At 32.6% G+C, this 288,358-nt stretch overlaps 1 protein-coding gene and 1 long non-coding RNA gene across 4 annotated transcripts; one reads left to right on the top strand and one right to left on the bottom strand.

Moving 5' to 3' along the window:
* The first annotated feature begins 66,165 nt into the window (after positions 1 to 66,165).
* On the top strand, positions 66,166 to 68,880 carry LOC143201207 (uncharacterized). 2 transcript variants are annotated; one of them, XM_076412137.1, is made up of 4 exons: positions 66,166 to 66,794; positions 67,079 to 67,349; positions 67,407 to 67,574; positions 67,664 to 68,880. In XM_076412137.1, the coding sequence occupies exons 1-4, from the start codon at positions 66,294 to 66,296 to the stop codon at positions 68,527 to 68,529; spliced, it is 1,806 nt and encodes a 601-aa protein (XP_076268252.1). In that variant the 5' UTR covers positions 66,166 to 66,293; the 3' UTR covers positions 68,530 to 68,880. The 2 variants fall into 2 exon arrangements, with proteins under 2 accessions (XP_076268252.1, XP_076268244.1); XM_076412129.1 differs by having other exon boundaries at positions 67,079 to 67,574.
* An 11,747-nt stretch (positions 68,881 to 80,627) lies between these two features.
* On the bottom strand, positions 80,628 to 206,296 carry LOC143201221 (uncharacterized). Of its 2 annotated transcripts, none has more exons than XR_013006915.1 (3): positions 205,952 to 206,296; positions 117,667 to 117,764; positions 80,628 to 80,948 (listed from the first exon to the last, which is right to left on the bottom strand). It is a non-coding gene; the product is annotated as an uncharacterized LOC143201221 (long non-coding RNA). The 2 variants fall into 2 exon arrangements; XR_013006916.1 differs by lacking the exons at positions 80,628 to 80,948; positions 117,667 to 117,764 and adding exons at positions 203,707 to 203,869; positions 203,927 to 203,980.
* Between the last annotated feature and the right edge of the window lie 82,062 nt (positions 206,297 to 288,358).

Below are 288,358 nucleotides of genomic sequence, written 5' to 3'. Positions count from 1 at the left end.
TTATTATTTTTGATACTTATTTATTTTAATTGCATTTTGGAAATCCAATTCACAATATATAAATATATATATCTATATATATATATATATATATATATATATATATATATATATATATATATATATATATATATATACATATATATATATATATATATAATATAAAACGCCAAACTGTATAATGTTATTTACCTTTGAATTTTTTTTTTCAGAGTTTCTTTGAATATATTATTTTTCTATTATTTATTGTTTTATTTTCAATGTATTGGGTCTAATAAAACTGAAATATTTTCCCACCCTTTACCATAACTAATCATTTTTAACAATGCCGACAATAACTGTACTATATTACAAGGTGTATTCTCAATAACATTGAATCATTCCTGGTTTATTTCAAGAATGGTCCTATGGGAAGTTACATTGTATTCAGTTGGAAGTGGACCCAGTATTATGATCGATATATACCTACCAGAATGACATTTTAGGAAGTTTCTCAGGCTTTTTGATTTTATCAATATACAAAAGATTCCTATGATAACATAACACCTTTCAATATATATATATATATATATATATATATATATATATATATACATTTTTGTAATGAATATATATTAATTTTTCTGTCAATTTTTTTTAAACAGTACACAATATTTTTAAAACTGTTTTCCACAACACAAATATCAATAAACAGAAAATTTTCTCAGTAAAGTCTCCTTTTTATTATCATTTTTGATACATATTTATTTTATTTGCATTTTGGAAATCCAATTCATAATATATAAAAATATGAACTGTAAAACGGACAACTGTTCAATGTAACTAACGATGTCCATTAAGACACAGGGATAATTTTAATGTCTTACCTTTAAACCTTTAATATATTTTATACGATTATAATATATATATTTATAATATTTAATATATTTAATTGGATAATCGTAGAATACGTGAAATATCTCATCCATATATCACTAGTTTAGCGAAACATTATCAAATATGAAATATAAAAATTATATCTAAAAAACTTATTTTTTAATTTCTAAATAAGACTCAATTATTTAAAAGTTTTCTTCATAGCTAACACATTATGCCATAATCTCTGAGATTTTTGAATAGCATCACTTTTAAGAACATAAAACCAAAACGTGGATTAGTTTTTCACTCATCTAATATCGACTGTTTATTGGTACCATATTCAATAAACTTAATGTGACTTAACCAGAAGTAACATGACACTCCATCGAACAATAAATATCGCACTTAATATAAGCCAATACCTGAACTATTGACCTTTGGTATTTCAGTAGCCCACCTTCATCGTAGGTGAGGTTGACAGGCCTGGTATTCAACGAGAACGATACGGCGGAATAAGACGACGAAGAACGAAAAAAAAAAACAAAAGGCAAATAGTTGCTCTATAATTTAATGAACCGTGCAGTCAGAAAATACAATAAAATGTCGTAATATGGCCACACAAATCGCTTGTTTTCAATTGTCTCTTCGGATTTGCATAACTAGACGGACGAAATTCCTTGGAATAAAAATTGATCACCGATATATAATGTTAATATATTTAACTTCGTTTCTAATATCAGGTCAAATGTAAATACAACATAATTATTACCTGGGTATATGTTATGCAACCAGTGCTTTATATTCTTTTTGCGGTCAACTTTCTGCGCTAAGACAACGTCTCCGCAGTACTTAGTTTCTTTTCTTAGAAGTCCTACTGCAGCAATATTTGTTTTAGATAAGACCTTCTCTTGTACCTTAACTTGATTGATTGTCATCTTAACTCAGAAACAGGAAAGCAATTAATGACTGAAACAATGAATGAGATAGATGCAGGTAGCATCAACTAAGATCATTGGAACTATAGATATTCTAAATTAATATGAATAAATTTACGAAAGGTTGCTGAATTCTTACAACACAGTGATATATCATCTGTTATCAATCTATCATCTATCAACTATGGATGGAATATTGAGATATAATTTTTAATTTTAAATGATCGTTAGAAGTGGATTAGTGACCAAATTGTTGAGAATGTTTTGAATTGTGAAATGCTAGAGAGGAAGATGCATTTGTATATGCTAGGAATAGTGAGACATGGCTACGAACAACAAATGAAGCAGAATGCCATGGGCAAATCTTGGAAAAGTTCGCAAATCCATTTGATTTTCAGGTCATCGTGAAGTTATTCGTTGGTTACGTAGCGATGGGCATTGGTAATTAATCGAAGAATTTTGTTTTGACAGCGTTGAATAACTATTTGGTTTGGATTTTTAGTACAGCCCCATATTTGCATGCCATAGGTCTAAATGGGCTTTATAATTGTATGATAAATCAATCTTTTTGATTTTAGATCAAGTTGAGAGTATCTTCCGACTGTTCGTATAGTATTCAGATCTATATACTGGTAAAGAGTTGTTTTATTTTGGTTCTAATGTATGTTGCTCTTTGTCTAACATGATGTTTCCAATTTAGTCTACCATCAAGATGGATGCCGAGGTATTTACCTTGTAGGAATGTTCGTCAGGTCGGTCGGTCGGTCGAAACGTGTGGCTGCCGCTGCGGTTATCTATCAGAACACTCACTACTATCTTTGGAAGGAATTTGCACGGGAACTAAAAACACTGGTTGAATCAAAGTTGTTTATTCTAACTTACGATTGATACATGTGGTCGATGGGAGAATGGACAGGATATTAGGTTAAGGTGAAGGAAGTACGGTAGCGCTGTGGAAGTGGTACTGTTACAGGGGGACGGTGATAAGAAAAGAGAGCGAGACGTCGTCGTGATGGCCTTTTATACTTCAGAACTGCATGGTACCAATCCACCGGCGTTGCCAACCTTTGTAGTTATCGATGGTGAATTGGTGGTGGCCTAAAGGGTCGTGGCGGTCGCCACATAACTCCCCTCCTAGTGGAACAGCCGTGGAACGTACCTATATGTGGTGCAAGTTCCGGAATGCACCCGCAATCACGCAAACAAACGCCCGGGGACTGCTGATGAGATGGGGATCCCAACCTGAGCGAGGAGTTTTACGGGATCAGCTGCCATCGGTGCTGTAGCAGGACGTCGTTCGTCTTGAGGCGTTTAGCTTTGTTTGAGGGTACCTGTAAATGTGTTACGTGTCCCGTTTCGTGATGCGAGGGTGCTCATGTGTTGCTGGTATACATGATGGGCTTCTGTGGTTTTCGTCCATCAGGCTAGTCTCGTGGGATGTCGTCGACCACGTGATGTTGATGAGTTCCGTTCCTCGTGCTATCCTTCCATGCACGTGTCAAGCACCTGTCGAGTGGCTTATGTTGAGTTGATTTACCTGTTAGGCACTTTGATCACGTCGGGGTCACCAATTGTAGGAATGTTCGTCGGGTCGGTCGGTCGGTCGAAACGTGTGGCTGCCGCTGCGGTTATCTATCAGAACACTCACTACTATCTTTGGAAGGAATTTGCACGGGAACTAAAAACACTGGTTGAATCAAAGTTGTTTATTCTAACTTACGATTGATACATGTGGTCGATGGGAGAATGGACAGGATATTAGGTTAAGGTGAAGGAAGTACGGTAGCGCTGTGGAAGTGGTACTGTTACAGGGGGACGGTGATAAGAAAAGAGAGCGAGACGTCGTCGTGATGGCCTTTTATACTTCAGAACTGCATGGTACCAATCCACCGGCGTTGCCAACCTTTGTAGTTGTTGATGGTGAATTGGTGGTGGCCTAAAGGGTCGTGGCGGTCGCCACAACCTAATTCTGTTTGAGGAATCGGGCATCCATTGATGCACTCGAAATCTAAGTCAAATCTGATGAATGTTGCTATAGATGAATATTTAGAATATTTAGAGTACTTAGAATGTAATTTTTGAATTTTAGAATGTACTCTAATAGATTACAAACAATTAATACAAATTAGCCTATAAAGATATTGCTCTTTTTGATTAATACTCTTTCCGATGTTTGATCCGTGACTTGTCACCGCTTTTCAGTTCTTAGAAAGTTACCCAAAATGAATCGATCCATTTCAATCGATCGTTTATCAAAAGCCTCAAAACATACATCGTTTTTCCGTAAATTGCCTGGAAATTGTTAAAAAGTACAAACTATCGATGGACAGTACAGATTTATCACAATAAAATAGTAATGTAAAAGTAATGAAATATTTATTTAAACATATTTTAGAACTTTAGGCGTTTTTAGACAATTGAAATGGAAACAAACCCATAGAGGCTTCACAAATCATATAAGAAAGTTATTCAAGAGTCAGTCACAGTATTTTTCTAAAATATAATATATGATTTAAAATAAGAGAAATCTAGATGGAAACATATCGTAAGGGAATATCAACGTTTTATTATGAACCATATTACCATTTTTAATATACTAGAGCTTATTTCCTAAATAAATAAATGGTGTTACGCCACTGTTTCCGAATCCTCATTGTGCAATGGCTGTTACACATAGTGGGAGTGAACTAACCCTAAAGATAAGTTTCGGCTAGCCCCGCAAAGCGGATATTTTTGAAAGCGCCCCCCATTATTAAGGCCAGTTTTAATTTTCTAAATTGGTTTGCCGAGTTTGAGGAGTCGTTAGAGAAGCTCTCGTGGCCGTTTGCTGTTTCGGGATACGGTACGGATCGAGAACGTTTCGACCTTTAAAAGTCGGATCTCGAACGAGCCAGGTTAAGGCTTTTGGTTTAATAATGTTAGATTGAAGTGTTTATAGTCGGACTTCCAACCTCTTTGATACCGGATCAGTTTGTACGGAGGCTAAAAGTAAAATGTAACGGTTTTTATATGTACGGCTTTCAGATACACGATGTGGTGTGTAGTCATATAGATTTTTCTCTTTTTTGTCTAACAACATAAGGAACTAGTACCCATCCGTTTTTCAAAAATTCTAATAAAAATGAATGAATAAAGATTATATATATTTTTAAGTATTTGAGGAAAAATTTTTAAGGAAAATTATTATTAAGAGAAAACTTAATAACCATTTTTCTATTACTCATTGAAAATATGGCGTTTCTGAGGTAGATTAATCGAAGAATCACTTTTTGTGGTTTGTAATGATCGATTTTAGCAATGAATCGACTAGTTGCATCGGTTTCAGACACTTAAACCCATATTGGCTGGAGTTTCCCAGGGTAGAGTCTTGGAACAACTCCTTCATCAGCTATATACTGCTGATACCGCAACAACAAAAGAAATAGTACTTGGAACATCTGTCGACGACACAGTTATTATGACAAAACATGTATCTCTATCTAAGGTTGTATGAGACTAGACACTAGAGACTGTAAAATACTGCTTAATAGCTTCATATCCATTCATATTACTTTTACGTTGCGACTAAATCACAAAATCCTAATTATATGACCGATTTCTCAAACAGAATCAGCTAAATAACTCGGAATACATCTGGATTGTTGGTTAAATACATCTCCATTGTAGGTTAAATTGGAAATATCATGTTAGACAATAATCAGAGCAGATTATATCCGAAGTCAAGCGACCTGACATTATTGGTTGGAAGATACTTTCAACTTGACCTCAAATCAATGAGACTAGTTTGTCGGTCAATCATAAAGCCAATTTGGACCTATGGAGTACAAATATCGAGTTGAACTAAATCGTTAAATCAACTAGTAATCCAACGCAGCCTAACCAAATTTCTACGATTAATTACCAACTCTAATCGCTACATAACGAATGACAAGCTGCACGACGACTTCGAAATCAAATGGATATACGAAGTTATACAAGTTTTTGCCTTTAAACATGAAATAAGTTTGCTACTGCTTAATATTTTCAAATTTTCCATATTAGCTTTGCATTGCGACTAAATAACAAAAACCTAATTATATCACTAGACGTATAACTGATTCCTCAAACAGAATCAGCTAAATACATCATAATACATCTAGATTGTAGGCTAAATTGGAAGCATCATGTCAGACAAAAGCAGATACTCTCAACTTGACATCAAATCAATGAGACTATTTTCTCAGTCAATCATAAAGCCAATTTGGACCTATGAAGTGTAAATATGGAATTGCACTAACAGGTCAATTGAAAATATCTGCCCCTGACACAGAGGTGGCGCTACTAGAATTAAATCCCTATGTATTTTAGTTAGCCCTAACTCTCAAAAGATGCGTGTATAAATTTGACAGTAGTCGGATCATTAGTTTGCGAGTTATAGCATTTTGAGTGAAGCAAGTTTGTTATTGTGAAAAAAAATGGATAAAAAGGAATTTCGCGTGTTGATAAAATATTGCTTTTTGAAAAGAAAAAATACAGTTGGAGCAAAAACTTGGCGTGATGCCGAGTTCTGCACACTGCCCCAGGAAAATGAATCATCAGAGATTGGTATGTTAAATTTAGACGTGACTGACCGAAGACTGTGAATGCAGTGGACGCCCAAAAGAGGTTGTTATCGATAAAAATATTAAATAATCTACAAAATGATATTGAATGACCGTAAATAGAAATTGAATGAAATAGCAGACACTCTAAAGATATCAACTGGACGTGTACATCATATCATTCACGAATATTTGGGTACGAGAAAGCTCTGTGCAAAGTGGGTGCCGCGGAGGTTACTTTTGACCAAAAATTACGAGGAGTTGATGATTCGGAGCAGTGTTTGAATATGATCAAGCGTAATAAACTGGAATTTTTGCGTCGATATGTGACAATGGATGAAACGGGGCTCCATCATTTCACTCCGAAGTCCAATTGACAGTCATCCGAGTATACCGCACACGATGAACCTGCTCCAAAGCGTGGGAAAATGCAACAGTCGGCTGCCAAGGTTATGGCATCGGTATTTTGGAATGCGCATCGACAACAAGGAAGGACCATCAACAGCGACTATTACATAGCATTATTAAATCGTTTGAACGACGAAATCGCCGAAAAACGGCCGCATTTGAAGAAAAAGAAGGTGCTGGTTCACCAAGACAATGAACCGTGTCACAATTGGGCTTCCAATTGCTTCCTCATTCATCGCGTTCTTTTTACATTTTTCGTCGAATGAAGAGGTGATTGCTGAAAATGAGGCCTATTTTGAAGCAATGGACAGATCGTACTACAAAAATGCTATCGAAAAATTGGAGGGTCGCTATAATCAATGTATCACACTTGAAGAAAATTATGTTGAAAAAAAACTAATTTTGCCAAAAAAATATGTTTTACTATGGTAGGCCGGGGCTTTTCAATTGAAATGTTAAATCATTAAATCAACTAGTAATCCAAAAAAAATCAACTAGAAGCCAGAACAATGATCTACGATTAATTACCAATGCTTTTTGCTACATAACGAAAGACAAACTGCACGTTGACCTCGAAATCAAATGGATATGTGATATAAGTTACACAAGATTTCGCCTTAAAACATAAAATAAGGTTTCTAAATCAGAGCAATATGGAAGCAATACAGCTATCAGACAACTCGCAGGAAATTAGAAGATTGAAGCGAACCAAACCACACGAATCTGTTTAGTATTATATTAGGGGAATATATACAGATGTATTAATCCCGTACTCGCCTTGCTTGTCTATCTATTAATGCAAGTACAACAGAACAGTAGTAATAAATTAACTTGCAAATTAAGGTTGTACTAAGCATGTCTAATGTAAGATGTAAGCAATTAAAAAAAATTAACAATTAGTTGTCTACATTGAAGCTTCGAATTTTCATCAATAGATATATTCAACAAAGTACATATAAGCATGTAATATTTTCCAATCCAAAATTCCTTTCAAGAAATTAATATTATAATACGAAATAATTTAAAATCATCAAGGAGTAATATTTATATAAAATCAACTATTCCCTGATTCAAGAGTCAAGTTTCATAGGTTAAAAGATACCACACGATTTTTTTTTAGATTTTATTATTGTATTAACGACGTCCGAGCCATATGGGAAACTTCCTCCACCGGCCTTGTATTAACGGCTTATATTGATATTTCGATCGTTACTATTTATGGATGGGTTTTAATAAGCTCGCGGTCGTACCGTACGTTGCCCGAACGGTCCCAACAAAAGCGACCGGAGTCATAATGAACCCGGGTCATTCATACGTCTGACAGTTTAAGGGGCTGTTCTTTATAGGGCCCGGTATAGGATCGCGGATGATTTTCATAAAAACGACAGGTTCTCAAATTGAATATGTCGATGCGCGAGACTGTCTCAACTATCTGGCAATAAAGGGGGACATAAATTTTCGGGAAACGCCTACGTCAATGGACGTAAAAGTGGAATAACGCTACGTCCAGTTACTGGTGTTCGAAAGGGAGATAAGAGCTTAAGAAAATGTTGTATGATCGTATGTAATGTCAGTAATATTTAGGATGAAAAACCGTTTTTTCTATTAATCACACCCTACATTAGATATGCTAGTATACTTTTAATTTACAAATTAATTTATTACAACTGTTCTATTGTACTTGCATTAATATATAGTGTATTCAAAAGAGTAGTGACACACGTAACTTGTCAAAGTGTCGCAATGTTGCTGCAGAAGCTATGAGTTTTAGTACATTTAGGCTCTGACATATAACAAAATTGCGAATAATAACAATAAAATAAAACCACTTTTTAATTTTCTTGTACCAGGGTATACGAATTGAAAACTTTTTTTGCTCGGATCTCGACGAACATTCTTTCCATAAGACTCCTCTATGAGAAAAGACGTCGTCCGAAGATCTTTGCGACCGGTGAATAGATCCGTACAACAGGTAGATAAGTCCCTTGGGCCGCATTATGAACGAATAGACCGAGTTAGATGGTTAACAGACCTTTTATATGTGGCCAGGCACGTTTGCATAGTTGTATTTCAACCCAGATAAGATTATCTATTAATTATATATGGCGATGCATATTTAAGAAGGTGGAAACGCGGACCTTTGACTCGCTAAAGCTTCTTTAAACTCTACCGAAATACACGAACAATAAAGTTTTACTGTGTTCTTCACAACGTTGTTTATTTATTGGCTGAAAAGTTCCCGGTTTAATCAACAAAAAATATTTTTCGTAAATGTATTTGTAAATATATCTCTCATATATGGTAGTCAGGAGGAGAAAGGTCTGGAATATACGGTGGATTCATCAAAATTTTTCAGCTGATATCTTTCTCTTTTTATCGAGTCAGTAGATATGTGTCTAGTTTAGTGTGTGATGACAATGCCTTTGATTTTGGATGTTTATTTTTAATTTCCAGCATCAATCGAATTAATTATAATTGTCAGTAGATAGGTGAGTTAAGGTTTTAGATAGTTTCGAGAAGCTCAAAATTATTTCCAACCACATCCAACATTTAGCGTCACATTCCTTGATACCAATGCGGGTTAGGAAAGCATGTGAAGCACCAGCCATGATTTTTTCGCACATTATTATCATAAGGGATGTATTTTTATCTGTTATAGAAAATTGATCTATTAAATTTTCCACTGTTTTCATTATATTGTTTTGGCTATTGTTTGTCAACGGTTAGCTCAGTAATTTAACTTGATATTTTTAAGAATTTAATAAATTTTCTTCAATCTGCGCTGTTTTTCCCTTTTCTGTAAAAGAGAATAATATATTTTTAGTTAATTTAGTACATTTTGCAATAGATATGTAACGATAAGTATTGGTGATTAATCGTAGAACTTTGTTTTGGCAGCGTTTGAATTCTCGTCGACTTTAGATCAAGTTAAGAGTCCCTTCCGACTAACCAATACAGTTGCTTGATTTTGAGTCTTGAGATGTATAATCAAAATATGACCCAAAAGACCTGATTCTGGAATTCCCATTTTCAATGCATTGATTATCCCTTTTGACTGAGTGAAACAATTATATTACCTTTATATACAGAATATTATATAAACACCTATCTTTCAAATGCACTATATTATGACCTCATGGAATAAATATTACTAGAGATATATTACTTTAAATTTCTCCATTAGGAATACCGGCACTACTTTTAGTTTAATCCAATATCTGATGGGAAGCAATTTGCGTTGTGAGAGTTTGATTATATTAACTTGGTGAAACAAACACCCAGTTATTATAAAGAACAATTAGAATTAATATTTAAGTAAAAACAATCCAAAACTCTATAAAAGCAGAAAAGCAAACCCATTCTAACTATACATTATACTGGGGATGGCGAAACATATCGATATTTTTGGGCGGTATTTTTTTGACCGATATATCGATATCTTGATTTTTTTGTTAGCCAATATTTCTGGATAACTGAAATAATTGAAAAAAAAATGGATATTTTTTAAACAGTTTAATTGTTACTAATAAACCTTTAAAATTGGTATTGATGTATTTTTAGTGCCTATATGTTAATATTTTTATTTTTCTTATAAATATAGATATATATTTTATAAAATATCAATATTTTCCTTGGTTGTTGCAAAAACTGCGATACATCTATGTATCGAAGTATTAATATTTGTCTCGGCGGTTGATATCCCTACATTTTACTACATACACATGGTGAAACTAGAGCTTGGCTTCTCTTTCCTACTTCACAGAAGCTATAATTGATCACAGGTGAGCTCTATTCAATATAACTTCTTCAATTCATTGAGGAATTAAAGACTTCCGAAGTTATTAAAGTTTTTGATGGCAATTCTTAATATATTCATTGAGATTAGAGGTCATATATTAGTTATTTCAAAAACAATTTATGCAAAAATAAAAAAAGCAACATCGTACACAAGCCTACGTTTCAATAAACTTACAAATTTAGTAATTATAAATAACGACCACGAACGATGTAAACGTAGCCAACGGAGAAACTTTTATTTGTTGTTGCCCGGCAATAATCTCCGGTCCCATAATTGGATTATAATTTACGTAGACTGCATTGATAACTGTAATTTCGTTGGCATCCAAAAGATGTTCGTTTTGGGTATTAATTTGTTGAAATTTGTTTGACCAGTATATTAGCGGATGACTTATATCGTATAATATTATGGACGGCTCGGTAAATATACGCCCATGGATGACGTTGTAACTCGACGTCATGAATATTTGAATAACTACATTATTTCATATAGATATATATAGATAATCTTCCTGCTATTGAGGATTGGAAATTAATAATTTATAGTAATACTTGTCAAATATCACTTACTGTTTTGACAGATGACAGATGAAATTTTAAGTATTAGACAGTTTGAATTCTAACTATGATTAATAAGACAGACCTGTAAATTAATTTTGAGGGTTTTACAATGAACGGTGTTATATTTGATTTATCACATCAAACACATTACGGAGGCTTTAAATTTTATTATGTGACCGTTCAAGTATCATTAAAAGCACAATATGCGATTTATCATGCGAAAATTTACTACAATTGTTGAATATTATTGGCAAGAAAAACTATATCCAACATAATCAAAAGTTGACAACAAGATAACAGAAACCTTAAAGTGTTTTATTTAAGGTTTTCTTGAGTGAGTTCCAACTAATAATTTTTTTCTTAGTAAGTAAATATGAAATTTCAATATCTGAAATTTATAATAATAGGACTTTGTTTTTAAATATTTTAATTCAGTCTTTTTAAATATTTATATTAGTCTCTATTTTACCAGCGAGAGTTTATCTGAATCGGACCTAAAGTTTAACATGGGCTCCGAACCACGGTCGTCGCTCCTACCGACTGGCCAGTGACTAAGTTAGAGACCATCCCAGAAGACATGCGGTCTTACCCAGCCTGGTTACTGGCGTACTGTGGGATGGTTATTCCTAGTCGGATTTTTTACTGTTGCCTAAAGACATTTACAATTATTTTTTACGAAATTTACAAATCCAGTTGCCTTGACAATTGAATTGAAAGTGTCGATCCAAATAATAACCAAAATTCAAAGATTCAAAATTCCATAGTTTTCAGAAAAATTTGAAATATAATCAAGATAATATCTAAAAAGTGAATTTGAGTATATATGGGAGAATAATTCTAAATCACGGTATTATGAAGTATTTCAAATTTGTTTGTATATCCAAAATACATTATAAAAACATGTGGATTTAATTGAAATGTGTGAAGATTAAGAAACAAGCAGTTATCAAGCCAAGAAAAAACATCCACCAGAGAAAATCAGAAAAATAATATATACAATTAAATGTTTTGTTGTATTAATCGTTTTATCTCACCATTTTTATAAGACTGAATGATGGACGTAAATTAATAGATTTTTTAGCAAAAAAGTTATCACTTATGTCAAATAAATTGAAACTTGTAAATAGCATAGTAAATAGTAAATGTTTAAAGCCCAATATCGTTGATGGCGTGAAGAAATGTTTAATAAATATAATATAAAACCTATGAAATACTTTAATACCAATTACTTTGATTTCTATTTTAAATAGTTCTTAGAAAAATAGAGTAGCTGCTATATAAATGTGTTAATATTCTGTCAAATTCCTCAAATTTTTGAAAATTCGAATGATTATTTAATTTCCGAATCATATATAATTGTGAAAAACGAACAAATATTTTTAAAAGTATTTTTGTTAATCAATGGAAGTTTTAGGAATCTATTTATATGAATAAGTGATTTAAAATTAGAGTCATTTCTGTTCTTCTAAAGACTTTTCATTTAGGAATACCATTATTTGTAGAACTATGATAAAATTTTATTTTTTCCAATGGCTATCATTTTAGAGGTGACTTTCCTCTGATAAAGCAACAAGATAATATATTTCATATAATATTTTTTTGTTTGAGGATTGGTAAACAAATTTAATTTATAATTATGGTTGTCGTTAACATTATAGTTTAGGGGCTTTTATCTGGCCATGAACTGGGGCCAATTACCCTCTAAGTACCCGGATAACGCAGGTATAATAGTTTGCTATGAACGTTTTAATATAATACTGACTCCACAAATAATAAGGAAATGCCTTGGAAGGAAAATCTCTCAATGATTAGGGATATATTTTTTTAGTTTTTTAAAGATCGAATATGAACAATAAGAAAATATCTTAACATAACAAGAAGAAAACTAAACTGCTAAATACATATGAAATATATGGTATAACAGTGGCACATATTTATCTAGTAATGATAAATATTTTGTTTTACTGTTAGTAAATATTATTTATATCAAGTGTGATTATAGAAGTTATATATAGATACATATCTAAAAATAAGCCTCGTGTCATAACATTATCAATGTTAGTAATATTAAAATTATAATGAAGGAAACAACAATACCCCAAGAAGAGAGATGGTAAAAAATTAATAAATCGTTAACTGATTGGTGATCGCGGCTACGACTTGTGACGGATGGATAATAAAATTAGTTTTTCGGCACCACACTGAGCTCGGACTGTGCGAGAACCAGAGGAATATGGGTGCTGGAGATTGGCTTCAGGTGAATTAATGTAAGTTTCGGGGCGGGACGTCGTGCACCCATATACATAATATGGAAAAAATTAAAGGTGATTTCATTCAAGGATTGTTTCTCATTTTTTATTGTCAGATTATGATTACCTGATATTTCTAACATTTTACTTTGTTATATTTTGTTTTAATGAAGGGTGTTTTTTGGATAAGTTATCTCTAAATTGAAATAATATATTATATAAGTGCGTGTAGTTTGGTTGGACTCAATCTTCTCATTTTCTACTCATAGTCAGCATTGATTCTATGCTGTACTTTCATGGTTTGAGGCCAAATCTTGGATAATTTTGAATCTATTTTTTTTTAGACCATTGTGCACCTATTCGTTGGGTACGTAGCGATAAGCATTGGTAATTAATTGTAAAATTTTGTCTTAGTATGGTTGATGATGTTGTAGTGCAACTCTAGATTTGCATCCATAAGTTTTATTAATATTTGATAAATTAATATCTTTGGTCTAAGTAAAATTCAGAGTATTTTGTGACTAAGCAGTAGAGTTGATTAATTTTTTATTTCTACTTTTATATACGTATGATAATGTATTTCGCTGACTCTGCTTGGCAACATTGAATATTTGAACAGTTCGAGCTATGAAGCTATATTTTCCAACCTCTAGTCCATTTGGGGATCTTGATAAAGTTTACGTTAATATCTACGACTGATATAAGTATTTTTATCACATAAAGTTATCTATGTACGTAAGACCAGAGTACTGCAGTATAGGACTGAGGTCAGTATGATGTTCCACAAATATTAGCATCTTTAATAGTGGAATATTTCTATATTTTAAGTAGAAGGTTGGTAGAAGTAGAAGATAGAATTGTTAATGTAAGTCGTGTACTTTTACATTTTGATTTCGTATTTATTTCTTGCTTTTTTATTGTGTTAGGTGTGTCTTTTCATAACAGTTAAATTGGCAAAAAGTTCTCATTCATTATTTAGTACATATTAAATGATAACAGATTACCATTTTCTAAAATGTGAGCAGGATGAAAGCACGTTTTAATATAAGATGATTGTCTTGTTATTAATTATATTGTCAATATAATAATGAAGACAAAATAACCTAAACCACTATGTACTCTTATAAAGGGACAAGATACTTCACGAATATACGATATATACAGAAGAGCAGAAAATAACACCCAAGAAATTGCTTTCTATATTATTGTGTAAAAACTTACAACTTTCAGATATCTAAGAGTGAAGAGATGATTCTTTAAACCTAGTTTATTGGAAATATTACCATTATACATTTTATGCAAACTACAAGGCAATTCACATAACCTTGATTTGTAACTCTGATAAAGAGTTCCAGTTTCTCAAAGATATGCCAACTACTTTTTATAAAATTGCAGTGTAACTGACTATGGTTTTATGAAATGCTCAATTCATTAGTTCTTTTTAATATATATTTTAAAGTCTCGTACCAAGGACGGTTTATCTGGACTGGACCTACTGTTTATCGTGGGCTCCGAACCACGGTCATCGGCATTAAGCTTACCGACTGACCGAGTGACCAACTTAGAAAGCATCCTAGTAGACATCCGGTCTTACCCAGCCTGGTTACTGGCGTGACTGGGATCATTATCGTTGCCGGATTTTACGCTCTTGCTTGGGACAATCACAAACATAAATTTGCGACCATGCTCCAGCAGGATTCGAACTCGCGACAATCGCAACACTGTGTTATCCAAGCTGGCCAATTCACTACTTGTTGAATATACTTCATATCATTTTAGGGTATAAATGATGTGGCTCGGTGAATGGAGGTAAATCGAAATGAAACAGTGGTGTTTACATGATGTGACCGTTATTTATTGACAATATAAAAAATGAAAATACAAATAATAAAACGGATGGCAGCGGAGTTACCTGAAGACGAGGCTTGGGCAGTCGATGGTGGCACGTCTTAACCAAACGAGGGTTGAGCACTGAATGACCGAAATACCCTTCAGTAATATCCCAGATAAACGTCTCGGGGTTGCCGCCAGCTATTCGGTGTCGGGTTCCAATTGGCACCCCGCCCGTGTTCAACATCTGGGATTATATTTCTGGGTATTTTGTAGACCGTTATTCCACGATGTAAAATTCGACATGCCTCAATTCGCTACAATACTCCCCTGCCAGAATTTTACATAAAATTACTTCAACAAAAATACAAAAATGTTTGCAAAAAATATCAAATACAAAAAAAAACATATACCAAACAAAATGTGCTGTGTAAAATGGGCTTTGAAAAAATAGGATAGTTCGAAACGGTTGTGATCTGGTACGGCTGTTGATATCTTCCGGTCCTACAGATACCGTTGCATCATCGTCGCTTTGGCACTTGAATGTGGTCCATCGACGACGTTGAAAACAAGCTATTCTTCAGACAGGGCTCCCGTAATCGACGCTGTGGGAGGATCGACTGTTCGACGACATGGTAGCTTATTTTTTTCGACGACGAGACGTTAGCAATTCTGGTACTTCGGCGAAGACATAACGAGTCTACGGTGACTGCAATCGGTACCTAGCTTCTGGAGCTGCTCTGTGACTAATCCGTAGTCACATACGTTAGGTTAATTCAGAAAAAACAAATAACGACGGTATCCGACCGAAGCTGCCCAAAGCCTTTTAAATCAAAATATCTGCCATTATGACGGAGACGGCGAGCGAAGGAAGACATCATGATTTAAACATAGCGCCGAAAGAAATGTTTAGCCGAGACGCTGATGATTAAGCAGTGACGTAAAAATATTCAAAAGATTGTGAAATAAAAATTTTGACAAAAAAAAAATTTAAAAAAATGAATTGGAAATAATGAAATTAATCGGAATAAAATGAAAATGAACCTTGAAGGTAAAATTGAAAACGAATCGAATTAAACATATTTAAAATTTTGAAACAAAAAATATAACGGTCACATAAAATACACCATTTTCTACGTACCCTCCATTCACGAGTCCAAACCCAATTTTGCGAAAGATCACGTCGGGGTCACCACTTTAGGGTATAAATGATGTGGCTCGGTGAATGGAGGTAAATCGAAATGAAACAGTGGTGTTTACATGATGTGACCGTTATTTATTGACAATATAAAAAATGAAAATACAAATAAATAAAACGGATGGCAGCGGAGTTACCTGAAGACGAGGCTTGGGCAGTCGATGGTGGCACGTCTTAACCAAACGAGGGTTGAGCACTGAATGACCGAAATACCCTTCAGTAATATCCCAGATAAACGTCTCGGGGTTGCCGCCAGCTATTCGGTGTCGGGTTCCAATTGGCACCCCGCCCGTGTTCAACATCTGGGATTATATTTCTGGGTATTTTGTAGACCGTTATTCCACGATGTAAAATTCGACATGCCTCAATTCGCTACATCATCTTCAGTTCCTCGTAATAATAATGAAGTTTTGAACAGTAGTAATAAATTATTTTGTTTTCTACTAAGTATATCTAATGTAGAGAAAATTTAAACTTCTTGGCGATCCCTTACAAATTACCATCTTTTATTGCTTAACGATGATTCATAACACATTGGTAATGATATTTGATTTAAAAAAAAATGAAAATAAAACACTTTACAGGAAATGTCTTGAGATAAATTGAAGGTAAATTTTCAGTGGAATTATTATATAATATTTGAACACTCTCATACTAAATCACCGATTTTGTTTTATTTAAACTATACGTAGAATACTTTACGTATTTCCAATGTAGACAATACTGAAAGCATACGAAGGGTAGTAATAAATGGCATAAATATATGACAAATATTTTCGAAACCACACTCGGCGTTATTTCTTATCCCTGATGGAGAGGTCATGGTCAAAAGTATGAATATGACAGTGGGTATCGAAACGCATAAGAGTAGAGTAGGAACGAAGATATAAGAGGAGGTTTTATATCAGTGTTCGAGTTATATCCGTGCAATTGGTTCGCACCCGAAAAACTCTTAACCAGCTGTAAAAATTAATGTATATCCGATGATTCCTCAGATTTTAGCGCCCGATAACCGACTAAATACCTTTTGTGCACGCTACAAGCACATCGTGAAGTCTCTTTTCGGCGCCGTAATTGAATTACATCGAATCGGTCGCCTATCAGATATCGTTCGCCAGAAAGCAAATATTTTGGCAGACTGATTGATGTTTTTTCGCTCGGCGCGCTTGTTGAACGGATTCGAACCGTCGCCGCGACTAACGCGACGATGTCGCATTTGGTTTGGTGACAGAAAAAGGGGAAAAAACGAATGGGGTCTGTCGGGAAAGGGGCGGCACGGCGGAGGTAGTATGAGCGCGTATGGGCTGGTATTTTAATGGGAATTGTTTCTCCGCAGCATCGAAAAGGGTCGAACGGTGGGCATAGATGCGAAAAAACTTCGACCGGGAGAGTTTTCGAAAAGAATTGATTGAAATTGGTTATTCGACATGATTCCTTTGAGTATTTTATTGAACATTATATTATACTTTCAAGTATTAAAAACATTGCCTCAAGTATCATTTTAAATATTATTCATTTAAAAAAGTCATTAACTTACGGCATATTACTGAAGAACTCTCCAGTCCTTCCCGGCAATAATTCTACTTAGTATTAACCTTCTTTATCCCTTCTTTACTCTAATTAGTTTACTCATATTACAAAGATTTTACTGAAACATTTTAAAATATTTCAAAACAACGAAAGTGATATTGGTAGGAAATATATTAAAAGAAAAACCATATTTATAGTCTCCACCTCTGGCACTAATGAATAAACATCGGTAAAATTTAGAAAATAATTAAGGCTTCAATGTCAATGAAACAACATGTCAATGATAAAACTTAATGTTTGAAACTGTTTATGTTAAATAAAAAGGATTTCTTATTACACTACCGTGTAACAGAGTAGAGTGTGTAAACCATCTAGTCACTTCTAAAGTACTCACGCAAATGATCGGCAAGATTTGGAACAACAAGGCCCAAGGTTTCGATAATATTTCGACAGCCCAACTCAAAAATCTTCCCTACAAACAGCTCGCCGAATTAAGTAATATCATCAACGCCATTCTGAGGCTGCAACAATTTCCATCCACATGAAAACATGCATTCATCGCAGTTATCCCCAAAAAAGCAGCTAAGTCATCACCTTCTGACTATAGACCTATAAGCCTACTAAGTTCCATTTCCAGACTTGCTGAAAGAGCAATTCTTTATGCTCTTAATGATTTTACGAAGACAAACAATATAATTCCAGATGAGCAATTCGGGTTCTGCGCCAAACATTCAGCCGTTCATCAGGCCCATCGGCTGCCCGCAAAAATCAACTGTGCTTTTAACCGACGTGAAAGACTTGGAGCGGTCTTCTTGGACCTAACCAAAGCCTTTGACAAGGTTTGGCACGAAGGTTTAGTGGTGAAATGCATCCGATTAGGTCTACCTGATGACCTAATAGCTCTTATCAAATCATTTCTGTCAGGACGATCGTTCCAGGTGAAGATTAAAGATATTCTCTCTAGCCGGAAAACTATCGACGCAGGAGTTCCACAAGGCTCCCCCCTGGCACCCGCTCTATTTAATATTTTTCTTTCAGATATTCCTAGGAGACCACAAGTTGAGGCTGCTTTTTACGCAGACGACACTGCTTACTTTGCTTCTTCAAGAGTAGCACCGCACATCCGAAGCAGACTCCAAAAACAACTCGATGAAATGGTCCAGTGGTTACATTTCTGGAGGTTGCAGATCAATCCAGAGAAAACCCAGGCCATCTTCTTCCACAAGAAGCGTTTTGCACCGAGCATTTTGCGTCTTAAAATTGAGAACGCCGAAATCCCATGGTCAGAAGAAGCCACCTATCTCGGTCTTGTCTTCGATCGCAAATTTAGGTGGAATTCCCACATTCAAAAGTTCCTCCATAAAGGTCAAGGTATTGTTAATCTGCTGTTACCGCTTATCAACCAGACCAGCAGGCTTCCTCTATCTATAAAATCTTCCCTGTACAAGATGCTGGTTCGATCAGTCGTTCTATACGGCTCCAGTGTCTATCTAAAATACGTCTCACCTAGCCAGGTGGAACGTCTTCAAGTCTTTCAAAACAAAATTCTTAGGAGAATAATCAATGCCCCCTGGTTCGTCAGGAACAATCAAATTCATAGAGAAACAAACGTCCCCCAAGTTCACGATTTTATATCCGAGGTTTACTCGAGATATTTTTCCACTCTTCGTCTCTCGGACAATAGATGTGTTAGCGAGCTGGCCAATATTTTGGGCCCATAACTGAATCGGCTCTTCGTAGCCTTATTCTATCACAGCCGACACTATCCCGTCGTGCTCTAACACCAAATTGTCTCGACCTTCTCCGGCGAGCGATTAACTCATGTACCGCAAGCTGCGTGGTGTGATAACGACGCCACGTCCTTGCCTGGCCCTTGTGCCTCTTAACGGTGTTACCGGTTACGGGCATCCTCGTTACTAACAGTAAGAAGTATCAATTAGAGTCATTGGATCAGCTGATAGGGTGGGGTTTAGTGGGTGGCCCAGAGGCGTCTCCACATAACCAGTCCAACTTGCTTATTCTTGCGGGTCTTCCCGACCACGTATCCGTAACAGGATTCCTCTACCCGGTTCCAAACTAAAAAAAAAGAGTAGAATGTGTATTATGCACTTAAACAGAAGAGGACATTATCTGGAGTCAAAAAGCTCAACGGAATGATAATATTAGAATTGAACAACTAGAACGAATATGTCCCTTAGAGTCAAATTAGTGAAGTAATTTGTATTCTTGAAGCTCTCCAAGGATACTGTTACTGAAATAGAAGGTTTTTCATTTTTCTTTAGTAGATCCCTATATTAAAAGAAAAGGAAAACAATTCAGACCCATAATAATATACAATTCTTAGATTTAAAAGGCATGCTGATTAATATGTAGACACTCATTTAAAACTTGACCCCATATAAAAATACTCAACTAATGGAAAAGACACGAGATAGTAATTTCTTCGGTATATTAATTATCATTTAAGCTCATATATTTCTTCGGATACAGTCGAGAACTGTCCATTTTATCTCTACTTGGTCTTTTTGTTTCGGCCAAAATTTTTCCTTATGTCTCAAAAGTCGTCTTTTCCACTAATTGAGGTTCTTTCTTATTTCTTTAATTCTCATTATATTCGTCTTTTTAGCAGCGCCGACTCTTATTATTTTTGTCTCTCTACGTCCTGCAATCGAATTTTACAGTTGGTCTATATGTTTCTTGGTACACTTCTTTTTTCATTTAGCTTGATATTTCCTTGTTGCTATATATAGCCAACTAGAAATTCATGGGTTTTAGAGCTCTGGTAATCTTAATTAATACTGCATTCAAAACCATTAATTCTGATTCTTGTAGTAGGAATAGTGAATAGATTGATAAAAAGATAATGGAATGGTTTTTTTCAATCATCCATTATTTCGTATTACCCATATTCAATGGACTTAATGGATACATTATGCAAAATATAAACATACTTATTACTATTATATTTCTTACTTAATTTACTATGTGGAAATGTAGGTTTTGTTTCTACATTATTAGGGAGATTACAGAATTTCAATTTTCTCATACAAATTTTAATCAGTTCGAAAAATGATATTATATATATTCAAATATACCAATAGCAATGATCGAATATCTGCAACCTTAATTAAGATTTTGTTCTGTAGTCAACCCGTGTAAAACCTGCTAATTCAAATATTCCAATAACAATGATTTTGCGGTCATAGATCACTTCGGTAAGTGATGTACTGTACAACATATAATCTAAATCTTATTCTAAATACTAGAACTTTTTTTAAAGTCTATCCAAACTTATTCTAAAAACTATTCTAGCTTATTCTAGAGATTATTAAGTCTCACTTTATGCGTCAATTAATCAGTTCGTATGGCAGTTTGCATTTGAGCTTACGCACTGTTATCGCGCACATTTAACTGTTTGGCGACTGCATTGGGATGCACTAATAGTACTTCGCACTAATACTCCGAAGTTAGTAGTGCGGATATATAATAAAGACATGAATGACGTCACATCAGAAATATAACATTAGTATAGGCAGATTACTATAAGAATAATATGGAGGGACTCTCATAAATGTGGTGAAAAGCAATTTATTTACACCATTCGTTTTGTGAAGATCATATACTTAAATTGTTCATTTTAAATTTCAAAATGAAACTAATCGGAATTATGTTACAATAAATAAAAATTAAATAATAAATAATTATTTAACAATGATATATTTTTTAGCACTGGCCGTAAATACTTCAAAAAATCCACCGTCATAGTTACTCAACCATTTGAAATACTGTTTATCGAACTGAATAAAGTTAATAAATAAACAAAATAAACATTGTTTTGAAGCAACTGATATTTAAACGGACCCAATAATTACGTATTGATAGCAACATTTTTTTATTCAACAAGTATCAGCCCAAGTAAATTAATTTTTCAAGATAACGGGTTTGATGAGATCTCCCGAGAATATATATATATATATATATATATATATATATATATATATATATATATATATATATAGTCTAGTCAATGTTTTGTTGTTGTCATGTCAATGCCTGTTGCAATTTGTAAATTAGTTGTAGAATCAGTCAATATATTCCTTCTTATTTTATTCCAGTTAAAAATCACAAAAAGCACACCAAAGCTCTCTAATAACATCGAATACGTAAATGAATCAGCCTGTCAAAGTCGTCCGGTTGCCAGACATATGCAAAATTCTTGAAAGCAATAGCGATAAGAGTTTATAAACTATTGGGCTGTATAATTATTAACTATAGTTTTAAATATACTATGATATTCAAGTAAATTATATTTGGTAATATATTTGTTCAATTATTTTATTTAGATTGGAATTTTGTAGTATTTCAAAGCCAAACTGAACTAAATCTTAGAGTAGATGGGACAGTATTACGACGTTTTGTTGTCACAAATTTAAATGAGGTATGTACAAAATAACTTTGAACAGAGTATAAGTATATATTTCTAAACATATAATAGTATTAGGAAATTTTTCTGAAGCCTGCTCTCACTCCACTTTCGATATTGTGCTTTTTTATATAACCAAAACACCCTTTGTAAATATGGCGTAAATTTTATTGGTTTTAGAAATAATTCGACAAATGACGTTTGACGTTATTTAGGAATATAGTACTATAATAACTTTCCATACATGAAGAGGCTACATAATGAAACATTTGGGGTATTTTTGCCTTTACAGTGAGATCAGATCTTACCATCCCCATAAAATAACAGCGCGTGTTATCGACGAAAACTACTCATAGTCCGTCGTCTCACATCGCAAATTCCTCAACAATCAGCCGTAATAGTTTTTCTGTCGTTTCTGTACGAAAAGGTGTCGCGAAGACATCGAACCAGGGAGAGCACGACCAGACATAAAAGATCGATTTCGACATAATGGCCAGTTGGACGACGAAACGCCACGTGACGAGCATAGTGAACGGAACCGTCTCTTTTTTCCTCTTCTCCTCAACCGCCTGACAGTCTCGGGAAATGCGATGAAAAGTCGAACTTAATTGCCCTCTCACTCGGTTTGTCGCTCTCCTTTTCTAATAGGGTGATTGTAACTGCATTTGTCTGCAATAGGAGACCTTTTTTTGGTCTAGGAAGTAACGGATGTTTAAGTCCTTACCGGTAGAATAAATTATAACGAGAAGAATAAGCTTAATTAGCATAAAATTTCGTAGGAGTCGCACTTCTTTTTCAGGATTAGCAAGTGGAATTAAACTCTGGAATAATTCTAGTTGATGTTATTACAGTTTCGTGAACGTTGAAGTTATTTTAAGAGCTAAATACACCCGGGAAACTAAATAGAAATTGTGCACGGTATAGCGGCAATGGGTATTTTTATCATCGTGAAAAAATACGGTTTCAAAGTTCTGCATTTTCACAAGACTGTGACCAAATAATAAGATTAAAGAAAAAAGAGTAGTTAGATAAAGTGTTTCCATTTAGAAAATTGGGGCCTTATTTTATTCATTTTATAATTTTCGTTAATTTATCTCTAATTGTACTCACTGTTGTACTGTCAAGTAATGTATAATAGAGAAGGAAATATTAGACGTATAAATGCTTAATCTCATAGTACTAATAAATAACTAGTAATTAAAGTATCTCAATATAGCTGCAGTGTACTAGATATTGCGTTTACATTTTTTTAAATAATATATTTTTATACAAGATATCTTTGAATAGTAAAATAATATCTAATTAAATAAATTAAAATTTTTCCTACTTCACCATTTCTAATACTTTAGTGTCTTGAGGTTTTTTGTAAAAGATATGTGAGATATTGTTGAAAGCTACAGATATATTATTTGAATCTCTAGAATGAAGAATCTTTTCAAATTCCCTCTACGTACATAGAGGGAAATATACAAGGTAGTGAAAAAGTCCCGCTACCATTTTAATTGCCCATAACTTTGCTCAAAGAAAAGTTAAGTAAGTTTGGTTTTCATAAAAAGTTTATTTGGTCTTTACGTTCTTTTTTCCTTATGTTTGAAAAATTATATCGGCTAAATGGTGACCTCTATTCGCTGTGCAACTTTCAGCTCTTTTAAAGGAATTTTTCATCATCCAACATTAATTATTAACATCCTACAACATCTGAGTCAGAATTTTTACAATTTCGTGACGAATATTGTCTTTAGGGTGTTGAATCGTTTGAGGATTATTTACATAAGCTTTTGATTTTAAGAAATCCCAATAGAAAAAGTATGTTGCTGTTAAATCCGGAGTTCCGGCTGGCCACGCTAAATCGCCACATCGCGAAATAAGTCTTCGTGGAAAAACGTCATTCAGTAATTGAATTGTTGAACGAGCTGTGTGTGATGTGGCCCCATCTTGCTAAATCTTCAATTTCACCAGACGGTCTTAGGATTGTAGTAGGAGTACTCCTCAATTTCAAATTCAATTTTCAAATTTCTATTTTCAAATTAAATTCAAATCAATTTCTCCACCTTTGAATCATTTAAATCAATTAACAAAAGCATCTTGCAAGAGTGCATTGTCTTCAAAAATGTTATTATATGAAGGACTGGTTTCACTAGTTACTTGCCCTATCTTGACTTTTGAACTTAATATTTATTTATTTTGATTGTCCCATCACAAATATTATCGTCTTTTTTTTTCTTCAATATCACTTCATATTGATATCTATGAGATATGAGAATTAGTCATTAATTCTCAGAAAATAAAATTTGAAAAGATATACAACTGAACGAAATAGAAGTATTATATAGTTTCATTTTTACTAACGCCTTATCTAAGAAAGGACTAGCGATATTAAAACTTTAGTTACATATGATTTAGTTTATATGATTTCAAAAAAAGTGAATTCAATACTTTTTATAATAAGAATATTATGGAGGCAAGACAATATAAATCGAAAGAAAATAGAGTCGAAATCAACAGTACTTTCTTATTCCAAACGTTTTATTTTTTTTTCTGATCGCCTGAATGATCGGGTTATTTATCTCAGTAATGAATGCCATTTTCTTAGGGACTTAGTATCTCAAGTATTCATATAATACTTGGTTATCCAATTCAAACACCATCAAAGCTCTATAAAGTATTTGGTAGCAGTGATGAATAAAATAATTTACAATGTTTATGAGTGTTTATGATAATTCAAACCTTAATTATTGTAGCCCTAATAGGATATGATTAATTCCTTATATATGACTAGATCTTATTAAAATTATGGCTAGTTTTAATTATTATTATAAAAATTACCTATTTAAACAGATATGATTACATTTCTCATAGTGAAAATGTCATGCAATCGTCTACAGCAATTAATAATATTAAAAAAAACATCTTTATGCGAAATATCAAAAAGACAATTCAAAAATGAAAACAAAAACAACAGCATACATTTTAAATTACATGCATAATACCTTAATAAATTATTTTAATTGTTATTGTCCAAAATAATAAATATTTCCAGATACATTATACATTGATATTGTCTATTTGTTTACCGACAGTAAGAAATGTCGCTGGTCATAAAACAAAATTGAATCCATTTATCTAAACCGCCGTGCAAAGCTTACATAGTGCTATGATTAGAACTGAACTCTGTCATGTATCACACTACCCATTTTAAAACCTGATACTGATATAATCTTGCCATTGAGGAATTTTTGTCAAGATAGTTTGATGAACCGTAATTTCGTTTAAACGAATGACCTTAAAATCGCATGCATACGCATAATAATGAACGTACCTGAATAAGGATTAGACCAAAATATTCAAATTTCGCACGAACCAGACGGTACCGGCACTGTTTCTCACATAAAAATGAACCTGTAGCGGTTTTACACGTAATATTCTAACTGTTACGGCTCTTGCCGTTTGTTCTATTGTTTTGGTTTAGTATTAATGTTGAAACAATTGAATATAAACGCGGATTTTTTTTAGCATATGTTATTCTTAATTTCCTGGTAAAATTATAAGAATTTTGCTGAAATTAATTTTAAAGTGATTAAGAGATATCAAAACAACGAACAAATAAATGTTCTGCTTTGATATATCATTTTCCTATTAGCCAAGGCGATCCTCAGTTCTCCGCTAGGGCTATAGTTTGTAAAATAACTTTTTCAAACAATCATTGTTTGAACTGGGGCAGCTCTGCAGTCAAAAAGTGCAGAGAACATACAAATTTGACAACTAAGCTATCAGAAAATATTCATATATTTCGTATCATCTAGGATTTAATATATTTTACATTGGATATTAGCGTCTTATAAGAAATAAAATTTAAGTTCACTAGCATTTTATAAATTATCCCTTCAAATTCTGTCACAGAGCCGGAAGTGAGGTTGTTTATGCAGGTGGCCTTAAGCACTCTGAGTAAGTGCAGCAATACATCGTAGGTGTGACACTAAAGTCTTCAATCTGCCTTCTAATTCCATTATTCTTACAGATGAAATATTTGCAATAAAGGAGACCCTAACCCTTATAATCTCAGTTAATAGCCATGCTAAAACCTGACACACGATGCTCACTGCAAAACTGTGTATAATGTATGTCTGTTGTGTACGCTAGAGGCGCTAATTCTTGAATTATACAGCTTAGTTGTGTATCAACAAACAAACAAAATAACATCGTTTAGATCATCAGAATCAAGGGCATACCTGGGAACGAATTTGTTGATAACCTCACCAAAGATGCTATTATAAAATTAAAGATTTTCCCCTATTTAGAGATGCTATGCTGCTGAACAAGCAAGCTTTGGCCCATTAAGAAGGGCTACTTTTCCCCTGCTGTCTCCATAAGAAACAGAGCCAATTCAAACTTTCCTTCGTGATGGATCAAATTGAGAGCTCTCTGTGTTCCAATTGTGAGGAACCAATGTCTGTAGAAACTTATTATCGGCCAGAAAAAGTCATGACTTGTCTGACTTATTAAGAGGTCTGCTCTTGTTTCAAAATTTACCCAACTTATTTGATTTCCACAAGGAAATCGGTCATTATTTCGAAATATAATTTTACCCTGTATCTAACTCCATTTTAAGACGACTTCTATGTATATACAATTTTATTATTTAATTGTTTGGCTAGATACTTGTTTATTTTAATATTTACTGTGTAGGTTTGGTCATAGAATTTGTTTCATTATTTTTAAATTCTAAATAATATAACTGCTAATTGATTTTATTTTATTATTTTGGGACTCGTTGGAACGCCTAACTGACAAAAGGGTCTTAGTCTGCCAGTTTTCATGACTATTTTTTTGGTTTACTACTAGTTGCATAATAGATAAAACCATAAAATCAAAAATTCGTATTCAAATTCTAGTTTTAAAAATATTTTCTCATAATTTCTCTAACTGAGATATATCATATTTAAGTGTGTTGCTGAATCAAAGAGGGCAATGAGATTACTTAAACTTCCATAAGTAATACAGAACTCTGAACTATGAACTATATACACTGATATGATTGAAATATGTCTATAGCCCACTAAAGTTAACTGGAGCTAATTAGAAAATCCAAATAAAAACATGTTTGATGTTTAATCAAAAAAATATTAGGTTGGTTAAAAATTTAGCAATATTTTTTTCCTAACAAAATGTTTTTTCTAAAATTTGTTAATAATTAGAAGAGTAATCTCTATCGAATATTTTTTTGTTTTCTATTTTATTTTGACCTTTATAGTTAGATTTATACCATTGTCACAACAAAAAGGAATTTATTTAAAACAAACACAAATTTATTTTAAGCGTTTTCTGATGTATTTTTGTGAGAATCCGTTATTATGGCTCTGGTCACGGCCAGCTTAGTTTTCGATCAGATAGTCCCATTTGGAATGAAATATTCCGCCTGTACCATTTGTGAGCTTTCAGCATCAGATAGTAGATAAAAACATGAACAGAATTTATTTGTCGACAAGGCCTACTCGAAATTTAAAAAGTTAATTATTCGTATTTATAATTCAACTATCTTATCTTGAAATAAACTTTACATTATTTATATATTTCCTAATTTTAAATAGTACTCAACTAGAACTTGAAACACTTAATATATTATCACTTAATTTTAGTTAATTTTAATTTAATTTTGATTATATTGTTGAAACTGAGCTTTTAAAATACTTATGTTTGCTTCTAACCAACCTTGATGTATCATCTCATTGAAATAAAAGATTAAATAGTCTAAATACTCGAAAACCATCAGTTATTTTATTTTTTTATTTAAATATTATTTAAAATGAGAATTAAAATTATCCTTGAAGAATTTTCCAATATTTCCAAAAATGGGAAATCAGAAGATTGAAGCGAACGAAATCACTCGAACTAGTATAAAGTATATGAGCATTACTCTTGCTTTATTTCAGCTTGACTTAATTTAACAAAATTTTAATTGGGAATTACATATTGAGGTATTTATCCCGTAATCGTTTTGCTTGTTTATTGAAACAAGTGCCACAGAGAAATAGTAATAAATTAATATATTAATTAGGATTGTATTAAGCATATCTAATGTAAGATATTATAAAGAATGTAGGTAAAAAGGTAAAAGGTATAAGATAATGAGACTGGAAATAGAGATAAGAAAGTGACAACAAGTCCTTCTGATCCTTCTATTATGATGAAGAATCGTATTTCACTATATAGTATCTCCTTATAGTCCTTGTTTACAAGTATCTTTTTACCATTTTCTTCATTATTTAACTATTAAAACATTATATAAGGAAAAATTAACTAAATTTGAAAACATTTTTTAGATGATCTGCAATTGTTTAAACAAAACTTAATATTTAATTCTTTTGAGAATTATTGAAACAGGCTGGCTCAGAATGGTTATATTAGTACCTTTTTTCATTTCTTGTTAGCAGTGCAAAATGTATTATGCAGATTTATGGAGAGCATTATTTTATAAATAATACAGATTGTTTCCAATATTGGTATATATTTTGGAAGAAAGGAAATACATAAACACATAAATATACCTTCACCCTATCTTTGTATCCTTCAACACCCCCTTTCTCTTACATTCTTCTTCTCATTCATGACCTTTCAAGTAGTATATCATGTATTATCGTGTATCAAAGGTATCGAACTTGCGACAAGTTCTTGTCGTATTTATTTATGGAAAAGATGAATGTAAAGAACAGAGATTCTTCTATATTGACCAGGAATGTTAGCGGATTTAATTCCCTACTTAATTTAAAGAACCTTAACGTAATTTATTAAAACAATGAAAAGGTCACGTATAAAAATAACGATGAAAAATCCACAAGACGACCAACAAAAGGAGAAACAAAAACGAGTCGACAGGAGCAGAAGCCACGTGAAGAATGCGCCGACGTCAATTAAACAAAAGACGAACGCCGCGCGGAGACCAGCCAAGAAGAAGGAATGAGCGAGAGGAAAAAAAACTATCAAAGGTGCCACATAAAATGCTAATGAGGAAAAACACTTAGATGGGTAATTTTTGCTGAGTCAGAGTCAGTGCGCACCACTAATAGATCGGGATTATTAATCGGTCCTTTAAGACAGGGCAGTGGCAGGTAAAACGCCCATTTTTATGAAGGAATATTCGGCGGCGGGTCCAATATTTGTATTAACATCTCGTCGATACATCCACAACGTCTGATTTAAAGGAATCCTTGTCGTCGTACTGATTGATGAACTCTCGATGTATTATTAATTCTCCAGTGTTCGTAGTTTAAATTTTGATAATGGTGTACGCCAAAATAATATTAATAATAACTTTGTTTTGTTTTTTATATGCCTTATGATATTACGTAAGACTGTAGTAGTGACTATGCGATTTATATAGTGTTATGATTCAACGTTAGGTTGATGAGAGTAACATTTCTAGCGACAGATGTGGTGCGAGTCCAATAATTTTTTTGTCATTTAATTATTACATTGCTACTAATCGTTTCCGAGTAACCTACAATTTGTCTTTATGATCTTAAATGAAACTTAAAACTTAAATCTTGGTATATAACTAGGAGGACCCATCGGCCCTATCTCAGTCTCTGTTGAAATAATGTTTGTAATTGTCACTGCTGAATTTTTTATTATATGCACCTCACTACACAACACTATACAAGATCAGATGGTTTGTTTTGTCTGTGACCTGTTCTGGTAGTATCCAAAAGCTGCAATACTTCAATATTCCCATGAGAATGGAGTCTTTCCTCCTTCCCCCTTTCAATTCTCTTGATCTCGAACTGACTGTGGGTCAGTCACTCCTCTAGTATTTGTGTACGCCCAGAATACCTCACAGGACTTTACTCTGAAAAATTTGTATTTTTTAAATGTTACTCTTTGCAGAACATCCCCATAATTGAACTTCGTATGTCTATATAGGTTTCAATATTTGCTTATATAAAAGACGTTTATTATGTATCGATAATTGTGATTTTCTTCCAATTAGCCAGTACATTTTCCTATAGTTCAATTCCAGTTCTTTTCTTTTCTTCTTTATATGTTCCTTCCAGCGTAGTTTTGTATCAAGATTCATTTCGAGATATTTAGTGTTGTTGCAATATGGAATGATAGTATTATTTAATGTTATTGGTGCATGTACTGTCTGATTGTAGGTGAAGGGCAGATGCACAGATTTACATTCATTAATTCTTATTTTCCAAACTTGTGTCAAATTATTTATATTGCCACTTGCCTGTTGTAATTTTCGTGAGGCTTCTTTACTATTGTCTCCGACAGCTATAATCGCAGTATCATCAGCAAATATAGCAATATCCATCGTAATATTTCCCATTTGTGGTATATCACAAGTCTACAGTAGATAAAGCTTTGGCCCCAGTAAACTTCCTTGTGGTACACCTAATTTAGGTTCTTTATTTGTAGAATAAGCTTCTTCTTGTTTGACTCTTAACATTCTGGTTGTAATGTACGATTTTAAGGTTTTGGTAACATTTTCTCTAGTTCGAAGGCTTGTGTGTAGGCTTTTTCAATACCATCTGTTATTCTGTGGACCTGGTCAATTGTTGAATGCTTGTTAATAAACCCAAACTGGTGTGTTGGTATTAGGGTTTTCTCTCTATGTTTCTAATAAAATGAATAATTATTTTAAAACAGTTCATCTTATATTTCGCTAATTACTCACCTGTGGGGCAGGGCTCTATGACTAATAATTTACCAGGTAACGGATATATTTTTTAGAGGGAGCTGTGTCTGGTTAACACTGCTGGTGGCATAAGATTAATCAATTTTTTTTTTCGCTAAAGAAAACACGTTATTAGCAATGGATAGTTAAAATTAATTCATTCAAAATATTTGCCATTTGATTTTATACATCTTGCTCAACATTCAGATAATATGAAGATACCATGCTTTGAGTTAAACCGAGCCATTTTTTACCTACCTGTCGTACCTATGTTTTGTATCTTTCCCATCGCTTATAATTATTTAGAAATTGCTACTCGACAATCATTCAACTAATTCTGGTAACTATTTTTGAGTTTGTGATTTTGTGTCTACGAGGACATTCTTCGTTTTAATCGTTGATATAACCCTATTTTAATTGTCTGAACCACGTTTCACATGTTATTATGGTTTAAGGGTTTTTCAGGCATAGAGCTCGACATGTTCAAAAAATTATAAATCTATAACGCTTTTATTTTATAGGAACATAACTTGTGCTGTTTTGAGGTTAGATATATGATACAAACACGTATATATGCATACATATAGCTAATGAAATCTATTACAAAAACTGGAAAGTAGTTACCAACATTTCTAAATGAAAATCTTCTAGCATTTCGAACTAATATCACAATATGTATCAATGGGTTTTTTAGAAATTTGATTTTATTTATCGACTTTATTTAAGACTGATTAGTTTAAAGCTTTCCTAACTTCTTGCTGCCTTTCTCTCAGTTGTTCATTCATTTCTTTCTTATCTCCAAACGTTGCTCTGTATTTCCAGTAAATAATGTTTATACTTGTCACTGCTGTAGTTTTTATTATATGCACCTCACTACACAACACTATACAAGATCAGATGGTTTGATACTTTTGAGTCTGTGTCCTGTTCTGGTAGTATCCAAAAGCTATATGACTTCTATATTCCCATGAGAATGGAGTGTTTCCTCATTCCCCTTTTCAATTCTCTTGATCTCTTGATTGACTGTGGGTCAGTCACTCCTATAGCATTTGTGTACGCCCAGAATACCTCATAGGATTTTACTCTTAAAAATTTGTATTTTTTTAATATTACTCTTTGCAGAACATCCCTATAATTGAACTCCGTATGTCCATAGTGGTTGCAATATTTGCTTATATAACAGAAATTTATTATGTACTGATAATTGTGATTTAAGGGTTTTTCAGGCACAAAGCTCGACATGTTCAAAAAATTATAAATCTATAACGCTTTTATTTTGGCGGAACATAACTTGTGCTGTTTTGAGGTTAGAAATATGATACAAACACGTATATATGCATACATATAGCTAATGAAATCTATTACAAAAACTGGAAAGTAGTTACCAACATCTCTAAATGAAAATCTTCTAGCATTTCGAACTAATATCACAATATGTATCAATGGGTTTTTTAGAAATTTGATTTTATTTATCGACATTATTTAAGACTGATGAGTTCAAAGCTTTCCTAACTTCTTGCTGCCTTTCTCTCAGTTGTTCATTCATTTCTTTCTTATCTCCAAACGTTGCTCTGTATTTCCAGTGGCTTGTTGTATGCGACATTTTATTGTAAATTATAAAGACAACTATTGATATTATTAAGGAGTTAGCTATCTCACGCATCATCAATTTTCAGTCTAGTCTCAGTAGTCTCTCAAATTCATTTTTCTGAAAACTTTATTTTGAACAACTACCACATTCAAAATGATCGATGTCTTTCCAACCGCCTTTAAATTCACACAGTAATAATTGATTTTAGTGACACACAAATCCAACACAATAAAGATACTGCTTGGTTTGAACTGTATTTTTCTCACCAGAGAAGAATATTTAATAAGCACAGACGATTGCTTATCCAGTAGTACCAAAAAATGTATTACCATTAAGTTGCCAATTAATAACTGAATAATTAAGCTTTTAATCTCTGCCAGAATGATGAGAGTCAAACAAATGAACCTTGTTCTATAATAAAGAAGGCTTACAATAATTTAGAATATATTGGGGTTAATTCTTTACTTATTTTACAAATGTATTTAACAGAAAAAGAAAATGTGTTGAATACATAAAAGTTATTCTAAAACCAAATGTCAGGTTAATTGGCAACAACTAGTAACAACTTACTAATACAGAAAAAGAAAACCCAGTTAGTGTAGAACTTACGGTTCCGTTTATGCGTCATTCTCTAACCAGTTATACTTAGTATTGAAGACTATGTCTAAATTTTTATGTTGCAGATGGAATCTCGCATTCTTACTCGCTAAGAATGTTAAAACATGGTTATCTGTAGTATTGACCACGTCGGTACTATGCATATTGCATGACGACAGTTGATGCCATCAAATTTCTAAAGCATCAGTGTCAATTTTAAATATTTTTTGCGTATTCGGTAGAGCGTCTCATTTGAAGATGGACGGAACGACAATATGTTAGACGGTTCTTAAAAAAATGTAGTATGTATATATATATATATATATATATATATATATATATATTTATATATATATATATATTATATATATATATATATATATATATATATATATATATATATATATATATATATATAAACATGATAAATATCGACGGTATCCTTAGCTGACTGCTTATACTCTAAAATGGCCGGTTGACACATGAAAATATTTCCTTTCGTATCCAAAGGCATTTTAAAAATCAAGTTCCGCAATTTGTATAACAATTTCTCAACGATTTTTGACATGCCGTTTCAGAGGCTTGAAGCTAATGTAGTAACAACCTCAGTAACTGATGTTTCCGTAGCGACGACCGCACGTCCGAAATACGAGCGACTGCAAATTTAAATACACTGGGACCCGGCCAGATGGCGCTATTTCCTTCGATAAACTCGCCACGTACATTATTCTCAGGAGCGAAACGTTGTTTGTCGAAAATTACAATTAAGTCGTCCGTGAACGGAAAGAAAACATAAACAATAAAAATGGACCATTTCTCTGTTTGTTCGTCCTCTTCGGCCGTTGTCTTGGTGTCCTTAATACGGGGAAAGTTTACATTTCCGCCAAGATAATGATAAACGTAACAATGCGGATCTCGGAAAGGGATAATGTATGGTTTATTATTGTCTGTTGTGATAATAAAAGGGATGAGAACGAATTGGTGCAGGTGATGTTTTATTATCGGAAAAACCACGACGAAAAAGAAAATGGCCGAGGAATGTTCCATTTGTGGTTTGCGGAAAAACTAAAAGGCTGTCGGTTTTCCACATCAGCATTGTTTTTTTATATCAGAAATCGATGATTCGTATAGGATATGAATATATATATATATATATATATATATATATATATATATATATATATATATATATATATAGGAAAAACTTAATATTATAAAAAGAACAATTTTTTTTTATTATAATAACGTTAACTAATTTTGTTTTGGCCGAGATAACTCACTTTTCTTACATTTTTTCAGGATATTAATGAAAATATTACTAAAAAATCTGAATTATTTATGTAAAAAGAAAAAAATGAAAAGAAATGACTGAACTTTTAACTTGTGAAATATTGGTGTAGAACATAAAGTCAACGAAATCAAACAAGTATCAATCGCTGGATTCCTTTTGAAGGTCTCTGTCACTAGCAATATCGAGTGTTCACTCTGGAAAGCTACTTTAAGTTTTAAGTCACAGCTTAAACATTGTATAGCTCAAGTTCCTCCTATTTGAATGCCTGATGGCAGGTCGGCCTGAAATAATTGTGAAAAGCAAATATATTTGCGGAACGTCTGGAAGAAAGATTCCATCCAAACCTAGGGGAAAATGGAATTGCAATGAAAAGAAATTTTATTCTAAAGTCTATATATGTCCAATAATCAGTTCGGATGATGTTATACATTTCAGTCTACGCACTTCTCTGTCCCTTCGCATATTTAGCTGATTAGCGGGTACATAAGGATGCACTGGCATTCTTTCCAAGTACTTCACACAAACACGTTGAATTACACTCGTTATTGGTTCTAAAGGTATATCGCGTGGTATCACTTCATTTGAAACATAGTACAGAGCATCAACAATGGTACGCGCAATAGTTTATTTTGGAACCGTTGTATGATGGATATATTAGACTTGCTAGTGGTTCCCCATAGTTGGATTCCTTATGACGAAATAGGCTTGAGTACAGATTTATACAATAATATATTGTTATCTAATGATAACTTGGATTTTCGCTCGATAAGCCAATACATTTGGTAGAGTTTAAGACCAAGTTGATTCCGTTTGGCGAGTATGTACTTCTTCCAAGTAGGAGTCGATCTAGGTGCATACCTAGATATTTAGCATCCTCTGCTTGCAGGAGTGGACATTTATTCATATAGACTGGTGGACATGTTTTTCTACGTAGCGTAAAAGATATATGATTGGATTTGACTCGTATATTTGTATTTGATATAGATGTGTTTATAGGTTAATTGATGCTATGGCTGGATCTTAATGAGAGGCTCGTCTGCGTATGTTGCCAGAGTGGTTATTTTTGTTGAAGGCAGATCAGCTGTGTAGAATAGATAGTACTGAACCCAGTGTAATTCGATATGGAACTGTATACTGTGAATATACATTCATCGCCTAGTTTATCCCTAGTCATATCCTAGTTTACTGTAAAGTGACGATCTGGGAGGTAAGATTTTAGTAGCTTATAATTAGAATGACAGAGGAGATTCTTTAATTAACCTGCAATACCGTATGCCATACATTAACAAAGGCCTGAGATATTTCTAAGAACAGAGCTCAACAATATCTTTTGGCGTTTAAGCTCACACCTATTTTGTTTATGCGCTTGTTCAATTGTTCCATGTCTATTGTAAAATTCAAATTGGTGCTCTGGAATGACAGTTTCTCAAAAACTTTTGAGATTATCGGTAATAAACTTACAGGCCTGTAGGAGGTAGCCGGTCTTTTGGTGTTATCTCTGATTTGAGAATTATTATTATTTGAGCTACTTTCCAGATGCTACGAAAATAATTATTTCGTAATATAGCATTAAATTTGAATATTAGTAATTTTATCCACGTCTCTGATGGTTCCTGTAATATTTTTACGGTTATTAGATCATATCCAGGTGCTTTTTTACATTTGATATCTCTGATTATTACTTCTTGAGCTTCTTGTGTGATAAATTTTTTATGTGGTAAATCCACTTTTGTTGTTAATCCCTTAGAACGTATAGAAGTATTATTATATGATTTCCGTTATATAATATAACCATCCTGACTTGTAGAAGACCACTTCAGTAAGTGATCTGCTGTACAACTTATAATTTAAATCTTATTCTAGATAATATTCTAACTTATGCTAAATACTAATCTATGTTATTCTAGAGACTATTTTAACTTATTTCAGAGATCATTAAATCTCACTGTATGTCTCAATTAATCAGTTCGTTATTCTAGTTTGCGTTTGAGCTTACGCGCTACACTGTCATCGCGCACATTTAACTGTATGGCGAGTGCATTGGTATGCACTAGTAGTCTTTTAGAGTAATTTGCACTAACACTTCGATTCACACTCGTGTTGGGTTCTAAAGGAATATCACTCTAAATAAGTTTGTTGGACACCTAATATTGGATGACTCGCAACATTTTATTCTGGAACCTCTGGAGAATATCTATGTTAGTTTTGCTAGTAGTACCCCGCAGTTCAATACGATAGACATATACTGCAAAACCTTGTTATCTATTGATAATTTAGATTTAAGCCCTATGAGCCACTACATTTGTTTCAGTTTAAGGCCAAGCTGTTTGCGTTTTGTCGCTATATGTTTTTTCCATGTCAGACGTCGATCAAAATGCATTCCCAGATATTTAACGTTCTCGGCTTACGGTTCATAATTATTCAATTTTACTGAGGGACATGTCCTTCTACAAAGGATGAAAGTCGCATGGGTAGATTTTGTCTCATTGGCTTTGATACGCCACGTTTTCAACCACAATTCGAGTTTGTTGAGGTGAATTTGGAGGTTTCTTGTGGCTTATATTGGATCCTCGTGTGATGACAAAACCGCTGTATCATCAGCATATGCTGCAACATTAGTATTTTTTGAGGTCGTTAGGTCAGCCATTTACAATAGATATAAGAATGGCCCAAGAACACTGCTCTGTAAATCCATTGGAAATAGCGAATCTAAAAAACTAGTAATTTTATTTTCGTCATCTTGAGGTAGCTCAGACGGGAATATTTTAAAGACATTTCTTAAATACTCTGAGAAATTTTTTTTTCTTCGTTGCTTCTAGCTCAATTATTTTCATCTATTATTTTTAATAATTAAATTAAAAAACTATCGTAAGTGTTTTGTAATTCGATTTGATTAGAAAATACAGCAGTCACACATACGTGTATTAAATATCATCCATTAAAATCGTTATCGGCTCTCACAACTCGACGTTCTCATCCCTACCCATTCCATCAGGTGCCCTAAGGACAGCATTATCTTTATCTGGTAATTCAATACAATTTCCAGGTTGAAATTCGTCATTCGATACCCCGTATTACCGACCGGTTACGAAACAATTTGCTTTTATCGTTCCCGTCGGTTTATTTCGCTTACTCCATCTCCGATGCCGACCGGGCGATATGTTTGTTTTTCGCGACGACAACGCCAAATTAGGGGGTCGGACGCACGGGGCCCCGGTTCCTCGTTCATTGTGCCGGGATCGCTCTTTTTCTGGCCGATTGCATCTGGCCTAAGCGATCCTAATTCCGTTCGCTAAGTTGGATCCACATAATAAACGGTTCAGATTCTGTTTCTTTTACGAGTCTTTTATTGTTTATCGACAATTTGGCTTGCCACTAATACGCCAATAATACTAAACTGGTACTGTTTAGGAAGATTGTTTTATGGGATCGATTCCATGAATATTTTACATCATCAAATCATTAATATATTATTTATTTAAAATAGTTTATTGTTGGTTCTCATTCTAAAACTATCCAGACATACAAGAAGAAAACAAAACAAGTTGAGTTAACTTATTCTAAAGGTATAAGAACAGTTTACTTGTCGCCATCATATTTTTTTGCATCAAATATTAAACTGTGGAAGTAAAAGATATTTTAATTATTATTTATCACAGCAATCTCACTTATTATTCTTATTTTATCATAATTTGGTATGGTTTAGAATTTCAAAGTATTTATTCAAGGATAAACAATTTGGGCTTAACATCTATATCACTGTTCTAATGTGCACTGAATTTTATCTATCACTTCACTAAATTAGATAAAATGGTTTATTCTCTTTAATCTACTGACTAATCCATCATTATCTAAGAGCTTGACAACTTTAACATTGATGTGCTGATGGAGTCTCATTTCATGTGTTTCGGCATAGACCATAATAACGTTACCAACCGTTTCTATCCTCAGGAATTTATACAGATTGTGTACCTGTAATTGTTACAATTTGAAATAGTTTATTATTTAACATGGTTTCTTCAAAACTTATTTTAACTACTTTAAACCATTCTTTAATTACAGCCATTGGTGATTCATTTGTTGGGATCTTCTTCACCAGTGTACGGACATATGGTGATGAGTTCTTTAAAAGTTTATTTTCAAACCACTGTAAAAACAAGTTATGGTAGATTTCTCCATCGTAGTCACCTTTGGACCTAGAGGAAAACACTAATTCTGCACCAGGAATAAAAATATTTCATTTATATTCCTGTTTCCAGCATGAAGTAGTTCCTCATGACGTATAATGATGTCTGCAATGAATTATTAATAAATGTTATGACCACGAAACCTAAACTATTGTTAGTCCCATGTTTACCTTTTTCCACCAACTTTTGTTGCCTTTACGCTATATTTATTATCATCTTGCCATGAGTAACCCAATGTACCATTCTAAAATATCCACGTCTCATCTAAATATACAAGTTGATATAAAAATTCTTCCTTGATTTTGCGTATGTTTTTAAAAATTGTATTCTTGTAAAAGCAACGTCTGGAAGTTCCATTGAACCCCTTCGTTGTTTATCTTTACATCACTAAAATCCTATATTACCCAACTGTGTATAAAGGGATGTTCAACATCCCTCAAACAGCTGTATATCTTTCAGCTTTTTATGGATGCTTTCAAGACTAACAATTTTTCCTGAAATAATTCTATTAAATTATATTTCGACTGAAAAAACTACTTACTGTTTTATACATTTCGTATATTTCAACTCTGATACAGCTAACATCAAGCTGATCTTGATTCATCACCCGTTTGACATAAAGACAGTTTCTTTTTCGTGAATTTAAGGTTACATTGTTTTTCATTTTTTGAGCTATTTAAGAGACCGTGGTCTTACTAATGTTCACTGCAGCTGCAACACGCTAAAAAATATTTTCAATGAAAACTGTGGCGATTTAGAATGTATTAAAACAAAGCTTTAAAACAGCGTTTGTCGGTTTTTAAACTGTAATTATAATATATTAAATAATTTTTGACAGGCATCGCTTTTTATGGAAACTCCTCCAGAATTCTTCGACATGGTAATATATCGCAAAATATCCCGAACGATTAATTCCCATCGGGTTGAAATTCTAAGGGAACCCACACACGCGATTTTTCCCGTAGCTCGTCCGTCACGAAAACGTACGGTCATTTTTTGCATGTTTCTATGTCTGGCCGGTACGCACGCACTCATGTCCCCACCGTAGGATCGTACCGACAAACCGACGGTGATTTACGAGCACTCGGGGCCCTTGTAAGGCCCAAACGACGGAGTTGTTTATGCGAGAAAGGATGCATTCAGGATCACCTCCGTTGGACTGGCGACCAGAAAAATCGTTAGAACAATGGCTTTCGATATATAAATTTACATTTGGTACCTTGTCCACCGGCGTTGCGTAGGTCTGAGATTTATTCGTACATCACGGGAAGACTTTGTTAGATACACTGTATCCGTTTATTTCGTTTGGTATTTCCCTTGGTGTATTCACAGTTTGGGCATTAGTTAGGTGTGACCTTTTGGGAGGATCGATGGTTAATATAAAAGTAACATTTTTCTAAAACCAGGTTCTTGGCTGTTTAATTTTGATGAGTATTTTGGAGTACCTGAGTAGGATAATGAAGTATAAATTTTGCAGTAATTAGTTAGAGATCAACTGGAATATTGAAAAATTAAATTGCTTCTTAGTCCAATTATAAAATTGAAGTTATTGATCCTTAATCGAAATTAATCTTAGACAAGAAAATATTGCTGTACAGACCAATACTAAGGCCCATTTGGTCCTCCGATTCCATGTGAATTCACGACTTTTGCAATAGTAGATGGACACCGTAGCCTTGGCCAAAAGCTCGAAATTAGCTAAGGATCTTGAAGTTAAGTAAACCAAACCAAACCAGACAGAGAAATACATTAAAATAAATTAAAAAAACTTGGTTATAAATAGTAATTGAAAAGAACTGTATTAGAACTGTTATGACGTACCTTTGTCATATTCAACTATATATTCAATATGTATTTGAATATTTTCCTTCGAATCATAAATTACTGACAACGATTATATAGTATACGCAGCTTGGAATCTAGCTCATAGAATAAGCCTTCTTGATTTATAGCTCTAGAATATAGCTCTAGACAAGAGTACCATAGATATATAGTTAACGAAAAATTATCATTGCAACGTCAGTTGCCCAGACTGGGTAGGGCCAGAATTGATTCCTCCTGAGTTGATCATTTGCTAGCTGCCATATATCCACTAAAATCCTAATTTTTCAAATGGGACTAAATATTTTTATAATTCAGTGATATTTAAATGTTGAAATCAAGTTAAATAAGCCAGTAGTGATATTAACAATATGTTTATACGATTATAATATAAATACAGGGTATACAGAAAATGTTTTGTTGCAATATAATTGATAGTTTCTCAAATAAACGATGACCAGTTTGTATTCTAAATTACAATTGGTAATTGTATACCCTATCATAAGATTTTTGTATTTACGTTGATTATGTTCGTTAAAGCGTTCGTTTTTAAATGTTGAAAGACTTCTTAAATACTGAACATCTATTAGAATATCTTTATGATCATGTACCAAAATTAATAAATATAGTTTTTTTTGGAAGGAATAAACTAATCGATGAATATTAAAAAAAAACAATGGTACTATGAGTCAACAAAAGAATCGACGTTATGCCGTCGGTATAGTTTTCCTGTAACGGATGCAGAATTATATTCGATCCTACCTAGTATAGATTTCAAACATCAAAGATTCGAACATTAGATAGCATGTTTTTTTAATAGAACTGTTTTCTATTGAACACTTCCAAGATACTGACAATAATAATAACAATAAAAAAGCACCACGAAGGAATTGTTTATGTTTCTTTCCCCGATCGTTCCCAGAACCGTATGATTGTAAAATGAGAGATAGATAATCTAGTTTGTGCGCTAAGGTACCGGAATTATAAAGGATAAAGCTCCTCGTCAGATTGTTTTGTCATTTCTGACCGTATGGTTTATTATACATCACGCTGACTAAAGCTCCTTATCTCGGATGGCCATCATATTCACCGTACATGAGTCTTATTGAATATTTATATAAAATCTCGTGGTACGTCTGCTATTTTATTCCAACTAAACAGTTTTCTCGTTGCCGATTGAAGTTAAGTAACTGTATATGAAGTATGCTTCAATCATATATTTGTTGGGTATAAATAAATTATATGTGGGATTAAGTGTGAATCATACATTAACTTTATTACATAAATATTTACATGAAATAATATTTTAAATCTAATCGATCAAACATGATTGATTCTGTCTGAAACTGTTACTAAATTGTATATTTCTAAAATAATTTTTGCAAGCTAGGTAGCGACGTTATTATTGTTATAGTCATTTGTCAGGGCATGAGTTTCTTAATTTATTTTTGTGACTGTCAGTATATAAGAAAATAGTAAATGGGCCTCGGATAAATACCTGTTTACTTCACTATGTCTAATCTCTATTAAAAAAAATTAAAAGCATGTTTCTGTATTTTTATTATTTACTAGACTTCGCTACAGAATTAAGCAAGGTGGCATGGTTTGGTTCTCTTTTAGATCTGCGTCTTAGTTTAATATTGTACAAAAGTTACGTCCAAGAAGAGTACTTCGCTGTTAATATGGGATTGGAGCCTATTCTCATGTCTTGTTGCAAATCTCTTAAATTCCTCTATGACAGTTAGAACACGAAGTTCTCGATGTAAGTAGTTGTTTCTGTAATATCTGGGTGATATCTGGTTCCTATAGTATCTAAAGTACTTGTATTTTTGATATAACTTTTAGCCGAATATACCCATAACTATTTCACAGGCTCATATAAGTTCAATCATCTGCTAGCACAACAGCAACTGATTATGTATGAATAATTGTGATTTCCTTTTAATAACCAATATATGTTTTGTATTTTAATTCAAATTATTTTCTTCTTGATATCCTATTTCCAATGTTTTCGGTCAAGGTGTAAGAGATAATAGTGTTTTTCATATTTATTTACCGATTTCAAAAAAGGAGGAGGTTCTATGTTCGATTGTATATATTTTTAATGTATCTTCCCCGATTTCTCCGTCAATTGAAGACTTATTTTAAAAATTTTCTCTTATTCGAAAGGGTACTTTTCCATTGTGAGGTGGTCCCATTGGAACCAACTAGATTTTATGATCTTATATTTCAACGGCACGTACAATGTTTCCTCGTATATAGTGTATAATATTAATGATGAGCTGGTGTGACAGACGACACAACTCCTCAAAGGTTAGGAGTTTTCTTTGGTTAGGAGAGAGAGGATATTTCTTAATATATTATGGGGACGTACAGACAACTAATTGTATACTTTGAAATTATTTAGGTATGCTGTAGTTTAAAGCAGGGACTGGACCGCTATATCCTACAGACATTTTTGAGAAGTTTTTAGTGAGGGTTTTCTTACCAAAGTCGTTTAGTACAAAAGCCGTTCAGTTTGATTTTCAATCACTAATCATACGGGAAGCCATAGAAATACTACAGGTAACTGCTTCTATGGTGTACTGGTTGGAGCGTCCAGCTTACACGCGTAGGTCGCGGGTTTGATTCCCGGCGGCGGCAAAGTTTTTTGTTGTTCTAGTTTGGTTAGGCCACTTGTAAAATCACTTCTAATCATTCTATATTTTCAATCACTGTTTCTTTATTCGGGTTTAATTGACATTGACTTCAAAATTATGAGTTTGTACTAGATAAAATAATGTTGTAAATAGATGAATAGGATTAAACGGTATTAAGCTAAATAGTGTGTATATAGTAGAATATAAAATACGTACAATAGATAGGTTAAAAAGGTCTTTTTTAAAACAGAACTTCGTTCCATTTGTTCAGTTTACGTCAGTAAATATTTGTAATAACAGTTTCATTCGGTTTTGAGCAGCTTGTAATACATTTCACCTTTCTGATGCCACCATATGCACAGCAAGACATTATTGCCATGTGTATTCCCCTACTGTGTCGATATGGAGAGCTCTCCTCAATTAATCCATGGCTTTAAGACGTAGTAGATCCACTGGAAACCAATGTTGAAGCGCTTTAAAATATAATTTTTAGTCAATTAGAATAGTAGCTATTTTCCATCTTTTTCTACCTTCCCGTCAGACCTAAACATAATGAAACAAAATCACCGCTCTGAATATTTGAAATGAAAGCCAACAAGTGGAATATGACGAGGCGACATTATCGTAAAGTATTTTGTATGCTTTATGGAGAGCAATCTTCTTCAAATCATATAATAATTAATGAATGCTGAAAATATAATCTTGAATGTTTCATGATCAGTGTATACAGTAACTCAATAATACTGAATGTAAAAGTCTTATTTCATCGAGAAGTGTCAAAACAAATCACTATTAATCGTGTTAATCCAATTTAACCGTTAGATTAAACAAATAACAAATAAACTAATAGATATCGTTCGTCAAAGTACTTTGAAGTACCTAGTACCTAACTAAATATACGATAAAAGACAAAAATAGATCACCTAATTTTAAGGTAAAAAAAAGTATGGAACTATATTCAAAATATGATTAGAGAAATCGAACCGAATCCTCAGTGGAAGTTTTGTTGTTTTTCGCCGGGGTACTTAAAAACTTTCCTTTGAGAGCAAAAGCAAGTTAATTCTCGTTTCCATCTTAGCCAATTTCCTCCCGCGGGAGAACTACAAGGGAAAAAACCGTAGCCGAGAAAGCAGAATAATGAAAAAGTAAATTAATAACAAGTTAAAAGCCGGTCCCGAATGGCAAATCCGAAACGTTTTCGGACAAAAGCATCGCATTTTTCGCCGATTCATATTAAGTTAAACCAATATTCCTAATGGATCTGGAGATAGAGACGTCCTCGCCGCTTTCGGTAGGCCCGACACGATCCACGTCCACGGACCCAGTTTGTTTGCGTAGCCATATTTAAAAAGAGCCTTTTTGCAATATTTTCTTATATAAAAACTCTCGTTATAAAGTTCTCCCCTTTATCGGGCTTTATCCCGGATCCTTTCCTTGGCCCGCGGACTGCGTAGTATGGATATGAACCTACCATTTTCTCTTTTGATCGTTTGCACAAGTTTGCGTCTGTAAGAGAGTTGACTTGTAATACACCCCATAGGAGTACTGCAGAAAATACGGAGGAGGAATTGTTTTTAAACTTTGTTCTTGTAATGGCTGTGATTTAAGTTTTGTTAACTCTACATAAAGAAGCTCAATAGTATAATAGGAAAAAGAAATATCGTTCCAGAACACTAATTTGTTAACAACATAAATATGGACTTAAACGCCAAAAGATATTATTCAGCTGCATTCCTAGACATATCTCGGGCCTTTGTAAAGTATTGCATACGGTATTGCAGGTTAAATTAAAAAAACTTCCAGATTATGAGCTACTAAAATCTTACTTCACAGATCTTCATTTTACAGTAAAACAAGGCGATGAACATACCGAATCACTTACAATATATTCAAGTTCTGCAAGGTGATGTACTGGGTCCAGTACTATATCTTCTGTACACAACTCATTTATCTACAGTAAAAATAATCACCGTGGCAACATATGCAGGTGACACGACAATCTTAACCTATCATGAAGATCCATTAGCCATAGCATAAATTAACCTACAAACACACATAAATCAAATACAAATGTGACTGAATAGTATAAAAGGCAACTAAACAAAATCTAGTCTTATAACTTATACGCGTGTGCGAGAACATGTCCACCAGTCTATTTTAATAATTGTCAACTCACACAAGCAGAGGATGCTAAATATCTTGGTATGCACCAAGATCCATGCCTAACTTGGAAGAAGCATATACTATCCAAACGGAAACAACTTGGTCTTAAACTCTACCAAATAACATAGATTAGCTTATCGGGCGCAGATCTAAGTTTTCATTGGATTACAAGATATTATTTTATAAACGTATACTCCAGCCTGTTTGGTCGTATGGAGTCCATACAACGGTTCCAAAATAAAGTTTTGCGTGCCATGGTCGAGATGCTCCTTATTATGTTTCAAACGAAGTTATACAACGTGGTGTTCCTATAGAACTAATAACGGCTGTAATTTAACGTGTTTTGTGAATTACTTCGCAAGAGTGTCAGTGCTTCCCAATGTACTCGCTAATCAGTTAAATATGGGAAGTGACAGTGAAGTGTGTAGACTAAACCGTCTAACACCATTCGATCTGATTATTGGACATATACAGACTTTAGAATAGGCTTTAAGATAAGACTATTTAATTAAAATAGTATTTTGTACAGACAGTTGATTTTGTACATACCATGTATATATAATATAAACATAACAAATAGTTATTACCCTCTGGGTAGAACTACAAAGAGTAATAATAATTCAAAAAAGTTTGAAGTATTTTTAATGCAAATTCAGGGATGCAACCTGTATAGATTATTGTTATTTAAAGCTAAACTCATCAGTCATTATTTTTTCATTTCGGTATTTGCACACTTCATAAAAAAACTACATGCTCTCTAAGATATTAATGAGTGGTAATATTCTACAAATTACATGATATTTACGTATCTCTTTTACCAAAATACCTAGTTCCTTACCACAGTTATAAAATATTCTGAAGCTAGTTCTAGGTATTCTAAATTTTATTAGCCTCAAATAAACGATTTTTTTAAAGAAACCATATATTTCATTGGAATTACCTTATCCTAGACATTATCAGTCATTGACAATTTAAAACTCAGACGTGCCAGACAGTTAAATATAAATGTTTAGGAGCTTTTGTATCAAATTTCCCGCTCTTTAATACACGACGCAACTGCGAAACGTAGATACGATTTAATTTCCAAGGTACAATTAATGATATCAAGTGTTCAAGATACAAAAATTAGTTTCAATAGGCTTTATAGAAACCCTTAAAATAATCCTATAGTATGCCCAATAAAACAGTCAATACATGTCATAGATGAAATTAAATATTTTGCAAATAGTAGTTTGTTAAAATGTGCAAGCCATTTTTAACTGAGAGCGGATTTTTCCTTTTCATTTTATCCAAGTTAAAAAGGGAATGGCTATAAAAACTTATATTAAGTTTTTGAGATACTATGTTAAAGGGTTAAATATTTAAAATTACTACTTGGTAAATAAAAGTAAAATATATAATTTTGTTTTATGTAATATATGTTTTTAGAAATAGACCTGAGGAAAGATACATGCTGTTCTAATAGAACATATAAGCAAGAACTGTTTGGCTTTGTGGAAAGAAGCATTGTATACAATAACACCTTTAGTTAGGATGAACTCCATCCGACACCCCGAAGAAAACATTGACAAATGATTGAATTGGGATGAAGGAAGCAAAGGAAAGTGATTGAATTTGAAGATATACATACATGCATGCAACATATAATACAACATATACACAGGAAGTAACAGAAGAAAATAAGGAAAAAACGTGATGTTAAAATGAATTTACAAAAAACGTAAGACAAAAACATCTACCAACCAATAAAAAACTTGCTAAAAGTAAAAAAGGTAAATAGGTTCTCTAATGTAAATAAAGAACATTACTTAGACATACAATTGTTAATAAGGAGGGTTAATTCTCCAGGAGGTACCAATGCATAAAATAACGTAACTTAGATCTCTACAGCATAGACGTTATGGAAAAAAGTTTAATGCAAATATAATAAAGTTATATATTTACATTGATCTTTAACCTGCAAACTGCTGTGGCTGTATAAATAACTGTAGTTTAAGTCGTTCGATAATAAATGCATTAGATGTACAATAACGTCATAATAAATTATGTTTCATAACACTATTTTTATTTCATTAATTTTATTTTCTTCATAAATTTTTATAAATAAATGAAGGAGAGACTATAGTTATTTAATTGATAATTTAAATGTTAATGCTTCCTAAGTTTTTTCGAACGAATGAGGATGAAAGAGGTGATAAATTCATTGACAAATATTATCAGGCTTACACAATATGTACTATTTATCAACTCAGGCTCGTAGCGTTTTCTAAAAATAATCTTCGAATGGGGCCAAGTCAGCTGAATATGCCGCTTTCATATGTTGGCCTAGGTTGTGTTCGGTCAACAAACTATTTGGAGAAAAACACGTGGAAAATGCTATGTTGGTTCCTAATTGAGTTCCAAGTCCTCTTTGCGCCGAGCTGGTATCTTCACAGGCGTCATGTACACTACAAATCGAATCATATGATTTAAAATCGGTTTTGCCGATGACTACGCGACAAAACTTTAGCACATTAAATTTTTTAAAATTGTTTACTCGGAACCTATAAGTAACTGCCTGTTTGTCTCTATTCTCGCTTTAAGCGTAGAGTCTGAAAGCTAAACATGTGTATTTAAGAGTTGTAAATTTCTATAGTTTTGTCGCGAAGGAATTTTGTGGCAGATCACTTGAAAAGTTCCCGGCCTATCATAGTAAAACACAATTTTTTGGCAAAATTAGTGTTTTATTATTCAACATAATTCCCTTCAAGGGTAATACACTGATTATAGCGACCCTCTAACTTTTAGATACCATTTGTGTAATATGATTTGTCATTTGCTTCAATATAGGCCTCAGTTTCGTCGACCACCGCTTCACTCCGCGAAAATTTTTTCTCAGTGAGCAGTATTTTGAGATCTGAGGGCAGGAAATAATTGCTGGTGGCTAGATCTGGAGAATACGGTGGATAAGGATGTAATTTGAAGCCCAATTCATGGATTTTTGACACGGTGCATTGTCTTGGTGAAGCAGCACTTTATTTTTCTTCAAATGTGGCCATTTTTGACATGGTGCATTGTCTTGGTGAAGCAGCACTTTATTTTTCTTCAAATGTGGCCATTTTTCGGAGATTTCATCCGTCAAACGGTCCAAAACGTTATGTAATAGTCGCTGTTGATGGTCCTTCCAGGTAGTCAATGAAAATTATTCCATGCGCATCCCAAAATACAAACGCCATAAACTGGCCAGCCGACTGTTGCGTTTTCCCACGCTTTGGAACGGGTTTATAGTGTGCAATCCACTCGGATGACTGTCGATTGGACACACATTGACACAAAAACTCGGATTTGTAACACTTGATCATCTTCAAACATTGCTTCGAATCATTCACTCATAGTTGTTTTTGGTCGAAAGTGAGTTCGCGCCCACTTTGCACAGTTGTTTTTCATTCAAAATCGTTTTATGGATTTTTTAAATATTTTCGTCGGTAACAACCTCTTTTGGGCGTCCACTGCGTTCATCGTCTTCGCTGCTCATTTCACCACGTCTAAACTTAGCATACCAATCCTTGATGGTTGATTTTCCTAGGGCATTGTCGGGAAACTCGGCATCATGCCAAGTTTTTGCTTCAACTGTATTTTTTTCCTTCAAAAAGCAATATTTTATCAACACGCGAAATTACTTTTCATCCATTTTTTTTTCACAACAACACAAACTAACAATCCTACAGCTGTCAAATGTATGCACGTATCTTTTGAGGGTTTGATATAACTAAAAAACTTATGGATGTTATTCTAGTAGTGCCATCTATGTGTCAGGCCGGGGACTTTTCAATTGATCTGTTATATATCAAAAGTCCCAATATTAATTCATTTTTCTTCTTTTTTTCTGACGTTTTGTTAGAGAGAACAAGCTAATTCTCAATGTAGCAATATAGCTCGTTGTTTACACTCTCGGCATCCAGACGAAAATATACCGTTCAAGCCCGACTATGTGTATATTTAGCGAACGTATACGCTTTCTGAAAGTTTTTCTTTGATTCCGACGTCGCCGGGGGATTTTCGGCAAACTGGAATATGAGAGAGTGACGTTTGTTTACTTCGTTTTGCATGTATCGGTAACTTAATGGATGCGAAAACACGGAAACGCATACAATGTTCTTTATAACGTCGCCTATACGCCTGTTTCAAATTAAAGTGGACGTTTAGTTATTTTTCCTAGAATCGACTTGAATATCAAACTGCTATTAATTTTAGTTTAACTAGTATACATGTTTTGACTCTAGTTATAAGTGTTACTGACATTTTGTACCTCTATCTATTTCTCATGTATAATATAATATCTCATGAAATATTCAATTTAGAAAAGTTTCATTTGCGTTTTAAATTTTAAAATGTTGATAGATTAGTCAAAGTAACTATTTTTAGAAAAACATGCTAATTTTTACTTGTTGATAGCACTTTTGGCAGGTTTCAAAGTGTATGAATATGTGGAACTGAAGCTTATTCCAAATTTAATCGTCATGGATGCTGCAAAGTGAGTCTGACGCTTAAATCCTACTATCAGCATCAATATTAATCCAGCCATCCAGCTGCCACTTCTGAAAGTCTCGCCATAGTTGGTAATCTGCAACCATTCTGGACTTTGTTTGTTCTGGAAATGTTTGTTCAGACCTATTCTTCATATCCCTTCTCTGTGATATTGATCCATGTCTTTTTCGGAGATGTTCAATGCTTCTTCTATCCAAAAGGCCGATCTTACCCTATACCGACTGTTGCGTTTTCCCACGGTTTGGAGCGGGTTCATCTTGTACCATCGCAGTCCACTAGGATGACTGTCGATTAAAGAGATTTCTGATAACGAAATATTCATGAATGATATGATGTACACGTTCATTGATATCTTTAGAGTGTCTGCTATTTTAATCAATTTCAATTTACGGTCAATCAAATTAATTTTGTGGATTTTTTTAAAATGTTTTCGTCGGTAACAAACTCTTTTGGGCTTCTACTGCGTTTACCATCTTCGATGCTCATTTTACCATATCTAAACTTAGCATACCACTCCTTGATGGTTGATTTTCCTGTGGCAGTATCCGGAAACTCGGAATCAAGCCAAGTTTTTGCTTCAACTGTCTTTTTTCCTTTCAAAAAGAAATATTTTATGTACACGCAAAATTCCTTTTTATCCATTTTTTTTCATATGAACAGAAGTTGCTTCACTCAAAATGCTACGGTTCACAAACTAATGATCCGGCAGCTGTCAAATTTATACACGCATCTTTTGAGGGGTAGGGCTAACTAAAAAACATGTGGATTTGATTCTAGTAGCGCCATCTATGTGTCAGGTCAGGAACTTTTCTTATTAGCTGTTAAAAGTTCTTATTAGCTTTCCTTATTAGCTGTGTAAAAGTTTTCACTTATTTTTTATCTAAAATAAACATATATTGATCTATAAAAGTATTGCAGAACTAATGTGATGAAAAATCAGAAGTAGTTCATTGTAAATTGAGTCAGTTTGCTTTTTAAGCAATAACCATATAATATGAGATGTCGCGGAAATGTTGTAGACAATTGTTTCCAAGGTATAATCGTTAGAAGATTGAACTCACACGCGGAATTTGATGATTCAATTCCCAACAGGGCAGCTGCTTTTTATTTAGCTGATCATAAATAATCGATGCATTAAGTAGGTCTTTTACAATCCAATTTCTGATGCTTAAACGGATTCGACATATAGACATCAACTAACCATGCTCAACCATTTTTCTAATGTTTTTATTATCATTATGAATGAGTTTTAGTTGATTCATGGCTAATTTGACCTTCTCTATATTTGAGGATTATAAGGTTCAACAGTATCAAAATGAGTGAAAAGCCAATTATGCCATGACAGGACGTTTCTTAGTCTTATAATCTCTAATTGTGCTCAAAGCTCTGAACCCTTGATATTTCAAATTGCAACCAGCAATTGTATACTGCTGAAAAACTAGACTACATGTGCGATATGATCCATACACACTTCAAAAACCTTTTACCACATTTAATCAAGAGCCATCGTCAGTACCATTTGATATTTCAGTGAAAATGTATAACAATAATCACTGATCCCAAACAGTGCCTAAATATTGTCCTCCAAAACTCACTGCTTTGACTTTTATAAATTGATTGATCTAAAGATAGATCTAATACACAGGCAGATTGTATTCAAATATCCCAAAATTTTCGAATTATATTATAAGCTTTGTCGGTAAAAGTGCGAATTTTGAAAGCTTTGATCGAACATGCTTTCACGGCAAATAATAATATGAACATATTCTCAGTATCTTATTTATAGTACGGCTTATTTTGAAGGTATCTAACATATGTCCAAAATTTGTTTCGGCTTTATTTTTATTTATTTTATATTTGGTAATAAATATTTTTAGGTACTTTGAAGCAAGTTTTTTTTTCTACGATGCGATATAACTCACGATATAAATTAGAAATTATTGCATTTCCAGTCACAAAAAATGATCAATTAAGAAAAAGCGGCACAACTCGTCAATATTTTACACATACAAAATATATATTTCATCAGAAAAATAGTGTATAATTACAAATTTCCTAAAAAACAATAAAAATAAAAAGACTAACTTATAATCAAAATATTGAAAACCGAGTGTTATAAAAAGAACAACGGGAAGGAATAGGTTAAAGCTGAATTCTGTTGATATATGGCAAAATCAAATAATATATATTATATCAACGTATTTGAGTAACGTTTGAAATTTGCGGAGAAAGTCATAACATTATTTATTCACCCTGTAATTTACTTTCAAATGTTTAATAAGATCAACAAAAGATTGTGGTCAATAATAGATTCGAATTTGAACATAACGAAACAATTTAAATTAAAGTAAATATTTGTGTGATTCTACATTATGTGGCAAATAATGTAATTTCACCTTTTATTTGCTTATTTATTCTCGTAAATTAGGTTTCAAATTCCTAAATATATTTTTGAGACAAAAGCTAAACGTTTTTAGGTGAAATTAAAATATATATGTATATGTTTTTTCTGTTAAATTCCCTTCACTCCAGTACAAAGCCCTTTGGCTTGTGCCTGTGGCTTTGGTTTCATTCCTTTTAGATTGTATTTCGCTCGATTGTAAGCAAAGAATTGAGATACCTTAAAGAGATTAACATTAGTGTGGAGTACCTCATGTCCCTTGCTTTCCAGAGTTGCAGTCGGTTTATGAAGATCTCATTTCAGTTTGCTTTATATATATATACGTAGTGCTCAAAAAGCAAACTGAATGGATTTTACACTGAACTACTTCCGGTTTTCTATCACATCAGTTTAGCAATAATATTTTACACAAATATCCAATTATTTTAGATAAAACGCATGTGAAGATTTGAGGGCTTCCCTCGATTTTGAAAATCGATCCAAAGTTAACGGAGAAATCGGTGAACATGCATTTTAAAAAATATACAGCCGAACATAGAACGTTTTGGAAGTTGGTTACAAATTTTAAAATATAATATTGCACATAGTTCATGATCATATTGGAAAGAGATAGATCGTTAGGAACTGAGAATATAAAGCAGAATACTAGCGTTGGGAACTATCGACTGACAGCAGTCGAAAGAGTCGATAGTCGAAAACAGTCGAAACAGTCGATATTCGAAAACCTCACGACTGAAAATAGTAATTAGGATTTTTCAGTCAAATGGGCGGTTCGGTTGTTTTTTTCCAATTCGTGATGTCAAACGAAGATGTACGAACCGTTTCCGGTATAAATTGCGAGAGAGGAAAGGACGGTAGTATAAGCGAGACGGAGATGTACTTATTCCTTTAAGTACTGACTTTAAAAAAGAAGGTGGAAAAATAATTACTGAATACTATGAACATGCATTTAATAATTTCATTTTAAATGAAGTAGAATTACATTTATAGTTGAATGTTGTGTAGACCTGTAAAAAGAATGGAATTTTTCTATGAAATGTAATAAATACCCCATAAATGTGTTATTTTATTTTAATATATTAATTGCTATTTTCAAATAATATACTATACTAAATATAGACAAAACAATAGAAATTAAACAAAACCTAAAAGCTAAAGATATATAATAACCATAAATACTAAATAAATATTAATCATATACCCAATAATAGAAAAAAAACTAGTTCATTACATTATTAAAAATGATCGCACAGTAACTACTAGAGCTTTTTAAAATAAAGTGAATGCTTTATTTACTATTGAACGGAAATATATTTTAACAAAAATCGAGAGAGTAATCGAAATATTACCCATTATTGACATAAAAAGAGTCAAAAGTATTTTATTATTTATCATTCACAATTTAAATCTTTTTACCCTATTACATATAAAATATATAGTTATTACAAACTACTAAAAAAATCATAAAACTATATATATTACATATAAATCTATGCAAGCATAAATCGGGTACATTTTTATCAAGGTCGCGGCTAAGACGACAGAGCCAGAACGTAAAAAACCAGACGAATGAATCTAGTTTAACCAAAACTAGTAACTACAAGTACACGACTGAAACAGTTGATAGTAAATAGTATCAAAATCAGTCGGATCAAAACTAGCGACTGAAAACGATCGATTGAAACAGTCACTGGTAAAACGACTGAAAACGATCGATTGAAACAGTCACTGGTAAAATCAGTCACACTAAAAATTGCGACTGAAACAGTCGATAATAAAAAGTAGTCAATTACTAAACAGTCGATAGTTGATTTCAGTCGATAGTTCCCAACACTACTGAATACGTTCTTGAATGGCAATGGCTAAGATAGAGAAAGTTTTTCGTAATTGCGTCGCATACAATACTAGTTCATCAGCTCATTAATTCAACGGCTGGTTGCTTGATGACATAAAACCTCGCAGACGCGTCATTGTTAGCGCGAGAGGAAAAGAAGTTGAACAACACCGTCAAGGTGTGTATTGCATGAAGGTAAATCGTCATTAACATATATTAGGCAAATAAGATTTGTTCGGTGTACAGTCGGATATGAAATTATCTTCGTTTTGGTGCTTGTTGACTCTGGCGACATTTCCTCGTACCTACTTGTGAGTCAGTATATATTAAATGCAAATTATGATTTACCGGTTAGGTGACAGGTAAAAGGAAAGGACGTAAATGATTTTAATAATATAATTATCAGGTCGTTAAGTATGAAAGGTTTAGGTACTAAATAAATAAGGTTATTAATTAGTATCGGCTGATTTACCCGTATACGGAAAGACCAAAATATCGTGAATCATCATTTTTGTCCTTGTTATTAACTACGTTCAAATTAGGTTATAACCTGGGTTTGTATTTGTCAAGTGTGTGAATCAATTTTTACAAAAATGAGGAAACTTATAGATATTTTATTCAGCACCACATTCTATACGAAAATTAACTAGGCAAATAAGCTTTTAAAGTACAGCTATCAATTTATAATATTCTATAAACCCAGTGGTGTTCTGGTCCTGAATTTAGATAGTTTCCGTTTCTGCTCCCAACGCAGCTTATTATTGCCGATATATATATATATATATATATATATATATATATATATATATATATATATATATATATATATATATATTGCAACTGGTCTTCTGGGAGGCCTAACCGCACGCACTTTAGATCAATCCGTCGTGCCAGACCTTGTCGAAGGCTTTGGTTAGGTCCAGAGGAACTGCTCCAAGCTTTTTGCGTTGGTCAAGAGCATGATGGATGTGTGCGGCCAGGCGGCCAGCCTGATGGGCGGATGAGTGGTGAGCGCAAAAGCCGAATCGTTCATCTGGAATGATGTTATTTTCCTTTGTGAAAGAGTTGAGAGCGTAGAGTATTGCCCTCTCGGCAAGCTTCGAAATGGCTCTGAGAAGGCTGATAGGCCTGTAATCGGATGGAGATGATTTTGCTCCTTTCTTGTGTATAACCGCTATATGTGCGTGTTTCCAAGACGCCGGGAAGTGTTGCAGCCTCATGATGGAGTTAATGATGTTTGCCAGTTCTGTGACCTGCTTATGCGGGAACTTTTTTAACTGGGTAATCGATATTCCATCGAAACCTGGAAATTTTCTGGTTTGAAGTTTGCCATAATTCATAGTCTGTAGAGACTTTGGAGACACGAAATGGTTGAGAAGAAAGGCTGGTCTTTTGACGGAGTTGGATTCGTTGATGACAGTGTCAGTGTCTTTAGCTTTAGTGTTCTGTGCGGGTGGGAGGCATTTCATTTGAGCTTCGTAGGTCTCTGCAAGGAGCTTGAATTTTTCTTGGTCAGTGACTGCGAAATTTCCTGTGACAATTGACTTCAGGGGGGGGATGACATTGTGCATATTCCACACGAGGCATTTGGGGACACGCCAGAAGGAAGGGGAGCCATCCAGCCTTTGGTCCGCGAGAAATCAGTTCCATTTCATTGCTCGCCGAGAGTCGAGACGGCCGTCCTTACCCTCTTGCATGCTCTGTTTGTCTCCCTTTTGTCTGCAGCGTCAAGGGTTAATCGAGCTAATCTGCATAAACCGTTTTTGATGCGAATTTCACGTTTAAGAGAAGCGAAAAGGTTGTTTTTCCACGGCTGGGGTTGTGATGAAATTTTGACTGTGGCAGATTTGTGAGTACGGCTTCCTCGAGCTGTTCTGGTGTGTTAATTTTCGGAATTGGATCGGATTTCAGGAGAAGAGATTGGTAGTTTTTCCAGTCGGTTTTTTTCCTGAATTTTGTTAGTGGGACTTGAGTGGTGGCGCAGTTTCCGAGTTTGAGAAGGACCGGACGAAGATCAGGGTCTAGTTCGTCAATTACTCGAACTTCGGAATTGCCATTTACGTCTTGAAAAATAAAGAAGGATTCTTGCTGCGCCTTGAGAGACTGTACTAGGGTGATGACTGTACTAGGGTATTAGGAGCCCTCATACTATCGATGCAAATGCAAATTAGACATTGGTCTAATTATAATATAAAATTATTAAAATAATATATAATGTACACATGTAAAATGGTGGTAATATTTAATAAAGTATGCCTTAAAATTAAATACTTTTCCAAAATTATTCGATTAATAGATATTTTAAAATTGCTGAAATAACAAACTGAAACATTTTCAGATTTTTTTTCATAACTCTATCAACTAAATTCTATAAATATGTGGTACAATAAATAAGAATAGAAGGAAATTAGCAGCAAAATTATTTTACCAACTATTTGTTTTTTTTATACGTTTTGGAACAACAAAACTCAAATAAAATCTCTTTATATGTCGATCGAAAATAGAACGGGTGCCATTTTTCGGCCGGCATTCCGACCTCTTAATAAATCCGACGTGAAACATTTATAGCCGATTGATTTCTCGTCTTTTTAGAGTTTGGTAGCGCTGGATCGCGTCCAGAATGGTCCATAATTCCAGATGTTGATTCGAGCCGGGCGCGAAAAACCTCTTTGATGCGATGCCGGTGGAAGCGGTTGTTATTAGTTGGCATGATCCCGACTAATAACTCGTCGATTTCCGTTTCGAATAGTTGGACATTGTGGTTTGGTGCTTGGGGGCGTTTGTCATTCAACGCGCTTTTGATGCCCGGCGACTCGTTGATAGTTTGATGGATTTCATCTAGAAACAGTTCGGAATATATCAACAACTATTTCTAAGTATTTAGTTTATTATCGTCATATGGATATATACTCATTATTTATAAGTTTTATAATATGTGTTGTAATTAGCAGTACTCCATGTTACTCCAAATTTAAATGTATTTAATTTAGGAAATTATAAGTTCCATTATTTTTCTAAGAGATCCCCTAGAAAGATGACATTTTATATTAAAAACATAATTAACGCCTTTGAAAAGTAATTAAAACGATGTTAATAAAAACAATATCAATAATGTTTTCTTGGTATTTCCATTTACGATCATTTGAGCAGTTTTTTTTTTACTTTAACAATATATTCTCCGGTTTAGTGATCGTTTTAGTGAGGAATATAGAACAAGGACTGCAGTGTGAAGTTGTAAACACTGGTAACAATATTAAATCTATCCAGAATAACGTAGAAAAAGATAATTTCATATACGATCATCTAATAGACCTAAAGTAATGAAACACATATTTCCATTTTTCGCTTCATAAGAATTACGTTCCCTTAGAAAAGTGATATTTCATACTAAAATATATTTAACACTTTTGCGAATGGTGCACTTAACTTTGTTTGCTATCAAAAGGACAGCAGCAAAGGCAAAATACTCTTTTATAAAGATCAAAATGTAAACCAAGTGATAGAAAATATGGACAGCACTCATAGCACTCTAGCAACTACTCAAGTGCTTTAATTTCATCACTGCAATAATTGGACCAATTGGAAGGTTAAATGGTGTGAACTTGGGTAAGTCATGAAAAGTCCAACCGTAATATAAGCACCTTTTCCATTATCCAGGAGCTAAACAATGTACAAAATATCGTTTGGCATCATTTGAAAATGGCTGGTTACAAGGAAGGATGGATATATGGATGCTACACTACTTACCTTAATTTGAGAGTATTATTTACTATAGCATTAAGCGAAAAATAGACCTAGTGAAACTCCAGTGAGGTGGTCAAGAGAGGATTATTGAGCTACTGCTTTACAAGCAAACTTTTAATTCGAATCTATATTGTCAAAATTGGAGCGTCTGAAGGAAATGTGTTTCACTAGAAGTATTCATCTTATAGGCCGGACTGGATAACAAGTAATTACCACCTTGTTCTTTCTTTTTTTATTTTTATGGTGTTAAAAATGACTGAAACATAAAATAAATATTAACAAAGACGTTAAAGTTGAGATTAACAAAATTAGTTGATTATATTGAAAGAGTACTGATGAAAAATAATTTAGAGATCATTATTCGTTCTTCTTATCTCATCGAATCATTTTGGCAAATCAATTATTGAGTATCATTCAAAATAAACTTTTGCTAAAATTTAAAAAATAGACTACCATCTATGTCAAACTACTTTGAGCGTGAATAAGAGTTATTGGGTTTGGTTGATCTTCAAACACCCATTCAATCAGATAGCTGTTTACTTTTTTATACCTACATACATTCATGATTTGTCTTGAATCCAATACTATTACCGATGCGATTTTGTATACGTCTTTTGAAGTACCACCATGGAATAACCTGAGAAATTTATTTGCCTCTATCAATGATTCTGAGTGTATTTTCAAGTTCTTTTCAAATTATGTGGTACAATGTGAACAAAGCTTGTTTATAGCTAAATCTAAACGTGAATTACTTTATACATACCAGTTAAACTCATGCCCAGGATTGCTCCAATCTCACATTATGTACCATGACGATCTTGCTTTGTCAACTGTACCACAGCATTAACAGTGCGTTCTTCAACAACAGATTATAGCAACTACGATTGAAATCATTAGATCAATATTTCACAGTGAAATAACATATAGCTTTATCACACGAAGTAAAAATAAATTTATCGATAAACTTTCGGTTTTATAAATTATATAAGAAAATTTCGATAATATATATTTTTAAAGTATTTTTAGTTATATATATTTATGACTTATTGGAGAAATTTATGGTAAAATATACAAATATTTTCACTGAAAAGGTGGTATGACGTCTATAGTAAAAATATAAATAAATATTCCAGTAACATTGAGATTCTTAATTAGTTTACTCTGAAGAGGGTGTTCCAGACTAATAATTTGAAAAAGTCGATTTTTTAAATATTTTCAGAGATACAGCTTTTCAGCATCCAAAAACTACATTTTTGAAAGGTTTTTCTCGAAACCACTTTTTTTTTCGCAAAAATCAAAATTCGATCTAGCTACTTTAGCATCAGTAGAATGGCCATAGCGTTGTTTTTACCACTACGCTGCCAGGTTTGTAGTGTAGTGAGTGAAGTGTTTGATGCAAGAATTAGATTCCCTGCGGCTTTAAATTGATTGCGCAGTAAAACAAAAATAATCAGGCAGCCAATATGTATAATTAATAGCTCCAATTAGTTTCATATTTCAAATGCGAAAGGAATAAAATAAACAGCCATAAGAACTGTTCAAAAATTTTATCCCGAAATCGATCAGGAAAGACTAATTCCCGTGACGCCGCGATGGGGTACGCGAACCGACAGCGCCTGACACTTTATTAACTCGTTGCACTTATTTCTACGAAGACAAGAGTATTTAACACACCTGTAGAGAGTGTAGCGTTAAGTCGCGACGAGTTGGAGGTGGAGGTGGCTGGAGCATCGAGGCCGATAGAAGAGCAACAGGTGTCGGGCCCGTTCTCGATCCAGACGCTCTTTGTTGTTTACGTAAGGACGGTAAAGTTGTTTGCCAGCTTGTTGCCTGCCTGTTTCTTTCGGTACAATTTCGTTTTCGCCTTTTTTTTTGTTCTCATCTCGGTTCGCCTTTTAATCTATTTTGTTAGGAAAACTCTCCTTTATTTTATAACGAGTTTATAGTGAGTTTGAGGGGGCTTCGAGCGACAGGTGTGTGTTGCTTTCTTCTAACTATCAAGCAATTACTAAGTTCAAAATGTTACGGTAAACTTTTAAAAAATACAGATGTGTTTTGTTTTTAAACCTTCGTAAATTAAGATGATATAATTGTGCAATTAACATCAATTATTTTTAATAACTTCGGTATATACGGCCGAACATATTATATTATGTATTAAAATGATTTATTAGTGTTTTAAAAGTATATTATCATTTTACATTTACATTTTCACATTTAATTTTACATTTTTTTTAAAAGTATATTATCATTACGTATATTTACTTACAAACTAAATAACAATGATTTATATAGTTTAGCCTGGAAGCCTTTTATATAAGTCGGATTTTGTTATGAATGGAGTGCATTTGCGGATCGTTATATTTCACTATTTTGGTATAAAGAAAGTATTGGCCTTTTATCGAATTTTTGTGAATTTATGCTCCAGAATAAGGCAGATAAAGAGCACTGAAATAAGTTTGAAAATTTTAACAGTGCCGAGTTTGAATTATAAGGTGCCGAATTGAATTGGCTAAATGGGAGTCTAATCAACCACTGCAGTGGTTGTCTAAGTTATAGGGAAGTGACTTCTGAATAGAAGACAAGATGCAAGAAGTCTGTGGTATAGAGTAACAAAAACTTCTATTAATTCAGTGAATCTTAAAACTGGCCAAATGTTATGAGCTATCTCCTTCGCTGATTTCTTCACATTTTGTCTTATTGACACATAACACATAAGTGTGGGGACAGGAGTTTTTTTCTTAAAAAGAGTGCGGAAATTAATTAAGTCATTCATTTATTATTTGAAAGATAGGTAATAAAAATTCCCTGACCTCTAGCTGGAGAAACTATAACTTTGTAAGATGTTTGAAAGGATGACTCAAAACTGACTCAGTAGGTTTCTAAAATTGTACTTCTTTCCTGCATAATAGAAGTCTATAGGATATAAGAACAGTTGACAGATAAAATTTTTTTAGCATTCTTTGACAGCTTCCTCTCTCCTGAAGGTGTCAAGTAAAGTGTGCAGATCAACTAGTGTCAGACTCCAAAATCATGATGAAATTGCTCACTATCAACTTTCTTCCCTTCTTCTAAGAGACTAAACTCTTCAAATTTTCTTATTTCGACTCGTTTATTTCCATCGACGCCAAGAGTTGATTAATTTAGGCTCATTTCTTTATACTTTTTTCATTCAGTGCTTTCTTCGTAATTCGAGAAAATATACTCCCATTTCTTAGCAAGTCCCTGTAACTCACTCAAAGAACCCTTTCTAATTTAGCAAGATGTCTTCGCTTCCCTCTTTGCTTTCTTCCATGGTCACCGATAATGGTCATTCTTTAAGTACGTTAAGTATTTTTTCTATCTTATGTCAATTCTTTCCCATTTTGACCTATTGTTTATCATCAAATGTGAAGAATGATAATGAGTTAATTCATAAAATAGGGATTAATCATTGATAGTGACGAAAATAATATAAAAAAGGATTCCCCACTCTTGAATAACTGTAGACTGTTGGTCATATAAAATTACAAATACTATTTTAAAAATAAACTTTTGCTAAAGGTATATAAGTAATAATATATACCAATACAATATCTATACTTATAAACAGCTAGAATCGATGTCCTCAAAGATAATTATACTTGGGACATGGAAATACGGAGAAATTTATTCTTTTTGAAAATTCGTCAACTCTTATGGTAGTATATCCTACAATAAAAATAAAATTCACACTTGGGTATGATTGTTAATTAGGCGGATTAGGTCTCCAGAGGAAACCACTAAGTTAAGGAACTAAAGCTCCACTTCATGAGTGGTGTAGAAAAGAGTTCTATGTAAATATAATGAAACAACCGTAGCCTACGATCTGTTGTGACTATAATTAACTGTAGTTTAAGTCTTTCGATAATATATGCATTAGATGTACTATCTTCTTATATATTAATTTCTCATGTCACAGTGTTTGTTCCCATACTCCTCGGAAACGGCTTGGATCGGATCTAATATTTATACTAATTCAATCATTTCTATTTATATGTGTTTTGTATTGTACAGTGAACGTTGCCAACAAAACGCAAATGGGCCAATTTGAGCCATAATACAAATAAACCTAAAAGTATTAGAAATTGAAGAGCCCAAAGAACCGAAGAACAAGTTCAGGAAGAAAATACTGGAGGGCGTGTGAGAATAGCTCAATTGCGTCAAGAACAAACAAAGACTAGCTAATAATAAAAATAGCTTTCACGCTGTAGCATTAAGAGATTAATATTATGTAATGAATTAATGATATAAATAATTATTACTTAAAATAAATTATAATAAATTTAAAAAACTAATGTTTGGTCTTTTATTGTTTTTATATTCCCTCATCGTTATTCTGTTATTTTATTTCTTCATTAGAAATTATCTAGAAATTATTTACATGGCAAGCGAATAAAATACGAAAAAAGTCCAATTAAGAATTTAAAAGCGAAAAAAAATTAAAAAGGAAAAAAATTGTTACCGTATCTGATGATTATACGGCGGTACTGAAATAATATTACCAAATATTTTATATCATTAATTAAGCCTGACTAAAATTATTTCTAAAAATTCCTTTAGAATTAAATGCTATACGGTTTATAACAAAGTATAACTGTTTTGTTAATGTGAAGTTTGAAAATATTACTAAGATGTGTCTATACGCTTATGCATCTAGATGGTTCGACATCGAAGGTTGAAAGAATATACCGCAAATCATCTCGAGCCTTGTGGGGAAGCTGCATAAAATTAATAAGAGAGAGGCATTAATTTTCATAATTTCGCCGTGAAAAAACCAATAAGGAGGAATTAATTCGAAGCCGAGAAGTTAGATTGAATAAGAGCCGGCGTCTTTATTTTGATTCGCCACGGCCCTCGTTGATTGGCCGCATTCGCACGCCGAGATTCGTCGATGGTAAACAAACGGTCGGCTAGCGCGTCTTGATAGCCACCTGGTGGGCAATTTTGATGCTCCGTCAGTGGGACTTGGTGTGGTTTATTGCTTTAAGTAGACGCGTGTCCCGTTGATTGAGTTTTGTATGATGAACGGTTTGGTGAAACTAGAAAAGATTGGCGTAAAATTTTATTTAAATTTGTTAATTGTTGCCCGTTCTTTCATTGTTTCCTCTAGTTTCCTCTAGTATTATCGCATTTTATACAAAGCGAAAGAAACGATACGATCATAAAATAAGACATATTCAATTAACATGTCATCTCGGCGAAATTAAAAGTCGCTGTTCCATAGATATGCCCGACGCACAGGTGCAGACCAGGAAACATAATCCTTCCTAAGTTAGACTACAGCTCCCTCCTCTTCGTCACTGCTACCACAAGTTACCTCAAATCCCTTGATGCCATTCAAAATACTGCACTTAGAATGTCGCTAACTTGTGCAGTCTTACATCCACCTCACCTTTTTTTTATCGCAGAGATTTTCTTTCTTTGAAGTTCGCTGTGAGATCGCTTGTTCTGTCATCTTCCTTCAATCTGACTCCCACCTGGAGTCATCCACCCATCTTGGACTTCTCATATAATTATTGATCTTATCCAGGGCTGGAGTTGGCTTATTCACTACCATAATTGTCCCCCTTGGACTCTCACTACCCCCTTCATAAACACATATTTATGTCAATTTTATAAAAGAGAACATTGTACTTACTTTATTCGGTGCAAGTTCTGTGAACGAAGCTACTGTTAATCAGGTAATCAAGACAATCCCGAAGAGATATTCGAAGAGAATCTACTCTCAAGTTAACATCGAATTGTTGCGACTCTTGATCAAGACTCGTGCAGGACACATACTTATAAGGATCTTTTAAAAGCCTTTTAATCTAGTAGTACAGTATATTTCACAAAAAAAAACAAGAATGTTATTATCAGAACATTATTACAATAGAGATTTTCAAATTGTTGTAAAAACAAATTGTGGGTTAGTCTGCAACTACTAGTGGTAATATATTAATTAAAAAATTGCAAGGAATTGTCATCTTTAATGCAATTTCTAATATATTATGAACAAGGGTGATCTACATCATCATGTTCCCCTTTTTCATACGTAAAACAATTTTTATAGGGTTATCTTTTCTATATCTTCTGATTGATAACCGATCAGGTAGTCTGCACGAACAAAGAAAACTTACAGTTTACTTCATTAGGAGGAATGTTTAAAATATGTTCGGAGCCCCGACACCCCGAAAATAAATGAATGGAAACAATCGACAGGCCGAGTTCAATTAATTTCGCAATTCCTACAAGTCATCGCGGACCAACAGAACAGAAAAAATAACGCCGACGTTACACAATTTGCCAGTCCAAAAGGGAATTTTATGCTTAATTTTTGGGGCAATCAACCGTTTAGTTTCTCTTTTTCCGTGCCGACACCATTACTCCCCGCCAATCGTTTCAAATAAAGTCGGCGTGTATTGGAAAAACGTCAAACAATGTTTGTCTCTTTCATTTTTAGCACCCATACTGGTTTAAAAATCTACTCAATCGGCAATAATTATGATAATTTTCCATTACGTTATTTATATATATATATATATATATATATATATATATATATATATATATATATATATATATATATATATGTATATATATATATATGTATATATATCTTATAAACCTGCTTTAAAGTCTATACATGTTAGCGAGATCAGATGGTAAACATTTTAGTCCACAAAGTTCACAGTTATTATTCACTTTAATTGGAAAGTCCATTGGTGTCCACTGACACTGTATCGACTAACAAGTTGTATCACTTTAATAAAAACGTACCAAGCACTATTTGCATGTGGGATCATTTCGATTGTTGAGATAGGTTGGCAAGCCGAATAAGCAAAACGAATATTATTGAGCTATAATTTCTGGTAAATCAAAGATCATCAAAGAAAGAAACTAACAACGGCTTATATTTTAGGCGGTTTATATTGGCAACCAATAATTTAAATTGGAATAGTCAACAATTTAGATAGATGCAAATTTATATACATATAAATAACATAAAAACAGCTAAAGATTAAGAGTTGTAATAAATAATTATGATACAGAAAATAATTAAATTATTGTGATATATTTTTAAAGCGTATAAATTACTTTGACATATTTGTGCTAAAATATTTTAATCAGTTCAATAGTTAAGAAGGAATACATTCTGAATCCTTCATTATGATATAATTAAATCAAATTAATATATAAATATCTTTATTGACATTGTCAGCTTCTAAATGAATAATTTATTTAATTAAAAACTTAGTTTATGTGCAACTTTAATATTCTTTTCCAAAACAAATATGCTCTAAAATTAATTTACTGATTGTATGTAACAGTTCTATACTTATTGGTTTACATAAACCATTGGATTATTCGTTTTTGTTTCTGTTTTATTTTCAGTTTGTACTTACCCTATCATAATATATTTTATATCCAATAATAGGAAGTATAGAAATTATTATTATAAGCTGGCAATCTCGATGCCAGCTATGTTAATTAATTCTATTTTATATACCAGTTACATTCAATGATCACTATTATTAAGCTATAATATAATATAATCATAATCATCCTAATAGGTTTTATCAATATTCATTTCTGCACGAAATGATACAAATTAATAATAGAAAACAATGGGCAAGGATATATAAGGATAAAAATATTTTCCTTGTTTATTCCAATCTTCCATCTTCAGAGAAGTAGCCATTTTTCGGGTGTCGTTGTTATAAGTTTTGTTTATTTGATTCAGACCAACTCTTTTAATCTTTTCAATGTATCATTCTTCATTATTATTGCATCCTGAAAATTCCTATTTCTTATTCTCCCCGTATACTAATTTAGCTTTCTTCGGCACAAAGTTCTTAAAGTTTGCTTATAGTATATATTATATCTTATATATAAAAATGAATCGCAAAATATGTTCCTAAGCGCATAACTCAACAACGCCTGGACCAATTTGGCCAAATCTTTTTTTAAAATGTTCGTTGAAGTTCAGGGATGGTTTTTACGGCGAGAAAAATTAGAATTATTGCTGGAAAAACCCTAAAAATAGCCCTTTTTGTTTGAATTTGTTTCGTGTATCAGTTGACAATTCATCTGTCATCTGTCAAAAGTCATCTGTAACAGACAACTTTTTTTTTTTAAATTTGATATGACTTGAACTCAAATCCTTTTAATCCGTACGAATTGTTTTATTTATTTAAAATTTTTTATTTGTTTAAAATTTAATTCAAATTTTAAATAAATAAAACAATTCGTACGGCTTAAAAGGATTTGAGTTCAAGTCATATCAAATTTAAAAAAAAAAGTTGTCTGTTACAGATGACTTTTGACAGATGACAGATGAATTGTCAAGTGATACACGAAACAAATTCGTATATCGTGTTTTGTGCAGAGTGTTTAGTTAGTTAGTGTTTGTTTAGTTCGTGATTAGTGAAAAAATAATTTATATTTGATATGCCTCCTATAAGACGAAGCAATTTAGGTAGAAGAACCAGAAATGCTATAAACCAAGCTAATTACCGATCTAATCGTACTGCACAAGAACGTGACGACGGAAATGAACGTGAAAGAATTCGGATATCACAAACGCGTGAAGCGCGAGCGCGACATTCAACTAATAATCGCGCAAGTTTGAATCCAGCTGCTTTCAGTTACGATGTGTCAATTGACTACAGTAACTACCAATGTGTTGTTATTGGTTCTATGAACTTGGTTTGCTCACACTGTAAGGCATTAAAATACAAAAACGATGCCAATGGATTGTGTTGCGCAAATGGTAAAGTGAAATTGATACAATTGGATCCACCACCAGATCCATTGTACTCATTGGTTTCAGGAATAGGAACAGATTCTATACACTTTTTGACACATATTCAACAATATAACAATTGCTTTCAAATGACTTCATTTGGGGCAACAAATGCAGTTCGGGAAAATTTTATGCCAACTTTCAAGGTATGTATTATAGCAGTTACTCATAATTATTTTAGCGAACAAAATTTTCTGTCACCAAAGTTAAGATGTGTTACTAATCTTCAATTTCTTAATCATTACGAAATATATCACTTAGTCATCATATTATATGGTGATTCAGTTTCAGTGACACTTTTATTATATTTTATATTTGATAGATATTAGTTAAAACTAAATATATACTTTTTAAGATCAAATATTATTTAAGTTTGATCATTGACAATCCATTAATTTATACCACACCATAATATTTTTTTTATTTACAGATACAAGGGCAAATATATCACAGAGCAGGTTCACTGTTACCAGTGTCAGATAGCGACAACAAATTCCTGCAAATTTATTTTATGGGCAATTCACCACAAGAAATTGATCTGCGTTGTGCACATAACAATTTAGTAAAAAGGTCTATTGTAGAACAATTACAAACTTTATTTCATCAACACAATCAATTGATTATATTGTTTAAAACTGCCCTGGATCTGATGCCATCCGATAATCACAAAATTGTAATCAGAGCTGATAAAACACCTGCAGGTCAACATACAAGACGTTTTAATGCACCAACTATTGATGAAGTTGCTATCGTTGTAGTTGGAGAAAACTTGGAATCCCGTGATATTGTTTTACATCGTCGGAATTTTCAATTACAACCTATAAAGGAAACACACCGCTCATATGATGCACTGCAATATCCCATTATATTTTGGCAAGGTGAAGATGGCTACGATTTATCAATAAAAATGATAAATCCCATTACAGGTAACTAAAATATTAGTTTAGCTATGGCGATAATATCTCAGTCACTATATTATGTATTTGAATGTTATTAAAACAAAATCTGTTTACAGGTTCTGAAACCAACAAAAAAGTCAGTTCAATGAACTATTATTCATACCGCCTAATGATTCGGGAAAATGCAGATAATCACATATTGAAATGTCGGCGATTATATCACAAATATGTTGATGACATGTATGTTAAAATTGAAACGGAGAGATTAACATTCATCAGGTTGAATCAAACCAAACTCCGATCTGAAGAGTATATTCACCTTCGAGATGCGATTAATACTGATGGAAATGCACAGAATGTCGGTCGGATGACTATTCTTCCAGCAACATACATCGGAAGCCCTCGGCATATGCACGAATATGCTCAAGATGCCATGTCGTATGTTCGTCATTATGGTACAGCAGATTTGTTCATCACATTTACATTCAATCCGCAATGGATAGAAATTAAGCAGGAGTTATTACCTGGGAAATCATCCATTGATCGTCATGATATTACAGCCAGAGTCTTTAGACAAAAGTTGAAATCTTTAATGAATTTCATCGTAAAACATAATGTGTTTGGTGAGACACGCTGCTGGATGTATTCTGTGGAGTGGCAGAAACGAGGATTGCCACATGCACACATTTTGATTTGGTTGGTTGAAAAGATAAGGCCAAATGAAGTCGATGCAGTGATATCAGCTGAAATCCCTAATGTACAAGTAGATCCTGGATTGCATGAGGTAGTTATCAAAAACATGATACATGGTCCCTGTGGAACTCTTAATCAAAATTCACCGTGTATGATGGATGGTAAATGTTCAAAACGATATCCACGGACATTAATATCGGAAACAATTACTGGTAATGACGGTTATCCATTGTATCGTCGCAGATCGACAGCAGACAATGGAAAATCAACAATTGTCAAATTAAATTAACAAGATATTGAAATAGATAATCGTTGGATTGTTCCATATTCACCCATTTTATCAAAGACATTCAAAGCACACATCAACGTTGAATCTTGCCATTCAGTGAAATCGATTAAATACATTTGCAAATATGTAACCAAAGGGAGTGATATGGCTGTGATTGGAATTGGTGCAGAGAATTCTAATGATGAAGTTACCCAATACCAAATGGGCCGCTATGTCAGTAGTAATGAAGCAGTTTGGCGAATATTTTCTTTTCCTATTCATGAGAGACACCCTTCTGTTGTTCACTTAGCTGTGCATTTAGAAAATGGACAAAGAGTGTATTTTACAGCACAGAACGCAGTACAAAGAGCTGCTCAGCCACCATCTACAGATGTATATTCCACCGATGCGATTGGACGGATTTATTCAGTACATCCAAGCAATGATGAATGTTTTTATTTACGACTGGTATTAGTCAATGTACGTGGCCCAACATCATTCCAACAGTTACGAACTGTTGATGGTGAATTGTGTGGATCCTACAGAGAAGCCTGTCAACGTTTGCAATTGCTTGAAAATGACGCTCATTGGGATCAAACTCTCAATGATGCTGTAATATCATCACACACTCATCAAATACGAACATTGTTTTCTATAATCATATCTACATGCTTCCCATCAAACCCAATTGATTTGTGGATGAAGTACAAAGATTATATGTGTGATGATATTTTGTATCAAATACGGAATAGAATGGGAAATCCAAATATACAAATCAGTGAAGAAATTTACAATGAAGCATTGATTTCAATTGAGGACATGTGCTTGATAATGTCAAACAAACTATTAATTCAATTAGGCCTGACCGCGCCCAATCGTCCAATGCATGACGCTTTTAACCAAGAGTTGCATCGAGAAAGACTGTATGATCTCAACGCTTTGAAAGAATAAATTCAAACAAATCTTCCACTGTTAAATGAACAACAGAAGTATGTATTTGAAACTCTTATGAAAGTAACAAATGATGAAACTGGAGGGATTTATTTCTTAGATGCACCTGGTGGTACAGGAAAAACTTTTTTTATTTCATTAATATTAGCAACAATTCGCTCACAAAATAAAATTGCACTTGCACTCGCTTCGTCGGGAATCGCAGCAACTTTGCTTGAAGGTGGTCGAACAGCCCATTCAGCACTAAAATTGCCATTAAATATGCAAAGCAATGAAACTCCAACCTGCAACGTTTCGAAGAACTCTGCAATGGCAAAGGTTTTGCAGCAATGTAAATTGATTGTTTGGGATGAATGCACGATGGCACATAAAAAATCTTTGGAGGCTTTAGACAGAACCTTAAAAGATCTACGTAGCAATAATAACCGATTTGGTGGTGCAATGATTTTATTAGCAGGAGATTTTCGTCAAACATTGCCAGTGATTCCACGATCAACGCCAGCTGATGAACTCAATGCATGTCTAAAGTCCTCCAATTTGTGGAAACATGTTAAAGTACTTCATTTAAGCAAGAATATGCGTGTCGAGTTGCAAAATGACCAATCTGGAAACATATTCTCTAAACAACTCATTGACATTGGTAATGGCAAATTTCCTATAGACATGTTGACGGCTTGCTTTTGCTATGACTATAAACAAGTCCCAGGGGCAATCATTAAGTGTTTGTGGTATTAATCTAGAAAACCCATGTTTCTCACATGGTCAATTGTATGTTGCCTGTTCCCGTGTTGGAAAACCATCAGATTTGTTTATCTATGCGCCAGGTAATCAAACAAAAAACATCGTATACCACAAAGCAATATAATGATAATAATAATAATAATTATGATTCACATGATTAACAATAAAGCGATTACTTACTTTTCAATCCTTATATATGTTTTATTTAATTATTTTTTATTCACAACGCCCTATCACCAGGGTGATGGTTCTGTTCAGGAGAATTTTTTAAAATACGTAGGCACAAAAACTGCCACATTACAAATCTTTTTGACAGGACGAAGTCTGTCGGGTCAGCTAGTATTGTTATATATGGATAACTTGGATTTGTGTACGAAAAGTCAATAAATTTAATTCTTATTTCAATCTGCGTTCATTTGGCAAGTATCCGGATCCTCCAAGTTAGAGGTCAGTCTAGATGATATTCAAAATATTTAGCAGGTTGTGCCTGGAGAAGTTGCCAGTGATTAATATTTATTGGTGCTCATAATGTACGTAAAATAAAAGTTAGATGGGTAGATTGTGTTTCGTTTGTAACAATTATATTTTATTAACGTGTTTTTGTCGTATTTTTGCCGCTATCATACCGTGATTTTTTAGGTCTGTAGATCAGCAATATACAGAAGATGCAATACTAGACTCAGTACGCTGTGAAATTTCTGAATATATTGGATATACTTCAGTGTGTTCATTGTCTTAATGGTAATGGTTAATGGTAAACTGTCTATATCATCAAATCCTGGTTTATTAAACGCCTGAGAAATATCCAACAACTCAGTAGTGTAATACTTTATTGCTTTTAAGTCTGTATTTCTGTACTTCTAGCCTATGTAATTTTTCTGTAATTCCGTGCTTGTAACGAAATTCAAAATTGATATTCAGAAGTAATATATCTATTTTCAATTGTCGTAGTAAGACTCTTGTGTGCCATTTTACAAAAACAATCGAGATTACAGCTAACAAACAATTATAATAACAAACAATTTATAACAACAATTTATTAAAAGGTGACATCTTCTGTTGTTCTCCGAAATTTAGATTCCTATTGATTTTAGCCATTTTTTGAATGCTTAGGAAGCAATTCTTTAGAAACGTTTCATTACATATCTTTTTTTAGTTCTGTTCATTTTTATTTTACTTCGTAGTCCTTGTAGAACTTTTTCCCGTTATTAAATAATACAGGAGATTTTTTTAGCTTAATTTTTCTCATTATTGTTTGTTTAACTTTCTTCAAAGTAGTTTTTCTCATGGGGTGGATCTATTTTTAATAGCGAATTTAAGGAGTCGGGAATTTTATTTCCTTCATCTATAGATGTCATGGGCATACTCAACACATAAACCTATTTAGGTTAGAGTTCCCTAAGGTGATCCCCAGACTTGTGACCACCCCTATATCTTCTCTGCACTGCTGATATTCCAGCAACTAAAGAAAGAGTACTTCGAACATTTACCGACACAGCTAATACGGATAAACCTCTGCTTAACGCTGTAGAAAAGTGGCAGTCAACAATATCTGCAAATGGACTAAAGACAAGAAAATATAACTTAATAGCTCCAAATCTGTCTACGTGTCTAAGAGTTCTACGACAAATTACCAATGTTTTTCCACACCTAACCGAAGAAAAACTACAAGATAACCTCGAGATCAATTGAACTTATCGATAGTTTCAACTGAAAGCATGAAATAAGGTTACTAAATCGCACCAACGTGGAAGCTCTTGGACAACACGCAGAAAAACGGAAGATTGAAGCGAACCAAACCACACGAACTTATATAGTTGGTAAATGTTGCTTTAACTGTACTTTAAATAGATTTATTTTATTTTAATTTTGGTAATATATTCTGATGCAAGTACTATAGAACAGTAGTATTAATTTGTTACAGTAATTTGTTACATATAATAATATAATATATAATTAATTAAAAAAAAACAGTTTGTAGATATCTTATACGTGAAATATTTAAATAAATCTTTTAGATGAGATGAAATTTCAGCTAATATTAGTTTTTAATTTAAAAACCAAGTCGCCTGCTACTGTTTACATTTACGTAAAATATTTTGAAAATCGTCCCATTTCGAACTAGCAGTAATCTCCTATGATAAACATAATGCGCGCCCGGTAAAACAAACGACAACTTAAAAGGCCATTTCGATCTGACAAGAAGTCGTTTGTAACGTAGATAAAGTGTCATTCAAAAACGTCAATAAAACAAAAGCCTATCGGTGAAGGCCGCCAACGCCGTCGCTGACGATTGGCATCGGGCGTTGCTTGACGCGGGGCCCCAAGAACAGAGAGAATCATTATGGGGATTACAGCGGACGGAAATGATGTTTTAATTTAGAATTAATGAAACACTGGCCCGAAATGGCCTACTGATTAGCCGCAGGATTACGGATCAGGTATTAAACAAGATCAGGAAGCTTTCACTTAAGCACTTTATACGGTGATATGCGTTTGATCTTCTTATGTCTCGCATCTTAAAAGCCATAACTAAAAATAAAATTCCATAAATTACGTATATCTACCTATGTTTTTTTCATTAAGGATACATGTCATTTAACTGAAGACAAATGAATCTTGGTTTTGATATTTTTGTTAAAGAGAAATTCAAAAATGATCATGAAAATCTTGACGTAACATTATACTTTCTTGTTTGTAAACTTGTTATATATACGAGGGTTACTGTATATATTTTCAGCCTAATATATTTTCTTCGTAATAATGTGATCAATAATACACATTTGAGCTAACTTTTATAACATTTTCCCACCCTCATTCTGTTCCGGAATGTCTGAATGTTGCTCGAATGATTATGCTTAAAAAACCTGACAAACCAGCAGAATAAGGTGAATGTTACAGGCCCATTTTGTTGCTACCTGCGATATCCAAATTATTTGGGAAACTGCTGTTAAAACGTATTAAACCATTCATAGTAATACCAAATTTCTAGTTTGGGCTCCGAAATCATCACTCGACAATCGACCAAGTGCACAGAGTTACAGCGGCTGTTGAAAAAGCATTCGAGGAAAATAAATACTGTCCTGCAATATTCTTGGACGTCTCATAAGCTTTCGACCGGCTATAGTATTTGGGATTAATCTACAAAATGAGCAAATTGATAGAGCGAAATTATTGTTGACTGCTGGAATCATATCTATTCGAAAAAAAAAATCTTTCAAAATCTAAGAGTCTCGCATGCAAGGGCATTCTTAACACTTAAACCTATTTAGGCTGGTGTTCCACAGGGTAGTGTCTTGAAACCACTCTTATATCTACTCTGTACTACTGATATCCCAACAACAAAAGAAACAGGACATGTGAAATTTGTCGACGATACCGTAATAATGGTAAATTTTATATCTCTGTCTGAGGCTGTATAAAAAGTGCAGGTACAACATATTAGCTCCAATTCTGTCCATGATTCCTCAAGCAGAATCAGCTAAATACCTGGAAATACATCTCGATGGAAGGTTAAATTGAAAACATGATGTTAGACAAAGAGTAGAGTAGAGCAATATTGCACTAAGCATATCTAATGTAAGATGTAATTAATTAAAAAAAATATCATGTTAATATCCAAGTGTGACACCACTAATTTTGAAAGACTTTCAGTATCTTGGCTTCTCAGCTAACAGTTCTAAACTTTGGGTGGATTTTTCCTTCTCTCGGATTTTATTAATTAATATTACTTTGATTAAAAAGACACAACAAATTATTACTCTAAAATTATTCCAAACAATATCGATAAAAATAGAGGGTGAAAACGGGCAAACGTTTTTTAATGCTTGTTGTGATAAATTGCTGCTATTTCATATTCGTGGTGACTCTGAATGAGTTGGGAAGTGATTGTTTCTCGAACGAGTTACTTCGATCACAAATAAAGTAAAGAGATATAAAATGAAGGAATATTGGTAATTTCAATTTATATATCTAGACGTGACATGGACATTTCAAAATTGAATATTGGACCACTCTTGGCAAAATGTTAACAAATACTGTAAAGACAACAAAAGTTGATGGAAAAGGTAAAAGTGAGAATAACATTTGATCAGGTCCTCTTTGTCTTTATATTTTTAATAATCCATTACAAATATATTACATTTCATGCTGGAAGCAGGCATGACTTTATTCTAACAGTTAAGTTAGTATTTTGTCAGTCTATAAATATAAATTAAATGTTTGTGTTTGATGTTTTTTTTTCAGAAAGTCTGTTTACACCTTCGCTTTGCATAAACTCCATCAGAGAGACAGAAGGAAAAATTGAGAAATCGTGGAATCGTGAACAAGCGTTACATAAATTAGAAACTAACAGTTTAGTAATTGACTTCAACAGTGATTGTGATAGTTATAATGTTAGTGAATAAATTAATCTTTTTTGTGGAAAATAACTATAGAAAATGGCATTGTGTAATAAAACACATTTTTTTGGCAAAATTAGTTTTTTTATTCAACATAAATCCCTGCAAGCATGATACACTGTTTATGGCGACCCTTCAACTGCTCGATACCATTTTTGTAGTACGATTTGTTCTTTGTTTCAAAATAGGCCCCGTTTTGGCAATCACTTCTTCATTCGACGAAAGTTTCTTCCCAGCGAGCATTCTTTTGAGATCTGAGCATCGGAAAGTTCTGGGGCCAGATCTGGAGAATACGGTGGATATGACAGCAGTTCATCGCTCAATTCGACCAATTTGACACGGCATGTGACACGATGTATTGTCTTGATGAAGCAGCACTTTCGTTTTCTTCAAATGCGGCCGTTTTTCGGCGATTTCGTCCTTCAAACGGTCCAATAATGCTATTTAATAGTCGCTTATTGTTGATGCTCCTTCCTTTTTTAAGGTATTCAATGAAAATTATTTCATGCGCGTCTCAAAATAGAGACGCCATAACCTTGCCACCTGACTGTTGCGTTTTCATCATATGCAGTCCACTCGGATGACTGTCTATCTGACTTCGGAGTGAAATGATAGAGCCATGTTTCATCCACCGTCATATGTCGAAGCAAAAACTCGGGTTTGTTAAGCTTGACCATCTTCAGACACTGCTCCGAATCATCGAGTCGTTGTTGTTTCGTTTGCAATCTTATCAAAGATCTCAAAAGAATGTTGGGAAGGAAGAAATTTTCGTTGAATGAAGAGATGATCGCCGAAACTGAGGCTTATTTTGAAGCAAAGGGCAGATCCTACTACAAATATGGTATCGAAAAGTTGGAGGGTCGCTATAATCAGTGTATCACTCTTGAAGGGAATTATGTTGAATAAAAAATACTAATTATTCCAAAAATGGCCGGGGACTTTCAATTGGCCTATTACCCTTCGAAATGAATTATCGTATGTAATACACAAAATAATTGTTGTGATCGTATTCGACGAAAGGAGAACGTACATTCGTGTCGTTCTATTCAATTAGCACAGAACAACCAAACAACAAAAATTATATGTTTGCTCGCCGACGTCCTTCCATACCAGAACGGGGCACCCAAAACATAGAAAACTGTCTAAAATTTCGGGGTGGTCAAACACATTCTAATTGAACGGCAAATATTTGAGCGGTTCTTAGCTGCAGCGAGGGGGGCAAACAGACGGGACGGGGCCGTCGAAGAATGGTTTTTTGATACGCCCGAACAAAAGAAAACGACAAAAACCTAAAAAGGCTGACGTGTTTTTAAAAGGAGCGTCGCGGGCGGACAATATTTGGATTCGTTTGATTTCTCTCGAAAATCTTCTTATATAAACCACTTTCCCGATGGCTTCCGACTGTACTTAAATATTTGCTTTTTGGCTTTTGTTTTTTTATTATGGACCGCGATGTAGGAGGTTATTTGAAAGCTCGCAAACATTCGAGCTTTCATGATAATTTCTAATACAATGGTTTTCTTAAAATAGCAATCGATATTGCTGTATTCAATAAGAATAGAAATATTACGCGTGCGACTTAAATTGTATTGATTTATAAGACATAGAAAAATGTAATCATACAAATAAATGGTTCTCTCAGATAAAGTACGACCTTTTGAGTTTTGTTATTTTTTGGTGTAATTATTCGGAAAATATATTTTGACTGATTTCTAGCTGAGCTGTTTTTTTGTTGTTGTGACACTTGCATAGACTTTTCAGTCAGCAGAACTTCTAATTCTGAATATTAGACTATCAAGTAATCAAGGCGCAACATTTGTATTAATTTCAAAAGTTGTACCAACAATTTCCTTGTTAGGAAACATGGATGTCTCCATTTCCATGCCCACGAATTTTTTTTTGCATTGACCTAAATTAACAGAGGATCCCAAACAGCACTTATTGTTCCTAAAATAGTTCACAAAAGAGGCTGTAATAACTATAGTTGGATTACTGTGTTGTGTACAGCCATGAAGGATAATATTTCTATTAACAAATATGTTAATAGAAAATAATCTGAAATTAGTAGCAAATAAAGCGTTAGTTAACCCTAATTAACGTAGTAATAATATACATTAAATTGGAAAGAGTATTTAGCAATATTAGAAGAAAAAAACTACGGGTTAACTATTAAAGAAAAGTCCAAAAGAAACAAAAGTACTTACTATTTATGGATCTCAAAATAGATTCACTATCACGGTCTGTGTATGTAAAAAAGGAAATCAATGAAAGACCTGTTTTGCGTGACAAATAGCTCTAAATATTAGATCTATATATCTAAGATATATGGATCAATGTATCTCTCTAATCTAAGATCACCATAAATAAAGTATTAGACTCGCAAAGGGTACATTCGATATTAGATATTACCTGAAAGTTGAAAACACGTTTTCATTTGCTAATTATTATCAATATCCATTCAAGAGCAAAGTTATTTTTAAAGCTCTGACCTAATAAAGTGTTATTTGAAAGTGATGAATTATTAAAACTTCAGTAGTTTGTTTTATAATGTAATTAATTACTTCAAGTAACAATCTAAATTGTTATATCTAGTGAAAATGAGAATATATATATCTATCAAACTATAATAATGTTTAGAAAGGGAGGAATTATCTGACCTATTCGATTTCAAATGGGCTATACGTTATTTTAAGCTAAATTCGAATTTCTATATCCCTTTAGGTAAAGGGTTTAAAGCTTACATTCAAACGGAAATGAGATATAAAGAGCAGAATGGACATTAAGTACAATTTAGGGAGTTTTACCACAGACCTTTTGGTCAGCAGGTCGTTCAGCAAATATTGGTTTAATATAAATGGTAGAAAACCGAGAGATTGTGATAATATACTATATATAAAGTCATGAAAGTTTTACAAAATTACATACAATTAAATATATAGTCTATATAGTATTTAATATATGTTTTTATAAATATTGAACACTAGGTTGGCGATGTTGGTAAATGGTTGGTTCGACTTGTTCTTTCGCTGACAATGAGGCTATTATTCCAGAAGTCCTGCATAGGAGTCAATCAATTTTGGGAATTAAAAAAAAACAACAATTAATTATATTGTAGTATGTGTATATTTTAAAAAAACTAAAAAAAATTGTAGAAATTTATCGTGTTGAAATTAAATAAAAGACTTAACAATACCTAATAATTTTATATACATTTTATTTGTTTAAGATACTTTAGCGGTGTTTAAGACATTTTTCAAAGACACCTCGAAGGTGATATATTTTAAATATACACTTGTTGAACAAAATATTTGGGGCTGATTATAAATAAAATTTTAAAGATAAACTGTAGGTATTTTTGTATAGTGAATAATTATAGTAGTAAACTGAGGCTTGCTTAAAAATGTTCGCTGTGGACTATTTATTTTTTGTATGTATACATTATATATAGAGATTTTTATTTATACTAATTTGTATTTTTTTTAAGTTCTTTTGGTAATCGCCTAAAATCATCTAACTAACGTTTAAAATTGGTATTTAATTAGTAATCTAACGTAAACTTACAAAGAAAACATTGTTTCGAAAAACAGTTAAATAGTTCTAATAGTTCTGAGTTAATTTAGGTTAGTAATCAAGGTTAGTTCTAAAGAAATATTATCCAATGCTACATATTTTGTACTATCTTCTTAATTTTTTCTCATTTGGACTACAACGTCAGCGACGTATGTAGCTTGTTTTATCTCTACCACCCTATTTTTTGCTTGGAATTTTGTTAATATCAGTTGAGTTAAGATGCTGTTGAATACAAAAAATCGTACTACAAAAAATTAAACTATATCAGTATAAATAAGGTTGACGGAAATATAAGTTCGGATTTTCCAAATATATTTTTTTGATAACACTATTTTGCTGGGAACCCAATATACAACAAGATATACTATATTGCATGGTGTTCATTTTATTTTGTCTAACCCTTCTATGTTTTAAATAGGGTTTGAAATGTATATGAACCAATTCCCTTGTGTCCTTTGCCTCCCATAGAGACAAAATATATTTTCCCCGAAACTAAGATAATGATTTTACAGGCGGATAATTACCTGAACAAAATTCAAGTCCTGCAGGACATGTGACGGCATGCTTCACTAGAGATTATTCTTCTCAGCAATTGGTAATTTTTAAAATATTCTGCTTATCATCAGCATCGGAACACATTTTTGGTTATTCATTCTGCACTGGATATTTTGACATGAAAAAATAGTAGAAAGCTTTATTATGTTAAAAATAATCCCCGCATATGCGGGCCTAGCTCTAGATTAATAATACCCGATGATAATAAGACACAGTACGTGAATAACGCGAGCTTTTTAGGCCGACCGTATAAATTTGATAATGATCGCTATAAAATTGGAATTATTAACAAACGGAACGGCGTAATCCCAGCTGAAAAATTCATGAATTCCTGCTAACCGAGCCGGTCTCAGTTTATGAAATTTAATAACGCCATAAGAAGTATTAATTATTGTAAAGTCGATGGATTAGTGCGGATTATTTGTCGGATATCCGGCGCAGACCCCCAGAAGTTAGTCATTAGAGAGTTTTAGCTGACAGAGATCCTATTTATTTTGATCTAATTGGTGTATCCTCGGTTCGTGTTCGTGTTCTTTTGTTGTATTAATGTTGTGTAGATTACTTTTATTGGGTTTACAATAGAATTTTACCAGAATGCCAATAATGTTTAACTATTTAGTATAATTTTTCTGTAATATATAATAAATGTATTATAATTTATTTTAAAGCGAATTTATTCGCATAAGCTGCAAACACTAATTGATGACATGCCATTGGTGTCGTCTTGATGAATGACCTTTAACCAGTATTCTATTAAGGCCATAATTCTGTGACTGATAGAATATGGGTGTAGATTTCTGGACGAAAAATTAAAACTTTACATCATTATGGGTATTTTGGATGGACAGGAATACATTCCAGTCCGAAGCTGCAAGGTCCAGGCTATACTCTGGATAAATGAAAACTTCCTAGTCAATCTCAATCAATGTTTGCTCGCTAAATTTATATGTGATGGAACATAGCGCCTTTCGTATTGATCAACTCTGGAAGTATTTTTTAATCAACTACTACAATCACTTTAGTGGCAGAAGTATTTAGCATCATGTCCTTTTTCGCTGTCTATTATTGCCACAGTAAACATTCATTTCAGAACCGACTTGATTTATTATTACTATTATTTTCGTTTCTTCAGCTTTTACAAATTAAATCCCGGTCCATTAAATTATAGGTTATTTATTTATGTAGAAGCTATATAGAAAGAATAGAGATTTTTATGGTATTGAGTCTTCTAAACATGTAAATAGTTCAAAACTCTTTTATAGTCAATTATTAGTTCCCCAGCGATGTCGCAATAAAAAATATTTAGCCTACCTCATTGTATAGTCCAATAATTGGTCGGCCAAGGCTAGAATAATTTTTTAAACAGCCGTTTTCGCAACGAAAATAGGAAAATGAAATGAAAATAAACTCTGGAAATAGGGTTCACTCAAGCACTTATCACTATAATGACCAAATTTTCCCATCTTCAGAAAAAAAACTACAAAACAAAAAAAAATTACGTTCTGGAATTTCTATTTTCAAAAGTTTAATAACGAGAAAAGGAAGACCAACTGAGAAAGCGAATGCTACTTTTATATTTATTTTATAATATTCGATGGACTTTTACCTTTAATTTTATACTGACCTTTATTATCATCCATCTATTAGGAGGAACGATGCAATAATATTTCAAGCAGGTTGGGTAAGATTGTATATCTTCTGGAATAGTCTAGGCAATATAATAAACAGTATGAAATTAAATCTCAATTATTTTAATTTTCAGACCTTTTCTCATATAATTATAATTGAGGTTGCTTTTTGAAGCAAAAGGATCTACATTCAAATATTTGACCTGTTTGATTTCCGTTATATAATAACTACATCCTAACATGTAGATCACTTCAGTAAGGGATCTGCTGTACAACTTATAATGTAAATCTTATTCTAGATAATATATTCTTATCTAACTTATTTTAAAGTCAATCCTAACTTATTCTAATGACTATTCTAACTTATTCTAGAAATAATTAAATTTCGCTCTATGTGTTTGAGCCTACGCACTTCACTATCATGGCGCACTGTTTGGCGAGTGCATTAGGATGCACTAATGGTCTTCCAGAGTACTTCGCACTACCACTTCGAATCCCACTAGCTATGGGTTCTATGTGGATATCGCGCTGAATCAGTTGGTTGGACACGTAATATGGGGCATCGACGATGACTCGCAACAGTTTATTCTGGAACCTGTGGAAGATATTAAATTTGCTAGTAGTACCCCACATTTTAATACCATAGGTCCAGATGCGCCTAAGTATTGACTTATACAGCAAAACCTGTTATCAAATGATTATTTAAATGTACGCCCTATCAGCCAATACATTTGGTTTAGTTTAAGCCCAAGCTGTTTGTCACTATATGTTTTTTCCAAGTCAGACGTCGATCAAAAAGCCTGATATAATTAGAAAATATTAATATTCTTAATTCAATTGTCTAGTCGGACATGTATCATATTTCGTTCAGTAAAAACATTGAGTGTATCAAAAATGTCAATGTTTCTTCAATAAGAACTAATAGCACGTCAATTAGCACAAAATTAATAGTTCCTATATTCTAATATTTAGCGCCTTAACCATTCCTTGCTATTTGATCCATTTTATCTAAGTCCTTCTTAGTGGAGACTTGATGAGATCAAATATTATACAATAATAGTTGTTTTTTTTTATAAAAGTTCCATCTTTAGTGGCTGAATAACAATATGTTCAGCTGTTGGTGACACACTGCTTCGTAGAAGATAACCATAACTCTTTCATATTAGCCAATATATTGCAAATAACTTTTAGCTTGTTAACGATTGAGCATAAAAATGACTCCAGATGATTTTTATTTAACAAGTGTGTTGATTTGGTCAGATACGGCTATCATTTCTTATTTAGGTGATACCTTTTCCTATGAACGAAACATCGTTTTCTCATATAGATATTGTTTAGACATATTGATGACAATAATGGAATCAGCATATTATTTTTGATTTTCGTTTCAATATTCCCATTATATCATATTATATTAACTCTTATTATTAATATTTTTGGTTATATTTTTGTACTTCGACACTTAATTGTCACTTGATATTCAAATCGCCGCCAAATTTCTTGGTTTCACAGGACATCATGATTTAAAGCTCCAATTCAGAGTCTTCCGAAAGTAATATTTGAAAATATAATTCGTACAGGATATTTTTATTGACGTGGAGACAGGAGACTGAAATTTGACGAATTAAAATATTTTAAACCTATGTTATTGTTCTACATCAGTCATAATCAATCATCGTACCATCAAACTATAGCTGCGCTGAGGTCGTCCTTAATAAACCCTTTATGATTAAATGCTCTATCATATGTAAAATAGACTTAACTCAATGTTACCTTTCTTTGCAAATACTTCTTTAAATTTATTTCATTTGCAAGCTCAACGGTACAGTTAGGTGTATAACGGCCATATCCATCCTGTTAATATTACATCATTTAATCATTTAATGCAAATTATAAAAAAAAATATATAGTCACTAAGCTCCTACAGCTTTGGCTCTACAAAACCTTCTTTTCGTTAGAATTTGGCGTTTGATGATTCTTTTAACATAATATAAATAATCTGTAACATTGTTAACATTCTTAGAAGTTTATTTGGGTAGATAATATGTCCGCGTATTAATAAGGAAACAAAACCCACCGTATTACATTAAATAAAACCTGTTGATTCATGAAAAAGTGACATCAGCTACATGCAAAAGTATTTCTGGTATATTAAATAAATTTACACACCGACTGCTTTGACATTAAGCTCAAAACAAAAAGTACATAAATATGGAGATTTGCATAATGAAGTTTCTTCCAATTTTACTCCAAATACCGACCGACAGCATCGCCCACTCCGACCAGTAAAATACATCAGACAACAACGTTATATGTGTTTAAACAAAAAAAAAGAGAACAGACGGACACAACGTCCAGGTCCGAATTAGCCGACGGACCTCCAACAGGGACGTCTCGAGCCATCCGAATGATTTAATGGCGTCGAGCAAAAAACGAAACAAATAACAATAAAAAAAAACAAGTAAACTGACTGAGCGATAAATCAGCCGAAATTAAAGAATTTGCAAGATTTATGGGCGGAAAAAAAATTAATTTATCGGTAAACTAGCGAGGTGCTGATGGCGAGAGGGAGGAATGGCTTGATGCCTTGAGCGGCAGACAGTCAGGTGGTCAAAATGGAAATTGATATTTACTGAATAATTTTTTGCTTCTTCATCAAAGAATAATGGAATTATACAGGCTTCTTTTAGTGGGGTTAACAGAATAAAAAATTAGAACTAAACTCAGGTCTGTAAATTAATCTCAGGTCTTTTTTTACATAGCAATGACGTTTTATAATGTTACTAAAGAATGTTCATTATTAGTTTTGAACATATTAATTAGTGATTATCTTTTCTAGTCTATTAGACATCAATAATTCTATGTCTTTTGTAAACATCTATAGGGCCAATAAATTAGTTTTAAAGCACTTTTCTTTTAATGTGAATCCGTACAATGTATTTTATTCAAAGTATTGTCTATCGATAGCCGTTATATTTTCTCATCTTTCAGGCAGTTTACGCATTCGATTTCGAAAGAACAATGTATTTTTTTGAGAATATACCCTAAATGACCCATATTTTGCATATATTCATAAGAAATGAAGCGGTGATAGGTGATGACTCTCATATCCGAACATTTTGTAATCGGTAACATCTGGAAAATATGGTGTTTAGGGTATCACTTCCCATTTTAATACTTCCCACAATAGTACATTTCAATATTAAGTATGTTTCACGGGTTATGAAACATGTGGTCGAATATCATGCTGAAAAATAACATGTGATTTTACTCATATACCCTCAGTTTTTGACACAATGCTCGGCCCAAATGCATCAATTGTAATTGACAGCAGTCCCCATTGATGTATTAGTTGTTGCTTTAACAGTTCTTAGTATAACAAGCTGATCTGATCAAATACAGAGCATTAGCTTGAATCCATGGATAATCGGCTTTGTCAGTGGTGTTGATGCATGACCAGGTGGTACCCAAGATTTTTTGTTTCAAATTTCTTACTGGATTCACTTTTAATCACCAATAATAATACCTTGCAAAAAAGCATTTCCGATGTTGCCGTTGAAACAGCATTTCACATGTGACAAACCGCCTTTCAGTATCTCTTGGCTTGAATGTATAAGTCACAAAATATCCTCTGAATTTAAAAAGTCCTATTGAAAAGAATAAAACCGATCATAGAGAGAAAAACCTAATACCAACACACCAGTTTGGGTTTATTAATAAGCACTCAATAATTGACCAGGTAGACAGAATAACAGATGTTATTGAAAAAGCCTACGAAAGTAAAAAGTATGCTCAGCTATACCACTAGATGTAGTATAAGCTTTCGATAAGGTTTGGCAAGAAGGCCTTGTTCATAAACTACATAAAATGCTACCAAAACAACACACCGAACTATTAAAATCATACATTACAGCCAGAATGTTTAGAGTCAAACAAGAAGAAGCTACTCTACAATAAAAGAAGCTAAAGCAGGTGTACCACAAGGAAGTGTACTCGTAACAATGCTTTATCTACTCTACACTTGTGATATGCCTCAAATGGAAAGTATTACGATGGCTACATTTGCTGATAATACTGCGATTATAGCTGTCGGAGACAATAGTGAAGAAGCCTCACGAAACAGGCAAGGGACAATATAAATAACTGGACACAAGCTTGGAAAATAAGAATTGATGAAAGTAAATCTGTACATGTGCAGTTCACCTATAAATAGACCGTACAAGTACCAATAACATTAAATAACACTATCATTCCATAGAGCAACAACGCTAAATATCTTGGAATGAATCTCGATGCAAGATTTCGCTGGAAGGAACATATAAAGAAGAAAAGAAAAGAACTGGAATTGAAATATAGGAAAATGTCCTGGCTAATTGGAAGAAAATCACAATTAATAGTACATAATAAATTGCTATTATATAAGTAAATACTAAAACCTATATGGACATACGGAGTTCAATTATGGGGATGTTCTGCAAAGAGTAACATAAATGAAATTCAAATTTTTCAGAACAAAGTCCTGAGAGGTGTTGTGAGTGCACCCAAATACTATAGGACTGATTACCTACATCGAGACCTTCAGATACCCACAGTCAGTTAAGAAATCAAGAGAATTGCAAGGGGGCATGAGGAAAGACTCCATTCTCATACGAATATTGAAATATTGCAACTATTGGATACTACCAGAACAGGACACAGACTCAAAAGAATCAAACCATCTGATCTTGTGTAGTGTGTGAGGTGCATATAATAAAAAATACATCAGTGACATGTATAAACATTATTTCACCAGAGACTGAGATAGGGCCGATGGGTCCTCCTAGTTATATACCTAGATTTAAATTATCCTAAAGACAAATTGTAAGTTGGTCGAAAACGACTAGTCACAATGTAATAATTAAATAAAAAAAAGAAAATTTTAAAAAGGATCTTTGCTGTTGGATCATTTCCATATTCTTCAAAGAATTGAAAGGGTTTTTTTTTGTTAGTCCCAATAATTCTTCAATTCTTCCTGCATTTTACACGAGTAATGCCTTCAAATTTTCGTCTTCAATTTTTTTTGCCTGTACAGAACGCTGTTTGTCTTCAGTGTTAAAACTATCCCTTTTTAAATATCGAAACTAGTGTTCATATATTGAAATCGATGAAGCATTGTTGCCATAAGGTTTCCACAGCATTCGATGACCTGCAGCCGCTTTTCTGTTTAAACTGAAGTAAAAAAGTAAAACTTTCCGCAAATGAGATATTCTCGGTAGATATTCAGAAATTTTCAAGACACTGAAAAAAATTTTGTTCACACTTATACAACAATATAATACATACTGAAAAGTATAGCCTATAAGTGGGACTTTAACATGAATTTGGTTACAAATGTCTATGCGATTTAATATACAGTAACCAGTATCATCTGTTGTAAATCTTTTAAAACAAATGTATAAGCCTATAAAACAACTATTACAGAGTGAAATTAATTCCAACCAAAAAAAAGAGAATAGCTCCTTAATTTTATTAAGTTTTTTAAGTTAAAACTTTTAATTTTTGTTTAAAAAATTTTTTGTTTAAGAAGATTTTTTGGTGTATAAAAAATTAAAGATTTCCATTAAAAAAAATGGTAAATATTTTTTTATTAGGTGTGTGTTTCTTGATTTATTTGATTGATTTACTTTAGAAAGGCGTTTATCAGGAAACATATATAGTAATAAAAATATCTGCTATAATTTTCTATAACTTATTTCCAAATTTTTGGCACTATGGCGGTGTAGTGTTGAAAGAGCGATATCTAATAATTTAAATTTGCAGCATTTAAATTCAATCAAGACCATTTGCAGCATTTCGTAAAAAAGTAATCACAAGGCGCTATATCGGTTGAGTACGTTGAGTGCGACAGAACTTCCCATTCGAGCCGAGCGTTATCATTAGAGAAGATGATTTTGTTGACATCTGCAATAACAGTATTGATTCAGTTTTTGCAGCTTTGCAATGGAAGCGCCATATTAGAAGGGTTAGAAATGACATTTCCAGTCACTTTGCCAGGAATTTTGTTGTCTGAACGTTCTTTGAGAGTTATAGCTTGCCCTTTTTGATTCTCTAGGCCGTTCTTTATAATTATAATCAAAATCACCCCTTTTAAGTTGTTAAAGCCAAAATTAAAATTTGGTATATGACGGGATAATATGACCATAAGTGTCTAGAAGAGTCTGGTAGGCATTCGCAGCCGATTTCCTTTAATGCTGCAACAAAAGTAATGAATGTCGAAAATAAAATGTAGAACTTTTAATAATTACTATCTGTATATACTGAATAGCTCAATAATACTAATTGTAAAATCATTATTTTATGTAGAGTAGTCTCAAAACCATCGAATTTAACAGTTAGAAGAAGTTGTTTATCAATAGTTTACGTTGATACTTTGGTCAATAGACGTCGGTGATCGAAATACGTGCTCTAAAAACAGGTACCTTAATATGTACCATTAATGATAGGCTAATTCACGAGGCTAAATTGTCAAATATCAATAGCCTAAATCTCGGAAACTAAAAGAGATAATTCAGTTTGGCCAACGAGTACGTAATTAGCAAGCCGAATATTATTTGGAATACGAATTGGAACGAAATCTTTAATTCATAAGACCATTTTACTATTTAGGCCTATATGGAAAAACAGGGCTTAAAATGAAAATGTTCTGGTGCCTGTATCTCGGAAACTATAAGAGATAATTCAATTTAATAAACGACTACGTAATTAGCTTGTCGAACATTACTTAGAATATCAATTGGAACGATATCCGTAATTCATAAGACCATTTTACAAATTCAGCCCATATGGAAAAACAAATTGTAAAATATTGATAGCCTAAATCTCGCAAACTAAAAGAAATAATTCAGTTTGGCCAACGAGTACGTAATTAGCAAGCCGAATATTATTTGGAATACGAATTGGAACGAAATCAGTAATTCATAAGACCATTTTACAATTTTGGCCTATATGAAAAAACAGGGCTTAAGATGTATATTTCCATAGCCTATAACTCAGAAACTACAAGAGATAATTCAATCTGACAAACGAGTACGTAACTAGCATGCCGAATATTACTAGAAATATGAATTGGAACGAAATCTATAATTCATAAGACCATTTTACAAGTTTGGCAGCATGCCATATATTACTGGGTACTAGAGTAGATACTGCGGTTTTCTGAATAGAGTAATTTGCAATGCATACAAAAAAGATCAGGTTCAAATTTTGGGAGATATCTAAAGAAAATAATACCAACTTATAGAAGGAAACTCGTCTTTATAATGATACATTCCAGATATTTTTACACATAATATATATATATATATATATATATATATATATATATATATATATATATATATATATATATATATACAATACGAGCTGGGTTCATAGTAGTAAACTAGTGGCAGAAAAAACAATCGACAACAAGAATGTCGGATACATACTCGAGATAATTCAAATTCTCAATTATACCGAACACCGCCTCCGATCACCGGACCTTACATCGGGACAATAACAATATATTAAGGAGGTCATTTTTTAACTCGCTGGCATGCCTTTAGGTGAGTGTATGCCGATGGCTATCTCTAAAAGGAAAAAAGAGACGAATAGTTCAATCCCAATCGGTCGGGTCGGGATATTGGTCTTCTTGACGCGGTACCGTGTCCACCAAATACATTAATTCTTAAACAGGTTTCCTCCTTTATCTTATTAACCGAAATGTGTTCGGAGATCGAATAGTTTAGAGGCCTTCACAGTATTGCTCAAGACTAATGTTCGTTAGATACTCGAACGACATGTTGCTGGGGTAATACAAATAAACAATAAAATGTATTCAGGAGATAATGATATACATATTTTCTTCAGATGCATGCTATTAGTAAAAAATATATTTAGATAATGACCACCCTTTGTACAATATAACAAGTATATAACAAGATTGATTACTTTGTTCTTCTACCTAATGCATCTGAAGGCCCCATCGAGCAACCCCACTTATTTATACACATTCATATAAACTACACTTATAATTCTACATTTCTAAGAATGTCAATCAATTTTTGATTAAAATATTGAGGGATGTTTGTATTTTACATTTATTGCATAATTTCTTCTGCTAAAGTATAAGAAACATTTGCTATTTACTATAAATTGTTAGACAAGAATACTGGGTTTTTAGTTAACTTTTATTTTGATAGTGGCATACGGGATTGATACAGGTTAAATTAAAGAAACTTTTCCCTCATCCAGATTATGAGGCACTACAGCAAAAAAAATTCCAGTAATATAACTTTTACAGAATGTTTGTGAAATACTTCGAAAGAGTTTCAGTACATCCTAATGTACTCGCTAATTAGCTAAATATGCGAAGTGACAATATATATATATATATATATATATATATATATATATATATATATATATATATATATATATATATATATATATATATATATATATATATATATTGTTTATTGTCCTCCAGGTAGATTGTGGAATTTAAAGTAAAATGATTTTGAAAACTAAATAATAATATTGAAATCTCTGTCGCGAGCGTATGAACGAAATATTAGTGCTTCAAATATTCTACAACTGTACAACTAACTAAAGTTACCGAAATCTGCCTTGGGTGGCCTTAAACTGTGAAATGTAAGCTTCTGTCCAAATTCCAGTTGACAGAAGATTCAAGTTGCCACTGTGGCCTTATATTCTAAACTACGATGATTAAGCTAGGAATTAACGAAGTAGGGGTATTTTTTAAAGCATGGGCGTTTCCTAATTCCTATAATTCATTAATGAAGCTATTCATTACTTGAGCTTCGTCGATCCAGCTTTGGCGACCTTGCATTTTGAAAAGCGATATTTTGCACGAGCTCTTCTAACTATATCATGAAATACCTAGAGTAACTTAATAATTATATTGTTTCGAGTTAATTGAGTGATACCACAAAGGCACAGTAACACGACTTCTCTAGAATCCTACTGACTACCACAGTTGCGAAATGTATAGAACAATAGGAAAGATCTTTTGTCATTTTTATTTATACTACCAAATATTTAGATAATATGTGGTGCTGTAGTAGTTAAATCGTCTCTTGTTTTTTATGATTTTTATGTTTGTTTTTTTATAAAAAAAATATTCAAGTTTTAAGTGCCTTTATTTAATTTTCTCCTAAATAATTTAGCTGTAGGAATATAAATAAATGACTTTGAATAAATTAGCATAAACTATTATATCAGGTTTTTAATTTAACAGATTTTATTCATACATTTCTCAATTCCAAGTTATTTTTAGAAAGTAAATATTATAGTAATTAAGAAAACGTTGAAACGCGAAAGTGATCACATATATATGTTAGTATGTAATACATCTCATAAGAAATATCTTACCCTATTATCCACTAGGTAGATTGTCCAAATACCAAGGGTAATAAGAACAAAAATATATAAAATAATATTGCGCAAAATGAAATAATAATAACTTAATTGTTCTAGTCATCCGGTCAGATAATTAAAAAATATTTTGATGTTGCTTTTACCTTCTTTTTTCTCCAAATTGAAAATAAATATTTATATATTTTTCTGTTTAGCTGCTATTCTCTTGAGCTTCCTGTCATGTTATCGTTAATAAACAGGGATTATTGAATTACACATTACGCTGAATTATATATTTTTGATTTCTTCTCTATATTTTATATTCTCCAAACTTTCGATAATCTGGCCAATAGGGAATAAATATCTTTTACATTACATCATGATATGCTGAAGATCGCTTGAGTAAATGATCTTCTGCATATTCTTAATTTTTAACATTTTATTCTTAGTGACTGTTCAAATTGTTAAGAAAACTTCGTTTTCTAGGTAAATCATTATCAATATGACATGATGGCTATGTTTATATATTTTAGATTAAATAATAGAAATATTTATATATTTAAATTATTTGTATCTATATAATCATACATATTACAGTTAGTAAGACAATCTCTTTCAAAACAAAATTGCAACCCGTATCTTATTGTTACCTATCTCTTATAGATTACTTGATATTTTGTTCAAGATATTAATTAATTTTCTACCTTTAAAATTGAATTACATTAGTATTAATTCTAAGAAATCAACTACTTGCCATGTTAATCTGATACTAGGGTTTTAACTGAAATTTATTAATGATGTGTTAAGATGATAAATAAAATTGGACAGTAAGGTATTTCTAATAAAAACAGAACAACTATTACTAACTAGTATTAATAGTGAAGCAGTTTTTGCAACATCTAGTGCGTCCTGATTAAAAACCATTAATTCCAAACACTTCACTAGTCACATATTACAGCTGGAACAAGTTGTTTTTTCCCAATAGCCCAAGACGTACTAGCCACGCCACTATCACATCATATGCTTCATAATTAACTTCATTAATCAACACCTGAACATCTTTTGTGTTTGTCTAAACAAGGATATGAAAATGAATGTTTTAAGAAATTTTACCCGCTGGGTTTTAAGAGACATAAGTAACATATAAACAACAAAATTGTTAAGGTTTCGATCACACTGGATGATAATAACATCATGTAACATTTATATTTGTCTTTATTGAATATGTCAAAAGGAGGTTCGATTAAGGACTGTTATGAAGGTTCAACAAACAAAACAGCTGGTAGCAAGCACTTTAATCAACACACTTCACTGTTATTCGTGATAATTAACTTATTGGCAAGTCCAAGTCTGTGTCAACATTAACACTTTTAATTAAATTCGTTATGTGTTCTAGAGGGATATCATACTGTTTAACTTCTGTAGAAATGCAGTACAGAGCATCGGCGTGCTATAGCTACATCGGTTTGAACTTGTAATCTCCTTGATTATTGCAATGCTTTTGTATACAACACCTTAATTTTTTTAGGGAGCTACATAAATACAAAATAACCTAATATTTTCAACTCAAATTTACCTTTGTATGTGTTATCATTATAACAGCATCTAAGTACTGAAATAGCAGTAGGATGTACTAAAAATAAAGTAGAATAATATTTAATAGAGAAGAATAAAAAGGAAACCAGCAGAGCACAAAAAATTTAATACACTTATTGCCGGCCGATAAGATCAAGTGGGCCGCGATATAGCCAACCGCATAAACACGTCCTAACACAATCAATTCGTTTTATTTATTTAATGTTTTTTTTTGATATTATTTCTGCTACACAACAATAGGAGTTAATCGTTCTATTTCATGAAAGACAGCTATCAAATTAGTGGCTCTGTTCCTATCGTATTGTTTGTTTTTCTCGCGTTCGAAACTCGAAACCGTTTAAATTTTCGTCTAGATGATGATTATCCGAAATTTATTATTCCACGGTCCATCATCGGGGCTGGCCCGAAATGTTGATGATATACTATTTGAACCATTGGCGTAGCGATGAGAATTTTCACGGGACCAAAAAGGAATTTTTCACTTATTTTAATGAATATTTAATTTCAATAATATCTCTTATTACGCAAACTTCCATTAATTGATACGCAAGTTAAGTGTTGGATAAATATGTCAGTATTTATTTCTCAAATTTAAATGAAGGTAAATTACCACCATGAATTTAGAGAATTGATAAGGGAAATACGAAGAGCTATAAGAGTATGGCACAGAACCAGAAATGCTGCAGACAAAACAATATTCAATAGAAATGTGTGCTTGGCCCATTGTTATATCTATTGTATACAGCTGACCAACAGACCTCAAGAAACACTACTGTTGAAACATATGCTGACGAGACAGCGTTTTTACTATCACACGAGGGTCCAATATCAGCCACAAGAAACCTCCAACTTCATCTTAACAAAGTTGAATTGTGGATGAATCAAAGCAAATGAGACAAACCCTACCCATGTGACATTTTCCCTTTGTAAAGGAACATGTCCCTCACTAAAATTGAACAATCATGAACTTCAGCCAGCAGACAACGTTAAATATCTGGGAATGCATTTCGATCGACGTTTGATATGGAAAAAACATATAGTAACAAAACGCAAACAGCTTTAGGTTAAACTAAACCAAATGTACTGGCTGATAGGGCGTACAAACAAGGTTTGGCTGTATAAGTCAATACTTAGGCCCATTTAGACCTATGGTATTGATGTGTGGGGCACTAGCGTAGAGTACAACAAACTGATTCAGCGCGATATTCCCATAGAACTCATAACGAGTGTGATTTGGAGTGTTAGTGTGAAGTACTCTGAAAGACTATTAGTGCATCCTAATGCACTCGCCAAATAGTTGAATGTACGCGATGATAGGGAAGTGCGTAGGCTCAAACGCAAACTACCATACGAACTGATTAATAGACACATAGAGTGAGATTTAATAGTCTCTAAAATAAGTTAGAATATTTTTTAGAATAAGTTAGGATCGACTATGAAATAAGTTAGAATAGTATCTACAATAAGATTTAGATTATAAGTTGTACAGTAGATCACTTACTGAAATGATCTTCTACATGTCAGGATAGTTATATTTTAAAACTGAAATCATATAATAATACTTATTGCCCAGATTGTTGATGTTCTACGAGATTAATTAATAATAAATAGAATTAGTAAACAGACAAATCAAAAGATTCAACAATGTAAGAAGAGTTGTTTGGAAATATATATATACGTGAATTAGACCCGGAAGTAGGCAGATATTACTACGCTATGAAAGGCAACTGGATATTCAAAAGGCCAATAGTTAGAGTCCCACATATTAAAAATGATCGAAATGAATGGGTTTGACGCAACGATAAAAAATCTGAATTATTGGCAGATTATTGCCTTCTAGAATAGATACAAACCCTGTTTATCAGCCCGATGCAGCTGTAAATCTGATTTCTCCACTGGAAGCTGCTTCAGAAATTGACAATAACCTCAATCCTAAAACGGCTCCTGGAATTGATGATATCTCACCTTTATTATTAAAAGAGCCGCCACAATAAGCAATCATCATATTAACCTACATAGTCAATTCCTATTTGAGCCTGAAGTATGTTCTAGAATGTCTTAAGATTGCTCGAATAATTATATTTCAAGTACCTGACAATCGAGCAGAACAAATTGGATCTTGCACGCCTGTTTCGTTGCTATCTGCGATATCAATGTTATTTGAGAAACTTCTGTTACAACATATTAAACCAATTATAGAAATATCAGATTTCCAGTTTGGATTTCGAATCATCCACTCGACAATCGACCAAGTACACGGAGTAACAGTTTGTCGAAAAGTCATTCGAAGAAAAGATATACTGCCCTGCAATATATTATAATCTTCTGACTGGGATTGCTATCGTGGAATTACTGTTGACCGCTGGAATCATATATTTCCGAAAAAAAATTAGAATCTCGCATGTAGGGACCTATTTCTGTAGGAGTTACACAAACAAAATAAAAGAAACGGCACTTAGAACATTTGCCGACGAAACAGTTATCATGGCAAAATAGAAATCTCTGTATAAGGCTGTAGAAAAGTATAAATAGCAATCAACAAGATCTCCAATTGGACTAGACACTGAAAAAGACAGCTTGAAATTAGCTGTGAAACGTAGTTGACGTAGCTGTGAAATTATAAAAACTTAGTTATACCACTTGGTGGATGCCCGATTCCTCAATCAGCTAAATACCTAGGAATATGTCTACATGTTATGTTAATTTGCAAACATCATGCTACACAACAGTCAGAGCAGATTAGACTCAAAGTCAATGAACTGTACTGGTTAGTCGAAAAATACTCTCAATTTAACCTAACATCAAAGACAAAGGTTTATCAGTTAACCATAAAGTAAATTTTGACCTATGGGGTATAGATATGAGGTTGCACTAAGACATTAAACCAACTAATAACCCAACGCATCCAAAACAAAATTCTAAGATTAATAACTTAACTGTGTAACTAACGAAGAGCTGCACGATGACCTCAAAATTCGGTGAATATACGAAGTGGTCCAAGTAATCGCCTCAAGACATGAAATAAAGTTGCTAAATCGTAGCAACGTGGAAACAATACAGCTACTGGACAACATGCAGGAACTTATTTAGTGTATAAGTGTATAACTTTAGCCTAGTGGTTTGGTTTGATTTTGATTTGAGATACATACTTGTATGATAATGTAAATACTACAGAACAGCAATAATAAATTAGGTTGTAAATTAAGATTGTACTAAGAATAATATTTAATTAATAAAAAAAATTGAAACAGCGGTGAAAAACAAACAAAATGAGTACATTTGACCAACTTGAGTACATTTTACGTACCAAATACGAGTCGTAACTCTCAACAGGTACATTATACGGCACGTCCCTGTCTATCCTAAGCAGAGTCTCGTTGTAGACCGAAATGATGGCCGGCTAAACCACCGGTTCTCATGATTCGAATTTCGAAAATGCGCCAGGGCATTATTATTTTCGTTAAGCCATAATTTTCAGACCACCACCGTGCCAAGCCTAGCCAATGTCTTCTTCTTCTTTTGGCTCGTTGCGATCGCGTGCAGCCTTGTTGGTTTTTCGTAGATGGATGGGGAGTTGACAACAGGCGCCGTCGATTCCGACCATCCATCTTTAATTTCAGGCATTACACGATATCGTGCTTTTTTTCGTAGTTATAATAGTAATATGGTTAAATTATTCCAAAAAAAAGTAAGGGAAAATGTTATATTGACCTCAAATAATATTCTACGTACAACACAACTAAATTAATTAATTAAAATTGATAATAGAATCATCAGTAGAAGGGTTAACTTTTATATTTCTAAATTGTATTAATATATCCTTTTCTATCTGCTATTTTACAGTACATTTATTTACTTAGACTAGTGATTGCCCTGTGGTCGATATTCGACTACAACTTATTTGGTTAAACATTTTTTATTATGACAGGGTAAAAATGATACTGTTACTAAAACTTATTCTCACAGTATTTTTAATATTAGATCACAAATGTATTTGATAAGTGGTAAATGTAGAAGGAAGGTCCTCCTGTTATTACGTTAGTCGCGGTTTCGAATCCTGCTGAGATACGGTCGTATTTTGATTGTGATTGTTTAAGATGTGTGATTGTCCTTAGGCAAGAATGCAAAATAGGGCTGGGGAAGACCGGATGACCTTTTGGATGATCTCCAACGTTGGTCACTCCAGTGATGCTAGTTATGTAGATTTAAAGTCCAGGACCGCGGTTCGGAGCCCAGTTTAAACAGTAGGACCACTCCAGATATACCCTAGCAGGTAAAAAGGAGACTTTAAAAGATATAAAAAAAATTATTTTGTTTGTCCTATGTGTTCCATTTATACAAACTATGTAATGAGTTTCATTTTAACCCCCTACATATTCTCATTACATTGTATTCATATAGTTATTATCTTTCATCCATATTTTTCACCTAAAATATATATTGCAAAATAACAAATATATCAGGGTGATTAAATGAATAATTCCTTTATGTATATTTTAAAATACAATTGCATTGATTTTTATTACTTTTTGTCACTCTTCAATCTCGGCCTTGTAGATAGATCATCTTTAATTTGCTTTCCTTCGTTTTTCTTTTAATTTATACCTTGTTTTATGCCCTACTAGGTGTTCCACAACAAAGTCACCAATAAAGCCCTCCACAAAAAAACATCAAGCATTTCTCCTAGAAGTTTTTTGCAGAATCAATACACAACCAGTAAAAAATTTGATCAGTACACTTAAAATACTTTTTTCCCTTTTATTTTAAAATTTAAGAGGTTGTCTGCTGTCAATGGATATAAAAAAGAATCTAAATGAAACAACCTGTTCAACATATGAGAGTTGTTTATTAGTAGACGACAGGCGAGGGCAACAGTAGTGATTTTGAAATTACTGCGCGAAAATTCAAAAAGTCATTATCTTATTAATTAAACTACCCTCGTAAGTAGTATATCTCTTTGAGACAACAGTTTTTAACTGCTGGTTGCTTCTATTTCGAAAAATAGTGGTATCGTTTTCAAATTATAGTTTATTATTAGCTTATCGTTTTGTAATAAATAAATTTTTGTTTTTTCTTTATCTTTATTATAGTTGACTTGATTAGATTATTAGAAAAAATTTAATAGTAACTCTCTATTCTCTCTACTGGGGTTATTGGCACACCAGAAAATTTATTTCCCATGCTATCAAAAACCGCATTGAATTAAATAACTTTCGGCAATTAAATGTTCAAATTCACATCGGGGTAAAACTCTAATGGAATCTACTATTATAGGTGTAGAGAGTTTTCGCGTGGACCTTGCTAATTATCGTACACTAATTTCATGAACGGGACAAAATAAATGAATATTTAAAAACTATATAAACCTAATCACTACATAGTATAAAACAAAGTCGCCTTTTCTGTCCCTTTATCCCTATGTGCGCTTAAATCTTTAAAACTACGCAACGGATTTTGATGCGGTTTCTTTCAATAGATAGAGTGATTCAAGAGGAAGGTTTATATGTATAACACATGCATAATATACTAAGGCAACATTGCTAATTTTAGAGGTTTCTAACGTGATGTCGTAAATTAACCTATTTTTTAGGCTTATTTAGCAATTAGCAAAAACGCTGCCTAACCCTGCGAGTTAGATCAAATTAATGTACTACAGTATTGTACACCATAAAAAGGTCTACAAAAAAGTCCGCGATGGTATATGTTTATCTTTTAGGGATAACCCACATTAACCATTTTTATTGTTTACTTTTTACGTGAGAAAATGGCTTATTTACGAAGCTATTTTAAGCAATACGGCATTAATCCTTATCGAATTAAGTACCTTAAATACAGTGTGCAATTAATATAGATCAATATGGTTCCTTACAGCATGTAAATTAAGCAAATATTTTCGGAGATATTACAAATTTAAAATTTGCGTTTAAAAATGTGTAATGTAATAAAAATTCTATGAATTTAGATATTCCAAAGATAGCAGGAAATCTTCATAGTAAGTATAGGGGAAGAGGAATTGTTTTACTCCAAATTTAATGCGTGCAGGCCAAGGGCAGTAATGAATGAACCAAAAATACTGGATCGATTTTAATCATGTTTTCATTGAGTGACATAGGCATATATATTTTATGCCCGTGCAAAGTCGGAGCGGGCCGCTATGTTTTTATATACAACGTTCATATTTTTTCTGTAGTGTATTTAATTTAGTATCAGCATTGCACCCGTGCTAAACCGGGGCGGGTCGCTAGTTTATTATAAAAGGGACAAAACATGAATGAGAAATACTACACGTTTTAGCGTTTTGATTTAATTTGATTTGATAATATTGGTTAGAAGTTTTGAAATAAGCTATATAATTTATGTAAATATGATAAAAGTGCTACGGATTCGATAAAATAATAATCAAATGAAGCAATGCCTAGAGAATATTGATAGTAGTTAAATTGCTAAAATGTTTCGTAGAACGTCGTTATTGAAATATCTTTTATCATGTTCTTGTTTAAATTACGGATATTTTTTCTCCATTGCACCTAGTGTTTCTCCAATATTTAGTATTATTATTGCGTTGAAGTTATAATTTTAATTATTTTGTTCTAGGGGTTAATTATTAAATAATATATTGCAAATAATACAAATTTCTAAAGCCTAAACTAAAAATAATTCGATAAAATTTCCATGTCCCCTGCAGCGTTTATTTGCCCTTTTTTAAAAGTCATTTGTTTTTGGCTAATTTGAAATTATTTTACCCAACTGATGATATATTTTATTATTACGTATTACTTCAAAAGCTTCAGAGCTTCAAAAGTAGTTGCAGTAGCGCATTAATTAATTAATGGGAATAATGTCCCCAAAAATGTTTATGAAACTGCTATTGGGCTTCTTATGTGGATTATATATATTAATTACTTTTAAAAACACATAGAGTACATATGCAAATAAGCAGGTAGTACTGACAAATGAAATAACAGATCAATTGAAAAGTCCCCGGCCTACCATAGTAAAACACATTTTTTGGCAAAATTAGTTTTTTTATTCAACATAATTCCCTTCAAGGGTGATACACTGATTAGCGACCCTCCAAATTTATACGATATCATTTTTGTAGTAGGATTTGTCCTTTGCTTCAAAATAGTCCTCAGTTTCGTCGATCACCTCTTCATTCGATGACAATTTCCTCCCAGCGAGCATCCTTTGGGATCTGAGAACAGGAAATAATCGCTGGGGCCCAGATCGGGATAATACGATGGATGAGGAAGCAATTCGAAACCCAATTCATGGATTTTTGACACGGTGCATTGTCTTGGTCAAGCAGCACTTCTTTTTCTTCAAATGTGACCGTTTTTCGGCGATTTCGTCCTTCAAACGATCCAATAATGCTATGTAATAGTCGTTGTTGATGGTCCTTCCTGTTTCAAGGTAGACAATGAAAATCATTTTGTGAATGTTTTTAATGTTTCCGTCGGTAACAACCTCCCTTTGGGCGTCCATTGATTTTTTGCTTAAACTATATTTTTCCCTACAAAAGGTAATATTTTATCAAACGCGAAATTCCTTTTTATCGATTATTTTCACAATAACAAAATTTGCTTCACTCAAAATCCTATAATTCACAAACTAATCATCCAACAGCTGTCAAATTTATAAAAACATCTTTTGAGGGTTAGGGATAACTGAAAAACATATGGATTTAATTTTAGTCGCGCTATCTATATGTCAGGCCGGCGACATTTCTATTGACCTGTTAAGATGGCTTATAAACTTAACGTCAATTAATATGGGGCTGAAGACAAATAACGGATTGGCAAACATAAATTTTATGAGGTCGTGGAATTGTAATTTGAAATAGAACTCAATGGACAAGAAACTCACATTTTTTAGAATTTGTAAAAATCTAAAGGAGAATATTCAAATGGAATAAAGTATTAAAACAGCTGTATCTATTACTTATTGATCTTCTCTGTTATCATTTCTTTAACTGTTTTGCATATTTTTAACTCTTGGAAAAAGAGTTTCAAATTTGCAGAAGAATAACTCAAGAAATCCACTATTTGTTGACGCTATAAGGCTACGTATCTTGGGTATTGATATCTTCGAATAAATACGCAGGCTTCCCACTCCAGTCAAGTGTTTGTTGTATAAAATTCTAAATCGATTCTTAGTCCTATATAGCTCCAGCGTCTAATGTTCCAAACCAGCTCCTCAGGTGCCTTCTGAACGTCCCATGGTTTATCAGATATTTCCAAAATCACCATGAAACTGATTGATATTCCAGACACCAATCTAGAGCTTCATATCCATTATCTTCACAGATTGTCATGAAAAATCAAGACATTTTGATAATAAGTTCATCCGGAATCTAATCTACTTGTTAAACCTTCTTTCGTCGTCTTCAAGAGTCGACCTGGTTGTCTGTAATGCATGTTCGGGTAATCACAGCTATAGTTCTTGTGCTTCTTAGGGTTATCCGGCTAGGGGTCCAAAAATCTCAAACCCGATTTTATACCACTCGAGGTAGTATCTCGTCTCACATAACCTAACCTAGGGGCAGCATTTTTCCTTGGAGCATCAAGCAAAGCATGGATATATCACGAACGTTAAATGCTACTGAAAAGTACGTTAAATACGTTAAAATAGCGATGTCATTGCAAAACTATCACGTAACAAGAACCAAAACGCGTGTGTGCAGATTTCAATTACCCGCATGGGCAGGAGCAAAGCCTATTTGGCAGTCAGACCGCAGTAAAATACTATACGACACTATCAACTAATTAATATGATAGAGTACAAAGTGCCTGGATGCCTATTTAGTTCGATTATTAGGGACGTATTTTGTTTGGTGAATGAGACACATAAACACGGACCCCGGGAGCTCGGCTTACGTTAATTAGATTGAACGACGAGTCGATGGGATGTAGCCGCGACGAAAAGTTGCTTTTTGTCCAGATAATTATACGCCAAGACGACTCTCAAAGGACGCAATGAACTTCTGACGTAGTCGGTCTCGTATCGTATGAGGAAACGTTACAACTAAATTATAGGGAATTAGCGGTTTCTTGAAAAACTTGCAAAAAAAAGGAAGATAGTTAGATTCTGATATCATTTAAACATTTCTCTGGCATGTTCGTAAACCATCATATTATTGTAATATGTTTTAGACCATCCATTTATCCTTATGGCGAGAACAGACATGAACGAAGCGAATGCTTCGGGCCCTGCGCTAGATCATGCGCGAATATTCGTTATGAATTCGGCGAACAGCTCTTAGTTCGCTCTATTTTCTTGTGATCAAAATCAACTCGTTATGCGTTCGGTTCCTCTTGCAAAGTCTTGGTTCCCAAAAATAATTTGATATTTTTCATCATTTTGTTCAGAGATAATTTTCGTAGTGGCATAACAAAATAAAATATCTTTTGAATCACTTTTCAATGGTACAGTGTTCTTTTCCTAAATAGCAATTGCTAAAATATGTACCGTCTGAGAATTTTTTAAAGAATATCAAATTATTATAAGTATAGCCTGTAACAAAGTTATGATAAGGAAGAAAATACGAATAATATCACAATTCAATTCGTTTGAATATTATGGTGAGACGTACGACAGTACGACTTTGTATCTACTGCATGGTGTATGATAATACTCTAGAAATTTAATTACTGTTTTGAAGGTTAAATATTGCTCAAAAATGTTTTTAAATCATTTCATATACAACAGCAAAGTAGTATCGAAAAATAAAGCTGACGTCTAAAACATGATTTTAATGAGAGCCACAGTCCTTATAGGAAGATATTAGGCTAGTACATTTTCAAATTATAAACTAACAAATAAACTTGTTAATAAGAACACTTCAGACATATCTAGGAAAAAATGAGCTGTTGAAATAAAAGTTGAGCATTATTATTTGATGAAAAAATGAAGTAGTAACATTTTGAAACCATAATGATATTATATCTGATGTCTAAAGAATAACATAGATAAATGACTCTTTTACAAAGTTACTGTATTTAATGAGTTTTACTTTATACTGTATGTAGAAAATATGGTATTATTTTTGGAAAGAAGCTAAAAACCAAATATTGAGATAGTGCAGTTAATGGGTGGTAATTTTTACTTATCGATATGTTTCTTCACACAAATTTCTATGTACTTCACACAAACACGTTGAATTACACTTGTTATTGATTTTAGCGGCATATTGTGTTATATCACTTCATTTGAAACATAGTACGGAGCATCGACAATGGCACGCAACACTATTTAGAATCGTTGTATGATGGATATAAAATATTAGTCATATATTAGACTTGCTAGCAGTTCCCCATAGTTGGATGACATATGACTAAATAGACTTGGCTATAGATTTATACAATAATACCTTGTTATCTAATGATAACTTGGATTTGCGCCCGATAAGCCAATACATTTGGTAGAGTTTAAGTCCAAGTTGTTTCCGTTTGGCTAGTATGTGCTTTTTCCAAGTTAGTCTAGGTGCATATCAAGATATTTAGCATCCTCTGCTTGTGGGAGTTGACAGTTATTGATATAGGCTAGTGGACACGTTCTTCTATGCAGTGCAAAAGTTATATAATTAGATTTTTTTCGTTTTCTTTTATACGCCATCTTTTCAGTCACATTTGAATTTGATTTAGGTGTGTTTGTAGGTTAAATGATACTATCGATCTGGCACAGTGATTATCTTTGTTGTAGGTACATCAACTCTGTTCAGAATACTACCTTGCGGTACTCCTGAATAATATCTTTTGGCGTTTAACTTCATATTTATTTTGTTAACAAGTCTATGCATTTGTTCACTTGTTCCATGCTTACTGCGAAACGCAAATTGGTGTTCTGGAGTGACCATTATTTTTTCTATTATATAATTGACCCTAATTATGTAGAGTTTCTCAAAAACATTTGAGATTATCGGTAATAAACTCATAAGCCGGTAGAATGTTCAAAAATCTTCTGGTGTTTTCACTTGTTTGAAACTCATTATTATTTGAGCTACTTTTAAGATGCTAGGAAAATAATTAGTTCGTAATATAGCAGATTAAATATGAATGTTATTAATTATGCCCCCTTCTCTGATAGTTCCTGTAATCATTTTCCGGTTATTAGATCAAATCCAGGTGCTTCTTTAATTTTTATTTCTTGAGCTTTTTTGATGCTAATCGATGAATTAAACAAGATTTCTAATAAGATGATATTATTATATTTTTCCAATTTTTTTGTTAATTGATATTTCAAATATTGCGCAACTTTCATATATGTTCCGAGTAATAAATGAAAAATAATTTTCCAACAACCCTTGACAAATTTAATTTTTCCTGTTAACAGTTATTTTATAATATTATATTGAACCTCTTTTTTCCCTCAACGGCAACATCTGAATTCTTATCTAGATGATTGAAAATGAGACCAGAAAATTGAGAATGGAATAAAAGGAAAAGCTTAAAAGGCGTGTCTACAAAAATATAGGAAGATATATTGTTTGATCTACTAAGGATTGTCTAATCAAAAATAGTTTTATGATTTTTTCTAAGGAAAGTAACAAATTTCAAAACATCCTGCTTATAATTGCAATAAAGTTTTAATCAGCAGGTTTTCATTACGTTCAGTTGAATGATATCTTCATTTTAAAATTCTGAGATAGATCATCACCGGCTTTATTAACGTTAAATATAGCTCTTAAAATGTTAATGAAATCATAATCAACAGTTTCCTCCAATTATCATTCAAATCCGAACGGAGCTAAATCACTTTCGGGCGAGTTCCTTCGCGAAGAAATCTCCATCTTAAAATATTTAGACAGTTTATAACTTCCGTTCGATTCGACGTCGAACAATGGCGGTACCCCTTGAGGTACCGTCGCTTATTATAAGGCCCCGATCTGACAAGCAATTTTTCTTTCTTCACCCTTCCATTAGATACAACCCCCATACGTAAAAAATAAACATTGGGCAGGTCCCTTTCTGGGGAACCGAAATGACTGGGGCAGCTGATTTTTACTCTATTCTTTATTTTTTCTTTTCGGGGAACATGTCGCTCCTTTCTTGACCGATTCGGAATCGAGACAGGTGCATCGTAGATGGCTCTGGGCTTGTTGGTTTAGCGTCGGATGGTCTTCGTACCTATTAATTTTCGGATAGAACTCGCCGATTAGAGTTAATGGTAGCATCGGAGGACAGACAAAAAAACCGACCATAATTTGCGATGAAAAACCGCAATTAAAATAGGTATGATAGGGGGTTTGCGAAACACGAAATATCAACAAGATGTTAACAGGTAGTTTGTCACTGACAGGGGATAAGAGTTATGGCAATGGCGATACAGTATCTGTAGGTTTATTTAAAGATATTTATTAGTATGAGATTAAAGGATATTATGGACCTTTTTTTTTATTACTAAACTAACGGAAGACGATTGACTACTGAAGATGGTTGTGCAATTTACGTGTAAAATATGAACAAAATGCTTAATTTCGAAACATAAATAAAGGTAAATTTAATATTTGAAGATATGGATTATAATTATAAACAATATGTTGACTTTAAGTCTAATCTGCTCTACTTTGTCTAATATGATATTTCCGATATTACTATAATTCATTTTAATAATATAATGGTATGGTCTAACCTACCATCAAGATGTATTCCTAGGCATTTAGCTGATTCTGCCTGAGGAGTCGGGCATCCGTCAGGTGATATAATTAGGATTTTATCATTGTCATGTTGCACATTGTGCTATAGTATACCTATTAGTAATTAGGAAAGTTCTTCCTACGATACCCGAGTCATATTGTCTCAATATAATTAATAAAATCGCACAGAAATTTATGCTATATTAAAAGAAAGCTTATTTAAACCAAACACAACAATATCTAACAGATTATATACGCTTTCAAAGCTTCGTGCTTAATTTTCATTCCATCCAAAGAAAGTTTCTACCTAATAAAACCCCGGATAGTTAAAGTCCAAAATATATGTTACCACAAACCGCATTTAAAACTGAAAAATTCCTCTCGTACTTGTTATACTTTCCTCTCAATTTTATTCGAATTTAATTATCTCCTAAAGCCCTTACACCTAAAATATAGCCGACATTCTTTCTCTATTTTTATCGATCTAACTATTTAAACAAACGAAACGAGAGAATACAATATCCTCGAAACTAAAAACGAATAACTTGCGGTAACTGACTGTCTATCTGATTCGGAAATCATCGGCAGCTGTTTGGATGTATAACTGTTTCATTTTTAAATGGTCTATACCCAGAATTCCACTCTTTATAAGGCGATATAAATTTCTAGTTTATCTTTCCTTCTCAATCTATTCGGTCATTAATCAATTGGTGGTATAATTATTTGTTCTATTTTAATTTGGGACCATATAATATACTAGCGACCCGCCCCGGCTTCGCACGGGTGCAATGCTGATACTAAATTAAATACACTACAGAAAAAATATGAACGTTGTATATAAAAACATAGCGGCCCGCTCCGACTTTGCACGGGCATAAAATATATATGCCTATGTCACTCAATGAAAACATGATTAAAATCGATCCAGTATTTTTGGTTCATTCATTACTGCCCTTGGCCTGCACGCATTAAATTTGGAGTAAAACAATTCCTCTTCCCCTATACTTACTATGAAGATTTCCTGCTATCTTTGGAATATCTAAATTCATACAATTTTTATTACATTACACATTTTTAAACGCAAATTTTAAATTTGTAATATCTCCGAAAATATTTGCTTAATTTACATGCTGTAAGGAACCATATTGATCTATATTAATTGCACACTGTATTTAAGGTACTTAATTCGATTAGAATTAATGCCGTATTGCTTAAAATAGCTTCGTAAATAAGCCATTTTCTCACGTAAAAAGTAAACAATCAAAATGGTTAATGTGGGTTATCCCTAAAAGATAAACATATACCATCGCGGACTTTTTTGTAGACCTTTTTATGGTGTACAATACTGTAGTAATACTGTAGCTAATTGCTAAATAAGCCTAAAAAAATAGGTTAATTTACGACATCACGTTAGAAACCTCTAAAATTAGCAATGTTGCCTTAGTATATTATGCATGTATTATACATATAAACCTTCCTCTTGAATCACTCTATTGAAAAAAACCGCATCAAAATCCGTTGCGTAGTTTTAAAGATTTAAGCGCACATAGGGATATAGGGACAGAAAAGGCGACTTTGTTTTATATTATGTAGTGATGAACATATGCATATGTGACATATATAGCTTATGAAACATTTAGGGTTGGAAACAAAAACTTTCGTTGTATTTTAAAACTATTTTATGTTAGCTGAAAGACATGACGTGTTATGGAATTGGCTGCACAAACAACACTGCTTGTTTAATCTTATTCTAACATCACCGTTATTCTAAACAACCCGTTATCATACCAGATATTCTAAAATACGACTGCTGTCCATCTGTAACTTTTCTTCCCTAATTACATTTAATGTGGTAAACTCTCCACTTTAGCATCTGTGTGCCTTCAACTCATAGCCTTTTGTTCTTGGGATTATCATATTATTCACTTTTCATCCACGTGACTAGTATAATACTCCACAGAAAACCATTCTGTTTTTGCATGACAAGGAATGAACCCGATATGTTGAAACGGTTCCAAATGGCATTTTCGGTCAATTTGTATACTACACAATTTTGGTTTATTTGATTCTTGCTCGTATTATGTAAATATATAGAAAGAGTTGGTCAACTGCTAAATTGTCTGAAAGTTCCTAACTTTTATTGCTTTTATATCATTGAAACCAAATCTCACAGTTGGAGCAGCGTCAAGTCTTTGATGTCTTTCGGTAGCTGATTTCTCCAAATCAAACAACCTCGAAAATTAAATTTTGAGCTTTTTCATAATTAGCAACTGTATATTAAACAGTACTAAATTGAAAGTGTATATATTACGTAGATAAATGTGATGACAAGAGAATTCAACAATGACTTACACTGATTCTTCGCATCTTCACGAACAAATACCGATAATATATCATATTCAAATATTATATTAGGCTCGGTTTCTCTTCATAGGTTGCATTAAACTAGTATATCTCAAGAAATAGTATAGTCCATGAAACATTCTAGATATAAAAGTTGTATAAGGCTCAAAGTTATTGTGCTTTGAAAATACCCAGAAGCTTATTTCCGTCATTCTTGAAGCGTGATGATAAAATATTTGTTTGAAAGAAGTTATTCATTATATACTGTCCAAACTTGACTAATCGCGAATTACTTTACACTGGAATACGTAGCTATAAAATACAAATCTGTAATAACTACTTGGCTTCTGGATGATAATTTTAACTACACTATTGTATTTACTTATTATTATTAACTTAATAGTAATTACAATTTTCGGTCGCTAATTTTTTGACTATCCACTGTCTCGACTATTTTGCGACTATCGACTGTTTAAACTGTTTTCAGTCGATAGTTGCCAATGCTAATAAAAATATAAACTTGAACTAAATATTGTTATTTTAATGCTTAAGTTGAGTTCCAAGACACGATCCTGAGCATTAAGCTTACCCAGTTACCAGTAACTTAGAGCATGCTCCGAGAAGACACCTGGGATCAACATAGAACTAAAATAACGCCTAACAATGAAAAAAAACGGATAACGTCCACAGGCGATCTGATATAGAGTTCCATGGATATTGATTACATTTTACCTAAGCAATATATATATATATATATATATATATATATATATATATATATATATATATATATATATATATAAAGCTAGTATTAACAGACTAGTAGAAGTCTTGATGGATATAAGTATTACATCAAGATAGAAGAAAATATTCGCTGAGTTTGAGTCCCAGACAGTTGGGCGGAGGAAGTTTTATGTATTGAACTGCATTAGGTTTTGAAGAAAAAACAGAAATAAAGTACGTTTCTGGAAAAACTATTAGTATATGTTAAGTTATATAAAATTATTCGACGAACAGATTATCAGACAAAATTATATTTTTCAGCAAGACAATGCTGCGGCAAGTTATATTCTATTCTATTCTATAGATTATTTTTCAGAACACAATATTAACTTTCTAAAGTAGTCTCTTGATTAATATTAAATTACTAAAAAATTCTCTCCAAATGAAAGAAAAAATCAAAGATCAAGATTATGTTAAAAACCTATATGAAACGCTGTCTCTGGAAACTGACTCATGTTGTAGAAAATTGAAGAAAATGTACCTATTACTGATATAAAACTTTAGAATATTTATTAGTTCTTTTCATTTTATTTACTGAAATGTATTTGTGTGTGTTTATTGAGATTTGTCGTATCGTTAGATTGTTATAATCTTCACCTGGAATTAGAAGTATCTGGGACCTGGATCTAGAACAAATAAGTAAACAATAATTCTCTCTTCGTAATATTTACACGAATATTCTGACTAACTCTCTTTAATAATGGAGTCTAAATGGCTAAAATGTATTTTTATTAAGGGTTGTAATGAAAACTGTGCTAAAAGTCTTGTCGAGGAGTTATATATCATATAAAAAAGTATCAATTGTAATTTATTATAATCTATAATATTGCATTAATTTTGCCATTGGCACGTGAAGCATGATATATCTTCTCATAAAAACCACCAAAGGAAATATAAAAGGAATAAAAAACAGGAAAACAACCGTAACAAACAGATAAAGGCTACACTGCCAGCCTTTTCCTTTTCCTTTTTTTTTGTGTTGTTGCCTGGATAAGGGGAGTTCGAACGAGGGTTATAGAGAGTGAAGGGTTGTCGGGGCGGCGAGCGTCGAGATTTTCCGAACTAGTCTGGCGGAAGGGGCGTTTTCCCGACCGTCCGGAAAACCGACAAAACCGTCAGCAAACACCCGACAAATTACATTTTAATTATTGATGTTTGCCTTGCCCTAACAACATTAATTAACTAAAATCAACACAAGTAATAATATTTTTGCGACTGTATCGTAGTTTTCCTTGTTTGTTCAAATAACACGGAACGGTTGTATCGATAACGGCAAAATGCGGATAATTTCTACGGGGAACCAATTAAAACTACTTTTAAGAAAATCTGCATTGGTTTTAAGGTATTTTATTCTTTATCTATTAATGTTATTGCTAGTATATCACATATAATAAACCTCGTAGCCCTTATAGAATTAACTTAAACTAGAATTAGTCGAATGATAGTCTGTATGAGTTATATTCTTAGAATAGTTGACTTTATGATTGGTTTTTAATGAATCAAGAATGTTATATTAATTGCTAGTATTCTTGGTGTCGACGTATTGGTGGTATAACTTGGTGTATAACTAATAAATTTTTTTGGAAGTGATTATTTGCTATATTTATTTTGATATTGACAACAGGAGCTTATAGCTTCCCTTTCATTGATTACCCTTACCCATTCACATATCATAGTTCCAAAAGAGTTCAAAGTAACACTGGTACTTCCCATTACGAGTATTACAGCACTATTATTATTACCATTATTGCAACAAATTATTTTATTGTCCTTATTGAGATCTGCGTAGTTTGAACTGTTTCCTCATGAATGGTAATTTTATAATAAGCGATCAATCTTCAAAAACAATTAAATTCAAATTAAAAATAAAATATCCTAGAAGTTGTTTGGCTAAAATATAGTACGTTAAGTAGATATAGTCTATTCAAAGATTTTTAATAATGCGTCGTGGATATTTGTGACGTCGAAACATTACAATGTTGCCCCATCAACTCTGAGTTTTAGTTCAGTTTGGCTTTACGACGTGATACGACACATTACTAGAAAAATTTTAAATAGACTATATATTCTACACACTTTATTTAACAAAAATTGTAATTAGAACTGAATTTCGTAGGCTAATTTATATTTTGGTAGGTGATTATTGGGAACCACAAATATGATATATATGAAATAGATAAAAATAAACTATTAACAGATTTTATTACAGGATCAGGAATTCAATTAGTGTTCTGCTTTGCAATTTTTATATGGGATGCATCAATAATTAAGCAATATTTTAATTCAATGGAAAACAAGGAATTATATGTTTTAAAAATTAATCTTTCCCGCTATATTGTTTTTTGGCACATATGAATTTGTTCACACATCCGCAAATTTTTATCGAAATTTTACTCGATCATTTCTTTTAAAATACATGGATAGTCCTAAAAATAAACCTAAAGAAAGATCAGGTGCGTGATTCAGGACACAAATTACCGAAATCAACATTTTCAATCAAATTTTCATATTATAATTTTAAAATCAATAAAATGTATACTATCAAACAGAAGACCCCAAAGGAAACTTTATGACAGACTTAATTATGACAGAAATATATGAAAAAATTGAGTTTAAGATGGACACAGAAATCGAGTATTTTGAAATATATTGTTTAATATGAAATGTTGAATTTACATAACTAATCCCTCAAAATTATTTCACAGTGTCTGTAGATACAACTCTAATTTATATGATACCAAAAAATAATACCTCGTCAAGCACCATAGAATCTTCAGGATAAGATAAAATCGTAGTTTTAATCGTGTCCTTTTAATTGACTATCTGCCTCATTATTTTGACTAATCGAAAAGATTTATTAATGGCGCTTTATCTCAATCTAGGCGGAGGCACCTGTGCATATATCAAGCCGCATCTCGTACGGTCCCAACGAGAGCACCATCTAAACGTCCCGGACGCAAACAAAAAATACACGGGTAAAACTAAGCGGAGACCAGATAAGGAAAAACCAGAACAACCCCGTCGCCCTCGCCCTTAATTGTTGAAGATTTATAGTCAACACCTTTCGGTTAAGAGGCCAATGACGAAGGTACTTCATTAAGTTTTTTTCCCTCGTGCCTCTCTTCTGCCTCTAATCGAATTTGGTACTTTTTGTCGGCCATACGAATAGATTAGGCCCTATTATTATCAATCATTGTTTTGCTCTGGGATGTAGACAATTTCCGAGGTAAAAAAAAATAACAGGCCGTCGAACGATCCAGCATTATAATTATTATTTTGACGTATTCGAAGTAAGAGTCATCGCGTCCCTTTATTCAATAAATGTTAATCATGTCAAACGAGATTTTTTTTATCACCCTTGGGATTTTTTTTTCATAAGAAAAACGAGTAAATAATTAATTTTCTTTTGTGTGCTTCGGCAGGTGCCGGATTAATATATCCGTGATAATGAATTGTTATTATAGTTGATTGTTAGGTAAGTTTGGTTATCGTAAACAAGTCATATATTTGGGAAAATATCTGATATCTTATATAAGCCCTAATTTTATTTTTTATTATATTACTTTAGTTTTATATATAGTTTTATTTATATGCATTACAATAGATTTCCTGTTCAACTAAACTTTACAGTGTCTTAAAAAACTGCATGAAACATTTTAAATTATATGGGCCTTTAGCAATAATATACTCAGCCGGTTTCGAACTAGTCTCCTTCGTCGGCGATATATACAGGTCTTCTGGCGACAATCGGTCCCGATCTCAACGCAGCAATTGTTTCAGTGACTCCAAACCTTCGTGGCGTATAGCACAGTCCCTGGCCTTTAAAATAGATTACATGCTGCAGTCCATCAATTTGAGATCCGGCGAGTAGTAGGGAGGCCATTCTCTCGACGTAATGAAGTCCGTAAATTGGGCTCGGCACCAGTTTTGTGTCGCTTCTGCCTTACAGGCCGGATTGGAGTGCTGTTGGAGCATGCAATTCGTATCGTCGAAGTCCTGGAAGTCCATGGAAGTACGATAGCGTCGGGAATGTCTCGATGATATTGATTGATTTTGACTCATTGATACACAAAAACGAGGGGGGTTTTGCTACTGGCGTAAATTCCGCCCCAAACTATAACAGACTGTGGATTTTGGCGCTATTCGACGATGTTCGACCTACCGAGGGCCTCAGCAGACTGACTCTTGCCATTTTGATGATCATGATGATTACTCAATAGTAAAAAGTTTCTGGCCTGTAAAAAGGATGCCCTCCCATCACTGAGCAGCAGCCCGACACTTGCGTTGGCTTGAGTCTCGATCCATACCCGATTGTTCTCATCTGTGAGGAGCTGAAATTTTTGGAACTTCACTTCTTGAGATAGAGCTACTTTTTGGCTCTTTGATAAACCGACCACTTGCTTATATCAGTGTCACGGGCGACGGTATAACCAATCTTAATGGTTAATGGTCATAGTATAATAGTAGACCAAACATTCCTGTACGTAATAAAATATCAAAGGAAAATAGAAAAACTTCAGTCTTTGTTATGTTGTATTATGTATATTTTTGACAACAAATAAATGTATAATATGAAAATGTTATTATTTCTTTTACTGCGTTAATATGTCAAATTTTTTGTGAGAATAAGCGACACAATTTGAGGTTATCATTCCTTTTTCGTTTTAGGCAATTGTCAGATTAAAATATATTCAGTTTTAAATAAAATAGAATTGAATTTAGTAATTTATTTCGAATTTGGGTTGCCAAAAGGATAAATTAAAACTTCTACAATAGGTAGAAAAAAAAAGGGAAATAAAAATAATATACTACACTAGCTATGACCAATAAAAGATAACGATAACGCTTAATGAAGGTGGGCGTGATTCCCTTCAAGCTCAAAGACTTAATATCCTTTATTATCTTTCTTAACCTTATGTTTATAAAGATAAAAATAGTTTCACGGTATATTTCAGTCGGTATTTACTTTGGTCGAACTGAACACATCTGCCGTGTTCACCACAGTCGCATAGAGTGAGGAGTAGCATATTCACCATTGAGGCAATCTAGGGGTGTTTTGGTGCAAGTACCACATTTTGTTGAGAACAATTCGGATACTCCACAAACCTATACCGCGAAGAACTGCAGCTGTTTTAATAGCTCTATATTTTATTAATAAATAAATATTGTGTTATATGTCAGATCCTCACATATACTATCCACCCTTTGTAGATATGAAGACGGCTAGTCACTAATCTCTGCACCAAGCGTCAATAAATTTCCATGCCTATCCCAAAACTTCATTAGATCTACTTCATAATACTTCAGTTAAATTCTTAACAATCATACAAAATGAAGGGATCTTCATTTTTTTCCGTTTTTGTCGCATATCTTTTCTATTTCAGTTTCTAAAAATCTAATACCTATATGAAGAACAGTTTAAATTCTTATTTAAAAGAAAATTTCAATAAGGCCGATACTCAGAAGATGTGTAATTCGTCTGGGTTCAGAAATTAAGATACCGCAACTGCATAAGTAATCACAACAGGATGCAATAAAATAAAAGGTAAAAAATTAATATTCATCCATGACTAAAGGCTGGAGATTGCAAACCAGGCGAGTGCCGTACTGACTGGCGTCTTGAATAGCCGGCTGCTAAAGCATTCGTCCCGCACTCCCATTGACGATATAAATATTTCGCGATAAGTTATTTTTATAAAGTCATTCACGTGCACTAACAAGAAAACATGGCAGATTTGTTTCGCACATACAAATTAGGTAAATATTTTCTTGTATTACGTTATCGATACACCGGCTTCTTGTCATCGACTCTTTAAACAGTCTTTTTTTACAGATTTGAATAAGTAAGATTAACCTGGGTGTTACTCTTCTAGGTTATATACAAATATTTATTTAAGGATTTACTGTCTTCTTAAATCTAGCGATCATATTCTTCTATAACTTTAGATGTAACAACAACTTTAGAACCATATAAAATAATTAAAATAGGTTCTTTATATAATATTTCTACAATTTGTATACAAAAAAAACATGTATGCAATAGCTGCAAATATTAATAATACGAGATTGTTAGGTAACGTATCGTGAGATTAAAGCATGTTCAGGCATTAGATCAATTCGTATCTACGGAATATTGCATGATCATTTTGCTGCGAAAAGTATTTTTTCCCAGTGGATTAAATATTATATATAAACTTAAAAACTTATAAACTTAAAAAACAAATATCTAGATGCTGAGTGATTAAGTAAGTGAAGTAAACTTATTTTGACATTATTGCATTCGACATTATTTCAGTAAGAGAATATTTTAAGATGTGATTAAAAAAAACTGTAGTCCTATGTAGGAGCTAAACCTAATTTTTAAGCTGAATGTCTCTATTCGAACGAAATAATTCAATGGAATTTGTTTCTTATAAAATAGATGCATATTGGTATACAGTCTATCCGAAAAGGTTATAATAATATAGTTCATTTTGTATCCATTATATACACTATTTAACAGTCATGTTGGCTATTAAGAATATTACTCACTGTTTTTAGTGAATGGCAGGGAACCTCGGTTATTCAATAGTCTTAAAATTGGAGAATTCAGAAAGCACAAAAAAGGAGATTGCACAAATACCAAGTGCATCGGTAATTACTTTCCCATGTTTGTAATAGATTCTACTAGCCATAAGTATGCAAAAATTACGATTTTATACATGCCATTATATTCTACTAACATCAGCCGTAAACTACACAAGTTATGTTCCGCCAAACTAACAGTATTAGAGATTAATAATTCTTCGAAAACTTCGAGTTTTGTTGCTGAAAACATGCACTTGTGGAAGGCTTTACATTCCTTGTTCCATCAAAAACCGCTAAAAGTCATCGTTTATTGGTAGAGATTTACGATGAGTATAATCCTGCAGTAAAAACATATAAAACGAGTTTTTACTACTAAAATGTGTTTATTTCAACGTTCAATAAAAAATACCAGAAATATTTAAAGATTTGATACTGCAGAAGTAATTAAATGAACATCCAAAAAAATCAAACAATATACAGAAACTTGAATGGTGAGTCGAGTCGCAAATTGTTTCCCAATACTATGCTATGGAGAAGATCCTAAAAAGGAGAAAATGGGTGTCAAATGAATAGAACGCCAGGCAATTCGAAAATCGAAATATTGCCATTAATTCTGCCTCAAATATATTAACGGAAGCCATTTCCGCATCGAATAGTAACAGGTTATGAAAAACGCATTTATTTCGAAAATTTCAAGAGAAAAAAGTTATGGTTATCAATGACTCAATGGCTGCAAAGCCAAATCGTTTATTTCGCAAAACCATGTCCTTGCAGTTGCAAACAATTAATACTGATCGCTAAAGACAACAAATGGTCAAGTTGACCGTGTTTTGATGGAAAAACGTTCACAATACGCACAAAGGCATGATCAAATAGACCTGCCATCTAAAAAAATGACAGTCAGAGAAGCAACATAATGACAACAAACAATAATGAGATAGGCAAATTCTAGAAAACTACCGAACATGATTTAACAAACGGTAAAATTTTTCAACAACTCTCAGAGAATGTTAGTGTAAAATTATTAACATATTTAATTATTGCAATAATATGAATGAGTTATTTTCATACCATTTAGAAAAATTAGTCCAAACCAGGAAAAATATCAGATCACCTTTTGCTGGCCTATTTAGTCGCGAAAGCTTTTAAGAAATTATGCCTGTAGATGCTTAATAATGTAATAAAAAATAAAGAATATTCCAAAAAATCAATTTGGGTTTCGTTCGAACGAGACCATAGAACACACGCATAGACTTGAATGTCAAAAACAATTGTTCGGCTGTATTCCTGAGATATGTTCTCATTTTTATGTATGGCACATAGGGTTGCAAGTTAAATTACAAAAACTCGTAACTAATCCACATTTTCAGTTACTTAAATTATATCTAATATATTCAGGAGATCTGCAGGACAGTACTGTATCCCCCATATAGAGCAGATTTATCTCCCACAAAAATCACTACTGTGGCAACATTTCTAGGCAAAGCGGTACACAGCGGTATTAGGATCTCACAGAAATCCAATAACAGCACCAGAAAACCTCCAAATATACCTTGACAATATATAGACATCATTCAACTAAGTTTCAAAACAAAGTATGGCATGTCATTGTCGATGCTCCGTACTATATCTCTAATGAATTAATACAATACGATATTGCTCTAGAACTCATAGCGAGTGTAATTGAAAATATTTGCATTGAGTATTTCAAAAGAATGTGCTCGATAATCAGTTAAATATACGACGTGATAGTAAAGAGTGTAGACTAAAACCTTTAATATCATCCGATCAGATTATAAGACATATATAGACTCTAGAATAAGATGAACTAATTACGATAATATTTTACAAAAGATATCACTTATTGAGGTGATTTTCTACATGTCATGTACATAATAAAATCACAGAAAATGTTTATTGTCCATTGGGCACATTATTGAAACATAGAGTAACAACAAAACACATAATATGGTAAGAACATGTCATCTCGTACAGCAAAACCAGTCAAAAAAGCGTTGAAATCACTTGGAAGGGAGAAATTTTCGCGAGCGTCATGCTCTCCAGATCTGCATCCATCCGACTACCACTTCACGTCTCTTTCCTCATTGATGAGGTACGCGCTTGGAGAGTAGCACTTCATCGGTTACGAGAGAGTTAAAAAATGGTTCAATGAATAGTTTAAAGGCGAAATTGTTCTTTTGGAAATTGTCTGAGAGATGGACAAAATATATAGACTCAAATAGCCACTACTTTGAATAGACACCTTTTATTTATATTATATCCACAAAACGAAATCAACTATGTTTTCTTTAATGGCGAGTCAAGGTTTCGTGATGAACGAGTATCAATCTACAAGCAATCGACCGTCCCAGAGACAGATTTAAGATTATACTTTCGGTGTTGTCAACGAATTTGTTAGAGGAAACAGGATCGAAAACATTGTTTACTATACCCGGCAGCGACAAATTTACGACACTCCACGTCAACGAACATCGGTCAGAAGTGGAGGACGGACGACGACTCCGACGAGGAGGAGGAGGCGGAAAATCGCAGTACGAATAAGAAACAAAGAAAAAAAGAGGAAATACACCACGACAAGAAACGCGGCAAAGGGCGAGGGAATGGCGGCGCGAAGTGGTTAAAATGCGGAATCGTTGAGGCAGATCGGCGTGTATGTTTATTTTTTTCTTTGAAAACAGCAAAATTCCATTAAAACAAACTGAAATCGGGATAATAAAAGTGTCTTGGCCGGGTAATAAAGCCGACCCGGTTAAAATAGTAAGTGAATTTAGGCCTGTTCAAGTCACAGTTTTAAAGGAAAAGGCGTAAAAGTGTAAATGTATGGGTGTGCTTTAAAAAAATACAACCGAAAATGGCGTATTTTATATATCAGGGTTTCTGGTTTTTACATTTTATAGCGTTAATTATTTAGTATAAAAAGAAACAGCTTTTTTCTCTGAAAAATATACTTCATCTGCTTTAGCTTCCTGTTCAGTTTTACTGTCGGATTCTACAAAATATATAAATTAGTTATGTCTTGAAATTTTCAGCTTTTACTGACTTTCTACTAAATCAGTTCATGATATAAAAAAAGATAACAAGATTTTAAAAATTCTTAGTTAAAATAGAGGTCATTAAAGATCCTAACATAACTGTTAAATTCGATGGTTGTATAAATTCTTTTCATAGAGTTTTGCATGTACTATCATTGAGCTATTCAGGGTATAAAGAACATTAATAATAGAACACTTATAATTGCAATTTTAACATTCATCACTTTCGTTGTTTGATTTGAGGAAGTGTGAAAAGCTGCTAAAGCTCTTTAAACACTTTTAGGAAATTATGGTGTTGCTGCTTCATTATACCACAATACTGTTCCACAAGCCCTGGTTTTCATTTCAGCGATTGAAAATTGAAAATCTGATTTGATGTTTGATGTCATTATCCAGAAGATCAATTGAGCGAGAAACTAGCTCATACTATGAAAGAACTTTCAGACAGCTTAGCAAATATTGAATTAAGAGTATCCTGATTTTATATGCGATGTATGTGAAAGATGGTGAAGCGTAACGTGAAAGATCCAATGGAGTGAGAAATGGCTTTTAGACGAATTATCTGAAAATGTCATTTCGAACGATTTCAGCACTACTGCTTAATTGCTTATGAACTAAAAATATTTTCTGTGACATATTGTGACTGAATGAAAAAGGAGACTACTAAGATGACTGTAAGAGCAAAAATTCCCATTCACTATAAAAGGATGTGTATGTGGTTAGATCAGCAATGTGTAGTGTATTACAAGCTGATAAAGCCGAATTAAATTGTTACGTTGGAGACCTGCCAAACACAGTTTAATAAATTGAAAAACGTTTTATCTTAAAATAAAAGCATCAATAGCAAGATGGAATGATATCTTGGCCCGCAGGTTGCAAATGTTGTGAATAATATATTGTTTCCGCACAAATGGAAATTCTACAATACCCAGCGTACTCACCAGATATAGCGCCTTCCGACTAGCATTTGTTTGGATCTATGCTGGATTAGCTATGCAGAGAATGCTATGAAGAAGTTCGATAATAGATGACCGGATCGCTGAAATTATGGAAAATGTTTTGATTAATATATATTGTACCAATTGTTTTAATGAAATTGTTCTTAAAATGAAAAATTAATGAAGTACAGATAGATATGGGTATAATAAAAATAGTGTATAATGTGTACACGGCCTACAATAATATTTGTTCGATTTATATTACTTTATCTACGGAACTAGGTTTTTATATACTTTTTATCATTTTCCCAATTGATCTACGTTTAAATATTGTTGTCTTTTCGGTTGAACAGTCAGTCTCAAATAGTTCAGTGATATGATAGAATACCCGATACATATCTTGCTGTTTGATATATATTTTATTATTGTTAACAATTTAGCGATTTTCAAACTTACCTTGACATTTTATCTAAAATCCTTAACTAAACTACTAAAAATACTAAAATAAAAACTTCAAGGCAACATGAGAAAAGATCTACGGCCTCAGGGTAGCCCTAGAAGCTTTTGCAGTGGGCTTTTATTAAACATTCTGCATCAACTGAGATATGGCAAATTTAAAATCCTCTATGTAGAATTGCGGCTTTTTCAGAGCGTCTGAGAATATAACAGCTTCTTAACTTCTTATTTTGGCAATAAACGAAGGCATTTTTTATCAAATATTATAATACACTTAATATTTTTTAAAATTAGATGCTTCAGTTACTTACAGCAGAGAGAAGATTCCAAACAACAAATAATTCCTAAACATACCAAGCACAGCGTAACTTTCATTGAGAATATAAATATTAATACCGTTTGTGAATCTTCTTGAAGTTTCTTAAATAATCTCTTTCAAATATTGCTATTATAAGTCGATCCACTGTTGATCGATTTTGTGTTTTACTGTGAAGTCAATAAGCGAGTGACGCTATTCTTTCTTGTACCTAGAACTACAAAGTCATCTATAAGGAATTGAAATTACTATTTTCTGGGTAATGGTGGAATTAGGGTTTTATCAGAATAGTGATAAAAGACCATGGATCTAAACACCACGCACATTATTGATTAAATATTTGACATTTATACGAACACAATTTTTTGTATGTAAACATGAAGAAAACTGAAATAGCTTTCTTTCCAAACCATTATTATTCAAAAAGATTGTGTTATCAGTCTAATACATGACACTAAAATATAAAATAAACTTATAATCCAATGATGCCTCCGTAATCAACAAAGAACTACCTGATAACTTCGAAGTCAGATGGATTTATACATGTATCTAAGGTTTCCCATTAAAACATTAAATAAGTATACTAAATCACGTCAACGTCGAAGTTATACTGGAATCCACAAAAATTTAGGATATCGGTGAGCACCAAAACACATGAACTTGTATAGTGTGTAAGTGTTTAATGTTAACATTACGTTAAGTAGTCTAATTTTAATTTGCGAAATACTTAATGATTCATTTATCCTACATTCGTCCTGCTTGTATATTGATATATTGATGCAAGTACAAGTGAAAAAAGTGAAGTAAAATAGTTATAAATTAAAATTTTACTAAGCATATGTAATTTGTAGTCAACAAAAACAAACATCCTTATAAAAGACACAACACATCCAGTTTTCTATATATGTATGTATATATATACATATATATATATATACATATATATATATACATATATATATATATATATATATATATATATATATATATATATATATATATATATATATATATTTATATAACACATATCATATATAATCCAAATTAATTACAATATGAATATACATAGAACAAAAAAATTTAAAAAAAAACAATAAACATAACATAATTTTATTCAATATTTGTGTACCTCTAACCGTAACCTAGAAAGAAGCGGCGACTGTTTGTGTTTATAAATTCAAACAAACATTGCTCGACAAGAAAATCCACGTATTATCTCAAACGTCATGTAATTTTAATCGAATATAACACCCGTTCAGATAACACGGTAATCCTTTTACATGTCCTTTTAATAAAGATAAAGCTCCATTATTACAATTTATCTCTTACTGCACTACGCCGACCTTATTGGTGCTACGAGCTCGCTTTTATCTCTAATGGGACACCGTTTTAAGATAAACAAAAACGTGTCCGTATTCTATGAAACCGGCCGCTTCCTCACTTATCTAAACAGCTGTAGAATTGTGCTTGTTTAGGTTTTTTTTCTGCTGTGTCTTCGCTTGTCGACGTTTGGCGTGGGAAGTTGTAGCGTGCTAAAAAAGTTTTACCTGGAACAATGAAATTATGTTTTTATTAATTTAACATAATTAAGTGCTTGTTACCTGATTTAACCATATATATGGTATTTATTTTATTAGAATAAAATCTTCAGGATCAAAGTAGGGTATTTGGAACGTTTGTAAATGACATAGTAATTATAGCAAAAGACATATCTGTGCTTTAAAAGTTCAAGTAGTAGTTCAAGACTCACAAATGGACTATTGATCGAAAAATACACTTTAATTGTTTGAAATCTGTCCGTGTCAATTTTGCGTTGAGTTGACTTAATCCTTAATCAGAATGAGCGAAAATTTGGCGACAATATCGATGGTGTGCACGTACTGTCAAATGTTTCAGTTTAAGTTTTGTTGCTTTAGTGTTACTTGTTTCCTTCATGTTGACAAGTAGCTGCACTGCTTTTATAATTTACATATTTGGAGCATCATCAAACATCAATCTGGAATTACATGGAACACGCAAAGATAGTATATGGCGATTACATACACAATTATCAATTCCCAATATCTTTGAAGCTTTAGAAAATGATTAGTTAACATAGAACTGTCTGAAGCTTAAAATGTTCTTCAATAAATTTTATATTCGGCATGTGATGAGCATGAATTAACAGAGAGAGATAATATGAAAGGGAATGTGAGTTTTGGCTTTTATAATGGGGTATGTACTATAATTATTTCTAATCTCTAGCACTAAAAAACAAATATTTAAACGCTACCTAAAAATTGGCCAGGATGTTTGACGTCACGTCATCTCCAAACAATCCACAAGTTTATATTATCATTCTACCCTACTGGAATAACTGGATATAATACTTTGGTTTACAAAACTTCATATCGAAATGGTATTCATAATACGAAAAGTACAATAGAAAAATAAATTAATATATTTAATAATAAAATTTACTTTTAAAATATTGTTGAATACATATTTTAATCTTATCCAGCGACACAATTTATTGAACAAGCTGGTACATATTTGAACAATGATTCCATCGAAATAACAAATAACGGCCCCACTTGTTATTAATATATCCAATATTATTTCATAAATATTTCAATATAATAATAACACTATAAACAAATGGTAATTCTCTATCATTTCCAACATTTAATATTAACATATTCATCTACCTATGTATTACATTTAAATAAATTTATAATAAAGCTACGAATACTAATTAGTTTATATGCTCAATCACCAATAACAACTAAATTAATTTGTATAAACTTGTTACATATATAAAAAATTAAAAACGTACAAAATGTGAAATATTTCTATTTCCATCCTTGCTCCTTTCAGTTCCATTCTCTTTTCATCTACAGTATATATTCGATACTATTGCAAAGCTATTTACTAATATAGGAAAGTTGTCTTTTGACCGAGAGCCTTTTGATACTTTTCTAATAAGCATTCGGAAGCAATCTTCTCTTCGAAATGATGGTAGACATTTAAATAGAGAGAAGTTTAGAACTACATACATATAGTTACGTATACTTGCAATGGCATCTATATGAACTAGTTTACCTTTTAAAATCTTTGAAAGAAATTTGTTTAAAACTTAAAACAAACTGAATTCAATTCAACTAAGTTGCCTCTGAAGCAATTTCCTGAAGCAATATAGACATGATTTGTCTTGCAAAAACCCAACGTAATATTTAATGTAGACATAAATATCTAGTTTAAGACTTATCTAATTACATTTGATTTATATATCCACAATATCACAAATTATATTAAAATAGTTCACATTATATTATAAAATTATATCATTAGTGCTTTTTTCCTTTCCATTAGTTGCTAGTAGCGTTGGGAACTATCGATTGAAAACAGTCGAAACAATCGATAGTCGCAAAACAATCGAAACAGTCTATAGTCAAAAAAATAGCCATCAAATCAAATCAAATCGAATGCACTGATCGACTGTTTTTTTCCATTCGTGATGTCAGACGAAGATGTAGAAATTCTTGTCTGTATAAATTGTGAGATAGGAAAGTACGGAGATAAAGGCTTGGACCAGTTAATTTTAAATGTGTCTATATTCTCCTTTGGTAAAATAAGCGAGACAGAGATGTATATGTATTCACTCACGTACTAACTTTAAAAAAGAACAAAAAAATTATTAATTTCCATTAACATGTAATAAATAGTATAATTTTAAAGAAAGTAGGATTACTTTTATAATGAATGTTCAGTGGATTTGTAAAAAGGAATGGAATAATAACACCACAAATGTTTTATCGTGCTTTAATATATTAATTTCTATTTTTAATTCTTTGAGGTATATTATCATGTTCAACTTTTCTACCGTGAGGCGATTTCTTCAACCGTTAATTATTTGCCCAGATTTTGAAAAAACTCGTCCCGAGGGGACAGATGTTAGGGAGGGATATTCTACGTGTAACTGATTTAATTAAGTTAGTGTCATTTTATGGGCTTGCCAAAAATCCAATGGGGTTTCTAAACGCTCAATAGATGGCATTTTCAAATACTGCTTAATCTGTAAAGTTGTTGCAGTAAAGTTGATACAGTATCCAGAATAATTACTTCTTCCATTCTAGTATGGATTTCCCGTATATCGTGTTCATTTTTAAAATTGTCAGTCTTTAATCGATGATATCTAATAGACAATTTTGTAAGATTTATCCCCATTCACTTGTTAAAATCCTGGATTTGATGGAATGTTGAAGTCCTCTTGTTAACGGTATAATTAAAGACATCGTGGGATATCTTTCACCAGATAACTCGGTGGTCATTATTTCAATTGGCGTTAAAAGTAGGAACACATTCTGTTAAGATAGTCCATTCGTCAACAAATAAAAACTGTGGTGCTCTTCTTAATAGCCATCAAAATAAATTGTTGAATAATAGAGTTTTCCTACCAGAAAATGTATTTTTTACAAATATTTAATATACTTTATTCACCTCTTTACAGTTAATATTTTTAAAAGAAACTTAATAACTGCTACTACAAACAATTTTTGAAATCTTTGGAAACTAATTTTAGTTTTAAATATTTTTTAGGAAAAATTATTACACCAGCCCAAATTATTACCTATTATGCCAGTCAAAAGGATCTTACTATTTATTATTTACAATTTTATTTTTTTACACTCGAAAATTAGCATTCCAAAATGCTGCTATATTAATTTACAATATATAGTTATCCACAAGCAAACTACAAAAAAAACATAAAACCACATATATTACATATAAATCTATATAAGCATAAATTCGGCGAATTACTTTCAAGGTCGCGACTGGAACGACACAGCCACATTGTTTAAAAACAGTCGAATGAACTAGTAGAACCGAAAATAGTAACTAAAAGTAAACGACTGAAACAGTCGATAGTAAATACTAACAAAATCAGTCGGATCGAAAATAGCGACTGAAACAGTCAATAGTAAATAGTAGTCAATTAATAAACAGTCGATTGTTCCCAACACTAGTTGTTAGATAATACGTTATATAAATGGCACGAAGAATATCGGTTTAGTAAATAGTCCTGAAAGAGCTGTATTTAACAGCTGAATCCGTTGAATTACACTCGTGATGGGGTCTAGTTGGTCGGCTTTACCAATAAGTCTTGGAGTGATGCGTACTTATGATGTTAAACACTAGGTTTTATCAGACAAAGAAACAGAAATATCATAAAAAGATTTCAAAACAAGGTACTGCGAGGTATTGTTGATGTTCCATGGCACATGCGTAACGAAAATTTTCATAAGGACCTGAAACTAGAAACTGTCGATAAGGTTATCAAGGACTGTAAAATTCTCCTTCTCCTAGATAATGATGACTTGGTTAACAAAGATGAAATAGAGTAAACCTATATGATCTAGTTTAGTGAAGTTATAAGTAAAAACAGTGACAAATGTTAAACACAAAGTGTCAGTCGTAGAACAAATACTTTGTAATTTTAAAACCGTTGTAAATTAGGATGAAAACTAAAAGCTTATTAGTGTTAATATATTATATTTCTATAATCAAGAAGAGTCTCAATTAAAACAAATATTCACCATATAGGCTACCAGTAACATCTCACATCAATTTATGGTTTTTATGAGTGAAATATCAGACAGACTAATTTAATGGATACATGACATCCAGGAATATTGCAGGGCAGTATTTCTTTTCCCTTTAATAGATAATGATGACATAATAATTGAAATGTTTATAAACAGATGACGAACATATGATCTAATAATATTTAATTAGAACGATGTTCACGAATTAGACGAAATAATTTTTAAGTAGTTTCGCCGCGGGACTTCTAACGACGATCCAAGGCTATCGCCAGTACAGACACGTAGACGGTTCTGAGGCGGTTTCTTCGTATTGGACTACTCGCGGACTGTGTAATGTATTCGCACGACAGCTCCGGTACATTCTTCGGCGGTCGTTCCGTATCCATTTCGAATAAATACCGAAAACGATAGCCGGCAGCAGTGAGTGTTTTTCTCAGGCTCTCGTTTGTTGTTGCGGTGGTCTTTTGTCTTGTTTGTCTGTGCGAGGAGGTCAATTTCATTTTTCCCAAATGTCATCGAGATCGCCATTTTTTCTTCTTCTTCTTTTTATTTTATGGAAATTCGTAGGTTGGAATTTCTTCAGGGTCGTACGACTGTATGTTTAATGTAGTTTAATGCATATAGCTAAAAACAAAACCACTTTTCACGACAGGAGCAAATTAAAAGGGAAAAAAAATTAACTAAATCTGGAATATAAAATAAATATTGGTTAAGTTAAAAAAATAAAAATTAACCGTGTATAATAGGTTGCTATTGTATAAGCATATCTTAAAACCGATATGCTAGTTATGGGGATATCGAGTGAAAAATATTTAAAATAGCATACGATTTTTTCAAAATAAAGTCCTAGTTATGTACTCATATACTATAAGAATGATTTGTTATACAGAGGCTTTCAGAGACCAACTGAAACTAAAATGTAAAGAGAATCGCAAAGATACATAGTCAAGAGGTTCCAATATCATGTTAATACAGAAGTATTGGATAACACTCAAACGTGACATATACTTAAAATAATCAGTGAAGTGTATTTAATGAAAAAAAAATTAGCACTATTTTTTAATACCTAACATTATTACCATAGGGACAAAAAGAGGGGCGAAATAGACAAGAAAATCATAGGGTGTAAGAAAATGCGTTTCCTAGTGTCGTTCTCAATAAGCTTTATCCTAACAAATCAGTAAAATACATTCCAGTACGAAGCTCTGGTAATTTATACATAAAAATAAAGTCATCTTATCTGCAATTAAATGAATTTTCTAATTTTCAATCTGAGTAACTTAATTTAAAAAATCTGTATATTAATTTTGATGTATTTTTGAAGGCATTTTAGAAGTTATATTGTTTATTATTAATTTTGTAAAATATTCTCCATTTTTAGTCACTATTGTTTCTCATGCCTTTAAAAGAACATGACCAAAACTTAAAGAAAAACTTATATTTTGCGACTATCCATGTGTCGACTCTGTCTTCTCCCTTTGTGTGTTCTTCATAAGAATTTTGACTTTAATTTAGGAAAATATTTTTAACAAAGGACCTTTGTCTTAACTTACTCATTGTCTTCGTAGTACTAATATATAAATAACTTTTAATAATGCACATACATTTTAAAAGAAAAAAGGTATAACACATGTGCAATAACAGCTGAAACTTGAGAACAAGAGAATATTATCCAATATATTCCAAAAATATTTTTTGGTGTATAAATATATCTATATGATATCAACACTAATATACATAAAATATCTTAATATTACCTTAATATTATTATTAATATGTTAGTATTACTTAAACATCGCTAGTTTATCACATATTTTTTTTGTTAATATAACTATCCTGCCATGTAGAAAATCAATAAGTGATCTACTGTACAACTTATAATCCAAATCATATTCCAGATACTATTATAACTTATTTTAAAGTATATCCTAACTTATTCTAAAAAGTATTTTAACTTATCCCAGAGATTATTAAATATCACTATATCTGTCTATTAATCAGTTCGCATGGTAGTTTGCGTTTGAGCCTACGCACTTCACTGTCATCGCGCATATTTAACTGTTTGCCGAGTGCATTGGGATTCACTAATAGGCTTTCAGTATACTTTGGAATCTTTCATTTCGCACTAACACTCCAGACAACATATTAATACTTGAATATATTCATAAAAAGTAAGAAACTGTTTCAGAGCTGTTCAAAGGACTACTCATTATATTCACGACCTTTAGAGAGACCCTCTGATAATGATAGCAAAATTCGAGTCAAATGTCAAAAATCCCGATAAAAGGCCAAATGTATCTTTATTTAACTTTTTTTTAAAAGTTTTCATTATAAGTAATTGATTTTAAATTTAATATTACTTTATATTAAAAAGGGTTGAATGTTCTGATCTGTCTCAAGATTATCCTTAAAAAACAAACATTAGATTGCAAACCTTTGGTATTTTGAGAAGTGTCTGTAATAATTTTCATCAAATAGATTGCAAGAAGAAATGAAGCAACATAACATATCATCACTGAATACATATTTGAATCAAGAAAATTCGTATCATATGAATGCAAAATGATTTCCTTAAATAATAAAATGTGCAACACTTCATATAGTTTTGAAGTAAACCTGTATAATGATTACTAATCTTTCAGTAAGAGATGTTTTTTTTTATTAACACATTGATACTAGTCGTTGCCGACTAACCTACGGTTTGTTTTTTTACAATTACTTGAACTTACTAATATATCTAGGAGAACCCAATCGTCCTTACTTAGTTTCTACAACAGAGAGTGGAGCTTCTCTTCATGTCTCTTTGTCATTATCTTGATTTTCTGAGTAACAGTAGGTATTTGAGAGTCTTGATGTAGATAATCACCACTATAGTATCTCGGTGCATCTGCAATAATATTCATCTTAAGTCTTTGATAAGAACAATATATGCTGTCTTTATGTTACTATGCCAACAATCCCATTACTAGATTCCTAGATAGATATAACAGCAACTTTGCGCAATTAATTAAGCAAGCAATTTTTCCATATTTCAATTCCACTAGTTTTGCTTCCTTTTTAAAGTGCCCCTAGATATTAAATAAAACTGCATGAATTATTATTGCCTGATCTTTTTTAATGATTGAACCGGGTACGCTCTATCTGTTCCTTGTTATTTTTTTAAATATAATAAACAAAAAACAGAGGATATTTCCGATCTCCGCCTATGACCTGACCCTCGTTTAGTTGTAGTCGCGAAATGAAACGTCGAACATTCTGAAACGTTTTCGAATATATGATGGTCAATGATAATTCCGAATATCATATTTTATAATACATATGACTCCATGCCCACATACTAAACTTACAGTCAATTTCCAGTGAAATTATTTACATTTTTTATGCATTTTATGTTTGTGTCGTACATTTGTTGCATACAAAATTAGTTTCCATCGTATGGGGCGGACGAAATATTTACTTTCTGCCATCTGGAGTGTTTACAGTTGATTCGCGTTTTATTCATGTTAAGATAATCGTGACATGAACACAGATATACATATATACAATACTGGTTATATATGGAGAAAATTTCTACAACATTATAAACAATCAGAATGAGAGACTGTATTCATTTTAATCCTCCTTGTATATATTCGCGTCTAAGATATTATAGACTCATTAAAACTCAGAGAAAAATAATCTTAGTGTTTTATACTGACATACACGGAGAAAATATTTACCGGTTTGATAGTGATGGCTAAGGTGACATGACTTCGAAAGTCACGGGTTAAAATACCACCAAGGAATGGATGAACATTATGTTTGCGATTGTAATTATAACTATCCCTAGGCAACAGTAGCCCAAGTAACACCAAGTAATAATAGAGATACAGTAATACCTTCTCATAATAATTTCATAGATTTGACAGAAAATTTTGAATAGATATTTTTCAATAAATAATGTAGGTTTCTCAACTAAATGATAAGTTATTATTTTACGATTTTTATTTTTATTTTCTCTATTAATAAGCCCGTGCCAAGTCCTATAACATATTTCTTGTGTACGTACATGTAACCGGTCGTCTTTTGCACGAAATAAAATAATTTAACCAAAGTAACAGTTGTTTATCCTATACATATTAAAATATGACGCACCAAGTAGTGTCTCAAATATAAACATGAATTTAAATTTACACACTTGAGATAAATAAAAGGTAAGAAAAAAAAGCTCTTATACCTAACTTATTTATATTTTTTATTCAAGAAATTCCTCCTACTGTGAATATGATTGTATTATTATTCTGACATAACGAAATGTAAAAATATAGTCGGGAGTAACTACAATAAAAAAAACAAATGAACGGTAATCAAGGCCCATAGCAAAAACGAGCTTCAGAAACTACACTAATAGTTTAATGATAATTTATAAACGGAAGTCTAAGAAAACATTTCACATGACTTAAATTATGTTTTAGAATCAGTTATATCCAACCAAATATTATTTATTGAAAAAGTTAAGGACCAGTAAGTAGTAATAAACGAAAATATATTGATGCTTTTTTGACGAGAATAGTTTTTATGAAAAAGTAACGTAATTATTGTATATTTTCATAAATAGCCGTTCTTTATACATATCAAAAACGCAAATTGGGTAGATAATAAATCTAGTTAGTACGTAATAAGCTCTTGCTATATTAATAAGTTCTAAAACCAAGGTGGACTTGGATGGGGCGAAAGCGATAGAAAAATTATAAAAAGACTCCAACACCAGGTACTACCAGGTATTTATGATGCTCCATGGCAAACTCGTAACGACAAACCGCATAAAGTTCTGAAGGTAGAAAATGTCGATACGCCCTAAGTCATGAATAGAGGCTCTATCAGCACGATGTTCAGGTTTTCCAGATTCTAGATAATGATGGGTTAAGTCAGAAGATCAAAGGCAGTAAAATCATTTGATCAGTGAAATGATAAAAAAAACTCAGTGTACATTAAATACAGTAATACAGATATTAAGGCCAAATTGTCTATCGTAGAACAACGCCCTTGCAATTGTAAAACTGTAGCAAATTATGACAAAGCAAATAACTTATTAGTGTTAATTACCTAGATTACAATCATAAATAATAATAAAAGAAATATTAATCTGGTCCTATAACATATCAAAATCAATTTGCTGCCTTTGTATCTCGACTGCTCTTGTTATACTAAGCTCACATATATCGATCAATTAATATCCATTTCATAGTATATTCCACACTAATTTGTAGAAACCCAATTTATCATTCTATAAATAATGCGGCAACACTTTCGAAACATCAACATGAATATTCAACATTCTTCAGTGATGAAATTTATTAGATATATTTCTAAAGATCCTTGAGCACTTTCCCCAGCTCCTTTTTTGTTTAATTAAACATAAAAAAGGAAACATTTTCCAAAAGGTATCTTTATGGCTAGTAGTTCGACATATAGGGAGACCACACTTATATTACTTCATTAACAACAATCTTAAGGCATTTAAGATCTAAGGCTGCTGACATTGCTATTTCCCCATGGAAAGTCTGTTAAAGTATATATGAAAATGTGATAGCAAGTACTTGACTAAAGCCCTCCTAAAACAAATTGTAAGTTCGTTGGTAAGGTCTGGTATTGATCTATTAATTGTTAAAAATCAAAATGGGTTATAAATAATGTTCGCTTGTCCATTTAAGGATGTTATTTAAGCAATTCCTTTCTTCTTAACACCTGCTTGTTGAATACAAGTATTAATTCATTAAATATACAATATATTTAATGAAAAATATTTTAAGTATATACAAAAAATGTCCTCAACGGATGTTCGATAGGTCCGTTGATCTTTCTTACCAATTGCCGCGGTCAACACAGTCTTAAATTTGACCGAATTGCTTGTAGAACGTCCAAGCTACACGAAATATAAATTTCCAGTCACTTAGAGATGCGTCATTTATTCCATCGAACACGGATACGGTTTTCATTTTCCCGGTTCCTCGATAACAAAGTCGCACTAAAAATAGCGTTTAATGGGCCAGGTGTCCGTCCGAAGAATCGGTCGGTTTCCTTCGCAGGCGACTACGATGGGTTTCATTCTCGATATTAGTCCAATTCTTTTTATTATTTCAGAGAATGTTCATAAAAGAACTATTTTCTGGTGTCATTATATCATTTCCGGTAGTGTTGATATTCAACAACAATTATAATGTTTCTATAATGTGACCGTCTTGCTCTTCAACATTATTGAGAAAATTTTAAAGTTATTTCCTTTGCATCACGTGCTTCATTTTGGATGAAAGAAGTTACTATTGAGTTTGCGTGTGTAAAATTAATAACCAATTTTGTGATTTTGCAAGCTCTACTGAGTGATAGATTAAACGATCATTGACACGTGAGAGGGAGACGTCTTTGACTGGTGGTTATATTTTCTACTTGTTTATTATGTTGGTAGGACATCACTCTAGACAAAAAACTGGGCCAATCAGTCTCAAAATCAAAAAACTGTGCTGGTTAGTTGGAAGGAAGAGTTTATAAGTCAACTATAAATAGTATAATAAAATTATGAAATTATTGTTCATAAGGGATTGGTAAATTTGTACTCATTTCAAAATATGCACAATTATAAATTACATTTAACAGATTCAAGAACGTCTGTATAAAAATATTAATGACTCTTTGGAAATTGAAGGATAGAACGAATCTGTTTTCCTATATTAAAAACCTAACATTGTCCAGTATTGGAGAAGCAATCAAAAATGACTATGACTTAAGAAGTTGAAATAAAGGAGTACTGCAATATATGGTATTTAAAGCCATTGGACCATTTTGATGTTATTTCATTTAAATTCATCTAATATTCAGTGTTCTTATTTCAAAACATTTATACACTAACTGCTAATTTAGCATTATTTTCTGGAGACTTTACCTTTTATTATAAGTTTTACTATAAGTTTTATATAATATAGATAGCTAAATGAAAATTTGATTGCCTTTTTAATATATATATTTTTATAATTTTTACCGGATATATTAAAATATCTCCTATTTTATTTTTTGTATTAAATTTTCTAGTCTTTACTTGACTATAATCACCTAACAATAGTAATGACAATGACAATGACAGTATAAAGAAAAAATCCATTACAATGATGCAAAATGTGTTAAGCAGACAACATTAACCATGAACTATGCTAAAAATGGCCATATCAAAACTTTGTAACAAAAAATCAAGGAACGTTTTTTATGTTTCCCTATTTCATTTACCAGAATTTGAGGCATTCAAGAATACAATAAAATAAAAACTCGTGATCAACAAAGACCAAAAACGAAACTCTTAGAAATGTTTTCATCACAAGTGTTATCTACTGCTAGCCATCGCTTTTTATCATATTTTAATCTCGATGTTGCAACATTATCCCATAAAAAACACCCAATAATCAGTATCTTCATAATAAAGTGAAATAGCACATAATTTTTTTCTTCATTAACATCATACAGTCATTAATAAGACCATATTAGAGCTGATAAGATTTAAAATTCAATAATGCCGGGTAATGTGCAAAAAATATTCCAGTTTTACTTGAGATTAAAGAAATTGATTTATAGATTAACAATGAAACCGATCTAAGCTTGTGGGGTGCAAATATGGAGTTTCACAAATTCATCACAGATCCTAGTAATGAGAAAAAGGAAAGATGTTTACTATTACCTTCATGTAAAATCTACCCACGATGTTATCCAAGATATCGGCGTAAAACCGGATAGAAGACAATTAGCAATATTGAGAAAATAAACTACTGTACAATACATAGGATATTAAAATATTGAAGCAAACCAATCTTGCCTTTCTTGTGCATTGATGTAAGTAATTAGAAGTAGCGATACATTAATTTAAAACTATGGTTGTACTACGAAAAGATCAATCATCTACCGCCAATAAAAGATCAGGTAAATCAATATTCTGGGACTGTGAAAATCAACCAATAAGTGTTATTAAATACCAGACAATCAACTTCTTTCAACAAGTCTTGACACTCATAATAAATAAATGTTTTGTCTTTGCGGCCATATACAAAAATTTCAATTATCCGTCGAACTTGATATATGGCCTTTGTCGTAGATAAAAAGCTGTTTTCGATTAAGGTATTGGGACGAGTCACGGCATATTTTTAAATCAAACAGTCCAGTCGGTCTTCTCCACGGATTTACGATCGCTCTCTCGAAAAACATATCCAGTCACGAGACATTAAATTGTTCCGTTGATTTGCATAAGACCTCATTACCGAGGTGTCGACTACCTCCTGGTGGTTATTAATAGTCCCTTCAAGGTACACTCTTTTAAATGGCTTCGTGTTACAAATAATATTTCCACTTAAATTCTTATTTCTCTAGTATTTTAATGAAAAGGATAGACATATGAAATTAATGGTTCTGAGAATTATATCGTTATCAATCGAATTATTGATAATGAGAATTATATCGCAAATAGCTTTGCCTTTGGAAATTCACATTTGAATATGGTAACAGTTCAATTGAAAAGTCCCCGGTCTACCATAGTAAAACACATTTTTTCGGCAAAATTGTTTTTTTTTTATTCAACATAATTCCATTCAACGTTGATACACTGCTTATAGCGACCCTCTAACTTTTCTTCTTTTATTCAAATTTCTTCTTTCATTTCCTCCCTTTTTCAATGGAGTCAATGGAAATTATTTCATGCGTATCCCAAAATACAGATCCCATAAATTTGCCAGTCGACTATTGCGTTTTCCCATGCTTTGGAGCGGGTTCATAATGTGCAGTCCACTTAGATGACTGTCGATTGGACTTCGAAGTGAAATGATGGAACCATGTTTCATCTACTGTTACATAGGGATGCAACACACGGGTTTATTACGCTTGATCATGTTCAAACACTGCTCCGAATCATCAATTCGTCCTTGTTTTGGTCTGGCAAAGTGAGCTTGCGCGGTGCCCACTTTGCACAGAGCTTTCTCTTATCCAAATATTCGTGAATGATCAGATGTACACGTTCACTTGATAACTTTAGAGTGTCTGCTGTTTCATTCAGTTTCAATTTATGGTCATTCAAAATCATTTTATGGATTTTTTAAATGTTTTCGTGGATAACAACCTCTTTTGGGCGTCCACTGCGGTACTCATTTCACCACTCTAAACTTAGCATACCAATCCTTGATGGTTGATTTTCATGGAGCAGTGTCCGGAAACTCGACATCAAGCCAAGTTTTTGCTTCAACTTGATTTTTTCCCTTCAAAAAGCAATATTTTATCAGCATGGGAAATTCTTTTTATCCATTTTTTCACAATAACAAAAGCTACTTCATTCAAAATGTTATAATTCACAAATTAATGATCCGACAGCTGTCAAATTTATACACGCATCTTTTGAGGGTTAGGGCTTACTAAAAAACATATGTATTTAATTGTAGTACCGCCATCTATGTGTCAGGTCGGGGATTTTCTATTGACCTGTTATGTCTAATTGCATTTTGATATCACATTTGTGGGACTGTGCTATTTAAAGTTTTACTGAGTAGCTTGTTATTAAGTGCGTATAGTACAATCAGAATTTTAAATTAATGTATTGCTACTTCTAATATTTACTGGTAACAATTCACAAGCAAGACGAGTGTGGGATAAATACATCAGTATGTAGCCAAGGTAAAATAAAATTCGACGAACATTCGTGCCGAACAGGTTTCAAAGTTCAAAAAGGGTTCAAATTCGTAGCGCGTATGGACTTTGCGACGTTCCAGTGTTCGCCGCATGACTTTCAACGCTTGGCGAAGAACAGAACGTTGTTCCAGAAGCTGAGGATCGGGCCAACTAATTTGAGCGAACGTGGAAAAAATTGGCGCGATTATGAATGACATAGGTTTTGGCTTCGAGAAAATAACACTATTTTTCATTATAATTTAATTATTACACTAAATATATTTTTGAATGATAAATATGTATGAAAATACATATAATTATATAAAAAAATCATAAAAAACGTGAAAAATTAAAATGTTTATATTTTACTTGGAAGAATATAGTTATGAAATCTGAAATAATATTTAACTTTGTTTTCTGCTTTGCAAATTACTATTTTATTTAATTACTAATTTTAATAAAGATACGTACTATAAAAAAATAAGAGATATTTTTCTTATTTTTATTGAAGGGGATTACATTTATTGATATTCTCCGCAGTACAAAACTTGTCAAATAATATGAAAAAAAATTCATATCTGACGACAGAAAAGGTGTTTATTAATAATATCATATAAAATAATTATTAACAACAAAAAAAAGTTTTCCGATGGTTGTTGGAACATTACTTCTCGATATATTATTGTTTGAATTGAGAAAAGGTTAAAAAATACAATAATGTCATATTACTACTAATTTTATGTAATTCATAGAACAATGTAGACATTTTCAAATGTAATGAAGACATCAACATGTAAAAATGACGACTCCATAATACAATACACAACAATAGGATTTTATCTTCTTTCCAAAAAGGCTACCATATTTTGACCTAAAATATAAAGTAAAGCTTATTGAATACAGTAATGTCCAAGATATATCTCAAATTTATTTGTTTGAAAGATTAGTTTTTTACTTTATAATTTTAATAGATAATTGTATAATATTCCCTTATAAGGCTCCCTTAATAACTGTGGCTCTTCCATCCAAGTCATCTGGTACTGGTCAGCTTTTATATACCACTTCGCCGTTGTGTCTGAAATAGTTTAAACACAGTTAACAAATATTTCACCTTCAAAATAGTTCACATTTCTATAATACATTTCTAGAATATCATCATACACTATGCAGTAAATACAAATTCATACCTGTTTATATAATTCTTGTCTCTATCATTGAGGGATAAATTGCCTGATGACTCCGTTTATACATTTTGTGTCACCTCATAGTGAAATTTCTACAAATACATTATTTTCTCTTGGGACTGAATATATCTTCTGATGATCTTGGATTATTTCGTAATAGTTACAGAATTGTAAATGTTTAAAATCTTTTCAGGAATTTATAAATAGAATATTAAAGTCGTATAAACATAAAAGTTTTATGACATATTCATACCATAATTTCCAAATGAGTTGAATTTCAATATTACTGGCATTTTCTTCGTTCTCATAACCTTGTTTATCATGTTACCGGCCACTCTTAGAATTATTTGACAATCTTTTAGAAACGTTCAGACGCTACATATTATTTTGGCAATAATTGGCAATAGTACACTACACGTACCATCGAAAAATGATCACGAGACCTTTTGCTATTGTGAAAGATTTGGTTATAAACAAAAGAATATGCGCTTTCGAACCAAACGATAAAAACCGCCAAATGATTTTTGGAGACCGAAACTTTCCAAGAGGAACCGAATGCGCCATGATCTTCGATCACCAAGAACAGAGAGATATTCGCCGAATCTTCGCGTATGGTCTTGTGCAAACCACCATTACTCAATGTTTCTGTTGTCTCCATATTGCTACTATTTACCTTGTCTGAGGTTTTATGGCGAAATCTTGGATTGCATCATGGACCCATTTAACTTCAGGGTAATTGCACACTTATTTCGCTTGTTTTACTACTAGTTGATGTGATGACTTGGTGGATTGCCTTTAAGAAGGTCATAAGAAATGTCTATACAATCAGAAAAACTCTAATTATAAACAAATCATCAAAATAATTCTAAAAGCAGTTCAAGCTTTAGGTTGCCTAATTAGTTTAAAAGTATATTTTTTCATTTACGTTTAGATTACTCTTCATAAAATGTCGGAGCTGTAAGTGAAGAGCAAGGTGAACTATTTCACCAATACTATTTACACTATACTATACACCACCATAATATTATAGAGATGGAGAACAGATACCAGGGAAAATCGAGCGTCTCGATAACATCAAGCTATGGTTGGGTGCTTCAGAGAGACCTCCAAAAAGAAAATGTACAAAGAGAAATCTGTGGAAAAAGTTAAAGGTTTGGTGTATACTAGTAATCATATGTTAACTTAGTATTGTTTTTAATTTAATGTGATTCATGTGAACTCCTTCAACATAGTTAGGCCAATTGTTAAGAAACATGTAGCCCCATGAAGCCATTTTCGGATTCAGCAAACTCAAAAAATCAAATTTCATCACAAAATTTAGACAGCTGTTGGAATATTTTTTGCGGACCTGTGTAATTGGTGAAAGATAAATTAGCATAAACTGAAATGTAAATAAATAAAATCGAAATTTGTTAATCGTAGGATATTAAAAGATAATTCAATATGAAATCATTTAGTCATTTATTCGATTGTTCGTTTTAAACTAGAAATCATCAGAAAACAAATATTTAAATTGAAATACATGAAGTACTCGTAATAGAACGCTGGTAATATTTTAAAACCGATTCGCTAATTTAAAAAGGACGAGAAACATCTACAGAAAACACAAAGTCGAAAAACATCAGATTTTCATTAGGACCGTGGAAAAATTCCATTTTAAAATCTCATTTTCCGACAGGACGAGAGACACCTGTGTCGAGAAATAAAGCAACAAAGACGAGCGAAGAAAAGGGAGACGAACGAAGAAAAAAAGAGAGAGGGAAAACGAAATTAATTAGAATCGGACTATCCGAAAAAATAAAAAAGGCCAATTAATTTTCTCGGGGGTCGGAGTTATTGGCAAGCGGTTCAGTTTTATGGTATCGACGGGGCCCAGGAATGGAGGTTCGGATTTTTTTCGGAACTTTTTGGTCCAGGTATTCGACTTTTAGAGTCGGCGAAGAATGCCGACCGCTGATTGATTCAAAAATGCCGCGCATCGAACAATAAAAACAACGATTCGAAATATTCTACGGAATATACGAAACTGTACTAAACAGAGTATCGTAAAAGAACTATTAATAAGTCTCGAGCCATAGGACCAGTCTTTGTTACCACCCTTCGGAACAGCTGAATAATTATGGGTCACAAATCAACTCTAGTTACTACTGTGTACAAAAATAACTACCTATAATTACCTATAAAATTAAAATACAAGCTCTTAAAGCCATTGTACTTGTATTGGACGTAAAATCAGACCATTAATATATATGTTAAACAGAAGATGAAGAAGAAAATATTGTATTATATTGTATTTTTAAACTAAAATTGAATATTAGAGATGTCAGTTAATTATAGAGGATCACCTACAATAATTCTACTGCGTTCATAAGCTCTGTATATTATTAAGTTTATTTTTTTATTGTGTCATATTGCTATAGCTTCAACCACATGCTTTCTGTTTGCTCCAATTATTTCGAATTTCTATATTATACCTTGGACCTGAGCTACCAAAAACTGTTTAAAAGGTAAATTGACTGGGCGAGTCTATATCAGTAGCGCTTTTTTAAATTGGTTTTAGTTTTCAAAATATTCAATAGATTCATTATTTTGATTATTTCCTTTAACGGCATTTTATTTGATTAAAAATTGTAAATCAGGAATGAAAATAGGTTAAAGTAGTTCTTTTTATACTGTTTGCGATCTGTTTCACGTATCCAGAAGTCGTTTCAGAATCCAGAAGAACAGATCAAAACTCAGAAGTGGAACTAAAAATAAAAACTAGAAAATATTCCACTAGAAGAGAATTGTTGTCATAATATTATAATTTTATCATCAGAGACTAACAACTGATGTTTAACTCACTGATGATCACGTTAGTTCTTAAGAAACAGGCTAAATATATCTTGTGAATAAATTTATCAGCTCTCAAACAAACCATATATTAAAACAAATTTCTGCTAAGTACTGGTGGTTTGTGCTTAAAGATTATTACCCCAAATTTTTATTTACATTTTATTAAATCATTGTATGTGATTCATTTAAAAATGACACTTAACACTTTGACTTGACGAAACAAGTTTTCTTAAAAAATCTTCTATTAATTTCAACAACATAATATTCTTTTTCATTTTATTCTAGTTATAAAGAGACACAATGCTGTTTGATAAGTACGAACTAGCCAAAATCGTCCGGTTGTCAAACGTATGCAATATTCTTCTCAGTAATAGTGATAAGAGGTTATAAATGGGCAAACATTATTTTAATGCTTTGCTTGGTTTGATAAATTTAAAATCGCTGCCTATTACGGGATAATGTAGTCACCCTCTTGCCAGTAAAATTTGTTATGGAGGTAAACATTTTCACTGTTAACTATTTTGTTAAATTGGTTTTTATTGCAAGAATTTTTAGAATATTGATGCTGCACTGAATATTTGTATAGATACGGTCACTAAAATATCCCAAAAAATCAAAGATATAATCTTGGTTCACCGAAGAAAAAAACGGTCCTCATACTAAGTGGGTGATGAATCAAGATCAGCTTGATGTTAGCTCTATCGGAGATCCAATATATGAAATATTAAAAAAAAAACACTGAGTAGTTTTTTCAATAATTAAACAATTTAATACAACTATTTCAGAGGAAACTGTTTGGAAAGTATCCATAGATAGCTTAAAGCTATGAGATACGTTCTATGAGGCATGTAGAATATCCTTTCGTGCACTGTCAGGTAATATAAAATTTAAATGGTGTAAAAGATAACCCAAGAAGTCTAATGGAAGTTCCATACATTGTTCTTAAATGAATATAACTTCTAAAAGCATATGATATAATCATGGAAGACTTATTATTTCAATTTGTGTATTTAGATGAGACATGGATGAATGGGAATGGGACATTGGGTCTGAAAATATGTTGATGGGAAGAGGTAAACGTTGGAATAATAATTGATTAGGTATTATTAGCGTAACATTTATTAATAATTCATTGCAGATATATAGTACTTCATGCTGGAAATAGGAATGGTTAATAAAACCTTCAGTTTGGATGAATTCGAACTTGAAGAAGAAATTAATAAAAGATGTTAACAATTGTTAGATATATTGGAAATTAGCAGCTTAGTTATTCACTTGAATGAAACTTTCTGCATATGATTTGATTCACTGCTGCTAATTTCTAAGACAGGGTGATGAGAGAGGGGAAACAAGATAACTGTAGGAAATGTTATTGTAGTATGTAAAATATTTATGAGCATTATCATTTCGTTAAGATTTATCAGGAGAGAAAGAATAGTACCTGTTTTGCAGATATGGTAAATAAATAAAATAAATAAATAAAAACAATAAGGGGAATGCAGTGATTAAATCTAGTTAAATCAATAAAGATGTATACAAGTCGTAACAGAACAATCTAAGGAGTAATACAGTGATACCAAAATATCTTTATAAGGACACAAGAACTTAAAAAAAGACGTAGAAGGTATATATGCTCTCTTGTGAAAGTAAAATATATTACTTTGATATACACTTGTTAATTAGGTAGATTACAACTCCAGGGAATACAACTACAAACGCGGCTAGAACTCTAACTCATAGGTGGTATGGAAAATAGTTCAATGTAAATATAATCAAATACAACCCTAACCTACAAACTATTATAACTGTGTACTCATTTGTATTTTTAAATTGCATTTGATAACAGTATTATATATATATATATATATATATATATATATATATATATATATATATATATATATATATATATATACTTGGATAAATTAAAATTTTATAATATCATTTAAGAATAATAAAATGTAGCATTATTAAACTTTTTGCTGGCATAATATATACTGTAAAAGAAGGCATCAATACATTTTGGTAATTAAATTATTTGTTAAATGAAGATTAATGCTTCATAAAGTTTATATCTCTGGTCGTAAAGCTGTTCATGGCGATTCACTTTCTCCTTCTTATTTTATAATTAACGAAAAAAAATCGGGCTAATGTAATTTAATGTGCCCGGTAGTATCTTTCGGTTTTTGTTCCTTTTTAATTAAAATATACCATTAAATTTCACCTTTGTTTATTGTTATTAAAAAAAATTATTCACCTTTAATAAGTCTGTCTCTTTCTCTTCCTGTCTCTTTCTAAAAATGTAGAAGGTACAAAATGCACCAACGAATCGACGAACTGTTGCAAAACGAACCAATATTTCCCAAATATTATTATGAATATACAAGATAATTTAAGACTAATAATGCACAAACTTGTAAACACACTAATAATACCCTATTGTTGGATCCTGTTCAAAAGCACTGACTCTGAGGAGCATACTTTTGCAATTCTCCCATGCTACTTCAATTTTGACATATTGGTATAGAATAACATTATTGATAATGTTAAATAAATAAAACTTATTTTTCTTATTCAATTGGTAATTCAAATAAACAAAAATTGATTTAATTTATCATTCTCTGAAGATAGTCAGCTTAGTTTTATTTGATATATTGTTATATGTTGGAATTGCTGAAATTATATATATTATACTGCTTTTAAAATAGTTATGGCTAATTATGTATCGTTTTGCCTTCGAGTTGTTAAATTTAATAGTAGAAGGTTCTTGGTCGTGAAGAGCTGGTCGTTGTTTTGCTGTTTATTAATATTTAAGATAATAACAAACTAAATTTAATATATAAAAAATAAGTGTAATTAATTGCTTTCTTAGAATTTTTGGTACATTGCTAAATTGTTTCCCTAAAAATTGATAAACACTCACGCTGAATATTCTCCAGAAAAAGTTGTCATCTTGTTCACCAGTCACCACAACAGATTCTACAAATATATTATCAACAAATTCACAATAAGTGAGAGTTCTAACCACAACTAAATTTGTGACATCAAAACGTCGCAATGTTGCCGCATCAACTCTGAATTTTAGTTCAGTTTGGCTTTAACATAAAACAAATAGATCAAATGGTTTGATTTCTTTTCTAGTAGTTTCTTTTCTTTCACAACTAGTTACTCAGCACAAACATGTTATGATTGCCTGCCAAGAAGTTGATAGACATTGGTAAGCTACAAAACATAAGAAATCTAGCAGTTCCTATTTCTATTAAAAATATTGATAATTTTTTGAACGAAACGATACTGAAACTATATCCGGTAAAAGGCGAAGTATTTCTAGCAGTCAAACAATTTTTAAGAAAATTGCCTCTGTCAGCCAAACAGTCAGATTTCTGTAACTCTGATGACGTGACGCTTCTCTCACCATAACCTAGACTAACATCATGTCATCAAAAAGATGAATTTCTAAACCTACCTTTAGCAATTGTGAAAGAACTCTTTTAGTACAAGTATAAGGATACTATTAATGTATTCGAAGCAGATTATAAAGACAAAAGAAGTAATCCTAGTCAATTTTGTTGCAAGTGTTGTTCATCGATTGTCACTACATTTTTCCAACTTTGAGGTAATATACAGATTCCATCTCTAACGATATATCTTTTGAGAGTATTCATGAAAAAATAAGTAAATTTTTTGGTATCAATAACTGAACTATCAACAGCATCTATTCTTGGAGGGGTAGCAATTGCCGTTTTAATGTATTGCAAATAAATTTTCGTTGGTTTTGCAACATGTGGTCGAGCATTGTCATCTCGAGGAATAATTTTATTGTGTACTTGCTCGTATTTCGGCCGTTCTTTTTCGCTTATTTCTCGGCTCAAACGCATCAGTTGTAGTTGACAGCGATCTCTATTGATGGGTTCATTGAATAATGCTTTCAAATTTTCGTTTCCAAATTTTTTGCATGTCTGGAATGCTCTTTGTGTTCGGTGTCAAAAAAAAACTTTTAAAACATCGAGTATTCAAATATTGATGAAGTTGATTAAATGTAGCTGTCATAACCTTCGCATAGCATTCGATAACTTTCAGCCGCCTATTTCTTAAAATAGGAATATAAAACAAAACTTCCAGCAAATGCAATTTGCTCGGTAGAAATTCAATCATTTTCAACGCACTGATTTCTTTTCACAGTTTGACGAAATGGTATGCCGAAAAGGTTACAAATGAATTAGATGCGATTTAATACACAATACTCGATATATAAAAAAATACTTAAAGGAACAAGGGTGGTATCTCATAATGACCACTAATTCTTTATTGATTCAAAAACGACAAAATCAAGAAGTCGTTAGAAAATTATGTAAAATTATTTTTTTTAAATAATCTGAAAGAATTAAAGATGACAAGAATGAACATTTGTCTTTAATCCGACTTCGTTCAACAACCGCCGATCAGTCTTAAATATTCCGACATGTTTTGACGGCCGCACAGACGCCTGTAAGCTCCCTCCTTCCAGAGATAGTCAATTGTCTGGATTAGAGGGAAGAGAGAGTCCTGCAGCCTCCGGCGACAATACCTGCGATCTGTCTGACAGCCAACTAAAACCAGGCCGGATCGAATAATCTCCAGTCTGTCGACGAACGGATTTCCTGCTCTTCGAGTCTTTGGATGGAGTTAGGTTCTTATTGTTTATGAAGTGGCTGTTGAGGTCGCCAATAAAAATCGATTTAGTATTTCTGGACACTTATACAGGATCTTTATATTCTTCATTTAGTACTAATTCTCTATTAGACTAGATACATCGTATACAGGGGTTGCCTTTTATATTTCAGGATTGTGCTAAACTACTATTCATTTAGTAAAGATTGATATTATTGACGGTATAGTTAGTATATATTTTAGATTGTCTGTTTGAGATAGTGTATCCAAAACATTTTGGCACACAAATGCTACTTATTATATATACAGCAAATTGAAACATTTTATTTCGAATGAAAATTGAACACTAATAAATATTCTCAAACAAAAACTTAAAATTTTATTTTTTGTACAGAATAACATAAATAACAATAAAGCAAACTTACTTGTTACTTGTTTATTAACTTGTTTGTTAACATTTATTATAACAAAATATTTTATATCAAATGTTGAAACAGAGAAGACAATTAGTAATATAATTTATTTGTGTTACGAATCTTATATACAATATATTCGCTTGGATCACGTCATAGGAGTTGACAAAAAAATTTTCGTTACAAGATGGTTACCAATAATAACAAGATAAATTCGATTAATATGGATGTTACACTTTCGGTCAAGGATATTATTTTTTGGAAATATTTTTGTCATGTTCCTTAATACAATATGAAAAATAAGTATTAAAGGCTATGCTTGTACGGTTGGTATTACATGTTAAATATAGATTAAGCATCATAGTAGCAAGTCTTATATTCGGATGACAAGCATATATTAAATAAGATGCTTCAACAAGAGGAAAATACAAAGAAAAACCTTAAGAATGCTTTAAGAGTTCACTGAAGTTCCCTTTTTCTAGACACTTGCTAATGCCTAGGAAAATAGCTGCTATTCTAATGGTCTTTCTCTGTTCCAAAAACAATGGATAAAAAGAAATTAATCGATATAATAGGAATCAGACCGACAACATCAGAGACAATATCGCATAGCAATTTGGAATAAAATTTTGCCTGGAACACATGAAGGGAACGATGTTTTTAAGGTTTGATCAAGCCTTCGATTGTGTGTCCATTACTGTTTGCAGTATAAAATAGGAAAATTATTATTTTAGAATAAAATATTCTATGTAATGAATACAAACTATATATAGTTCCTCAGTTTCAAAGATGCTAAATGATAAATTCATGTGTCGTCAGCAATTATAAAACTTACCTCAAGAGTATTGGCTAGAATTGTAACATCATGGTAAAGAAAAGAACATTCAAAACATTTTTTAAACTATCCACATGTGTTCTTGTATATTTAGTGTCAGTGGTGACTAAAATTTACTTTAATTTCACTAAAGATTTTCTGATTTAGATGAACTAGAATATATTAAACAATATTTTGATATGATTCATCCAGGGCATATGAAGGAAACTTACGAAAATGTGATAGAATTTTACCAAAAATTAATAACACTGCTCACTATAGCATATAAGTTAAAGAAGTGAAAGTCTGTAACTGTAAAAAAAATAGCTAAGTTGATAGAGAAGTTCAAAGTTCTTGATGATTTGACGAACCTATTCAACAACCATCAAACAATTATAAAAGCAAGAACAATAGCTTTATCTGAATATAAAAGATGTATAAAAATGATACCTTGAAGGATGGAATAATAACACGAAGGTTGATTATTGTTGTCACTTCCCAGATAATAACAAAATGGAGATCATCGATATAGTTATGCCAGAAGCTATGCAGACAAAAAAAGTACAAAATAAAACACCAGAAATATAGTATTATTGACATTTTATTAATTTAATATTATTATAATAAAATTTCTAGATATTGAAATTTCGCTATGTTTAATATATATTATCCATGTCATATTGTAACACATATTTTCAAAATTTATAATCAAAATAACTTTGCTAAAAGAATAGATAAATAAGTTTGGTATTCATAAAAAGTTTGTTCGGTCTTTACAATAAACATTAAATCATTTAAATTAAATCTGACGAATATTGTCTTTGAGATGTTGAATCGTTTGGGGCTTATTCCCGTAAACTTTGGATTTTAAAAAATCCCCTAGGAAAAAGTCTGGTGCTGGCTGGCCATGCTAAATCACCACTTTGCGAAATTAGTCTTCATGGAAAAACGTCATTTAATAATTGAATTGGCCCCATTTTTCTCAAACTACATGTCCTCTAGTCCTTGCTCTTCCATTTCAGGCACAAGAAAGTTTCGAATCATGTCTTGATACCGTTCAGCAGTAACAGTAACTGCAACACCCTGGTCATTTAAAAAAAAGGGACCAATGTTTCCAGCATGAATACCATGACATACAGTTCTTTTTAGTGGATGCAATGATGTTTCATGAATTAATTGAGGACTCCATGTTCCTCAAAAACTGACTGTTCTCTTTATTGACGTGACCACAAAGAAGAAAATGGGCTTCATCGCTCATTATCAATTTAGACGAAAAATCAATTTCGCCACACAGCCTTAGGATTGCATTACTGTACTCAACTCGTTGATAAGGATCTCTCGGTAGAAATTTTTGGCTATTAGATATAGAGCTATATTTTATATAGAGCTAAACATCACATAAGCAAGATGGCGTGCAACCAAAATTATAGCGGGACTTTTGCCCCACCTGTTAGTAGGTAAATTGGTTTCAAAATTTTTCCAAATATTTGTTTTACAGGCCTGTGTACTATTTGTATAACAATATTGTACAAGGTAAAATTAAGGAAAATCTTCTTAAGAACCTAGCAACGCTAGTCTAGACTCATATAGTCCACGTAAACTCCAACAAGCCCATCTCAAGCAGAGATATCGACAATATCAATATGATCCTGCATAATAGCGAATTTACAAATATTTGTGGTGTTTTGATTCGTTTTGAAGAAGTTTAATTTGTTTGAATTAAAGATGGAAGACCGTGGTTAAAAAATAGTAAAACTTCTGAAACAAAACGGGTACAGAATAAGGTAGGTAACAGTCAGAAGTTCGACGGTGTTAAATAAGGTGAATAGAGAGGCTTTCCAAAAATATGAATTCCGGAATTCAGTGGGATGCTGTGTGACAATCTGACTTCTTCAGATGAATAACTTAACACACAAACAACGCATAACATTCAAATAATATTCATTGTTGACAGTTTGATTAGGCAGAAGGTTTAAACAACACCACGTAGTTTACGTCCTAGTATCTTTTGATTACAGCGGTATATACCCAGTGTAATTCGTTGAAGCGTTGAGTACATAAATATGGTACCGAAGGTGTTTAAATTTATTTTCGTACGGTCCTGATCGAGGTACTCCCTCACCCATCGAAACCACTTAAAAATCTGGACATATTCGTTATTGGACGCAGTTTGAGGCCGTTGATAAATGGACGGGTCGAATATTTAAATGTTAATAAGCGAGTTGTAGTAGTCGGTCGAGTGAGAGATAAATAAGATTGTTACAGGGACGTCATGCGGCGACCTCCCGAACGTTTCACACTAACCTGCCGGTCCGGATTAAATTAATTTTCCCGGGGCCTTACCCGCCGACCGACTAAGATCTCGTTAAGAGGCTTACCTTTTCGGATTTGCACATTATTTCCGTATAAAGTTTCCGTATTTTTATCATAGATTTTATATTGGGCAGAATTGTAAATTTATTTAGAAGGAGTTACAATACTATGTAGCGACCTTCAGGCATGTCGAATTTTACATCGTGGAATAACGGTCTACAAAATACCCAGAAATATAATCCCAGATGTTGAACAGGGGTGGGATGCCAGCAGCGCCAACTAGAAACCGATAACGAATAGCTGGCGGCAACCCCGAGACGTTTATCTGGGATGTTAGTGAAGGGTATTTCGATTCATTGAGAACTCGACTATCGTTTGGTTTAGACGTGCCACCATCGACTGCCCAAGCCTCGTCAACAGGTAACTCCGCTGCCATCCGTTTTTCATTTGCATTTTTCAAATTTTTTTATATAGTCAATAAATAACGGTCGCATAATGTAAACACCATTGTTTCATTTCGTTTTACCTCCATTCACCGAGCCACATCATTTAACCAACCTCAAAAAAGGAGGAGGTGTATAACGTTATTGCTGAAACGATGTGACGAAAAATCGGAATCATTTTAATGTAAATGTCAGTCAGTTTGCTTTTTAAGCTATAACTATATCATATTAAAAGTCGTAGAAATGTTGTAGGCAACTGTTCCTATGATGTTATAATGTTGAGCTCACACGCGGAGGTCTATGATTCAGTTCCCAACAGACTAGAAGCTTTTTTGTTCTAGTTTGATTGGAACATTTGTCAAATCACGTAGACTAGGTAGCAGATCCCAGGGCCTGAAACGTTAGTTATTTTCACTTATTGTTTCATTTTTCCTATTTTTCTTCATAGGGGCTGTTATTTTAATCTATTATAATATTTAATAAAATAACTGCGTATTTTATTTAGTAAATATTTAACACTAAAAAGAGAATAATAAATTAGATAGTTTTAGAACCTAAGTTAATATTACTTATATCCCTATATCCTAAATATCGGTTTTGGTACCAACGCTTTAAAGGTAATGATTTTGATGTCAACAACCAAAAATATTTTGGACCAAAATTTGAACGAAACCCCAGCTTAAAAACTCAATAAACTTCCAGACAGTTTAGCAATTGATAAATCAAATGTTTCCAGACATTTACTTTCTATACCAAATATTCAAAATGAGGGTACCACACGAATTCACTGAAAATGTTAGTTAGAACCATTTTAATATTCCAATTCCTTTTTTGGCTAAGAAGAAAGTTTTTATAGAGATTTCTGTAACAGTGTGTAACTGACGCAAGTGGATCACCAACAGATAATACCAAGCGTAAGAACTCTTGTTTTTTTCGACACGGTATCGCCATGTTGCCAGAGAAATGGGAAAGAACTGAAGCAGACAAAGAAAATATTTTAAATAATATAAATTGTACTATATTTACTCATTAAATCAATCTCACCATAATATTTTACGAAAATACATGAAAATGTCATGAGACAATGTCTTATTTACAATGATAACAATGAGAAAATATTTCAAAATTCAACCAAGCATTGGGTTTACAAACCAATGACACAATGAATTCAAAATTATTGCCAAAGCAATTACATTAATGAATATTTCAAAAAGAACAAATATGTTCTGTTGCTTTTTAAGTAATCAATACTGCCGTGGGACAGCTTATATTCTAATTTGTTATAAAGTTATAGATATTAGCTGAAAAGTACTGATATTTACGGAACTGAACGATTTTGAGTCCATTTGTAGGCAGGTTTTTAATATAATCTGTTTTCGTCAACAATGGAATTTATAGTTGCTTTAGAATACTACTTTTTGCATATATATATATATATATATATATATATATATATATATATATATATATATATATATATGTATATATATATATATATATATATATATATATATATATATATATATATATATATATATATATATAAAATATTGCATAACTTCGTAAATGCATTTAATTTTGAAGTTATCCTGTAGTTCTTCTTAGGTTAGGTAGCGACAAGTATAGGTAATTGATTGAAAAATTCTGTTTTGGCATCGTTGGATTACTAGTTGGTCTGGTGCTTTAATTTAACCCCATATACAAATAGACCTTATTGTAGACTGATAAATTAATCTCTTTTAATTTTAGGTCAAGGTGGAAGTATTTCCCCAATACCCAGTAGAGTTCTTTGATTTTGAATCTGACCCGCTATGATTTTTGGTTAACATAATATTATCATTATAAATGGCAGTTAAATCTACTGAAGGAAAGATCCAGAAGATTTAGAGGTTTAATAAAATTTAAATTTTGTTCAGTACTTATTATTTACGTACAATAAAATTGTCGATTTTCATTAAAATAAAGGCAATAACTGTCATAGAAAGCTATTATACCATAAATCCGTTGTTTCACGTCCATTTTCGGAGATTTACGATGAATAAACAACTATATTCAAAATTAATAATCAACATCATTAACGTAATTGTACAGGATATAAAAACCCGAATTAATCCACAACAAATCGTCCCGATTTTTTCTCTCTCCTTTCTTCTTTATTGTAATCGAATTTTCCAATTCGTGTAATTGGCCGGGTCCCGACCGGGTCCAAAGCGCCGACGACCGAAATTGAAACCGAAAAACGATTTTATTAAAATTTTAATAGGACCGGACCATTATGCCCTCCATTCAGACGGCGGTAAATATTTATAAAGTTCGTTTTACGATTGTTATTTAAAATATGATAAATAACAATTACGCAAGCGGGACCGCCGACGAGCTATTGGTTGGGCGCTTTTTAAATAGGATACCGCACAGCTAAGTGGTTAAATATGCAAATAGGGCCGCCTGGAAAGAAGAAAGGTCTCGGGCTGACCACCACCTAACCCGAACGCTTCTCATTCGAATTAACGAAATGGGGAGGCGCGAGGGTGGTGTTACGCGAAGAGCTGCGGTCGGTAGGGTTAGTTTTATGATTGTGTTCGGCTAGGCATTAGACCTTTCATTCTTCACGGAGCAATAACATTTTTATAAAGGATCGTTATTGAGGATTGATAGAATCCGAAGTCTTACCAATACAGGTCTTAGCTGGTTTGCTGTAATAATTTGTATAACTAACTTATTAATTGTCACTAGAATACTTATACTTTAATAAAATTAATCGAAATATTGCACAATATATTTCAAAATAAAGTTTATATATAATGTATTCATTCAAAAACCTTAGAGGAATACGGCATAGAATCACGAATGCTGCAGACAAAACAATGTTTAATACAATTAGTAAGAGGTTAATTGAAAAGTCCCCGGCCTGCCATAGTAAAAACAAATTCTTTTGCCAAAATTAGTTTTTTTATTCAACATAATTCCCTTAAAAGGTAATACACTGATTATAGCGACCCGCCAACTTCTGCTTCAAAATAGGCCTCAATTTCGGCGATCACCTCTTCATTCGACGAACATTTCTTCCCAGCGAGCATTATTTTGAGATCTGAGAACAGGAAATAGTCGCTGGAGGTCAGATCTGGAAAATATGGTGGATGAGGAAGCAATTCGAAGCAAAATTCGTGGATTTTGCCATCGTTTTTACTGACTTGTGACACGGCGCATTGTCTTGGTGAAGCAGCACTTTCTTTTTCTTCAAATGCAGCTGTTTTTCGGCGATTTCAAACGGTCCAATAAAAGTCGCTGTTGATGGTCCTTCTTTTTTCAAGGTAGTCAACGAAAATTATTCCATACGCATCCCAAAATACAGACGCCATAAACTTGTCAGCCGACTGTTGCGTTTTTCCACGCTTTCGAGTGGGTTTATCGTGTGCAGTCCACTCGGATGACTCCATGAAATCATCTGAGATGACTCCATGTAATCGAGATTGGGTACATCAAGGTGGAAATTATCTTAATATTTTTCATGAAATTATTAAATACAATTGGTACTTACGTCTACTCTGATCGACAGTTGACTTCAAAAAGTCACTTATTGACAAAAATTGGTATATTATCATTTAATAGTATTATCATTTAATATCTTTAAATAATAAGGCGCTATGTCTAGTCAGTAGAGTTTAAGATGAGCTGCTATATCCTACCATAGGAAAAAATGTATATCCATGTCCATTCCGTCTCGATGTTAATGTTCATGGCTCTCAGGAAATAATCCGTCACTTTCTGCTGTTGGAATTATCGTGATCCACTTTTCATCGCCAGTCACAATACGTTGCAGAGGTGAAGGATTCTTTTCCTGTTAATTAGTGTATGTAGTACCACACAATTCCTGTGGTAGCCATTTTCCCTCCTTTTAAATCCTACTAATCATATGTAACAATAATGAAACCGTTGAGTCATCATGTGCTAAACTTTTTGTAAGTCCTTGAGAGTTTGGCTTATATTTTTGTCTAACTAGTCTTGAAAATTCGTTGTTCTCTAACTTGCTCAGTTTCCAGGATGTAGTACCAATATATGCTGTAATTATTAGTTTGATGTACTTTAAAAGGTTGTAAATAAATTGTAAATACTTTTTAACCGTCATTAAGAAACAGCAGAGTGTCATGAAAAGTATTGTATGTCGTTTCCTTCATAGAAACTAGGATATTAGGTAAACCTGAATATTTGAATAAATACTGTTCAAATGTCTTCCCCATAATTTATCAACAATACATTCTTTGCAACTTGGTCTTCATCTAGTCCATGGAAAAGCCACAAGAATGAATAATGCCAAGCCCCTTTTTACATATAATTTTTTTAAAAATAGTTTTTGTTTATCAAGAGCGGATACCATAAAGATTTCCAGAAACTTTATGTTGCTTTCTATAGTTTTAACTTGTCCGGATTGGTGCTGTGTGGTCACATGAACAGACTTAAAGACATATTGTTTCTAGCGATGAAAAAATCCAAGGGCTGTGCATATTGATAATACTTCGGAATGAAGCCTTAAATACAAAACTAATTCATTTAAAATTAAGTCACAGTACCTATTTATATTTGCTTGTTTAATATTTGCATTTACAATTTCCATCAAATTAATTAAAATAATATACGAGATTCATACCTGGCCGAACACCATCATAAAAGCGAGCGGCAACAGGTTAGGCAAAAGTTAACCGAAAAAGATGAACCCGAAAATTAAAATTCTTCTTCGAACTCTAATAAACATAAAGTTTATATGACGGTGGTCTGGGTTACGTACAACCCCGGCTCCTCAAAGAGAAACAAAAACCGACGAGAAAAAAATACGTAATTAGGAACATAATTGTTTTTTTTGTCTCTTCCTCTTTCTCTTTTTTCTTCGGTCGTCCGTTCCGTTTTATCCATCGGCCAGTTTACTTAGCGATGAATATTTTCAGGCACGAGTGTGGCGGTTGATGAAGAAATTGTTTAAATATAGCTCTTTATATTTCCGCTCTTGCGGCGATTACAAAAAGGGAAGCGCGCAGTGGATCATGGTGGTTATTTACGAAAGATGGCTCGGTACTGTTAAATTTATTAGCGGAAATGGCAGGTAGAAGTTTGGCACAAGGTCGCAGTTAACTCAGTAGAAGGACAAACAAATTATTTGGTCTTGTGTGGTAATTAGGTATCGACAGGTAGATAATGTTAATGTTAAAATAGGTGTAGTATATTAGTCAAGATATAATATATTATGGAATAAATTCAGGAAGCTTTTATAAAATAAATAAACTTTAATACATTGTTATGTTACCTATAATTATGTTTTGAAATTTTTTGATGTTTGTTTTGAGGCATTGCCTATCCATATTGAGTTATTCAATGTAGGGCTTCTACGTAAGAAGTTTAGTGCTCGTCCAGACCAAGAGTCATCGACCGAATCGACTGAAGAATATGAAGAATTCTTCATCATATTAATTAATTACATCTTACATTATCTATGTTTACGATAATTTTGAACCAGAAAACATAAAAAAAAATCAACAAAATCGTTATGAATGATTGAAGAGTGAAGTTGCGTGAATTAGCTAACCTCATAAAGATATCAAAAGAACGTGTTGGTTTTATATTACATGGGTATTTGACTATGAAAAAGCTCTGTTCAAGGTTAGTGCCGCGTTTGCTCACTCGAAAGAACGTGTTGATGATTCTGTGCAACTGATGACAGGTCTAATTTGAGGCAAAAGTTAAATCTTTCTACAAAAGTGGTATTGAAACGTTAGAGCGCCGTTAAAGTGATTGTGTGGCTCTTGATAGAGATTACGTTGATGTATAAAGCCAATTTTGAACAAAACAAACTCGTTTTCTTTGTTACGCTCGACACTTTTCGGCCCATGTGTTAAATACCTATATTATAAAGGGAAGAAGAAAATCATAGATAGTATTCATAAGGAATTTACAATCTTTTAATCCATTTTAGTAACAGTTTGTCGATTGGGAACTTGATAAATAATTACAAGTTGCACAAAATAACTTCTAATAATAGGAACCTTTTATAACATCGTATAATGATAGTCTATCCTAACTTTCGTATCAACATTTTGGAAGGCGATGCACAAAAATCCATATTTACGCAATATTTTCCCAGCTAGGTAGTCACGCGGCACTATCCTGTTGAAACTAAAAGCTGAATCAGATAATTTAGACTCTGTCAACATATTCCGTTTATCCTAAAGCTCTTGACTGCTCATCTTAAATAACAGTGCCACACTTCCAAAACCCTATAGCTTCATTACATGTACATATGAAATATTATGCAGAGCATTTGTATTTTGACTCCACTAGCATACATTTAATTACTTTACGGATACATCCTGTAAATCTTACCTTAAAACATAATGATATTTTAATTGATACCTTACGGATCCTTCGACATAATAAAGAAGACAAATAATGAGGAACGAAACTACCAATTCCGACATAGATGTGATGAAGATGTTTTTGTAAATGCATTTGATTTTGAGATCATCGGGCAGTTCTTCCTTGGTTAGATGGCTACAAGCATTGGTAATAACATTGATTTTAATTTTTTTAATAACATTGTTTGCAATGGAATAACATTGTTTTGACAGCTTTGGATCTTCGGTTGGTTTGATATTTTAGTGCAAGTTAGTTTATGATTGATAATATTTTCTTTAAATTAAATATCCCTGACTAAAGAATTAGTTGGGTGTATAGAAATAATATATAATTAAAACAAATTTTGAGAATTTTACATAAATTTACTTGTCATACCTACTTTTGTTGACATTTGCTCATTTTCTAGTCATTTAATAAGTGAGTCAAATGTCAATTAAAACCTTGACTTTTAATATTAATTTGTTATGCTATGTTGCATCGGCTATTATTTATTTTTATTAACATTTTTAAATATACATGATAATAATGAATAATATCTAATACGTATTTCAAACCACGAAATCTATAAACTTTGCAACTTTAAGCTTTGGTATTTTCGGACGAATTTCATCTAACTTATCAACTTCCGTAATTTAAGTTAATATTTATTCAAACTAATTACATAGATTCTAGAAATATATATTTCTTATTAATCTCTTACAACTTCAATCAACAATCTACCCGCGGGCAATAAGTATTATAATATGATTTCCGTTATACAATATAACTCTACTGACATGTAGAAGATCGCTTCAGTATGTGATCTGCTGTACAAACTTATAATCTAAATCTTATTCTAGATACTATTCTAGATTCTAGAGATTACTATACTAGTAGTCTACGCTTGAGCCTATGCACTTCTGTCATCGCGCATATTTAACTGTTTGGCGACTGCATTGGGATGAACTAAGAGTCTTTCGAACACTTCGAATTACACTCGTTATGGGTTCTAAACGGATATCGCGCTGAATCAGTTTGTTGGACACGTAATATGGGGCATTATTCCCAACACTTTATTCTGGAACCTCTGAAGGATAGCTATGTTAGATTTGCTAGTAGTATCCTACAGTTCAATACCATAGGTCCAAAAGGGCCTAAGTATTGACTTATACAACAAAAGCTTGTTAGCTAAGGATAATTTAAATTTACGCCCTATCAGCCAATACATTTGATTAAGTTTAAGCTCTAGCTCTTTGCGTTTTGTCACTATATATTTTTTTCTATGTTAAACGTCGATCAAAATGCACTCCCAAATATTTTACGTTGTCTACTTGCGACAGTTTATGATTATATATTCCTATACTTAGGGACAAGTTCTTCTATAAAGCGTGAATGTCACATGGGTATATTTTGTCTCATTTGCTCTGATATGCCATGTTTTCAACCACAATTGTCTTTCTTAAGATGAAGTTGGAGGTTTCTTGTGACTGTTATTGAATCCTTGTGTGATCTAGAAATATAAAATTAGGAAAAGGAAAAAAGACATTTCCTTGTTTCCATCTATCAGATGGTTTTATAGTTGCATATCTTTAACAATATTAATTCAATGAAGTCATATTTGGCGCAATTTAAATGGAATAAACACTAGTTTAATCTAGATATAAAGATTATCATTCATTTATTCAGTTAAATATTCTTAAACTCGGAAAATGACAACTGCATATTTTGCTATTTTCTTTAAGAACCATTGAAAGACTTGAAATTCTTAACTATGCCATAGTAAAATGCGACATCACTACGAAAATAAGACCATAATGAATAAACTCACCTCGACAAATATGAAAAAAAAATTCATTATTTTATAAAAAGTCACTATTTTCTGGAGAATGTTTAAGTGATGACAACCATTTATGTTCATATATTAATACTTTTATATATTTGAATACAAAATAAATTTTGTTACAAAATTATCTCCAAACTGACAAAAAATAGCCTCACATTATTAACGTAACTACCACATATATCGATCACAAATTATTAGTGATTTCAAGCTAATTATCAACCCTATTTACCAAATGTAGTTCCTCTTGAATTCTGTTGTCCCGCAGATTACAAAGAGGGTATATCACTCGCGGATGCGTCAAATTAAGTGTATATAACCAAACTAGCAATTATAAATTATTTGTTTCATCTCTGTGGAAGGTCCAACATGAACATTACATTTTCTATTTACACCGAGGTACGATATAGCAATCGGGGGAAAATAAAGAAAAGCAACGGCAGTAACGCCACGACAAAAGCCTTCAAAGGACGCCATAAATCGCCATTAATTATTTCCATAGCCTCGGCACGAAAGCCATGACCACTTAGAGGGAGCTCTTTAAAATTTCTTGTCGTCTACCCGGAAGCCGTGCTTCGTTATTTAACGCAAATATACTCCTAATTCAGCGGATTTCTCCGAGAAAATGGTAATAAGGCAGTTTTTGCATGGCCGACAATCAGTAAGTCATTGATAAGAATTTTTAAAAGCAATAGCAGGAAGTTCTTAGTAGGGATAGAATTTTTCTAAATGGAATTACTTATATTTATGAACACTAAAACATTAATTATTATTCGTAGTTCTTGAATAATGTGCCCCATAGTGAGTGCCTTGGTGTTCATTGAAAATATTTTGGAGTACTTAACTCTAACTTAATAAATAATTAGTCGAAAATAATAATTAGAAATAATTTCATACCCACATTCACAATAACAGGTCAATTGAAAACTCTCCGACCTGACACATAGATGGCGCTACTAGAATTAAATCAATATGTTTTTTAGCTAGCCCTAACCCTCAAAAGATGCGTAAATAAATTTGGTAGCTGTCGGATCATTAGATTCTGAATTATAGCATTTTGAGTGAAGCAACTTTTGTTATAGTGAAAAATCTGGATAAAAAGGAATTTCGCCTGGTTCGCAAAAACTTGGCTTAATGACGAGTTTAAGGATTGGTATGCTAAGTTTAGACGTGGTGAAATGAGCAGATGGTGACACTTAACATTAACTGACATTAAGAAGAAGTTTATAAAGCAAACTTTGAAGAATTCACTCCTTATAATTTAAAATAACTGGTGATTTATTTAATGAAAAAAAATTATTTATGAACTTAATTTATTAATATATTTATATCAGTGAAGCACTGAAAAAATTTTCAAGCAACTTCTTCCTTCTCATAATACACTGACTTTCATTCATATATTATCAGTTATAGACAGTTAATAAACTAAAGACTAATAATATACACCGCTGGTGCTTTCTTGTATCTCCTATCATAGGTAACCTCTTCTAGATATATTTAACTCTTAAGAAAACCTTTCTTATTTGGAATCTTGGGATGGAAGAACTAGACTAGTTCCTTGATCATCTGAATTTTCAATATCCAAATATCTATTTCACCAAAGATGATTTAATTTGACGACAACTGCTAGAAGTCTTTTCGGGTCAGCTACGTCTACACAATTTCAAAAAGTAACTTCAAATTTCCAAACAGATCCCTGACAAAATGAACTTAATACCTCAGATGTGTCCTCAAAATTGATATAGTTTGTGGGACCAAAAAATATCATTCAATTTGCCAAGAAGATCTATGATCACCTACTATAAAAAAAAGAAAAACCTTCCGTAGCGGTCCCCCTTTTCTTTAAATTGGTCCAATTGATAAGGTATTAAAGAAACCCAATAGCAATGTTATCCTAAAACTGAAATGGATTCACTAATGTGATCAGATGTATGCTCTGTGAGTATCGCAATAAGTATACCGATCAGTGTTAATTGAACGCTAGCTGCTCTCAATGAATATTGCTCTGAATGACAATTTTATAAAATATTATAAATTTAAAATTTTTTCAGATATGCTGATTAGTGCGAAAGCGTTGAATAATTGCCAAATAAAATAACAAAATAATATTTAAGCGAACTGAAATTAAAAGTTACAATATTTGGTTGTGAAATCTTTAATCTTCATATAAGCTTGAGAAAATGCAACAAGTAATCTATGTGTTTTAAGTTCCAGCTAAATCTGGACCTTTGATGTCCATCTCCATACCGAAATTTTTCTGTTAGCAAGAGATATATTATTTTTCACAAATCTTTTAACTTGGCATCTTTTACTATATAAAGCAAACTTTGTCCAGTTGACGTATCTTGTGATGTGTTTCAACTTTTTTCCAATAGCAGACAGTAAATGATCTTTCACTAATCCAATCGAAAATCGAAAATCCCACATATCTAGATACAACTATTTGCAAACAATAGCTTATTGGCAGTTAATAAAAATTAGTGCTATATCACTACATAGTATAAAACAAAGTCGCCTTTTCTGTCCCTATATCCCTATGTGCGCTTAAATCTTTAAAACTAGGCAACGGATTTTGATGCGGTTTTTTTCAATAGATAGAGTGATTCAAGTGGAAGGTTTATATGTATAATACATACATAATATACTAAGGCTACATTGCTAATTTTAGAGGTTTCTAACGTGATGTCGTAAATTAACCTATTTTTTAAGGCTTATTTAGCAATTAGCAAAAACGCTGCCTAACCCTACGAGTTAGATCAAATTAATGTACTACAGTATTGTACACCATAAAAAGGTCTACAAAAAAGTCCGCGATGGTATATGTTTATCTTTTAGGGATAACCCACATTAACCATTTTTATTGTTTACTTTTTACGTAAAAAAATGGCTTATTTACGAAGCTATTTTAAGCAATACGGCATTAATCCTTATCGAATTAAGTACCTTAAATACAGTGTGCAATTAATATAGATCAATATGGTTCCTTATAGCATGTAAATTAAACAAATATTTTCGGAGATATTACAAATTCAAAATTTGCGTTTAAAAATGTGTAATGTAATAAAAATTGTATGAAATCCAAAGATAGCAGGAAATCTTCATAGTAAGTATAGGGGAAGAGGAATTGTTTTACTCCAAATTTAATGCGTGCAGGCCAAGGGCAGTAATGAATGAGCCAAAAATACTGGATCGATTTTAATCATGTTTTCATTGAGTGACATAGGCATATGTATTTTATGCCCGTGCAAAGTCGGAGCGGGCTGCTATGTTTTTATATACAACGTTCATATTTTTTCTGTAGTGTATTTAATTTAGTATCAGCATTGCACCCGTGCGAAGCCGGGGCGGGTCGCTAGTACGGCTATATATAAACCGAGTGATGTAGATTGATATCTGCAGTAATATTTTCCCTCGGTCTAAGTTGCTTGTAAATTGTTAATATAGCTTGAGGATCACATCATATTCACAGTAATATTCTTCTAGACTAGCCTCTGACTTTTAGTGCTTGGGATTGCCTTAGTAGATATACCTTTCCCTTCATATGCCACAGAAAATGTTGATATGGTTCTGAATGGGATTTTTAATCATTTCGTATAATAGGCATTGTCCCTTATTTTGAATTCTTCCCATCGCATGCAAATGTCTGGGGATAATAGATTCATCAACTTCTAAGCTTTCTGAAAGTTCTTTGAGAAATTGAATTGAATTTCACAAAAAAAGTTTTATAATTCGTTGCTTTGGAACTTGTTCAGAACTTAAATTACAATTAAGATCTGATGGACCTACACCACCAAAAGTTTCGAAGTCACGGGCTTTGCATAAGAAGATTGCTTCAAGTCCAAAAAAAGTAATAAATATTAAAAATAGAAGTATAACAGTTCGATAATTAGCATCTGTATTCACTTAATAAATCAATAATACTAAATCAAAAACTGTTATTTTTTTTTAGGTTAGGTATATTAAAGAGGTTTTTTTTATTGTCGAACTAGCGACCCGCCCCGGCTTTGCACGGGTGCAATGCTGATACTAAATTAAATACACTACAGAAAAAATATGAACGTTGTATATAAAAACATAGCGGCCCGCTCCGACTTTGCACGGGCATAAAATATATATGCCTATATCACTCAATGAAAACATGATTAAAATCGATCCAGTATTTTTGGTTCATTCATTACTGCCCTTGGCCTGCACGCATTAAATTTGGAGTAAAACAATTCCTCTTCCCCTATACTTACTATGAAGATTTCCTGCTATCTTTGGATTTCATACAATTTTTATTACATTACACATTTTTAAACGCAAATTTTAAATTTGTAATATCTCCGAAAATATTTGTTTAATTTACATGCTGTAAGGAACCATATTGATCTATATTAATTGCACACTGTATTTAAGGTACTTAATTCGATAAGGATTAATGCCGTATTGTTTAAAATAGCTTCGTAAATAAGCCATTTTCTCACGTAAAAAGTAAACAATAAAAATGGTTAATGTGGGTTATCCCTAAAAGGTAAACATATACCATCGCGGACTTTTTTGTAGACCTTTTTATGGTGTACAATACTGTAGTACATTAATTTGATCTAACTCGTAGGGTTAGGCAGCGTTTTTGCTAATTGCTAAATAAGCCTAAAAAAATAGGTTAATTTACGACATCACTTTAGAAACCTCTAAAATTAGCAATGTTGCCTTAGTATATTATGCATGTATTATACATATAAACCTTCCTCTTGAATCACTCTATCTATTGAAAAAAACCGCATCAAAATCCGTTGCGTAGTTTTAAAGATTTAAGCGCACATAGGGATATAGGGACAGAAAAGGCGACTTTGTTTTATACTATGTAGTGATACTTACTTTGATACTTCGCATTTCTACGAATAGAATAGGATGAATAAGCAAAACGAACATTTGCACGATTAAAAAATAAATATTTCTTTCTTGTATTGACTAGAATACCGCAAAAATGTTAAAAATGTATGAATAAATTTGTTATAACCGGTACAGTATGAGTTTCACTTAAGTTTAAAGTTCCTTCATTTTATAGAAAACGGCCGTCACATTTTCACAATCGTAGAGACAATACAAACGTGGCCGTTTTAACAATACTCGGTGGCCAGCTAGTTAGAATGATGCACGTTAAGAGACGATATATAACACCGGCCCGCTAACAACTCCCTGATGCAAATAGAGAACGCTCGGATCACGATATCCATTGTCCGCGGTTCGAACCAGCTGTTCGGAATTGTAAATTTTACACGACACCTCAAGTCGTGTCACTAGACACCGGCCAACTTGTTTAATTGTTGCTGGTCCGTGTTCCGTCATTTGTATTCGACGATGGTGCGCGCCGGTCAATCTCGAAGTGTGATTTTATTATTGCTCGGTCGGCCAGGGCCCGTTCCTTTGTTTTCCACTGGTTTGGTTTTTGTTTCGCTTTTCGGGGCGCGCTTTGATGAATTTTTATCAGTTCTGGATCGCACTAAACGACGAAAAACCCGACTCAACCAAAACAGAATCCCCGATGGGGCTTCCGTTCTCCATAACGATTTCTTTGTCTCGATTACCAAAGACGTAGGTTGCAAAATTTTTAGTTTTTGCTCAGTATAATAAATTACATATTAAACTATATGAGGACCATATATCTAGCCTGCATAGTATTTCTCCGGCGATCTCCTATTATTAACAATTAACTACAGTGATTAATAACAGGTCAATTGAAAAGTCCCCGGCCCACCATAGTAGAATACATTGTTTTAGTATAATTAGTTTTTTCAATTCAACATAATTCCTTTCAAGGGAATACACTAATTATAGCGACCCTCCAACTTTTCGATACTATGCAATGTCTTTGTGAAGCAACACTTTCTTTTTTTCCAAATGCGGCCGTTTTTTTTTTGGCGATTTCGTCGTTCAAATGGTCCAATAACGCTATGTAATAGTTGCTGTTGATGGTCCTTCGTTTTTCAAGATAGTCAATGAGAGTTATTCCATGCGCATCCCAAAACACAGACGCCTTAACCTTGCCAGCCGACTGTTTCGTCTTCTCAGGCTTTGGAACGGGTTCATCGTGTGCAGACTACACGGACGACTGTCGATTTGACTTCGGTGTGAAGTGATGGAGCCATGTTTCATTCATTGTTACATATCGACGCAAAAACTCGGGATTATTACGCTTGATCATATTCAAACACTGTTCCGAATCATAAACTCGTCGTTGTTTTTGGTCAAAAGTGAGCTCGCGCGGCACTCGCTTTGCACAGAGCTTTCTCATACCCAAATATTCGTGAATGATATAATGTGCACGTTCAATTGATATCTTTAGAGTGTCTGCTATTTCACTCAATTTCAATTTACAGACATTCAAAATCATTTTGTGGATTTTTTAAATGTTTTCGTCGGTAACAATCCCTTTTGTGCGTCCACTGCGTTCACAATCTTCGGTTTTCATTTCACCACGTCTAAACTTAGTATACCAATCCTTGTTGGTTGATTTTTCTGGGACAGTGTCGGAAACTTGGTATCAAATTTTCCTTTCAAAATGTAATATATTATCAGAACGCAAAATTCCTTTTTATACAGTTTTTTCGCAATAAGTTGTCGTATAAATGTTGCTTCACTCATAATGCTATAATTTGCAAACTACTCATCCGACAGCTGTCAATAAGTCATTTATACACGCATCTTTTGAGGGTTAGGATTAACCGAGAAAACAAATGCATTTAATTCTAATGGCTGTCTATGTGTCAAGCCGGGGAATTTTCAATTGGCCTGTTTCTATTATCTTCTACTATCTAGTGTTACTTCGAGTAACATTATATTGGATTAAAGAGATGAAAATAGTAAACTTGGAAGAAAGATTCAAGGTATATTTATATAGGAAAAATTCATAAGCCATCATTGCAGATGACATGAAATCAAAAACCTTCAAAACCATAGAAGAACTAAGACAAGGCGGAAGTTAAGTCCAATCCTGTTTATAATATAATTGGATGAAATAATAAAGTAATGTTAGATATAGTCCTTCCAATCCAATTCCAAGAGTCAATACACGTCATTAAGTTTTGCTTTATCTTGACTAAGATATAAATAAAATCACTAAAATATAATATATAAATAAAATTATGAAAAAAATAATGAACAGTGGTTAGAAGAGTACCTAGAAAGGTGAAGTTTGGGTAGGTAGGTCAGCTACGGTCCATGGAGGATATACGGTAAGTAAAGAGAATATGAGAATCAAGCAATCCAGAGGAGAAATACGAGTATGATACGTACTTTAGAAGAGAGGACAACCGCGTTCGAATTTGTGAATAGAGGAAATTGACAATAAACAACAAATAATAAAAAAATATTCTCTATTATAAATAAACATATAAGCAATGAATTGTTTTTATTTTAAATTATGTTTTATATATCAAAGAATATTTTCAAGGCAAATGAATAACTTGTTCTTCTTCTTACCCTAATTTGTTTATATTCGTATGTATAAAAGTTGATTTCTGCAGAATGTAGTAGTTTTGCCGCAGTAGTAGTAGTCTATATAATATTCAGAATTCATATAATTAACTTTTGCTATTGTGCTTCTAATGCGGTCTGTTTTGTACTATTCTTCTAATGCGGTACTATTTGATTTTAGAGGTAACTGATAAAATAATAATAGCTCAAGGTGATTTTAGATCATGTAACAGAAAATGATATATATATATATATATATATATATATATATATATATATATATATATATATATATATATATATTTATATAGTTATTTATTTATTTATTTGTTTATTTACATGTGTACATAATATGTTAAGAATATATTAAGCTAGGCATGGAAGGAAATTTTCAATTCTGTTTTAGGATAACACCAGTACCGTGAAGTATTTACTACACATCCCCATAACGTATTCCCTTTTTGCCGATGCGCACTCCCCCCTCCCCTCGCCTCTCTTCGCTATTCTCCTCCAGCACTGGTCTTATTTACGACGCTTCAAAGCTCCAAACTATATAAAGTCGGCGACGGTTGAGACGTTCTCCACCAGGTTGTTTATGGTGGTGTAAAACTCTCCACCAACTGTGGAACGTTAAGTATATGTGTTTGAGTGAAGTTTACTATAAAATTTCAGTTCCTCAAGCGTTTATATGACAACGAAGCTTACCGTTTTATGAGTCGTGCGCATTACTAAATGAGGAACGTATTGAAAAAGGCGCAATACATTTCGTAAACTTTATCGATGAACCCACTTTTTACTTTTATATAGGCACAGTTATTTTATATAGCTTTCTAACATAGTGACTCAATCTGCATGTGTAAAACTTCTTAAGTTCATATAATGTTTATATATTCTAAATATATAATACGAAGTATTCAACAGTGTTAAACAATATGGAGGAAGTTAAGAACAACTAGTTAAACTAGTTTTGGAAGACTGAGCTACATGTATTATAATCACGACAGGCACATATAAAACGGAACAAGAATTAAAATACTGAATTATCTCAAAAAAAGTAAAATATAATCTTAGATTCACCGAAAACAAACCGTCCTTATAAGGGGATAACGAATCAAGATCAGCTTGAGGTCAGCTCTATCAGAAATCGAATATATTAAATATATAAAAATAGTGAGCTTTGTAAACATGAAAAATATAAACTACAATAATAAAATAATGAACATAATTTAATACAATTATTAAAGAAGAAAAAATTCAATTATAGGAATTTTTGGAGATATGGGATTTAAATGGTGTAAAGTTAACCAACGTAGAGGTTTAATAGAACTTCCAGACATTGCTTTTAAAGATTACAATTTTCAAAAGCATATAATAAAATCAAGGAAGACTTATTATTTCAATATATGTATTGGGATGAGATATGAATGTTTCAAAATGGAACCAATATATCCAACGGTCACTCATCAAGATGATTACAAAAATAGACTTAAGATAACAAAAGTTGAGAGAAAATGAAAAAAGTTAGAATAACAATTGATTAAGTTTTATTGGTCATAACATTTATAAATTGTTCAATACAGATATATTATTTTTCATGCTGGAAACAGCAATGGTAAATAAAGCCTACGGTTTGGCGATCAGATACATTGAAGAAGAAATTGACAAATGATGGAATTGTGAATATTAGATATATTGGAAAGTAACAGCTTGGTTATTCACTTGAATGAAACTTTCTGAATATGGGATTATGATTCAATGCTGACGATTTCCAAGACAGGGTGATGAGAGTAGAAACATTTAAAGGTGAGTATATACCATAACTGTAGGAAACCTTATAGTACAGAGTGAAAGATCGATATACACACAGAGATGTGTGTAGATGTTGAGAAAATATATCAGCATTTGCTTAAAGTGTGTGAGGAGAGAAATAATACTATTTGTTTTGCAGATATGGCAAATTTATTAGGGAGAATGCCGTGAAGTAGTAACAGAACAAACTAAGGAGAAATACAGCGATATCAAAATGATTTTACGAGGCAACACTGTACTGAAGGAAACAAGAACTAAATGTAAAAGGTAAATGCTCTCTTAGAAATTAAAATATGTTACCTGGATATACAATTATTAGTTTATTTATTAGGCCATCAGAGGATACCACTATATAAAAAGACGAGCCTAAAACTCTAACTCATAGGTGGTATGGTCCTTCGATAATATGTGCATTAGATGTTCTATAATATTATAATAAATTATATTTGATAACATTATTTTTGTTTAATTATTTTATTTAGAGTTTAGAATTTTTTGTTTGTCAAAGCCAAAATGAACTAAAACTAAAAGTTGATGTGGCAACATTGTAATGTTTAGACGTCATCAATTCAGATGACGTTAGTTTTATTGAATGGACTATAGTTTTAGGCCATTGTAAGTTAGTCGGTAACCGTGTTCGGTTTGTGTAAAAAATCGCTTGCTTTTTATTTTCGAATTCTGAAAATCAAAATTAAATCCTAGTTTTATTTTTTATAACTTTGATATCGCTTGACAATTAGGATGATGGATTTAGTGACAGCTTCCCAGATCTCTATGAGTTTGTTTATACAAATTTTATCATATAATTTGTGTTTAACTATTTTTATTACACATTACCAAGATAATAAATCTTATATTGTTACTGAAAAGCGTACAAGCTCTGGAACTACGAATGGAAGAAGGAAACAATCGAAAGTCTGGTTTTGGTCGTCGATTTTTTGTCTTCCATATGGGGATGGAAAAGAATGCAGGAAATGTTTAATTTCGTCGCGACTGTAGTCGGAAAATTGTGAAACCCGTTGACAGGAGATGGGAATTGGTTTTCGTATTTGTTTTTCGGTCGGATATCTGAACGTAGTGGCTCTGTTTAATTAAAACTGTTCATTTACCATGAAGAGATTACACTTTGGAGGTGCAGGTTTTAATACGTTCTAATTTTCGGGAAATTTTTTGAAGGATTACTGCAGGAATCTTTATTAATCCAAAACTTTAATAGTTAATAATTTTTTTCAATTAAACAGTCAATTCATAACTTAGATGACAATGAATTACTCAATACTGTCAAATGCAGTTCAATGTAAAATTGTAATTTTTTTTTACTCTGGGCGGATTTATCCATCTCATTTTATTTAGTTTAAATTCTTAGTTAGGAGAGATATATTTTTTAAGTAATTGCATCTTACATTAGATATGCTCTAAATAGATATGCACATTACATTTACAAGTACAATCAATACATAAGCATCAATACATAAGTAAGACGTATTTCTCAAAATAAAATTAAATTGTAGTATTTAGGCTATAGTTAAGAGTACCACTTATACCAAATTAAAACCTAAGTTCTTTAGGTTAAAGTTAATAGTATGACTTGTGCACTGTACAAGTTGGTGTTGTTTGTTAAATTCAATCTTCTTATTTCATGCGCGTTACCCAGTAGCTAGATTGCTCCCACATTGCTGTGATTTGATAACCTCATTTCATGTATTAAGGCGAAATCTTGGATATTTTCGTACATACATTCGATTTTCAGGCTATCGTGCAGTTTTTCGTTGGTTACTTAGCGATAAGCCTTTGCAATTAATCGAAGTAATTTTTAACAGAATTGAATTACTAATTGGTTTGATGTATTAATGCAACCGAATAGGATTTGTAATTGACTGATCAACCAATCATGTTAATCCTAAGCCAAGTTCGGGATATCTTCTCTATAAGTCTCAATATTCAACCACATAATTATACTCTGTTCAAAGTTATTTTGTACATACATCACTCAAATTTGTGACATCAAAACGTCGCAATGATGCCGCATAAACTCTCAGTTTTAGTTCTGTTTGGCTTTGACATACGAGTATATTGTCATCGTACAACAAAATTTTAATTGAAATAAAATAATTGAACGAGAATGTTACCAAATATAGTTTATTCCAATATATAGTACATCTAAAAACTACAATTAATTATACAGCCACAATAGTTTATATATTTTTTATTGCACATATTATATTATATATATATATATATATATATATATATATATATATATAAGCTTTCAAGAATTTTGCATCAGTCTGACAGCCGGACGACTTTAACTGACTCATTTATTTATGTGTTTACGAACCAATCAGACAGTACTGTGTCTCTTTTTAACTAGAACAAAATGAGATGGAAAATATTGTCTGATTCTAAAACGAATTTACAAATTGCGACAGGCAATATATTAAACATATTGATGGCGTATGTACAATAAAACTTAGAATATACTATATTTGTTTATCTTATATCACATGCGGAATAGTCAAATAAATGCACCAGCTCTTTTTTCTTCATTTCTTATCTTTAAATTTAGTTCTGTTAGCTATGGCACTTTGAAACTCAAGAACGAAACTGGTTTTCTTTCAAGTTCTTCACTTGTTTGTTTAGGAGGAAGAAGAAAGAATATTTTAATCTATATTTATTCAGGAATAAATATTGATGCATTCGTACTGCAGTTTTAGTAGTGTAACCGCACGTTTGAACTTTTCCTAAATATGCTTTATATTTGATTGATAGAACTATTTCTTTTTATAATTTATAATTTTAGGACTAGTTGCGAACGTGTTTTTTTCCTCAATTTAGTCTACAATCGGGATGGATGCCGATGTATTTCGCTACTGCTACTTGAGGAATCGGTCATCCGTCAAGCCATATAATTAGGTTTTTTTCATTTTGCGTCAACGCAAAATTGACATGGAGAGGTTTGGTGATGTCAATCTGTATTTTTCAATTCCTAGGTGATTTGGGAATGTTGTTGACTGGCATTTATAATTTTTCTACAGCGCCAGGCGGGGATATATCTTTCGCTATAATTATAATTAACACAGTAGAAATTTTTGGTACTACGGTAGAAATAAGAGTATCGTGCCTAAATTAAAATTTGTTCAGGAGAAGAATTTTAGCCGGATCGGTGATTTGTTGGATGCTATCTTCTAATTTTAAAACAATAATAATATTTAAAAATATGCGTCAGTGAGAAATAATTATATTTTAATATTGTGTGCGTATAAACGGAAAAATATATCATCAGGTCGTACGCTACGTGACAAGGTCCGACTCTGACCATCGGTCTCCTTATCTTAATGTACCAGCAATCGAGACAAACCGAAGAAATATAAATAATTAACTTATCAGAGGCCGCCATGTTCTACCGGAACGACGACGGTAAAACGGCCCCGGATAAGATAATAAACTACTTACAAGTAGTTTCTTGTCTCTTAAAGAATGAAGGTGGTCTTGCAAGACTTATTAATATTAATTGGTTGTATAATACAACAATATGTATCAGATAGTACTGTAAAAATGTAAAAGACTGTTTTAAACTTTGAGTATAAGAAAACATATATTTTTTAGATTTAACTTATATTAATTACAATAAAAATTAATCGAAACAGAATTAATCTTTTTCAGTTTGATGTCTTATTTAAAATTGAACAATGTAGTTGTCAAAAAACTAGTCAAAAATAAAACCGGAATAGAGAAATCGCTGAATTATATGGTGGAAGCAAGAAAATCGTCTTCTTATGAACTGCTCAATACGATTGATAGTCAGTGATTTAACGAATTGGTAACCAATTATCAGTATTTATTCAATATACCGAATACACTACCTTTAAGAATCATAATTTTTTTGGTGGTTGAATATAATATTATATAATGCTCTGATATTTATTGAGATCTACATGTAATATCATAATCAATTTATTCTTCCTGGCATATAATATTCGACCAATCGACAGTTCTATCACTATTTTAATCGAGGAGGTCTAGCAAGCTTTTGACCGGGTATGGCATTTGGGATTAATCTACAAAATGAGCAAATTGCTACCGCGGTATTACTGTCGACTGCTGGAATCATATCTATTCGAAAGAAAATTTAGAGTCTCACATTAAGGGGCATTCTCAACACTTAAACGTATTTCGGCTGAAGTTCCACAAGATAGTGTCTTGGGAACATTTCTATATTTGCTCTGTACTGCTGATATCCCAACAACAAAAGAAACAGTACTTGGAACATTTGCTGACGACACAGTTATATTGGCAAAAGATTTATCTCAATCTAAGGCTATATAACAAGTACAATTAATGGTCAACAAGATCTATAATTGGACTAAAGACTGGAAAATACAGCTATACAGCTCCAAATCTACACATGTTAATTTTGCTTTGCGGCAAATTGACAAAAACTTAATTATATCACTTGACGGATGTCATATTCCTCAAGCAGAATTAGGCTAAATACCTCGGAATATATCTCGACGGTAGCTTAAACTGGAATCAATATGTAAGGCAAGAAGCAAAACAAATTAAACTCAAAGTACAACTTAAGTAACAACTGGTTAGTCGGAAGACACTCTCAACTTGATTTAAAATTAGAGATTGGTTTATCAGTCAATCATGAAGCCTATTTGGACCTATCGTTGCAAATATGGGGTTGCACTAAAACATCAAACTAACTAGTGAACAAACACACACAAAACAAAATTCTAGGATTAATTACCAATACTTGTCGCTACGTAACCAACGAAGAGCTGCTAATGTTGCTAAATCACAGCAACATGGAAGCAATAGAGCTACTGCACAACAGGCAAGGTGTCAGATGTTTGAAGCAAACCAAACCACACGAACTAGTATAGTGTATAAGTGTATTTGTAAGTTTAACGTAAGTAGATTAATTTCTATTCTAATTTAGGAAATACACACAGATGTGTTAATCCCGTACACGCCTTGCTTGTACATTAATGCAAGTACTTCACAACAGTAGTAATATATTAATTTGGAAATTAAGATTGTACTAAGCATATCGAATGTAAGATGAAATTAATTTAAAAAAAAACTAATCATAGGTTAGCAATCAAAGGAATTAATTTAAATTAACCTAAGGGTTTAATAAAGCATCTTAGGTCAAAAGTTTCGATCGCGTATGTACTAGAGACCAAACATTACGTGAGAGCCTATGAATTATCGATTATCTTGTCCTTTCCTCTGGAAACAGCATGAAGAGCAATATATTTGCAATGAATTATTATTATAGATTACGACTAATAAAACCTAACTACTTGTCATTCAAACCTGTTTACATTTTCCATCAACTTTTGTTGCCTTAACACTATTGACACACTACACACTACTATTATCATCTTGCCATGAACGACCATTAAAGGTAAATAGGCAAATAGGTTCCATTCTAAAATATACATGTCTCATCTAAATAGATTATTAGATTGGACCTCTTCGCGGGTTATACTATTTAAATCCTATGTTACCAAATAGTTTATGAAGGGATGTTCTACTTTCCTCACAGAGCTCCATATTTAATCTTTCTGTGGATTCCTTCCAGACCTCTGGGGCCTTCCTCTAAAATAATTATATTAAATTATGTTTATTTTGAAAAAATTCATGTCACCAGCTTCGTATGAGGACGGTTTCTTTTCGTTAAACCCAAGATTATGTTTTTCAATTTATAAGATTTATCGGTGACCGCGTCCATAATAATATTCAGTGCAGCTGCAACAGGCTAATAGTTGTTTTCAATAAAACCCCCAGCAACTTAATATTTAAAAAGGCTTACCCCTCTAACTAATTTTACTGGCAAGACAGGACCTCCATTATCTCTTTCCTGTTCCTGTTCGGCCTGGCATTTTCAATCAGAGTAATAATAAGCAGCGACTTGAAATTTATCAAAACAATCAAAGCATTAAAACGACGTTTTCCGGGTTATAACCTATAGTTATTATAATTAATATTTTGAAGTTCACTGTTATTATGAATAGGCTATATATTGCACAATACATACAATAAGGATTAAATAAAATAAGGCAAAACATAAAACCAAAACCGACCAAAACAAAATCTAAATTATAGCGAAGCTTCCGCAGCAGAAATCGTCTTAAATTGATGCCATCGTTCCAATTCAGCTAGAGGCCACTAGCGCCGCGTTCGTTAAAACCATCCAGCTCGAGAGATAAATTCTCAAAAATCTATAGCGGAAATTTAATAAAAATTTGATTAAACAATAAAGACACTTTACGCGCGACGGGGGTTTAAGAAAATTAAGTTTTTTGCTAGGCCGTCTCACTCGCGCTTCGACGTCGTCCTTGTCGGTCTCTCGCAGGGCCCTGCCGGCCCTCGTAAAGAGACTGTCGGAAAACAAACTAATTTTCATTCCCGTAAACGCGCACATAAAGGGAGAGAACCGTTGCCGTGAAAAATAACTGTATTTTTAATTATCTCATTCCGAATATACCTTTTAATTTTAACGTAAGTGCAACTGTTTTAGAAAATGTCTGCATAGCGACGCTTTTAATGCCCTGCCCATTTTAGCGTCTGCGAAATGGTAATGATGGTCTAGCGAGAGAAGTCGAACACCGAACAAAAAATCGCAGTCTTTGATCTAGTCGCCTGTTTATATAAAAATATCTTATTAATGTACAACGAATTAATTATTCAAAACATGATCATTAACGTCCGGCTTAAAAAGCAAGTTAATTAATTCCTTATAATATTTATATTTGGATGTTATTTTACACCTAACAAAAATATTAGTAAATATTACATATACTTCTATGTATATAAGTTATGAAATATGTAGAGTTTAAAAACAAAAATATGTATTTGCTTGAAACATAATTAAGGGAATATTTTTTTATAATACAATTTTGATATAATGATTATACCGAACCCTGAATGAGTGACCGTCAAGTGTCGACCGCCGTAGCGCAACGTATTGTCATTTGTTTTATAGTGTGGGAAGGCGTTAAAAAGACGGATTTTTTTGCATTTGCGAAATCAGTACGGTAGTGAGTGCCTCAGTAGAGCCGCTGTGTTTAAATGGGCCAAAGAATTCAAGGGTGGCCGCGAAACCGTCGAGAATGCCGCATGATCGTTGACCGCGAACCAGCATCACACCAAACGAGATTCTCTCATCTACTAACACTTTCAATAACGCAAAATAACGGCGCGATGGGTTTCTAAACTGTTGAACTTCGAACAAAAATTTACGCTGTTGAAAGTTTTTTCGTCGCCGCTTTCTGACGCGATACGAGGAGGAGGGGGAGGGTTTCTTGACCGAATCTTCATTACAGACGAGACATAAGTATACTGTTGCACTGCCGAAAGCAACATGTCGTTTAAATAGTGGATGAAGGAAGAGGAAGGGGTACCATTCAAACCTAAGACAACCAGGTCCGCGGGTAAGGTTCTGTGTACGATGTTCTGAGACCGGCGGGGCCTGTTGTACATCAATTTCCTGCGCACCCACCGTACCATTAATACTGCATACTACTCTAACCTTCTGAAAACAAACGTGAAACCCGCTTATCGCTTGAACCGGAGAAGCATTCCAGCACGAAGTGAAATTCTTCTCCAATATAATGCGCGTCCTCCTAAAGAGCGTCTTACGCTCGCTACAATATCGGAAATAGGGTAATAGAGGGATAACCCCCCCCCCCCCAGTCCGAATTTATCACATTGCAACTATCACATGTTTGGACTACTGAAAGAAGCCCTCGGTGGTCAAAGATTCAGCAACGACAATGGGGTAGAGGAGTCCGTGCGCACATGGCTGTCCGAGTTCTTCGATACCGGCATCAAAAAAATTCCAGAAAGGTGGCTAATCTAATCTAAAAAAGCTGTAAATTTTTCAGTAGTAAATAAACGCGTCAGAGTATTTTTCTCGATCATATTTAAACCACCCTCCTAGTTGATTTCCAGATCTTTAAATGCTGAAGAATTGCTAAAATTGACGATGGGTGGTCGAATCGCTGCCAAATAAACGTCGTTCTCTATCAAATGTCAGATGTTGCGATGTCATGTAGTCGAAGATGGGGAAAATGGTATAAAATGATGAAAAATATAATGATTAATGTATATTATACCAATTTATCGCAATAAATGTTTTTAAAGTGAAACATAGGCCAAATATATAGATCAGTTATACAGAATAAATACAATGAAAATGTGGAAAACCATACTGGTACCAACATCAACAGGTAAAACATACACGGGTGCCTTTATGTAATGCATACAAACCCGATTCGAATATAAACCGAACTCACCGACAAGTCGTAGCGCGTACGATTACCTTTGGGTTAATTTCATGCACGTTTTCCCTTCGTACACCGCGGAAAATCCGGACTCGATTCCACGCCGCAGCCGCCAAAGGAGACGCAAACGGCGACCAACGAAAAAACCACCGTCTCTTCCGAAACCCAATCAAATCGATTTGATTTTTAATTTGATTACGCGTCTGTTGTGGGACCGGAGGTAGTCGTCACCGTGCGATGATGATTTCGAGTCGAATTCTCGTCGGATAAATCCGCTTTATATTGGAATGATTATGAGGAGAAAAATGTGAACATTTGAATTTTTTTTAATTAAATTAAATTTAAAAAATGTAATAGGGGCAAATATTCTTCTCAATTATTCTTCGCAAATATTCTCAATTACACAATTCTGCAAAAAAAATCTAAGGACTGTTTAGGTTTCGTGACGCATTTTCTATCATTTTATATAAGCTGAATACATTTTTTTTTTAATTATTAGTCTCAGTAGTTCCACAATCTGCCCAGAGGGCGATAAGTAATTGTTATGTTTATATATTATACATATGGCATGTAGAAAATCACTTCATTAAGTGATCTCCTGTACATAATATTATTTTAAATAATTATCTCTAATTAACCGACTTCGAAAAAGGAGGAGGTTCTACCTTCCGCTGTATATAACAAGTCAATTAACTGATAGCGACCATCCAACTTTTCGATACCATTTTTGTAATACTATTTGTCCTTTGCTTCAAAATAGGCCTCAGTTTCGGCGATCACCTTTTCATTCGACGAAAATATCTTCCCAGCGAGCATTTTTTTTGAGATCTGAGAAAAGAAAATAGTCGCTGGCGGCTAGATTTGGAGAACACGGTGGATGAGGAAGCAATTCGAAGTCCAATTCATTGATTTTTGCTATCGTTTTCACATTGCATTGTCTTGGAGAAGCAGCATATTCTTTATCTTCAAATGCGGCCGTTTTTCGGCGATTTCGTTCTTTAAACGGTCCAATAACGATATGTAATAGTCGCTGTTGATGGTCCTTCCCTTTCTAAGGTAGTTAATGAAAATTATTCCATGTGCATCCCAAAATAGAGATGCCATAACCTTGACAGCCGAGTGTTGCGTTTTCCCGCGAAAATGTTACAAGAAACAAGCACTCCAGTTATACCAGTCACTAATCTAGTATTCTGGGTTCATCTCTCAAGTTGGTTAAACACCGCCAAAAACGATACTTGCTAAAAAATTGTTAATATATAATAATACCAATATATTTTAATTTTAATAAAATCTTAAATAGTTAATACACATGGAATCTCTCGAAACCTTTTTTTAACATATCTAACTATTTTTAGTTAAACCAGTAACTATCTATGTCACTAATATCACTTATATGTATATTCCCAGAACACTTTTTTAAAATTGTCTACATTTTTTACCTACATTAACACCATTATTTATTCCTAATGGTGCAACGTTAAAACAGAAACCGAAATAATTAGAAGATAAAACAACAATGCTGTATACCATATAGTTTTACCATATTTGTTGGGAGTTAATAGAGAGATAAAGCTTTTTAAAAAGAATATAATCCGAATGTTTTCGAATACATGAATACGTAATGAAGTAGACGTTTCCAAATAATGCATGAAATGTACGATTAACCTAATACGCGTAATTCTGATGCAGGATACATCGGCCCTGATGTTAAAAAGATAGAAGTAAAAAAAACTGACTTTTATAGTAATGTTCGGTAAATATATTAGTCCTAAAACTCTGGTGTTGGATGCATATTTAGTAAACTTCTTAATGAATAATTAATAAGTATGGTAAGATACATTACCGCAAGACATTCATGATATTATATAAGGTGTGTTTTATTTTACTATAAGTTTTTACTACAAGCTTAAAATTATATTAACTTGTTGTTATTATATCTTATATTAATTATACTTAGTACAATCTTAATCTACAGAATTAATTACGATTTTCTGTTGTACAGCAAGACGAGTACGGGATAAATACATCGATATTTAATTAAAATTAAATTAATCTATTTAAGTAAAATTAATAGCAACACTTATACGCTATAAAAGTTCTTGTAGTTTGGTAACCTTTTTAATTTTGTTTGGGCAGCGTTGAAGCACTAGTCGGAACGTCTTCAAGTCTTTCAAAACAAAATTCTCAAGAGAATAATCAATGCCCCCTGATTCGTCAGTAATAATCAAATTCATAGAGAAACAGATGTCCCCCAAGTTCACGATTTTATATCCGAGGTTTACTCGAGATATTTCTCCACTCCTCGTCTCTCGGACAATAGATGTATTACCGAGCTGGCTGATATTTTAGGTCAATAACTCATTCGGTTATTAGTGGCCTTATTTTATTACAGCCGACACTTCGCCGTCGTGCTCTAACTCCAAATTGTCTCGATCTTCTCCGGAGAGCGATTAAGCCATGTACCGCAAGCTGCGTGGTGTGATAACGACGCCACGTCCTTGCCTGGCCCTTGTGCCTCTTAACGGTGTTACCGGTTATGGGCACCCTCCTTACTAACAGTAAGAAGTATCAGTTAGGGTCATTGGATTAGCTGACAGGGTGGGGTTTAGTGGGTAGCCCAGAGGCAGTCTCCACATAACCAGTCCAACTCGCTTGTTCCTGCGATTCCAGGCCAAAAAAAATCGGTTTTTTGTTTTAGAGTAATGCCATATTTTCATGCCGCAAATCTTAATAGGCTTTACAAATGACTGATAGACCAAACTCATTGATCTTAGACCAAGTTTTGAGTATATTCTAACTAACCAGCATTGTTCTTTGATTTTAAGTATCTGATTTTTTCGCGGTTTTGTGTGCTTTCTAAAGAATCGGGTGCAGACAAACAAATGGCAAGTATAGGTAAGCTACATAACTTCTTGGAATGGCAGTGTCTACGGTAGATTATAAACAAAATGTTCGCGCCATTCTGTTCGATTTTCAGCAAGGAGAAGATGTTACCGAATGACAAAAATCAATTTGTTGTCAACTTTTCAGTCAGATTTTCGGTCAATTCTAAGTATTGAAAATTAAAGAGCTACAACTCAGAAGTCGGCTGTTGGAAAGCTATTAGAAAACGTTGGAGTTAAAGTAGGAAAACTCGTCTGAAAACGGTATCGTTCCTGAGTACCTGTTGACAGAAAATTAATTCTCGTGGAACATTGTATCCGAAATGACCAATTTGATGCTTCAACTTATTTTTAAAAATTTCTTACACTCATATCAAGACTTATTTACCAGATCTGTTCCCATCGGTCTGTTATTTGTTCTGCTTAATAGAGTACACGTTAATACCGGGATGTGTATAAATTCGATAATATAGATTCGACAAATTGTATATCTGCCTATGTATATGGCATATTTACCATACAGTCAAGCAATTTACCCCTAAATTCTTATTAGTAAATGGAGATTATTTTAATGCCTTATGAGCAGGTAAGCACATCTCTGGTTAAATGTTATTCAGGTATTATTCATGCATCCCTTTTATTATTCAAGTGTCATCAAAAAGTGTTTACAATGGTTTCATGGTCTTTCTTTGCGATATGGAGAAATATTTTGTTACAGTGTCAGGATGTTAGTCCGTTTGTAGGAAGAAAACTACAAACGAAGTCTATAAAACTTATAATATACATTACAGGCCAGATAATTTTAAAGATTTAGTTAATTAAATTTTACTCACCATTTGATGTTTGAACTAATAGGAATATGTTTGTGGTATAAATGAATAAGCAAAATAGGTTTGTTACATTATAGTTTGAAACGAAAATATTAAAATTTTAGTGAGGAGCAAATAAACAAAACCAAGAGAAACTTGTTACAAAAAATCAGAAGCACGGAGGATATGTGAAATCAGAACAGGTACAGTTTTTGTTCACCATGAGTTGATAGTAAAGAAGTTGTGAAGATTACAATGTATATTATTATTCGAGTATAAAAATACCAACATCCGGCTTTGTTGGTTCAATTGCCAATACGACAGGATGGTTGTTCTGCTGTTGCGATAGTCGCAGGTTCAAATCTAAATTAAAGAGTGCAAAATAGGACAAGGAAAATCGTGTCAGACATGCCAATAACCAGGCTAGGTAAGACCAGATGTCTTCTGCGACTATCTATAATTAGGTCACTCGCTAGTCTGTAGAGTTAATGCGGAGGACAATGATTCGAAGCCCACGTTAAGTAGTAAGTAGTAGTAACAAGCACTTAAACAAAAAAATACCAACGTATAATAATTAACCGTAAAAGGCTGTTAAACATTAATTAATACAATTTTTCATCAATATGTATTTTTTGTTCCACATATTTTAAGTAATTTTTGAGGAATTCATTCTACTTTGGCTAATGCATCGAAATACACAGAGCATAACTATCCTTCATATATCATATATCAAGCATACTCTATCATTTTGAATATAAAATTTCATTTTAATCAATTAGTCCTTTTTTCTATGTTGCACAAATCTATGTTGCTTTCTCTTTGACAGCATGAACATGATTAGAAAGTCCGGAATTAATATTTAACATAAAATCATTCTGCTTTATCATAACACGGGTAATAAGCCAACCCCTAGGCAATTACTTAATACACCACCAAACCGAATCAAAGCAATCTCCTGTAGCCGTAAAATTTCTCTACCATTACCATCCCCACTAAATGCATTAGACTTTGTGCACTCGGTCGCTCTCCCTGCCGCAAAGATTTCGCAGATTTATTGCCGCCGCAATCCCGATATATTTTGATTGGTAATTTAACGCAGCATTCACATCCATTCCCGTCGGTGCGTCCGCGCGTCCCCCTTTGCCCCCCTCGTGGAATGGCAATAAAATATTTATAGATGCGCGTTATGGTGTTCGAGGATGAAGGGGGGAGCACGTAGGGCGTAGAACACGCAGGTCCCCCGACTTCTAAGTAAAACGACATAAATACTGCATATCTATGAATAAGATAAAAGCCAATTTGGTAAAGTTGCCGGGGTGACGACGATTTTATAATAAAACTAAATTAGGAAATCTAGTTATGGGGCTCGGAATTGAACGCGGGGTGGATTATAAAATGTTGCTGTGGAAATGTCGATGCTTATTATCGACCATCGTCGTTTTCATTCCAGAATGGCACATCGTAATTTCACGAAATACTGTGAAAATGTTACAGTTATGTGCCAAAATATTATAGTGTCCTTTAGTTCAAGTTACGTGAATTTTGTAATAATAGATCCACAAATCCCAGGATTATTTTTGTTATATCTTAGAGTATCCCATTTACAAACTAGGGTTTTATATCGGCTGGACCTAAACTAGTTTGACGTGGGCTCTAAAGCACAGTCCTCGACATTAAGCCTACCGACTGGCGAGTGAAAAATTTGGAGACCATCCCATATGACATCCGGTTTTACACAGCCTGGTTACTGACGGGACTTGGATCATTTTCTCTGTCGGATTTTGCACTTTTTGCCAGTCAAAAATAATCACAAACTCAGATTTGCGACCATGTCCTCACACGATTTAAACCCGCGACTATCGCAACACAAGGAACAACACAGTATCGCCTTTATCACTGCGCTAACCAAGCTACCAAAGTCTACGATTATTACTACTATTAAAACGTACTTTTAAAAATACGATTTAAATTTCGAAATCACCACTCAAATAATCAAGCAAGGCAAAGCAGGGTCATTTGATCAGGATTTGGCTCCAATCATGGTAAGGTCGATTCAAAGAAAAAATTAGAAAAGAGCTATACCTGAATCAGTTATTTATTTATGTAAGTGCACATTAGTATCTTAAACTTGCAAATCCGTTGTTGCTTACCTAATACTAAATTTTCCTTATAATAGAAAAGGCATGTAGCTCATTAGACCCTAATCCGGGATGCTTTAAGGTTGCTAGAATAATTATGCTTAAAAAAAAGTTGAAAATTATAGTCTTATTGCACCTGCGATATGAAAATTATTTGAGAAACGGCTGTTAAAAACGGCGTGCTAAACCATTTTTAGAAATACCAGTTTTCCAGTTTACATTTAGAAATCACAACTCGACAATCGACCAAGTGCCTACACTAACAGCGGTTGTTGAAAACCATTCGAAGAAAATAAATACTGCCCTGATATATTTCTTCACACTTCACAACACTTTCTTCGACAAAACTTTCTTCCCAACGAGCATTCTTTTGAGATATGAGAACAGAAAATAGTCGCTGGGGCCAGAGAGAATACGGTGGATGAGGAAGCAATTCGAAGCCCAATTCATGGATTTTTGCCATCGTTTTCACCGACGTGTGACACGCTGCATTGTCTTGGTGAAGCAGCAATTTTTTTTCCTTCAAACGAGGCCGTTTTTCGGCGATTTCGTCCTTCAAACAGTCTAAGAACGCTATGTAATAGTCGCTGTTGATGGTCCTTCTTTTTCAAGATACTCAATGAAAATTATTTCATGCGCATCCCAAAATACAGATGCCATAATCTTGACAGCCGATTGTTGCGTTTTTCTATGCTTTAGAGCGGGTTCATCGTGTGTAGTCCACTCGGATAACTATCAATTGGACTTCGGAGTGAAATAATGGAGTTAAATAATTACGAATAAAATAATAATTACGCTTAAATAATAAATAATTACGCTTGATCATTTTCAAACATTGTTCAGAATCATCAACCCGTCGTTGTTTTTTTGGTCAAAAGTGAGTTCCCGCAGCACCCATTTTGCACAGAGCTTTCTTATACCCAAATATTCGTGAATTATATGACGTACACATTCAGTTGATATTTTTAGAGTTTCTGCTATTTCATTCAATTTCAATTTACGGTCATTCAAAATCATTTTGCGGATTTTTTAAATGTTTTCATCGATAAGAACCTCTTTTGGGCGTCCACTGCGTTCACCGTCTTCGGTGCTCGTTTCACCACGTCTAAACTTAGCATACCGATCCTTGATGGTTGATTGGGGACTTTTCAATTAACCTGTTAAGCTTTCCTCCTGGTATGCCATTTGCGATTGATCTACAGAATGAGTAAATTGCTACCGCTGAATTACTGTCGAATGCTGTAATCATATCTTCTCGAAAGAAAATTTATAGTCTAGCTTGAAGAGGTGTTCTCAACACTTAAAATTTCTGCTGGTGCTCTACAGTGTAGTGTGGGACCACTATTGTATCTGCTCTATACTGCTGATATCACAACAGAAAAACAGTATTTTGAACATTTGCCGACCACACAGTTTTCAAGACAAAAGATGTATATCTGTCTGTGACTGCAGAAAAATTCCAAGTAGCACAAGATCTACAAATGGACTAGAGCCTGGAAAATACAGCTTACTAGCTCCAACTAATCATTTTAGTCCTGCTTTTGTAATACGCATTACTTTTTCGCTGCCAAATATTATTTTGACACAATTGGGTTTATTATAATCATAACGATACTATAAAGCAAAGAAGGAGTGTTCTTTGTTTATTTAATATCCTTTAGACGGAACAAGAGCCTCTTTCAAATAGCACGCACAAATTTCCCACACTCCCTAAACAATTCTCGTTTTTCCAGCTGTCCTACCGCCATAACAATTCCCATTAAATCGTCATTTATTATGTTTTTCCGAAAACGATGAGGAACCCTCACTACACCTGATCGACAGCGTCGATGATCCATTCTCATTTGTTTATATTGTGGATTTCTGACGCGGCCGATTCGAATCGGACCAGCGAAAGAGCGAGAGAGACAGAGGTAGACAGTCGCGACGCTGACGTCGAAAAGCAACAGATAGTCGAAGGTCGACGGTGGGACAGCATCCCTCTCGCACAGAACCGGCAAAAACGGACCTCACAATGGCACCCTGGGGCTTGTGAACGCCTCAAGTGGTGCATCGGTGGTGAATTTTCGAGTCGGCAGATGCGGGGTGGTCTATCCGCAAACAGTGGCGGCGCATCAACCATTTAAGACTTACGTAAAATGGCATTGACATCGAATAAACGTCAGTATTAATTGGTTTAATAGTAAATTGATAAATAGACCAACATTAAATCCATTATTGACAGTTCGAATGGTACAAATAATTAATGATCACTGCAAAATGTATTAATACCGACAAATTTAACTCGATATCTTTTCAAGATTGGCAGATATTATTGTATATTTATCACCTATGTTGAATTAGGATCTTCTGGCCTTTAAATTATTTCTTTCACTGGATCTAGATCTATTAAAATAATTTATATTATATGCAAATATAAAATACCAGTAAAGCATTTGAAATATCTGGTTATAAACACCTTTTTTTGTTTCGGTTAAGTAATACGTTATCAATGGTAGTGAATTTATATAAATAATAATAATATAAATATTACATATGAGTGTTTGTAAAAGTAGCATAACTCTGAATTTAAATAAAGCGCATATAAATCAAAATAGAAGACAAATATGTCCTTTTTCTTGAATAAAATATTATAAAAAATATAAAACTTGAAAACTATATAGAAATTATAAATAAATTTTCACAACTAACAGATGCGGCGATGGATTCAATCTTCCAGACTATGTTGTTTCCACATTGCACTAGTAGAAACTATATCTTAAGTTGCTAAAGAGGAAGTTATAAACGATCTATTTTATAAATTTTATTCAATAATATTTTAATGAAAATTTGCAAACCAATAAGAATAATTAGCTGCAAATATACAAAAAAAAATGTTTTAAAAAGTGCAAAGTTTGCCATCTGATCTTGAAGGTGGTAATATAAATAATCAATATCCAGTGAAACGTTTTATTATATAAAATTATAAATTAAGTGCTTTTTTAGGTTTTCTAAAATTTTTCATAGAATGCAAAAAATCGACCAATAAATGAATTAGTCTAATATAATTTATATTTGTAGTCGTTAATGTAATTGTTAAGGATATCCCCCACATTAACAAGAACCCACTGATTAAGAATTTTTTCCTGTAAAGATCTTATGGTTTTTTAACGTTTTTTTTGTCATTTATTTAACGGTTATTTATGAACCTATTGAATGAGAACTATGCGGAATGATTCTATAGTATTCGTCTTGTTTGGTCTTTAGAACAAACTATTCCAACATGTTCCTTATATTTCAGGATTTCAGTATCATATTTAAATCTATTGAATCAAAATTTAAATACGTCTTTATTCACAGTATCTGTACCGAATTGTTTTAAAATATAAAGTTTTTCTTGTCACGATCTAAACTAATTTCTATACTTGCAAAGCAAGTTTGTTTTGATTAATAATACTTGTGTAATATTGGCAATAAAAAAATTGTTTTCACGCTTCAAGACTGTAATATTTACTACTTAGTGAAGCAGTTTGAACACGAATGAGGACACCATAATAATCTAATGTCAGAATGGATGTTACTTTGTGCAATTTGTAATAAATTATTTTTATGGGAATATCTCAAAAGTAATTTTCAGAAGTAATCGACAAACTTTATTCGAATTAAAGCTAAATCTTCTTTAAGAATTTGAAGAGATTTATAAGAAAATAGTTTTGGGGACAAAAGTTAATACAATTTTGAAAACATAATATGTTATGTGATACCATTAATTTCAGTACGTTATAGTTTTGGTTATATGATTAGAAACACAGCATATTTTTGGAATATGTCTGTATACAAAAATAGTCAGCAAACATAAAAAGGTGTCACTACTTAAAATACAACCATTGCTGACGACACAATTATTATGGCAAATGACATATCTCTGCTGAGGGAAGTAGAAAAAGTATAAGTGGCAGTCAACAAAATCTATAAATGGACGAGAGATTGGAAAATTCAACTTAATAGCTGCAAATCGTCTATTAAGATTCTCATATTCTAAAATCCAGAATAGAAAACGATAAAAAAACTATACATCAGCTACTAATCGGATAAATAAATCATCGAGAAAAATATGGAAATACCAAAAAAACTATTTACTAAGAAATATTTGATGCACTGTGTTACGCCACTGTCAAACATAAATCCGTATCTTCTCAGATTTCTGACTTTTCGATAAAAGTCAAGGTGACGAAGCAGAATGCGTCTTTTTTCTTCCATTCTCACCGTCACTAAAGACCCGAGATTCAAAAGCGTACGATTTATGGGTTATGACAGTTTCGGTTTTGCTCCAAAACTGTTTTATTGACCGCAATTCGGGGGGGTTGTCGAGTCGGAGAACCCGCTCATTGACCGACATTCGTAATGCGTGAAGAGGCATTGATCGATTGTGCGGTCGTAAATTTTCATAAACATTTTATTGAAGGCTTTTAAAATAATTAAACGGCCGGTTTTTTTTTCTTTGTACCGACGACTAAGCTGAACCGCAACACATAAATTCATTAAGGCTCGGGGGAGGTTGAATGCGGCCTAGTTCGGGGATAACAAGAATTACCTTCAGTTTCACTTTCCAGGAAAATGACCGAGGATAATTTTATTGCCACTAAAAGCCAATTATTATCCGTTGCTTTTAATATTCATAATTTTAGATAATTATGTTTGGACATAATGACGCCCATATCATTTTAATACATTGTTAATTTCGTGGAAATAATACCTAGTGTACCCGAAATGTCCCTAGTATTAAGTATGCAATAACATGATATCACTGATGTGTCATTTCATTGTATTGAAATCAAGCTTCAAAGCTATATAACAGGTCAACTGAAAAGTCCCCGGCCTGACACCTAGATGGCGCTACTAGAATTAAAACCATAAGTTTTTTAAATTTGACAGTGATCGGGTCGGATGACAGCGGTGACAGGTTTATCGTTTATGCGCCATTTTCCGTAGCCGTAGAACATATACGCCTTTCTCATAGAGATACAATATTCCAAAGTATTTCTAACCAAAAATATGAATATATGAAAACTAACCAAGTAAGCTACAGCTGTTTTATAAAGAATAAGACACTCTGAGGTATAGATGACACTGAAAAATCACAGGATTTCTGGGTAATAGTAACCTTCAAAGGATACGTATCAAACATTTCAGGTCAAATTAAATTTAATTAAAAATCTCATTCATTTTTAGTTTTTATATTACTTTTCAAATTCACTATTTTAAGTAAAAAACATTCAAGCTTTTCATTTCATGCAAGCTTTACAAGGCCCTCAAAGGAAGCTGAAGTTGCTGTAAATAAACAGATAAAATGAAAAGTCCCCGCCCTGACACATAGATGGTGCTACTAGAATTAAATCCATATAATTTTTAGTTAACCTTGAACCTCAAAAGATATCTGTATAAATTTGACAGCTGTCGGATTATTAGTTTGTGAATTATAGCATTTTGAGTGAAGCAACTTTTGTTATTGTGAAAAAAATGGAGAAATAGGAATATTGCGTGTTGTTAAAATATTGCTTTTTGAAGTGAAAAAGTACAGTTGAAGCAAAAACTTGGCTTGATGCCGAGTTTCGGCCCCAGGAGAATCAACCATCAAGGATTGGTATGCTAAGTTTAGACGTGGTGAAATGAGTACCGAAGACGGTGAACGCAGTGGATGCCCAAAAGAGGTTGTTACCGACGAAAACATTAAAAAAATCCACAAAATGATTTTGAATGACCGTAAAGTGAAATAGAATGAAATAACAGACACTCTAAAGGTATCAACTGAACGTGTACATTATATAATTTACGAATATTTGGGTATGAGAAAGCTCTGTGCAAAGTGGCGGCAGCGCGATCTCACTTTTGATCAAAAACAACGACGAGTTGATAATTTGGAGTAGTGTTTGAAGATGATCAAGTGTAATAAACCCGAGTTTTTGCGTCGATATGTGGCAATGGATGAAACATGGCTCCATCATTCCACTCTGAAGTCCAATCAACAGTCATCCGAGTGGACTGCACACGATGAACTCTCGTATAGAAACTCGTAGAACATTCGATGCTATTCGGTCGTATTCAATCTTCAAATCGAATTAAAGAAGTAAAACTTTCCGCAAATGCGATTTATCCGGTACAAATTCAAACAATATCAACTGAATTTTATTTGATCACACTTTAGCGAATTTACATTTATCGTAATAAACCCGAGTTTTTGCATCGATATGTGACAATGGTTAAAACATGGCTCCATCATTTCACTCGGAAGTCCAATATATATATTCAATTTATATACACATTTAAGTGTATTTTTATTCAAATGGTGTAATAATTCCTTTAAAAAATAAAAAATTAAGAAAATATGAATAATAAAAGTACTATAAATATTACTGTAATAATATATTACCATATGCGTAATATAATGTCCGTGATAAAACTCGAATAATAACATTCAAAACAGTAACTTACTATTTCATAATTACATCATCCCTTTTATTCCATTTTTTAATAACCTCAATTTATGAGCTCAGAATAATATTTTCCATGCTATTTTTTAATTGGTGTTCTACCGCGATTTTGTATATTGTAATTTTTTGATAAAACTCATTAAAAAATACTGGCATTTAGGTGTCAAACTATATTGATATTGGAAAAGGTGGATAGATACATAAACTATGACTAAACTATACTAGACCCTAAACATATTTAATTTGAAAAATATGATGTAATATTCCCAAAAAGAAAATCGGGTATGAAGTTTAAATAACAATAAAAAGATTGGAAAGTATAACGGCTAACCACAAATAACATTACCCAATATAATTCTGTGAATTCAGTTCAGGGTCGTTATGAATTTAGTAAAGTTTTTAAGTATTTGAAAACCATATATAATTGAGGTGTTAATTAAAAAAAAACCTTTCACCAACATTTCCAAATTGCATCTCCTCTAATGTACATATATATATCATCCTGGTAGATTGAACATCCGGTAGAACCTCAAACATTTGTGCATTTGTTCGAAATTAACCCGCTACAAAGGCAGATAGAGACGGAAGTACAACCGTACATCGAAAAACATACACACAAACACAAACAGAGGCAAATAAAAAGGCAGTAATTAAACTGCACACAAAACCCCGATACGTACGTGTGTGGATGCCTTTAATTAACAAATTGGCATCGGTTTTTTTTCTGCCCGCCGATCACCCGATGATCCATTAACATTTCTGTGCTGGAACGAGGGCATCTGATGGATTGAATATTTCCATGGGGTGGATCACACTAAGAAATTAAGTTAATGGATGCTACGACTCAGTTCTGTGGCGAAATAGTGAGGGAGGAGACCGTCTAGCCTGGAGGGGACTTTACGGAGGTTAATAATACGTGTCTATTAACGCGGAGCTTATAAAATAATATAGAAAGTGCTCTTTTTGAAGTATAATAAGTAATATATTGAAAGTATAAGAAAAAAGGGAATTGGCTTCATATACGTTTTTACTTAGCTTGTTAGTAATTACATTTTAATTATTTAAAATAACCATACTATCCATTTTTTACAAGATGTTCCAAAAATAGAAAATGCGCTACCCGAATCAGTAAATATTAGTATTGCCTCTCATATTTCAAAATATTGAAATTTAAAATTAAGTTATAGCTTCTTTTTTATCTTTCCGCAAATTTTAGATGCTCCCATAAATTTTTATTAGCGATATCTATTGATGACAATGTGAAGTATCAATGAAAACGAGTGTTACGTATGTTGAAGATCATCGAATAACATTAAAAACCTATGGTTCCAATAATTTTGATATCAATTAAAAAACGATCTGGAGGGCACAAAAGTCGAAACAAACAATGAATTGCAAGGCCTATTGGATGAAACCCAAGCTTTCAAAAACTTTAGGCATGCTAGGCTGCTGAATCAACTCTTTTTAATCCTATACGTGGGGTGGGGAAGATTTAAAAGGATATAAAATAGAAACACAGCAATTTTGAAAGTGAGACACGCAAAGAGTCCTTTGCAATATTATTGCGACTTGCGGTGAAAAGAGGACTATCTACAACAATACCGAGTGACCATGGTTCAGGAGAACTATTTATATCAACACCGAAGTGGAATATTAATAACTAAAAATATATGTATATGAAACTGTAAATAGTTAACTGTTGGAACTGTTAAAATAGAATAAAACTGTTACTGCTGATATCTAGTGACATCAAACGAATAAATTGGACGACGTATTGTTGTAAAAAGGACTAGCAAAGGGGTTACTGAGTGCAATCATACTTGTGCACAAAAATGCCCGGTAACACTTGAATGCAAAGTAGGAACTTTTTCCATACACAGCGTGTACACTAGACATATCGCCTTCTGGTTTACTTCTGGTCCCTTCCAAATGTAGTAGCAAGTAAGTAGCAAGACTTATAATATATACTTACAGGTGTAACTGTATGTTTTTCACTTTTACCTTATAATACGTATAAACTTGTTTTACTGACTTAAAAATGTTGCTAAAAATGTCTTTCGCGCGTTTGAATCCAGCTGGGGCATGGATGAACTTTATGGTTGTGATTGTAATTTTAAGTATCTTTATGGACAAAACTGTAAAGCCTGATAAAAAATCACCGTCCTAATCCAGCCAGTAACATTGGTCGTTGGCGAATCGGTATGCTTAATCCACGTTAAACACTAGTAATAACGGCATTTATTAATAATAATAACATATTATATTGGTAATAGGTAATAAAATGATACTTTAACACACAGTATTTTTCAATATCGGTGGTAGTCAACCATTATAGTAAAATAAATCATAAATCTGTGAATCACAAACATTACATGACGAGTAACGATCTCAGGCCCTGCTGGATTTTGATCAACGTTGGCTTGAATTTGAGGAAAATAACATTGATGCTGAATGCTATTAGGGTAAAGTATTTCGCCTTAAAAAACACTGCAGAGGAATACTTATTGTGATGTCCTTACAGCTTGTAGTGTGGCGTTCGAATCCCAATCGACTAAATACAGATACTCTAGAGTCTGGAAAGGCAACAAGGGAAATGATTAAAAAAATTGGTGGCAATACCAAGTCTAATCCATCAAGCGAAATGCTTGTAAGAAAAATATGGGAAAAAGCGTAACGTTATAATCGATAACATTATACTTTATTCGATATTATGAATAGATAAAAAAATAAATATAATTTAAATGATTGAGGATGGTTTCATTTCATAAAATAATGTTGTTACTCCTGAATCTTTAGGAATTTGATAAATTGGTAGTGGTAACCCTAAAATCTACTGACACCAAAAATATCATGAAATATAAAAAATATTAAATACCATATAAGGTGAACACCAAACAGATATAACTAAAAAATCGGCTTGATAGCGCCATCTCACATCGAACACTAAACTTCAAAGGTAATCTATCATTCTGTTTGGAATCTAAATTTGTTTATTATAAACAGGTCGTTTTTTTCGCCAATTTATTTCGGGTCAATATCATGAAAATATGGGCCAAACGTACAAAAAACCAAAACGAAAATAGTTCCGAAGAACTGGCAAATATTTGTCGAGGACTTTCATGAAAGAGAATGAACGCGAAAAAAAAAAATAGGAAACTGCTTGACGTGTTTCACCCGTAAATTATGTAAATCCCGAAGGGTCGCTAGAGTAAACTGGGGTAAAAGTAAGTAGCAGAAAAAAAACCTCTTTATAACAAAACAGTTTCCCACATAATTAGATGCAGCTCGAAGGTGCGTGAATTTTTTCGACTCCATAAATCAACATTTCAATTTCATGAGGCTTATCGGCCTAATGTGGCAGCAGGTGAAGGGAAGGGGGCGGCGGTGACACGAGGCGGAGTGCGACGCGGAGGGTATCTGATCGTGTCGTTCGAGTTTCAAATAAATAGCGAAACAAATTAATCTTCTAGTTCGAACCGCTGATTTCTTTATTTGAATATTTGGTATAGGAGAAAGTTTGTGGCGTTTCTTTTCGTCTAGTGTATACAGTATCTTGCTGTATTATTTTTACGAAATCCCATGATCAGAAGAAACCACCTATCTCGGTCTTGTCTTCGATCGAAAGTTTAGGTGGAACTCTAGATTGAGCGTGGAACTTGGAGATTCAAAGGTCTCTCCAGAAAGGTCAAGGTACTGTTAATTAGCTGTTCCCACTCATCAACTGGGCCAGCAGGCTTCCTCTCTCAATAAAATCTCTCCCGTACAACATGCTGGTTCGATCAGTCGTTCTATACGGCTCCAGTGTCTATCTAAAATATGTCTCACTTATTCAGGTGGAACATCTTCAAGTCTTCTAAGAAAAAATTCCATGAAGAATAATCAATGCCCCTTCATTCGTCAGGAATAATCAAATTGATGGAGAAACAGACGTCCCCCAAGTTCATGATTTTATATCCGAGCTCTACTCGAGATATTTCTCCACTCTTGGTCTGTCGGACAATAGATGTACTACCGAGCTGGCCGATATTTTAGGCTAATAACTCGTAAATCTTCGTGGCTTTATTCTATCACAGTCGATTATTCTACCCCATCGTGCTAACCTCTAACTCCAAATTGTCTCGACCTTCTCCGACGAGCGATTAACTCATGTACCGCAAGCTGCGTCGTGTGATAACGACGCCATGTCCTTGCCTGGCCCTTGTGCCTCTAAACGGCGTTACCGGTTCGGACACCCTCCTTACTAACAGTAAGAACTATCAGTTAGGGTCATTGGATCAACGTATAGGGTGGGGTTTAGTGAGTAGCCCAAAAGCAGTCTCAATATAACCAGTCCAACTCGCTTATTCTTGCGGGTCTTCCCGACCAGGTATTCGTAACAGGATTCCTCTTCCCGGTTTCCAGCCAAAAAGAACAGTGTTTTCTCAGATAGAGCTCTGATGCATCATTGGTAAAGAACTTGGTAAGTTATCAATGTTTCGGATTACAAAGCTCTGTTTAAATCATCCTAGTTTCTACTAAAAGTTCCGTAGGATTGGAAACTAGTAATTCTCAGAGAATGCTACATCTGGACTATACGAAGGATTCACAAAATGTCGCAAGTACACTTTTTACGAGTCATTAACATCATGGGGCAGGCGATTTCACTATGCAAGTCAACACTTTTTCGATTGTTCAACTAGGGAAGTTTATTGTCCAGCGTAATATTTCTGGTAGTCCGTAAAAGAGATGTGAGAGTTGCTAAATTGCCAGAGAAACTTGAATAAGCTCATGATGATCACATTTCTTCTAATCCCACCACATACACATGATATTAATTCCTCTTTGCTTGTTTTGGAAGTGCTTGTGCTAGCTGATTTTATCCATATAATTTTCTATATAACCTGTATATAATATCCATAATAAGTGTTAGAACTTCCAAATATCATATGTTTGGGCAACTATCGTAACTTAATGGTGTTTCAGTAGCACACCTGTAGCTCTGTGTTAATGGTCCAAAATAGCTTCATGGCCAATGCTTCTCTACTCACTAATATCGACACTACTAATATGCATTTTGGTGGATTTGACAGTGACATTTTCCGAAATGTCTTAAGGTTGCTCGAACAATAATGCTTGAAAAACCTGACAAACCGGCACAAATGTTCGATCTGACAGGCTTATTTCGGTGCCACCTGCCATATCAAATTTTGTTTGAAAAACTGCCGTTAAAGCGTATTAGTTTATTTACAGAAATACAAGATTTTCAGTTAAAATTTCTAAATTACCAATCGACCAAGTGCACAGATTAATAACGGTTGTTGAAAAGGCATTCGAAGAATAGATGTACTGCTCTGCAATATACTCCTGGGCATATCATAAGCTTTTGACCGAGTATAGAATTTCGAATTAATCCAAAATGTGCAAATTGCTACCGTGGAATTACTGTCTGATCTGCTGGAATCGTATCTTTTTAGAAGAAAATTTAGAGTCTCATATGAAGGGTGTTCTCAATATTTAAACCTACTTCGACTGAAATTCCACATAAAAGTAGGAAAGTAGGTCTTGTGCAATTATCATGGCAAATGATGTATCTCTATCTAAGGCCGTATGAAAAGTACGTCAACAAGATTTACAAATAGATACAGAGTGGAAAATACAGCTTAATTGATCCAAATCTGTCAATGTTAAATTTGCCTTGCAGCGAAATAACAAAAACTTAATTATATCACTTGACTGATGTCCGATTCCTCAAGCAGAATCAGCTAAACACCTCGGAATACATCTCGGTCAATCGGGATTGAAAAATAGTGTATACCGATATACATTTTCTCAAGGCGGAAACGAATTTGTACATCTAATGTTTCGATGTTTTTAGAAATGAAACTATCGGAACATTTTTTTGTCATCATTTGGCGACAAACAGTACCTAAGTAATTTTTTTTCGTTAATTTTTATTACTCAATAATGTGAAACAATTTATGGTAAGTGAATCACAATTCGACGGCCAAGCGAGAGTTGAAAAAACAGGCGAAATCGTCATGCCGTTTAAGAACCATCCAAGTATGTCTTGGCGTCTCTGTTTTTTTTTCTGTCACTTCTATACGGACGACTTTGTCTGAGGATGCGGATCAATGACATGGACCCGGTCGAGTAAAACTTCAGATTGTAACGGCCAATTGTTCTAAGATTGCAGATGGAACAGTCCCGAATTAAACGCTTGTCAATAACTATAAAATCGTTCGAGCTTGTAAACGTTTGTTGTATGCTGGCGTAGCTTCCGCTGAATACGAATTGGTTTTTTTCTGCTTCATAATTGTGCTGATTCATACGCGATGACCACCTAACATCTATTTATATATACCTTATAGTGTTCAGTGATGTATTAACATTTTTTTTCGAAAAATATGTTCTATGTTTAGTCAGTTTCATTTGAAACAGGAAGAAAACGACGCTATGTTAAAGGAAATACGACGAAAATATTCTAAAAAATGTTGTAATAGTCAAGAATGAACAGGCTCTCCTTTTCTTCTCCCTAGCCCTTTTGTCTTCTTCTCATTGTTAAAGGCAATCTTTTAAAGAGAGGGCCATTTATCTCTCAATGTACCAGTTAATCACCGGCTTGGTCACATTGTTATAACATATCCCTTTAATATATTAACTTGCTTTTGAAGATTTTTAACCTTACACAAAGTGAATATTAAATATAATCAGCGATAATAGTGGGTTTGAATCCTGTAGGGGCATGGATGTACGTCATGTTTGTGATGGTAATTGTAGATGTTTTTTGGAAGCAACGTTGGAAAATCGGACAAGGATTAACTATCCTAGTCAGGCCAGTAACCAGGCTAGGTAAGACCGGATATCATCTGGGACGGTCTCTAAGTTGGTTACTGGCGGCCCGTCGGTAGGCTTGCAGTAAGAAAGGCCGAGGACCGTAGGTTCGGAGTCCACGTTAAACTTTAAGTCCAGTCCAAATAAATTTTAATGTTTATATAACAATGTTGAAAACACCAAGAACAAAAATTGATGAATATAGTTATATTGGTTACGATCGATCAAATGAAGATATTTTAGGTAATGAACAAATTGGTTATTAACGATGAATATATATACTAACTATAGTAAATAACAATTTACAAATGGTTAATAAATTGTTATTACTCTCTTGATGAGTGTAAGTATAAGTATTATTTTATTTATTTTGTTTTGTATATCTTTTCTGTTTCTATTAAGTACCATTTATATAACAATATGTTAATATATTTAGATAGTGCTAGATTGGGAACTTAATAAAGCATATTGGATTAAAAGAAAATTCTTTCTCCTTTCTCTTGTTGTTTGTATTCTAATATTTACTTACATTCTAATCAACCAATCTTGCCTCTTTTAGTCAATATTTGCGAGTGCAACTACAGCAGCCACAGAAGCTACGGTACAACTCAGCGTTAACTTTGCGGATATGTCGTACATGACACCAAAATAAGCGTATTTCAGCATCTCTAGCTTTTGATTCTAATTTGGAGTCTATTCAAATGTAGTCTGTAATTATTGATTTCTTTAAAAATATTTTAAATACAAGCTGCATATATAGCTATATTTGTAATGGCTTAACTTTAATCAAAAACATGTTTTTATGACCGATTATTTTATTGCTCAAAGCCATGTTTAATTTCTTTTTATAGCTAGTAGTTTACCTGAAAATATTATGGAAAATTTATAGATAGGAAAACATACAAACTCTATAATTTGGAGCTCGTTGCCGATGTATTGTCTAACGAATATACACACTAAACAATTTGTAAAACTTAAAAGGGTGTGTCTAGAGCGAAAAAAATTAATCTTGACGAGAAAGGAAATTAGTGTCTGGCGCACGTATTCTGTTTTAGTAATTAATGGAAAAAAGGGCAGTTTACGTTTTGTCATAGATTAATATATTCTCGATTTTAGACGGTCTCGTTTCGGTATACAAATAGTATTCGAGTGGGGAGGGGGAGTCGGTTTTTCAAGGGGTTGGTTACCGTTCGGCTAGCGAACTAATTCCCTCTCATTTTTAATTCCAAGCCTGGAGGTGCAGAACTGATGGGAAAACGAGATCGACGAGCACCTTCATTCAACGCGGATATATACGCGTTTATAAAAATAAAAATGAAATTAAGTTACTATGAAATCTCAATTAATTAAAGTTATCATTAATATTGTGGATGTGTCTAAATACATAAGACAAAGTCGGGTTAGTCACACCATATTTAACTCAAGAACCGCTTTAACAAAATCAGACCCGAATATGAGAATAACCATTAAAGGATTATAAAAATTCACAGGAATTTTTTTTTACAGATAATTAATTTAAAAAAAATAAATATAGATCTTCTATATATGAATTGCTGTTCGTCAGTCTAGCCAAAACTCGAAAACGCCTGGAAAAATTTGACTAATTTTGGATTTGAACCATTTATGGTGAGAAAATATGGAATAATACAGAGAGTAATAGAAAACTAACGATTTTCACTACTGAGACTGAATAACGTGAAAACCAATTGAATAATAATGACATATGCGAAATATTATACAATTATGTGGCGAAATTACCATTAGAACCTTGAATAGTATTCTAAATACGTTCGTCTAAACATTTACTAATGATATACTTGGAATAAGTAGTGACTGTTTATGATAAAGCATAAATTCTAAAGAGAGACAAATTATATTAATAGTCGTACTGATATGTCACAATTGGATTCGAGAGTCACCAGGAAACTTAAGACCTAAGGTTTGAAATCAATAGTTCATTGGATGATTATAAATGCATTACCTATGTTATATTACTATTAAATATCATTGTTATATACCATTTAAAGAAGTTTAGTGAGTATTAGTTCTTGTGATACTTTGCATGTATAGTCAATTCAAAACAGCAGTGTATCCGCGTGACCTGACAAAACGTCGCAATGTTGCCGCAGGAACTCTGAATTTTATTACATAATGATACAAAATATAGTACATATAATGCATATATTATCGAAGAAATTAAAACTATAATTAATTATACAGCCACAATAACTTAGAGGTTAGAATTGTTTTATTATATTTGTATTGAACTTTTTTCCACACTAGTATAGGTAGAGTTCTAAGCACGTTTTTTATGTAGTGGTATCCTCCGAAGGCTTAATACACCTAACTAAGAATCTGAGTAATATATTTTACTTTCATTAGAGATCATACACCTTTCTTGATAAAACTACATTCAATCACTGTATTCTCTTTTATGCATTTGCCATATCTGCAAAAAAGTTAATATTATTTCTCTCCTTATACATTTTAATCAAACGTTCATGTATATTTATAAGTAACTCATACAGTTTTCACACTATATAACACAATTTCCTACAGTTAAAGTATATTAATTGTATACTGATCTTTAGTTGTTTTCTCTTTCATCACCCTGTCTTAGTAATTGTCTAATAGATAGATCTGATAGTATTTGTTTATTCAATATATCTATCACTTCCAGAAACACTAATCAACTAAGCTGTTTATTTCCAATCTTTCAAAAACTTGCTCACGTGTCTGATCGAGCTCATCCAAACCGAAGGTGTTACTTTCGACAATGCCTCTTTCAATCAATCCAGACACTTCTGGTTTGAATATTCTCCTCGACCTGAATGTCTACTGTAATGATTCTTTGCAATATCCCATATCAACCAAATTGTATTAAATATGCAGTGACAGGGAGACAGACATAATATTCTGTGGCCATAACGTTCAGCAATCTGATCTACCATATATCTTTTCTCAGGCTTATTTCTAAAATAGTAAATTACATAAAATGCAATTTGAAAGAGTTCATTCTTTAACGTGGTTTCTTGGAAACTTAATTTATGTACTTTAAACCATTCCTTAATTGCACATTTTGTTGATGCACTTGTTGGGATCTTCTGCACTAGTGTACTATAATACTGTGCATTGCACATAACAATAACTGATGTTTCCTCCAAGTTATTTAAAGGTTCATTTTCAAACTATTGCAAACATAATTTATGTTTCATTTCTCCATGGTAGTCACCCTTGGGCTACTATGGATAGAGGAAAACACTAATGCTGCACCAGAAGTAAAACCATTCCTGTTTCCAGCATGAAGAACTATATGTCTGCAATGAATTATTAATAACTTGTGTTGTCTTTACAATATATGTATTACCATCTTGCCAAGAGTGATCCAATGTAGCATTCTGAAATATTCATATCTCATCTAAATATACAAATTGATATAATAATTCTTCCTTGATTTTGTTATATGTATTTAAAAATTATATTATTTTAATGTCTGGAAGATACATTGAACCTCATCGTGGGTTATCTTTACACCACTTAAATATTAAATTACCCAACAGTGTATGAAGGGATGTTGTATATCCCTCAAATAGCTGCATATCTTTTGGCTTTTTATGGACACTTTCCAAACTAACAATTTTCTCTGAAATAATTGTATTAAATTATGTTTCGATTAAAAAATCTACTTACTGTTTTTATACAATTCGTATATTTGATCTCTGATACCTCTAACATTAAGCTGATCTTTATTCGTCAACTATTTCTCATAAAGACGGTTTCTTTTTGGTGCATTTACAGTTATATTATTTTTTTATATTTTAAGATATTTTAGTGACCGTGTCGGTACTAATATTAAGTGCAGCTGCAACGCGCAAAAAATATTTTCAATAAGAACGAAGATATATAAAAATGTATTGAAACAAAGCCTTAAAACAACGCTTGTCAATTTACGATCCCTAATTATAATATTTTGAAGAATTCTGCAGCATTTGACAAACGGACAATTTTATATTAGTGTAATTAATTTTATATCTCAAATATATTTCTGTTCTTATATAGAAAAAAGTTGTTAGTAATGTTCATATATCATTTGTTTCTTATTATCTTTATTTATAAATTCACTATTATTCTTTAAGTTTTATATTACACGACACGCGTCATTTATTGATTAGTAAGTGGTAGATGTTCTCCGGATCATCTGGTTTAAAATAAATCTTTACAACATTTAAATATATGCTATTAACTAGCACTGTATATTGAGTACATTTAATTTGAACACAATATAGTAATTGATCCCTTTAGACAACAAATTAGGATCGAGTGTGGCCAGTTCCGACCACAGTCAGGATGGAAACTCAAATATTTCATTACTGGGGCATAATCCCCGAGACCGCAACTCTAAGTATAACGACCGAAACCAGACTAGTAGTCCATCTCGAGAAGACAAGATTATTAACCACACAAAAGACCCACATTCCCATTTCTCAATTTTCCCCAATTTTCAACTATAACTATGGCAGCAATAGTGTGTTTTTCGTCAGAGCGAGAGTGTTAAATGGTATCCATTTTGTTGGATTTACCCCAATTATAAAACGCGAGGGTGGTAAAGGTTCTGGTATTAAAAATAAGATTTGCTTCAATATATTCTCATGGAATTATACAATAAATAAATTGTCAAGAGATTATAGCCTCTTTTACTCAAACTTATTATAATGTATAACATTCGATATATTGCAATATTTTTTAAAGATTTTATAGAACAAATATCAAGAGATTATAGCCTTTTTTACTCAAACTTATTGTAATGTATGATATTGGATATATTGCAATATTTTATAGAACAAATGAGGTAAAGTAATTAATCGTTCTGGTATAAATATGTATGGTTTTAATTTTTTTTTAAAATAAACGTTTTGTAAATAATAAATTTAGATATGGTGATAAAATAAAGTAACTGGGGATATCGAAATTAATTTTCTATTAGCTTATTCTTTTTTTGGAAATCGTGACTAGCAACTTGTGGACGAAAAACGTGATCACTCTGGAGGGTATTCAATTTATATAATGCGGTTATATGACATGGAAAGCTTTTTTGGTGTGAGATATTTTACTGTTTCTACAATTAATAACATTTTAGGTTAAAACTGTAACAATATTGGCATAGGGTGAGAAAATCTAACCGCATAGCCACATCACCAATACATCTAAATTTGCTAATAATCGCTGTCAAATAAAATAAAAGGAAATTGAATATAATTTACCATTCAAAAAGTGCGGAAATTCAGTTGGTCATATTAAAGAAGTCGCCAGATTCACAAAATTTGACGTTAACTCAAACAAAGCACCATATTATGATTTACTAACCGAGCAAGTGCTGCAGAACCTACCAATAAAGTAAATTAAAAAACTTACCAATATATCTCAATTATAGGGAAGATGATTGGAATTAATATGACCAAGAAAAAGGCCAAATGAACCAAATGCTTCTGGTAATTGCTAAGGTTTACAATTGAAAAAATTAAAATCAATTACAAGATATTTAATACATACACATCAGATTTGTTTTATTTATGTTAGTATAATAAGTTTTTAAAAATTGATCAATTGAATATAATTACAGAGATTTGGCAGGTGGAACTCATACACGAACCTTAAAAATATTATCCGACCTACACACTGAGCTCTTAAATATCAGCAAGTATGTTTAGTATCAAATAAGAGGCAGCCTATTTTATAATAAAATAAGCTAAAATAGGCGTATCACAAGAAAGTGTATTGGGTACAGTTCTTTACCTATAATCATGTATGTGGTTTCAGAACAAGCCTCAAAGAGGCCTAAAGGGCACGAAATTATTCAAGAATCTTAAAGAGACTCAAAAGAATCAAACCATTTGACCTGTAGTAGACTGAAGAGGACCTAGAAAAAATACATAAACATTATTTTTGTATACCTAGATATAGATATATACCTAATTTTTAAGTAAAATTAATTTCGTAAAAACCAGCTTTATGTTAGTTAGCAACAACGAGTAAGAATGTATTAATTTTGAAAAAAATATTGGGGCTAAAGTGAAAGGATTAAGACGCAATACATATATCATGAAGAAGTAAAACGTAACAAGCTGTTTCTATGAAAATTGTATAAAGGTCTGGTATAATATTTTAGGATTCTAAATAAATTCTAAATAAAATTCTCTAAATAAACTTACAATATTTCTGAATTGCATTAAAATTTGCACATCATATGATAATCAAGATACTCAAGATACAGAGAGCCTAAAGATAACAGTTGTTGATGATATCAGTGTGTTTCTAAGCAAATATTAGAAGATGCTAGGAAATCGGCATAAAAATTGAACTAAAATGGCTAGTTGCTAAAAACATGTTTTTTAGGTTATCATGTTAACTTCTAAATTGACATAAATTATCATTATAATTCGTGCGATTTTATAAAAACTGTCTTCCTTATACGTAATAAAACCAGGTGAGTAAGATGATTTTAATGGAGAGTTATAATTTGTAAACTTGTATTTTACTTACACTTTATTGATCTATTCTATTCTTGATTGTCTTCTCAAAAAACTTGAGAAGCATTCGATATATATTGGCACTTTTGGAGAAATGGCCACTCCAAAAACCAATGAAGAAGAAGTTTAATACAAAGACGCTCTTCTGTATTTCTGTTTGTGTCCAGTTTTTGTGCTATTCAACATCTACTATCCCATTTCCTTGAATTTGAGATCAGAAAATCAACAATGCTACATTTCTAGATCGCTACATCGCTTAAATTCACATGTGAGGAAATATAAGAGAAGTGAAATGTAACCATCAAAGGGTTCACATTTTGCAGCTGTAATTTGCATGAAAAAAAAATGCAAAATAAAATGCACGTGATTTGAAGTCAATAATGTTTTCTTCAGTTGAAGATAATATATAAATAGGCAAAAGCATTTATTGGAGAAACAGCGTCCAATATTCTTTGTACCAGATTGTAAAATAATATATAAAAATAGATAGCGTTCCAATTTTAACAGCATATACGGATAGTGTAATTTTTAAAACCAAATATCGTTCTTATATAAACTTATATTTTGTTGCATTAGCAACTCTTTTATCGCCAATTTTTGAACCCAATTATTTAAGATAAATTGTTTTGATATACTCCTCAGGGCATTATGACTTGCAACAAATATGCGAATGTCGATGTAATTTTATTAAGAATTTTTATACTTTTAATATAAGAACATTTAAACCATTTCTTCTAACTGGTGTTTCCATTACTGGTACTTTTTGACCCCTCATTGTTCCAATTGAATTCATTCGGGCCACACAAGTGGTCAGTTGACATTTCTACCCTAAAATTTGTCATCCGTTATTGCCCAGCGCCCTTGGCCTTGCTAATTAAAACAAGACGTATTAGGTCGGGAAAGAAACGCGCCTCCTCCAAGCTGACTAATCAGTCGTGTCGGTGGACCAGGGTTCGATCCTCCACACCCCCAGTTTCGGCGTTTTATGAGACCGACCGGCTTTGACGGCGAAAAGCGAAGGGATGGATTGCATGTGTAACTAATCAGCGAAACATCGAGTTCGAATAACGAGAGACAATAAATCTCCGACCTTTCGGTTTCCTTTGATTCGAAAATACTCTGTTTGTATTTTACTCGTAAAATGAAATGTTCATAAAAGGAACTTCTAGCATCAATCATAAGTTAACAAGGTCCCTTCCGACTCCGCTACCATAGTAATGTAGCAAAATATGCGGCAGAAAACCGATTTGTAAGTAAAAATGATATTTCAGAACTAACTTAACTGTAAATTGAAGATAGCGTTGCATCACATTTCAGTTGTTGAAGATGGTTTTGATGACAATGAAAAACAAGTTAGCAGAAATTAAAAAAAAACTTTAAAATAAATGAGCGGCAAATATTATTTTACTTCGGCATAAAACCAACTACCTTTAGTTACTTTCTCAAGCAGAATCATATGTCTCGATGGTAGGTTAAACTGGTAACATCAGGAAAAAAGTAGAGCAAATTAGATTCAAGGTCAAACAACTACACTGGTTAGTAGGATGATACTCTCAACTTGATCTAAAATTAAAGAGATTAGATTGTCAGTCAAACATAAAGCCTATTTGGACTTATGGGGTGCAAATATTGGGTTGCACTAGAACATCAAACTAACTAGTAATCCAGCCCAATCAAAACAAAGTTCTGCGATTAATTACCAATGCTTATCGCTACGTAACCAACGAAGAGCTACACCATAATCTCGGAATCAAGTGCTGCAGGATTTCACCCTAAAATATGAAACAAGGTTGCTATATCACAGCAACGTGGAAGCAATACAGCTACTGGACGACACGCAAGAAATCAGAAGATTGAAGCGAACCAAACCACACGAACTGGTTTAATGTGTCAGTGTATTTTTAACTTTAGTTTAAGTAGATTAAGAAATACATACTGATGTATTAATCCCTGACAACATATACGCCTTGGTTGTATATTAATGCAAGTACAACAGAACAGTAGTAATATATTAATTTTTGAATCAAAATTGTACTTAAGCATATCGAATGTAGGATATAATTAACCCAAAAAAAAGCCAAGTGAAATATTCAAACGGGTAAAAAACTTGCCAACGACTTGATGATTTATGAATCAAGACATGGAAACATTTACGAAATTTTGAGAAAGTTTGACCACAAAGAAATCATGGCTGATATGATTATTATTAGGAATTAACAGAAAACCACTGCTAGCGGTTGCATCATCGAGTTTTTTACGATTTCCTCGCATAGCTTTTACTGATACATTTTCCAGTGTATTCGACTTGAGGCAAGAAAAAAAGCGGAAACTACACTATTTTGATAAATTGTATAAAAAAATTATGCTAGTATCGTGAAACCAGAAAAAAAAGTGAATATGCACTATCACAAGCAAATGCTTATTTATGCCAGATGAAGTGTAATTTCGCTAGTGTATTGTAACTGACGATTAAAAATGTATCTACTAGGAAATTCAAAAACTCATGGATTACTCTAGAAGAAAATTCTACATCGACATAGAAGCGGAATCTTTCAGTGCATATGGTCAAACTTTATGTTGAAGCCTCACTGGTAGGCTTTCATTTTCAGTGGGTCATTTCATCGAAATGTGAACAAAGAAGGTTTTCATTGCGTTCGTGAAGTTTTACTTTTCAAGAAAAAGACTGCCGAAGGTCGTTAAATTCTTCATGTTTCATCGATTTCAACGTGTGAATATCGGGTTCGAGATTTTTGCTGATTTTGGCACTGAAGACAAAAGCGTTCTGGACAGCCAAAAAAAATTTGAAGACGAAGATTTGAAGGCATTACTTGATGATGATGAATGCAAAATGCAAGAAATATATGCAAAATTGTTGGAAGTAACACAAGACACCATTTTCAAACGCTCCAACAACATGCAAATGGTAGAAAAGTTTGGATATATTGAAAAAATTTTATTGATAAATTGAAAAAAAATACTAATAATAGTTTATGGTCCTTATAGTCAATATCGAAACATTAGCAAACTATCATACATTTATTATAAATAATTAAATTATATATTTTAATAATAAGAATTATTACGATCAAAATCAAGGTTAGTCAACAAGTTAAGAAGGGAGCAGGAAAATTATAATTAAATTCAGATTAATTAGTAAATAATTTAGCCACTTATATTTATCAAGGCAAGAAGAGAGAAGAAAATTGTCGAACCATTTAGACTCGCGAACACATTATTCAGTTATTTAAACGTTTTAGAAGCCGAAAAAGAAAATCGAGAAGAAAACATCCATTACAACGAGGAGGATGGAGGGACAGGAGAGGGGCCCGCGGAAATTTGCGACTAGCGCAAATTTTTATATCTATAATTAGTACGAACGGAAATCTCGTTATATTAGAAAGGGACCCTTTGATCTTGCCTCCTTCCTTTACGACGGCCGGGAATTAAAAATAATAAAAACGCCGAAGAAAAAGTTGGAGAATTTTTCGAAAAAGTTCGTTCCGGGAAAACCGGGAGCGCGGGACCGGGACCGGGTATCGACGGGGCCGTCGAGAATTAATTAAAATTCGTCGTGGAGAAGTTTTAATTTCTGCTAAGTGCGACGATGATTCTGGCTTTTAAGCCGCTTTTATTTAGTTAATTTCCTTTCGGGTTTCGGAGTCCTGGCCGAAGAAAATAACCGGACCGAAAGACGGCGGCGGTAGACCGGCGGACTCAAAGTTCCTGCTGTATTACGTAGACCTGATACTAAAAATAACCGTAATTTTATTTTTTTTTAACTGTAACTATAAAATGTTGTATCTCTGAACTGAATTTTATTGGTATAAAATAACTCCAACAAAGACTGCAGAGTTGAGTTTAAGATTATATGACGTATTAAATCGCAACTGAAATACACTTATACATGTTTAAACTGGGTTTAAGATGGAATGTATTAGATAAAGAAAGAGTATGCTTGTTATTTATATGATTCTTAATCGGACTTATAGGATAATATACAATTTAACAATTGTAATCGGGATTATCAACCCAAACCCAAAGAATGGGTTATGTAAGTCTTGGAAAGTCAATAATCTGCCCGTGGGCAATAAGTATTATTGCTTGGTTTCCTTTATATAATATAACCATCCTTATAGGTAGAAGATCACTCCAGTAAGTGATCTGCTGTACAATTTATAATCTAAATCTTATTCTAGATACTATTCTAACTTATTTTAAAATCTATCCTAACTTATTCTAATGACTATTCTAAATTATTCTAGAAATTATAAAATGTCACTCTATGTGTGTATTAACCAGTTCGTATGGTAGTTTGCATTTGAGCCTACACACTTCACTGTCATCGTGCACATTTAACTGTTTGGCGAGTGCATTAGGATGCACTAATAGTCTTTCAGAGTATTTCGCACTAGCACTTCGTAGAAAAGACATGAAGACATTTCTTAATCACTAATAAATATACTATTGCAAGTTCTGCAACATGGCGTTACTGAAGCAGATCTGAAAGGATCTGTCCGAGGGACGAAGAGTGGAGAAATATCTCGAATAAACCTCGGATATAAAATCGTGAACTTGGGGGACATCTGTTTCTCTATGAATTTGATTGTTCCTGACGAACCATGGGGCATTGATAATTCTCCTGAGAATTTTGTTTTGAAACACTTGGAGACGTTCCACCTGGTTAGGGGAGACGTATTTTAGATAGACACTGGAGCCGTATAGAACGACTGATCGAACCAGCATCTTGTACAGGAGAGATTTTATAGATAGAGGAAGCCTGCTGGCTCTGTTGATAAGCGGGAACAGCAAATTAACAATACCTTGACCTTTATGGAGGGACTTTTGAATGTGGGAATTCCACCTAAATTTGCGATCGAAGACAAGACCGAGATAGGTGGATTCTTCTGACCATGGGATTTCGGCGTTCTCGATTTTAAGACGCGAAATGCTCGGTGCAAAACGCTTCTTGTGGTTCTGTTAGTTCCCTTATAACTTTCTTATGAGACTAATGGCACTTCTGTTTCTCGATGTATTTTGTTACTTCCTATATGCCATGGCGAATTCAGAATTCAGAATGCCGGCAAACCATACACAGAATCATATAAAAGACAAAGCAGCAGAGATACAAGGATTTTAAATAAACTTAATAAAAATAACAATAAAATTTGAAATGAACAATAATTTTGGAACTGGTAGTTTACCTGATCTACCCAGAAAAGGGAACAGTGTTCTCGATAAACCGTAAGTCTTCGTAGTGGCTTACGGAATTTAATCTGCTAAGCATCTGCATCTAAGACGGCACTCGAAATATAACAAAGTCCAAAGAGTGTACCTTTCTGTTGTCTCGAAATGGGAACTTTTTAACCAGGTGGTTCCGGTAAGGATTTTTAATGGATTGATTTGGCTTCTTAAATTTCATCCACTTGAAAGTTTTATTTAGCTGTTCTTGGAGTTTGAGGGTGAATGCAGCGTTATCTGTTACTATGTAGGAACTAAATGGTTTGTGAGAGATTGGGGAATCCAGTGGGTTTTGAAATTGGATGAATTTCCTAGTCGAAGAAGGTTTGCACCGACTTTGATTTGAAATAAGGCATTATTGTTGTTTTTATTTCTTTACGTATTCGACTGTCTTTGCTGTTCACCACCATTGGAGCACTTATGGAAGTTGAATGAGCTATGAAATATATTATGATGTATAAGTACCAAACGAAGAAACAGACAGAACCATTAGAAACCCAACAATAGACATGTCATTCGGTATATATTCGCATTAGGGTAAGTCGAACATTCATGTACTTGGGATTCTTATTACAAGAAAATGTGGAGAGGGAAAGTATTAAAAGTATTCAAAGGCACTGTTTACAGACAGTTTTTAAAGTTATTCAAAAAGTATTCCAATATATTTATTGACGCAAATTACAATAGCTTATATACGTTTGTGCATATTACAGTGGATTTATGGTGAAAGTACCTTGTATGTAAAATACGCAAGATACATTTATTAAGCTCATTGAAAATAAAGAAATTCTGAAAAAAAGAAGGATAACATTATTCAAGGCCCGAGTACAGCTCTTTGGTGAAGCTTCGGGACATAGCTTAGAAACCATCTAGAAGCAAAAACAAAGTTATTTTCATTGAAAATATATTAAAAACGTATAATATACTTATAACTTATAGGGAATGCAGCATGTACGTCTTCTTGCTGGCTTCCTCTTTCTCTAAATTCAACAACGATTCTATTATTATAGGAATGTAATATTTAATGTTGTATGAAAACATTCCTAGTATTTATCTATTTGAAGTAAATGTTGTACTCTTCATTAGAGTAATATATCTACAATATATCTTTAAATAGCAACAGGGATGTATATATCATCAAGTCAATTACCCCAATTTACAACTTTTCAAACAATATCTAAGCCCAAACAATACAAAATCAATAATATAATTTCCAATAAAAGACATCAAAATACAAATCATATAAATACTAATATAATATTTCTAAATTAATATAACTGTTTTAGTTCGGCTGGGTACTTAAAATTAAATTAGGTACCAAACGAATCTAATTTGTTGCTCGGTAGCGACTTTATAATAATCAGTTGATAGAAGTTAAATTAATATTTTAAATACAGATATAGGTTTAGATAGGTATTAAGCTAAATAGTGTATGTATAGTACAATATAAAAAACATATAGGTTAAATAAGGTTTTGTTTATTTTTAATTACTTATTACAACGATTATTATATAAATATTTTATTTTAAAATGTTTTTTTTGTGTTAAAAATGTAAGTTTGATTATTTTTTATTTTTAGTAAGTTCTATAGTTATTTTACGAAGTCGGTTCAAATTGTTTGTTAAAAATGTTTTATTTACATTTGCTATAGAACTAAGTTTTGTTTATTTTTAATTACTTATTACAACGATTATTATATAAATATTTTATTTTAAAATATTTTTTTGTGTTAAATATGTAAGTTTGATTATTTTTTATTTTTAGTAAGTTCTATATTTATTTTACGAGGTCGGTACAAATTGTTTGTTAAAAATGTTTTATTTATATTTGTTATAGAACTAGTACAATGCTATTACTAGTGCTAGTGCTCCTATTTTTAGAAGGGTATGATATAATTGCGGGTTCGAATCCCGTTCATTATATGGATACTTATAATTTTGCTTATAAAAAAAAACACAAGGAAGTGTACTGGGGCCAATGCTTTTTCTACTCTACACTTGTGATATACCACAAATGAAGAATATTACGACGGCTACATTTGCTGATCATAATGCCATTATAGCTGTCGGAGACAATAGTGAAGAAGCCTCATGAAAATTACAACAATCAAGTGACAATATAAATAATTGGACGCAAGCTTGGAAAATAAGAATTAATGAAATTAAATCTGTACATGTGCAGTTCACCTAAAAACAGAACGTACTAGCACCAATAACATTAAATAATACAATCATTCCATATAGCAACAACGCTAAATATCTTGGAGTGAATCTTGATGCAAATCTTATGGGGATGTTCTGCAAAGAGTAACATAAATAAAATTAAAAAATTTCAGAACAAAGTCCTGAGAGGTATTGTGGGCGCACCCAAATACTATAGGACTGATTACCTATATCGAAACCTTCAGATACCCACAGTCAGTGAAGAAATCAAGAGAATTGCAGGGGGCATGATGATAGACTCCATTCTCATGAGAATATTGAAGTATTGCAGCTTTTGGATACCACCAGAACAGACACAGACTTAAAATGAAACCATCTTGTGTAGTGTTGTGTAGTGAGGTACATATAATAAAAAATACAGCAGTGACATGTATAAATATTATTTCACTAGAGACGATGGGTCCTCCTAGTTATATACCTAGTTCCTAGTTATATAAATAAATAATATATTAAAACAAGTAACAACCCTGGTACAACTGAAGGTCTTTCATGATGAAATAATAAACAAAGTATTAAAAACAATCGCACATTATATACTCAATAGTTGGTATAGTGTGAAGGAGATGCAGCTAACCCCTTGTGGATGAAATGAAAATAGAATAACAAAAATAATAACAAACAATATGTACAAAATAAATAGGTAATAGAGCATTCCATTAAAAATAAATGCCATAATAATCTCTTATCTTGATTTATACGTACAATTTTAGGTTTTGAATTATCACTTACTATATACAGGAGACAAATAATGTTATCAGGCAAACTCCATCAACGTCAATAATAGTGGGTGGCGTATCCAGACCATCACCATAATTTTTCCATTAAACGATACGAAACCGTATCATTGCCGAACAATATAGCGATACCGGAGAACAGGGGGGCGTAGCAGTACCACCGGGCCCACAACTGCGTCGGCATAATTGTGCCTCTAAGGTAACCGGCGGAGTACGCAGCACGGCTATATCTCGCAGCTGAAACGAGTATAAGACTGGAACAGGACTAATCACCAGTAAATTGCCGGTAACACGGCAATTATGTTGTCCGTAGCGACATCTCTGATTGGATAATGATATTGACAATGCGAACGAGGTTATAATGTGGGCACTGGCGGAGATGTATATATATGTTCGAATCAGCCGGCTATATAAGATGCGTACGCGCATAATTACGGTTCCAGTTTTCTCTACATGGTAATTTATACCGGGGTAATAATATTTTGGGTAATAACAATAACGTGAATAAGTACTGATGGTTTATGAAATATAGGTTTGGTAGAATTTAACTTCGGATATAATTTAATTCTCATGATTGAGTCATTTTCCACCAGCAGTGGAAAAAAGATACATTGACACTGAAATTTTTTCATATAAATTACAAAAATTAATAAACGATAGTTTAGTCGTTTTAATCTGAGATCTTTTACCACAACTACATAACTTTTGAGAAGTCTGGGAGATAAATTTAAGAAACATTTTTACCAAATATATTGAATCGACCTCAAAAAATATATAAGGAACTCAGTGAAAATTCAAAATAATCAAACTTTAACACAAAAAAACATTAAAAAAACGTTAAAATAACATATGTACCTAATAATCGTTGTGATAACTAAATAAAAATAACCAAAACCCTTATTTAGCCTATCTACTACACGTATTTTAAATTCTACTATATACACGCTATTTAGCTTAATACCTACCTAAACCTATTTATCACTTTACAATATTATTTTAACTATTACCAATAGGTGGTGACCAATAGTTGGCTGAATCCAGACAGTTATATTAATTACATTCGTTTGGTCCGTAATTTAATTTTTTATATGTCACAAAATTATAATATTATTTTATATTGTTTGGGCGATGAAGTATTTTTATTACGCAGTTATTTTACTTAATATTAAAGCTGCAGCCCCTATGAGGAAAAATGGGAATAATGGAATAATGATTGAAAATAAGGAGCGTTTCAGACCCCGGGGTCCGCTACTTAGCCCAGGTGATTCGACAAATGTTCTAAGCAAACAAAAATAAGAAGTTATTGTCCCCGCCGGGAATCAAACCTGCGACCTCCGTTTGGGAGCAGAAGGCTCCAACCATTACACCATAGAAGCAGTGGTCTACAATATTTCTACGAGGTCTTATATGCTATGGTTAGTCCTTAAAAGGCAAACTGAATGGCTTTTGCACTGAATGACTTCCGATTTTCCGTCAAATCAGCTGAGCATAACATTATACACAAATATCTGATTATTTTAGATAAAAAATCGGTAAAAAATTTGTACGTGCTTTTGAAATTTGAGAATTTCCCTCCGTTTCCTCCCCTTCCCCACAACACGTCCTTATCTGGTTCTAACTAGACAACCTCGGAAGTGCACACTCAAGTGAAATTTGAAAATTGGCCTATATTCGACGAAGAAATCGACATACATTTTAAAAGTTATACAGTCGAACATAGAACCTCCTCCTATTTCAAAGTCGGTTAAAAAAAATTGTCAATTTTTGTGTTCAAGTTGCTTGTGTTTGTATTTCAAGTAACTAAAAATGCTTGTGGCCTAGTGGTGTAATTATGGAAGCCAACGCTTTTATCATTGATTTGTTATTGCTCTCTGTTCAACTTTTGGGAGCTGTTTCAGTCACATTAGCTGTTCAAAATAGATAGTTGAATTCATCGTTTGGACAAGTTGAACATCAAATTCGTTTAACAATTTATTTACACCATTATTTCTTTTACAAGTTTGGGAGTTTCGACCATGGCTTCTTTCACACAACTGTCGGACAATACATAGCTTTAAACTCAGCCCCTTAAATGGTTTAAGGAAACATTTATAGGTATAGTCTATTTAAAGTGTTTTTGTACATACGTCATCTAAATTTATGACGTCAAAATGTCGCAATGTTGCCACATTTACTCTGAGTTTTAGTTTATTTTTCTATGACATATAACAAAATTCTATCTAAATAAAATAATGAAATATAATTTATTTGAACACTATAGTACATCTAAAAACTACAGTTTATTATAAAGCCAGAATAGCTTATAGGTTAGAGTGTTAACCTCTTATTACTAGTGTTTCCAAGAGTTATGCTCACGATGATGCTCATCTCTAATGTCAAAGTTCTAGTAACATCACCACTAACAACAATCACCACATTGAAGGTTCATTTAAGCACTCATCACCACAAGAACCATGACATATTTTTGGATCTTGAGCTGTATTTTTCCTTATTCGAAAGTTAAAATATATAAAATGACTCTCTGGAATCTCCACTTTCAAAAAACGCAATATATTTTGATTCAGTAAACTAATGACGCCATCATTGGATTCAGAATATTTTACGCGCTACAGTATGCCTTCACTTAACAGGTATTACTAGAAATATATGCAATTTTAAAGCCACCTGTTAGGAAAAACTGAAATTACCTTAAAATCTATAAGACATAATATATATACGTATAAAACATAATGTAATATCTCAAATAGATATGTGAAAAATACTTGGAGTTTATAGATTAGTCTGAATTTCCAATATATTTGGTCAAAACATTTAGCTCCTCAAGAAACTTCTTTAATTTATTTTCTTGCAAATCTTTATATAATATTTCTTTTTCGCTATAGTTATTAATTTATCTTCTGAGTCAATGACTATCATAAATATTAATTAATATATTTAATATGTTGAATACTCTGGTTTGACATATCTGATTTTTGCTTTTTTCTGTAACATTAATACACTGTTGTTCAAAATTACTTTTTAAATAAGTTTCTACCGTTAAACTTCAGGTATATACGTAACCATAATTTAATACGTATTTAGAATTAGTTATACGTATAATATGTATTGTAATTAAATACGTATTATACGTGTATTATATATGAATGCATAAATAAAATATAGTAGCTAAGGATTATGGTAATTATTAATTGTTGCTAAATGAGTAATAGCAGAATCACCACAGCTTTTATCAAAACAATGATTAGCTTTACCGGTATAATATACTTTACCGTTTATACTCTTTATATATATATATATATATATATATATATATATATATATATATATATATATATATATATATATATACTAAAGACTAAAGCAGAGGGAAATGATTTCTTTTTAATCACAACTAATTTTGCCCTAGGTATTAATAATATTAGTTTTTTTTGCTTTTTCTGAGAGTTCTTGTAGAATTTTTCCAGTTATTAGATCATATCCAGAGACTTTTTTACATTAACCGTGAAAAACCCTTCGTTCATTATTATCAAAATATCAAAGGATTTTAACCCACTTTATAGACAATATGTTCAGAAACATCCAGCTAATGTATTTATATATTTATTAAGGAATATCGTTACGTTGTAACGGGAAAAACATTTCCCAACGATATTAACACATTTAATATCTCAGAGTAATCTAATACGTATTTTTTCGGCAAACATAACCGGCTGCTTACCATCTCTTCTCGTATACATTCCCCCTATAAAAACACCCATAAAACTTTAACTAAAAATCCTTATCGAGACCATTTTGCACTATAAAAATAAACTCGAAATCGCTCTCTCTTTCTGAAAACCATCTCATATGTTCGAATCATAAAAATTCCCCCGTGTAGGATTTAATTTCAATATCTCCCCGTACGTCCGGTCGTCGAACCCCTAGAACTCCAAACGTCTTCCCCGGATGACGGGAACGAACGGCGTTCCTCCTCTAGTCGTCACCATCGTCGTCGATAGAGAGAAAAAAAATGATAAAAAATAAATGCGAAAATGAAAATGCGTGTATGCGATACGGTCGTAAAAGAGCTTTCAGAATAATTATATAATTTGAAAAATTGAAATTGGAGTGGCCGGGAATAGATTCGATTTCTTTATTAGCTGTTATCTAAAGTGTATTATTCTAATAAAAAGCTATAAAATTGATATATGGCTTCGGTATGTATATGACCAACTTTATACTAGAAAAATGTGATCTATATGATGTATAGGTCATAATATAGTTTATAAAGTTTTATAAATTGATGGATTTTAAGTTTATCAATAAAAATTTTATATATTGACTCCCTTAAATTGTTTTAAATCGAATAATAAATAACATAAATATTTAAAAATTTACGTTTTTTCACTTTGACGGATGTCACCACTTCCCGACTATACAACCAATCAGTACGGTGTGGATATGAAGTGGCCGGGGACAGACATAAAGCGTATATATAAAATAATCAGTTAATAAATAAAATAAAATTGATAACACAAGGAGAGAGGGGTGGGGTTAAAAGTATAAATGATGTGTAAACACAGCCATAACGACGTAGAGGCTCTATCCAGAGAGCACACATTAGCACCCATACCGAAGTGGTAATGGTTATATGGTCAGTGACCCTTATCTTAGCATAGGCTAGATTCTATGGATTTTCTCGTAGAGATCGTAGGAATCTGCCAGTATTTTTTATGCATTACTAAAATTTTGCAGCTTATACATAGCTCTAATCTAGACCAGCCGTGGACAGTCGTTCAGTATGTGGTAGACTGAAATGAGGGTATGGTGACAAAACTCACAGTGAGCAGACGGGCTCGAAGTCATCAAATGTCCATGCGAGAAACGACGATGACCCAATATCAGTCGACTCAAAGTTATGTCATGATAACGAAGGGAAGGAACGCGAAGATAGGAGAAAAAATACCAGCTTTAGCCTCAAAGAGCCTACTGTGGTTGGCCTCATGGGCCCAATGACGTTGTACCTTGCTCTTGGTGAAACAGAAAACGAATGGGATAACGTATTTATCCACAGTAAACTTGTCCTGTAGCTAGGGGGTACAGATAATTGACAGTGAGTCGGTGACCACAAGATGGTTGAACTTCAATTCCAGGAAACAGTCGAGTGCATTTCTGGAATTAGTAAGGATTAGCCATTCTTTGAGGGATCGCATTGTGATGTAGGATAAAACTTTGAATATCGTGAAAAGTTCAGCAGTCTGTACTGAATCCTGTTCAGAGAGCTTGAAACGGAATGACCGGTTGTTTACCACAAATGCGCTGCCAAGCTCTCTGCGAGATTTAGAGACATCGGTATGTATGTACTTGCAGCCAAGGTAAGAGTGGAGAAGTTGGGTTTTGGGCCAAATAAACAAAGGATATCTCTCTTTGGTAAAATTGACATAGATATGAATTAACTATTTGTTTTATTTTGAAAATTAAACAAGTATGAGTTTACACTTTTTGAAACCAAGTGAAAGTTATTTTAGTATGTCCTTTCTGTTAACTGCGTGTTCTGGTCTAGATCTACTTCGTTATAGCTTATTGCTGCAGTTATTACTGCTTATTGTAGCTTATTGCTTGTTGTTGCTTAACAGGTTCTTCGAATCATGGTGTTCAGCATCATCCGAGAATATTAGCCTAGTCACTGATGAGATTTTAATCCCGGTCAGATTTTGCACTCTTTCCTTGTAAACTGATCATGCAAACCAAGCCCCAGAAAGAAAAAATAAAATATTTTAAGACGTGAATTTAAAATATCAAACAAAAAGTACAAGTGATACCATGTAAGATTGTTCTATCTACGAGAAATATCGAATGCAATTCAAATATTGCCCAACTCTAGATGGAGGTACCTCAGTAAAACAAAGAATATAGTATCTTCGAAAGTTGATTCTGTGGCGACCGCCACGACCCTTTAGGCCACCACCAATTCACCATCAACAACTACAAAGGTTGGCAACGCCGGTGGATTGGTACCATGCAGTTCTGGAGTATAAAAGGCCATCACGACGACGTCTCGCTCTTTTTTCTTATCACCGTCCCCCTGTAACAGTACCACTTCCACAGCGCTACCGTACTTCCTTCACCTTAACCTAATATCCTGTCAATTATCCCATCGACCACATGTATCAATCGTAAGTTAGAATAAACAACTTTGATTCAACCAGTGTTTTTAGTTCCCGTGCAAATTCCTTCCAAAAATAGTAGTGAGTGTTCTGATAAATAATCGCCGCGGCAGCCACACATTTCGACCGATTGACCGACTCGACGAACATTCCTACAATTCTATTGAACGTAAAAGTATATTGAAAATATTTATGGAAATATTCTAAAAAGTCCTGAAATATAAAAGGCACACTGTTATTCTTGTTAATGGAAGGAACACGCAAAAGGACAAGAATAGAACTGAAGTTAAAATATAGGAAAATGTATTGATTAAGGTAAAGAAAGAAATTATCAGTACATAATAAATTGCTACTACACAGACAAGTATTGAAACCTATATGGACATATGGGATTCAGTTATAGGGATGTTCCACAGAAAATAATATAAATACAATGCAAGTTTTCCAGAACAAAGTTCTGAGAAGCACTCTAGGTGCACACAAATACTACAGGACTCATTATTTACACCGAGACCTTCAGATACCGACTGACACTCGTCTCAATATCGAAGTAGTACAACTCTTGGATAACACCAGAGCCGGACACGCTTGTTGGTTAAATTCTTGTATAATATGCCCTACAAATAAGTAAATTCCAATAAAAAGGAATACGATGCTATTCGATTAAAGATGAGCTATTTGTAATTATCAGATTCCGGTATAACATATAAAATGATATTTGGAAAGAAATAAATTTGCTGACAGGAAAGAATAAATATGACAGCTACTCTTTTGAAGATTGAATAGTGGAATAAATAAACAAAGGAAGATGCAATTTTAAAAATGTAGGTAAATAGATTATACTACTATCAAATAAGCCTGGATTTTTATTAAATTTATTGTTTTTCAATATATATCTTAGAAATAAAATAGGTATAAAATACAAAAATTATATAGATACATACGTGAAGGAATGAAAATATGTAGATAATTTTAGAGAAGTGATTAGTTTTTTGAATGAATTAAAAATACATTAATTGTGCTCGTGATTGTTTCAATTAATATGCAAATATGTATTACGTCACTTAATATTCTAAGTTTATCGTTATAAAGTAAAAGTAAATAAAAATCATGTATACTAATATGTTATGTGATGCTCTGAAGTTATTGCAGTTCTGAAAATAATTTTAATGGTGATACTTTAGTCATAATGATCAGTGATGTAGTAATTTACACTTATTAATACAGATTATTTGTTAAAAATTTAACTTTACCTTTCTCTTTACTATATTACTAGCGACCCGCCCCGGCTTCGCACGGGTGCAATGCTGATACTAAATTAAATACACTACAGAAAAAATATGAACGTTGTATATAAAAACATAGCGGCCCGCTCCGACTTTGCATGGGCATAAAATATATATGCCTATGTCACTCAATGAAAACATGATTAAAATCGATCCAGTATTTTTGGTTCATTCATTACTGCCCTTGGCCGGCACGTATTAAATTTGGAGTAAAACAATTCCTCTTCTCCTATACTTACTATGAAGATTTCCTGCTATCTTTGGAATATCTAAATTCATACAATTTTTATTACATTACACATTTTTAAACGCAAATTTTAAATTTGTAATATCTCCGAAAATATTTGTTTAATTTACATGCTGTAAGGAACCATATTGATCTATATTAATTGCACACTGTATTTAAGGTACTTAATTCGATAAGGATTAACGCCGTATTCCTTAAAATAGCTTCGTAAATAAGCCATTTTCTCACGTAAAAAGTAAACAATAAAAATGGTTAATGTGGGTTATCCCTAAAAGATAAACATATACCATCGCGGACTTTTTTGTAGACCTTTTTATGGCGTACAATACTGTAGTACATTAATTTGATCTAACTCGTAGGATTAGGCAGCGTTTTTGCTAATTGCTAAATAAGCCTAAAAAAATAGGTTAATTTACGACATCACGTTAGAAACCTCTAAAATTAGCAATGTTGCCTTAGTATATTATGCATGTATTATACATATAAACCTTCCTCTTGAATCACTCTATCTATTGAAAAAAACCGCATCAAAATCCGTTGCGTAGTTTTAAAGATTTAAGCGCACATAGGGATATGGGGACAGAAAAGGCGACTTTGTTTTATACTATGTAGTGATGAGAGAAATATTATTAACTTAATAAATTGTGGTCGAATTTCGACCACAGGGCGATCACTAACATACCCAGATTTAAGTGATTGTAAAGATAAATTGATAAAGGTAAAGTTAGTCGGCAAATTATTCGGTAAATATTATTCAACAACAAAATTATTAATTTATTCTCTTTACTCTACTAGGAGAGAAACAATATTAGCTTTATAAAATGTTATACCATTAGACAACCACTAGAATACCTAGATTTAAGTTATTATGAAGACAAATTGTTGGTTAGTCGGCAAACTATTAGATACATCTTTTTCAACAACAATAATGCTAATTTATTATATTTCGGTTTCTAGGAGATGTTTACTTCGTCCAAACTGCATAAGTTTAAATAAAAAAGACAATATTGAATAAACTCGGTATGTTCTTGTTTTTCTTTCGAACTATCTATCACCATTCTACAAAACGATAAATCTTTCGTCTTGAAAGGATTACAAACCGAGTCATTAAAAGTTACAAACCCGAATTCGATACAAAACGAAACAGAAAAAAACAACACCGAAAGAAAAGACGAACCGTTCTAAATTAAACTAATTTCCAGGGGCACATCTGATTCACATCCTCGATATCTGTGCCCGTTTTTTTCGTTCCACTGTCTGCCCGTTTTGATCTTGTGTCGGTCCCGACCGACGTCGTCGATTTGCTTCCGAAGCGAACGTTTTGCCAACTCGGATAGCGCTGAAACTTTTACGACCGCATCAGAACGCATCGCCGATATTTATTGTTTATTCGGAAGTCAACGACGTCCATTAATTTGTATCCATCGAGTTTTATTGGGTATCATCTCGCGGCTGGCTGCGAGATCAAACGGGACGCGGCCTCGACCGACTGGATATCGTTCGATTAAAAGTCGCCTTTCGCTTTTATTAATTGGGACCTAATCGACAGGCGAGTATTTGTTAAATTAGGGTAGTTTGCTGGAGATTCGATACCGCAAGCTAAGTGCTTCAATCGGTTTCGGTACCATGTGGCCGAACATATGGGGCTTGCGAATGCGGGTGGTACCTTGAGCCACGTGTTATTCCTGTTTGTCCATTTTTTCTGTTCGTCAAGTACTGCCGAGATTTTTTTAAGGTTACCGAACAAGGCATAAGGGCTTTGCACCAGTGGTTTAGCTTCCTTTCGTTACTTACTTAATTTTTTTTTAATTCACATCACGTATATAATATTTAAAAGCTTAATTTATTGTCTTTTATGTATACTATTAGTTCACTCAATATATTTGTACAAAACCAAATAAAAACTCCATAATTAAATTACGCGATCAAAAAAGGTTTGTGTGTAATTTTATAAAAATAAGAATTGGGTCAATCGTAATGAGCAATGTGACCCAACTACTCGATTTTAAAGTGGATTTGTATTAAAAACCATCAAAACTTCCTTTTAGATTATAACTGTAACATCGGATCTGTAAAATGAAGTTAATAGGTCAATAGGACTTGTTTCAGTATCCAGCTTATTCATTTAGTTCTCTCCGATTTGCCAGCAGAGGAGGAAAATAATGTTCGCAGACAATGAATTGCAGGAAATCTAGCTGACACTCGTAATTGGAAGTTGATTGAATTTAACTGTTTGCCGAAGTTTATATGCCACTTCAAAGTTACATTATTTTGAATTGTATTATGAGCTGTTAAAACTGAATGATCTTACTGCAGATTTCTACTGTTATTGTAAAAGTTGTGATAGATACACTGTTGCAGTTCGAATGATAAGTGCTGCTCATCAAACGTAGCGTTATCTAATTATCAGTGTTAAAGAAATGTGAAAATGGATCGCTACCAAATCAACATTTTTTTTAGACAAGGTTTAAGCATATTGCCAGAAAGATGGAAAAAGTCGTAGAAACTAATGGATTTCCTACAAACTTTTCTCAATAAGTGTCTTTTTATAGTGCGAAAATAATTGGACTACATGCAAAACACCTAATACCATAGAAACTAGCAAGTAAATCTTGGTTACCATAATTAGGCGTCATGTCAAAAACGAAACTTAATCTGTAAAAAGGACTTGTTTCCATGAAAAAGGACAAGAGACTTAGAGAAGATGCGATTAGTTTCTTGCCATGTAAAAAGTATTTTGATAGTGGATTACTGCCAAATCAGTAAACCAATGAACTGAGGTAATTATTATAAATTTTTCAACCAATATGATTCGAGAATTCCTAAAAAAGTTCATCAAAATAATATTCCTGTTCACACATATAAACAAATCACTAGAAGCAGTGTATTATACAACGAATGGTTCCAACATCCAGCTCATTTGCTAGATTTTGTTTCCCTAGACTTGAGAGATAATTTTTATAGGCCATATAGTGTGTATAAGAATATAATGATTTTGTTATAATGACTGGCAAGGTTATACTTTTGGTAGATAATGTTAAATAGATTAGATATTGGGAAATATGTAAATCTTTTTCATTTAGAGTGGCTTTAGTTGCGGATTCGGGTCTCTTGTTGCGTTCTATTCCAGAACAAGAAATATTGTGGGTGCATACAGTTACTACAGTACTGATTACTGACACTGAAGTCTTCACATCCCAACCGTCACTGGGGAAATCACCAGAAGAGTAAGGAGAAACGAGGAGTATCTTCATTTTGATGTCAGTATTGAAGTGATTGGAATAACTGGAAATTGAACTGATAACTGAAATAATTGAAGAATTGGAAACTATTGGATAACATCAGAATAGGACACTGACTCGAAAGATCTCGTGCAGTATAGTGACGTGCATTTATTAGAAGAAACAACAGCGTTAATACGATGGTCACTATTTATATTCCGGGAATTGGTAACACTGTTGTCATGTGAGTCCATCTGACGGTTCCATTGTAAAGTTTGACATTTTTGACGATATACGTACTCAGAACATTTTGTCGCACGGACGCTATTTGTTTATTTTATAATTAGTTGAAAGTTTCGTCTCGGGAAAAAATGGTTGATTTTTTACGATTTTCGACGTGGATTATCATAACAAGAGTGCATCAGTCAACTTATTTTGACTTTTGGCGATAAAGCCCCATCAAAAAACTACCGTGTATCGTTGTTTCAGTGAATTCAATCGTAGTTCGCTGTCCGACGAGTTTCGTGAAGGTCGTCCAAAATCGGCTGTTGTGCCAGCAAACATCGATGCTGTGTGCAAAATGATTAAGCAAGATCGTTATGTCACCTATTGGGAGATTGAGGCATCCCTAAGCCTTAGTTCCATTAGTATATATGCGATTTTATATTGAACAATAAGATGTGAGAAAGTTATGTTCGCGTTGGATCCCACACAATTTGGCAATCGCTCAAAAAAGGCTCGTGTCGATTGGTGCAAAGAAATACTTATAAAATGTAATCGCAGTACTTCAAAAGACGTTTATAAATTCGTGACAGGTAACGAATCATGGATATGTTCGTATGAGCCCGAAATTAAGCAGCAGTCGCCTGTATGGGTGCTCCAAGATGAACCAAATCCAACAAAAGTTGTTCGCGCACTTCAAAGAAAATGGTGGCCTGTTTCTTCGGGAAAACTGGTCATATGGCAACAGTGTCTGAGGCCAGCTCTAGAGGATCGTAGAATAGTAAATTCTGATTGGTACACAACTATTTGTTTGCCAGAAGTCTTCGGTGAAACGAGGAAAACAAACGAGAGACGCCGGATTGTTCTTTATCACGGCAATGCAAGCTCTAAAACAAGGGATTATTTGAACCCTCAAAACATCGAATTGATGATTCATCGGCCGTACAGCCCTGATTTGGCACCCAATGACTTCTTTTGTTCCCATCTGGGAAGAATAAACTGTGTGGTTTACGATTTTCAATCGCCCGAAGAAACTATTGAAGCGTTCAAAAATAATGTTTTGAAGATATCTCATTCGGAATGGAATACATGCTTTGCAAATTGGTTTAAGCGAATGCGAAAGGCTATCGATCATTGTGGCGAGTACTTTAAAAAACAATGCATATATAGTCGCAGCTTAACTATTTGTATATTTTCCCATTCCCGAAATAAATATAGTGACCCTCGTACATCAACATTATTAGAGATTAAGATAAGGCCGATCGATAGGTTCTCCTAGATAAATACCTAGATTTAAGTTATTTTAAACATAAATTTTAGGTTAGTTGCCAACTACTGGAAACAATGTAATAAATAAAATTTAAAAAAATGCATTATATGACTGGGGACCGAGGCAGTTGATACTCTTCTCATCCATCCAATAAGAATGTAGTAGATCTTATAAGTACGTATTTGAAAGGTACATCTTCAGTTGCTATAATTGAGCTCGAGCCGCCGAACTCAATCTTCAGTACAATCTGTGTTTCAGATAGCTGTTAATTTTGTCAAGAATATGGATGAATACGTATGACAATATTTTAAATCTATAATAGAAACAATTTCTCATAATAAAATCTTGAAGTTACAGAAAAAGACTCTTAAACTTAATTGACTCCCATTATATATTTCAATAACCATCTGTTAATTGTGTTAATAATCGTTAACGTTTCGTAAGAGATGCTTCGTTGGCGCAAACGACACACCATCCCGATCTGACCACCTATCGTGACAATGGCCTGTCGGCAATTCGATACCGAAATTCGTAAACCTATTCCCAAAACAAATTCGTCGGCCTCCAATAAAATATAGATTTAATATCTGTTCTTGGACGTTTTCGACGAGTTTTACAAGCCGTTTAATGACGATTCCGTGGACGAAATCACACATAAACCGACGGTGAAAAAGACTGAAAATTGAAGTTTAAAGGTCCGTTAAGGCAGACTCTCCTCTGCCGATGGTTTACGGCTGGTTTAATGGGACCTCGGCTCGAATAAGTGTCATTTACTGTTTTAACGTTATTGTGGCACAGCTTTTTACGCTCCCTAATGATTTGTTATTACATTGTTGTCGCTCGTTGTTTCACGTGTGTGCGTGTCCTCTCTCTGTGATTATCTCACGTTTCATTCCTCTACGATATATTTATCACTCGGTTTTACACAGTTCTATTTTATATTATGGATCGTTATATGGCAATCCAATATTGTGCTGTGTATAATTAGTTTGTTTGATATTCAAGGTTTGATTTCCTTACTCACAATCAAAATCACAATTACATTCAAATGTATCAGCGAATTTATCATAATAATCGAATATAATATGATTTTTTGCATTTTTAATAACATGTTTGAATAATCTATTATCTCCCTCGCTAATTACTGTTTAAAATCATTCATAGACAGAAATCATTAGGGAGATTAAACTCAATGGAAATTATCCATTAGAATATGTACATATTAGGCTAAAAGCAGTGCAGATCAGAAACACAACTTGACTTAATATAAAAAATTACTTATCAATATTAATTACAAAGCCTATTTGGACTTATGGGGTGCAAATATGATAGGTTGCACCTAACCCAATTCTTCCCAGTATTGTGTGTACGCAATAAAAATGCAGTCAAAATGAACTTATTATACAAAAGTCGTCATGCATGTGATAAAAGGCATTCACAAGCTCTCTTTCAATATTTTTATATTTCACAATTAGTCTAACACTTTGTAAAAAAAAATAAATCACTGAAAACACCATTTTTCAATATTTTTCGATTATTTATTTCAAGTATCAAAAAATATATATTTCAACTTTTATGTGCCTATTCTTGAATATTATATATGTGGAATATATATGTATATTTTTTGTAACGTATTTGACATATGACACTGCAGCAAATGAATTCGTTTAGTGACAAGTCGTGATTGATGAGTGATGATAGTGATAAATTAATTTTATGATAATACATTAATGACATCTAACAAGAAAAATATAAATTTTTAAAATAGTCATTTGTGTAGGTCTCCTCTACCCAATAGTCTATAATCTCTAATACAATCTCTATTTTATAAAATTGTTTTGTTTAAGTAAGCATTACATAGTATAATAATATATCAAAATGAATATGTTTACAAAAACATTAACATTTTTATAACAATATTTTATGGATAATTTTCAATGCTCTTTAAAAATATGAATACATGTATAGGTATATTTAGCGATTATATTTTGAAAAACCATTATTAATTTTGCTACTGACGTCCTGCTTGTGTATTTATGCAAGTAGAACGAGAGCAATAATAATAAATTAATTTTATGATAATAAATTAATGACATGTAACAAGAAAAATATTAATTTTTAAAATAGTCATTTGTGTAAGTCTCCTCTACCCAATAGTCTATAATCCTTAATACAATAAATAATAAATCTTATCTTACCTCTATTTTATAAAATTGTTTGTTTAAGCAAACATTACATAGTAAAATAAAAACTCAAAATTAATATGTTTACAAAAACATTAACATTTTTATAACAATACTTTATGAAGAATTGTCAATGCTCTTTAAAATTATGAATACATATATAGGGATATTTAGCGGTTATATTTTGAAAAACCAATATAAATTCTGCTACTGACAATAACAAACTTGATTGATGAAACAAACTCTGACACTATGAAGACATAAGAAATTGTGAAGAGTCGCTCTTAATTCATATAATACATAGAGACACTGGTTTACCAATTTGGTTCTAGCAAGATATGAAGGGCTCACAATTTTTTAATTTCAATATTAATTTATATAGCCATATTATTATAAACGACATGTCCCAATTTAGGCTTGCTTGATTTTTTCTTTTAGTTAAAGAGTTAGTTGTTTGTAGCGAAGTACAAACTCATAGTCTTTCGCATTCTAGTATTCGTTTCCATTTCCTAACTCCCATTATTATTATTCCACTTACGTATGCTCGATGAGGTATTACATTTAGAATTCTAATCACATTGCTATCGATTTGATTTTATTCTGCAAAAACTCTGTACTGTTATTTCTATTTCATCCATATTTTTGTACTCTATATGTACTTCTATTTTGTCTATTGATATGTTGTTATTATTTCATTGATAATTAGTACCGTCTTGGTTTAATCTTCCTTAATTTTAGTCCTGCTTGCATTTTCAATGTTTTTGATTTCATGTTGTTAACAATCCTGTATATACTTTGAATTATTTTTGCATTTGTGTTTATTTTCTTTCTCTGCCAAATCATATTATTATAAACATGTTATTTTTCATCAGCATCTGGACATTAAATATTTGTATAAAAAAGCGGTTAATACTGAAATTTCACGGTGAACTAGATGAAATTCCGATAATCAGGAAAATATCAATAATTTCAAAACACCACACCTATATTTATCCTACTAAAATTATTAAAATTATCTTCAAAAAAAAAACCTTACATAATGATGTTCACCTATTTCAAATTATGTGGTTAATTTCTCCATTATTATATTTATATAATTTACTAAGAAATCTTCATCTTTTAACCATAATATTTTTCATCCGAAATACATACGATTAATTTTATTTCTTTTTTATATAAAAACTTTATTTAACAAAAAAAGGGCTTATTTTTCTCTATTTCTAAATAAATATTAAATGTTTTTTAATTATGCATTCCTCTCTTCAGGTAGATGTCACATTGTCAGTCTGTCGGTAATTCTCTATATTATATTATTTTTACTTATCTTTTGTTGTTATTTTTTTTTTCTCTATATATAATCAGTGTTGTATATGGAAATCTTTGTTCCTGTTTTGTTTTAATATTGGCCTGTCTTATTCTACAGTTTCCGTTAATAATTGCTCATTATCAGCTTTCGATAAATGGCTAACATAACATTATCTGGCTAATAGAATAACTAGAAATTGAAACAGAATTTCCAATTTAATGGAAAACGATCCACCTTGTAAACATATAATTGTAACGTATAAGCTCTAATTACCAATAATATCTTGATTTAAAAAAATCCCTCAAAAATAACGAAATCACGACCCTTACATACTTATATAAACTAACGACGAACATTCTTCATTCTGCATACTTCATCTGTAACATAGTTTATGGTACGAAGAGAAACCTAAGCCTCCAGACCGGAGACTTATGACCGTAGACAAAAAACCGAGGGAAATAAAACTAATGCTAGATGATGAATCTGTCTTATTACGTCTTGTAGTGCAGTGAAACATCCAGCCCATAAATACCATTAATTGATAGGGCATCATAGGACCATAGACGTAGTAAACAAGACGTCTCCAGTCCGTCTATTTATAAAAGAAAATTTAGTGGTTGTGTTGAATTCCTTAATAGTCGGTTAGGTAATTTTATTTTTATTTGTACGCCATAGTAGGAAGTTTATTTTCGACGGATAGAGTTTGTTTGTTTTCGATGCAATAAAGCCAGATTTAATTGTGCTCGCACCATTGGCGGCCACTATTTTATTTTCGTTACCCCTTTTTTCGGGTTTCGGTGAACGCCGAAAGAGGGCGAGGTGGATATCATGTGTGGGGAGCGATAGATTGATGTGTTTAGATAATAAAAATGATGGTGCATCACGTGTTGTGACTAAATGTACGCGTTTTATTATGGCGATAAATTAAATTAAAATAAAAACCTTTCACGAGCTTTTTCGTGTCTTGTTAACAGCAGAGGATGTAACTAAAAGCAAATCGTAAATTTAACAAAAGGTGTTTTATGTAGCATCAAAAATACGTTTTGTAGCAGGTGTATTATGTTTGGTAACTATTTTCTCTTGCTACATACATAACTTTTTCCCATTTTTTCGTCCCTACTCAGTCTTCTTCTTTCTTGATATTTCTCCTCGTTATTGATTCCCATATTCTCTTGACATGCACTGAAATTATCACTAAACATTGAGTTGTCTCCTTTCTATGTACTATTCTACTGATTGAATATTGAGGCTTTTTATTATTTCTTTACTTCTCATTCTGTCCATCTTTGGAATACCTCTGACCACCTCAACAGCTTTGGGTGCTTGTATCTTGTATCCATTTTTAACAATACCCACGTCTCGCAAGTGGATGTTACGGTTGGTCTGTAAAACACTTCGTAGGCTCCCATTTTAATTTTGCTTGATGATTTCTTTTAGTCAAAGAGGTAGTTGTTTGTAGTGAAGTACACACTCATAGTATTTGTAATGTAATTATCACTAAACACTAATTTGTCTCCTTTCTATGTACACTTCCACTGATTGAATATGGAGGCTTTTTATTATTTCTTTACTTCTCATCCTGTCCATCTTTGTAACACCTCTGGCCACCTCAACACCTTTGGATACCTGTATCTTGATTTATCTATTTTGAACAATACCAACATCTCGCAAGTGAATGTTAAGATTGGTCTGTAAATTACTTTGTAAGCTCCCATTTTAGTTTTGCTTAATTTTTCTTTTAGTTAAAGAGTTATAGTATTGGTTTCCATTTCCTAACTCCCATTATTATTATTCCACTTACGTATGCTCGATGAGGTATTACTTTTAGAATTCTAATCACATTCCTATCGATTTTTTTATTTATTTATTATTTTTTCTGTAAAAGCTCTGTACTGTTATGTCTATTTCATCCATATTTTTGTACTCTATAAGTACTTATATTTTGTCTATTGATATTTTGTTATTATTTCATTGATAAATAGTACCGTCTTGGTTTTAGTCTTCCTTAATCTTAGTCCTGCTTAATTTTTGAATGTTTTTGATTTCATGTTATTAGCATGAACAATTTTTGCATTTGTGTTTCTTTTCTTACTCATATGGAAAATGCCAAGTCTGCAAGCCTAGATTAGTTCTTTAATCGATCCTATTAATATTTTGTGTCAATCCAACTATTACAGAGGGTTTAGTGAGAAAATATTTGTCGTTTAGATGAGAAATAATTTCCTAGGTTAGTTGAACAAGTAAGCGTTGTGGAGATTCTGCCTTACAGGAAACAAATATTATTGGGCATTGGGCAATATGCAGAACTTTCTGGTTGTCCATAATCAGCAATCATACAATTCCGTTAGACAGCAGAAAGTGAATAATAATTCAGAGTGCTATTTGTAATTAGATAGACTGTTAAAGTAGTTAAGCTGAGACTAATATTTCCCAGCTCGCAATATGTCCAATTAAAAGCCAATAAAGCATCATTTGCAAAAACCACAAATAACGCACAATAATTAATAGAATTAATTAAATAATAGAAATTTAGAATTTTCTATTAATAAACTATTATGTATATTAGCTAGTTGTTGTAATGTTGCTACAATTAACCGAACTATGATATATTAACCGAATTATGAAAAATCGCCGACTTCAAGTTTAAATAAATCGAGGCCATCATTATTGCATGGGTTTAAACAGATAAGTTTAGATTATGTTTTATAATAAAAACTTGACTGTCAAGCCATACAACTGAGAGACAGGAAATATATTTGCAATGATAAGTAAGTATCCGTAGGAACAATGCTTGAAATATGAATAAGACAGAAAATGAGCGAATTTTTATTTTAATTGTGTGGAAAATTATCATATATTCCAAGACTTTAAAACCTGTATACCAACGATAATCATCAATATATCAATGCAGGTGAGTACATAGTTGTACCATAAGAGACTAGGAATCTGACACTTTATACTTATTCAAATTTTAATACCAATACAGTCACACAAAAGAAATATTCAGAATTTTATCTAGTATGGAACGGTGTTTTGGTGAACAGGAAAACTAGGAAGAAAACTGACACATAGATGGCGCTACTAGAATTAAATCCATATGCTTTTTAGTTAGCCCTAACCCTCAAATCAAAAAACGCTTGTATAAATTTGACAGCTGTCGGATCACTAGTTTGTAAATTATAGCATTTTGAGTGAAGCAAGTTTTGTTATTATGAAAAAAAAAAATGGATAAAAAGGAATTTCGTATATTGATCGAATATTGATTTTTGAAGGGAAAAAATACAATTGAAGCAAAAACTTGGTTTGATGCCGAGTTTCCGGACAGTGTCCCAGGAAAAACAACCATCAAGGTTTGGTATGCTAAGTTTAGACGTGGTGAAATGAGCACATTTTGAATGAAAGCATTTAAAAAATCTACAAAATAATTTTGAATGGCCATGAATTGAAACTGAATGAAATAGCAGACAGTTTAAAATTATCAACTGAACGTGTACATCATATTATTCACCAATATTTGGGTATGAGAAAGCTCTGTGCAAAGTGGGTGCCGTTGTCTTGACATTATCAAGAACAAGTTTGAACATTATCAAACGTAATTAATCCGAGCCTTTGCGTCGAAATGTGACAAGGGATGAAACATGGCTCCATCATTTCACTCTGAAGTCTAATCGACAGTGATCCGAGTGGACTGCACATGATGAACCCACTCCAAAGCGTGAGAAAACGCAACAGTCGGTTGGAAAGATTAGGGTGTTTATGTTTTGGGGTGCGCATGGAATAATTTTCATTGACTACCTTTAAGAAGGAAGGGACATCAACAGCGATTATATAGCGCTATTGGACCGTTCGAAAGATGAAATCGCCTAAAATAGCCGCATTTGAAGAAAAAGAAAGTGCTGCTGCACCAAGAAAATGCACCGTGTCACAAGTTAGTGAAAACGATGGCAAAAATCCATGAATTGGGCTCCGAATTGCTTCCTCATCCACCGTATTCTCCAGATCTGGCTCCCAGCGACTATATCCTTTTCTCAGATCTCAAAAGAATGCTCGCTGGGAAGAAATTTTCGATCGCCGAAACTGAGGCCTAGTTTGGTCGAAAATTTGGAGGGTCGCTATAATTAGTGTATCACCCTTGAAAGGATTTATGTTTAATAAAAAGAACCAATTTTTCCAAAAAAATGTGGAATTCAATTGGCCTATTAAATGAATGCGAGAAAAATATATTATGCCACAATTTGTATTAGCAATATGTTGTAGGTTGTAGACCCTTTCAACAAAAAACCTAAAGCAGATTTTTTTTGACCAAAGTTTTTATTGTAAAAGTAGGAGAGCATTAAGTACTTAGTTTTTAACGCTAGTTAATTATCGTATTCAAATATAACTCGATAAGTCAGAACAGTAAAACCAGATGACCGAATATAAATTATGGTAATATGAGTGTCTCAGAACTTGAATGACCACTCAATGAACCACTCTCAGAGCAATCCACTAATTCACATATATTTACCATGATACTTGCTGAATGGTACATGATTCATGTCAAGCTGCATATTGTTTACAAGTTTTATAAAAAATTTCTAATGATATATGAACTTTTTATAAATATTTCCAATAGATACTTCTAAAAATATAGTCCTGTTGATCATAAATCTACTGATAATATAATACATTGTGTTAAAACAGTTTGTTCAATCAACAACGATAATTGCCGGCAGTAGTGCGGCTGCTTTGTCCCCATTTTATATTTTCCGGAAAAGCAAAATTAAAAGCCAATAAACCGAAAAGTTTCGCCGTAAAACGTTTCTAATTTAAAATGGAAACTCTGCCCCTCCCCTCGCCACCGTTTAATTGTAAATAACGTTAAGTCGAACGACTTAATTAAAAACGAGAAACAGTCATAACAGAAATATTTTGCAGCGAAAAATTTACCTTTTATTAAAAACCAATTTAAAAATCCACTTTTAAGCTCTATTCGTTAGTTATGTAAGATTTCTGTTGTTATTTTTCGCCCAGTTATTCTCATATTCAATAGGTATGGCGTTATATTGTTGCACGTAAAACACAATAAAAAATTACGTATTATTATATTAAGTATAGGATAGTATACTTTACATTTGAATATAATTTAATTTAGTCCCAAATCGCTTGTTATTAATATTATATCTTGAAGCGAAAATTCAATATATAAAATTCGATCGATGAAGATTATTTTCTACGTATAAATTCTTTAAAATATGACTAGAGAGATATCAATATGACCTAAGTCTGGCCAATGGAATTGATATTACAACAATTTTTAAATTTAATTGAACTATAATAATAGCAACTTTAATTAGCATTAATAAACAACCTGTTAATCATTGTTTATCCCTAGAATTTATACTCACAGAAAATAAGGAGCTGGTTTATTTTTGGAGATGAAAAATAATAAATTTGATTGAACATACTTTTTTTGTTCAAACTTTTTTTACCTCAAACTGCAGCGAAATACAGTCTGAACCTTGGACGAATCCTATATATTAAGAAATTGAGCTGATGCAGCTGCTCAAAAGATGGGAAATCCGATGCAATTATTTTGCCAAGCACGTAGCGACCAGGAAGTTGAAATATTCATTTACGTCTGATAATTTTCGAGCAAAACTCTTTACCATCTCCGTAAACCAAATTACGGCTTTAGCGGAGCTAAAATGTATCGGTATTAGTACATAAATATTAGTTCTCTAATAATATATGAGATCGATTTGGATCAAAAACATTGAAAAATGGATTTTTAGAATTGGATCAGTTCGTCCCTTAGAGATAAAATTTTATTTTTTAAAGAATCTTATCGGCCACTTCTTTCTATGGTGCGTTTATTGTTTATTTATATTGTATGCCATTTTCTGTTTCAATTTTCATGACTAAATTGCATTCAAAATTACTTAGTTATAATGTCTCGTAGTTCTAAGAGATGTTTTCAGTGATGATGATGATGAAAGAAAAAAAGTGAGACATCTTTTTCGTTTCAAAAAGTTTCTGGCACTGTTTTTAAATTGGGTAGAACATCTTAAAAATCCCATATTACTTTGTTAGATGTGGTGTGTGACGTGTGCATTGTTATTAACTAACATATTTACAATTATATACATAGAAGTTTAACAGATATTTTTTTAAACATACATATTTTAAAACTTTTTGTTGGATAAAACCAAACGGTTTTCAGAATAAAATATTACAAATATCATGATAAGATGGTGAGTGATATGATGTGAGTGATATGGTATTATTTGATATAAGTATGTGAACGGAGTTACCAAAGGAAGAGCCGACTGGTTGAACGAAATAAAGCGACCCCAAGAATTCTTATTTATTAGAAAACAGGCCATTCTGTCTCACTCGTTCACCATTCAGAGATGTACATGGCCGTTATTCCGACTCGATACTTGTTATAAAAATGATTTTTGGGTATCGATTGTACCTTCGTCCGCCAGATTGCGTTTGAAAATCTTTGAAACGGCACTGTTTCTAACCAAATTTCCATGGTATTTCTCTACGAAATGGTTTTCCAAATTTTGGTGACTCTACATTGCAGTAGAATATGCCTAACAAGCTGAGTTAATGCAATCTATGTTAATAATAGCAACTTCAGTCCGCTTTTGGCATGTTTTTCAAAGATTGAATGTTTCTTACTTGAATAGTATATGGCTAGTGGTCGCTGAGCACCTTCAATCCACTTTTTGTGACTTTAAGCTATTGGCTGCGATACTTTTGCCTGAACGATGAGCGATTGCCATTCCAACGTCAGCCTGTATCCATTTCTTCTTAATTAATTTAATTCATGTTAATTGAATTAATTCAAAAGAAAACAGCCTTTTGATCTCCCCTAAATATTACCAACTACGCCAGTTTTAAAATGTGAAACGGTTTAGGAAACAAAAACTACTAATTGACGTTAAGAAACTGTTTGATTTTACGAGAAGAAGAGGTGGCTGGTTTAACGGTGATACAAAGCGACACTGAGGGTAAAAACAGACCAACCCGTTTCACTCGTTCATCATTCAGGTATTTTTGAAACTGATGACACAAAATATATAGTGTTTTTTATTTATTATGTTATACATTGTTCTATATGTTTATAACAGCATATATACATTAAAATATATAAGTTCTACAACGTTAGGCAAAATTCCCGCTACCATTTTGATTGTCTATAGTTTTGCTCAAAGAAAAGATAAGTAAGTTTGATTTTGATATAAAGTTTATGTGGTTTTTACATTTTTTATTTGTTATAATTTAAACATTACATTGGCTAATACATTGTAATATATAATTATAAAACCACACCACACAGTTATTTTTAGTAGATGCAATGATGTTTCATGAATTATTGACGATAATGTGTTCCCAAAAACCTATTGTTCTGTTTATTTACGTGGCCACAGAGAAGAAAATGGACTCTTATTATCAATTTGGACGTAAAATATTCAATATCTCCACAGCAGCCTTAGAATTGATTTTTGTACGGGGACATTTTCAAATCTGTTTTCAAAATTCGCCTTTAACTGTGTGCAGAAATGTGTAACTGAGAACCATGTATCTGAATTGGTTATCAGCATTACGAGACGTCCGTTGTGTTCCAGAACGAGGCCTGTCGGCTGTGTTATAATTTTAATATATATTCAAATTTTTAGTCCAATCTTATTAATAATTATAGTAAAATGCGTCTGAGGGATAAAATCTAAGAGGCATTGAAATGCCTTCGCAACAAAATCTTTATGACTATACACAGGATTTCTGCGAGGCGTCGGATATAAAAAAGGAGGAACTTGTAAACTGTTATTCTCTCGACATTTTCACCGCTCAGCACCAAGAAGAAGACATAATTCTTCCTCTTCCAAGATTAATCATTCTCTTTATGAATGCCCACTGTTACTAATTTAACCCCGGTTTCAGTTCGTAAACTCGATGGTTTCTCGAAGAACGTAAATCTCTTCCAAAGTGGATTTATGAAACGTAACATGTGATAGTTAATTATACGAATAAATCATTTGATGAACGGTCTCATGAAATTTCTGGTAGTCGTTTCTCCATTCTCTCTCGTTCTGTATTGCTTTTACGGCGGTGATGTTTTTTTTCCTCTCTTCGCTTTCCGTTCGTCTTTTAGCCGGTGATTTACTCGGGAAATATTTTGCCACTTCTTTTGTTCTCGAACGCGATTCAGAATGAATCGAGATTCGTAAGTTGGTGGAATCTTACCAGGGTCGGTTTTAAAATTGTTCCTGGCTAGGGATCGTCGACTGTTTTACATTCTTTGGAGAAAAAGGAGAAATAAAAACGCTGCAATTTATTTTGATATCACACTAGGTTTTGAGGTGTCTTAGATAATTTAAGAGAATTATGCTTAAATAACACCGGTATACATTTTTCATCCAACAAATCTTGCCATTCATTGTTATTGAATTTTTTTTTGGTCCTCACGATGTCGCTTGTGATTGACACCAAAATTTCCCCTTTTAAATCGCTGAAACTAGATCGAAAAATTGGATATGACAGGGAGTCCACAATTCGTTATGCCAAATCAAACAACAATGCTAATGCGTGTCTAAAATTAAATTTTGGGCATTCCATGATTCGCGTTTGTATTCAATTATTAACAACACACAGTATTACTATATGAATATATATTATCTTGTTGATAAGGTGTTAAATTGTCATTTACATTGATACTTCTCATCATCACCAATAGATATCAAGAATAGGAAAAAAGAATATCAAACAATAGGCAATAAAAGAATCAAGAACAAGTCAGTATATATATATATATATATATATATATATATATATATATATATATATATATATATGTATATATATATATATATATATATATATATATATATATATATATATAGAGTGGTCCCTCATGGAACCAAAGTCAAATATCTTAGCGTGACCTTTGATGTTAAAATCATGTTTGCTGCTTCCATCATGTTAAAACTTAAGCTACAAAAAAGTACAAATGTATTGATTATTGGGTAGCTGTTCAGCACTTCAGCTTATACTTTATCAAGATATTTTGAAACCAGTATGAATTATACAAAGATTCCAAAACAAGGTACTGCCACATATTGTTGATGATTGTTGATAATTGTAATGACAATCTGTATGAGGACCTGTAGGAAGAACCTGTCGATAACGTTACCCAGGATTATGCCTAAAGATAAGAACAGAAACTCAATCAGCCTATCAACATTGAGGTTCAACAGCTTCTAAATATTGATGACCTAATAAGAATAGTAAAGACAGCAAATATTACCTACTTCAATGAGATTATAAGTCAAACTCAAAGATGTTAAACCCAAACTATCTATCGTAGAATATGTAAATATAAAAGCGTAAAAAATTGTTCGTTAATTGACCATAATAAATAATGTAAAAAAGTATTTATTTATTTCTCTCAACATTTCAAATTCAGATCAATCCAAATTTCCATCAGCCATTTTATTTTTAAATGCTGAAAAACAGTATTAAAGGAAAAATATTATAACATTCCCAGTTACCTTTCATTCTGACCTTATTTTATTTAAACAGTCGATATTTTAAGCCAATACAGTTTTTTAAAATTCGGTTCTTTTACATCGTGGGGCACGTATCACCAACAAACCAGTTTATTGATGATTGTTTCTGCGGCTTGTAAACGAACGTGATATCGGAAGCAATTCGGACATTTAACGAATGGTTATTTTCATTGTGTTCGATGAACGGAGTGTGACAAATCGAATCTGACCAATTGGTGATGTCAATTAGCATACAATGGCTGGACTAATAGTTTTGAGACAATGAAGAACAAATGACTAATAACAATTCGATGAAAAATGAATTTTAAATGAGGATATTAACGAGTTTTCCGAAATTACTACAATAATACCTATTTCAACAATGAGAGTGATTCATCAGGTGATATCAACAATAATAGTAATTAGGAAGTAATATAGCTACTGCTAAAATTTGTATCTGTATCTTTTTAGAACAACTATTACTAGTAAGTAACTGATAGTTATAATCCTGTAATAAACGCTGATAAACTAAACAAAAGTTAGAAATATATGATGGACGTAGTTGTAGATAACATCATCTCGATTTATCCAGTTTCAAGGTAGATGTAATGCACTGGAATTAGTTGAAAAATGTTGTTGTTTTAAATGAATATTGGAAAATAGTTACACAGACGTTTTCAAGCAATTTTCATTTATTAAGTTACTACTTATTACAAAAGATGTGCAATGTATTTTAGTTGGTTTCGAAAGAGGATAGAATCAGGACCAAAACTGAAATTAAAAGCAAAATTACATCCTTAAAAGTTGGTCTAGATTATTTTGAGGTTTCTAAAAATACGTTATTAAGTCAGATTTTCAGGACAATCCAATAATTTGGTTAGGACGCTAATTATTGTGTAAAATTAAAAGATATGATTCAATGGAGGTGAACTCATTATACTCAGAGGGGAAATAAGTAACAAAAATGCACCAACAAAGCAGAAGATCAACAAATATAATTATTAGATATATTAAAATATGATAAATTTCTCTAATCTAGAACTCCTCGTTATGGTTCAATTATGTGGGACCAATCAAGCCTGGCCGGTATGCTGGTCAGAGAACATGTTAGATGATATTCTATTGGTTCTGAACCTTTTGGCAGTATGTAGAGACGCAATTTCACCTTGGAATGTGGCATCAATTATGTGTAAGCAGACCGTCCAAATCATAACAGAATGTTCCCCATAGTTGCCTATAAGAAACAGGTAGATGTTCAGGTAGCCTCAAAAGTCAACAGTTCGTGGTCAACAATGTATAGAATGATCTATCGAACCATATCACATTCTTCAGTCATCAAATATCCAGGTCTTATGATCATTCTACTATCTCTTTCACAGCTTACCGTAGGATTTTGTTAAAAAGGGTTTCGCAATTAGAGGCCTTCTATAACTATTAGCTTTGTGAACAATCCACAGTACTGTCTTTATAACAACAAAATCCTTTACTACAAAATATAAATACTTTCCTGCATACAACTATGACGCTGTATACACAAAAACAATTATTCCACTTTTTAATTTGAATAGTTTTATAGGAAATAGCAACCAGCCAGAAGATACGTTAAAATAGGCGCAATTATGACGACAGGCTTACTGGAAATACTAAAGTTCAGTGTAGCCAAGCAAGATTCATTGCCTTAACTCAGAAGATTTACATATTATATATTTCATCTAGCTGAGATAAAAATGCAAGTAATAAGCGAGAAATAGAACAACAAGCAAATTAATTCAGGATGCAAGCTAATTTGTTCGAAGAAAAGATAATCTAAACAGATGAGAGCATTTTATGTTATAATCTCATGTATGTTTTGATTATATATATCTGGCTCATATGTATAGTTTCAAGTTTTTTGTCTATATAGACTTTCACAATTCATAAAACTACATAATTTAAAAATATTTTTGAAAATTAATTTCAGTTGAAAATCGAAACATGTTTAACAGTTTAAAATCTTTTATTGTTTTATTAATAAGTAATTGAAAATATACTCTAACTCTTATTTTATCTAAAATTATCATTCAGTCATATTTTACAAGTACTAAGGGCATGCGAAAATTTTAAATTAATACTTTCATAGTTCATAACAGTTCTCCTAAATAATTGCACTGTAACTTCAAACGTATCTTATTTAATAATGGGAATACTAATACTTAAGAATCAAAATTTAGGGTTGCCTTTTTGGAGATTTAATTGTGAACTAGTTTGACAAACAGTGTACTAAATGAACAAAACACACTTAAGAAACTGAAGAGCTAATAATTTTGAATTGTGTAAATTATTTTTATTATTTTATATTATCGTTATTATAATTAATTTTATATAATTTTAATATTGGGAAAAATTGAGATATAATTTGAAACACAAACAAAAGTTAAACCGCAAAAACCTTTTATAGTAGATTTATTACTAATTTCGTGTCAACAGTAGTATAATATATAATATTAAAATATCACTACATAGTATAAAACAAAGTCGCCTTTTCTGTCCCTATATCCCTATGTGCGCTTAAATCTTTAAAACTACGCAACGGATTTTGATGCGTTTTTTTTCAATAGATAGAGTGATTCAAGAGGAAGGTTTATATGTATAATACATGCATAATATACTGAGGCAACATTGCTAATTTTAGAGGTTTCTAACGTGATGTCGTAAGTTAACCTATTTCTTTAGGCTTATTTAGCAATTAGCAAAAACGCTGCCTAACCCTACGAGTTAGATCAAATTAATGTACTACAGTATTGTACACCATAAAAAGGTCTACAAAAAGTCCCCGATGGTATATGTTTATCTTTTAGGGATAACCCACATTAACCATTTTTATTGTTTACTTTTTACGTGAGAAAATGGCTTATTTACGAAGCTATTTTAAGCAATACGGCATTAATCCTTATCGAATTAAGTACCTTAAATACAGTGTGCAATTAATATAGATCAATATGGTTCCTTACAGCATATAAATGAAACAAATATTTTCGGAGATATTACAAATTTAAAATTTGCGTTTAAAAATGTGTAATGTAATAAAAATTGGATGAATTTAGATATTCCAAAGATAGCAGGAAATCTTCCTAGTAAGTATAGGGGAAGAGGAATTGTTTTACTCCAAATTTAATGCGTGTAGGCCAAGGGCAGTAATGAATGAACCAAAAATACTGGATCGATTTTAATCATGTTTTCATTGAGTGACATAGGCATATATATTTTATGCCCCTGCAAAGTCGGAGCGGGCCGCTATGTTTTTATATACAAAGTTCATATTTTTTCTGTAGTGTATTTAATTTAGTATCAGCATTGCACCAGTGCGAAGCCGGGGCGGGTCGCTAGTATAGTATATAAAACGAATAAATGAAAGCAATAATTTTTGGTTCTTAATCTCTTGTAGACCAATTCATTGTAGAAGATTACTGTATATTTTCTTTTTTGGGTCACCTAAGGTTTCAAAAAAGATTATTCAATTCTGCTTAACTATTTGCTTGTTATCAAAAAAACTGTTAATTTACTTCCAATACCCCACATAATTAGGTATTAAAAATTGTTATTTCGACTTTCCATTAATAATAACAAACATGCTAAAACATATATATGTTCATGAAGTTTATTTAGTACTACTACTGAATGCTAGTTGTATATAAGTAGAAACAAATATGGGCAACATATCAATACATTACCAACATACAAATATATCCAGCAAAACATTATCTCCAGCTCGAAACTACCTTGTTTGTCGCTTTACATCTGTTATATGACCCGTAAATTGTCTTAACTACAAACCCAATGAATCACGAAACCATTTATATAAAATATACTTTATGCAACATACAAAGACATGCGGTGCGGTATTCTAATCATTCCACGAAGCGAAGTTGTATTTTATTACTTTGTCCCCAGAACAGTTTCATCGATGACATATTAACGAGAGGAATATATCTCTTATTTCCGCAGCCATATGCAAAGCAACAAAGATCGTCTAGATTACAAATTTTACTCGCATTATTAAGGGTACCAAGAAATATACAGTATTGTGGTAAAATTATTTTTATCTGCTTGTGTTATATTACTTGGTACTGCTTGGAATTATTAAACTTGGTTGCATTAGCTGTGTGTGGTTCATTTGAGAGTTGGTGAGAGTGGCTTTGAGATCTTTTTCAACTTCTAAAATTATGTAAAAAGTTTTCTAAAAGAGACATGGCGTTAAGTGTGATTTTACAGACTCCTTAATCGAACACCAACGCTGATGACATCCCTATATTCGCAACCGATGTTGATGCTTTTAATGCTCTTTATTTGCAGTGTTGAGCCATATGGATTGAGAATCGAACGAAGAAGAAACTATTAACAACTGATGGAACGCATGAAAATTTCAATGGGACCCAGTTAAAGCAAGTGCACAAGTTCAAGTAGTTTGGTTAATAAATATAGGATAAGTGGCTTCTACTATTGAAGTAATATGCCAAATTAGTACTGAACAAGCCGCAGGAACTATTGCTTCTATAAGATGGTGCGTGCGGAGATTACAATGGTTTGGATATGTTTGTCATGTAAAATGTGAAATAATTCCTAATATATTTGAGTAGAACTTTCAAAACTGTGGCCAAATATAATATTTGGTGAAAACGGAGCTATTAAAAAACACATGAATTAAGATCATATAGAGCGATCTGAGTAAAAGGCAAGAGGAATGCTCGAAGTCTTGTGGCAACAACAACAGCATACTGTTTGAGAAGAAGTAAATATTCTACTCGATGGCTGGATATGGAGTGCTTTAATGGAGATCGATATTGTTTAACTGTCATTTGCTCCGATAGTAATAAAAATCATAAAATGTGTTTTTGTTAATTAATTACATCTTATATTAGAGATGCTTAGTACAATTTTAATTGATTACTACTGTGCTGTTGTATTTAAATTAATACACAAGCAAGGCAATTGCAGGACTAATATATCGGTAGATATTTCCCAAATTAAAATAAAACTAATCTACTTAAGCTAAAGTAAATAATACACTTATAAACTAAACAAGTTCATGTGGTTTGGTTTGCTATAATCTTCTGTGATTAACCTTATTTCATGTTTAGGGCGAAATTTTTAATCATTTCGTATTTCCATTTGATTCCGAGGTCACCTTGCAGCTCTTCGTTGGCTAGGCTAGCTATAAGCATTGGTAATTAATCGTAGAACTTTGTTTTGGGTGCGTTGGATTACTAGTTAGTTTGAAGTTTTAGGTCCAAATAGGCTTTATGGTTGACCAATATCTTTAATTTTAGATCAAGTTACACCGACTAAACAGTACAGTTGCTTGAATTTGAGTCAAATCTGCTCCGCTTCTCATATAACATGATGTTTCCAATTTAAGTAGATGTATTTAAGATTTTTATGCTTGAGGAGACTGGTATCCGTGAACTGATATAATTAGGTTTATGTCATTTTGTCGCAACGTACAATTAACATGGATATATTTGCAGCTATTAAGCTTTTTTTCAGCTTCTAGCCCATTTGTAGATCTTGTTGACTGTTAAATGTACTTTTTCTATAGCGTTAGATAGAGATACATCTTTTGCCATTATAAATGTCGTCAGAAAATGTTCCAAGTACTGTTTCTTTTGTTGTTTTGATATTAGCAATATAGAGCAGATATAGGAGTGGTCCCAATACACTACCCTGTGCCACAAGACAGTACCCTCTGTCCCGAGACACTACCCTGTAGAATAAAATGTGATTTAATGATAAAAACTAATTAGAATTTTTGCCACGTCTTGATAGAAATATTTATATTTATATTTATGTTTCGTATTGCCTTTTAAGATATATTTATATGAATAACAAAGGCTGGACTTATTTGCCTAATTTTTTTTCAAATATTTATGGAAATCTGAGAGAAGTTCTTATCAAGGGGAAGGCAATATGAGATTTGATTTCTTCAATTTTACCAACAATTTTCTAACAGTGCGGCTAGCTTATTGAAAAGCTACCAAGAAGCGTATTCCGCGCTAAAATTGGTATTAAGTATGCAAAGCAACCATACTCTGAATTGTAGTATTCCGATAAACTCAACAATGGCAAAGCTTTGGAGTCAGTTGACCGAAACAGGCAAGAATTGCTGAACAATGATTCAAAATCTGGTTACCCGATGAACTGTTTGGTAGGAGATTTTTGCCACACATTACTAGCTAATGAATGTAATGCATATTTAAGATTAAATATGCGTGTTGAACAACAAAATGATCGATTAGCTTTTGCTAACTAGTGATTGTTTGCCTAGATACATCACTTTTCCTAATAGTTCTTGTCAGTTTATGAATCAAAAACCGTCACTAAAACGGTATAATTTTGTCCAAATCAATAATTTATCAAAATACTATAGATCATATTTAGAACAAATAATCTGTATTGTCTGATACAAATATGAATGTAAATATATGTTGTAAGATGTAAGATCGCTTATATAATAATAGCAATAATGAAGCTAATATTCAAATAACGACACTTTCAATCTTAATAAAAAATATAGATATTTGTAGTTAAGGACCAATATCAAATATTTAATTAAAGCATCACTGTCATTGTAGAGAGTGTAAGTTATCACTCAGTATGAGACTGTAAAAATCGCAGAACTTCAAAGATTCTCTTTCTAATATCTTTATATTATTTACATTGCTCCCAATGATTTAGTTGTTTTAATACACCATATCATGGTGTGATCATATCATCCAATCAAAAACCATGGTGGTTTATGTAAAAATGTAAATCTCATGGAAATACCTTAAATTTTGTAATACCTTGTTGGGAAAAGAAATTAAGGAAAAGCATAAGACCATAACGAGCCTAAACTGTAATAAAGAGGTTCCAAGAAATATAACATATGGTTAACAAAAGAAAAGAAATTGTATTGTTTGAAAATATCATGATTTTATACCAAGTTACGAATTCACACCATCAAATAAATAAAATAACCAGTTAATTTATATTCTAGAGGCAAGTACACACATCAGATGTTTTCCTAAGACTCTATTGACCACTATATCCGTCAGCAATAATAATAGAGGTCAAAACTTTCACCTAAAAACTGTTGTACAATTTGTTCTCACATAGTAATAATCATCATTTTCTCGGCAAAACACTGACCCGAACCACATACAACAACAGACCATCGCCGCCATAAATACGGAATGGCGAGATCGACTCGTTAAAAGGCTTTATAATTATTAGGGAAAGCTTTGCGGTGAAGATATCGGACCGAATACAAAAAGCAAGTGCAAAAGCCATCGATATAACGCGTTATTTATAAACGAAACTGGAGTTTTCGCTCGTTTGGATTAACGTTCTCTTCGGAAAAGTTGGAATTAATGCTGAATATTAACTGGACGGATGGCTTCGATAATGTTATCAAACGATCTAGCTCTAGCTCAGTAACTGCGTGTTTGTCTCTGAAGTATTCCTAATAAAAAGTAATTAACATATATATATATCTATATATATATATATATATATATATATATATATATATATATATATATATATATCTATATATATATATTAAAAAAAACAATTCTAACCTAATAAAGTGACAGGTCTGGTATATTAAAAATGCTAATAATTTAAAGCTTTTTTTTATACTCGTATGCTGTGTTACTCAAAACTTGATACTCAAAAGGCTTTCTTTGACGATAGTGACGACAGATTTTTTTGCAAATGTGCAAAAGAATCAATGCTTCATCCATTACCAAATAGTTGTGTACTGATTTTATTTAAAAAGTTTGCTTCAACATCTCTCATCTCAATCAATATATCTGAATAGTGGACCTCTTGTTATTTTTAGTGCAGTAACTTATAAGTCATACTGAAATGATTCTATAAAATTATAAACACTTTATGTTCTGATATTTGATGTTCCAATTATATCATTTAGTTTCATTTCCTGGTTTTTGAAAACTATTTTGGGGACTATTTTATATTTTCAGAGTATTTCTCAATACTGAGCAACCAGCGCATTCTGTAATAGTTTATATTCATAGTACAGATAATGTGTACATCACTGTTTGCATTCGTAAGTATTTGTACAGGTAATTATAACATTTTCTTTATAAATGAAGATTATTAATAACAACTATATGTTTGTATATAGTGCCTATATCATAGCCCAAAAGCCTTTTCGATATGCTAATAAATTTTAATAAATTTGGCGCTCTCGTCTCCTTTTATATTTTAACTAGCATTGGGAAATATGGACTGAAAATAGCCGAAATATGTAGTAAAAGATTTTAAAAAATGATGCAAAAAAGTATGGTTAAAGTTTCCATGGTTTTGAGCTATAATGAGATGATATGAGTAGATAAAATAAACTACTGAAATAAAACCACCGAAAGAAATAATTGAGAAAAGAAGAAAGGATAGATAATTAAAGTAACAAAAGGACAATTAATTTGCGGTAATGCAATAAGACAACCTACGGCATGGAAGAAGTTGTGAGCTATAATGAGATGATACGAGCAGATACGATAAACTCCTGAAATAAAGCCACCGAAATAAATAATTGAGAAAAGAAGAAAGGATAGATAATTAAAGTAACAGAAGGACAATCAATATGTGATAATGCAATAAGACAACCTACGGCATGGAAGAAGAGCTCGAAAACAGAATTAATTAATAAATACATAATTTAGAAATATATAGACAAAGAAGCTAAAGACTAATTTGTTAAAATCTTATCAATTGTACTAGAAATAAAAAAAAGATATTTTTAGAAAAGTTATAGATAGGATAAGAGAATGGTAATATGTATAAAAAAAGGAAGTAACAATATCAGATAAAGTCATGACGGGAAAATAAAACAAAAAAGTTATAGTAAAAATTAACAAAGGTCCAAAGAACCTAAAACCGAAAAAAGAATATGAATGAAGTCAGATAACGAATATTCAAAGAAGACAAATGGACGCTCCTACCCAACCACAGTTTGATAATTTTTTTGATTACTACTTACTTGGATCAATATTTTTTTTTTATAACATCTTTATTAGATACGCTTGGTACAATCTTAATTATTATTATTATTACAATTAATTTATTACTACTTTTCCTATGTGCTTGGATTAATTAACAAACAAGACGACTGCGAGAAAATACATCAATATGTATTCCTCAATTACAAAATTACAATTATTTATTAATTATTAACTTATAGCTATAGTTTACACTAATAATACACACTAAATGTTCACACAAGTTCGTATGGTTTTGTTCGTTTCAATCTCCTGACATCCTGCGCGCTGTACAGCAGTTGTATTGCTTCCACGTTAGTATGATTCAGTAATCTTCTTTCGTGTTTCAAGGCGAAATCCTGCACAACTTCGCAAATCCATTTGATTTCCAGGTCATCGTGCAGTTCTTCATTGGTTACATAGCGATAGGCATTGGTAATCAATCGAAGAATCTTGTTTTGACAGCGCTGTATGACTAACTGATTATCCTTGAGTGATATAATTAAGTTTTTATTATTTCGCCTTAATGCAAAATTAACGTGGACAGATTTGGAGCTATTAAGTTGAATTTTCCATGCCAATTGCAAATAATGTGACGATTCATGTATTGCATCTAAAATTGGTAACTTCGTCTGATGATAGATTCATCGCCAGCAGCAAATATAAGAAAAAAATAGTGACTATAGGCGGACAATACCTTTTACAATATATTTTACAATTTAATCTTAAATAAACTAATCTTAAATCATTAATCATAAAAATATTACGAATTAACTCGATCGCCCAATCTTATTATAGATTATTTTAGATTAATATAAAGTATTATTTATCGCCGTTGACAGGGTAATGCTCTAGTGAATTAACTTTTTAATTAATTTCATTTTGAAAATAAAGCTCAAAGCAGCTTTAACTAAAATTTTTAAGATAACAGTTTAATCAGCAGAAACAATGGCAAAGTAATTTTTGTAAAATTGTGTTAAGCTATATCTTTCGATTTGTTTTTTATTTCGATATATTAAAATCTCATTTTACCAACTAGGTTTTATTTGGAATACTGCTCACGTAGATTGCGAATCGCGCACCTCAATACTAAGCCTACCGATTGGCCAATGACCAATTTGGGGATCATCCCAGAAGATGTCCGGTCTTACCCAGCTTGGTTACTGACATTCCTTGTCTGACTTTGCACACTTGCCACATAGTTAATCACATATAAACTATTACACAGATAAATTTACAATCATACCCCAGCAGGATTTAGACCCCCGACCATTGCAGCAATAGGAGGCCCGTTATAACAAAGTCATCTAAATTTCTTTTGTTTTATATCAAACTTTTACTATAATATGTTACATGAACATAATATTTTCCTAACACATAATTGAAAATTATTCAACATATTACTGTTGTAATTTGGCCTAGATATTCATAAAGCCAAAAATGTACAAATTAATAAACCCTTTAAATTTCGAATAATCCGTCGAATTAGAGAGACAAAAACAAGGGTACGGGAGGGATGGGATTATATTTGCCAACAAAAACAACAATCCTGGTAATAAATCTAGAGGCAAGTACAATTATATTCTAGTAGGTCTAAAAGCAGCAAAAACTGTATATGGTATGTTTATATTAACATAAATAATAAACATAACATCTTGCTACATATATATGTATGAATTGATGTTGCCCTAAAATATTTCGAACACACTGTTGCTTTTTGCAGGCACATTTTATAGAGATACTACTAATGAGATAAAATTGCTCTTGGAATAATTACAGCATCTATAATAATTAACGTTGGCTTTATTGATTTTCTAGCTGATACATATCAAACAATATACATTCCAATTAATTAAAAAGACCTTTTTTAGAAAAATTGGATTTTTTTAAAACGTCTTCTGAAATTACGTACTCTGAGTAATCAATATTTTCAGCATATCATTAAATAATGGTGCCTGCTGCCCTATCATAGGTCATATCGAGGTACAACATTTCATTATACAGGTAACAGCATTTTCACCAAGGAAAACAAAAAATATATATTTACTCGAAAATAAAGTATTTTTAATAAAATCGCAGTAGCTTTTAAACCAATCAGTCAGTTTTAATAGGCAGGCATAATATGGATTTTTCCAAAAGGACCAAAATATTAAAGAAATAAAGAAAATGAAAATAACTTGTTTGTTGGTATGACAGTGATCCAATCCTTTAGCACACTTCTTCAGAATTTCAAAATGGTATGCCAGGTAATAAGAAGACCCTATGTCTGGCGAGTACGCAGGGTGTGACAGATCCCACTGGAGCTACAACAGAGTATCCTTTAAATCCGTTATTGACTACTGTTTTTCAAAAATACATCGTTCAACTTGCTCAATTGGCATTGGCGGATATCTGAAACAATTCCATATATTACCTTGGCTTCCACCATATGCACAGCAAGACTGCGATTTGGATGTGAATTTGGTGTTGATGTGCGTAACTTTCCTGGACTAACTTATACTCTTCTATGTTATATGGTAAAAAATAAAAACACGACGTTGGAACGGTTTGAAATGTTCAGTCAGTTCGCCATAAAATGGGTCAGAAACCCATTTAAAAAAGAATCCTTTATAAAATTTAGAGGATATAATTTCTATCATACCATACATTCAGCTGACACCGCAAGAGGAGGAAGTGCAATAATAATAAAGAAGAACATTTCCCAGCATCAAGAATCAGGGTTCAGTACAGCAGAAAATCAGGTAACACCAGTAACTATTAAATCAAGCAGATACAAGGTTACAATAGCCACAATTTATTGTCCTCCAAGATAGAATCAAAAAAAGGACAATTATTTGAATGTCCTTTTTACTGCGTAAGAAACCTTGGAGAAAAATTTATAATTGGAGGTGATTTTAATGCAAAAATACAAGATGGGGATCCATATGTAGTTACATGTCAACTGGAAAACCAACTTATTGGCCGACTGATCAAGAGAACACCCCAGATCTGTTAGATTGCTTCATAGTAAGAAACATAACATCCAACTATATAAAAGTCGAAGAAAATGTTGAGCTAAGTTCACACCATACGCCAGTGATTCTGACATTGACCGAAAATATAATAATAAAAGAAAGAAACCCAACGTTAACAAACAAGAGAACAGACTGGGAAGGACTTGCCAAAGAATTGAGCAAACAAATTCAACTAAACGTACCCCTCAAGGCTCCATTCTCATAGTAATAATGAAATATTGCAACTTTTGGATACTACTACCAGAGCCATTAGTTAAATAATTTAAAAAAATCGCCATAATGTTGTGGCCATTTTCTTTCTTTTTGGATATCTCGCATCGTGTGCAAACTTCTGGAAAGACTTGAGACACCAACTGCTAGCTGTTTGAATGTTTTCTTGAAAGTTTGAGGTGGTGTAATAGGTCTAATAACGTAATGTTGATATAAATAATATTGATTTTGCTCATTTGTTTTGTTTAATTTGTATATGAGTCCCCAATAATTGTTTCTTTCAGTTAACAAACAATTTGGAAAATTATATTTATTGTAATGTAACAGGTTTAATTATATAAGTGTGCATGAAGTCCGTATATATTTCTACTAGAATGGAATATCAAACAAACAGAAGAAATTGGGCTCAAAAATGAACTCACTAAACATTCATTACTGGTTATTAAGCGATCTATATTCTCACAAACAAAGAAAAATATAATTAAATTCAATGCTTCTAAAAGTGTCAACCAAATGTATATTAAATAGTCCGATAGGGTATACTTCACCAAGTTAAGAATAACTGATACATATTTCATTGAGTAATGTGCTTTTATCAAATTTTTACAGCCTGATATGTGTATGTGCAAACAAAATTTTCAAACATTACGAGTAATAGTTGCATATAGACAATTCTTGAACATAAATCACTGAAGTCAAGCAAAGGTCTTATAGGAGAATTTCATGTATTAAAGCATATCTAAAACAGATTTTATAAAGTAGTTGGTAAACTATTGTAGTTGCATGTATTTATAAGTAAATTCAGTGTCGGAACTATTGAATTTAAGCGTTTAGTAAGGTTGCTTATCAAATCCTTAAATTAATACTCTATTTTCATGCATATTCACCAAGAAATATCGCTGACTGAAATATATACAGGCTCTTAGTAGATTATTGGATATATAAGGAGTTCAAATTAAATTAAATTAAATCATAAAATATTGGCTTATAAAAGATTTACTAGTGACGGAGAGATATCTAACTTCTTAAACAACCTATACAATGCAAAATAATCAGAAAATATCGACAAACAAACGAAAACTCCACATCGACAACGTGAAATTTCCAACGGAGCCCATTTTAACAATATAATTAAGTCGGTTTGATTTATTTCTCACTGTTCCGCGGTCTTCTCCTTTTGGTGGCGATGCCAAGAGGCGGCCACGAACGCTCGGTATAAATTCTGCCTTCTGACAAAATCTCTCCGCGATCGAAATGTTCTCGCCCTTTGGTTTTATTAAAGAATGGGAATTTAATAAGGGGGACAGCTTCCAGCTCAATTTAAATTTGATGCTATTGCTTGATACACGTAAATTGGAGGTTTGTTTCTTCGAAACATGTTGTCGTTATAATAATACAAGAGATAATTGGATGATGTGTAAGTGCTGGTGTTAAAATATCCAATTATTTTCTTTAAACAATTTGTAAATAAAATTATTGCAAATAAGGAGGTCAGATCTATATATAAAACACCATGGTAATGATTTGTGCTAATAATTTACTAACTACCTACTTGAAATTCAGCTGACTTCTATGACACATTGTGATCAATACTGAGCTCGTTTGAAAAACACTCGTGGTTGTTTGTTTACTTATCGGTGGTAGTAAATATTGAAGAAAACACGTAATTGTAAACTTAAGATTATGATTAAAAATACGTTAATATGCGTTAATTGGTTTCCAGTAAAATATACTTATATCATTTCTTTTAAGTATTTCAGAGAAATATCAAAATAATTACTTACATCGAGACCTTCGGAATCAAAGTATCATAACGGAAATTAAGAGAATCACAGGACATAAAGACATACAAAATATACACACTAAATTATATAAGTGCATAAGTCATAGTGCTACCGTTAGCTAGTCTAATTATAGTTTGAAAGAAGTTATGCTAATAAAATCTGCATAAAAGTTCTTATAAAACAATGCATCCTACCAAAATCATAATGACCATAAGAATGACAGGAATGAAAACGGACAATTCAAACAAAACCACTATTATTATAATAGGTCATTTAAAACATAGTTCATCGAAAATTGTTTTTAAACGAGGTCGTAAGAAACAATTAGGTCCTCAAAATCTATTATGCCAACTCCGCTACCATATTAAATTACAAAATAATTAGAAACCGAAGAATGGACTTAATCTTATCACCGACATCTACGGCAATTAACCGACTCGTCACCATGAACAGTCCACAGCGCCTCGACGATCGTCAAACAAGGATAAAAGAAAAGGAACAACGAATAATAAATTCCTGTTAAAAACAAACAAAGAGGACGATAATAGAGAAGAGGAAGGCACAGGGGCGTGCATCATTAGTGAGAAATTTTAACAAGGTACAACTTTACATACATTAACGACGTAATCGTTGTGGAATATTCGGCATAAAATTTAATGGAAATATAATTGACGGTTATGTATCCAATTTAAATCTAATTTCGTGACCATCCCGAAAAAAATCGCCCGGAATGGCCTGTTTATTTTTTTAGTTTCGGAGATGGAGTAAATAATATCCGCTGATTATGAAGACGACAGGATGGTATTCCTTTGTATTACATATTAGTTAATGATAATCGAGCCTTGAATGGTCTCTTGCCAGGCCCGTGTTGATGCTCATTTGAATAAATCAAACATATTTAGTTAATAATCAGACTCGATTTAAAGTTTCCTTGAGTATTCTTTTTATTAGTTAAGGCACTTATTTTGAAGACTTTTGTTTAATTAAAAAAGATAATTAGTTATAAGTTACAAATATTACTAGGTATCATCTAAGTATCTCTATCATCTATGTATCATCTATAAGGCAAACATATGAGCTAGGATATTCAGTGCCTATTTAAGTTAAGCGCTTTTAAAATATTTTGACTCATTTATTTATTTATTTCATCACCTGCATCTAGGCATATCTAGCGTTTGAAAAGTGCATCTACTTCTGAACTAATACGTTGCCCTTGTAACCTTCCTCAATTCGAATAGTAACAGGTGGGGCATAAAGTACCGCTACAATTTTGATTGCGCGCCATTTTGCTTAGGTGACGTCTAGCTCAGTTTCGCTTTAACCATTGTGTTGTGCATGTCCAAATTTTATTACGGTTATATATACGCCACAAGAACGGGAAGAAATAGTAACAATATTTACTGAAAATAATCATTCTATTATAGCCCCTCAGTGGAAATTGCGTCAAACTTGTCCTAATCGTCCAGTGCCTCACAAAACCACAATTTATCATTTATATGCGAATTTTCGATAGTATGGTGACGTACAAAGGCAAATAGCCTCATTCTGGAAGACTCGTAACGCTGAAAATGTGGCTCTGGTGCGCGATAGTTTTGGAGAGTCTCCAGAAACATCAATACGGAGACGTGGTTACCCCTTCATGCATGCAGTTTAAGACTAATTTTGAAAACTTATTTGAAAATGCTCCCATACAAAATGCAGTTAGTCCAAAAATTGCTATCGAGAGATCACGCGAAATTGAAGATTTTTCGTTCAAATTGATAATGAGCAACGAAAATCATTTTCTTTTCATTGCCATAAACAGTCGGTTTTGGGGAACACAGAATCATCAATTAGTTGATGAAACATCATTGCATCTCATAAAAACAACTCTGTGGTGTGGTATTTATGCTGGAAACATCATTGGTATCTATTCTTTTCAAAATAACCAAGGTGTTCCATTTACTGTTACTGCTGAACGATACCAAGACATGATTCTAAATTTTCTTGTGCCTGAAATGGAAAAGCAAGGACTAGAGGACGTGTGAATTCAGCAAGATGGGGCCATAGCACACACAGCTTGTTTATCAGTTCAATTATTGAATGATGTTTTTCCACGAACACTAATTGCGCCAAGTGGCGATTTAGCATGGACTGCCAGATCTCTGGATTTAGCAGCACTAGACTTTTTCTTATGGTTTTTTTAAATCAAATATTTATGTGAATAAGTCCCAAAAGAGTCAACACCTTAAAGACAATATTTGTCACGAAATTCAGCCTCAGATGTTGCAGGATGTCATGAAATATACCTAGAAGGAGCCGAAAGTTGCATAGCGAATCGCGGTCACCGTTTAGCCGATTTAATTTTTCAATCATAACGAGAATAAAAAAAACAAAAGGCCAAACAAACTTTTTATGAAAGCCAAACTTACTTGTCTATTCTTTGAGCAAAGTTATAGGCTATTAAAATGGTAGAGGGACTTTTGCCATACTTTTTATTAGTCTTCTAGATTTCAGACCACTTTTTATGATGCAAATAGTTGTACTTTGGCACGTTGAAAACGAAAATAATATAGAAGAAATTCGGGTATGTAAACTTGGAATTCGTTTTTCGCAAATTAAAATATGAAAACCACGGTTGGTAGATGTTTGTTTAAAAATTGTTTTGAGTCCAGTCTTTTTTATTTTAATGTAATAACCCGATTATAATTACCCCAATTGTTAAGAAACATAAGCGAAGGAAAAGGAAGTCATTTTAGGATTAGTAGAATGTTTTTTCTAATCTCATTCTATCTGCTCTGCTCTGCTGTTTTTTTATATGATTATATTTATAATAATAAACAGACAATGCCTAAAATGTATCCCAAAATTATCATACATTGTGAATATTTCAATTGCCACTACCACACAGCTTTTACAGTATTTAACCAACTTCGAAAAAGGAGGTGAATCTATATTCGGCTGGATATATTTTTTTTAATGTACGTTCGCCGATTGCTCGGTCAACTATGGACCGATTTTCAACATTCTAAGTATTTAGCTAAATTATGTGTATATAGTGGAATATAAAATACGTGTAGAAGAATGGTTAAATAAGTTTCTTTTATCTTTGTTTAGTTATTGCAGTGATTGTTATGTACATATTTTATTCCTTATTCCTGAGTTCCTTATTTATTTTTTGGAGTCGGTTCAATTTTTTGTTAAAATGCTTTTTTTACTTCGAATCCACATGATGTTCTTAACATGTTACTTGTCTATTCACTATTTGCAAAATTATTTTCTAACTAGTTTTTTTTTGTAGCGGATTCAAAGAACATCTTGCTCAAAAACTTCGTGCCAGATCAAGTGAATGCAAGAATATGAACAAAAAAATGAACAAAAGAAGAGAAACATATTTTTCTACGTACAAGCTCACATAGCTCAAAGAACGATTGCTAGATTAAAGTGATTTAAAAAAAAGAACTTCTTCAATATCGACCTTACTAGAGAGATACAGCTCCGTATGACATTTGGTCAACTTATGTAAGAGTGAGTGAAACTAATGGGTGTAAATTGAGAGAATAGACCAACAGCTTATTGTTAGATGTTATAATGGTTCGGTACAGTGAGAACAGTTTCAATATAGAATTAATTTTTGTGATAAAAAATGTTCAAGCGTAAAGTCCATGTGTGAAATCCGTTTTTAATTTCAGCAACGTCTCAAGACAGACAGTCCGGAATTTTATTAGATAAAAAAGGAGAGAAGTAAAGAGAAATAGTAGATGTTAAAAAAAGCCAGATTTCCGAACACTTCAATAGCGTCTATATGCCAATAAAATTGACAATTTAACGTTACAGTACGGAGGCGGGGTGAAAAGGGGGAGGGGGGTTACGGTCGATCGGAACAATAAATTCCAACGTACAGAAAAGCTTTCCGAAACGTTTGCATCTAAATATATGTGTGTGGAGGAATCATCTTGAAAATATTCTCCAACTATCCATTTCCCGTTTTCCATTATAGGAAATTGAAATATGAAGCTTTTATTCTATGCCGCGTAATGTATAAAAATAGATGTACGGTGCGGATCGTGTTGGCGGTGTCGGAATCGATAATTTCGTTAAGAAGATTTGGAAATTCGATAACAAGCCATCGATGAGAAAGAATGGGAATTTTCTCCATCGCGGGTGCGATGGATCATCGTGCCCCGTGGTGCCTTTAAAATAAAACGTTAATTTTCTTAAATAAAATAAACGATTGGGATTTCGTGTGATTAGGCAAGTGCAGAGCCCCATAAAAAAGCAAACGTTTAAGGTCGTTTTTATTAGGAGATTACAATTCCTCCAAAGAGGGGTATAAAGAAAACCTTACACTCCTCAATAATTTCAGATCAATAAAAAATATACTTCTTTTTACAGATAAATTATCCCTTCACTACATTTTTAGAACCGAAGTTTTCTGGTTAAGAAAAGACATAATGCTGTCTAATAAGTTCAAAAGGTAAACCGAACTAGCCTGTCAAAATCGTCCGGTCGTAAAACATACGCATAATTATTCAAAATATTATAGTTACGGGTGATAAACCGGCAAACGTTGTTTTAATAAAATTCAAATCACCCCGGGTTTTATTGAAAATATTTTTTAGCGTGTTGCAGCTACACTGAATATTGGTTCTGTCAGGGTTAGTGTATGAGACATGTTGAACATCCCTTCACACATTGTTGGATAATATAGGTTCAAAACGGTGTAAAGATAACCAACAAATGGATTTAATGGAACTTGCAGACATATCTTTTAAAAGAATAAAATTTCTAAAAACATAACAAAATCAAGGAAGAGTTACTATATCAATTTGTATATTTAGATGAGACGTAGATTTTTCAGAATGGTGCATGATGATAATAAATATAGCTTAAAGCAACACAAGTTGATGGAAAAAGGTAAACGTGCGAATAACTATCGTTTGGATTTTGTTAGTCATAAAATGTATTAATAAATCATTGCAGATATAACTTTATGTCATGAAGAACTACTTCATGCTGGAAACAGGAATATAAATAAAATATTTTTATTCCTGGTGCAGAATTAGTGTAACTATCATGAAGAAATGAACCATAACTTGTTTTTGCAGTGGTTTGAAAATTGACATTTAAAGAACTTGAAGCAATCATCGGTTATTTTTATGGGCAATTCACCATATCTTAGTACACTGGTGGAGAAGATCCCAACAAGCGCTATTAAGGAATGGCTTAAAGTACATAAAATAAGTTTTGAGAAAATCATGTTAAAGGATGAACTAATTCAAATTGTTACTATGTAAATATAAATGAAATGTTTAAATAGGTTTTTTTGCAATAATTTTTTTTAGAAATAAATCCGATAAAAGATATACAGTATGATCACATAGTATTATGTGATATCAAGTTGATATGAGGGGAGCAAAGACTTATTATAATAGGCATGCTAGTCGAGAAAGATATTCCATCAAGAACTGTTTGGATATTTGGAAGAAAGGATTGTCAACCATAACCAAACTTTCGGTTTGGATAAACTCGATAAAACATACACAGGAAGTAGTTGATAAATGGTGGATCGTGAACATGTTCTAGACAGATTGGAAATTAACAGATTAGTGATTGACTTGGACAGGGACTCGGAAAGTGAAAGTGAGTAAAGGAAACTTTCAGGATATATGGCAAAGCTGTGCAATGCCAGAAATGCCTGGGACAGACTGATGAGAGTGGAAACAACTAAAGTTATGCACATAATTAATAGAATATAACTGTAGAAAAAGGTATTGTAGTGCGTGAAAGATTTGTGTGCACAAATATGATTGTAATTGTTCGGCATTAAACATGAGCACTAAGTTAGAATGCATGAGGAGAGAATGAATAGTAACTATTTGTAGATATGGTAAATATATTAGGAATAATAAGTGATTAATTTTATCAAGAATGGTGTACACATGTAGTAGCAGATGACTTGGTAAGTAAACTCACCATCGAAGGAAACAAGAACTAAACGTAAAAAGGTAAATATGCTCTCGAATGAAAGTAAAATACTTTATTTTGATATATAATTGTTAGTTAGATGGATTAGGCCTCCAGTGGAATACCACTACTTAAAAATACGTGCCTAGAACTCTACCTCATGGGTGGTGTGGAAAAGAGTTCAATGTAAGTATAATAAAATAACTCTAACATACAAACTACTACATCTAGGTTCCTAATTGTAGTTTTAAGTCCTTAGATAATATATGTATTAGATTTACTATAATGTTTAATGCTATAATGTCAATTATTTTATTTAGATTATAATTTTGTTGTATGTCCATTTTTTTTTACGTCACAAATTTCGATGACGCCGATGTAAATAAACTTTGAATAAACTATAACTCCTTAATGGTTTAATCGATTTTGTGTGTGTTTATGTGGATTCGCGAATAGACTATAGTCATAACAGAATGACATTTTTTTATGGTAACTATAGAGTATATATAGAAGTATTACTTAACTAAGCGACACCAAGGAAATCTTTTACGTGGTCCAACTAATGCAGACTCTGAGACCACATTTCTGATTTGTTCGTTTTAAATTCCCTACAAACGCATTTGACTGATTTTTACACAGATATTTACGCACAACAAAAATGAAAAATAATCTCTGATATAAGAGTTAGAGCTGGCTACTCGTCGGCTATCTCTAATAAAAATGGAGCCAAAAAGATTTGTTTATACATATTTTTTGTCACTTCACTCAATGGATGACCGATTCCTCAATCAGAATCAGCTAAATACCTCGGCATCCATCTTGACGGTAGATTAAATTGGAAACATCATGTTAGACAAAAAGCAAAACACATTTGAACCAAAATAAAACAACTATACTGGTTACTCGGAAGATACTCTCAACTTGATCTAAAATTAAAAAGGTTGATCTATAAGACAATTATAAAGCCAATGGGGTGAGGTGCAAATATGAGGTTACACTAAAAATTCAAATCAACTAGTCATTCAACGCTGTCAAAACAAAATTCTTCTATTAATTACGAATGCCTATCGTTACGTATCCAACGAAGAACTGGACGATGACCTGGAAATCAAATGAATTTGCGAAGTTATCCCAGATTTCGCCTTCAAACACGAAAGAAGATTATTAAATCATACTAATGTGGAAGCAATACAACTACAGGACAACGCGCAGAATATTAGAAGATTGAAGCGAATCAAGCCATAGGAATTTTATAAGTAAGGAATACTTATTGATGTATTTATCGCGCATTCGTCTTGCTTGTGAATGAATCCCAGTACAAATGAAATGTAGTAATTAATTGATTTATAATTAAGATTGTACTAAACATATCTAAAAAAGATGTTATTATATATTTTGTTTTATTCAAATTTATTTGTAAAGCATATTATACAAAAGTTTTAGGTTTTAAATTCTACCTCGGCATAAGCTTTGACTGAGGACCAAAAGTCACGCGTCCTCGTTTTCCTTAAAAAAGAAGGCAACATTTTACTAAAAACTAAACGATACTTAAAAGGAAATTGTTAAAAACGAATATTTATTTTTCTAGACGTGTAGCGCACCATATCGCTGAAACAACCTCGAAAAGTTTCCGATCCCAGACAAAACGATTGCGTGACGTTTTCCGATTATTTATCCCCCTTTATTTCGTCTATCTCGTTTTCATTTCCACATCGAATTCGAGCAAAAAGCCGAATCGTAGACGGCACGGTTGCCTAGATAAAGAATTAAATCGAATGGGTATGTGTCTCCAAGAATCTGTCGAAATGAATACAGAGGACGATCAACGAGCTCGCACATATAGACTTTCCATTAACCTATATAAAATATTTACTTAATTCAATTAATTAGAAACATGAGTTGGTGCAATATTCTTATTTTTTACTTGAAGCATATAGTGAACTTTACATCGTACTTGTTTCTTTTAATATTCGTTTTGATTTAACTTCTGTTAAACCTGGAATAAAATATTAATCAAAATATTCCGAAATCGGCCAAGTAAAGCAAGTTCATCAAATGTATTCAGAGACACAGATTCCTCACAGACCTTTATGGCGAAATCTGCCTTTATGTTGCAGATGCAGCGACCAGCTCCGAAAAGGCATGGATGAAGATCTCCAATTGTGGTGAGATTTTGTGAAGAATATTCCTCCTGCGGTACAACGGCAGCGTGTTGGTTGATAGAGCTACAGATTGCTGAAAACTGATGAAGCTGAAATTACGTTCAAGCTCAACACTACTAGATTGCTTAAGCAGGGTTCTTGACAATATTGCTCTAATTTATGACCACAATAACATGAAAAACAGCAAGAAACCTACTGTTTGTCTATATGATAACTTAAATCTCGGTATATAACTAGTAGGACCCATCGGCCCTAACTCAGTCTCTGGTGAAATAATGTTTATACATGTTACCGCTGTATTTTCTATTATATGCACCTCACTACACAACACTACATAAGCTCAGATGGTATGATACTTTTGAGTCTGTATCCTGTTCTGGTGTTATTTAAAAGCTGCAAAATTTCAATATTCTCATGAGAGTGGAGCCTTTCCTTATGCCCCCGTTGCAATTCTCTTGATTTCTTGACTGACCTTGTGGTTATCTGAAGGTCTCGATGTAGGTAATCAGTCCTATAGTATTTGGGTGCGCCCACAATACCTCTCAGGACTTTGTTCTAAAAAAATTGTTTTTTGGTTATGTAACTCTTTGCAGAACATCCCCATAATTGAACTCCGTATGCCTATATATGTTTTAGGATTTGCTCATATAATAGCAATTTATTATGTACTGATAATTGTGACCTTCTTCCAATTAGCCAATACATTTTCCTATATTTCAATCCCAGTTCTTTTCTTTTCTTCTTTATATGTTCCTTCCAGCGAAATTTTTCATCAAGGTTCATTACGAGATATTTAGCGTTGTTGCTGTATGGAATGATAGCATTATTTAATGTTATTGGTGCTTGTACGGTCTGATTTTAGGTTAACTGCACATGCACAGAATAATTTTCGTTAATTTTTATTTTAAGTGTGTCCAATTATTTGTATTGTCACCTGCCTATTATAATCCGATAGTTATAATCGAAATATCATAAGCAAATGTAGTCACCGTAATATTCTCTGTTAGTGGTATATAACAAATGTAGAGTAGATAAAGCATTGACCCCAGTACACTTCATGGTGATACATTTGCTTTAGCTTCTTTTATTGTAGAGTAAGCTTCTTCTTGTTTAACTCTAAACATTCTGGCTGTAATGTACGATTTTATTAGTTTGTTCTGTTGTTTTGGTAACATTTTCTGTAGTTTATGAACAAGGCCTTCATGCCAAACTTTATCGAAGGCTTGTGCTACATCCAAGAATATGGCTGAGCATATTTTTATACTTTCATAGGCTTCTTCAATAACATCTGTTATTCTGTGGACCTGGTCAATTGTTGAATGTTTGTTAATAAACCCAAACTGGTGTGTTGGTATTAGGTTTTTTTTATCTCTATGAACCTTGAATAAATAAATTTTTAAAACAAACGAAGGGTGGCTTAAAATTCCTTCGTAAATTTGGACAAGTCTCAATATCATTAACTATTAAAATAGTTAATAGCTTTTACGGTTAAAAAAGACTTTAGATTTTCATGGATATGGTAAACAACAAAAAAGACCCATTCCTCTTCCCTTGTGAGGATATTTACATCTACGAGAAAATAAATGTTATCATGTTGTAAATCACTTATATATGCAGAACTATCGACAAATGCCAATTCCTCAATGGTCATAAATTAAACTAGAAACCTCCGTTGAGATTAAAATGTCCTCACATAATAGAAATGGATAAATTTTATTAGGACAACGCGAGAGTGAAATGGGGGGGCATAGAGGGAAAAGCGCGTTCTACTCGCTCGCCCTGCAAAAACAAAGTTACAGGAAACTCGGCGAAATGTTTTTGTCAGTAGTTGACGGCGTTCTGTAACGCGCGGACGCAACTCCATTTTGTCCATTTATTATTACGGCGGCAACTATATCGCTTATATAATGGCCTAGTTTGAGTTGGCCAATTTATTTTTATTTGTTACGAAAGTTGTTTACGTCCTATATACAAAATAGACGTTTTATGATACAATTCTCCTTTTTAGATTCGAATTACGTCCACGCCTAGTTGAGCAGTAAAATTTTTATACTATTATTAAAATCTAAAAATGTACATGTTTGTTTTTTTGATGGGTGATTTTCCATTTCTCTAATCTAAGGGGAATATTTTCTATATTGACTGTATTTTTTATATTATCTAGTAATAAACACTTCAATTTTATGTGAAAAAATTAATGGATGAATTTCGAATGGCAACAGAATCAAATGTGGTAAGACCGCTGAAGTCAACCAAGATACGAAAGAAATAATCCAGATCAGTAGGAAAATATTGTTTTGAAGGTTTTACGGATTGCTCACATAAATTTGACATTCGGAGGGAGTACCGGTGGCATGGAAAAAAGCCATAACTACTCCTATATTAAAAAAGGGAACTGTAACCATTGTAACAAACCTATCGAGTTATAAGTATCCCATCAATTGCCAGGAAGGTGTTTATGAAGATCATATAAATGACATTTCGTGGGAAACAATCTGCGATTTACACCAAATCGCAGAATAGAGGATGTAGTATATGTGGAAAATGTGCGATTGCCCTTTTACTTAATTTTCACTCTAATTTCAATTATATACGCTGGTCCTCTTATTGGGCAAGTTTCCGAACGTTCCTTAGAAAATGTTTTCAACCATCTTATGATGGTACCACTAGTGCGATTTTCAACATAGTAATGGATGCTGTTACGCAAGAAGTTTTAAAAACAGAGATGGCGTTCTATATGATGCTATAAACTCTTTATAGATCTGAGCTTTGCTATATCACGCTATATTTACTAAAACATATATTGAGGATTTTCAATTTTCAATCTCGTTCTTCAAGATACAGATCGTACTACATAGTCATGGCTTAAAAATTAATGAAGAAAAGACCAAAATACTGACAATTGACGAACGATTGCTATTGAAAATTTCAACGGGAGTTAGAGCAAGTCCAGAAGTTGAAGTAACTGGAGTCACTAATACAGGAGAAGAAAGTTGCGTCTACTGCTAAAGTAATAAGAAGAATCAGCCAAGCTTTAAGAAGTTTTGAATTGCTCGATGATTGGATAACTGCCAAACTAAAATCTTTTTCTTTTGAACGCGGTGTCACCCTGTTGCAAGAAATATGAGAAAAGTTAGTAATATATGTTATACTAATATTTCTATAAATTCCTTTATAACGTGAAAATATTATCAAAACTGCACAGTAATATATTTCGTCAAAGTTTTGTGTAATAAATTTAAATAGGACAGCTCTGATATGGCAAAATACGGTGATAGTAGCTATACTCACAGATCATATTGTCAAAAATACTTATTACTAACTCAACATGTCTGCGTTTATAATGAATTAACATTGTAATCTATAAATAGTATAAAACAAAGTCGCCTTTTCTGTCCCTATATCCCTATGTGCGCTTAAATCTTTAAAACTACGCAACGGATTTTGGTGCGGTTTTTTTCAATAGATAGAGTGATTCAAGAGGAAGGTTTATGTGTATAATACATGCATAATATACTAAGGCAACATTGCTAATTTTAGAGGTTTCTTACGTGATGTCGTAAATTAACCTATTTTTTTAGGCTTATTTAGCAATTAGCAAAAACGCTGCCTAACCCTACGAGTTAGATCAAATTAATGTACTACAGTATTGTACACCATAAAAAGGTCTACAAAAAAGTCCGCGATGGTATATGTTTATCTTTTAGGGATAACCCACATTAACCATTTTTATTGTTTACTTTTCACGTAAGAAAATGGCTTATTTACGAAGCTATTTTAAGCAATACGGCATTAATCCTTGTCGAATTAAGTACCTTAAATACAGTGTGCAATTAATATAGATCAATATGGTTCCTTACAGCATGTAAATTAAACAAATATTTTCGGAGATATTACAAATTTAAAATTTGCGTTTAAAAATGTGTAATGTAATAAAAATTGTATGAATTTATATATTCCAAAGATAGCAGGAAATCTTCATAGTAAGTATATGGGAAGAGGAATTGTTTTACTCCAAATTTAATGCGTGCAGGCCAAGGGCAGTAATGAATGAACCAAAAATACTGGATCGATTTTAATCATGTTTTCATTGAGTGACATAGGCATATATATTTTATGCCCGTGCAAAGTCGGAGCGGGCCGCTATGTTTTTATATACAACGTTCATATTTTTTCTGTAGTGTATTTAATTTAGTATCAGCATTGCACCCTTGCGAAGCCGGGGCGGGTCGCTAGTGTTATATAAACGATTCAAAATCATCGAGTATATTAAGTAATATAAGTATATATGAACGTTTTAGTATGAGTAAAAAAATCTTTGCATTATTGCTCTGCAGTTTAGATTAAAAGTGTCATTTACCATGAAATAGAGCAACAAATAAGCAACAATCTACTCTAAAAAGCAATAATTTCAACATCATAACCACTTTATTAGTTGATATATTTGAAAACAAACGAGCAAAAATTTAAGTGGCCGGCTTGATTGGCCAGTGGTCAGGCCGACAGGACGGTCTCCCAACTGTTCTGATAGTTGCCGGATCGAATTCTGCTGGGGCATGGATGTACTTTATGTTTGTAATTATACATGCCAATGTAAATGTAAATTTCTTTAGAGGCAACAGTGGAAAACGCGATAAAGAATAACCATTCCAGTCGCACCAGTAACCAAGCTGGGTAAGACTGGGTGTCTTCTGGGATAGCCTTTAAGTTCGTCACTGTCCATACAATAATATTATTCTTCAGCATGCAAAATCGGCGAGAACATACTTTAAAACATTAAAATGAAATTTCACACACGTCGTATTCTCCAGACCTTTCCACTTCTGATTACTATTTTTTTTGACATATGAGTTTTGACATATACATTCAAGCTCAAAATACATATCATTTTTTCGAAATTGCGCTTATTGCCTGAGAGATGAGAAAATGGACCGACTATCGATGGATAACACTTTGGATGAAATTTACATTACATTATACCGATTTTTTACAATAAACCTTCAAATAGAAAAACATCAGAAAACAATACATTCTAAGGGCATGTTCTTAAATAGTTAAGCTTTGAAAATATGAAAAATAAAACCGTTTTTTCAAATTTCTAGATTATAATAATACACCCTTGGTATCCTTGTACATGTACACTTTCTCAGTACAGGATTAATCAGGTCTGTTTGCATTTTGAATTAAAAGTTTCATTGCTTTTTTATTAATCTCCTAGAGCCTCAGCAGTCTGCTCGTGTGTAATAAGTATTATTATATGATTTAAGTTATATGATATAACTATCCTGGCATGTAGTAGATCACTTCAGTAAGAGATCTATTGTACAACTTATAATCTAAATCTTATTCTAGGTACTATTCTAGCTTATTTTACAGTCTAACCTAACTTATTCTAAGAATTGTTTTAGTTTATTCTAGAGATTATTAAGTCTCACTCTATGTGTCTATTAATCAGTTCGTATGGCAGTTTGCGTTTAAGCCTACGCACTTCACCGTCATCGCTCGTATTTGACTGTTTGGCGAGTGCATTGGGATGCACTGATAGTCTTTCAGAGTACTTCGCATTAACACTCCGAATCACACTCGTTATGGATTCTATGGGGATATCACGCTGAATCAGTTTGATGGACACGTAATATGGGGCATCGACGATGACTCGCAACACTTTATTCTGGAACCTTTGGAGTTTTATTGTAAATATATAAAATAGAGTAATCGACAATCTAATTTCACGAAGGTAGTTTCATTTGCTAAAAACAGAGCATATCAATATTTTCCTTGTATATTTGAAATGTGTAGATCTCTAACCTCAATAACTATCGAGAAATATCTAAAATTGATCCGAAGAGTACTGTGCAATGAAAGTCACATTGCTTTTTGTAAAAATATCAAGAATCAAAGACGTCGAAGTCGGTTAAAGGAAAGATCGCAACGACAGAACGAGAAATATCTCCGAGACGTTCGTAAAACATTCATAACCGACATATGTCGCGTATAAATATAAAAGTGTGGAACGGTTCGTCCTCGACGATCGACTGTATCGTCGAAACAATTGCCGTTATGCCAGGAATCCGGATCCGTCACGTCGATTTTTTTCCGACCGAATTACCCGAGCACGACCATCGGCATTTCGTGTCGTCGGCGAGGGCGGCCGCGGCGGCAGTCGGGGGGAAAGAGGTCGCGCCTGCTCGGCCTGACCCCTCCGGACAAGACCGAGGCGGCATTGTCTCTCTGTGAGACGTTGAACGGTTGTCAAAATGTCACTCATAACGCTCCCTTGATCTTGTTTGATTCGGGAGTAATGGAAACCCATGCATCGCTGATTGAATTTAATACGCTAGCCGACGAGCTCGTATAGTTAGAGTAAGTTAAATAGTTGGTTGTCTAACATGTTTTACTAACTGATTAGAAAAAATAGACAAAATTTTATGAAGGCCTAAATATAATACAATACACTGCACGATGTTGCATATTGGCATCACTACTTATGTAATAACGCTATAATGAGACATGTACGTATTGCTCAGTTTACATGCCACGTCTTGAAAGTTATATTTTAGTATTACATCACTAAGACTGTGGTCTCTCAAAAGTTTTTTAACATTTCATAAATGACAATATCCACGGTAATGACAAACTGGGGAATAAGTGGTGCAACAATCATAAAACCTCGACACTTAAAATTGGAAGAATGTTATATTGTATGATGAATATCGTTCATATTGTTTCCTACAATCCTGACTTCCTGCTTTCTACGGTGAAACATGCGGGAGGTTCCGTACATGGTTGGTGCAGTTATATATATATATATATATATATATATATATATATATATATATATATATATATATATATAAACTTATTAAAACAAGTATTAATTTACTTCCTATTTCTGCTATGCATGCTATTCTATTGTGTCAATTATACAAGGGTAATATGTTGTTCAGATATTAAAATTGCCATACAAACCTGGCATAACTCTATGCCAGGTTTGTATGGCAATTTTAATATCCTCCACAACTATGCTTTCGCCATTTTCAGCTTGAAGGGCATATACTGCCAATGTATGAACTGGCGAATCTCTATGTTTTAATAAAAGTGTAAATTTTCGTTACTATTCCAACTGTAAGAATATATCGCTTTTGATACGTTAACTTTGCGTTAAGACCAAGATGCTTCTACTGATTTGGCTTCATTATTTACGCTTCCATCAAAAGACTATAACACGGTTATAATCGTGAAGACAGTTAATGTTTTCTAAAAATATTTTTTAAATTTTAGTTATTATAATAAAATTATGAATAATGTAAAATAATGTTGATCCATTCGCTATAACTATATCGCATTTCTTAAATCATGTTTATATCAACATCATCATAACTCCAACATCATTTTGCTTGTTTATCAACTTTTGAATAGTAAATAAAATAAAATGAAGTCAGCTCTGATGGTAGTATTTATTTTGAAATGAGATTTCTTCAACAATTGCTTCAAACACAATAGATTAAGTCACTATATATTATAGCTATCTATTAAGTTCCGGGCGTATCAACTAAATCAACAATTTTCGGCAAAATTTATTAGAGTATATTTACAACTCAAACCTTGTTTCAACTTAGCCTTGTTCTGGATTTTTTGCTTATTTCGTAAAACACATTATTCCTTGCCTTGAAAAGGGGGTATAAACTCAACAATAAATTCTTTATTTGGGCTAATCGTCCTTCCCTCTTTTTTGAGGGCTGCACACAAACAGTAATTATTGGGAGTCAGATCTGTATTATACAGTAGGTGGCCAAACGAACCAAGAGCAATTCGCTTAACAATCGTTTCCATCGATATTGATATAATGTATTTTTAACAAAAGCTATTTCCTTAAAGCCACTGTTAAACCCTGCATTTTCATGTGCCATTTAAAGGCCAAGAATATAAGGTTAGGTTTAGAAAGGTTAGGAGATGGCGTCATGTCATGGCATATATATATATATATATATATATATATATATATATATATATATCAGTCAAGCTGTATTAGCAAATAAAGTCCACAAAATATCATTCATGCCTAATCAGGATAAAATATAAACTTATCCCTCAGTGAAGTCCAGAGCTAACCAAAATCAACGACAGCAAATCAACGCCTATTGAATTCACCTACAAGAAAACGGTTCATATAAAAATAAAAATGAATATTATCCTGTATAATGAGAAGTACCCTAGGAAGAATCATGGTGCAAGACCTCTTTTTAAAAGAGCGTATCAAAAATAAAGGAAATCGCGCTGAATCAGTTCATCAACGATGACTCGCAACACTTTATGCTGGAACCTCTGGAGGATATCCATGTTAGATTTACTAGTAGTACCCCACAATTCAATACCATAGGTCCAAATGGGCCTAAGTATTGACTTATACAGCAAAACCTTGTTATCTAATGATAATTTAGATCTACACTCTGTCAGCTAATACATTTGGTTTAGTTGAAGCCCAAGCTGTTTGCGTCTTGTCACTATATATTTTTTCCCTGTCAAGAACTCGAATTAAAAATTTAAAAAAATAGACGCACTGCGAAATATAAAATGAACATAATACAAGTATTTATACCAAGTATACTCCAGATACTATAGGAACAATTATACACAATTATATATTTTCGAACTCCGTTGGAACCGTTGTGATAAAATAAATAAAAATAATTGCAACAAGTCATGATCAAAGACTCCCATATTAATACCAATTACTGCAACTATTCGATGACCGTGCGATTTGAAGTTTTATAGTGAAATGTACCAAATGGCGTAAATACTGAAAAGTGCTACTACCTTTTATTTTATTTTATTGGAGATTAAATATCAATGAAACTTTCTAGGTAAGTACATAATTTTAAACCACTGTAGAGACAAATTGTAAGCTTGACGCAATGACTACCTACAATGCATTAATAAGTAAAACAATATTTATATAATTTTAAAACAGCAGATCCCGGCATTCATAAATATCGAGTATAAAGAACATTTGAAAATTATCTTACAGTCTCAACAAAAGTTTTATAGCCAAAAGTCACTTATTCGTGACAAATTGGTATATCTTACCATGTTTTTCTACCTACATCAACTCGAAGAAGACAACGTATACGTTTTATTCTAAAATGGTACAAAATAAAACCTGAATAAACTCCAAAGTCTTGAGAGGGTGCCTGTTTTTAATCTGCAAATTAGCTGGTTGTGAATGGAGCCTTAAGACAAAGACTTGACTCTCCGACCTCACGCTAGATTGCGTCTCTTCTGCGAAGAAACAACAAACAACAGTTGAAATTTTGCCGTTTCTCGTTCTGTCTCGGACCGTTCTACACGAGCGGTTTTCCCGTGTTTCTGTCGTTTTTCCTTGCACGAGTAAAAAAACGTTCCGCATTTTCACGGAATTACGGCGCGCGGGACTGGTGGCCAAGAGGCATCACTTCGAACGGTACAAAACGTCAGTGAAGATGTCAGTGTTGGCCTAGGTGTACCGTTTAGTATCTATAATTAGATATCGCTATAAACAAGCAACATATGCAACAATTTAAAAGATATATTGGTCGATAAATTTAGAGTTTAAAGAATCAGAACAAATGTTATCAATTTTCTTGAAATTTCTGTTCACAACATTAAAAATATTTAGAACTAAATATATTTTAAACTAAATATACATATGTTGATTACAAAAAAAACATCATGAAAAAGATAATTTCCTAAAGAAATCTAATGGACGCAACACAAATTAAGCTGTCAACCAAATCTCAGATACTAAATTTAATTTAGGTATGTTATATGGTTATATATATATTGAAGTGAATAAAACATGGATATTAGAATTGGGAACCATCGACTGAACTGGAATATCGACTGTTTCAGTCGTATACTTTTAGTTACTATTTTTGGTTCTACTAGTTTCATTCGACCGATTTTTAACATTCTGGCTCTGTCGTCTTAGCCACGACCTTGACAAAAATGTACCCAATTTATGCTTACGTAGATTTATTTGTAATATTTATAGTTTTATGATTTTTTGATTGTTTGCTTGCAGATATCAATATATTGTATATTCATATAGCAGCATTTTGGAATGAGGTTTTCATGATTGTTAATGTAATAGGGTAAAAAGATTAAATTGTGAATCATAAATAGTAACATACTTTTGACTGTTTTTATGGCTATAATAGTTAATATATCGATTACTGTCCCAATTTTTTTAAAAATATTTCTGTTCAATAATAAATAAAGCATTTATATAATTTCATTCAGATCATTTTTAATTATATCACGGTATCATGATTAGGTATATGTTTAATTTTTATATAATATTTATGGTTATTATACTTCTTTTGTTTTTGGGTTTTGTTTAAGTTCTATTGTATTATCTATATTTATTATAGTATATTATTTAAAAATAGCAATTAATATATTAAAATAGAATAAAACATTTGTGTGGTATTACTCCATTCCTTTTTGCAGATCCATGGAACATTCAAATATAAAAGTAATTTTACTTCGTTAAAATTCATGTTATTAATTGCATGTAAATTGTATTTAGTAATTTTTTCCCTTTCTTTTTTAAAGTTAGTATGTGAAGGAATATGTACATCTCCGTCTCGCTTGTACTACCATTGGTAAAAATAAGCATATTAATATTAACTGCTCCAAGCAATTGTCTCCGTCCTTTCCTCTCTCACATTGTATACAGGAAATGGTTCGTACATCTTCGCCTGACATCACGAATTAAAAAAATAGTCGAACCGTGCATTTGACCGAAAATAGTAATTACTTGTTTGCTTATTTTTTAACTATCGACTGTTTCGGCTCTATTGCGACTATCGACTCTTTCGACCGTTTTCATTCGATAGTTCCCAACGCTAATGTATATCAATAAATTGACTTAGCCGTTGGTGATTTTTCGGTCCCAATTTTTTAAACTGTAGTTCTCTTTTAAATATAGTGTCCAACGCGAAAAAGATCTTTTTGCTATTTTCCAGATCCTACTCTTCCCGAAAAGTATTGTTGAATTGTCAACTTGAATGTTAAAAGTATTTCCTGTCAATAAAAAACTGAATACTTGAATAGCCCTGGGAGTCTCCCAAATTTATGTTTTTTTTTTAATGAGCTGACATATGGAACCCAACAACCGCTGAATCAAGTAAACTGTGGGGATCATAATCTGGGCTTAATAACTAATATTGTGATATGAATGTATTAAAACAGTTATTAAATTCTTCGATATAAACATAATTTAATACGATTATCTGAGAAAAAACTGTTAATATGTTAGAGACAACAAAAGTGTATTAAAAAAGAGGTAAAGGTCAGAATAATAATTGAATATGTTAGGATATTGTTAGTGATAATGCCTTTTAACACTTCATTACAGATATATTGTTCGTCATGCTGGAAACTATAATGGTTTTATTTCTGGAGCAGAGTTAATGTTTTCCGCCAAATACAAGTGCCAATATTATTAACAAATGAATCGCATTGGATATTAATGAACTGATAAAGAACTTGGAGAAAACACGCTCTATGCAATAACGCACTCGTGGAATAACAAGAAAAGGCTACTTGGATATGTGAAAATAATCACTGACTACAACATCTTCGGTTTAGATAAACTCCATCAAGTACACAGGTAAATCAGGAGAACAGGAAATTGAGAAATGGCGGAATGGTGAACAGGTGTTAGATAGATTGGAATATAAAACTTTAGATATTGACTTGAATAATGACCCGTAAAAAACTACTAAAATGTGACAGTAACTGAATGAAACTTAGATATCGGATTATGATCCAATGTTGATAATTACCAATACAGAGTTATGAGAGTGGAAACAACTGAAGGTGAATATGTAATTTGATATAATAGAATAACAGTACAAAATTGTATAGAGTATATAAGATTAGATATGTCATTGTTTAGAATATATATGAATATGTAGTTGAAATGTATGCGAATAGAATAAACAGTAACTGTTTTGCAGATATGACAAATTTGTTAGGGCGAATACAGTTATTGAATCTAATTTTACCAAAAACATGTATACAGAATGTAATAGAAGAAACTAAGGAGAAAGGCAGAGACATCAAAATGACTTGACAAGGGAATACTGCAATGAAACAAACAAAAAGTAAACATAGGAATATGCAAATGCAATGAAAGTTAAATACATTTCGTGGATATGTAATTGTTAATTAAGTGAATTAGGTCTCTATAAGATACCAGTAGTTACAAAAATGCGCCCAAAACTCCACCTATGGCCTATGATCGCATGAAAAAGAGTTTAATGTAATGTCTACTGTTCAATATCATTCGATAATATATGCATTAGATGTACTATAATGTTAATATAAATTATATTAGGTAACAGTATATTAGTTCCATCGATTTATTTACATTTAAGTTTTTATATATATGTCTAAAAGAAATGGACAAAAAATCAAAGTTTGTGCCGAATTTCTAATAAAAATTCTTGATGAACATTGATAATATAGATTCAGTAATGGCATCACGCAAGATGCAAACCAAAGACGAGATATCAATCGAACAATCAAAACTATTTCCAAAGCGTAATTCCGTTATCCCCACGAAAGAAACGCCAAGACAAACAGAAACGAAACAATTACACGAAACGTTAACATCTGTTCGGTGAGGAAACTGGAGAGGGCGAGAGCGGAGGTTAAAAATATAAATCGTAATTTTCCACATCTGCCCACAGACTAATAAACAAAACGGCAATAAAACAATGAAACCGTTCTGCTCCCCTTTTAAGAAGACAATAAATTCTTGTTACCGTGAATAGTCTTGTACGAAATTTGTTTTATAGGGTTGCGGTGGCGCGCCATCCTTAACGAGTTGAACAAACTCAAAAGTGCGATTTTTTCCTCCGCCCTATCTCGGTTTCCAGCAGATTTTCCGTCTCACTAGTTCATCGTTGTAGTGTGAACGTCGTTGTTGCTCTGTCCGGGCAGTGAAAGTCGTCGTAACTCATCAATGTTTACGTCGTTCTTTAAATGGGTTTATTATGAGCGACCATTAACATAATGATAATATATATGGAGGCGACGCTGCTTTATGTTCGGACGTTTTATTTTGGGCCTATAGGCGGATGACTTTATTCCGAAACACACCACGAAGGATATTAACTTCTGATGAGTGAACGCTCTAATTTTGAACGTTGTAATTATCACTGTTATGGCGTGGTGTAACTTTGTTGAACTTAAACTAATATCAGCCACAAGTTATCTTTCTTTCAGTGCATAATGAACTGTTATTAGAGTTCAAATCTAGAAGTTACCAAATCACTACATAGTATAAAACAAAGACGCCTTTTCTGTCCCTATACCCCTATGTGCGCTTAAATCTTTAAAACTGCGCAACGGATTTTGATGCGGTTTTTTTCAATAGATAGAGTGATTCAAGAGGAAGGTTTATATGTATAATACATGCATAATATACTAAGGCAACATTGCTAATTTTAGAGGTTTCTAACGTGATTCCTATTTTTTTAGGCTTATTTAGCAATTAGCAAAAACGCTGCCTAACCCTACGAGTTAGATCAAATTAATGTACTACAGTATTGTACTACACCATAAAAAGGTCTACAAAAAAGTCCGCGATGGTATATGTTTATCTTTTAGGGATAACCCACATTAACCATTTTTATTGTTTATTTTTTAGGTGAGAAAATGGCTTATTTACGAAGCTATTTTAAGCAATACGGCATTAATCGTTATCGAATTAAGTACCTTAAATACAGTGTGCAATTAATATAGATCAATATGGTTCCTTACAGCATGTAAATTAAAAAAATATTTTCGGAGATATTACAAATTTAAAATTTGCGTTTAAAAATGTGTAATGTAATAAAAATTGTATGAATTTAGATATTCCAAAGATAGCAGGAAATCTTCATAGTAAGTATAGGGGAAGAGGAATTGTTTTACTCCAAATTTAATGCGTGCAGGCCAAGGGCAGTAATGAATGAACCAAAAATACTGGATCGATTTTAATCATGTTTTCATTGAGTGACATAGGCATATATATATATATATATATATATATATATATATATATATATATATATATATATATATATATATTTAGATTTTTGGATGCTGGCTATTTTCCTTAAATTATGGAAGACGGAGTGAGGAAGAGGGGGAGTTGAGAAATGTTGTTGCTATATATTTTATATTCTAAAATCTTTTAAAACGCATTCACCTACATGAAAGTCAATAATGATCAATTTCTATTTTCTTATTAGAAATCATCGATCCACGATCCAGATTCTACTAATTTAAATAATTTTAAATAGGAAAAAGAAAGATACAAAACATAACGCTAGGTATAATGAGCTAGAATTTAATACTACTATAATGCAGGAGTTTAAGAAATAAAGACAACTGCAGATATATTGACCGATAAATTCGTTTTAAAAGATTTTTATTTAATTTGAAAGTCTATTCTAAACAATCGGTACAATATATTTATTCATAATTGTCCATCGATAGTCCATGCTTTTTCCCATCTTTTAGTCAATTTTTCAGATTCTAGTCTAGTCGATTCATTTTTTTACTTTTTAAGAAGTAAAGCGCTGCTCAGAGAGGTCAAGAGTAATATGTCGAAACAAATAATAAGCAGGAGGAGCTAAGTCTGGAGAAAACGGTGGCTAATACTTCTTATTTTAGTGTTTCTAGTGTTTCTAAGTATGGTTTCACCGGTTTGGCAACATATTATCTTTGTAATGTTGAGGAATAACATTGTTGTGTTTTTGTCTTGTGTTCGCATTATAGTTTCATCGAACTTACGAATGAATACCTTGAAATCCACGCCCTCAATTTTTTTAAACTGTTCAGAACGCTCTTTGCCTTCGGTGTCACTTTTAAAGAGTCGAGGCCATGGCGATTGCTTTCGGCCGCCATTGCCGTCAAACTGAAGTTAAAAAGTAAAACTTCCTGTAAATGCGATTTACTCTGTACAAATTGAGACATTTTAAACGCACTGAAAAATGTTTGCGAATCGGATGCGATTTAATACACAGTAATACCATCTGTTTTAAATTCTTAAAATTAATTTATAAACCATAACAATTGAAGGATTAGTAAATTTCGTCTGGATGTCAGTTGACAAAAAAAAACAGCAAGTATTAAAACTGTGCAAATATTGTTATGTTATGTTTGTAATGCTGAAGAATAACATTGTTGTGTTTTTATCTTGTGTTCGCATTATAGTTTCATCGAACAATACCTTCCAATACCTTCAAACCAATACCAATGTTTTTTTGGCTGTTCAGAAAGCTCCTTGTCTTCGGTGTCACTTATAAAGAGTCGAGGCCATGGTTGCTTTCGGCCGCCATTACCGTCAAATTGAAATTAAAAAGTAAAACTTCCTGTAAATGCGATTTACTCTGTACCAATTGAGACATTTTACACGCACTGTCGGCTACGCATGTATCCGATGCGATTTAATACACAGTAACACCATCTGTTTTAAATTCTTTAAAATTAATTTATAAACCATAACAATTGAAGGATAAGCAAATTTCGTCTAGATGTTAGTTGACTAAAAAAACAGCAAGGATCAAAACTGTACAAATATTAAAAATTACTATAATATCAAAATAATATGTTATAAAAACTGTGATTATCTATGCATTTTGGTAAGCCAAACTTTCAACGAGGGATGTTGTTAGAGTGTTATGCGGCTATTCTTATCAGAAGGTAGGGATTACGGAACTGCAGCTGTTAACACCATGACGATATTAAACCTTCTCATACACATAGAGCCTCTTCGCAACTTTTTAATAAAAAAATAAGCTTATATCATTCGAATATTACTCTTCATCTGCCTACTACAAAAAAAAATGTTTTGAAAACATTATTTTGGAATCAACTGAGTATCTTAAAATCGCATGAATATATTTGTAATTTTTCATCATTGGGTTATATCATACATTTATAATTTGTATATATATATATATATATATATATATATATATATATAATAAAAAAAATATTATTATTATTATTTAATTAGTCTAATGTTACAATACTTATAGATACTGGGATAAAAAAAAACATTGTCTACTGTACAAAACTTTTAAATATTTTTTTTAATTTTTCTAAATCGAAAGACGTCTCCTCTTATCGTTCTATAATCCTGTTACCTGTGATCTCTAAACTTTTTGAAAAACTATATATTAGAAGACTCAAATAATCGCAGAAGAGAGAAATACTATTCCAGACCATCAGTTTGACTTCCGTAATAAACACGGAACAACAGAACAAATACATAGATTAGTTAACAAAATTAATCTATTGTATACAGCTGACCCAGCGACCGCAAGAAACACTATTGTTGCAACATATGTTGATGACACATCGGTTTTATCAACATACGAGGATCCAACATCAGCCACAAGAAAGCTCCAACTGCATCTTAACAAAGTCGAATTGTGATTGAAAACGTCGCGTATCAAAGAAAATGAGACAAAATCTACCCATGTGACATTCACCCTTTGTAGAAGAATTTGTCTCTCAGTAAAATTGAATAGTCATGAACTTCTACAAGCAGACAACGTTAAATATCTGGCAAAACGCAAACAGCTTGGGCTTAAACTGAACCAAATGTATTGGCTCATAGGGCCTAAACCTAAATTATCATTAGATAGCAAGGTTTTGCTGTATAAGTCAATACTTAGGCCCATTTGGGCCTATAGTATTGAATTGCGGGGTACTACTAGGAAATCTAACATAGATATCCTCCAGAGGATCCAGAATAAAGTGTTGCGAGTCATCGTCGATGCCCCATATTACGTGTCCAACAAACTAATTCAGCGCGATATCTCCTTAGAACCCATAACGAGTGTGATTCAGAGTTAGAATAGTATCTGGAATAAAATTTAAAGTTGTAATTTAAGTTGTACAGCGAATCACTTGCTAAAGTGATATTCTATATGTCGGTATATTTATATTATATAACGGAAATCATATAATAATACTTATTGACCACGGACAGATTGTTGACGTTCGAAAATATTAATAATTGTATTTTTTCTTGTACATTAATTCGCTGAATCTGCTAGGGATGGTAAATTGTTTACCCAATAAAATATTCATACTGTGTCAACATAAAACAGATAATAGTCACGTTGAGATACCCAATTTCTCGACACAATAACATCGGATCCCGGGCCCCATTGTCGAGAAAAATGAACCGTTTAAAATAACATTCCCGCTTCGGCGACGTTGCGGCTGAAAAAACCAAACCGGGAATGGCGAACGGGCTCGGAAACTGGGTGTTCCGTGTCGCGACAGTTTCCGAGAAAGCGGGAGAAACGAAAATATCCGTCGGTAGGGCGGGTAGGGCGGCGCAGGTGCCGTCAACGGGTCTGATTGACATGTCAGCTTAAAAATTCAGTAAAAATAACTAATAAGGGATTTGGAAGAAGGCGTACGTTCGCAGGCTATACGAATGGAGCCCGGTTCGGATCCTCGACGACGAACCAATTTGAGATATGCCTTTTATGTTGGTGGTGATCTAGGCATCAAGCATTGTATCTATATAAATAAAAATTAATCGCCAAAATGTACGTGCGCGCTTAACTTCAGAACCAATGCCACCACTGAGAAAAATTATGAAAAAGTTTAAATCAAAATAATGACGAATACGTGCAGCTAAAGAGACTCAGTCAAGAGACAGACTAAGAAGGAATAGTATTACAAATACAGTTAAAAGTAATAAACAATTAAAACAAGCTAATTCATAATATTACCGGTATGAAAACTGATAAGATGCTAGTAGAATATACCCTATAATAGAGTCATCACAAAGTACATACAGAGAACAGTTGTTGACTATTCAAATTATAATATTCTAGTGTAGGAAATCGGTCAAGCTGATATTAAAGAGCCGTACCTTGTAAATCATTGAAATTATCTCCTTATACATCAGGATCTGCATTTTTCCATTCCACAATCCACTTTTGTCCTGTGCTCAGCGAAGGAGACGGGTATAAACTAGTATGATATACTTTTTAAAAATAGATCGTCATTAATACATTCCCGTCAATAATAAGTAGAAGCTAAATCTGGTATATATGACTGCTGTTTAACCCGTAAAGTTTTTTTAAATAATGGATTAATTAGCTCTTAGATTAAGAGTTAAGATTTAATATTATCTATAAACATTTAATATTTATTACTCAATATTTTTCTTTAAAAATGTTCGTTCTATTCTATGTTGGTACATTAAATGCTGTTAATTATTATTATTTTAGGCGCAAGAAATATATATTATATATTATTATAGACTTTCAATATATTGTTTAAAAATACATTGTTAAAAAGACATGAAGAATAGAAAAATAATCTTGAAACAATTATCACGGGATTTTTCAATAATTAACTTTTTAAATAACATTTAACTTCCTTGAACATATTACTTATGAATATATCATAAATATTTGTCTAAGAAACTGCACAACTTAGTTTTGAAAAGTAAATCAACATATTCATCATAAATATTAAGATCTTATTAAGTATCTCCAACGTCATCTAATAATCTTTATTATTACCTACAAAAAATTACATTTTGCAATAGTATCTGTAGTCTCTACTTATAGTTGTAGTTCACCAAGATCGTTTATATTACTATCCTCATTAATTCCCATTAATTCTAGTTAAATCTATATAATTTACATTCATTGGAATTGAGAAAATACTCAGAGAGTAAAGAATAAATATTGATAAAAATATAAATCAAAATAGACAAATGAAGCTTAAGAGTAATACATTTTTTCAGTTTTTTTGATACACTGTTACTTGGAAATTTGGGTCTTGTCTGGTAAATAACAGTTTAAAGAAAAACCCGCTTGGTTGGCGCAGTGGTAAGAGCAACAGAACTATCCTCCTGCCAGTGGTATAGTAACGGGTCCAATCCTGCTGGAAAATGGTCGTAAATATATATCTGTGATTACTTAACATTTGTGATTGTTCTTACGTAAGTATGCTCAAAAAATATGACAAGAAAAAGCCACGCCGATAACCAGGCTGTGTAAGACCGGATGTCTTAAGGGATGACCTCCAAGCTGGCCACTCATCAGTTGTTAGGTTTGCCGAGCCCACGCTAAACAAGTTAAACGAAACAAACAACAACAAAAAAAGGCAAGTTCAAGAATGCAGAAAGAGAATTAGGAGAGAAAATTGCGGACAGGTCCTTTTTTTCACTTAGTGGATTTTTAAGACTTAAAAAACAACTTTTGAGTCTACTCTGATAGTGTTGTGTAATATAGAGTGGTGAGCAAAGAATATAAGTAGAAAGAGAAATTGATGCATGATCAGCCAGCACTATAAATCCGATTCCTCCTATGTCGTCGTTTTCCGAAGTTGACTGACAATTCCGTGTTATTTTAACAGTTTTGTTCGTCGTTGAAAAGCCGTAATAACTTCTTTTGTTGGCGTAAGTGGCCGCTCCAGCCTTCGCCGGATGCCGCTTTGTGATTTAATTTTTTCGACGGGAGAGACATATTGAAAGTTAATCTGTGGAAGGAAGCTGGACGAAGACGACAGTTGCGCCCGGATTAGTCGGTACTCGTCGGATGGATATGCGGTGTCCGGCGGTGTTGACGGTTTTTGTCCCTTTTTAATTGACTTTTCTCACCACAATGGATTCGCAAATCGCTGATATAATCTGATTAAGTCAAAGGATTTCCGAACACTGACGCGGGGATTTAGTACAATAATGAAAGGAGTTCTCTTGAAATGTGCATAATGAAGGTACGGCTTCTAAAAATATTCAGTAAATCCTCAGCGGGGTGTACAAAGGTGCGACAGTTCTGGTTATTGACAGAGATTTTTCTTGGGAAGAGTAGAAACAACGCGTTACATATTTAGTGTATTATATAAATGCTTAGTATAAGTCATTGAGAGTTTCTTAACGTATCTCCGGTACTTTGCAGTCAGTACACGGCAATCCTTATTTTGTTTTTAAATATTTAAATTTTTTTAAAACTAATTACATCTTACATTAGATATGCTTAGTACAATCTTGATTTATAAAATAATTTATTATTATCTTTTTGTCGAACTTACATTGATAAAGAAACAAAGCTAGTAAGAGATTAATACATCATTACGTATATTTGAATTAAAACAAAATTAAACTACTCGTACTTAAGCTAAAGAAAATAATACACTTATACCCTAAACAACTTCATGTGGTTTAGTTCGTTACAATCTTCTGATTTCCTGCGTATTATCCTGTAGCTGTATTGCTTTCACGTCGCTGTGATAAACTTATATAATGTTTAAGGTGAAATCTTGGATCATCTCCTATATCTATTTGATTCTCCTATATCTATTGGTCATTGTACACCTGTTCATTTGTTACGTAGCGACAATCATTGGTAATAAATCGTAGAAATGTATTTCGGGTGCTTTGGATTAATAGTTGGTTTGATGTTTTAGTTTAACTAGATATTTCAAACAACCAATCTCTTTGATTTTAGGTCAAGTTAATATTATCTTCCTACTAACCGGTACCGTGGCTTGACTCTGAGTGTACTCTACTCTGATTTTTGTTTAGCATGATGTTACCATTTCGTCGCGACGCAAAAATAACATGGACAGTTTTGGAGCTATTATGTTGTAATTTCCAGTATCTATTGACCGCTATTAATAGTTTTTCTACAACCTTAGTATCTGTCTGTCTACTGATAAATGTTTCATTGGCAAATGTTCCAAGTACTGTTTCTTTTGATGTTGAGATATCAACAGTATGGAGCAGGTACAGGAGTGGTCTCAAAGACACTACCCTGTGGAACTCCAGCCTAAATATATTTACGTGTTGAGAGTGCCCCTTCACGAGAGACTAAATTGTCTTTCGAAAAGATATAATTCCAGCACTCGACAGTAATTCCGCGATAGCAATTTGACATTTTGTAAATTAATCCCAAATAATATATACGGTCAAAAGTTTATGAAACGTCCAGAAAAATAGCAGGGCAGTATTTCATTTCTTCGAATGCCTTTTCAACAACCGCTGTTACTCTGTTCACTACACTTTCGAAATCTAATACTTTTATATATGATTTAATACGTTTTTACAGCAATTTCTTAAATAATTTTAATATCGCAGGTAGTAGCGAAATAACCCTGTAAGATTTCTAAATCACATTTTCCCTTAAATTTCTCAATATTTCTGGTCATTTATCAATTATTGAACTGATTTTCAGTTGTAATTTTTTCTCACATATCTGTTTCGATTCATTTCGCTAAATTATAATTAAACTTTATTCTGTATTCATTTTCGGGTTTTTGTTATTTTGATGATATATATGATAATATTTTCTTGAGTTGTTAATTTTTTTTTTCATTATGTCTGAATGAATCAAGCAACACAACTAGTGGACAAATATAAGTATAGCTATTTAAAACAATGTTGCTTGAATATTTGAATGAATGAATGAATAAATGATATGAATAATTTCTTTAAAACCAAGATACAATTATTTTGGTTATAAAGAGTGACGTTTTTTGGTCAACAATAGAAAATGTATAAATTTGTGAGAAATGTAAACCATTAGGCATCAGTAGCAGAAAACTTATTTTCTTCAGTTGTTAGTTTTTATTCATTATGTTTGAATGAATGAATGAATGAATCAAGCAACATAACTAATGGACAAATATAAGTATAGCTATTTAAAACAATGTTGCTTGAATATTTGAATGAACGAATGAATGATTTGAATAATTTCTGTTAAAACCAAGATACAATTATTTCTGTTATGAAGAGTGACTTTTTCGGTCAACAATAGAAAATGAACAATTGGTAAAAAATGTAAACCATTAGGCATCAGTAGCAGAAAACTTTTAATGGTGCTATCATCAAGTTATTTTTGCCATCTTCGTAAATATTGTCGCTCCATAGAAAGTTAATAGCACATATTTAAAGAGACAGGGAGAGTTATGGGACGTAGATTAATACAACTAGTAGAATATGATCTTTATATAATTTATCAGATGATGTTGAATAAGTTCATATTCAAATTTTGTCAACAATTAACTTCAAAACAAAAATTATGAAATAATATGGAAACAAGCATTAATTTTTCAATTTTTTTAAAGTGGTTTTACATCTCTTGACATCAACATGACAATTAGTGGAAAATTAGATCTTTCGCGTTAGGTTTATCCATTTTTAATGTACAAAAAGGGTCGGAGATATCAAAGTGCAGTCTCCCAAAACCGATGACAATAGCCAACGTTGGCAAGTGACATCCAATCGGATAAGCGCGCGTTTTTATATTTCACGCTTTGTTTGTCTTTATAGCTCAATTGATTTGAAAAGGGAAAAGGGTCCAACTATCAAGGACAAAGACTAGCATCACCACCACTCCCCCCCGTCAACTCAGATTGACGGAAATACTGATGCGAACGGATGGGGTCCGCTAATCAAAATGAGAAATTGTCCATATTGGTAGAATAAAACAATAAACGAAATGGGGGGATCGAGATATATTGTTACGCTGGTCTGGAAACAGTAAAAATCCAATCAGTTTTCTGAAACGCATAAGAACAGTTTAATCAGAGTGCAATTTATAAAATTTACATAAAATATGTTACATATAGTGGTTTTGGGCCTCCAAAATCTTTTTAGCTATTGTAGCAACCTTGAAGCATGTCGAATTTTACATCGTGGAATAACGGTCAACAAAGTACCCAGAAATATAATCCCCAGATGTTGAACACGGGCGGGGTGAAGCAGCGACAACTAGAACACGATAACGAATAGCTGGCAACCCCGAGACATTTATCTAAGATGTTATTGAAAGCTATTTCATTCATTCAGTAACCGACCTTCGTTTGGTTTAAACGTGCCACCATCGACTGCCCAAGCCTCGTCTCCAGGTAACACCGCTGCCATCCATTTTATCTATTTTGTATTTTCTACATCTTTTACATTACAATAAATAACGGTCACAAAATGTAAACACCACTGTTTCATTTCGTTTTACCTCCATTCACCGAGCTACATCATTTACCCTAAACTATCACCAATTTAAATGGTAATAGTTAATGTGAAACAAATTTGAAAATGGATGGCTATTTTTTATTACACTTTATATTAGGTATGCTTAGTACAATTTCAATTTAGAAAATCTATTTTTTTCTCTTGTTCCGTTGTACGATACAAGTAAGTAAGACTGTTGTGAGATCCAAATTGAAATTAAATTGGACCACTTAAGTTAAAATCCACAATGTTCTGATTTCCTGCGCGTTGCCCAGTAGCTGTTTTGCCTCAGTGTTGCTATGATTTACCTTACTTTATATTTCAAGGGGAAGTCTACTTCTCTATAGTTTTTAACTCCTGGTTTATTTTCATCTGGGGTGTAGTTTAGTTTAAGAGCAAAAAGTCACGGATTAGAATAGGTATGAAAAGTGAAGAAAACCAATGCCAATAACGATATTATGAAAAATATTATTACTAATATATATTGTGCCAGTTTTTTTCAATAAATGCCCATTTAAATTGAAAAAATAATTAGAAATTTCTGAAACACAATCAAAACAATACTAAAATTACCAAATATTTGAATACAGTCTGGAGTTGAAGATATTTGAAATGTGAATTAAAATACACAGATATATAGGGTGAACAATTTTCTATTCGTAATATGCAAGCAACATTTTTATTGGAGAATGCAAGCTGGAAGCACTAAAATCCCGTACTTGGTGGGTCAAAATCTTCTTGGATCCTCAAATAACGACAGTCTTATGCATACATGTATATTTTAAATGGTGACAGAGAAATTATACCAGAACCCAGAGTAGATGGTATAATTTTCTTTTTAGTACAACATATGATACTAGTTGAGAAAACTTGATTACAATATGTTCTCTAACCATGTGACCAGTGACAGTGTTAAGTGATATCTTGATCTGATTTTTTCGTTAATGAAAATATCAATTGATTCATTAGTAAAATAGAGTTACAAACTGCTGTAGGATACTATTTGGTGCTGATTTTGGTAATTAGTATTTACAAAATATTGTAATTATCGGTTATAAACCGGCAAACCTTGTTTTAACGGCTTGTTGTTTAATAGATTTCAAAATGCCAAGGTTTTTATTGAAAATATTTTTTTGTGCGTTACAGCTGCACTGAATATTAGTACGAGCAAGGCCACAAAAATATTTCAGAAAATAAAAAGCAATATAACCTTAAATTCGCTAAAAAGAAACCGTGTTTATACGAAACAGGTGACGAATCAAGATCAGCTTGTTGTTAGCTCAGAGATAAAATATGCGAAATGTAAAAAGCAGTAAGTAGTTTTTTATTTCGAAACATAATTTAATACAATTAATTCAGTGAAAATTGTTAGTCTGGAAAGTATGCATAGAAAACCAAAACATATAGAGCTATTTGAGGGATGTAGAAAATCCCTTCATACACTGTTGGGAATATAGGATTGAAGTTTCATTACTTTATTTATATTAAAATTCTGTTATATGTCAGAGCCAAAATGTACTAAAAATCAGAGTTGCTGCGACAACATTGCGACCTTTTTACAGGTCTTCCGTGTCAGTACTGTAGATATTACGATGTGCCTTGATTCTCTATCATATAGACCTGAGAAACCTTTTTTTAATTATAGTCACTTCAAAATTTTGTGTTATTTAGTGACTTTAAACATATATTTATTTAATTAGGCTCTAATATATATTAGTGGATCAAAATAAAAATAAAATAAGCATGTCTAAAATACAGCATATATAAATGTACAACTGTAAATAAAAATTTACAATACAAACACGAATTGTACAAATAAAACAATAAGCAATCAGTATATAAAATGAGATAAAACACAAAAAAATATTATAACAATATAACAAGTGTAATTTTATAAATTATAGTATACAAAAATAAAACTAAAAATATAAGTAAATATAACTAACATAAATATTAATGCAAAAATTATAATTCATAATACATGATATATTAAGGAGCCAATCGTATTAGAAAAAATATAACGTAAAGGTTATAAAGATAATGGAGTTTGGTTATTTCAAAATAGTATATAATATTAAATATGAGATGAGAAATTAAACAGAATATTATAAATGAATTACGTTGTTTATTATACGTATGTTGATAATTGAAAAACGTGCCTGGGTATGTTATATCTATCCCGAATAGATCTTAGAGCTTTACATGATAATCCACAATAATCACATAAAGGAGGAACATCGCCAGTTATAAGATACGAATGTGAGAACTGACAATGTCTTGTTATTAGCCTATTTAACAAAACCTGCTTATACACTGTATTAGAGAGAAGTAGAAAAAACTTGCTTAATAAACCATAATTTATTATCCTACTGGCGTTCATCAAGTCCTATTTTAGTTGAACAAGATTATTTATTTTAGTTGTAATAATGGGATATAGATCAATATAATACGGAAGACTAGGAATATTTCTGCTACTTGGAGTGACTTCTTTAGCTGCTGAATCTGCTCTTTCATTACCCTCTATACCCATATGACTGTGGTCCCAAACAATTAATACTTTTCTCTTTTACTTAATAAGAATGTGGAAGATGCAGACAGAATAGAGCTCAGGGAATTAGGACAAATCAATCAATCACCGGATTCGACAATATGTAGAGGTTTCCATATAGCTGTTAATGCTGTCGATAGCATGGATGAATGTTTATAAGGCTTATAAGTTTGTATTGTAGAGGACCCATCAACAGCTCGGCCTACTCCCATATACAAATTAGAAAAATCCATACATAACACTTAATAGCTTGGATTTAGCGAAAGAAGATGCCTAAACAGGCCCTTGAAATTATCCTTGCTATGCAAGTTTATCTATATTAAGATAGATCATTTATCTATAACCTTAAAGAACTGGTCTATAACCTGAAGAACCTAGAGGAAAAACCCTTGGAAATACAGAACAAAGAATATAATCCGTTTCAATATTAAAATTAAGCAAAATATTCACCAGTCACGTAAGAATACCTCCAGTTTTACGAAGTAAGTAATTGACCCTAAAAATTCTCGACTAATTTCGGTATAAACATAACAGTCAACGATTGAAGGCGTCACCCGAGAACGGCAAGCTCTTACGGAGCTATTGCCCGATAAAAATGCAAAATACGACGCGGACCTGGTGCGGCCCCGACCGCTCTCTCATGACCATAATCGATGTTTGTCGTCGTTACTTGCGTAACAACCTCCGTATTATTACGGCGACGATACGATCTAAGGCCAATCTTTATTAATAGATAATTAAAGGCCCCGCAATAAAACTACCTGAAACAGTATTCAATTAGTATTTACGCAAAACAAGCAAGAGATGTTTTGATCTGGGTTGGAGTTTGTACAAGTATGTGGGCTTTAACTAGATTGCTGGCCTTAATGTTTCACTTTTTCGTATGTTCAAGATTTTAAATTGTAATAGTAAACTTGCGTATTGTTTAAACTTTAAATTAATCGGTTTAGCGAAAGTTGTGCCTCTCTTTTCGAGGAAAATGGTAATAAGATATTTTAGGACTAGCATTTTTGAGTAATATGTTCTACAATAAGTAAAATCGAATAAAAACACATAACATAATATATAAACAAATATTTTAGACTCTTTTTTCAAAGTTAGCGAGTTAATATATTATTAAATATTAAAAAAATCAGTATTTTGTATTACTTTATGTTTAAATGGTTAACATTTACATTTTACATCTTTTGTAAGTTTGACACAAAACAAATTAACGTGTCCGTTTTATCGGAACGTAGTTTTAGCTCTAAATGTAAAACCCAATTTTTTTCATCCTAATATAGATTATCAAATTTCCTGGATAACAAAAATCGTCTATGCTCTCTTTACAAGGTATTTAGATTTTAGCAAACAGCTTTTTCAGATTCATAATACAAACATCAATCAATAAATTGTTAACTTTAAAAATTTTAGTTAATTTGGTATCTGGCGAATTTAGAACAGCTAAAAAAATTGTTCTTTCTTAAGAAAACTGTGCTATAATGCAGGTATTGTCGTAAAATTTTAGGAATGTATAAATCACAGAGTAAATCAAGTTAAGTAAGAAACTTAGAGTGCATATTGTAGGTCCATTAACAGAATAACGGATAGTTGTATCAAAATTTCAAAAAAAACTGCAAACGTAAAAAATTTAAAGCTGGATATGAACGAAACCTTCGTCAAACATCGCAATGGTTCGAACTGAAAAATATAATTATAACTCGAGCTATATAGAGACATAGATGAGAAAAATTAATTTCTTATGTAGCTTATTTTTAATTAGTTCAATGAGTTTGTTTCAACATTTTCCCAGCCACTGATACGTAATCTGAGTAGTAGAATTTTTAGGAAATTTAATATATCGTTAAATCAAAGCAAATTTTTGCAAAAGCTTTATTTGACAACAATTTAACTACTATAGGTATATTCTTCATAAATTAACGCCACGTTGGCCGAAAAGCCAAGCAGATCAAACTCAAAATAAAAGAACTGTATTAGTTGGTAGAAAGATAACCTCAACTAGACCTAAGACCAAAGGGTCTCATTTATAAGGCAATAATATAAGGGTATTTGGTTCCACAAGTTTAATTAAACTATAAACAAAAATTTAACTGTCTGGTAATCCAGTACGGCCAAAACAAAATCCTTCAATTAAATGTCAATATCCAACGCTACATTCCTAAAGAAGATATATGAAATAACCTCGAAATCAAATGGATTCTGGAAGTTATTCAAGTTTTGCCCATAAAACGTGAAAGAAGGTTTATCGGGTCAACATGAAGGAAAAACAATTATTGGATAATGCTCATGATATCAGAAGATTGTCGCACGGATTTTGGATAAGGTGTATAAGTGTGTCAGTTGAATACTACGGTATTTAACTAGTACTTGACTTGCTTTTAAATTGATCGAAGTAAAAATGGAAAGTAGTAATACATTAATTTTAATTAAAACGGCAGCGTATCTAACAAAATACGTGATATTAAAAAATAATGCAGCAAGAAATAGTAGAACTTATATAATATAATTACAAAAGTCTAGGGACAATAATTTACTAATATGGCTGGTATATTTTTTTCGACAATTAATGAACCGCAAAACCCGAAGACAAAAGTCTATTACAAATTTGACACAAAAAAGAGACCAATGTAAGACTGCCGTGTAATTTACGATGTTAATTGACTTTAGTTAATGGAGAGTGAAAATAGCGAATCGGCTTAGATGAACGACCTTAAATAGATAGTCTTTCTAGTCTTTTCTTTTTAGTCTTTCTCTGAAGCTGCCTCTGGTTAAAAACCTGGAAGCATTTTAAAAGGAAATTAAACCTTTTTTTAAGAGAAAAGCAATGAGAACTTTTGCATACACTCAGTACACAAGGTTGTTCAATAATCATAATCATATATTTGTCAACAACAAAAGTAGAAATTCGATATAATTTTATTATTTACTCTTAGTTCTTGTTTCCTTCGGTGCAATGTTTCTTTGTCATTTTGGTATTGCTATATTTCTACTTAATTTAGTCTGTTACTACCTGTGTACATCTTTCTTAGTAAAACTACATTTAATCACTGCATTCTCCTTAATGGATTTGTCATATCTGCAAAACAGTTAGCATTATTTCTCTCCTCATACATTTTAACCAAGCGTTCATGTATATTCTGAACAATAACACACATGCTCATAAAGCTTTCACACTCTATAATATATTGACTTTTAGTTTTTTCCTCTTTCATCACCCTGTCTTGGTAATTGTCTTTGTTGATGCATATTTTCGCATCTTCTACACTAGTGTACGATGATATGATGCATTTTCCTTAACAATAACTGATAATTAATCCAAGTTCTTTATAAGCTGATTTTCAAACCACAGCAAAAACAAGTTATGGTTCACTTTTCCACGGTAGTTACCCTTGGATTCAGAGAAAAACCGTAATTCTGTATCAATTACCAAACCATTCCTGTTTCCAGCATGTAGAACTATATGGCTACAATGAATTATGCAATTATGACTAACAAAACCAGATCGATAGTTATTACGATGTTTACCTTCCTCCATCAACTTTTGTTGTCTTTACTCTATATTTATTATCATCTTGCCATGAGTGCCCCAACGTATGATTCTGAGATATCCATGTCTCATCTAAATATACAAATTGATATAATAATTCTTCTTGATTCTGTTGTATGTTTTTAAAAATTGTATTCTATTAAAAGCAACGTCTGGAAGGTCCACTAAACCTCTTCATAGTTTATCTTTACACCACTGAAATCGTATATTACCCTACAGAGTATGAATGGATGTTATACATACCTCAAATAATAATTAACTAACTAACACCAAACTAACAATTTTCTCTGAAATAATTATATTATATCAAGTTTTGAATGAAAAAACTACTGTGTTTTATACATTTGGTATTTTTGATCTCTGATACAGCTGACATTAGGCTTCAGTTAAATCTACGTTTGCCAGTTTATAATCCGTAATTATAATATTTTGAAGAATTTTGCAGACGTTTGGTTGCAAACGGAAAACTTTTGCTGGCTCATTTGGTTATAAGTTCGAAGCTCATAAAAAGCACTCTATCTCTTTTTAAAGGGAATAAAATAAGAAGAAAAATATTATTTGGCTGTAAAACAAATTTACAACTTTCTACATGCACATATTGATGACGTGGGTCACTATTGTTTTGAATAGACTATATATATAATTTTTCTTAGTAACTGCCCTTTTAAACTGAAAAATTAAGGTAATAGATTCAAGCACCATCATATTGAAGCTGGAACTCCGTAAATTTGTTTGAACAAAAAACAACTATTGGATTTATTTGCTTCAGAACCAAATTAAACACTCTAGTAATAATTAAATCGTGCCAATGTTATATTTAAATCAAATCTATTCTCGTTAGACACAAGAAACAATCGGCAGTTACGTTAGGTTTAATCGTCGAAGCCGAAGGTTTCGGCCGGTCGAAACGTGGCACGACAATCAGGAATGACCCCTCGTTAAATTTGAGTTATTAACTCCGTTCAAATAATAGTTATAGGCACCGCCGCTTCATCCAGTCTTATTGGGTCTAAGTCGGAACGAAACCGTTTCGAGTCCCACTCGTTTAATTGGGATCGTAAGTCGATCGGGGCGACCCCTGGCAGCGGGACTAATTAAAAGCGAAACTGGGCGAAATCGAGCGACGCTCAAACGTCATGTGGCATGACCGTTGGCAGTATATTAAATTTTATAAGGCAAAACGCGATGGATATCGTGAATTTATTCTGTGTTCTTTAATCAACGTGGTAATAATTAATATTAAACATTAAAGGGTTTTTTTCCTCTCAAGGTCGTCGCCGCAGCAGGAACCGGCTAGCCTGACAGGAAGCGGGTCCTTTTTCTTATTCCTTTCTCGGTTTTTCACCGGCAATTATTTTACATTTCTGTTGATTTATTTCGCGTGGTATGCATACGTTCGCAGACCGCACACTTGAAGGAATGCGCTGCTGCAATATTAATATTATTTATTACGTTTTTAATTCCTAAATAGAAATTCTTTCATATATTTCACATATCGAAAAAAAATATTGATATTACCATTTTACTCTCTCGTCTATAATACGAAACATCTTAACAGTGCATTTTTTAATCAAAGGTAACTTTATTCTGGTAACTTTTATTTATTTTAAATACCAATAACTAAAGAAGTACCTAGAACTTAGCCAACTACATAGTTATTATGGCAATATATATGTCTCTGCCTAAGGTTGTAGAAAAGGTGCAAATTAGTTAAAAGTACTTAACAAAATCTACAAATGGACAGAATAATGATATCACTTGAGGGATGACTGATTCCCTAAACAGAATCAGGTAAATACCATGGTATCCATCTTTGTGGTAGTCTAAATTAGAAATATCATGTTAGACAAAAAGCTGAGCAGATCAGACTCAGAATCCAGCAACTATACTGCTCATTCGGAAGATATTCGATTTAAAATTGATTTACCAGTCAGTCATAAAGCCAACATGGACCCATGGCGTGCAAATATGAGGCACTAGAACATCAAGTCAGCTCGTAATCCAACGTCTCTAAAATAATATTCTACTATTAATTACCAATGCTTATCGCGCGTAAAGAACGAAGAGCTGCACTATAACATCGAAATCAAAGGGAATGGAAAGATACTGATGTAAATCAGGTAGTTAAAGATGGAGATAAGCTTAGTTAATCACAGCACCATGGAACCAATAAAACTAATGGACAACATTCCGGAAATCAGGAGATTGAAGCGAACCAAACCGTACGAACTTTAATGTATTGCTCTTAATTTTAATTTAAGTATGTTAATTTTATATTTAACTTTAATTGCATACTGATTTATGTATCCCGTACTGATTTTTAGAACAGCAAAAAATAAATTAATTTGTAAATTAAGATTGCAGTAAGAGTATTTAAGCAGCTCTTCTTCTAGTATGAATTTTGCTATAAAATTAGAATCTGGAGGAATGTGAACTACACTTTAACATCTGCTATTAGCTCAATAGTTTGGCGAAAATGATTTTTTGTGTTTTTGATAGAAACATATCAAAAGGAAATAAATAAATAAAGCCGAATATATTATAGAGTTATTCCGTATATATAAAAAACATCGGTTTTTTTACAGAATATCGCTGTCACGCCAGAAATATTGAAAAAGGAAGAAAGAAAATGATGGCAAACGTTTTGAGTGCCATATATAATATGTTTACACTATTAAATTAATAAAAAAGGACAAATGTGGTTGTGAAACACGGGAATGCAAGGGCTGGAAAAGAACAACAGGAGGATTGGAGGGATGTATTTAGAAAGCTTCAAATTGATAAAAGGTAAAATTATAGCGAACGAGGAAGTTGGAATAAAAAATGTACAACAGGGTGAAGAGAGGGAAAAATTGGGAAATTGAAACTTGGAACATAAAAGGACCGACTGAAGACAAGAGAACTGGAAAAGGAATTTGAATAGGTGGGACAATGACCTAAAAACAGAAGGGATGGGGCATGGGTAAAATGAGTAAACTGCATGTTAGGTAAAGATTAAAATAAGAAATACAAAAATGGATAATGTATTGGGAAAAATATTTCTGGTAGAGATGAAAAAGAAAAATTAAAGAAGACTTATAACAGTGATATGCACTCCAGGACAAGACGCAAAATTAGGAACAAAGCAATGTTCTGAATCTAGAGTATCTAACACAAACAACTGAAGAAGATGCGGATAGTTCATATAATGCAATTATTGAACTTATTGAACATAAGTTATTGTAATACGGACACGATCTGTAAAATGAGGACGGTAAAGGAATGCTTGATTTTTGTTTCTAAAACTTTTTTGTCACTTTATTATGCAGAAATATTAACTAAACTATAATTTTAATCAGCAAAAAGTTTAATGCAATTTTGCGCCCTTCGTTTGTAAGAAGGTAACTTGACAAACATTTGCATCATTAGTAAAACGAATATGTAATTTATATTTTAATAATAATGCAGATATTTCCTTGTTTGACTTTTTAATCGACTTAAGAAAGGGAGGAAGTTTTATGTTTGTCTGTATAACTTTTTAATACATGTTCGCCGATTTTTCCGTCAATTATGAACCGATTTTCAAAATTATTTTCTTATTCGAAAGAACGCACTATCGAGGTAGTGCCATTGGAACCGAGTTAGGATCTGTTGGGGGAAGGGGGGAAATCTAGGAAAAACCTAAAATTTCTAAAGCACGTACAAGTTTTCACTTTTTTTTGTCTGAAATAATCAGATATTTGTATATAATATTGTTGCTGAACTGATGCGACGACAAATTGGAAGTATTTCAGTGTAAAAGCCATTCAGTCTGCTTTTTTTAAGCATTAACGTACACATAGAAGATGTAGAGACATTACAGACAATTGTTTCTATGGTGTAGTCGTTAGAACGTTAAACCCACATGCGAGGGTCGCGATTTCGATTCTCAATAGGGCAGCAACTTTTTTTTCCAGTTTGATTGGAACATTTGTCAAATTTTTTAGACTAGGTAGCGGATCAGAGCCTGAAACATTCCTTATTTTCAGTCACTGTTTCTTTATTCCCATTTTTCCTCAAACGGACCGTACCTTTACTTGGACTGTCCATTGTAATATTTAATAAAATAACTACGTAATATATTAAGGAAATATCAAACACTAAAAAGAGAAAAATAAAATATTTGGAACAAAAAAGTTGAATCGACTTAAATTAGGAACAAAACAAATTTAATTTAATATAACTGTTTGGGCATGGTACCGGCTCAAAACTGATTTTTAATTAGTTATTATAACAATTATTATGTACATGTCTTATTTTAAATAGTTCTTTTTGTGTCAAAGAATCTAAGTTTGACAATTTTTTACTTTTAAGTGAGTTCCTTATTTATTATTTAAAATCGGTTCAATTGTGTTGCTAAAAATATTTTATATTTATTTTTGTTTACGGGTATCTTCTTGAGAAACAGTGTTCTATCCGGAAGAATAAATAAACATTAATAAAATAACAGCATTATTATGTTTTTTCTTCTATGTATCAAACTGTTATATTCCGGATTGTCCTCGAAATATTGGTCAAAATTTTATTGGAACAAAATTTATTGCCAGAAAACGCGGATTAGTGTTTTGTAAATCTTGAAATAATTGCGAGGTCAATGATTTATATATAATATATTAGAACTATTGATTTCGTTGACCTCAAATGTACGTTGACCTTTTGACGTCCCGAGAGACACACACACGCCATAAACAATCGATACCGATAATAGAGTGCAAGAAAACGTGTCGCGAAATCACTTAGCAATCGAGACCAGAACCGCCGCCGCGTCTCAATTATTCATCGAGACAAAAATGCTCTGCTTTCGTAAGTTTCGGGGGCAAGGCGCTCGCTCGTTGGGACCGTCGCCTCGGCTCTAGAAAATTCAATTTGATATTTCGTATTCTCTTTGTGGCGCGTTCCGTATCGGGTTCCCGAGGAAATTAGTGAGGATTTGTGCATTATTAATTTTCGTCTGTCGCGCCAACGAAAACAATTCCGATAGTTTCCCGCTTTCCGTGTTAGTTACGAAATCGATTGAAAATTTCCTTTCTTCCCGTTACCCGAACGAATAGTACGTACGGTTCTGAAATATATATGAAGCGTCCTGATCGAAACCCGGTCAATTGTGGCCGGGATGGATAGATATTGTTGGACAAAAGATGGGTCTTCTTTGTCTCTATTTCGCTACGATCTTTCTTAAAACTAACTATTATTAGTTGTTAAAGGAAACTTCATATTGAAACATTTTCCATTGGTTTTCACCATTTTCCTATTTCCTTAGCGTTATCGTAGTAATAGAACAATGCTAATATTGAGCCATGGCTTTTTCTATTAATTTTAGTACTTTTGAAGCAATTTAGAGATGTGCAATATTCAGGTGATGTTACATCGATTCGAAGCTTTCTTAAAATTTATTTATTACATTCTTACTTGATCTTGCCCACTAAGCTACAATTTGTCTTTAAAATAACTTAAATCTAAGTATGTATCTAGCAGGAGTCATCGGTCCTATCTTAGCCTCAGGTAAAATAATGTTTATGTGTTCACACTACTGTTCTTTATCGAATCCACCTCACTATACTACAAAAGATCAAATATTAAGATTCTTTTGAGTACGTGTCCTGTCCTGGTGTTATGCAGGAAGTGTAATACTTCAATATTGACATGAGAATGGAGTCTGTTCTCATCCCGGCCAGTTGTGCCCGGAATGGATATATATTGTTGGACA

The sequence above is a fragment of the Rhynchophorus ferrugineus genome, unplaced genomic scaffold, assembly GCF_030347505.1.
Source record: "Rhynchophorus ferrugineus isolate W39M unplaced genomic scaffold, kcgeb_rfMv2 rfM1, whole genome shotgun sequence".
Taxonomy (NCBI): domain Eukaryota; kingdom Metazoa; phylum Arthropoda; class Insecta; order Coleoptera; family Curculionidae; genus Rhynchophorus; species Rhynchophorus ferrugineus.
This window is presented reverse-complemented; position numbering and strand designations above follow the sequence as displayed.

Coding starts and splice junctions, on each gene's coding strand:
- LOC143201207 (XM_076412129.1), top strand. CDS start 66,294: ATGCCTCCTATAAGACGAAGCAATTTAGGTAGAAGAACCAGAAATGCT. Junction 66,795..67,078: donor ATTTTATGCCAACTTTCAAG/GTATGTATTATA, acceptor TTTTATTTACAG/ATACAAGGGCAAATATATCA. Junction 67,575..67,663: donor AATGATAAATCCCATTACAG/GTAACTAAAATA, acceptor ATCTGTTTACAG/GTTCTGAAACCAACAAAAAA.